The sequence below is a fragment of the Betta splendens genome, chromosome 5, assembly GCF_900634795.4.
Source record: "Betta splendens chromosome 5, fBetSpl5.4, whole genome shotgun sequence".
Taxonomy (NCBI): Eukaryota; Metazoa; Chordata; class Actinopteri; order Anabantiformes; family Osphronemidae; genus Betta; species Betta splendens.
Window position 1 is genome coordinate 1,826,913 of NC_040885.2, and position 262,548 is coordinate 2,089,460.

Consider the following 262,548-nt stretch of genomic DNA (forward strand, 5'->3'; position numbering starts at 1 on the left):
CTGGGTCGGAACATTCCCTTCCAGGGCTTTGATCTTAGGTGTCAGCGGTGGAGCTGGGGGACATGTGTCACTCATTAGCGGTGGGGCGAGAGCTGGGCCGGCGAAGCGGCGCGGAGTGGGTGCTGTGAAAACGGCTGCCGGTGGGGTGTCCCTGCTAATAAAGCCCCGGAGGGCGGCGCGGGGGAATAAAACCCGGGCCGAAGCGGCCGCCTGTGTGCCGGGCAGCGCTCACACTTATGCTAAAACTGATAACACAGGAAGTCGAATAGACGATTTCATTGAAAAGCCACGCTGCCAGCACTCACTGTCTTGGGGGAGGAGGGAAATGAAAACCAGATGTCTGGGATCCACTGTGAATATGTCAAAGCTCTCAGACTATGTCAGTTCCTGCACGTCCCACTGGTGGACTGAAACTTTTCTGCACTGTCATCACTAACGTCTATAATACTCCGTCCCCACGGGCGCCTCGCACACCCTGGGCTTATTCCTGGAGACTCCGGGAAAGACGCTCAGAAGATGATTTTTTCCTCTGTTCTCTTGGTTTCCGAGCTCACCGCATTCCTCGGATTTGGGGGTAACTTCCCATATCCCAGGGCTCACTCGGGTGGCAAATCTCTCAACGCTCCTTTGTGGATAAATTGCTTTCTCTTGCTTGAGAAAATAACAAGCTGTAGAGTAATGACTTAACAAGCAACAGGATAATGGCTTCAACATGTGCAGGACTGTGTGTGTGTGGGGGTGGGGGTCTGTGTGCGTGCATAGATTTGGGATTGCGAGCGCTTGCTTACTGGCCTGTGTGTTGCCATTGTTCGGGAACCGACTGTGCAGAATCAACCTGGCTCCGTTTGCTCCGAGCCGTTGGAAAGCTGGACCGCGGACGAACGGGCCGCTCTCCTCCAGGTCGTGTTCACCTGCTCTGCTGCGCTTGCATGTCGTGGCGGCAGCTGTCCGTGCGTGCGCACGAAGCCGTTTGTTGGGCGTTTCCATGCCACACATCTGTTCCAGAGGTGCCCTGCCTCCGGTCCTGACCCGCTTTCATCTGCACTGTGCTCCGGCAGCTCAGTGCGGCTCCAAACACGGCCTCCGACGCACCAGCGTGCTCTGACACTAGGGGGGAAAAGCAGGAAATGATACGCTCCTGACTGTGTCATGACTCAATTAGCAGCGTTCTTCCTGTCAGTGATATTCAGATGTGTCGTGGCACGATCCGGCTTGTCCCTCCTCATGCGCAGCCCTCTGACTTTCAACAAATCAAAATCATGTAAACTAAGTAATAAGTGGGTAACGCGCAGGTTCCCAGCCCGCCGCCTCGTGCTGTTTACACACTCACACAGGGACATGTCCCAGCAGGTGGTCACCAATCCACCTTACCTCTTTCATAATAACCTTTCAAAGCCTGCGGCGACAGCTCAACGTCCCTTTGCACCTTGTCTGGGAAAGTGTGCTCAGGTGCATTCCAGTTTAACAAGCAGATGATATTTCCTCCACCATCAGGTGCGACGCTTTGCTCCAGCGCATTCAGTGGATTTTGTCAAATAATGTTGTTTCCTTATTAACCCGACGCCCGTTGAAATGCGCCCGTCCCTGCTTTTTAAACTTTCTTGAGGTCGGACAAAATCTGCTCGAGCTAAAATGCCACACAAGAATTTGGGAGTAATGATGTTGAGGGAAAGCTGGGTCAGGATACTCTGAGAAGCTCTGGTTTCGTGTCCCAGGGTAGAAGTCAGGATTATTTTCTCCTCCTTCTCCCCTCCAGTCCCATCAGCCCTGAATATGAGGCAATGCCCAGAAGGACACAGAGGAAAAACAGTTTAGGCGCCATGCATCCTTCTACTTCTCCCCCTGCACTCTCTCTCTCTCTCTCTCTCTCTCTCTCCATGCTCTGCTTCTCACTGGCATCGAGTCCGCAGCAACACATGTCTCTGATCAAGTCCAGCCTGCGTCATCAGTTAGTAAACTCCAGGCTCCAGGAAAACCAACAGAGAACACATTCATAGCCGGCGACCCTGTGACTGAGTGTGTAATTCATTACTCTTTTAATATGCACCCCCCCCCCCCCCCCCCCCCCCCCCCCCCTCACCCCCACCCCCCAACCCACCCAACCGCTTCTCCGCTCCAGCCTCAGGGCAAGTCCACAGCCTGATCAAATCCATCATTAGGCATACTTGTGGCGTTATCGCTGTTGGCCATTTTATTTCCCAGATGCAGCAGATGCAGATCAGTGAGAGGATCCAGGTTTTCATTCTGACATTCACCTCAGTAATGAGACCTTAACCATGCGGGAGGGAGACGACAAGGCCGCAGAATACCTAAGAAGTCTAGTTAGTATCAGGAGCGAAGCGCTGGTCCTAATGCAATGGCGTGTTCTAGAGCAAGGTGGACCTCACCGAGAGGAGAAAAACATGAGGCGAGAGATGAAGACGTGGAGTGTTATCACACTGCCCTCTTCCTTCTCCAGCATAAAACATGTTGGCTCCAGCCTCTTCGCTCCGATTGCACAATTGAGGTTCTAATTTGCACAATCACATTGCAATCGTTTGGACTGTCTGCCGCTGATAATCGGCTTAGGCCCAAGTGAAGTAAAAGGACTTTAAGGTGATAGTCCCACGTGTGAAAGGCGCTCTGCGCATATTCAGTGTCCTTGTTATGGTGAGGGGGGGTGACAGGCGGCAGACGCAGCCGCTGCCAGAGCATTTGTCTGAAGGTTTTATTTCCTTGGGAGAGTTTGGTCCAGATCTTGTGTGTCATGAGCGCAGGATGAGTCCTGTTTATGGGATGTTGACAGCTCCTTCCTGTCTCCCAGGCCGTGAGAGCGAACTGCAGGCCGCTCTTTGGATCCCGGCCCCTAAACTCCAGCCCGAGTTTAGCTAAGAGAGCGTTGGGTGGGACGTCTGGGGGGGGGGGGGGGGGGTTGACACCGCGGTGGCAGAGACAGAACCCGAGTTCTGCAGCGCTCCGGTGCCGCGCTGCTCCTCGGGTAAAGTAGGTCAATGTAAACTCCCACTTCCTCTGAGTTTTGTCTCCGAGGGGGAGAGATGATCCTTGTGTGGAGAGGGAGAGGTCTGATCTGCAGGGACACACACGCACGCTGAAATAGAAACGCAGCCGTGGAGGCCGGCCCAGAGTGAGTGGGAGAGAACGAACGGGTGAGAGAGCGAGGAATACACAAACACAGTGGGGTTCAGGAATGTTAAACACATGCTTTATGGCATAAATAGCAGCCACTTTTGGTAAATTACAGTGAGTGCTCTGGCACTGTAAAGCGCACAGCAGGAAAACACTCTCAGGTTTCACATGCAGGCCCTCCGCGCTCCCCGAGGAACACAGAGGGGAGCCTGCTGTGTTTTCATTTCTCTATATAAAGACAGAAATAAGCACGGCGACGTGTGATGCAGCAAGGAGGTGAAATATATCGGTTTACGTTGGCAAACGGAGGCTGTGCAGCTTCTGCGGCAAATGTTGACCCGCGAGAGAGAATGTGCTGAAACACTTCATTCGACATAATGTGTTTAAAAAGCCAATGGGACGAGGGAGACATCACACAAGCAGCAAGCGTTGGGAGTAAAGTTTAAACAACGGACTTGGTTCGATTGTCTTTTCTGAGCAGAGCTGACACCCTCACCCCGGGACATATCAGCTGAGATCATCAAATCGTCCTGAATATGGCCTTTATTCCACAGCATCCTGGGTAGAAGCCGCTGGAACAGACTGGCTGAAACCAGTGGATCTTCAAACGTTGAAGCATCTGTACGAGGGGGATTTGTACGTTTACGAGGTGAATCACTGCGACGTGTTGCCGTGCTCACGGACCTGCTCGCTGTGAGCACATTTCCCTGACTCAGAGGGAAATAAAGGAACTGTGCCGTGGAAGGGCTTAGCTCACTCCACGCCGGCCCGGCTGGGCCTCAGCCCACGCACGCCGACGCACCGATGGACTGACTGGAGCCTTGACTTACAGCAGAGGAGCCATGGGAACCCAGAGCTCCAGTCTGGGCAGAATCTGAGTCACCGTCTACGGAGGAAGAGCGGAGCGCTGCAGCCACACGTCGTAATTATGGGCGTGTCTCACTTCACATCTACCTTTGGATCTTGTCGAGAGCTGTAATAAGCAGATAGTAACGCAAGTCGCGGGCGCAACGTTGACTTTCACTTACGTCGCCTCGCGAGTTGGACGGCAGGTGGAAGCGAGAGGCGAGTGCGTTCAGTTGCTCCCCTCCATCCCACAGTGTGTTCACCTGCCCCTGCACCTGCCGCCGCGAGATGCTGAACTGAAATCTCATGGTTAATGATCAAGCGGAGCTTTTATAACAGGCGCGTTAACCGCTCTCAGCTCCAAGCCGTTTATGGAACTAACGCAACGGACAGAGCGGCTTTTAATAAACATAAATTACTTTATTGAACCAAAAAAACTCATCAGGTACAACGTACAGGAAGTAGAATTGGACACACAAGCATGGTACAAAATCCAAATAACGAGTCATCTGCACATTGCACTCGAAAAACACTGCCACAAAAGTTCATAAAGAGTAAAAAAATGTGTCTTTGTGCTGTCCATTCATAGTTCTGATCACATGTTAGGCAGCCACGTCTTCATGATGTAAACGTTAAAAATCTTTGGTCCCAGCCTTCCTGCATTTTTCTTTCTTTGGTGCTAATTTCTTTCTTCTTAATACTGAAATCAATGGTTTTTATTGAAGCCACAAATACTGAGGTAAAAAAGGCACATTTTGGTTTCAAGAGTAAAAAAAATGACATGGAAATATTCGCATAAGTTACAAAGTATGGCTTTGGCTGGTATCGTTAACACTGCGGTAACCTTGAGCGCACCGTCATCAAAGTCGCAGCAGAACTACAAAGCGGAGCCTCGTCGGCAAACGGCATATGGCTTTTCCTATCTCCGAAAGGCATCGGATTAAAGAGGAGGTTCGGCTGTAGCCAAAATAGAAGCTTAAAACAATCCTCGCGGCCCGAACGAGACTAACCGATGCCATTCTTCAGGGATGACATGCTTCCTCTTTTTTTTTTTCGTCTTGAAGCGAATCAAGGGCAGTGGAAGTCACCTGCTATCAACCAGCGAAGGTCATGGCTGGAGCACCTGTTAGCACCTCGTCTATCTACAACACAGTACCAGGGACAGCTGTGTGTGCACTTGCTTTTATGTGTGTGTGTGTGTGTGTGTGTTCTGAGGCACGCTGAGAGATTTATCCCACCCACGCACCCCTACCTCTCAGCAGCTGTGACTAGGCCGTGATCCTGAGCTGGCCGGCACCAGGACAGAGACAGGAAAGAGCACCTCTTACCCCGATGAGTTCACTACATATTTGGTCTTTGGAACACGGCGACAGAGGGGCTGAGATCAAGTGGGTGTCGGCATTGTTCTGTTCAGAGTTGGTCCAGCCTTTGAGAAATCAGTCTACAAGATAGAAAAAAAAAAATTCTCCTCCGCTCTTCTTCTCATAAAACACAGACGCTAGAAAAACTCGTGAGGACAGATCCGTCATGAAGCTCCTGCCGGGTCTCCCCGTGCTCTCGGTGGCCTCGCAGGTCCCAAGCGGCCCAGCTGGGCCTGCGTGGAGGCGCTGTGAGCGTCCGCTACCCTGAGCTCTCCGTGGGTCCCTCCGTCTCCGCGTCGGGACGTCTCACGCCGTGGGCGAGCAGCAGCCCGACGAGCTGTGCTTCTGCAGCAGCGACATGCGGCTGAAGGTGCGGGAGCACACGCCGCACTGGTACTTCTTGACCTCGGCGTGGGTCTGCAGGTGGGCGCGCAGGTTGGAGCGGTCGGCGAAGGCCCGGTTGCAGTGGGGGCAGGAGAACGGCCGCTCGCCTGCACGGGAGAGGGCAGAAACACAAGACTCGTGACTTCCTTTGGACGCGGCTTCGGCACATGTCCTCGTACCCTCGCAAACACAAGATGCACAAGATAATGAAGGAGCACGTGATGGGCCGGTGGGGTCACGGCTCACTGCATTAGCATGATTCAATCACAGCCAAATGGGATTAGCACACTAACAGGCCGCTGCAGGTACAGGAGCGGCGTGATAGCACAGAACCTTCGGGCATTCTTTAAACTCTTTTGTCCCCATCGCGTCCCTATTCTGTTGGCTTTCCCAGCAGCCCTGATAAGATAATCAGCTGACGACTCATTGTTGCTGGGACATTAAACACAATGAGTGATCAATGAGCGCGGGGTCTACGCCGGGCTTCCCTCTGTGATCGCGTCTCCTCATCAAAAAGTGAGCTCATCGCACTGATTGTTACGGAGATGCGGCGTCACCGGGGGGAAATGACGAGGGCGTGACCCGGTGACGCCGCATCTCCTCTCATCGTCATCACGCGAACATTCGCGACGGGCGCCGGACGGCCTCCTACCTGTGTGCGTGCGGATGTGGCCGCGCAGCAGCCACGGCCTGGAGAAGGCCTTGCCGCAGGTGGTGCACACGCAGGGCAGCGTGTGCGAGCGGATGTGCATCTTCAGGGCCCCCAGGCTGGTGTACTCCTTGGGGCAGTGCTTGCAGAGGAAGGCCGGGCGGGCCGCCGTGACGGGGGCCTCCCGCTCCTCCTCCCCCGGGGGGCCGCCGTGGGCCGCGGCGCCGGTGCACTTCATGCGCTGGCGGGGGGCGTACGTGTGCACGGGCTCGGGGCTGGGGGGGTCCGAGCTGCGGCCCTCGTCCTCCTCGCCGCTGCTGCTGGCGCTGCTGCTCAGGCTGGACGGGGAGCTGAGGTCCAGCGGGCCCGGGGCGGCGGACGGCTCGGTTTGGGACGCGGGCAGGTAGAGGGCGGGCAGCACGCTGAGGTCCCACACCAGGCCGGCGGCGAAGCAGGCGGCAGACGCGCTGTCTCCCGACGGGAGCTCGGCCAGCGGATACCTCTCCGGCGAAGCGTCTGAGAAGGAAGCGAGGGCCCGGTTAGAACAGCGCACAAATACTCGCGCACATCTGTTTCAGGAACAGCAGGGTTGCCATTCGAAGGCCCTTCGCCAGCCACACATGTGCCCTGCACAATTAATTGGGTTGTAAACTCTTGTTTTTCTCTCAATCCACTGAGCATACAGTCATGGGAAGCCTTCATGGGCCGTTTCCTCCCACGTATTCACAAGCGCCTGTAACATGAATGGAGCTCTGTCTGGTTGCAGAAAGGGGGAAAACGCGTCTAACGGGCCCCGACTTGAACAGGGAGTAGCCGTTTTTTTTTTCTTTTTTTGCTAAACCGGCCACAAACAAAGTATTTTCACGAAAGATTGAGTGAAGTAAGTTAGGTTTGCGGTTTTACCCAAGTTTGCGCAGGCATGTGATGCTTTCAAAGTCCCTTCAAGTATGAAAAGAATCTCGACTCACCATTCTGACACTCCAGTTCACTGTAGTTTGGTTTTTGCCTAGCGAAGTACTTTTTGACCAAGAAGGATCGCGGCATTGTCCTCTTCTCTGCGTACAGTCGCTGTGCGTAAAAGGATCCAGTAGATCACCCTCGCAAAGCTTTGCCAAAGAGTACAAGAAAGTCAAGCGCGCACGGGTCCTCGGAACATTTGGAAATAGAAAATCCTCCTGGTCCGGTTACAGCGGACTTCGGCGGACGAGCGTGTGTGTGCGCGCGCGTATGTACGTGTGTGCGCGTGTGCAGCGTTCACGCAGAATGACTAAATGCTGGCCTCTGTTCTGAAATAGTCCGACACAAGCGGCGGAGGGTGTGCTCGTCCCGAGGGCCCCTCCCCGCCCCCCCACCTCCCACACCAGCGCGCAGGAAGGAGCTCGCAGACTTCACGCTCACGCGCGCAGACTTGACAACAAACAAAAACACGGCTCTCGCGCCGCTTGCACGCAGGGCCTGGACTGGAGACGAGAAAAGGTGAAGGAACTGCGGTTGTGTGTTTCAACGCTGCGGAGGCGCACAATTTTAGCGCACAGAGGCACCAGTAATAATAAAGCAACGGAGTCTAGTATTAATTAAGAAATATTTTCTTTATTGATCCCGTTTGGGAAATTGTAACAGAACACTAATAGGCTAAATGCATTAACTCAGAGGTGGTCATCCTCTGTCCAGTGATCCTCCAGAGTCTCATCTTGTTTCAATCTTTCTACACTGTCTAACAAAGCATCCACCACTCCAGAGTCCAGTCCCCAATACCTGCTTAAGTAGCGTCTGGACGGGGCCGAAACAAACCAAATAAATATAAAACACAATCTACACATCAGGGGGATTTGATGGGATCCTGTTTTTTGTGCAGTGTGTAGTTTTTAAACGAACAGATGTTTTGTTGTTAGACTAGATATTCGGATATTCAGTGTGCTTGTGTAGTGTCACCGTATCACCAGACCTGTCACCTGCCTCACTGCACTAAATAAAACCCAACTGTGACACGCCCGCGTTTCGTCCTCGGAGACTCGTGTGGAGTAAAAGCGCCATCTTGCGGAAGAAATGGGCAATGGCGCTTCATATTTGTTTAATCCCTCTATTCGGAGTACTGGTCTGTAAATTACTATATTGCAAAATACCCCTGGAAAAAAACGTTATAGAAGAATCAGAAATATTCAGAAACGTTTTAAATTTATATTAATTACACAAACAACATGTCTGTTTATTAACTTTACTTACACATTTTTATGAAAGCTGACAGTTACTCTGCTGTTTGGTCCTTTACACTAAACATGGACCAAAGTTGTCTGAGAATATCACAAAAAAGAGACCATTGTAGTTTGAGAAAAAAAAACTTGAATTGAATTGCTTTAAAGAACAATATTATATAAGTATCTTATCTTGGTAAATTATTTTTGTTAAATTTGCAAACTGTAGCTGAACCCTTCATGAGGTCCAGTTATATTGCACATGTTCAGTTCGACTTCTCGGTTCTGGATGTATCTAACTTTGGAGGGAGCTTTCACCGGTGTTTTACTTTGTATTTAATTAAGGCAGCATTAGCTACTAAAATTAGTCACGTTAGTTAAATGAGTTTCCAGCTCATGACTGCAGGTTAGCTCAGTAGTGAGATATGTCAGGAATATAGTGGAACCAATTAAACACACTGTGAATGTGTAAGTTTTACTAAACAAAGTTTAGACTCCTTTAAAACGTCTATACATGGGTTTGTTCAAATTTATGAGCTAAAGCAGTAAAAAGCTCTGTCTACCCAGCATGCATTGCGTGAGTCCTGTACCAGGTAGTTTTAGGGAAACATTTTTCATGGAAACTTTATATATGAGTTTAATAATAATTAAAACATTTTTCAATGCATATGAAAGTAACGTGGGCAGAGATCAGTGAATCTGGTTTCTAAAGTGAGCTAAAAGAGAAGTATGAAACCTTATGCTTAGAGAAGATGTTGATTGAATGTCCCAACTGCTTTTCACCTCATCCAGCCATTTGTAGCCACATTTTTAAATCTGTAGGTGTAGCATCACCATGCTGAGGTATCAGGTTATTTATTACTATGCCAAAGCTATAAACCAAGACACCTCCACCTCATATGCATGTACCGTACGTCTCATTAGGAACGTACTCGTTCAGTCGGTGTTTCTCACGTTACAGCTGGCTCGCTTCGGGGCCTTTGATTGGTGGATGAGTCTCGATGGGCGGGGCCAGAGGCGGGTCTGGTTGTGCCTGGGATCGGTTGAATATTTGAAATACAAAAACAGCAGCGTTGTTATTGTCCAGCAGTTACGAGCCTTTTTAAGCTTAGAGAATGTACGATACCTCCGAAAATCTACAAATTGATACTTCACGATAGTCTGTAAATCAAACTGGGGAATACTAAGCGCAGGTAAGGACGATGAAGCTACAGCTACAAAAATAATAACACCATTAGGATGTATATTAGACAAAACACAAACCTCGCTATTATATAGATATTGAAAATAGCGTTTTCGCCTAGTAGCCAGACATTCCGTTCTTCATTTAGGCCACAGCTGATAGAATTGTTGACATGAATTTTTGATTTTGTTTGTGGACGTTTCAACGTTTATTGTCAACACTGTGAATGTGATCTAACATGTATGGATGAAATAAAATGCTTTAAACTCGAGCTCAATTAGTCAGTCAATTTAGATTCAACATAGATTTAATGTTTAACTCGTCAATTCTTAATTTCTTTGTATCTGTGCGAAAAACCAACTCTGCAACAGAGTAACAGCTCTGCACAAAATAAGGGAGGAGTGACGTGCAGCGGGTGCACAGAAAGCACTAAAGGCTCACACTAACAATATGTTTGATCAAAAAGAGCCCCTCCCCCATTTATCTACCAACAGATGGACCCTAACAATGAAATACTGGGGAAGCGGCAAGATTATTCAAAGAGCAGCAGCAGGACATTTCATTGGACGTCCCAGTCAGCTGACTGACTGCTTGAATTTTTAAGCATAATCAGAAAGGTAAACATGGCCATGACCCTCTGTGTATTTGCCTTATTTTGTCTTCAGCAGTTGAAGAATCTTGCAACACCTGAGTTTCCTATTGAATAATAAGGGGAAGGAAAGCATCAGTGAGACAAAGACAATCCAGCCATGTTCAGAACACTCAGCCGCCTGCTGTTTGGGGGAGAGGAGGAGACGCCGGAAGCTGTTGATGTGGTGGAAGAAGGCTGGCTTGTTGTCAGCCATCAAGGTTGGTCATGGAGCTAAGTTAAGCCAGGCCTGTAAGGGCCACAGCCCTACTGGTGTTCCATCACCCTGCCCTACCTACGTCTGCTGGTCTGGATCAGACCTGTTCAGTAGGAAACACTTCTGGGACAGCTGGAGACCAAACAGGGCCGGGGCTCTGAGGGAACAGGGTTGGCCGCCTTTGAAATGGCTGGATTTTCTATGAAGTCTTACAACACTGAGACAGCTTTTGTTGTGAAATATACACTAAGCATCACAGTGACGTCAGATGGTGTTACTAGACTAAAATGCTTGATTTAGTAGTATTACAACTGTTTTGTCTTTATAGAGGCAGGTACCACTGAGAATCAGGACTTACCGCCCGACAGCCAGCAAGCAGACTCTGCCCCTCATGGAGACACAGTTGCAAACATAGAAACAAGGTGAGGCAGCAAGAAACCGTTTGGATTAAAATAAGGAGACAATTTCAAATTCCATCTCCAGATCCAGTATCTACATCTTACCCTTAATTTTAGGAAGCTTGATTTCAAACTTGTGTTTCTCTCCAGTGTGTCAGATCCAGAGGCCACGGTTCAAACCAGCCCCGCCTCCGCTTCCTTCTCCCAGCCTAAAGCGCTGACCGAAGCGATGCAGTCAGCCTGCATCCAGAAAGCCAAAGCATTGGCCGACCGGCACCACGTGTCCCGCAACGCCATTCAGCGACTGAACCGCGTCCGTCAGGGAGTCCAGCATCCCTCCTTCCACCTCCAGCAGCCAGGACATCGCAACCTCAGCCACTGAGGCACTCGAACACAACACGCGTCAGAGCAAAGCATTGTTAGAACTGTCTTCACACGTGTCCAGTCAGCAAGATTGAAGCTATGCATCTAATTTTGATGGAACCCTGTACAAAACTTGAACAGCTAAAAGGCAGCAACATTACAACGTGTACTGTATAATCTTCTATACTGTATTTACCTCATGAAATGCGAAACGTGAATATTTTTTTTTAAAGTGCAAGCATTTGATCAGTGCAAACCTGTCCTCTCCATTTTAGAATGAAGTCATTTGTGTGTCAAAATGTTTTAACCTGTATGGACTTGCTCAAGAAACATTTTTATAAAACAATAAAAAATAATGACGTTGCAGCTGCTTTCATACTAAAACGTCAAACTGACATTGAACTGCTCGTGGTGTGTTTGAGCGTTGAGCTCTCATTGGTTAGGCTTTAATTGACCGGCTGTGTCTAATTTCATATTAACATGAGTGAAGCCTGAGGTTTGTGGACTACAGCGACTACTGCTGTTTGGGAATTATGGTGTCCCTGTAGTTGAACATGTCTCCAGAAACTAAACTGAGCAGTCAGTCAACCCGTAGTTATGAATCTTTTTCTGCCTCGTCTCTGCTGACTGGCGGCTCGTCGTCAGGTCCAATTATCTCTGACTTCAATGAAAACTATGGTAAGAAAACGTCATGTAGGTTCCATGAAGGGATGGCTATTCACGTTGCTCCCATTGACCAGATCCCACTGTGTTGTTTCCTGTTCAGCTGTTGCAGATCTCAACGGTTACTCCAAAGACGTCCCATCCGAACAACTGGGCTCCACTGGACCCAGTGTGACCGACAAGGACGGCGCCAGTCAGAACAGGCTCATCTCTGTGTATTCTGCCGCCATCATTTTTGCCTTTGCAGTGACCATTGCTTTGATCCTCCACATTTACCTGGGGGCAAGCATGGTACGTCGTGCCGTTTACCATAAGCCAAGCGGTGCTGCATTAATCCCTCATCACGGCTGTTGTTCAGGTTCCTGATGATGGCGTGCTGGTGTCGGACCACGAGCGCTGCACCGGACTCGGCCGCGGAGTCCTTCGCGACGGTGGGTCGAGTGTGGACGCGGCCGTCGCTGCTGTCCTGTGCCTGGGTGTTGTCCACCCTCACGCCTCAGGGGTCGGTGGGTATGTAGCTGAGCTGCCGGTTCAGATATTTCCTGGAATACAAGTGCCAAATGTGTGGTTCTTGTCTCTTTAGCGGTGGGGTGATGATGGTTCACGACATCCGTAGGAATCAAACCAAGGTGCTGAACTTCCTGGGAACCGCACCTAAAGCGCTTACTGAGGAGATGCTGCACGGCGTTTCAGAGCTGAAGGTGCCAAGACTGAAAGAGGGGCAGAATGAAATGTTTTAATTCCTTTATTGTTCAGTGTGTAATCAACAGCCGTCTGTGTTCAGGAAGGCTTGCAGGTAGGAGTGCCCGCTATGCTCAGAGGCCTGCACCGCGCTCACCGCCTCTACGGAAGGTGAACGACCCGATGCACGAGCTTCTCTCTGGTGTTTAGCGCCTCGTTTCATCTTTTTATTTAATTGTGTCTCGCCACCAAATCGCCGCAGGCTGAAGTGGGAGGATGTGGTCGCCAGAGCGGCTGCTGTGGCCCGAGAAGGCTTCAGTGTCTCCTCCAGTCTAGGCAAGCCAACGCGTCAGACCGCCCCTGCTTCACATTTTACAGCCGTTGACTCACTCGCTGGGATGTGAGTCATTTGTTTTGTCCCACAGCTGAGGCCATATCAAAGGTGAAAGGTCAGAGGCTGTCGCCACATTTCAGGGACCTGTTCCTCCCGGGCGGCCGAGCGCTGCGCTCTGGTTCGCTTCACCGAATGCCAGCGCTGGCCGGAGTCCTGGAGGCTGGAGTGTCAGGCTTCTACAATGGCAACGTGTCACAAGAGATAGTGGACGAGGTAAATCATGTCCAGATAGTGACCCTCCTGGGTTTGAACAAGCCTGACAGATGCTCTCGTACAAAGGTGCAATCAAACGGAGGGGTCCTGACGAGAGAGGACCTCAGTGACTACACTGTAGAAGTAGATCAACCGCTTGAAGGCCTTTTTAACGGTGAGGCCTAAATAGGTTCAGCCACAGATCTAGTGACTATCATTTATATGTTCACTCCTGTCTTTAGATTTTATAATTCAGGTTCCTCCTTCATCCACTGGTGCGGCGCTGATATCGGCCATTAGCCTTTTACATCTCATCGGGAACAATACCACAACCAATATAACGCACCAGTGGATTCTTGAGGTGCTGGAATGTAAAGCTTGTTTAAAATAGCGCTTGCAAAAATAGCACATTGAGTTGTTTCTCTCTGCATAGGCCACCGGAGCAGCTTTGGCTGAGAGCAATGGTTTGGAGGAGCCTAAGTATAACTCTTCAGTGACTAAGCAGCTCTCTGACATTCTGAGGTAAACAAAACGCAGAAATCGCACTGGTGAGTCCAGAGCAATGATTTCTGACACGTTTACTTCAGTTGCAGCTTTTAAATTCTGCTGCTGTTCCTTCAATTCGCTACATCTGGCATTTTTATTAACCCAATCGTGATGTAATTTTGGGATTTGCTCATGTCAAAGTAAGAGTCCCGCTGCCGCTCCACCCACGCGCCACTCCTCCCCTGTCAACCGTTCCCAGTCAGTCTTACTGGGTGGACAAGTCATCGTCATGGGACCAGATGACCTAATGGTGTCTGTGGCGAGGTGATTGTGTTAATAATCCCATAAGGAGGAGGTGTGTGTGACACGCCACGCGGAGGAAGCAGACACTTGTTATCTTATCTCCTGTCTTTACGATCTTGCAGTTCATTGAGCGGGCCGTTTGGGAGCAGACTCGTAACTCGCTCCGGCGTTCTTCTCAACAGCCTCATCCTCGACTTCTCCTGGCCAAACAGAGCCTCGGGGCTACGAATCAATCAGGTGCATTACACAACATGTCGCCAAATTAAATGGTTGCGTTGCAGTGTTGACTTGTCTCTTGTGCCTTCAGAGTCACAGAATAGAGTCAGGAAAGGGGCCGCTGAGCCCTCTTATGCCCACCATTGTGCTGCCAGCCTGGAATAAATGCGGGCTCTACATGGCACTGAGCAGTTCAGGCAGAGCAGGGAGTTTCACTGTGATCACTCAGGTTTGATCGTTTCTCATTCAGGAGCTTGGACTCTAATGTTTTGGAAGATGTTTTAAATCTACCTAAGTCTCATTTCCTTCTTTTTAGCTGTTGATCGATGCACAAAACGAGACCAATTGTGTGTTTTCTGGGACACGACTCCACCCTCAGGCAGACGCGTGTCTTGTTGTCCGTGAGTATGCATCACATGCTGTTGCTGCCCTGATTGCAAAAGATTACTACGTTGCTTCATATTGGTGAGAGCCTGTTTCTTTTCTCGCCCTCCTCCTTGAAGAGAGCGCGCAGGATTTGCATGAAAAAACACAAACAAGTGAAAAATCTGACGTCCGCGGGATCCTGAGGAACAAGGATTTCATAAAGCCACTGGACATACCTGTTATCCGATGATCCTTTCTAGCTCTACTCAAGTTCAATATCGGACACGTGTTGTTGCGGTGACCCACCAACAGGGGGCAGGCCTTCTACATGTATTTCCTAACCCAGAAGGCAAAATGGTCTGTTTGTGTATAGGAATATACTCAACTTGTGTGCACATGAGGTTAATGTATTGGATGGTAAGGTTTGCTGGCTTCAAAAATAAACCTGGCCACTCAGCATATTCACGCGGAGGAATGAGCTCTGTTACATAATGCTGATGTGCAGACATGCATGTCTACTGTGGCTCTGGCTTCCTTTTGATTCCTGTCTGTGCCGTCTAGTCCTGACTTGAGCAGGTGTTCTGTACATATGACGCGTTCAGTCCGTCACTGAAGGCACCGCTTGTTTACTGTTAAACATTTTGCCCAATATCTGCCGACAGCGCTTCTTTGTATTTATCACGGGATTATTACTCATCGCGAGCTGCAATGAAGACGGAAAGTAAAGCTTCGTCGGGCAGAAAGTTCTGATTTTTATGCTCCGAGAAATCAATCGGAACCGGAGTTTTCAGACGTGTATTAATGTCAAATTAAGGTTGGAAAATATAACAAGGAAGAAAACTAGACAAAGTCACAGGGTGGCTTTTAAAACGTACTTTGCACATTGGGTGGAAAATGCTGAAAACCCATATAAATCAGTGTTACAGGCTTTAAAACGAAGGCTTTTGTAGTCAGTATTTCCGTGAATGCACCCACGTCGAGACCGGTCACGACCCAAACACGCTTTGGGCTCGTTGAGGCATTTTGCTCCAGCTGACGCTGAAGCGGCGACGCGTCGTTTTCTCGCCTCCCCTTCGTCCTTATCAAACGTACAGTCACGGATTATTACGGAAATGTCGTCGAGAGGGCGGAGAGTGTGTGCGCTGGAAAGTGGGAGTCGTCGGCCACATGCAGGTTCCTATTTAAACGCGTTTATGTCACTTTTACAGGCGAGTTGACGAGAGCAGAGATTTGTTTAGGAGTTTATGAAGTATAACGAGCAAATATGTCGCGATAGCGGAGTGACTGCATTTAACAGAGGCCGTGAGTAATGAAGTGTTTTTCACGTTTTTAAATCACAAAACTTTCTTTTTAATAATTCAATAACAGTTGTTGCTGGAGCTACAGCGCGTCTCAGTGTGTTTACGGTGTGTCGATGTATGTGTTCTGCATTCGCTTCCACTGATTCGTGGGACATGGAAGGATTCAATGGAGGCCAAAGCTGTGGAGGGAGACGCGTTCTTCATCGTCACTCGCGGGAGGTCGAGGAAAGGCTTCTGCCGAGGATGCGTCGGCCGCGTGGAGGGCGAGACGCCGAGCGGGGAGCTGCTGGGGCTGGTGTACAACGGCGGCCGGCCGAAGAGCAGGGGCATCGTGCGCACGGAGAACACGTGCCCTCTGACCCGGCACCAGGCGCAGCTGCTGCTCTTCGTGACAACCCCCAGCAAACGCCTGGAGCTGCTGTGCAACGCCCCGCTGTTCAAGGCCATCTGCGACCTGTCCCAGGACGACGTGGTGGTGGTGAAGCACAAGAAGGGGCCGCAGCCCGGGAGGGTCAAGAACCTGATGCAGATCGGGAGGAAGGAGAGCGACGACGAGCTGCACATGCTGGGCTTTGAGGTGGAGTTTGTGGTAGGTGAAGCTGTGGGTTGGGCTTTTCTACTTTGACCCTCAAGGTGCGTTAAAGTCAAATTTGAAACATGCAAACTGGTATAAAGTCTAACAAAGAGGTCTTTTGTGATTTGTCATGTGCATCCGTTTCCTTGTTTTGAACTACTTTTTCTTCCTCGTAGGACAGCGATCACACACTGTCATCCAAGAAACCTGTTCCTCTGCCCATGTTCAATGCCGCAGACATCATCCGCGTGGTCCCGTCCGCCTCGGTTCCCTTGGGCCTGCACTGGAAAAACGGACAGTACGGGGGTAAGTGAAGTGGTCATATTCCAGCGTACACGTTTCTTCCGGAGTCCATATCTGGTATTTTTAAAGTTTTCTTTGAATACGGATATAAAAAATCAGCACATCCTCAAGAGGATGAAACCTAGTTAGAGTCTTGACCTGTGACTGCAGAGGAATTGCAACTCGACAGACGGGTTCTGTCTCTTTGGAAGGCAGAACAAAAGACTCATCTCGCGTCTGACATTTTGGGACTTCTTAACATACTTTCTGTTTAGGCCTGTTAATTAGCAGTTCGAGTGAAATCTGTCGATTTTATGAAACAACGTCATGTGACCTCTTTAATCTCCACCCTCCGTGCAGCTCTGAACAAAAAAGCGGTGACGCGCATCAGCTCCATGCCCAGCGCTGGACCTACGGGGAACCCGCGACATGTGAAGGACGGCAAAGAGCCCAGGAGAGCGCGCGGCCCCGCCGCGGCGGCGCTGGAGGTGGGCTCCATGGTGGAGGTGGTGTCCAGCTCGGGGGTGACCGTGTACGGTGTGGTCCGTTGGTTGGGGGTCCCTCTACGAAAGACTGAAGAATGGGCTGGGATCGAGTTGGTGAGCGTGGAGTATTCAGCGTTTGGAACTCGGGTGTCTTAAAACCCTTTAATCACTTCTTTCATCTCATCAGGACTACGAAGTGACTGGCTGTTCTGACGGGAAGTACGGAAACCAGAGATACTTCACGTGCAAAGCGAACACGGCTTTGTTCGTTCCCGTCACCAAATGCAGCCCTGATAGTAGGTTTGCCTGCTCCTCCATGGGACCGGAGACTCGCAGGTCCACCGACACGCCTCCCGGTTAGTCCGAGGCCTCTTCTTATACCAATAATATCATACATCCTATTACTGGTATTTCTTTTTAATATAACATGCTCCGATTAGACCCACCACTCACTGATTGATAGGTGATATACAGTATTACCTATCTGACAGCTAAAAAAAATTTGAAATTAGAGCCTTGAAAAAAGTAGAGTTCACTGCAGAGTCATCTCGCATACCTTTAGTTTAATCAGTGAAAACTATGTGACAGTCATGTGAACTTCCTGCTCTCGAGCAAGCAGATTAGATCTGTCGACCGGTGTGAAATGTCCAGTTGGATAACGTGTGTGTGTGTGTGTGTGTGTGTGTGTATGCGTGTGTGTCACTATCTGTGAAACCGCATGTTTGTTCCCTGTCTTCAGTCCCTTCGTTTGATGACTCGGCAGAATATGCTCCACCCATCCCTGAGTCAGAGGCCTTGTCTCTGCTAGTGGGAAGAATGAAGGGGATTCAGGGTCACGTAAACTCCTGCTACCTCGATGCCACGCTGTTTAGGTAAAACCAGGTCACCCTCATTCCTGACTGCGAAGCTACTGACGCCCTGGCTGGATTCAGGCGAGAGTTGATTAAACAGCGTGGAATTCTCATTTCAGTTTATTCAGCTCGTCGGTGACCCTGGATAACATCTGGCAGAGACCTGCTGAAGCGGAGCAGCCCATAACCTGCAGTCTGAGGAGCATAGTCAGCTGTTTACGCAGGTATCGACGCTGTCTGCACCACGGCCTGCTCTGCTCATGTCTTGCGTTATCATCCGCTTTTCAAAACAAGAGCACTCCGACATTTTACATAATCTCAACTGTTTAACACCGTAATAATACTACCACGCCGTGTTAACACTGGCATGTGGAAGTAGATGTAGTTTTAGAGCTTGATTACATAAAAGGGTGTGTCATTGTCATTACTCTGCCTCTGTGCGAGTGCTTGTGTTTGGTCACTGATAAGCACCATGTTTTTATTGCAGGCAAGGGTTTGTGCCTGCTGAAAGCGTGACGAGTTTCCGTAAAGAGCTCGGCTGCAACACTTTTCAAACGGACGAAAAAGGTTTGCAGACCCATCTTGGATCATATGTTAAAACCTCATTTTAATAATTAATTATCATCATTATTAATAGTTTTTTTAACTGCATCTAGATCCAGAAGAGTTCATCACTGTCCTCTTTCAGAAGGTGCTTTGCATAGAGCCCCTGCTCAAGCTCAGGTACAGTCCTGAGTTGTCTACTAATAGATATCTTGTCCTCTTCGTGTGTTAAGTGGAGTTAGGAACTTCTGTTCCCTTTCAGATCACGAGGGGAAACCTCCCAGGGTTCCTACACCTTCCAAATTATTGTAGAGAAGGAGCAGATGGGACAGGTGCCCACCGTCCAACAGCTGCTGGACACATCCTGCTTGTCCAGTGACCTCAAGTTTGAAGAGGTACAGTAGGTGCTGTTTTTACAAAGAGGAGAAAGACACGGTGGAACTTTGCAATTGGATTATGTCATGCTTTTATTGCCTCAGGTGCCGTCCTGTCTGATGGTTCAGATGCCGAGGTTTGGAAACAAGTATAAGATGTTTAATCACATCATACCTTCCACTGAGTTGGACATCACAGACCTCTTGCACAACTGTAAGGAACAGATGCTTATTCTAATCCTAAACCACATGGATGAAAAGAACCCTTTTTTTTTTTTTTTTTTTTTTTTTTTTTTAATGAAGTGCTTGAACATGCTGAAGTGTGATTATGTTTTGCCAACAGCCCCAAGAGAATGCTTTGTCTGTGGGTGTCTGGCACAGTATGAGTGTTTTCACTGTCTACCGGATCGCAAACTACAGCCAGGACGGATCAAACAGTACTGCTCTGTCTGCAACACACAGGTAGGACGTTCTACCTGCCTTCTCTTCCCATCGCTCCATAGGTCATCGTGTAAATTCTTCTACTGTTTTTATTTATTTTTCAGGTGCATAGTCATCCATCGCGGCAGGGTCACTCCCCCAAAGCACTCGAGGTTCCTGCTGATGTGCCCTGCGACACTCCTGTGCCCAGGCACGTGATGCAGCTCTTTGCTGTGCTCTGCATTCAAACCAGTCATTATGTCGCCTATGTCAAATATGGCCCAGACCCGAACTCCTGGCTCTTCTTTGACAGCATGGCAGACAGATGTGGTAAGATGGATTTAGGGTTTATGGTTTTACCTACTTATTTACTGGACAATGGGTTATTTCTGACTTGGAATTTACTGACGTTTGCTCCTTTTTTTTATGAACTGATTTCCTATGACCACATTATTTTAGGCTAATACAGTCTCCACAGCACGAGATAAGAAAGCGCTCTGACGCTCGTGACTTTATCTCTTCTTGAGCTGACGTCAAATCTTAAGGCCTCTCTTTCTTTCAGGTGATGATCAGAGCGGATACAACATTCCCGAGGTCCAGGCTTGTTCGGAGATCGGCATCTTCCTGGCTCAGCCAGAGGAGGAGCTTGCTAGGGCCAGCCCTTCTCAGGCGCCTGAACTGGTGCGGCGGCTGCTGTGTGACTCCTACATGTTTTTATACCAAAACCCAGCCACACCAAGTTCAAAGCCAAGCCATGAGGAGTAAATGCATTAAAGGACAAGGACACAGCGTTCTCACAACAGTGCCTCCATAACCTTGCATCAGTGCTTAATCAGCAAGAGTCTGTGATGGTTCTTGCAAATACACAGTGGAAACACATGCTTTTAACATCCCCGAACAAAGCACTGTTATGAAAAACAACATTATAGTGCAAAATTTGTACATTTACATTGATGTGAACCTGTAGAGGGATTAAGCAATGAAAATATAAATATACTCCAGATTAGTCTTTTTGATCTACTTAATGTCTTTGTTTTTACAGTGATTATTTATACAGTTTGTGAATACCAACTTTGTAACTTTATTTGTTTAACAGGTTATTTTGTTACTGTATACAAGTAGATTTACTCATTTAGTTGCATTTGTTGTAAATTTGTCAGCTACATTAAAGTTTGTAATGTTTTTAAATGACCAGCTTTCAATATCTGAACTACGACTTCCTTAATCTTGACAGTGAATGCAACTTTGAGGTTTTGAGCTTCCTTTAAAGTAATGTTATTCCCTCTTGTGTTTGTCTTGAATGCTGAGTTCATGTTTAAAATTCCTTTGAGGAATCCGTTTCCAACTCAGGCAAAAATCTTTCCTCCAGTGAATATTACACAATTAAGGTGTGGAAGGAACATTGCAAGTTATGTGCAAATCAACTAACAGTTATGACAGAATGAATATTTACTTAATAATGAAGATTATCTTTATTACTATGCGAATTAAATTATTGTTTGGGGACATATTTGACTTTCACCTTACTTATTACTTCACTTTCATGCCTCGCTGCTTTAGTTTGTGACATTTCTGAAATCACTACATGTGCAACACTATTCGAGGAGAACAACAGCAACATGAATCATAATCACATAATATAAAGTTAAAGTCAAAGGCAGCTGCCTGGATGATGTTGTAGGCTGCTGTAGAGGTCATCCTCATATTCAAGTTAGTTTTGTCTGACTGAATATGTAATGTATACAAAAAGTAATAACATTCCTATATTTGTTATATATATTTATGTTTTAATGTGTACATAGTACCTAATAAATCCAGTACGTAACAACAAGATAAACACTGAGGACCGAGAAGTAACTTGTGCTCCTGAGGCACTTTACTTTGTGTGACCACGGGGGCCTGGAGAGCGTGGAACCACAGAGTCCACGTTTTGGAAGGGGAGGCGCTACCGTGCTCTCTAGCATTTAAATATAGGCGCATGCGCACTTGTGCTAATTTCACACTTCTCCCACAGAGTCGTGTTTTTTCTCCATTCTGCCTGCAGCTCCTCGCCGGTGTGTGGTAACCTTACACGTTTCTCTTTTTTGATTTTTCAATCAAACAACGCTTAGGAAATGAGTGGGGACCATTCCCACAACGAGAATCAGGTAATGTTGAAATAGTTTCTAATGTCATCGCGGGCGGATAACGGGCACGGGTTCTTGTCGCCCTTTTATTCACTTGGTTTGACAGGGTAGCTAAGCTAGCAGGGAAAAGAGCCTGCTAGCGCACGTTAGTCGAGTGTATTCGTAAGACAACTAAATTTGTAATTAACGCCGTCTTGACACGTCTTATCACATATTCATCAGTAATGGTGTTGGGACGTTCTGTGACCAGTGACTTTTAAGATGGAATGACCATGGTTTAACTCGAACTGAGCTAAAAAGTCGAACAATTTAGTTTAGTGTTAGCAATCTGTGTTAGCCGTAGCGGTTTCGGCATTAGCCACTAAGCCTTATCACTAGCCTGAATAGCAAGCTAGTCAAGCTAGCCGGGTAGCTAACAAACTGTCGCTTAGCCATCCAGCAAGTTAAAAGTTAGTTAGCCGGCTAATTAGCGACAACGGATTTTAATATTTGTTTTTCGACTTTTCAGATCGACTGTGGCTCTCGGGTCAATGGTAAGTTCCTTACATTAAGCTAACGCCATAAAGTGGTTGTTTTACTCCAGATTCTGACGTGCCTTCACTGATTAAATGTAACGTTGCGTTAGTTCTCAGTAGAGGACAGAAATGGCGTCCAGAGACTAAGTCCTCTGTCTCACTCACAAGCGTCTATTGTTCAAAAGGGAGGTCTTGTTCAAGCGTTTCTACACGCAATTTTCTCAATTCGAGTCAACATTGTTATACACCAGAAGGTGTTTTATCAGTTTATTGCTTTGGATTTTGTTGTTGGGTGGAATTCAATACCGATATTCCCACCTGAAAGTGAGGGTTTGGGGGTTGAGGACTTAGTCTCTGCGCCATTTTCTTTTTCGGTGTAGCGGCCTGACTGCTGCAAGCTGACTGTGAAGTGCAGATGGCTGTGGAGGAGAAATACGAGGGCATAGTCTTTTTTATTAAGATCTCAGACGATGATTAAGGATAATATTTTAAAATATATTTTTATACACTTCTTTGACGCTATTTTGTACTTTTTCGACTATAAGAATTTAACGAAGATGGGTTTTCAGTTTGGATCCCTGTAAAGTCATCAGATTTCATAAATCTTTCACATCTCAAGTTTAACAGCCCATTCTGTAACAATAGATTTGACGTAGCTTTTGTAAAGTCTTTAAAAGTATTAATCCTTTTTTAAAAAAAAATAGTTTTCTAAACAATATGCTGTAAACATACAGGCCAGGTTTCTGTAGGTTTGACTTTGAATTGTTTACCAAACATTTTTTTTTGTGTCTTTAATTGCTAAAGATCATCTGTAAAACGGCAATAGGCTACATATTAGGTTCTCTTTTATATGGAGCAGGGCAGTGTTTGTCTTGGGGATAGATGTCAAGCATCTTTGCTCTCAGTGATTCTGGACAGAACAGTGTCACCTCATGTTATACTTTATAAACAGTAACTTTTGAAAAAACTACTTTCAGAATTTAAAGCTTGTGCTGGTTTACTATATATTTGGCAGCACTACTTGTGTGAAAGGCATTTTTGTCAGATTTAATTTCTTAATTGTAAATTCAGTCTTATGGTTTGTCGGAAGTAGGTCAGTTGTCTTCTGTAATATATTGGCTGATCTCTTCAGTGCAAAGTGGCGTGTGCATTAGGATTTGAAATGCATAGGATAGCAAACCAACCCCAAACAAATAAAGGGCAAAAATTTTACACTGCTTTTAAAATATCAAGCTTTGTTGATTGTGACAAAGTTATTATAGGCTTCATCTAGAATGTGGTGGCTGTGACACTGTTCCGTAAGTGGATAACGCCTTTTCAGATCTGGTCATTTCTAATTGTTCATTGCTATATTTGGTTTTCCCTTTTCATACACTAGGATATGTTTCTCATAGGCTGTTTTTTTTACTTGCTTATTTAGGCAGGTACTGCATTCACTTGCGCGTTTCAATATATTGTGGGGTATTGTGTTCATAAGCTGCGTTACATAAAAATTAAATGCGTGTTCATATTGTCTCAGTTAAATATTTGGATTTTTTTTTGGTTTTGTTTTTACTTTATTTACCTGTTAAGCTTCTACTAAATGCGTTTGTCCCTGCTGCCCAACTATGTCACCTGTTAACAAGGGTATTTTTTTGTTTCCTACTCAGACTCTCACAAGCATAAAGACAAATATAAAGAGAAAGAACACAAACATAAGGACCACAAGAAGGATAAGGAGCGTGAAAAATTAAAGCATGGCAACAGGTATGGTGTGTGTTTCCAAAATCTTTGCCCATGGATGTTTCTATTGTTTTGCTGAAGTTAAAATAAAGTCATTGTTTATCTAAACTAGTGACTACAAGGACTTGTCTGACAAAAAACACAAAGAGAAGGAAAAGATAAAGCACAAAGATGGCAGCACAGACAAATACAAGGACAAGCACAAGGAGAAAAGAAAAGAGGAAAAGGTGAATTATGAAGGAAGAATGTGGTTGTGCTGGAGATGTTTTGTTTAGTAGCGTCTATAAATTTGAGTTGCTATTCCTGTCAAATCCTTCACTTATCAGGTATTGTAGTTATAAAGATATGTGTACCATTGTTTGTAATGCCCAATATTGTATCTTTTTTTTTTTTTTTTTTTCAGACAAAGTCACTTGATGGTAAAGTCAAAAAGGACAAAGAGAATGGCTTTGCCAGGTATGTTTGGACTTTCTGTTGGTTGGGAAATTGAATTTGCCATTCATATAAGGCACATATTTCTATTTTAGTTGCATTTTCTTTTGCAGTCCTCCACATTTCAAGCCTGAGCCTGAGGATAATTTTTACCACTCACCTAAATACGAGAAATCTCTAAAAAGGGAACGTGATGATGATCACGAGTAAGTGGTCCCATTCCATTAAATTACTGTTTTGTTTTGTTTTTTTTTTTTCCCCCCTCATGTCTGCCACATTAAACAGTTGAATGTAAACTCCTTTTTTTCAGCTCCGAAATTAAGCCTAAAAAAATAAAAACTGAAAATGACAAGAAGGCAAAGAAAAGGAAACAAGATGAGGTAAGCACAGATTGAGCTGTATGTAAGAATTTGTAAAGATCTATATCATGATTTGAAGTCAATGTTTGGCTTTTTTTTTTTTAATCTTTTGAGTGCATAACTCATGGTGTCTTCCTTGTTTTAGGACACAAAGTCTAAAAAAACAAAAATTAAAAAAGAACCTAATGATGGAAAAAAGAAAGCAAAGAAGGAGCCAGAAGAGAAGTGGAAATGGTGAGTAATTCAGTCATGCTGTCATTGCGTGGTCGTTGTATTGCGTAAACTGATTTATTTCGTGTTTTTTTTTAATTTGATCTGATTAATGTAAAAAAGTAACCCCGATTGTCATTTGGACGGAGAGGGCCAGAGAAACCTAATTACTCCTGGAGAAGGCAGATTTCATGGCATGACCTACCCTAGTTTTGTGTTTGTCCATATCCTGCAGTTGCCTTTCTCATTTAGACATTTAGTGTCGTTTGGTGTGTTTGTCCACATTTCCGACGATTGGCTCAATTGGCACCATTTTTGACGTGTTGTATATGTAGACAAGCATGTAAAAATGTATTACAGTAGAACCACCTGTTTTCCTGATTTTAAAGCAGCTCGTTTTTGTTTGTTTGATTACAGGTGGGAAGAGGAGCGATACACTGATGGTTCCAAATGGAGGTTTCTGGAACACAAAGGTCCTGTATTTGCGCCACCATATGAGCCTCTTCCCAGCCACGTCAAATTTTACTATGATGGTAAGATCTGTTTTTCGATTAAGTTGACCATGCAGTCTATGGCTGGGTATTTATTTATTTATTTTATTTATTTAATTAGGTAAACCAATGAAACTCAGCCCTGGAGCTGAAGAGGTGGCAACATTCTTTGCTAAAATGTTGGACCATGAATACACCTCAAAAGACATATTCCGCAAGAACTTCTTCAAAGATTGGAGGAAGGTAGGAAGACACCTGTTTAGATTTGTTATAGAATCTGAGTAATCTAAGTTGTACAAGAAACTAAGAGATTTTGAGAGGATTCAATGCTTTGGGTTACAGGAAATGACTTCAGAAGAGAAGTCGATACTTACTGACCTAAAGAAGTGTAACTTCTCTGAGATGAGTGAATACTTCAAGGCACAGTCTGAGGCAAGAAAAGCCATGACAAAAGAGGGGAAACAAGTGAGTAACTGTGTATTGGCATGAAAGTGTGAATATTCTGTATGAAAATTACAAAAACAATACACTTAAACTCTTGACATGCTTAATGTATGTTTTATCCGTTGTAGAAAATAAAAGAGGAGAATGAGCGCATCTTGCAGGAGTATGGCTTCTGCATTATGGATAACCACCGGGAACGTATTGCTAACTTCCGCATTGAGCCCCCAGGCCTGTTCCGTGGTCGTGGAGACCACCCCAAGATGGGCATGCTCAAACGTCGCATCAGGCCTGAAGACATCATTATTAACTGCAGCAAGTGAGTGAAGGGATATGTGATGGTGGTGTGTGTGTGTGTACAGTCCAAACAGTGTGCGTGTACTTTTCTTAGGGATTCCAAGCACCCTGAACCACCTCCAGGCACCAAGTGGAAGGAGGTGCGTCATGACAATAAAGTGACTTGGCTGGTCTCGTGGACGGAGAATATTCAAGGCTCCATCAAGTACATCATGCTGAACCCCAGCTCCAGAATCAAGGTAGGCTGGGTCCTGGACTAAAAGAACTCTTCAAAGCAGTTCCTCAACTAATCCTCTGACACAAAGAAATTTATAAAGCTTCAATTCCATTTGTACCTGGGTTTGTGTCATTGTGTTTAATATTAAGAAGTCATTGAAATCTTAGGTGTTTAGGTGCTTTTACAACAAACTGCTAATTTCATTCTCATGGTTTTCTGCAGGGAGAGAAGGATTGGCAGAAGTATGAAACTGCTCGTAGGCTGAAGAAATGTGTGGATCATATTAGGAACCAGTACCGTGAAGACTGGAAGTCCAAAGAGATGAGAATTAGACAGCGGGCTGTGGCGCTCTACTTCATCGACAAGGTGAGTTGCATGGCTGCAGATTTGTTGTTTTTGGTGTCTAGCTTGAGGGAGTTTAATGCAGTGTAATTACTCTGTAATGACTGCTACTTGCAAAAGTGGCAAGACACTATTGCAGCGAACATAATGTCTATGTACAGCAAGTTTAATTCTGTCCTGGTGTGTTCTAGCTGGCGCTGAGAGCGGGTAATGAGAAGGAAGAAGGTGAGACCGCAGACACAGTGGGTTGCTGCTCGTTGAGAGTCGAACATATCAAACTGTATCCAGAGAGTGAAGGTCAGGAGTTTGTCGTAGAGTTTGACTTTCTGGGTAAAGACTCCATTCGCTACTACAACAAGGTCCCTGTGGAAAAAAGGGTGAGGATGCTGGCTTTAAAGAATTTTAATTTTTTTGCTATTTTGTAAATACCTAATTTAATGTATGTTTTGTCTTCTAGGTATTTAAGAATCTCCAGTTATTTATGGAGAACAAGGAACCAGATGATGACCTGTTTGATCGCCTGAATGTAAGGAAAGCACAGTCATGTTTGGGGGAAAAAAAATAATAAAAAATTTAGAGTTGTTTCTTAAGGGGTGACAAATTTTAGTCTAATTGCTTTTTGGCACTGGTGCTATTATTTTCTTTAAAAACTGCTATTGTTTTCGTCCAGACTTCTATTCTTAACAAGCACCTTCAGGAGCTGATGGACGGTCTGACAGCCAAAGTTTTCCGTACTTACAACGCCTCGATCACCCTGCAGCAGCAGTTAAAGGAGCTCACGAATAGTAAGCCTCTCACTGCACACAAATTTTGACTAGACCTAGTAAGCTATACTTTAATGGTAGAGATAGTGTTAGTAAATTTGTTCTGACTAACTTTGTGTACTGGAAGTTAATTACATTCTATCTCTCTAGCGGAGGAAAACATTCCAGCCAAGATCTTGTCATACAACAGGGCTAACAGGGCTGTGGCTATCCTGTGTAACCATCAGAGAGCTCCACCGAAGACATTTGAGAAGTCAATGCAGAACTTGCAGGCTAAGGTGAGGGTGTGCTTGGAAACCAGTCTCACTACTTCCAAATGCCTGAACCTTTTATTTATGACTAATGCACCATGTACTCAAACAGATAAATATGTTCGTTAGGAAGACAGGAAATTATATTGTAAATATAAATAAATAATTGTGTTAAATAGAATGACTAAAATGTGCTTTTTTTTGTTTTATCACTTTATAATTCATTAGATTGATGCTAAAAGGGACCAGCTATCTGAGGCTAAGAGAGAATTGAAGAGCGCCAAGGCTGATGCCAAAATACGGAAAGACGAAAAATCCAAAAAGTGAGTATTTAAGGATTTGTTGAGGAAAAAAAATTTTCCCGCAGGTCTGGCTTGTTTGCTACACGTTTACCCAACTGCTTTTTCTCACCTCTTGTGCAGGGCTGTGGAGACCAAGAAGAAAGCAGTTCAAAGGGTAGAAGAGCAACTGATGAAGCTGGAAGTGCAGGCGACTGATCGTGAAGAGAACAAGCAGATTGCCCTTGGCACTTCCAAGCTCAACTATCTGGATCCTCGCATCAGTGTCGCTTGGTAATGCATTAATCCCCCAAATTTATCATTCTCCTTTTTTTTTTTTTTTTTTTTTTTTTTTAAATTTATTTTGAAAGAAAAGTACATTTTAGTACATTGTCAATCAGTTCATAGATGTGAACCCTCTTGGATACAGAAAAACACACACACACACACACAATAGTCTTTATAGTATCTGATTAACTGTCCCGTAATAAATGTTTGTTTTTATTTTCTATCTTAGGTGTAAGAAATGGGGCATTCCCGTTGAGAAGATCTACAATAAAACCCAGCGTGAGAAATTTGCCTGGGCCATTGACATGGCAGATGAAGACTTTGAATTTTAGATCCAAGTTTGTGGTTTTAACTATGATACACATTTTTAAATTGGATACTTGTTTTTTTTTTTTTTTTTTTTTTTTAGCTTAACTGAATTTTGCTCGATGGCCAGACCTGACAAGGAATTTCAGAAAGTTTTAACAGGGAAAAACAGACGAGGTCCGGCTTTTATGAAATGGCAGGAGGGTGTGTAGTGGGTATTCCAAACATCTGGTCTGAGATCAGGTATGAAGGCTGAACTTGCATCAAGACAGTCTATTATTGGAAGACCCCCTTCACCATTGCCTCACTCCCAATGCCTAAACTTTGAACTCTGTGGTCCTATAGCTACTGTATTCAGCAAAAACCTAAATGCTTTGTATCATTTTATTCTTTGTTCACTTGCTCTGTATTTTAGCCCTCCCATGTATTATTAACGAATTCTATATTTTGATAGATAAATTTAAATCAAATGAATTCCTTAACTTACACCCACACGCCTTTTGCAGAAATGAATACACAAGCTTGACTGCTGAGGTGAAATTGTGTGCATGCATGTGTGAGTGAGGGGCTTGGCCATGGAAGATGTCTGTTTGGATGAATATTTTAAACTGGACTATGTTGAACTGGGTATGAAAGGGGATGTCTGGGCAGGCAAAGGGTGATGAATACTGCAACCATGTCAATATTTACTTAAGCAAGCAGAATGTGAATATATTATTTTACAGCCTCTATCAGGGACTTTTTTTTCCTCAGTGTAAATGTGAACCAATCATTTATACCCTTTGAGTTGCAAACATCTTCGCTGTATAGCCCTGTCTACACCTAATTTTAACTTAATTGTTCCAAGAAAGAAAAATCCACATCTGTTACTTGAAGACAATACAATCATGTCTAAAATCAGTAAGGAAAATGTTTTTCTTCCATTAAAGGTATGTGAGGGAATTTGCCAAAAAAAAAATCAATCTGTTACAATTTAGGCAGTTTTATAAATTTATGTTAAGATTGAGGATAAGGTAATGTAACATTTAATGTGAATTATCAGTTCATCTTATTCCACTCTGTTCCCCACTCTTTGTATTGGAGCGTTGATGTAAGCAGCTGTAACGTCAGCGTCCCTTCTCCTTTTTTGTCATAATCTTTTATCATGTTTTGAGTTTTATGCTCATTGTAGGTTGAAAAATGAATAAAACCCTACAAGTAAATATGCAGTCTACCTTTTTATTTCCTTCAATTTGTTATATTCAGGGTGGACAAGATTGTTGTAATTATATTCACATGTAGTTAAGAATTTTAGTCCAGCGTTGCCTCATCTGAGCTGTCCTTCTCCCGTTTACACACAACCTTTAATTTTTATTTCTTTTAGAACCTCTAGTCACCATCTGCTTAGAAACCTGAAGGGAAAATGTTATTTTGCTGTGATTTCCTGCCATGGAAACAGTTTTTTTTTTTTCTTTCTTTCTCCCCTCTTATTTGTATTGTCAGCTGCTCACCAGCAGGTGAGGCTGTAGCTTTTCTCCAATCACTGTGCACCACGTGTTGCTTCCACATTCATCACACTGAATAATTAGACGGGTATCCATGGAACAGTTTCACTCCTGGTGCTAGGTGCTCAGCAATGAGAGACGTTTTGTGCTTGGTGAGTATTCAGTTTATTCTGTAAAGATTCAGAAGTGTAGAAAGGATGATACAACAGTGCTTTATGATCAGACTATTTCATAAAAGTTTTTTTAAGTGATCATAACACCGTAAGTCCAGATTCCATTTATCTCAAACCAAAATAAATTTGTAACATTCGACACAAGTGCATACACTGCTGGTAGGAGATCAACCTCCAATTTCACTTTGGATGGTATAGCACCGTTCTTAGCTATTAGCAGCTTGACAAAGATGCAGCTTAATAGGATCCATGTAGTGACTGTATTTTTTTTTTCTCATAGAAACACAAGAAAATTCAGAGGAGAGCAAACATCTCCCCATTTGGCTCTCTAGCTAGACAATATCTCACTCTGTCAGTGTCTAGGGTCAAATTGTGAATTTTGCTTTAAACAACATTTTGCCAGTAACAATATTTGATACAATTACAGCTTAAAGTTAAACATCTCCAAGTGTACAGAAAGCAGCACAAAAATGTTTTTTTTCACAGATATAGACCAACAGTGACCATCGATGTACTGGCATGTTTTTTTTCTTTTTTCTATATATATATTTTTTTTTCTCAGGACAGCACAGTAGCTGGAAAGCAAGGTGATGGGCAGACAGGTCATATAAACACATGGACAGAGCTGAGTAAGGCAACGTTAGCGTGACAGGCTTCTCTCTGTTCAGTTTGCAGGGCAGTGTAGTGTATTGATCTCCACAGAGCTGTCAATACCTTTATCGTGGGGCAGTGTGATCTTTAGCATTGCTGTCTTCATTAGTGCATTGTATATAGTCTCTTGCGTGTAGCTGAATTGCAAAGTGATCACCAACATTTATACAGATCTAAATAAAACATGGTTGATTGCATCTGGACTTACAGTGACTATAGAAGAGTAAATAGAATTGAAAAAACAAATAACGGAAAAAGTAAAGTTCAAGGCAGTGCTGAAGTACTGGTTGCTAAAAAAGTAAAAAATATCACAAAGCCAACAATAACATTTCCTTGACACATCTTTTGTTTGTCCAGTCAGTATAAACCCTATTTCATAGTGCAGTTTAATCATATGTATGTATATATATGACATATATATATATATACATATATATCCCTCTGACCCAAAGACAATATCTTCCGGCCCCTATCCTATCTTCGCTCATTCAAGTCAGTTTTCCAGTCAGTGTGCGTCTTTTCTCTTTCTTTTCTTTGATCCCTCATACTGACCTCATTGTGCACCCTCCCCACACAACCACAAAGAAGCATGAAAGGCTTAAACATCACAGGACTCAAAGGTGAGAAGTTCTTTCGTTTGACGATGGCAGGAAGTGATGGCAGATGGAAGAGGAGGGGAGGAGGAGAAGGCGGCGGCGGCGGCGGCGGAGGAGGAGGGCGGAGGAGGAGTGGGGGGTATTCACAGTTACAGTCAGAGTCCAACGGTCCAGCTACAATCACATCTGCTGTCATTATGAACACTCTTTTTTTTTTTTTTCTTTTCTTTTTTTAAATTTCGACCACGGCCAGGGGCCCGAGCCAGCCTTTAAACGTCGTGTTCCTCTGGCCAGATTGAAGCCGGCCTCATCACACCTCCAGCAGCTCCATCCTCAGGCGATCCCTGCCGGCGACACACAAACAGGCACAGATCGTCAGGACGCGCTCGGAACGGACCTTTTTTGCGTCACGCTGCGGGGTTGGAGCTAACGCTAACCGGCTTCTCCCGAAACCCATCTCGCCAGAGACAATCGTCATGATTTATTCACATATATTATAACGCCCACTGTATAATTCAATGGCACAGACTTGTATGCGTCTAAAAATAGCTTCTTAAAACAGACCTTTGATTGCCTGAATAAGCTGCTCAGCGTGATTATCTGTACACTCCTTTCCTGCCTCCTTTTTTACTGTACGTCACGCAGCCACCGCTAAAAACAACAAGCTGTCACGCTTTTATCATTCCACCTGTCCCACATCGTTTGTGTCCTCCTGATTGATAAACAGCGATAGGCAGAGTTTGAAGAAGTGGGTGTTCCTTGAGTAGCACTTATCACACTTTGAAGTTCACACGTTACAGATGTACCTGGCCTGACTGGCATCAGCCTGCTGTTCCATGAGTGGCTGACTGGCCACCGGCTGCTGGTGATCCTCGGCCCTCCCCGACCACGGACCCTGCAGGACCCCCTGCTGTGCCGCCTCCTCGGCCCGGCCTCGCTCGTCGCCCCCCTCGGACGCCATCAAACCCAGCAGTGGCGAGTATGAATCCTGCCACACGACCCTCTGCCCTGAGTTCAGCCCCGGTTCTCCTTCGAGGCGCTTGCTCGCCCCCTGCTCCGCCACTTTCTTTTTGGCCACCGCCGAGTCCTTGGTGGAGTCGGCCTCGGCGTCTCCTTGGCACCGCTCCTCCGGCTCCGCAGGCAGCCGCTGGTAGGTCTCTAACCACTTGAGCTGCCCGTTCTTGTGACTGTACCGACTGTCGCTGAACCAGCGCACCACCTCTGGCTTGGGAAGGCCCGTCTGGATGCTCAGCTCCTCGTACTGCTGGCTGCTGGGCCAGCGGGTGTTGGAGAACACGTGCCGGAGGACGTGCAGCTGCTGGGGCGTCTTGCCCCAGGGGGCCGAGAAAGACGGCTGAGGGGCCGACACCTCGGTTACCTCGGACTTCTGCTCTTGATGTAGAAAATCAGACGTAATCTCTGGTTCATTCATCTTCAGCCTCTTAAAGCTGATCTTGATGGGGTCAACCTTCAGCTCTGAGCAGCCTCGCTCCCTGGTGAACGGGTCGTCATCTTTAATGAGTTGCTTTAAGATTGACATGCCTTTGATGGGAAAGTCCTTGTTGCATTTCCCCTCGTCTAGAATGGACGAGCTGCTTTTTGTGATGACAGTGGTGCTGGTGCTTTCAGTGGGGGATTTACTGGCGTGGTTCGCGTTGGGGGCGCCGTCATTACAGGCCGCGTTGGGCTGTTCACTGCTAATACTGCTGTTGTTGGTCTTGTGGACGAAGCTGTTGCGCTCCTCGTCGGGCTTTGCGGGTTGGGCCTGCTCTTGTGGACGGTTCTGATTCTTACAGGCGACGCTGGATTTGCTGGTGTTGTCGATGATCACTTGACTCTTGGTACCGTTGGATCCCTCGCCTCCGACGGGCGAACCGCCGCTCTTCACATTGGGTTTGCCGCCGGCGTCAGCAACACAGTGCTCATCGTTATTGCTCATGTTGGCAGAGCAGGGGGCAGTGCTGGTGGTGCCGGTGGCCAGGCTGCTGTTGCTCACCGGTTTCCTGGTGACGGCCTCGACACCGTTACTGCTGCTGGAATAGCTGCTGATGCTGCTGCTGCTACTGCAACTACTGCTGCTACTGCTGCTTCGACTGCTGCTGGTGCTACTGACGCAACCACTGCTTCCAGCCATGTCCAGGCTGAGGCCATTGCTCTTGGGAGGCTCCACAGTGGACTGGGTGTTCTTGGTCAGCACCTGTGTTGTTTTGACGGACGGGAACTTTGGGGGGGCGACTGGAGTAGAGTATGAGACCCTGGTGACGTGGGGATTGATTGACATGTTGGCCTGCGTGCTTATGACCCCGACGGGCCTGGTTTTGTTGCCGCCATAGGGGACTTTGGCCATCTGAAAGTTTGGTCCTTTTGAGCTTGGATGGGCAGTGACAGTGTGGTGGGTTACAATGTGATTGACAGGTCGCTGCACAGCAGGCTGCTTCTGAGGCGCCCCACCCTGAAACACGGTGTTGAACATCTTCCTCCTGGCCTCTTCGATCTCCTCGGGAGACCAGCTTATGCCCTGCTTGAGCCTTTGGGCAGTAAACCACAGTTTGATCTGCTCCTCTGGGAACTCTGAGACCACCGTTAGGTAGCAGAGTTCGGCTTTGGTCGGGTAGGGGAACTTGCCAAAGGATGTCTTGAGAAAGCTGCTGGTGTCCATGGCAGCATCGTAGGTGGGGATGCTGCTGAGTGGGATCATCACCTTTGGAAGGTCTTTATTGGAATCGGAGGAAGGGGGAGAGTAAAGAGAGGGAGTGTGCTGGTGAAAGAATTGGTTGGACACTGTCTTCGTAATCAAATGAGTGACAGTGGTCCTCGGCATAGCTGGGGCAGCAGAAACACTGAGAGCCCCGTTTTGGAGTTCAGGCACATTTGTCAGCATGCTGGAGTCGACATCCTTTCCAGTGTCTATCTTCCGTACCTCCACAGTGTGAGAGACCACAATCTTTTTGTGCTCCCCCTTGGCCTTCATCATCTTTGCGATGGGCGTTTTGGTGAGGGAGATGCCAGATTCTTTGTGGTCCTCTCCACCGTCGGTGAACAGGCTTTGCTCCACGGTCGTTACCCCATCGCGCTTGTTGACCGTTAGAGAGGCGGTGGCCAAGCCCTCCATTATCTTTGGGTGGGCGTTGGCGTTATGCAGCGCCAGAGCCTCGAAGCGGACGACCGACACCCCGCAGTTCAGGCAGTAGAAGGTGGGCTGGGCCCTGAAGTCTAAGTGGCAGTTGTGCATGTGATCCAAAAAGTAGTTTAGATCTCTGGATTCGAAACGGCATGTTGGACAGCTATACGTGCCTCCCTTCTGCATCTCGCTGCCGCTTTCGGATTTGGAGGAGCTATGAGAGAAATGGCAAGACTCGTCTCCAGAGATGCTGAGTATGCTGTCTTCTGGGATTGTTGGTAGGAGTTCTGGTAGCGAGCCCAGGATGATTTCCTCACGCACATGTTTGGATTTGGATGGTATCATGCAGGGTACAGTGGATTTCCTCTTGCTGGCCATTGTGCAGCTTTGTGTAGATGGGAGAGTGAGTGATTGGCTGTCCAGTATGATGAGAACAGAGGGCGGGTGGATAGTGGAGAGGGTTGAGTGGAGTTCAATGGAGTCATGGACCAGCCACTATGAGATCACAGTGTTGCTTCATGCCTTCTGTCCCTTCAGGATTCTTGTCACATGGACAAGTTTAACAGCTACCAGGCAACCTGTGAGGACAGAGAACAAGAAATGAGACATTTCAGCCCAGACTTCAGATAATAGTTACAGAAAAATGAACACTATGATACAGTTTAAAAACAAACAAACAAACAAAGAAAATTAATTAAAATTTGATGGATGACAATTTTGAAAAATGCAAAAAACAAAAACTAAATATACAGAAGAAATGTTTTAGTGAGAAAGATGCAGATAAAGACGAGAGCCTCAAACAGTAGTAAGATGAAATATAGTGTGAAAGATGTAGGTGGTATTTGTCAGCAATTACAGCACAGAAGCTAAAAAAGCCTCACGATTTATGCTCATAACCAAAACTGATGGTTGCGTGAAATTACTGTATAGAAAGGAACAAAGATCTGACTAACTCACATTAGATTTACCAGATTTAACATTTCATAAATATATATTTAAAAAAATACAAGTAAACAGATTAAGGAGATCTAGAAGAAAATGTCCTTTCTTCTTTTCAACTGTAAAATAATACGCACACACACACACACACACACACACACACACACACACACACACACACACACACACACACACACACACACACACACACACACACACACACACACACACACACACACACACACTCCCCCCAATCAATGCTGCCTGTCACTGTTCTGGTTATTTACTGGGATTTACAGAGTCCTGTCTAGCTGTCACTTTTTATGAATTCCGAAAAAAGAGAGTAATAATCAACAAAGTCAGAAATGACAGTCTAATCTCTGTGATATTTGTTGTTTTCCTCCACTGCTGCCACAGTTTTGGCTCCCGTAATTATTGATGGCATGTGTCCACAGAATTATTTTTAGTAGAGCTTCATGATATTAACAAAACACGTCAGAAGCACGAGTGTAAAGCTAAAGTAAATAATGGGATGGGTTTGAATCAGTGTTAGGATCTTTGTTGCCAGCTGCCACCTGACACCCTCCAGTAAAAAGGTAATATCGGTGAATAAATACCGTCCACATTGCACCTTGGGGGATTTAGCACCTACTGAGTGGGATGCACATTAATTCTGTTCAGTCCAGGTACTTTATTTATATGGCGCCAAATCACAACAAAAATGATTTCAAGAGACTTCAGCGGAAGAACCTGCAGCAGAAACAGGTTCATAGCGGGCGACCGTCTGCCTCGGCCGCTTACGCTGAGAGGAGGAGAAAGGAGAAGGCACGAGACAAAAGCCAGGTTGGTGGGACCAGTAAGTTTAGAAAGCTACAAGAAGAAAGACGGAAACAGTAATGGGGGAGGGTCTGGATCCACAGCTGCTTAAGTAAGAGGTGCTTCAGTGTGACCTGAGCCCGCTAACTATGAGCTTTATGAAAAAGACAAGTTTAAGCCTGGTATTAAACTGGGAACTGGGAGCTGGTTCCACTGGGCTCTGCCCTCCCATTCTACATTTAGAAACTCCACAAACCACAAGTCCACCAGAATTCTGATGGGAAGATATGGAACGATGAGGCCTGATTATTAAGTGTGAGAGGACAAGAACAAGGTTTTTTAAATACGTCAGAGAAGCTAATGAGGGATTGGAGGATGTACGCTTTGTAGAAGATATCCTGGTCCAAGACAACCAGCACTACGTGATGGGGAGTATTTATCTGCTTAATCAATGTAACTGAGAGTTTTTAACCAGATAATCTCCCTCTGTTTTAAATAAAAAAGAAGATAGTTAATGGACATCCATGCTTGTATATCGACAATTACAGCAGGGCATTACTTGCATGTATCACTGATTGCTAAAATCCAAACCAACCTGGTCTGCTCTAACTCCTGAATGCACAGATTCCTTGTATTCCCGAGTACGTGGTCACATTAATGCTGTGCAGCAGCTTTTTCAAACCTTTTATAGATAAGGGTCAGAGTTGAGTACTTAAAGCCCTCAAATTGGGACTAGGTTTTTTTGAGCAGTTAAATAAAGGAACCTGTGGTACGGAGCCGGTCCAAAGCCTGTAAAGTTAGATTGTGATGTGCTATGTGCGAGCTAACTGAGGGTAGAACGTCTGTGAGGAGTCTAAGGGACATGTTGATGTAGTAACATGACTGAGGTCCTGAATCTAGAGCTATTAGACGCGAAGAGCCATTCATGGCACTAACATCTAGTAGTTATCATTTAATTTGTAAGGAAATAAAACGTCTTTGTTTGCTGAGGAAACCCGGGGCTGTTCTTACTGATCTCTATTAATGTTAAAAGGAATTTTCCAAAACATATTTAATTTTTCTTCCATAATAAACCAGGTAGTGAAGCACAATACATGTACACAAAGTACTTTTATGGTGAATTGCTTCCTCTGTGTAGGTACATGGTACTGAAGTAAAAAGAATTGAAATCCATACCAGACATTTGTTAACAGTGTTCACAGATAAACATCTGCTGTAGTAGATGTAAGGAGCATTACAGGATCCTTGGATAATAGCGTGTGTCAGAACTAGATCTGATTAAAACAGCCAGTGGGTTTGTTTACATTTTAAGCAAAACCCTTAATATTCAATAGTGAATTAAATGCAGTGTTGAGTCATTTTGAACATCTACATAAATGTCACCCACTATAATTACTTGATCTGTACAAAGGACTAAATCTTCACTTCTCTTAATGAACACTGTTGGCTGCATCTAACAGTAGCAGCTGCTTTGCATCGTCTGCACACTACAAATATTCAAAAATATGCACAGACTTGCATCTGTCTCCAAAAATATGTGTATTTATTTAGGAAAATTGGGCTGGTGAATGCCAGCTCCATTTTAAATATATTAATTTAGAATAATGTGTATTTATGTAGCGAAAATGAGGAATGTTTCAAATATTAAACTGTGTGTTTATAATTGTTCCTCCTTAGTTAAATAAGCAGACATATAAAGGTTACATTTTTTTATTGCCTGTCAGGGTGAAAATTTTATTGCAACATGTTTCAAATTGGATATTATAGTTTACTGTGTGGGTATAATTTGTCAGGAGGGGAAACCACCTGACTGTGTGTGTGTGTGTGTGTGTGTGTGTGTGTGTGTGTGTGTGTGTGTGGCAGTAGTCAGCTGACACCTGTACCTTTAGGTGCTGAGGAAGTTACTACAAACACATGTGATTCCATTTACAAACTGCCTCAGTCTGCATATGTTCAACCAGCAGCATGTCAAGCACCTACAAAGACACAATACACAGATCGGCGGTTTTCCAAACCCATTAGCAAACCACATCCACAGGCTTTGCCTCCCTACAACGCGCCGGCCATCAGGATGGATGTGGATTGTCCCCACAGCTCCCCCCTCACAAAATGAACAAAAAAAGACACAATGCCGTCTATCACAATGCCACAAATATTTAACAAAGGTTTCCGAGACAAGACAATGGATACGATCCTATCAGTGACTTACTGGAGATATGTCTGCGTTTAATATTGTCATTTTAACGCTGAACAGTACGAAATGTAAAAGAAAAACATGTAACTGGATCAATGCACCCTCTGCCCCTTGCATGAACCTGTAATCACACACACACACACACACACACACACACACACACACACACACACACACACACACACACACACACACACACACACACACACTGTAAATCACTCACCTTCCCCTCCTCATTCCGGAGAAGCATCGATGTGTGATGTGCTGCTAAAAAACTACTCCCATCCTATTATAATTATTTATTTTCTAAATCAATTTCTATCTCCTCATGCATTCGCAGGAATCACATCAGCTGCACAAACTCAACTACCACAAACCCAAAATCTGCCTTCTGTTGAAATCCAGCCTGCCCCGACATCTTGTCCGACAGTTTGTTCTTTACAAAGAAAACAATATAAAATTCCTCCCGACACATTTTTTCCCTGCTCGCCCTCTACTTATACCAAGTGAAAAGCAGTTTCACAGACTTTCATTTCACTGCATCTACATACGCGGCCAGCTGCGCGGTAAATAAAAGATGAACCTGTTCCAGAATTAAAACCCTCAAATGACCGCACTAACAGCACACACCGACTCCACAGAGTCCCACGTCCTTCTTGTAGCCGCCACCTTCTCTACTGCTGCTTTCTGACGGGAGAAAACACCCAAAACAAACAAACAAACAAACAACAACAAAAAAACTAGGTCACCAGCATCTTATGCAGTAATCCCGGTTCACTGCATCCAGACGTGGGCATGTGTTGCCGCCAGAGAGGTCATGATATCCTCTGATGGCACCCTCGATTAACCCCTGGTGAGGACACGGCGTTCATTGAGTTTGTTCCACTTAACGAGGGATTTAGAAGTCAGCTTTCACGCAACAGAGGGATGTAGTCATGCACTTCTGAAACATCTGTGTGTCACCATGTTATAGAAAAGTCTGTGTTGGATCAGTTTAGCCACGCTAATGTGATTAATTCGGTTTGTCCCATGCGCAGAACACTGTATGACGGAGTGATGGAGAAGGTGATCTGGTCACATGAGGGGGGGTGATACTGGTGCAGCGACTGCCCAGAGGCCCCGCCAGTCTGACACCGACCTACTGCAGCGCTCCTCCTCAAGGAACAAAACATTCCATATCCTGGATGAGAAGGGCCGACGGAAGCCAAAAGTTGGGGAAGGTTACGTAAAGAATCAGGTCACCCATCAAAAGAATGGGCTGCTTTATCTGGCAAGCGAGGAGCACGATCGGACGCGAGACAAGGGAGCCAGTGAATGGGTCCCTCTGAAAAGCCGGAGCCTTGTGTTTCACAGGCGAGGTAGACGCCGCTCAGACGATCGCTGTCCCCGGTGTGTCGTATGTCCTCGCGCTGGCACCGGCTCCAAGGAGGGGGGGGTGCTTTTCATCTCATCAGACTCGGGACGTCGTATCTGTGGCGAGAGTGGAAGAGCGCTTTCCGAGCGTAAAGCAGGGTGGGGGGTGTCGGCTCGCCCAACTCCAACCACGTTTAAAACCATTCAACTTTTCAAAAACAAGCGTTTCAAAACAAATGGGATTAGGCTAGGTTTAAATTCTGATGGGGGGTTTATGCGTTCCGCCTGATTAAATAGCAGCTTTAAGATTTACAGGAGGGCCTCGCTTATGTTCTGCTACACTGTCATTTCCATAATAATGTAATATTTACATATCATTCATACTTAATTCTATTCTATACTTTTTATGGGGTGGGGAAAAAAGTGTGGCGCTCTTGTTTTGAAAGAACGCACCGCGCATTTGCTTCTCTCACTTCGTAAACTGCTGCAGTAATTACAATATTACTAGATGTTAAAAAAGCAAAACATGCAGAATCGACAGCGAGCTGCTGCCGGGGAGGCGAGGCTGCAAAGTGGTTGCTAGACATTAAAATTTAATTCAAAACAGTCCGCGGACTTAGACACTCCCAGATCGCCGGGTCACCTACAGTTGACATTAACAAACGCAGATCGGTGTTTTTGTTGTCCTACCTGTCACATGAATGGGAACGTGGAGGCTGGCGGAGGGAGAAGGACAAAGGAAGACGGAAGTCGGGCGCTCGGGAGTGAAGTGAGAGGATGACTGATGATGATGACAGGCTGTGCTGTTTCAATATTCCTCCCCGCTGACACCTCTTAGGCACGCGTCTCGGCGCTCCTCACACACTCCCTCCTCACCTCCGCAACATTTAGCACCTGCACCGTGCTGAAAATCCTTCTCTTTGAACTGAATAACTGGCAAGAAGTCTCTTGATGCGACAGTTGCGGGAGACGCACCGAAAAAAAAGAAAGGAAGAAAGAAAGAAAAAGCGGAAAGAAGAAAAGAGGCACGAATTCTTGACAGTATTTGTTTTGTGTGTAATTTACTTTGACAGTGATCCGTGCTTGTCTTGAGAAAGTCTGCTTCAACCCCCCCCCACACACACACACACCAAGCACCCCCTCCCAAAAAATAATGACCCCGTCCTCGCTGGGGGTTGGAGCGGAGAGGGGGAATTCCTGACAGATACATATGAATGATCAAAAAAATCTGTTTAGCGGGAACATTTTCTGCCAAATGTCCATTAAATAGATTAATGTCATGTGAGTGGATCAGCTGGACACCCAAATATAAGCCAGAGACAGAGAGCAATTACTGCCTTGCACAGAGAAGAGACTGGGAACAATGGCACCTCATTTATAAGGGAAACGTGATCCAGCGCTGGGAGCCTTCAGATGGCCGACCGTCGAATCGCAATTGTTCTGTTTCCTGCGTGTCTGGGTGTCTCCTGTGTCCATCACGCTCGCCAGAGTGGACTAATGTAGGGTTCTTTTGACGGCAAGGGTGGACAGGCTTCAGTTCGGGGACATCTTTGTGTGTGAATGGCACTGTACGCCTGCCAGCATGAATAACTGTCAGGCCCCCGTGTTACGTGTGCTGAAAAACAATTGGGAGTCACCAGGGTCATTAGCGCGGCGCTAATACAGCACACGAGTCGGCGTCTTGGCCCGCCGTCCGGCTGAAGACGGGCAGAGGCTCCGGCGTGCAGCCTCCCTCTCCAGTGGGGGCTCCTCTTTCTTCTCCCCCTCGCATGGGCGTGTTTGTGTGCACATTAGTGAAATGTCTGAGACGCAGGTGTTGTCGGCCGTCCCTTCATCCTCCTCCTCCTCCTTCTCCTGCTCCTCACACATACACAAACACCCCCCCCCCCCTCCCTTACCTCTATGACTGCAGCCCCGTCCACTGGGAGACCGGTCGGCAGTGCCACTCATGTGTTAACATCGCCATGGCAACCCATCTCTTCCCCTTGCCCACCATGCCACACACGCCGCGGAGACACTCACCCACACCCACCACACCAGCCTCAAGGAACACACGGATTCCTGGGACTGCATCACGTGCGGGACCGGCTTAATCCACAGGTGCCGCCCGCCCCATTTGCAAAGTCCAGCTATGGTTCAAGCCTCTTTCACAGAACTTTGGCTGAGGGATCTTGCACAAGGATGTTGCCATTTTCTTGTTAATCAGGTTGGAATTACACACACACACACACACACACACACACACGCGCGCACGCAGTTCTTGCTCGATTGCGCAGCCGATGACAGAAGCATCGCAGCCGCGCGGCGGCGCCGGACGTGACGCCGATAGGCGTCCCCCGCTACGGCGGCGGCCTGGAGGTCGCCGCACCTCGCTAACGCTAACGCTGACCCCCGTTCTGTGTCAGGTTGCGTGCTCGCTGCAGAAGTCTCACATTGTTCTCCCAAGCCTTCTGTCTGCGGCCCAGATGAATGACAGACAAATAAACTATGGCGCGCGGAGAAAAAAAACAAAAAAAAAAACACCTCTGAGTCATGCATCCTTTTGCATCACTTTTGATGAATAACTTCTTCAGTTCTGCGGCCAAGAATACAGGCGGCATTCATTGGACAACTTAAGACAAAAAGGGAAGAAAGATGGCGGCGCACGCCACATTGTAGCGTCCATCCTAAAATGGCTGACATCACAGCCTCCTTTAACTGCCAGCGCCTGGCAAACGCCAGCTCCTGCTGACCGAACCTTTCTTGCCTGGGACAGAGAAAGTGGCAGGGGCTCTTTCCACACTAGCCCCGAGGTTTTTGCCCCCCTCTCGGAGCGCGGGCATTTCTTTTGGTTGGAACTGTGCAAACATGCTGTTTTAGTGGGGCTTTTGAGCGGGCCGGCGCTTCGATACAGCATTGACGCGGCGACAAAGGCAATACCCGAAAAAAGGATGAAAGCCCGAAATAAAAGTGAACTTGTATAGGCGGCTGTTCATTCCGGAGGGAGCGGTGCGTTTCCCGGAATTTTACCTCCGGAATCACGAGGTGCGCCGCCGCCGCGAACGCCTGTTTGTGTAGAAGTGGCTCGGACATAGACGTGGCCGAGGTCAGGCGCCGGTTCGAATCCCTCCTCTGGGTTTGAGGATCGCTCTACACCTCGCATTCAGTTAAAATTTGCAAATCGCCAACATACGACCTTCGTTGGAATTCTTTGGCAGGGGATTCACTCCGAGCCGTGGGAGGCACACACAAACATAACATCCCCAGTGCAGCTGCTGAACGCCGAGTCCTACCAAGTACAGTAGTCCAGGTATAGGAGGGCCGGCCTGCGCCGAGACGCTGCCCTGCAGAGGGGAGTGGGCACACTTGGCCCACTACATTGTGTCTGTGTATACAAACACTCCGCTGTGGCCATAACGAAAACTGTGAGCTGTGCCTAATTGCAGGGAGTGAGGGATGAAAGGCAATATGCCTGGCCTCATTAGAGCAGTTCCGAGAAGGGAGATGGAAGACTGTTCCCAGGGATCCACAAAGGGAATTGACATTCCCCCAGTGTAAGCGTCCCGCTGAACCGAAAACGTCCGCACACACTGAGCCCACCGGGCCAAGCGGTCCGGAACCCGGTCCGCTGGAGCTGCCCAGCGAGAGCTCATTTACCTTTGTTTTTCTGCTCAGCGCACATGGCTGCAAATTAACTACCAGAGTGTGGATCCGTCCACCGGAAGCCGGGCCGTAGTACACACTCGGAGACGCTCTCTCCGCAGACCCAACACCTACTCTCTCAGGAAAACCTCAAGTGTTCTGCAGCCGTTTCCATGACCTACATTATACGTAACAAGCTTAGCTGCTTAAATAATTAAAATACATTGCAAATATCGCCAGTGATTCATGCGCGTCTGGCTGGCAGCTGGAATAATACGGGGGTTGTCTCCTGTGTTTTGGGCACTGGACCCACACATGATCCAGAGAGGCAACATTAGTCAGCACAGAGGTCCCTCCCAGAAAGGCAGAGGGAGACACATGGCACTCAGAGCTGCGTCAATATTTATGTACAGACACACAATGTGAGCGTACGGGAACTTATATTCCAGCACGACGCCTCGCTGATTCGCCACAGTTCTGCCGAAATGAGCAGCTTTGTACTGTACTGTATATATATCCGCCTCTGTGTGTGTGTGTGTGTGTGTGTGTGTGTATGCGCGTGCCCGCGTGCGTGTGAGTTGGAGAGAGCAGCACATGTTGGTTGGAGGACGAGGAGGAAATGAAAGAAAAGCGCCCAGTGCACGCAGAGATACAGGCCTACCTTTCTGTCTGACAAGAGGAAGAAATGTGTAGAGAGTCGGCGATCAGCGAGGCGAGCGCGAGGACTGGACATGTATGGAGAGCCGGGGCTCGTCTATCGCCCGATGAGCCCGCCGCGGCACCGCGTTCACAAGTCTTTCACAACTCAAAAGCGCTCGCGCTCGCAGTACAGTGGGGAAACACGGCGCGTTGTGCAATAAAATAAGCAGATACGCCACATTGTATAGCGCGCGCGAGAGAGAGAGAGAAAGAGAGAGAGAGAGGCAGCAACCAATTCAGCCAGACGGAGGATCCGCTGTTGTAACTGTAACAAACTGACGAGTTAACCCGTTTCGCTCCATTCACGAGGCTGTGGGGCAACACACTGCCTCGCAGCTTAGTTGCCAAAGGCGATCTGGCACTCTATATAATCTTATGAATATTCCCAAAAATCCTCCACCCCCCTCCTCCACCTACTGTCGCCATTTTATACATTGGCGACTTCATATAAACTGCCTTGACTACAGCACCAGATGAAAATTCAATATTCAATAGCGAGACATAATTCCAGTAAACAACTTTGGAGATCGCGCCTCGCCAATAAGGAGCGTATTCGTGCTTTTGGGAGAGTAGATGTGTCCTTACCTCAAGAGTCGGTGGCAAAAAATGGAATCCGACATTAATATATAAATGAATAATATTGGATTAGCTCCGATCGTTGCGCTTGGAGAAGAAGAGGGGGCGAGCAGGGGGTGGGAGCTCTCCTCAAGTGAACCCGGTGAACTGGCGTGAACCCCTCAGTGACCACGGCAAGGTACATTACATTACATTACCTTTCCACCCCTCAGCTACACTGTACGGAGACGGCAAAACAACTATGGTCGGCGGCGCAGGACGAGGCAGCTCCAAAAAAATTATAGCGAGTGTATTTCCTATGAACACGTGATAAGGAGCGTCATCCAAAATCCAAAAGCCCTTTCATCTAAAATTTTGGAGAGGGGCGGGGATGAGTTGGGGATATGTGTGTGTGTGCGTGCGTATGTGTAGAAGAGGGGGGGGGTACGTATACTGAGCCCGGCGCACATTTGGGTATGTCGTTACAGAGGTAAGGCTGTGGTCTAACAGATTAAGCCATACGTAGCTATAATGGCGCCGCGGAACAGGTTGAACAGATTAATTGCAATGTGCGAATTTGGTCTGACACTGGCTTAGTCATCTGCCGTTTCACCGAGCTTCATCACCCAAAAGGTTCTCCTAATTAGGTCACACGTTTTTTCGAGACGAAAAAAAAATCACTTGATGGGCTACTATGAATATTAATCGGTGTGGGAATTGTCATTTTAAAGACAGGCCTATTAGCTGAATGGCTTAAAATAGACTTTTACGCGCGCGCGGCATGCAGGCCATTTTACGTGGGTGCGCGTTAAACGTGGTACCCCGTAATTGTTCGTGCGTGTTATTCTCACTCCCACACGAGGCTGCGTTCTAGTCGAAGCAAATCACGACTTCAAGTTTGGCGTTGCCGTGCACAGGGCTGTGACCCTCAGTGACCTTGTTGCCTTTCCGCGCGCAAAAGCGCACTGAGAGAAGCGCGCGGACCCACAAACCAACCAACCCACCAGAGAAACGGGGTTCACGCGCCTAGTAATAAAACCTCATCACGCATAATATCTGCTAGCGTTAGATGATAGGTTTTATTAGGCTAACACCATTAGGTATTAAAAGGTCAGTCTAAAGCCTTGAACCATGAACAATGCGTCTTATGTGACAGTTACACAGAAAATGTCTACCCCTAGACATTATGTTTGAATATATTTAATAGCATGGAGTGTGTGAGTATATATATCACATAAATGATAAACATCAGCATCATCTGTTGTAAGAGTATAAACACATGGTTTTGGGGAAACCTGGATTTGCACTTGCCTCCCGGTTTGTCCTGGCAGGATTCAGACGTTGCCTGTAGCTGGGGCTGTGTACCGTCAGAAGAACAAAGATGATCTATCAGCAGGAGGAATCACTCGGAGGTCGCACCTGTAGATTACGTTATTGTTGGTCATATTACAGTATGATAATTTGAAATTATATTTTATTACCTTTTTTTATTTTTGTAGGATGAGGATAAAAAACAGGATAAAACTGAAAATGAGTCCAGAGTGTGGAACATCAAATTAACTAATTAAGAACATACACACATTATTATATATGTATAAATATTATTAGAACAGTGTTTTTTATATTTATCAAATCAGAAAATACTGGTCAAATCATTACATATTCGAGTTTGAAGTCATTTGAGGTCTTGGTTTGGTCCATTTTGTTCTTGTTATTTCAAAGCTGCTAATGGTTACCTGCACTTTGCAGTTTATACATTAATTTACTTCAAGTAGTGAACAATTGACGAACTTTTAACGGGCACCTCTCCCGTGACCTTTAACCTAAATTCACAATACATCAGAAAAATTACCAGTCCAACGTAGAAACCCAGGTTCTGTCTGGGAACATTGTAGAATTTAAACCTCAAACATAACCATTAAGGATCTTTGTTTCTTAGCACTGTAAACAAACACAATAAGCGACGAGCTGCCGCCTCCGCGCATTCAAACACTGCGAAGCCCTGGTTCAGGATTTAGTGGGAAATGCGCATATTGCTTCACACCGTGAAAGAGAAAGTGCAGCTCCTCGGGACGGGAAATAGCTCCGCAGACGGAGTGGGGAGAGCGGTCACGTCCGTGGGATCAGAAATAAAGGCAGGAGTGAGAGCTCGCCGCTGTTGCCCGCTCTCTGCGGTGTAACCGGATCAGGGCAGAGCAGAGGGCTGTGCGGGAGACTTGTTTTCATCCGAACCAGCCAATAAGACCCGCTTTACATTAGATTGACAGCCTGGCTCGACGAGCCCGGGGACTCCCGTGCGCCATAATGACTGCGCGACAGCCAATACGGTGCCACGGCGGACAGGAACAGAGGGAAGCGACAAAATACGAATTCGTCTCCCCGTGGGTCAAAACGTTACCTGGCACCTGTAGCCCGGTTCAGTCTGCGGGAGCAGTCCCACCGCACCCATGGCCCTGTCGCAGTGTCTGGACGACTCCCCCCTGAGATCAGGTCCCAAACACACCAGGGCCGACGACGACCTGAACTTGCAGGACGTCTACAACGAGAGACACCGTCTGGCCCTGGAGGAGCTGCTGTCAGGCGGCCACGACCACTTCGTGGACTTCCTGAAGAAGGAGCGGATCCCCAACTTCCTCTCCGACGACGAGATCCAGCGGATCCGGAGCAGCGCCGTGGCCCCCCGCTGCGCGTCCCTCCACGGCGAGGACCAGGCTCCGGAGCAGTCGCTCAGCTGCTCCCAGGACTGCTCCTCCGTCACCTACTTCCCCGAGGTGTCCGACGTGGAGCCGCCGGTGCTGGAGATGGGCTGGCCCGCCTTCACGGCGGGGTCGTACCGGGGGGTGACCCGGGCCGTGGCGCACTTCCAGCCCAGCTACGGGGAGTGCATCTACAGCTGCAAGGAGGCTGCGAGGCGCATGATTAAGAGCGCGAGAGAGGTATGCACGCGGAAAAAGTCTGATTGCATAGTTTCCTTGTAGAATTGCTGATCATTTTCCCAATTATTCTATTGCAAACTACAATTGGATAAACATTGATATATTTGAAATTCATTCTATGTAACACGTGGCTCTAACGTTTATATCCCTCTACTTTCAGCTTGTAATTTTTAATAGCTATAGTATTTCCAAAACCACCCTTACTGTATTAGCTGTGTATAAAAATAAATGGATTTTACATTAAAAGTGCTTCACGCCACAAAATAAACAACTCTACATGTAGTTAGTCTGTTGTTCAACTTTTTAAAGGAACAAATCAACTTCCGGAGCGTTTGATTCGTCCTCGCCACATCATCCCCACAGATTTCCTTTGATCAAGTCTGATTTTTTAGACGCTCAGGAAACTTGATTAGAAGGAATTCACTGACCAAAGGACGGAGCAAATAAACAGATGATGAATATTCATGACCGGCGTGATATTCCTGACAGGAGCTGTCAGTCCAGCCTCAGGTTATGAAAAGAGAGATCCAGCAGAAGGAATGAAGCATGATGGGAGTGTGTGGCTTCGGCAGCACCTCGGGCTGGTGTAGGGCCTGCGCACCAGATGTGCCTTGACTCGCTCCCCTTCTTCGTGATACTTGCATTCCCTCCATCTGAAGCTTTTAAACTGCAAATTTCCTCTCTGGCTTCCAGCTGGGTGACGGTGGTACGTGCAGCCGGTTTCTAGCCAGTTTATAAAATATTCCCATCAAGCCTAAACCATAAAGTAGCTCTCCCTTTTGTCATGCTAAACCAGACACTGAACGCAGCCTTTGTTGTACAAAGAAGCCAGTGACAGTGTGTGTGTGCGTGCGTGCGCGCTGTACGTCAGCGCCCGTCGCTTCGCGGGAGCAGAACAGACCCGTGTTTGTGTGAAACGTGGCCGTTTTTACACATTTAGTCCTAAAAATATCGCCGCACATTCTATGATCCGAACGAGGCGGGGAACTCCTGACAAAGCTGCACGTGGATGGCGCCGGGCTGGAATAAATCTGGGAGATCTGAACGCGAGCGTCTGTGCCTCTACCTACAGCCTGCTCCTGCTCCAAAATGAGAGAGGTGGAAAATGGAGGCCGGCCCCACGCGGCACCTACTTGTCTCCTGTATAAAAGTCATTTGTTTGCTGACCAAGCGTTACTACCGATTGCCATGGTAACAGACCGCAGTCAATAGAAAGCTCATCAGCACGCACATTACGGGGAGTGTGTCTGACCGAGATTTGCAGCTCTGTTTGAATAGGCCCCACATTTGATAATAATGAAAACACAATCATGTGCTACATCCGGGGAAGCACAGCTGCAGCCCTTAAAGGAATTCTATTATATTACCTCTGTAATTTTCCACTGCAGGTGATTGCCATAGTTACGGACTCCCTGACGGACTTGGATGTCTTTAAGGATCTTCAGGAGGCTGGCTCCCAACGCCGGGTCCCTGTCTACGTTCTGCTGGACCAATCGTGCGCTCCCGCTTTCCTCAAGATGTGCAAAAACGTTGGCGTCCGCCTGGACGACCTGCGGGTACGTGACGGGCTCAGTTCGGCCGGGTGTGGCTCTGCACACAACGCCACATAGCCTCAAATAATAGTCTCACTTTTGTGCCTGTCTGATTTTTTTTTTTTTTTATGACTCTAACAGCAAATGAGAGTGCGAACCATCACTGGCACAAACTACTACATGAGATCGGGAGCGAGGATCACAGGGAAGGTTCACGAGCGGTTCATGCTGATCGATGGAAACAGAGTGGCCACGGGTTCCTACAGGTAATGATCCGAGCATTTAAGTCAAACGTGACATACAGATGTTTATTAGTGGCTGCCGGGAGAATGGACATGATCCGTTTTTCTTCCTGAGACACCAGCTGTTTGTTCCCGGCCGCGTCCGCGCTCACACGCCGCTCCTCTGCGCAGGTTCAACTGGACGGACGGCAAGCTGAACAGCAGCAACCTGATCGAGCTCTCCGGTCAGGTAACGGAGAGGTTTGACGAGGAGTTCCGCATCCTGTACGCCCAATCCCAGCCTCTGAACACCCGCGGACCCCCGGCGCCCCATCCCAGCGGTGCCTACGACCACCTCGCTGTTAGCAGTTTAATCACCTCCTCCCCTCACAGAGCCGGGCCCGTGGAGCCGCTGTGTCGGACCAGCACGCCGGCCCGCACGCCTTCCAGCCCGGCGCTGCAGCCTCCCTGGGAGCCTCTGACTCCAGATCGCCAGAACGCCGGCCCCGCCTCCGACTGCTCCACCCTGGGGGACGACTGCGTAGAGCAGGAGGGGGTGGCGCTCGGCAGCGGCACGGCGCCGGTGCCCCCCGGCGCCGCCCGCTGCCACGCCTCGACCCAGACGAGCCGCTCGGTGGCGGACAGCGACGCCCAGACCGACCCGCAGACGGGCCCGGCGCTGGACCCTCCCCCGCCTCCCTCCCCCGCCCCGGCCAGGCGCACCCCGCTCGCCCAGGCGGCCTCGGACGGCCCCTTGAAGGAATGCTTCCACAAGCTCTCCGAAGAGCGCCAGCACCACTACTCCAACATCCGAGCCAAGCTGGAGCACATCGTGAGCGCTCTGTCCCACAGGCGAGAGCTGGTGGACGTCACCAACGTGACTCACGGGCTCGGCGCCCACAGCAGGCAGAGGGCGCACGGGGAGCGCGAGCGGGACCCCAACCCCAGACTGCTGCTCGAAGGCGCCGGCATGGGCACGTGGCCAAGAGCCAGATGCGTACACTAGTTTGTCTTGAGGGATTTCAGCAGAGGAAGGACTGCTCAAGGTTTTCTAATGGGTCCTCCGTTACAGACGGGGCTCATTCAGTAGAATCTCAGCTCCTCTCTTTGTCTGTGCCGCTCGTCCTTACCACGCTGCATCGTGTCCGCGTCGAAGCAATTTCTGGTGCAATGCTAATGACTGATTGTAATTGTTATTAGCATCTTGCAGATATTATTATTTTATCCAAAGACACAGTGCAATAATCTTTTTTTTTAGTAGGGGATAGGGGGGACTGTGCCAGTTTAATGAATGCCATTTACCGAGGCGGTTAAGACTGGATATTATCTACTGTAGCACGAGCGAGGAGTCATCGCGGTGCTGTTTTGGTGATTTAAATCACATTTGGCTGCTGTAATTCCATGTGAACATCATTCCCGAGAGCAGCTGGCTCTCGCTGTGCCTCGCTAATAAATAAATAGTATTTTGCCTAATGAATGCTTTTTTTTTTTTTTCCTTTTCGTCTTCACACCTCCCACTTACACACCCTTTGTCTTCACTTAAACGGGAACAAAACGATGGCGAATAGCTTAAAACAGACAGTTGTTGGTTGTGAAGTTGCAGGGACGAGCACGGCTCCGCGATGAGAGCGAGCACCTGCGCTCTGTGCGCGGAGGTGTCCGCGTGCAATTAGTTTAGAGACAGCATCTGTGATACTGGCACCTCTGCTGATTACCTAGCCAATCACAGGAGCTGTCCAGGCTGGATTTGGAGAAGAAGTGCTGTCATAGATTAGGATGAATACTAAATGAAGGCTTCTTTACACACACAGATGGGATCGGAAGTGTTGATTTGTCGCTGTTAGGTGCTTTATATTCATTCTAACACAAAGCCTTTTGCACAAGCAGCCAAAAAGAGATCTCCGTTCTTTATCTAGCGCTAAAACAGGTTTTGGCATTCGTGTAAAAACAACAAAAGCCACTTGAAGCCATTGTGCGTCTGCACCTGAAGTGATTCGCGGCTCTACGTGGCACGCACTTAAGCGCAAAGGTCCCACTGTCAAAATCAAAACACGCCAAAGTCTCGGCCGTGGTGCGAAGTGTGCCCTGAATTCATTCACTCATAAATGTATTACTCAGTGTGAGCTTTACACCACTAATGTTTAACTTTGCTGCGGAGATGAGGTGTGACTCTGATTCACCCACATGAAGATGTAGATATACTGTAGCTGGGTTCACAGGAAGGAGACGTGGTGAACGTGGTCAAATAACCAGAGGCTAAATGCTCTACTTAGCTAATGAGCTCAGATGCAGTTGATTTAACGTTGAGTATTTTGAAATGTAAAATACCTGGATGACATTTTAGAGCCAATGACCTATGATTCATATTTTTATTATGCAGTAGATACAGTACAGAGTACAACATAAAGACAGAGTGTTTGTTTTAAACATCTGCTTTGACTACAGGACAAACAAAGGGGAGAGAATGTAGCTATTATTTTATTATTTACGTTCATTACTGTTGTTCAGTAGCTTCCACATTTGAGTCATTATGTTTTTTATAATCAAAAGTGCAACATACATATACCCTAATAATAAAAATAGTAATTGTTTCATAGCTTGGCAGAGGAGAATCTATAATACAATTTACATAAACATGACACATTGACTTTTTTGCCAATGAACTGAACATTTGACTCGTATCATAAACAAAGCTCCACTTTCAGTAGCTACAACAGCAAAGCGGTAGACAACCCTACGTACGTTTTACTGTGCAAAAAGAAACATTTGCATCAATAAATAAAATAATGTCCTTCCCCTACACTGTATCTGCTCATTTGCTCATTCATTGATTGGGTCATGGCAGATTGAACCATGAGGATTGTTTAATGTCGTGTGAGACAAGCTGATATTAAATTTGAGCATTTCCAGACAGAAAATACTCAAAGGATAATTACATGCAAATGTAGTATAATGAATTTAAAAACAAGTCCCGGCGTTATAAATGTTTTCCCATTTACGACCTGCCACCATTCAGAATCAACACAGGCTACACTTCAAACTATTACACAGCAATAAGGTAAGAACAGCAGGCTCTTCAGAGGCTCCTCCTGCGGCGCGTGCGGCTCCTACCAGGCAAACACATCAAAAGCCTTGCATTCATTATGTAAAATGCTACAGCTGACGGGAGCTGATCTACAAGTAAATACAATGGTGGTAATATGTGAGAGAATGGTATTTGATTTTAATTGGCTGCTGCAACGCAACCACTGGCTGTAATCAAAGAAGCAGTGGGGGATCCACAACACACGCGTCTGAGCCTATTAGAGTCAGCTCGGCGGTAAACAGGGACGCGTGCGTATTCCGCTGACAATTAAAACAATATCGTTTGCTTTTTAATTATTTTTTTCCTTGATGGAAAGTACATATTTCCACACAGTTTGCTGGCGTGGCGCCGGATCATTATCAGATGCGCCAGTGACAGGAGTCCGCCACTAGAGGGAGCCCTGCGCTCACGCCAGCCTGTTTTGCCTGTGCAGCGTTTCCTCAGCTTGTCCTGATGTTGCCCCCTCGCTGGGACGTGCTACTGTATCAAAGGCTTGTTTCTAAGAATGAAACGGGACAAATGCTTTGAGGAACTACTCTGAATTTTAGATGGGTTACCTCAGTGGGTCCCGCGCCGTCATGAGATGCAGGTGTTTTATTAAATAAGGGTGCACAAAGCGTGGGCTGCCGCCGGATGATGTCCTCCTTTGGTCAGTTACAGTCCCCAGAGCGTTGTAGTAACAGAACCTCTCCTGCTGCATGCTGGGTAAAATCCTTGTGGATGTCAGCGTGTCAGCACAAGGTGTAACAGTATATCCAGACAAATACTGCGCTTTGTCCGCCTCAAACACACTTATTGCACATAAGGACAAATAACGTCTAGATGTTTAAAATGCGGCTTTATCAGGTTGATTAAAGTTTTTTTTAAATAAACTATATTAACTAAATGCTAGTGTTATTAATATTTTTTAAATACATTTCAGCGTGTGTAACATGACAACGCTTCTTCACACTAACAGCCACTCTGTCCTCACTTCTGAGTCCCACGGGGCCTGAATAGATCAGGAGGCTGCAGACAGACAACACTCGTCATTCCATTGATTATGGGGTTGATTTGCATGGCTGTGTACGTTTACGTAGGCGTCCTAAAGGCCTGGGTGCCGGAGCGCTGGCTGGACTTTTACCTCTGGCATGCTGTGACAGTTTTTTATAGTATAAACCAAAGGGACAAGCTCAGCATTCACATATACATTTGTGTCGGATGTCCAGTAAAAAAAAAAAAAAAAAAATCCAGTTTGGCTTCTGACCCCGAGCGACCGCTGTCCAACTGCTCTCCTGATGCCGAGCATAAACCTTTTAATTACTCCAAACGCGGCTGATGAGTTTGAAGCCTGATTGCTTGGCCTTCATTAGTCGGTTGCAGGCTGTAGTGGCTCCCAGAGGCACAGTTTGGCTTCTCTAAACAATGCCGGCCTCGCTGCTTAGCAATTACCCCCACACTGCGCCCCAAACAGGTGCGTGCACCCAGATACATGGCGGACGCAGCAACATCCAGTCTGGCCTTTAATTTGGAGGAAGTACACGATAAATGTGCTTAGTGTGCTGAGTCCTACTCCGTTCAACTGCTCCTGTCGTAATGATTTCATGTTTGCTGTGGCATCTTGGCTGTGTTTTCCATCCGGGCGGCTGGTGGATGTCACTACAGCGAGGAGGGAGCGTTCTGCCTCAGGCCACGACACACTGATAATGAATGTGCAGCTCGCTGGAAAATAAATAGCGTGTCTGAATTATGTAGCCGTTGTTTGGGTGTGTGAGTCACCCCGTTCGGTTTATGTGCCGTTTGCACAATAGTCAGTCACTTCCTGCATTGTGATGCTGATGCGGCCGGGCTGCAGTCACACTAATGCAGGTGGAAGGTATTGTTGATGGGCTCTTTGTGCCAAACTGCGCGTCGAGCTTTAAAAAACACGCAGTCCGCCGGCGGCCGTGCTGCTATTTTTAGACGGTACAGCTGCTCCTCAGCACCAAAGATTTATGCCACCGGCCCACGAGAAACAGCTGTAGCCCCTCGACCGCTCGCCGTGGCTGAAGCGCGAGCCGGGCTTCGTCCACGTCCAGGCGTGTTTGGCGTCCGCGCGTGGCCCGCTCCGTCGCTAGCTGACGCCAGTATTAGGCGCAGTTATCAGCGTGGGGGGACGCCTCGCTCGGTCGGACGTTGAAACCACAAGCCCAGAGCGTCCGGTGCTGCAGCGATGAGTCAGGAGCCGGTCACGCCACCACCTGTGTCCAGACGCGTTTCACCATTTGTGCTGAGGCACTCCTACGAGGAGTCATGTGTCCCCGCACACTGGTCCAGGAACAGTTCACTTATCAGGGGAGAATACTTCCTGTCCCCGATGCGGCCCGGCTCCCGAGGATTCCTGGCGCTTGGTGTTTTCCACGCGCACACTCGCGTCCACGGGCCTCAGCCCGACGCTGCCTGTCACGTGGCGGTCGTTGCGTAATTGGGCAGGAAGCGGCCGCGGAGCCCCGGCGCACGGAGGCGCTGGCCTGGCGGTGGCACCAGAAACGCAGCAGCGGAAACGCAACGTTATTCGAGAGGACACCTCATCCGCGGCGAGTGCTATTAGCTGCTATGCGCTGCACTACAACCTTCACATTAACCCCGCGTCTATTCCTGCAGCGCTCTATCCATTTATTGATGCATGTCTTGCATCGATCCCCGCATTGATTTGCCATGCAATCCATTACCCATCTGTCTGTTTCAGTGAGCTTTTAAATGATCTATCAGATTGAGCTATTAAGGGGAGCAGTGGTAAAGTCCAAGGGTCGGTGAAATGGTGGCTTCACAAAGTGTCTGGACCCCTTCACTTTATTCAATTTGAAGCTCAATTTATTGTGTGAGCGCGTGTTTTTCAGATGATCTAAACTGCTACATCGTCCACGTAGCTTCTCTCAATAACCATCAAAGACCCGAGCAAACATAAATGTATTAACGATCCACCCTGCAATCTGTTTTTCCAGAAATATTCGGAGCCTGTGATGTGGCTGTAAGTTGGCCGGAGTCCAGGATGTTGAGCTGACAACATAGAATCACACCTGTGTATTTTAAAAACCCACAATTTACACCACAGGGCAGAGCCAAACTCCCTGTGGAGCTCAGATTCAATGTCTGACTATGTGTTTCTGGTAACTGCTTGTCATTTAGAGGTATCCTGTTTATTTAGTATTTTAACAGCTGTGTGGTGAACGTGATGAGACTGTCTGTCATCTGAACTCAGATATGTGGGCAGACATTAAACCTCAACACTTTTATGTCACAATTAAAGCTCAAAAACTGTTGAGTACTAATTTGTCTATCCAGCAAGTCATTGTAGCGACAGCTGTCGGGGTGGATCCTGAACCGGTCACAGTCCATCACAGGATCAACAATTCACACCTACGACCAATTTAGAGTCTCCTATTAAGCAATCTATTTAGTTATCTATCTATCTATCTATCTATCTATCTATCTATCTATCTATCTATCTATCTATCTATCTATCTATCTATCTATCTATCTATCTATCTATCTATCTATCTATCTATCTATCTATCTATCTATATATATATATATATATATATATGTAATTTTTTCTACTTCCTTTCTAAAAGTGTGAACATAATGCTGCACACATTAAATCACAAGACTAATGAATAATTATTAACCATCAAGCCCAAACTTTAATAAATTACTGGATTTCAAAACATTAACGTAACAGAGACCTTCCTTGATTTAAGTCTGTGTTTTTTGGGGGGGTCATACTTTTATCTCCGTGTAAACGCACATTGTGAGCAAACAAAGAAAATGCCACCAGCCAAACACAGATGTGGAGGCCTGGGCGAGGGGGAAGGGGCTTCAGATTGAGATGCAAGATGGATTCATATATATTCATGAATTCAGTCAGAAAAGTCAAACGGAAGCAGTATGATAATCTGGCAGTAATTGCATTTTTCCCTCCAACTGTTTTTTGGCAGAAGTGAGCGCCACAGCCTGGGATGTGCAGCGGGAGCGTCTCAGCGGCGCACGGCGGGTGTGTACGCGGCGACGCGCCGCCTCACGCCACCGGGGTCAAGTGGTGGTTATTCCAAACGCCACGGATTTAAGGGGTTACAGGGAAGCTATCATTAGCGCTCGGACCATCATTTATGTTTAATTAAGCAAGACAGACACCAGATCATTGAAATATTGAGTGAACATTCCAAATCCTATTCATCTGATCCAGGGAGGGCACGGCGGAAGTCATATTAGATTTGTTTGGCGGCAGGAGAACTTGATGAGCCTGGCTAAAAAGTGAAGTCCTTTCATTTACTTGACAGATGTCCTGGAATCTGACTGAAGAACTTTTTTGTATAATTCTCTGACGCTGCACTCTTTCTCCTCCACGCCTCAGGAAAACCTATTATAATCCCCCCCCAAAAAAGGAGCATCCGCCGGACCAGATTTCAAACTGCAAAGCCTTTTTTTCATACATGTCAGTCTCCTCCATACATGTCAGCAACCGCCTGAAAAGTGCTGACACCGGTGCCCTCCTGTGTGAACTTGGATTTAGCTCAAGGGTATAGCCACCCTGCTAATGTGATGTAGCTCCAAGAAGGAAACAAATTGGCCTGACGTCTCATCCTCTGCCCTGTCTTGATTGCGTGATGGCTTCTACTGCTAATGTGTTAAGATGGGTAGGCCTGAGCGGGGAGGGAGATGAGTGTGTGCACGCGGAGGGGAGACAGAGAGAGAAAGGGAGAGACGGAGGGAGGGTGGGGGAAGGGCCTCAGTCTGCAAGATCAGCACAAGTGGAATTGCATTGATTCAGTTAACTGCAGAGTTGGAGCGTGATGTGGAATTCTGTTTATCGAGGGTGGAGTTTACACGATAGGCTCCATTTTGATCTTATTTCCTACATCGTATTCAAAATAAGTCCCTGGCTCCTTCACTTTCAGCAATAAAATATTAGATTAGCATCACACGTACGGCTCAGCCCGAGCCGGAGGTACGCATTACATCCAACACAATGAGCAGATACATGTTCCTTATTTATGGAATACGCAGGAATATCCCCCGTATTATTTATCCCGGTGTCTTCAGTGGCTGATAGAGAACCAGAAACGCTCGCGCTGCTCAGAGGAAATCTGCCGCGATGGCAAATGAACACTGTAAACACCGTCATAATCTGTATTAATCTACAAGATCAGATGCAAACAAGTGACACGGTGTTCTGTAAATCTCCAGGAAGCGTGCCTCATATTCCGAGTAAACACTGACTCATGTTTTCTATTCAAACTGAAGTTGCTGGCCCAGAATTGACATCTGCTGATTCTTAACAAACTACACAACAAATCTCAAAGATTGTGTTAATTAGAGCGAGCGAAGCGCTAAATTGTGGCTCTGAGACTGAAGAATATTTGTTGTTGTAAATATGTAGCAAAGCAGATAGATGACAATGAAATTACAAATCATACGTTTTATATTTTTGCCACTTATTAACGCGGGCATTTGCAGATGCCTATTTTCCTTTGTCTTTTATTTCTTTCCTCGTGGCTCCGCGTAGCTGTAGGGGGGTTTGTCTCTGAGGGTTTATCCTGACTGCCTCATATTTCCCCCCTCCTAGTTTGTCATTTTGCTGATCCGGACGCTTTTCCATATTTGAGCATTCTTATCATCCGCTGGCAGTAAGGTAAGATGATCCATTTCACTTATTTCTAAGAAGTGTGACTGGAGCCTACATCAGTGTCTGAGGGCCAGCCTCAGCCTAGTTAGTCACAATGGTGGTGCTACTGGTGGAGCAGGACACAAAATCCCGAGTCAGCAAGGGTAAAATGTCACGCATTTCTTAGGGAGGTGGCTCTGTAGGATTCCATTCAAAGGTTTAATCTTAATTGAGAGCATTGCGCATTGATATTCCGTAGGCCTCTTTGCCCTTCGCCTCGCAGCTACTTTCATTTAGAGGACAACCGTGCTGCACTAGAGCATGGGGATTGCTTTGTCAGACAGCCAAGAGGCCAAAGGCAAGGTCAACCCCTCTTTGTAGTGTTTGCTCACCACGGAGTGAAGGCATCACCTCTATGATGCATTGGTGAAGCACAGGAGTGGTCCCACAGTGAAAGTGGATTTACTGCTTCACACTCTGACCCCGTGTTGGCGTTAAATTTAATGCTAGCAAGGAATTCAGACATTTGGGAGTTTCCCGAGTTCTACACAAGTCCCTTCTTCCCCCCAGTGTTTGGCCCCAAACATGATGACGGTTTAATACAGCACAGCGTAAGAGTGTCATCGTTGCTGTTTAGCAGTGACGTCTCCTCATTTACAGCCACCGTTTCAGCATCGGGGCTTTGTCCGCGTCAGAAAGCCTCCGGTTCGGGTTCCGTGGCTCGCAGCGGCTGGACGAGCGTCTCCTCGCCCTCAAACAAAGGGGCAGGACTACCTGCTCCAGCAGATGCGGTGATAAGGCTCCCGTTAGCGCGTCAGGTGGACGAGGGTGCGGGACAGCAACACCGCGGGGTGTGGGAAGAGTTGTCACGCCACCTTTCCACAGATCACACAAACAGATTGAAATTCAGACCGCTGTGACACACACACACACACACACACACACACACACACACACACACACACACACACACACACACACTGTTTACAGCTGAGTGCACAGCCCCTATCTGTGGGACTGGGGATGGAGCTCGCCTCCATTTCTCAAGCTCCCGCCTCAGCCCGCTGCTGACACAGATATACTGTAAAGAGATAGCAGCGCAAATAGGTGCGCATGCTAAGGCGGCCTCGGGGGGTGAGGCGGCGTGACAACACAAGGCCTAAAAGCGTCTGTCACACTTTCCTCATTAATCTCTTTTGTGGTATTTTAAACTGATCTGGGAAGCTGAAGATAATCTGTTAAAGTCTTTACCCCAAACACAAAAAGTGTTTCTTGCCATTTAATTGCGATTAAAGGATTAGTCTCTGGGAGATTTGGTTCACTAGCACGTACTGTGAACAACAGGTTCTGAGGGTTGTAACCTCTGACAGATTATCAGTTGATCGGGGCTCAGTAAAGACTTTCAGTTCAGTCCAGCGCTGCTGCTTGCACTCCGACCCCTCAGCTGTCACCATTTACTGGGGCAGTAACGTACCTGAACAAGAAAAATGCTTCACATCAATACAGTCAAGTCTAACCAGGGGGGAGCATCTCACTCTACTGGTATTTTCACTCCATGTCACATTTAATCCTCCCTTTATTTCAAAATTGACCGTTCTTACTTTAGCAACAGGTTTCACAATCAGGATCTGAAAATAATTCCTCTCATCAAGTGCTTTGGATGATTTTCTTAGAGGCTACGTATCAAGAAGAACAGTTTCAGTAGTTTGTATGAAAAGAGGATGTGCGAGAGTCACACATGAGTGAAGGCTGTTCCTCTCCCTGGGATTTAAATATAACCCCACGCTCCATTACTGCTGTCACTCTCAGACTCGCTGTGACCTATTGGCCTCGCCTGTGCAAAGGAGACTTGAAGCTGACACAGTCCCTTCAAATGTTTTCCACCAGTGCAGCCAAACAGAAGCCGAGGCGCATTTTAAACATCTCCCCTCTTCGGTCCGTTCTCCGCTTTGGCTCTGTGTCGTCTTCACTAATTTGAGGTTTCACCTGTGCTCCAGGAAATCCAGCGGAAAGCGGACAGTTGAACGTTTCCCGGCGCCTGAGACCAGCGTCTGTTGGGTGAGAGGTCAAAGGTCGCCAACATGTGCTGTTGTACAGCTTGAGTGTGTTAGTGCTGCAGGCCGCTGCTCAGCTGCACGTGGGTGGTGTTTCTTTGAACACTCGTCTGGTCATAAAATTGTGGATGCGTCCTAGTGATCTTGTGATTTTTATGCCATAATTATGAGGCTAAACGAGTGAGTGCTACTAAATATTGGTTGTGTTTTGAAATATATTATAGAACCAAAATCTACTATTTGCCCACAGTTAAGTGAAATGATGATGGCACATTTCTATAATGCCTCCATTCATAGAGCATGTTTAATGGGTATGAATTCATATGTATGAATATACATATCCAAGGACAAAAGAGATCCACTCACTTCAGTAAAAGTGCAAATATTTGTGTAAATATTTAATCTACTGCTATAAAAACTTTAAAATTATGTGATGCTGTTGTTATTATGCTCAGAAGTTAATGAAGTCAGGTATAAGCATCAAACTATACCTGAAGTCCTTAAAACATCAGGTGCTGTCACTTTAAAAGCGTGAATGAATGATAATATTGTTTTGCTGTTTCACCACAAAGCGCCACCGCATTGAATATGAAATGAAACATAGACACTTTCATGTGAGGGAAGTTAACACAAGAAATCTGATAAACACGCTGGTTTAGCCATTTATGATTCGTAGCTTTCTGGTACCAACACCTTTTTATTCTCTCACTTGTCTAGGCACCTCTTTGGACCTCATCTTAAGGGTTCCAGTTAATATATACATACAATTTATCAATGTATCATTGAAATAGTCAAACTTATACTTTCCCAGGCCTTTTATCGGCCTCGGGACTGTGTCTGCGTGCGTGCGTGCGTGCGTGCGTGCGTGAGAGAGAGAAAACCCTGAATGGTTAGAGACACCTTTATCAGGTCTTCTTTTTGAATGTTTTAGTTTTTGAATTAAAGGAAGCCTTGACTTCAGACCAAACCATGTGTGTGTGTTGTCTCTGCATGGATTTTGTATGCAAACATGATCACGTTGCAGGTACGAACAATAAGCATCAGCACCTGCAAAAGATAACTAGTAACTAAAGCTGTAAAATTAGTGTAGGGCAGAAAAAAATCTCACTTCATTTGCTAATGTTCATCACTTTCATTAACCATGAGCTTGTTTTCTATTTGCAGTGACAACGGCTCAAGAAGCAGATTTATTTGATTGCGTGTAGCTTTGTCACATAAACCAGTGAGAACTATTATCACACCCTTAATTAAACATTCCTCTTTACTTGTAACCTTTTAATTTTTTTGAGAAGTTGGGTTTCTTTTTCTCTGCACTTAACTCCCAGAACAAAGTACTTCCTGTATCTCAACCACAAAAACAGCATGGGTTCACTGTAGTATAAAGGATTACATCCCCTTAAATAGATCCCTTAAGCTCAGTGTTGGTTAATCACAAGTTTCTTTCCCTGACAGTCTGACCACAGTTCACAGTTGGTTGTTCCTCAGTTGTGTTAGCAGAGCTCAATGTCGAACATGATGACAAAGAAGGGCCGAGAAGCGAAGCCTGGGCGTGTGAACGCTGCGCCGCCAAAACCTCTCCAGTCGCCGAGAGCGCAGAGTCGATACGGCCGCGCTCGGATCAGCTGCAAGGGACAAATAGCGCACGCGGCTTCCAGTTCAGTGCTTCTGAGAAACATGGAGGAAGCGCTATGACACAGGGGAGACGTTGACGTGACACATTAGTGGGAGAGCGACACACCCAATTCCGTGGAGGCCTGTTAGATTTTACCAGAACGCATGACACTGCCGCCATATTCTCATGTTGGCGTCACCCAGAGAGCGAGGGAGACGGAGCTGAACGTGCGTGAAGGTGCAGGAACGTGGTTTCACTTCGAAACAGAACGTGCCCAGGGTTTCTGTTTTCTCAGCAAACCTCACGGTTGCGTTATTTAAATAACAGCTGGACACGTTTTGTTACTAAATGAAATGATTTATTGTTTTACTGCAGATGCGTTTTTTTTTTCCTGCTCTCACGTTTGGGGCCACGTTTATTTGCCGCACATTACGATTTATCACGCGCTTTCGTTTTCCAGCGGCTGCTGAAAAGCCTTTCGTTTCTCACCAGCAACACTCTCACCGTTGCTCTTCCCGGATACGACTCTGTTATACGGGGGCGACATAATATCGTCCCACGAGGGCCGGACCTGCTTTCCAGGTTGTGTTCAGCCCGTCAGGGTGCACATGCTGTTGTTGTTGGAGCAGGAGCTGACCCTTAATCAGCGACGCTTTGCCCACGGCAACTGAGAGCCACAATTATCTGCCCTATAGATAGGTAGGTTGTATAATGGGGGCCAAGGGCTGCGTGGAGGAAAGAGGCTGTCAGCGGGGGGAAGAGCCTGACTTAACCTCTGTGGCTCATGTTTCTACTGTGCACTAATGGATGTCTGTCATCATTACGGACAGAAACAGGAGGGCGCCTGCCAGCTGCATGACCCCCATAAAACAGGACAGGAAATCCTAGCACGGAACCAAAAGGAAGGAGATTGTCGTCCCTTCTTCGATCCTTCCTCGGCTTTTCGGCCTGTTTTTCAGGCCCGTGAAACTGCACCGTCGCTCTCGTGAACTGAGCTCACGAGAGCCCGTCCCGCTCAGGCGGTTATAACAGTAATGATCATGATAATGGCTCTTCATGCTGGAATGAACCTGTGTAATTATTACATGCAGTACACCAACCTTTGCTCTGCAGCCAAAGTCCAAGGTCTGTAATGTGTCAGGCCTCTGTCACACTTCGCTCCGCGGTGTCCACTGAAACGTGACAGGAGCATTATCAGACAGTCTTCCTATCAGATCCCCAGGACTCCGTGCACAAACACACTCCACACAATGCCGGATTCCTCGCCGCGGCCAATCAGAAGGCAGGACCGGCTTTATAGTAGCACAGAGGCTACACATTAATCCGCTCGATGGCAACCTGCAGGCCTCATCATGTGATAACTTCAGTCATTACCAGTAGTACAATCATAATTACCATGAAATCATTCAGGATGTGGCAACAGTGCAAAAAAAGGTTGTCAGAGTCCACACGCAGGCGAAGGCGAAGAGCGGAGAAGAGAAATAAGGTTTATAGCCATAAATCATTCATCGCGGTCACATGATGTTATTTGAAAAACATGCGAAAGCACAAAAAAAGAGCAAACGCATGTCTGTAGTTGCATATGCATGCGTGTGTGTGCGTGTGTGTGCGTCCCACGTCCATGGAGATGCCTGTGTGCGTGTGTGAGCGCTGCATGATTCACAGTGTCACAACTGTGCTCAGAAACGACTGGACATCCTGAACGGAAACCACAGCCGCCAAAGTTGCGTTTTCCTGCGACACACAAGCTAACACTCTCACAAAGAGTCACTTGACTGGACCCTCATATAGGAAGTGAAAGAGGAAGTCCACCGTCCATCCTGTCCTCCATCCCAATCTCTGCTGCGCTTCACGTGAATCCGCTGTTACAGAACCAGCGCTCAGTGTGAGGGTTTTCTTTTTTTTTGCATGAGAGTTGCAAAACAGCGGAGAAAGAACTGGCTGGAGCTGGAAAGTACTCGCTCTGCGGGGTCAGATGTCTGGTCAGTTAACCTTTAGCTGGCTTAACATTAATGGGTCACAATATGAACGCAGATATGCTGAATAATCAAAACAAAGAGACCTGCTCCTCTGATCCACCGGCCGTTGCGCATGCGGCTGCTCGGAGGCTCCGTCCGGCCCCTGAAGACGCCTCTGAGGCGGCCGACGGAGGCCGGGGCGGCGTGTGCCCGCGGGGGCCCGCGGCCCCGGCCGCCCCGCGCGGCCCCGGGCCTCTGGCTGTGTTCTTTGGCGTCGGCGTACGTGGCCGGGGCGGCCCGCATTCCTCCGCCTCTTCCACACACAATGGTGAGTGTCTGCAGCATTCCTCCGTCTGCGTCCGCTGTCTGAGATGCGGCCAAGCGCCGGCCGGGCCGTGCCAAGGCCTGGCACGAGCGGCGGATCCGCACGGAGGCCGCCGAGTGTTTTCACTGAACACCCGGCGCTCGGAAGATGTTATTTATTCTGCGAACATGCAGTGGAGTTAAACATATAAACACGATTATTATTTGCGTGTGAGAAATAAAAAGGATTATCCAGCTCGATTATGTCATTAATTATCTTTTATCTCTCTGCTATATTGCCTTTTCCTATCTGCATTGTTAAAAAATAAAAAGTATTTCTGCTCACCCCCCCCCTTCATCCCGCTCCAGCTATTGTGCTGCCTCTCTTGTTCTTATGCCACAGCCATGCAGACACCTTTCCCTCCTGCTGACTCAGTAGGTAGCCTCAGGCACTGTGGGCTCAGGGTGCTGGTGGCGGGGAGGAGGAGGAGGACTGTGTTGGCGATGGGGGTGGGGGAGGCAGGGAGGGGGGGGGGGGGGGGGGGGGGGGGGGGGGGGGCTCCCACATCAGCCCCACCGGCCTATCACATGCTAGGGAAAAGAGCTGGCTAATCGTTTCTACAATGGCACCGTGCACGCTGTCACACAGCACCACAAACCGCTCTCCCCACCGACACGTCTGCTGCGTCGCTGCGCACTTCCCTGGGAATTCAAGTGATGTACGCAAATGCGCAAACACATGACACGGAAGAAAGACGCACGCTAGTGAGAAAACGGGACATAATTGAGCACAGCAGTAAAAAACTTTACGCATGAACGCGTTCCACTAAGTGTTCCCCGATTCCCCTTAATTCAACCAAAAATGCCAAATAATCGTGGAGATTTTATTTTGTATTTTAACCTCCTGCTTTTTCATGTGACTCCATCAAATTTGTAAATTACATAACAAAACCTCTTGTTTATGACACTTACAGCAAACCTGTCACCTAACAATCAATTTAACCGTATTTTGTTGTTTTTGTATGTTTAATGTTTCTGCATTCGTCATCTGAGGAGGATCTCTTACAACAAGGACATTCACAAGTACACGAAGTGGACTCGTGCTCAAATTAAATCTCAAGGCCTCTGACACATAAAGGAGACGCTGATTAACAAGGTCTCCGCTTTACCACTAAAACATCAAACAACATTATTTGTCTCCATGACCACCTGCCTGTGTTTTGGTACTTCCTTAATTCTTTCACGTCCTTCGTGAACTCCCGCGATTCAACGTACGGGGATCAGATCTGGCAGCAGAAGGAAAGTGCCTTTGCACCTGTGGGGGTGACGTCAGGTCGGCTTTCCCCTCGCAGAAACAGAGGGTGGGGTCAAGACTGCCGGGGGTCGAGGTTGAAAAGAGAAGCTGCTCTCCAGGCTCACGGCGGCACCTGCCCAGAGGAGCGCTCACGAGGAAGCGTCCCATCCGTGGAAAACAGAGGCCGTAAACTCCATTCACAATGTGACCACTTATCACACATTATCACACTGGCCTTGGGACTCTTACAGCCACCTAAATATTATTGCAGCCCTGCACCGAGCATGATCTGTGTTCAGGAAATTTGCTGGAGGACTGAAAAAAAAAAAAAAACGAGTTGCGAGCAGTCTTCCTCTGCATGAAAGCAGAGGTGATGTGTTTGTCTGAGGACGAGCGCCAGAGGGAAGCCCGATTTCCAGGCCATTTTATCTGTACCCGGCAGCCCCTGCCAGCCGGGCCCCTGCGCCTCCACACGCCGGGGTCCCGCAGGAAGCGGCGCTCGGCGGAGGCCAAAGGTCAGAGGAGGAGAGACAGCCGCTCCACCCGCTCGCTCGCCTCCGAACCCACACGTACACAACGCCGGGCGTCTGGCACTTCCCATTGCTGTGGCCGCCTGACAGCGCACTTATAGCACGCTCGAGAAGAAAAGTCACTTCTTGGAAGAGAAGCTGCGAATTTACACGGTATCTCTAATTTTGTCAGGGTATATTAGAATGAGGGACATTAAAAGCGGAGGCCGGGTTTTTCTATTCGCAGCCACGCGACGTGCAGCAAATGAGTGGCTGTGTGCACAAGGCGCTTTTACAGGTTTGGACAGTTTCGGTGCATTGCTTTTTCCCACGGTTCGGTTCTGCACCAGCGTCGTACGGACGACTAAAACGTGGGCACGCGAGGTCAGCGCCTCGCTCTGCGCCACGGGAGCTGATGGTTTAACAGATGAGGCACGGCTTTAAAAAGTCACAATAGGTTTATTGATCCATAAATGAAAAAAAAAACATAGTCAGTGAAAAACACAATTTGCATAATTGTACATTATTTAAAAAAAGCAAATAAGAAACGCGTCTGTCCAGCAGAATCAGTTTCATTAAAAATAATATAAATGTCATTTTTTGGGATAATTCTTTTTCTAATTCAAGAAGGAAGCAATATGAATTTAGATAAACAACTAGAGAAGAAAGCAGAATCAAGAATAAAAGACTGAGCAGTAACTAAAGCTTAATGATTAAAGCTGTATATCAATAAAAGGTGATAATCTCTCATTTCAAGTATAGCTTAGACAAAATATGTCTGTATATGCCCGTATAAAATAAAAATATCTGATAGCTGACATGTCCTGCATGCACGCGTCATCGCTCGCTGTAATCCAGCCATAAACTAATCTACGTAGGCCCCGTTATAATTATCCCAGTAATGTCCTTATATCCAACATTAATTAAAGCTTGATGAATCCATGAGATAGTTTGTTAAGGAGCATGATGAGCTGAGATGAACGCCAACCTATGGAAAAGCATCAGTCCCGCAGGGAACCAACGAACTCACATTAAATACTCGGGGGACGAGGGGTTGTCGCTGGTGGAGCCCGTTTCGTGGAAGCAGTTCGCCCCGGACAGTTTCTCACACTTGAGTTTGTACGCGTCCCGCTCGCGCACGAGTCTGTTGAGTTCGTGCTTGAGCTGCTCGACCTGTGACACCAGGCTCGTCTTCTCGTGCTCCAGGATGTGCTTCTGCTGCACGCGCTTGAAGCGGCACGACTGCGCGTAGCCCCGGTTCTTCAGGGTCCGGCGCTTCTGCTTCAGGCGCATCACCTCGTCCTTGCTGAGGCCCCGCAGGAGCCGGTTGAGCTCCCTGACCGACATGGACACCAGCTGGTCGTCGGAGAAGTGCACGTCGGCGTTGGACCGCCGGTCGTGGCGGCTGTGCTGCTGCTGCTGCGGCTGCTGCTGCTGGAGGTGATGGTGCGCGCCGAGGATCTGCTGGTCGTCCGGGGACTGGGGGGACACGCTCCTGATGTCGTCTTTGACGTACGGGTCCTGGCAGTGGCTGCCGGGCATGCCCTGCATGTCGGGGTGGCCCGGGAGGCCCGGGTAGTGCTGGACCGGCTCGCTCAGGTGGCCGTAGCCCTCGTATTCGCTCTGGAAGGGTGGCGGGTGGTGCCCGTGGGGCGCCGCCGGGTGTCCCTGCTGCGCCGTGGCGCCGATCAGGGCCTCGACCGCGTCCTCGGGTGTCAGGCCGAAGGCTTGCGGGTACATCTGCTGGGGGTAACCCCCGTTGTTCGCTATCCAGAACGGGTCGCCCGCGGGGTTGTTTCTCTGCTCGCTGAGATTGAGGTTTGGCGACGAGGGCACCGAGTTGCAGGGCGTGCTGCCGGGCGTGGAGGAGACCGAGTCCGGCCTCTGGATCTGGTTGCAGGTCGCGGCGAAGGAGCGGTCCACAGCCTGCATCGTCTCCTTCTTGACGCCGAACTTCATTAAATCGAAGTCGCTGACGAAATCCATGGGGATTTTCTGCAGTCCCAAATGCGAATGCGCTTCAAAATGTCCACAGCTATTTCATGCGCTCACTTGGGGGGGGGGGGGGGGTAAAGAAAAGAAACAGGAGTAATTCCAAAGTTTGACCTCAGCAAAATTCGCACGAACAGTTCCCAGCCTGTCAAACTGTGCGGAGGGATGAATCTGCAGCGCTCAGCCTGCTCCGGGAGACGCGAACCACAACTCCACGAACGCCGGAGGACTGGACGCACCTCTGCCCGAGCAGGAGAAGCGCACTTTGTTCATAAAGCTGCATTGGCATGATGTCACGCCTTCGCGACTACACCTCCACGCTGCTCTCCAATGAAAACACGCCGATGAGGGCGATTTGCATAGAAGCTGCTGAGAATCTGTCCCCGCTGTTCGTGATAGTCATTTAACCAACACCTATAAATACATAGCAGCACACATTTACGGTTCTTCTCCTTCGACTTGTCCACCGTTTTATATAACGTGCGTACGTATCGACTTTTTTTATCCCATAGGCGGGTTTAAAATTTAAATACGCCTCAGTCAAACAGGCTTATCCATGTATCCACACGGGTCTAGTCAGCATTTTTCTGTTTTTCAGCAACATTGTTCTTTTTTAATGACAGACCTATTGGTGTTAATATCCTTCAATTCAGATCACCGTGTATTTCTGGATGTGTGGTTACTAATACGCCAAGGCTGTATAACTGGAGCCTGAATAAAAGCCGAGGTTAATTTGCGGTGCCGTGACTCTCGAGGAGGATACAGCTAAATACCGCCATCTAGTGGCCACTGCTCTAAACTCTACAAAGGCTCATGTAATGACCACTGGATTCTGATGTATTGCCGCTAAACTCAGGATCACACTTTATATGTAAATTAACAAACCACGTGTTTACCCACCTCCTTGTTGTACACTAAAATCATTTTAGAACATATGATATTACAGCTTCTTCCAGCTCCGTCGCTCATCTGTTTCCTTAACCAACACAGCTGACACAGTTTTTCTTCTGGAGCCAGATATTAAATGGTTAACCGGAGTTCCTCCTGAGATGACCCTGTTAGGAAATACTTACTGTCTCCAAAGATATTGAAAGCTTCGCTGACAAGATAGTCGACTCGAGCCAAAACAAACAGTAGCAGTCGCGTTGGTCGCTGAGGAGAGACAGACACGGGAGATGGTGGAGATGGAAACTGTGTCACGAATACGCTCATGTTAACAGTGTTTTAGCCGTCTCCCAACACAGCTAGGCAGATTTGATTCATGTTAATTAGACAGGAATAAATAGCACGTGTCGGAGACTATTTACAGCAGCTGATTAAAAGACAAATGATTACAGCTGCAGAACAGTGTCTGTGGGACTCACTGATAAAAAGTGTGTTTACACAGGACGAAACATTTCACAAAGTGTAAATATGTGCGTCTCACTGACTCGTTTTATAAGAGTTTTGGAGCCTAATACCTTCTTGGCACAAAGCATGTTGACCTATTGCAAAATTATGGAGAGTAATAAAACACGGAATATGTAGATTCTGCGCCTTTGTGAGGTTCAGACTATAGCCAGGCTATTGATCTTCCACTCGTATTTACATAGCCAAGATTTACAAGCAGCGTGAGAGGTTGAACTTAGGGCAGAAGTCCCACTTTGTATTCACGAGGCACATGACCTGCGCTGTCATTGTTTACGCTGATCATGAGCGAACACACAGCACACAACCGGATTTCTGCTTTGCCTTTGCCGATAATCATATGATTAATATTGTGAACCCAGGGGTCATCCAGTGCCAATGGACACATGCAACCCGGATAATCCTACATTTGAAACAATAAACAATAAGTTTTTGAAACAATCAGACACCTCGGCCTGTATCACTTAGCAAAGACTCATCAGATGGATTCATTTCACTTATAATAATAAGATATAGAGGCGTGTGAGTGCTGTGTCACAGGATACCTCGCCTCTGAGTTGACTTAACAGAGCTGCACCATTTTTTTCCGGTTCTTTCTATAAACACAACATCTCGCCCACATCGCAGTCGAGTTCCGCATGTTTTCAGGTAGTATTTTGTAAACAGAAAGGGCCGCAACTAAAAGTGAGCTCCACTTACTTTCTTGTCCAGAGATAAGGAACATGGAGCGAACGAGCAGCATTAGCAGAAAGGCCGTGGCTGGACAACAAAAGGCCGAGGTGATGATCGCAGGGGAACAGCTCAGGTACGACGCGAGCGGCGGGGGGGGGGGGGGGGGGGGGGGGGGGGGCGTCACGTCAGACGCTTGAGTTGCTGCTGATTTGAGCTTGATTTCAAGGTTGAAGCTTCATGACGGCAAACTGATCAAAGAGCGACGCTACCACCTGCGCACCTACCCCAACTGCTTCGTGGCACAGGAGCTGATAGACTGGCTGCTCAGCCACAAGGAGGCTCCGGACCGAGCGGCGGCTGTCGGCCTCATGCAGCACCTCATGGATCACGACATCATCCACCACGGTGCGAGAGGAGCGCCACTCAGGCGACGCGTTCGTTTGCACCTGGTGGCGGCCAAAACAAGAGAAGTCGACTAACTGTTGCCTTTTCACAGTGTGTGATAAGAGGCCGGTGTTCAAGGACGCCAAGCTGCTGTACCGCTTCCGCAAGGACGACGGCACCTTTCCCTTCAACACCGAGGTGAAGATCTTCATGCACGGACAACGTCTTCATGAACAGTAAGCGCTGCTCTGTTTGTGCTTTCAGTTTTAAGCTTAAGTGGGATCAGTCAACCTCCAAGTGACCTGTCAGTCGCTCCCATACAAACCAACACGGATTAAAAGGCCGCAACCCCAGCAATCTCTCCTCGGGTAGTTTTGCTACTTGCACAATCATGTTTCAAGCAATGTTATGTTCCCTTAGTCTCACGGGGGACAAGAACTCCATCTTGCAGCTGCGAGAGGAGCACGGCGTCGCCCACCAGCGCTCCTTCCCCGGATGCCAGTTAATCGACTGGCTCCTTCAGAACGGTGAGGCCGAGAGCAGGCGTCAGGGGCTGGAGCTGTGCCGCGCGTTGCAGGAGCATGGCATCATTCAGCACGGTATGATGACAGCCGGTAGCTGTCAATCAGTGGTGGCCACTGTTGGGGTTTCTGGGAAAACAATGACAGTAAAGTCAAAAATAAAAGAAATGTGCTGTTTATTCCTCTTCTGCGGTCTCTCTCTCTCCTCCCAGTGGCAAGGAAGCATCATTTCTTTGACAGCGGGCTACTCTATCAGTTCTGTATCAATTTTCGCCGCCGTCGTCGCCTTTTTGAGCTCCTGAACAGCAACGAGCATGAAAACGATGAGGAGGCGATAATGACAGCGCAAGAGGAAAAGCAACCTGACAGTCCACTTGCGCTGCACAAAAGCCCAGCCCTTGAGAAAAACTGTGCTTTTCAATCCGGTATAAAAAAAGAAAAAACCTGATTATTATTTTGCACTGTGATTAATTAGTTGTGGGTGATAAATAACGTGTGATCCTAATTGCATTATAGTGGCGTTGGGTAAAGAGCTCAAAGCAGTTACTGGTGGGCGTCGGGCCAGTTTAAACTCGACTGGATTTCCACCTCCTGTCCAGTTGTTCTCAACCACTGCGACGATATGCAATCCTAAATCAGGCAAGTATGTAATTGCTAGTGTGGCAGATGTGACCACCATCTTAACAGGCGCAGGGGTCAGACATATAAGCAAGACATTTTAATGATGCCACAGTACTGAGAAGACATTACACATGTGAAGAGTTACTACGACCTGGTGCACCCTTCGCAAAGAAAGTGTTGACGGTGAGTCACTGCTCTTGATTCAGTATAACAACGGTATAACAAGTCTTCATATGCCAAAGGAAACAATCAGCCAAGGTTGCATTAAGGGGTTGTTGATCTCACCACCGCAGGTGATCGGAGACGACCTGGGCTGGGGTTTTGTCATCAGGGGCAGGGCTCCATGTTACGTGCAGGCTGTGGACCCTGGAAGCCCAGCTGCAGCTGCCGGGGTGAAGGTCTGCCTCACGCTGCAATGAAACACGAAATGTACCACAGCTTTGACTCCAACGGTACCGATGCGTTCTGATATCATGTTCTGTAGGTGCGACAGTTTGTGTGCCAGGTGAACGGACGCTGTGTCCTCTACCTGGACTACAGAACAGTCTCCAGACTCGTGATGACAGGACAACGTACTGTTGAACTGGAAGTAATGGAACCACTGATATGACAAAAGCCTGACTTTGACTGGATTTCAAACTATTAAATTAGCAGGAGCTGTCATATGCGATTTCTCTACAGCTCCTGAATGTAGAACAACGTTTTGTGAGCGACATTAAAACACTGCAATAAAACAACCATGATTAATACAAACTTTTGAACATACAGCCTCCTGACAGCTCTCTCCTCTACGACTTCCGCCTTGTCGTCGCCGCCATTTTGAATCCATAGTCGCCTCAGTGGGAGCAGATAATGTTAGCTAACAGCTGTTCCGAGCACCGGTGCGAGCTACAAAACCAGCTTTAACGCTATCCCACGAAACCCGAGCGGCGCGGGCATGCGCCGCTTTTAGGTCGTACTGTTTTCCTGACATTTGCATCGTTCTGTCCGGCCTCTCGTCCCTCGAGCTACGTAGCAGCTGTAAGAAAATGTGAAGCAGATAGCGTATTTAGCTCGCTGTGGAGCTGAGCATCGGCACCGGCTCAGAGGAGGGCTAACGTCACCATTATTACCAAGTTCATTGTTCGCTAACCATAACCAGGGCACGTAAAGCCAGTCTCCACAAGCATCCTACGGTGAGTACAACGCGTTGATTGAAATAGTTAAGTCAATACAATGGCGCATAACTGCCCTGGACCGTTACATTTGATGCTAAGTAGGTGAGAGGGGCGACCTATGCAGGGGTACTAGCGTTGTTTCAGGCTAAAATAGCGCTAGCCGCTAAAGCTAATAACATCCTTTAAAACTGCATTATGGTGCACGGGGTGCAGCCTGCGGATGTGCGCGTCTCCCCCCAAGCTGTTAGCCAGCAAGTAAGGTTAAACTGAGCTGGATGTGCACTAGAACAGTATCAGGATCCTCGGTCTGCAGCTTTTAAACACAGGTGACTCTGCGGGCCGCTAATCGTGAATATAATGGTAGTGATTTCTCACCTACTTAGCATCAAATGGAGATAACTGTCAAAGGGCGTGTCGTGTGTGGAGCAAGCCACAGAGTCAACTTTTGTTAACACTGTTTACATTTGTGCGTGATCAGAGTCATTGATCTGGACCAGTCAGTGAATGAACCTGCAGTGTTTTTCTGTTTGTCAGGAGAGATGTACCAACTCCCGGTAAATAATCTTGCAAGGATCCGGAGAGCAAGAAAACAAGTGAAAAAAGCCCTTGGCGATATTGGACTGGAATACTGCAAAGATGCAGCAGAGGTGATTGTGTTTTCTTTACTCAGTCAAATACAAAAACCTGATCCTCAGTTCATTTAGTTCAGTTTCATTTAAATATAAAAAAATTCATATTGATATTTTAATATTGTGTCTTAGGTGATTACTAGTGTTAAAGGTATATTTAAAATAAATAATAATTTAATAAATAAGCTTATATAGAAAGTACAAAGGATATAGCAAATGGCAAATAATTTTCAAACTGCGAATACAATGTTGGATTTTCCCCCTTCCCCAATATTGTTGCAGGATTTCAAAGAGTTTTGCCCTAATGAGCAGTTTGTAAAGGGCAGTCTTTGTCTTGATATCTGCTCTTGGGATCCATCATACTCTAAAACACAGGTAAGTCTTTTTTCTATGCTGCTTTTAAATGCCTATGCACAGTTATATTTGTTCTAATACCAATGTTTTTCCCCCCAATGTCATGCAGGAATACAGGTCAAAGCCCTTTTGCTGCACAGAGTGCCCCTTTTCTTCCAAGCACTACTCGGGCTACAAGAATCACTTTCGGAATGTACACAGACAAATATTTGAGAGCAAAATTTTGCTCAACTGTCCGTACTGCGCGTTCACCGCAAACAAGAGGACTTTGGAGACGCACATTAAAATATTCCACAAACCCAATTCGGTACGACCAAATTATCAGAGTTTACAGGGAACCGCACTTGGGACGAATGACAAAAGCTGTCTCGATAGAGCCAGGCAGGCAGATGGTGTGGAGAAAGCGATGTACTTCTGCAAAAGATGCACGTTTCGGGACGCGCTCTATAACATCGTGAGAAGGCACATTTACAGGGAACATTTTCAGCATATTGTCACACCATATTTTGGAGTAGTTTCAGAGTCCTCTGTCAAAAATGGCGCTAATCCTGTCAATGGCAACAACATCCTCTGCAAACGCTGCCAATTTTCCACCCGTAGCTATGAGGCCCTGGTGCAGCACGTTATAGAATATCATGAGCGCATTGGTGGTCAAGTAACCACCATGATTGGACATGCTAATATTGTCGTGTCCAGGTCTCAGACTGTAACACCAACTCAGAAGGCCCCATTGACTGTTAGCAGGGGCCAAGTAATTAGAACTGCACCATTAACACAGTCAGTAATTGGCCACTTAAAGCCAGCAGCTCCTGTTGGTAAAAGGTGGCACCCAATTGTAGCCAACCCCACCCGTGCTACAGTTCCTGCCAGCGCTGTACCTGAAGGCAATGCTACTACTGTAAACACATCTCAGACACAGAAGTGGAAAATATGTACAGTTTGCAATGAGCTTTTTCCAGAAAACCTCTATAATGCTCATTTTGAGAGTGCACATAAGGCAAAGAAAGTGTGGGCATTGGCCAAGTACATCATGAAAATCCACAACTTCACCAGCAAATGTTTGCTTTGCAATCGCTATCTTCCCAGTGATACACTGCTTAATCACATGTTAATTCATGGGTTAACCTGTCCACAGTGCCACTCTGCTTTCCATAATGTTGAGAAGATCCTGGAGCATGTGGCACAAACTCACCCCAATGATTTTGTTGGACCCCCTGGTGCATCACCACTAACCTTTGATCTCACTGTTAAACAGGACAACTCCAGCAATGTTCAGCTGGTTGTTCTCACCTTCAACATGAAGGAATCCATTAATGGTCAAGATCAGTCTGAGTCTGCTCAGAAAAGTGTTTCAGCTCTGGTCAAACTAAGCCCTCCGAAAATGATAGAAAAGAAAAGTGAGACGCCTGTTAAAAGTTTCCCTTCGTCGTCTCAGAAGAGTGAAGTGGGGAAAACTCTGTGTCCGCTCTGTTTCAGCATCCTCAAAGGTCCCATCTCCGATGCGTTGGCTATGCATCTCAGAGAACGACACCAGGTGATCCAAACAATGCATCCTGTTGAGAAGAAAATGACATACAAGTGTATCCATTGCTTGGGAGTGTACACAAGTAACATGGTTGCCTCCACAATTACTTTGCATCTTGTGCAATGCAGAGCTGTTGGTAGGAACCAAGCAAGCCAAAGCTTCAGGTCTGCCTTAACCCTTAACTCGTCTGGGGCTGGCTTCCTCAAGAGACAGCCATCACTGCAGACCACATCCAACCCCAAGAGGATTAAGCTGAGCAAGGACACTAAGATTTCCTCCACCGCGGTTGTAAGTCAGTCTGAATATGATGGACTTGCTCTCGATCCGAGAAGCTTTGAGCACAAGACATACGAGGCCAGAAAAAACTTCCTGACTGCCTATTTTAACCGGCGACCGTACCTTTCTCATCCAGAAGAGGATAAGCTGTCCGCAAGTCTGTGGCTGTGGAAGTCTGACATTTCTAGTCACTTTGCGACCAGGCAAAGGATTTGTGAGAAACATTGTGAGACCAGTCAAGCATCTGTTCTACTTGGCTTCGACATGCACGAACTTAAAAAGGTAAAACATGACATGATCTTCGAAGAGAGCACCTCCGTGAGGAGGTTGGGGAGCCTCAAGTCTGGTACGCCTAACACGAAGCAAAACAAGCCGCGTGGGACACTAAACTGTACCTTCAAACTCAGTACATGCACAGAGACTATTTCTATTGACTCAGATAGTGAATCGGAAACCGAGACTAGACCTACTGAGAATGGAACTTTGGACACCAACCAACACAAGAGAGTCATAACCCAGGAAGCAGTAAGCCTTGCAGAAGAGACACAACCCGGAGCAGAGGGACCTTCTAGAGAGAAGCATAGTTCGCAAGAAGGGAACACAAATACTTGGATGACTTTCAGTTAGTCTCACTGTTTGATCTTATGCCTAAATTACTGCTTCGATTTTTAAAGGAGTGTATTTATTGTATTTATTTATTGAGCTGAGTATGTATTTGGTCACAAGTCATTGATTAATTTAACATTCAATTTCCAGGAATTGCAGAGAAGGAAAAGAAGGAAAAATTGTAGTGCATAATTGTGAGTGTCATGTCATTGTATATATTTTAGCCATTGTTCTTTGTTAGTCTCTTCATTCAGTCTGTGACAAGGATTGCGATTATGCCAAGTTTCTCATTTAATAGGGGTTTTTCTCAACTGTGACATTAACTGTATGATATTGTTATTTCACAGTTAGGACATCTAGAATATGATAATTGCTTAACACAATTTAATAAAAATGTTTGTTTAATAAAAAAGTTTGTTATTTTAGATTTAGGTACTAAAAGTAAAATTATGAGTGCGTGTAGGAATTAATAATAACCCTGTTTATCACTAAACATCACATGCATGCATGAAGTAAACCGTTAGCACAAATGGCATAATACCAAAGTCATAGCAGGCGACAATTCTCTTCCCCGGCATCTTCAACTTAAGTTTCCAAGCGACTGCACTGTTTTTCATATACTTCATTTATGTCTGCATATTAAATTTCACCAGAACAAGCGAAGCCGTAAACGCCTCGTTCAGGTTTGTTGTCCTTTTTTGGGCCCCTGAATTTCCGGTCTGCCTCCCTTGTTGATTGGTGTAGACCTGGAAAGAGGCGGGGCTACAGGCATGTACAGTAGCTGGATTGGCCAATCGCTAGGGTGCATCACTGTACAGGCCACAGGGTCTGCAGCTGCCAAAATGTTGTATTTGCCTTCACATCTATAGCGTTTACAAACTCTATAGCTGTACTTCCGCTACGCAAATAGCATTTAGCAGTTGTAAGTATAACTGTCAAATATAATGCCAGTCACGTGATTGCAGTTTGGTTGTTTATATTCCGTTCCTATGTGCTGTTTTTAAACAGCTATTTAGCTAAAACTGGTAACGTTAGTGTGTAGCGTTACGTGATGGTAACGTTAGCTAAAGCTGTCAGCTGAGCCAGCTAACATCTAAAGGCACATATTTGAACTATACGACGTAGGGACATTTGTGTGGAAACGCTAATCTTGCGACGCCGCCAATTAGCTAACCCTTATGAGTTAATGACTCAGGTTTCTTTGCAAATGTTTGATACAGTTGTCCGATACCTTTTTAATGGCAGATCAGTCAACTATTACTTTTCATTCATTTTTTTAGTGTACACCAGGAATAGTGTTAGCCTAGCAACATGCTGGAATAAGTGCACATATTTCATTTTACGTCTGTACTTGTGATGAACTAAAATTTCAACTTTTGTAGCGTTTCCACCAAAGTGATTACCCGCAGGAATTAATGCAATTTTTTCTCATTTCTATATGTTTCCAGGCTGATAGTTTGTGGAAGAGGCACCATTAAAGGAATAGCAGGGGAAACCATGATCTGACTAGGTAGGCTGTGTTCTGGAGGGTCACAGTATGGGAACAATGTCATACAGTAACAGAGAGCTGGTGGAGTATTTTATCATTTACAAACTCTCTCAGAGAAACTACCCAGCGTCGCTGCTAAGGCCAGATGATGCAGCTAAAACGGGAGAGAAAACCAGTGCATCAGCTGCTAATGGCCTACTGGCCAGCAGCCGGAGGGGCAATGGCGACCCGGAGATGTCGACACACTCGCCATGTGAGGGTATAGAGGCGGTAAAAGTAGCTCTTAGGGACTCCGCTGAAGAGTTTGAACTGCGCTTCACGCTAGCGTTTAGTGACCTTTCCTCACAGCTTGATGTCACTCTTGACACAGCCTATCACAGCTTTAAGAGTGTGATGGATGAGTTGTTCAAGGACGGAGTCAACTGGGGACGCATAGTGGGTCTGTTCGCCTTTGGTGGGGTACTGTGTGTGGAATGCGTTGAGAAGAATATGAGTGAGCTGGTTTCAAGAGTCGCAGACTGGATGACCTTGTACCTGGATGAGCACATTAGTCCTTGGATTCAGAGCCAGGGAGGATGGGTGAGTTGCTGCTGGAGGAACTCAACATACAATCATACAACATACATAAAGCCTGTAAAGATGTGATGAAGAACTGATATCTTCAGTATTCACGTTCTTAGGCCAACAAACACATTTCCCCTCTTTTGACTACAGGACCGCTTCGCTGAGATATTTGGGCGAGATGCTGCTGCTGAAGCAAGGGGCTCCCAGGAGACTCTGAAACGATGGCTGCTATTTGGAGTAGTGCTGCTGACGGGAGTGCTGCTGGGTGTGGTGATTGCTAAGAGGCGGTGAAGGGGCTTCATTTCATTTACCATAGCACGCACTCTGTGTAATGCCACGCCAACCGAAATCTAACTAGTTAATGTTTACAAAAAGCCCGCTCTGCTTGTGCACTGACACACTGGCCTGAGCAGTTTGGGGGAGTATCCATAATATGTAGCTTAGTGAGCCATTATACTTCTCACTCCGCTTTGTCCAGTGTGTTTTATTATTTTTGTTACCAAACAAAAGAGATTTTCAGTGTTTAAAGACTGGAAGTGCTCGGACTGAACATGATAAGCTAAAAGACAGTGAAGAAGATTCAACTGGTTTGATGACGTTGCTCCTTTTTTCCTTTGTGTGTTTTAATAAACTGACAGCTGACAGAAAATAGTTATAAGTTATATAAATCTACAGTGTAATGCTCCTCTCCTCATGTTGGCTGTACTGGAGATTATGGCATGCTTACAAAATAAATATATTTATGTTTTTATTGTGTCTTTGTTTCTTTTTCATTACACATTTAAATATAATGATAATATCTCACATACTCTCACACAGCATAGTGTTGTTTTTTTTTAAATTTGGAATAACATAGTGTGACCTCAGAGCAACAACACAACCAGGTTTCACCAACAAATCTAAGTCGGAGCAGCATTAATCAATAATTAAGTTGATTTGTAAAGTTTGGATCATCAGATTCTTTGCTTCATCACAATTTGACTTGATCACTTTAATTGAGGTTGATGTCAGTCTCTGATGTTCGTATGCCCTAGATGTCTTTGTTTAATAGTTGATATTGATACATTCACCACTGCTGTCTAGGACACAGTAAAAGCACGTTATTGTCTAGACTACACCCCTACCACCAAGAGGCTTGGATATAAAGAAGCTATAATGGAATATGTCTATATTTCCAAATTCAAGTGTATTAATATTGCATCCTTAACACCTCAATTTCTTATAGATGAATGAATGTGTGATATCTCGTTTAAGATTATGTTCCTGTGACCGTAAAGATAAAACAGCGGCTGTGGTGCTGTGTTCTTGCCTCTAGGGGGAGCCACACGTCTCAAAATCTCGTGATGCTGCACTGAGTGAATATAGTTTATTTCTAACTGTGGTGAAAACAATGTAGTATCTCTAGGCTGCTCTGTCTCGAGGTGCCACTTCATTCATACTCTGAGCATGCATTTCATTCAAGCATGTGTTTTAATCTACGTGAACCCTCCTGCCTCATATCCTGATAAGATAATACAACTTGCAATGAAATCGCTTGCTTTCATGCCATCAGGGTTTTTACAAGCACATTCTACACCGCTGCAAAATTGAGAAAAAAGGCTGAATGGATAATAGAAGCAAGCACAAGAGTATGAAAGAAAGTACCACCAACAGATGACCTTGTGAGTGAGCTGGAGGAGGCCTGTGGTTACTAATCTATCCCCGTCATTTGTTGCCATTTCCCCAGAGCAGAGCTGGCGGCTGCAGCAGATAAACAACAGATAGGGACAGTTAAGGAAAAGAGTATAAATTATGGAAACAATTGCCAAACATTTGTCAGAAATTGACAATCGTGTCACTTTTTTTTTGTATGCGTGTCTCATGATGACGTCCACTGATTCTGTGTGAATGTTTCACGGAGAATATGAATTGTCATAGCAATGACTCACTTCACAGGGCATGAGCTGCGAGTGGGTGTCATGACCCGATGTTCACTGGGCTGTGCTCACAAAGCTGAAACCAAATCAACAGATGAGAGTCTTATTTCTCCCCGACGTCTGCAGTGAAGCATTGCAAAGCACAAGAACACAGATTATGAAACCCGGCTGGATCTGTTTGACCGAAACATGTTTGCCAGAGCCCCGGGTGACTGTTGAGTCCTCGCACCTAAAGTTTGCAGCGTGCACCTCCCTGACTAACTGACAGGGAGTGGGAGAGTGGCGGTGCCAGCAGCAGGTGGATGCTCTGGGGTCTGTGGCCTCAGTGATAGCTTATCTGTCATCCCCCAGTCCCGAGTGAGCAACCCCAGCCCTGCTGCTCAGCATAAAAACTACGCTCGCCCACATCCACGCACCGTGTTTACATGCAGGGCATTTTAAATGAAAAGGTCTTTACTGTCAGTACATCGAGATGAAGCGATAAGGAGCTTTTATTTCCGCATTTAAACATTTGCATTTTTCCTTGGCTGCACTTTTAGTCAAAGATGCTTCCTTTAATTAGTCTAATCTAATCAGGTACTGAGCCAAATGTCTGGTGCACCTGGAAATAAACAATCACAGTAGTAGCAGTGAAAAAAACAACAACAGTGCCATTACAATGTACATGAATAAAGCCTAAACAAAACGAACCTGATGCCCTGCCTCCACTGCATTCTCACTGCATACGTTGATATTGACTGATATTTCTCATTACTGCACTTCATGTTTTTTTTAGTTTACATATGACACCTTGGCTCAGAGGAAACTATCTAACAGTTCATATCACTGTTAAGATTAGCTCACAAACTAATGGGTCATTTTGATGCACTGATAAAAACCCTTAGATGTCATATAATTTCCGCAATATACTTAGCAGGTTATGTAATATTTGTGATGTACAACGGACATAAACTTATCATTGAGCCATTTATCATTATGGTTCTGCTACTTTTACCTAAGTAGCTGATTTGATTATGTGTCATAATAGGCCACAAAGTTTACCTCAGGACATTTAGCCCCTCAGACCCAAGTCCATCTACTCTCAGCTTTCAGATAAAAAAAAAAGAAAGAAACGAAAAACGTTGCCCTCTCGTCTTGAAGCGGGACCAGAGAGTTTTATACACGAAAATAAAGCCCTTCTCCAAGAATGTGGTGAGAATAAAAAGTGTCTAACCTTCAACTAACCTCACTTGGCTGAATGGGGGTCTTCACCGATTAAAGTGATGATATACAAATGTGTGTGTTCAGACACGCAGGCTGGCCGTGTCGGTAACACATGAGTGGAGCGTTTTAGTTAAATGTTTGTCACTTCTGTGGAATGGAGGATTTGCATACCCGCTTATTACTATTACACTGTCAAAGTGGAGCTCTGCCTGTACAAAAAAGCCATTATATCCACGGGGGAAGGGGGGGTTAAAGCCTTAGCTGTGGTCAACTGGGACAAACTCTTATGAGCCACACTTTATTTAACGTGGTAACATTTGACAAATAATAATGCAAACTCAAAAACAGACACACAACTAATGTCACATTTCACAGAAGGAATAAAAAGAGCTACATTCTAGTTATCCATGTATTTACAGTTCAAACAATCCCCTCTTCAAACTAGAGCCTGAGCTTGCGGTTATTATACAAGCAACACATCTGTACACATTCACACAAATGAGTGACGATGGCGCGTTTGTGCGCTGACTTCTGATTCCCCTTCACACCAGCGTGGGCACCATGCCGGTGTTGAGGTGGTGCGTGTAGGGCAGGGACGCAGACGGGTGCAGGGGGGACGGTGTGGAGAGGAGGTGCGGCGCGTGGCTGTAGGTCAGCAGCGTCCCGGGGCCGAGGGAGAAGGGCCCGGCGTCCTCCAGGGCGGGCGCCTGGGCCCCCTCCGAGTACTGCTCCAGCATGGCTGCCTTCTTGCTCTTCTTGTTCTTGTTGGACACCTTCCGGTTGCGCGTCTGAATGCCGTCCTTCTTCATGGTGAGCGGCCTGTTCACCTGGGAAACGAGAGGCATTGGGGTTTGAAGGTTGAAAAGCAGGCACCGCACGTGGGGTACGTAGCCGGTCGGGACTCACGTTGTGCAGCTTGAAGTAGAGCCCGCAGGCGTTACACACCGGCTCCCCGCTGGCGTTGCGTCTCCACAGCGTTGTGGTGCTGGTGTGGCAGTTGGCGCACACCGTCCCCGCTCGCTTGCTGACAATCTGAAACCCAGAGAAGGGAACCGTCTGGAAACCGTGCTGACAGGGAAAGGGTGCGTTTGAAAAGTTCCCGTACCAGCCTCTTCTTGGGCCGGATCAGAGGCCGGTTCTGGCCGTTCATCTTGTGGTACAGTCCGCAGGCGTTGCACAGGTAGTGGCCGGTGCCGTCCCGGCGCCACAGCGGGGTGGCTGTGGCTCCGCAGTTCACACATTCTCTGGCCTCTGAGCAGAAACAGAGACAATTCAAAATGATGTGGAAACGCCTGGCTTGGAAAAACGTAAGGACGATTGAATGAAATGGAGGACGTTTGGCGCTCTCACCTGGAGTGGATATTCTCATCTTGTTGCGGAGTTTGGGGGAGTACGAGGGGCTGATCCAGGCCCCGGGGCTGGAGTAGAGCGCTGCGGAGCCGTACTCCTGCGGGCCGCCCATGTAGGAGCTGTAGGGGCTCAGCATGTGCGGGTGGGAGTGGGACGAGGGCGTGTACATGCTCCCAGAAGCCGGGGTCAGATTGAGGAAGCTGCCGCTGGTGCCCAGACCCCCCAGCGGGCTCAGGCGCTCGGCCTTCAGGGCCTCCTGGAGCTGGGGGCTGCCCGCGGCCTCTCTGCCCGGGGACGAGTACCCGTCCCTGGAGGCGGTGAAGGAGGGGGCGGTGTAGAGGGACGTCGGGGTGTGCGGGTGAAAATGGCTCTTGGTCAGGGGGCTGCCGCTCCAGCCGGAGGCCGGCGGGGTGTAGCTGGAGCCCATGGAGTGGCCCGCGGCGCCGTCCAGCAGCTGGAGGTTGCTGAGGAGGTGCGGCGAGGTGAAGACCGGGCGAACTGCAGAAAGAGGAAGAGAGCAAAGAGTCAGCGCGGGGCTCAGAGGGCGGCCGTGGGAGGGGAGGGGAGGGGAGCGCAGCGAGAGCGCTGACCCGAGCTGTGCCTGTAGGCGGCCGGCGTTCGGCCGTGGCCGGGGCTGGAGAAGAAGGAGGGCAGGCCGGCGTAGTCGGCGTCCTGGCCGGAGAAGAAGGCCTCGCCGTCGTCCCCCGGGGGCAGCAGGCCGGGCTCCGACGAGAAGCTGCTCAGAGGGTCGGAGCCGAGCAGAGCCGGGGACGCCCAGTGGGACTGCTCTGATGAGTCCTCCATGCTGACAGGGAAGTGCGCAACCTGCAGCGAGAAAAGGATGTGGATGGAAGAAAATCGGCATCGTTTTCAGCCAACCGCATTCTTTGCCTAAACAGTGAATTTTCCAGTGAAAGTGAAATCGTCTCTTCAAAAAGAAAACTCTGTGTGATTTACTGTGACTTTGATTGAGGCGGATGCTTTATCACCACACTGCTCACAACAAGCAGCCTAACTTGAAGCTATCAGGGATGAGATCTCTCGACAGCAGGCTTCTTCAAACTTCCTTTTTTAGGATCCTCATTTGACTGTGGCTGAAAGCAAAGACTAAAAATACACGGGTCTATAAATGTAGAGATGCACAGTGACCAAACAGCTATTGTGGCCTTTCTATTATAGGTGTGCCAGTTAGAAGAAGGCTCCTGAGGAGACAAACAGCATCGAACTCCAGCTAAATTAAAGGCTGCAGGTGCACGCATCAACAGCGAAATCTGCTGTAACACAGAAAATTGCGGATGATATTTCATTTTTCATTTAACTTTTTTAATACAATGAAATTCTCTGCAGCTTTTAGACCTGGGATGAGGAAATAAGGCCTCAAAAGCACGTTTGCTATTATTTAATTAAATTAAAAATTCTATTATATTGACTTATTTACCAAACGTGTGACAGCAAAGAATGTTGCAGCTGTATGAGAATTTCATTAACACACAAGGCTGCTTTCGTTAAATTGGCTGAGAGGAAGAAGAGGCCGATAGCGCCTGATAAAGTCTGAGAAAATCTGATAGACGACATTGTTATAATGCTAAATATATCCAGCCCCACTGATACAAAAGGACACTAATCTCATCTAATTCATAGAAATCTGTCAGACGAGAGACTCCACACGTGTAAAGCGAGACTCAAATGACGGAGATGTATTCAATCAGGCTGCATCAATTATATTTAGTTAGATTTGTTTAAAAGTTTCTTTTTAAATCTAAGGTTCCCTTGTTATCATGGTTATCAGACTAGAGATTATTTTTTCCTTATGTCATTTAATTAATTTAATTATGTCAATTAATTAAACATTACAATGCATTAAATAGTGAAATTCTGTATTTAAAAAAAGATAAAATAAAACTTAATTAAAAAACAATTGAATTTTAAGAGGCCTGTTGAGTCCACCAACAGGGAGCCTGTCTCCGTCACCTTCACCCATCTCTACTCAGCCAATCAAGCCGTCCGGCCCTTGGTGACCGCCACTGGTGCGAGTTGGCAGAATCACACATTAACAGGCCAGAAGATTCTTTTCGCTTCCGAGACCGACGGGCGCCAAAGAGCCCGAGGGGTCACCTACCTGAGTGGACGTGACAGAGGAGCGAGGAGAGCGGCAGGACGCGGCGACGCTGTCTAACCCGGCGGGAGCTGACAGCTACAAGAACAGCTCCTCCAGCCACCAGCAAAGTTCAGGTCTCACACAGTTCGTGGGAGGGGTTGGGGACACGTTTTTTTTTTCTGTAAAAGACACACCTCTTTGGTCCAAACAGAAAGAACTTGAGTCAGAGCATTTAGGACATGTTTATATTTCTGAATGCAAAATTACACTTTAATTGATTTACAAATGCTCAGTTACTGTTTTTTCATGGCTGGTTTTCAGCTCCTCAATCAAGTGCAACAGGCGACTTTAGGTGTCAACTTTAAATCCTGGTTCCTCTGCTCTTCTTTATGGCACTAGTATTGATAAGGTGTTTGTATCTTGGATGATTTCCACACAGGATGCTCTACATATAAAAAGCATATCAGTGTCAAACCAAGGCCTTTATCAAATTGTTAGACTTCCCTGCTGGGTAAAAAAAAGTAGAGTCTCTGTGTTATGGGCTTTTTTTTCAGGATTTAAAGTTTGCACAGAAAGGCGTCATGCGAAATGTCTTATAGGTGTTCCTGGCACAATGGTCATTACACAGATGGTTGCTTTTTTGTCTGTTAATGAAATGTGCATACAACCCCTGATAAGGCCGGGCCCACATGGAAAAGAGTTCGACAGACATTTGAACAAAGCAAATATAAAATGCAAAAGGCTCAATTTCTTTGTGGTCCATCATAGTTTAGAATGGAACACAGTGATGCAAATAGGGAGACGAGCTGCAACCATGGGGGAGAGATATGGTCCGGACGGTGTCTGCTTGTGCACAAGCCCGTCGCTGTGCCCGTCATTTGATAGTCAAAGTAGCTGCCCAACTTTCCTCTCTCTTTGTTCATTTACAGTTTTCAGGGAAATCAGGTGAGCAAAACAGTTGGCGAGGATCGAAGCCTTTTAAAATTTGCAACACTGGGTCTTTTTCTGCCATTTAAAAACCCGCAACAGTTGAATGTAACAGATACCCTGACAAGGTCATGTCAGCCTGATAAACTGGATCAGTTATGACAGATGCAAATCGTCCTATAGGTCATGCTAACTGTAGCACACATGCTAATTGACTCCCCTTATTTCCTTTAACCCGTCGCTCCTACAGTCGTGTTGAGCAGTTTGGAGGAAAACTCAAGGATGTGAAATCACTTTCACAGATCAGTCTCATATACAGTTGGTTCATATTCAAGTTTCATTTACATTCTTTACGTTCGTGATTAAAGTGTGTGGGTCAAAGTCGGATGTGGAGTCTTTAAAATGCCTGTAGAGGTGACTGAGTTTGCTAACTGGTAAAGTGGCAGCCATGCGACGTGCAACCTGCCTCTCACCAGTTGCATGCTGGGTAGGCCTCTGGCTCACTGTTCCCCTGCAGAGGGTAAGTGCAAATACTTGATGCTGCTAATTTAACGTTTTCTTATCTTTCTAATTCATTTGTTGTCTCCTTTTCAGAGTTCCCTTTGCAATAATGATAAATGGAAGTTTTAACAGCAGCCAGTGTTCAGGGAAAGAGGTCTCACTCTCTGTGGCAGCGTGGACAGCTGGGCAGGGACATGGCTGCTGCCACTGAGTGAGTGGGCTGCTCTGCTCTGATAAGAAGTTATCAAGATGAGAGGAGGAGGCCAGGAATTACAAGCCAAGCCGCCCGCTGTCGACACACACTCAGACCTATAGGACGTTGCAGCACGTCCGTGGTTGTGCCACGTTCCCCACGGGCCTGTGTAAACACAGCGACAGACAGAATGGCACACACCACGCCCGCTCTGGTGGCAGTATCATGACAGAAACAGTTTGATCTGACTGTGGAATGTGTCATTGGACAGTTGGAAGGTTGTGTGGGCCCGTTGTAGCCGGGTGACGGATGGTGTCGTGTGTCGCCAGCAGACTTTGGGGGAAAGCTTTGTAATTCCCAAGAAACAGGCCTCTGGGTAGGCGGCGGTCTTATCTCTGCTGAGCAGGGCTGCAGTGACATGCCCAGGAGAGCTCGCTGGCTGTGTGTGCCTCTCTTTCTCCTTCTCTCTCTTTTTCTTTTACCCCCCCCCCCCCACCCCTCACACACACACACATACACATAAACATACATACATACATACATACATACATACATAGACATCAAGAGTCTCAACAAGACTCTGATATGTAAAACTGTTGTTGTTATTATTATTATTATTATTATTATTATTATTATTATTATTATTATTATTATTATTATTATTATTATTATTATTATTATTATTATTATTATTATTATTATTATTATTGTTATTATTATTATTATTATTATTATTATTTCTATACATTAGACATTTTAAAAATTAGATCAATTTTTTATTTTAAGAAAAATAAAAATCTGAGAAAAATGTGAGAAATTAAATTTGATTGCCTGGTTTTGTTTTTTATGTTTTGTGATTGCTGGACACTAATATCATTGACATTGTTAGTAAGTATTAATACTCTTAATAACACTGAAGTGCAGGTCGTGACACACAATTCGTGGATAAAGGTGAATCACCTGAAGCCTGTATCGCCCTCTAGTGCTAACTTCTAAAACTACTCGTAATTAATTTAATTTATTATTAATTTATTAATTTATTATTTTATTTATCAATAACCTTTCACACACGTACTCCCAAGTGCTATATTTCTTTTTAGTCCATTTCAAGTTTAACATGTTATTTCAATTCGTCTGTTCATTATCTTCTGAGGGCAGAGAAAAAAGGACAGAGGTCTTCTATACGCCAACCAGACAGAGCTGTTAGATAACAATTATATTATTAAAACAAACGACTAAATATATTTTAAAACCTTTCTTCAAGTAAAGAGGGTATTTTCAAGAATGACCCCAGTACGTTTTATCTGTTTTAGTAGAGCAGAGTAGTATATAACAGTACACTGCCATGCGTGGGGACGCGCACAGAAAGGCGGATTTACGAGGAGCACGTGAAGGCAACTTCAGCTGACGCTCCGGTGAGAACTACCAGTAAAATGAGCGAAGGAAAAGGTCCTGTTACCTTAAAAATAATCCTCATAGGAAACTCAGGGTAAGTCAGCCAGCTTCTGCTGACGTTGTTGTTTAATTTAGTAGAAATTCTAAATTTTTCATGTTGCGTTGACAGTTGTTTCACTTTCATTTACAGTGATTCATTCCTGAGTTTAAATCATAGTGGACACTCTAATGGACGTTCTAATGTACTCCGTTATTCTGTGACAGAACGATTGCTGAGGTTTTGTTTAATGAATAAAAGCAGTTCAGAGAGTATTGTACACACAAATGCGCTGTGTGTGTGTGTGTGTGTGTGTGTGTGTGTGTGTGTGTGTGTGTGTGTGTGTGTGTGTGTGTGTGTGTGTGTGTGTGTGTTTACTCAGGGTGGGAAAATCCTCCTTCATGAACAGATATGTGAATCACCGCTTCACCAACATGTACCGTGCAACAATAGGGACTGATTTCTTTTCCAAATTGCTCACTGTGGATGGGATCTCAGTCACCATGCAGGTAACTTGGCTGTCATTGTCTCCAGCCACAGACTGACACAAATCACAGAGAGGGAACAGGATCCTTTCCCTACACAGTGTGTCTGAGCTGATGGAGTTTGACTGCTCTGCCGTGTTCTTCTCTGTGTGTCTGTGTCAGATCTGGGACACAGCAGGTACAGAGAGGTTCCAGTCCCTGGGAACCCCTCTGTACAGAGGTGCCCACTGCTGCCTGCTGGTGTTTGATGTCACATCCAAGGCCAGTTTCTTGGCACTGGAGGCCTGGAAGAAGGAGTTTCTGGTTCAGGGTGAGCCCATGGACCCATCACACTTCCCTTTCATTGTCCTTGGCAACAAGACTGACCTGAGTGACCGAGAGGTCAGTGAAAATGCTAGAAAACGAAATATATTTATTACATCTGGCCACTCAAACACCCTTTAATCAGTTGTTTCTAATAATATATAGATTGATTCAACTATTATAACATTCATCATTTTTAACTGAACCAATTTGACTGAATTAAACACCTGGTCGGTCACCACTCCTGCGCATCATTGTATCCACGTGCATAATGATGGGCTGTATTCAAATATATACAATCATGCAATAAAATGTAATAGTTTGAAATGTTTATGATTCAGTCACACAGGTGGTAGCGTACTTCCTACTAGGAGAGACTGATAAGGCCTTTAAATGTTTTGCAACTCATCCAAGACTATCAGCACTTAGATATGATAGTGTGAAATGTTTGGCGTGAAGGTAATAATTAACTCAAGGAGCTCAGAGTGATTAGTTTTAGGATTCTGCAGCTGTACATGTATATAGAAGTAGAAGAGGGACTGGTCAGATTTCTCCAGAGTAGTTGTGTGATCTGACTAGTCAAGAGGCCTTGCCCTTGGTTTCAGGTGTCTGGTAGAATGGCCCGGCAGTGGTGCGAGGACACGGGAGCAGAATACTTTGAAGGAAGCGCCAAGGACGACGTGGACGTGGAAAAACCCTTTCTGAGAGCAGCCCAGGCTGCTCTACAGCAGGTGACTGCGTTCCCTCCACTCGGGGAAGAATCACGCGAAGCCACTTTATGTTTAACATGTTTATTTTTTGATGATAAAAGATACATTACTCCCTACAGTACAAAAAACACACATTGGAAAATACAGGACATTTCCAGATAACCTGCAAACAGCCGAGAGAAACTCACAACACCTGTGAGTGCTGAGCAGCACTCGTCCCAGCGTGGGAGGGAAAAGTTCAGAGACCTCGGCACTGCGGATGATGACCTATCTAACGAGGGTGCAAAAATAGTGACCCAGCAAAGGTACTGTGGAAGGAAAGGACACAACTGTATAACACATGGAGAGAGGAACAAACTTATTAATGTTTTTTTTTTTCTTTTCTGAGAACCTTCAGCTTATGGTCTAACTTAAGGCATCACTACTAAAATACACTGCTTTTGCATGCATGTCTAGTATTGTTCAACAGACACACTGACACGCACAAAATTATGAATGCATATGAAGAGAAAGCTCGTTTCTAGAAAGAAATCAGGAGGAACCACAGACGGAGACCAAGGCGCGAGCCACAAAGAGGCCGGAAATGCGGAAACCTTGGCTCCGGTTTTCCTTCTTGGCCATTACCATCACAACTGAATCTGCCCTTAGAAAGTAGATATACACTCATGTCCAGCCAGAAACCTCCTCCCTTTTAATTGGATTGTAATGAACCTAGCAGTGATTCAGACTCCTACAGTGAATCAGCTTGACAAAAGGGATCAGGGAGACTATATATATATATATATTTGTATATATATTTGTTTCTTTTATAAGTAAAGACACAAAAGGCAATCAAGAGATGACCAACATGTAAAAACAGTTTGTTACAGGTAATTATATAAAAGGCCAAGATGTTTTTTTTTTTTTGTTTGTTTTATTCTTGCTCTATGAACGAACTAATTTACAAGTGAGTACACTCCGGCTATGTAAGCTCTCTTCCCAAGACATCCTCATTCAAAGACATACGGGTTTTACATGTCACAGTTAGCTTGCACACCATCTGTAGTCGGAAATACAGAGCCGTGAAAGAAAAAAAATTAAAATTTATTAAATGGATTCACATACATCAATAGGATAGGGAAAAATAGCTCTACTAATATAATTTGCCATTCTAAAAATTAAAGAAGAGGTGAGACACCACATTCATGAGCATAAAAAGCATAGGAAAACTGATGGGGATATTAAAGGGGACAGGTATGAAGAGACTGGATGTTATTTTTCCTCATTCCATGTTTGGCAAACAAAACGACAAGCATTGAATAGTAAACAAAGTAAAAACTCTCCTCCCTGGGTCCACTTCAAATTTTCCTCCGGCCTATAACCTCCGTGGTTCTACTTGGAACAAATACAAAAGTCATTCTCTCTTCCAATACCATCTGTTAACAACAAGAACATACGACCAACTGAATGAAGATTGTTTAAAAATATAGTGGCAAGCTCAACATGGCCACCCAACTCCAACTTCCCATGAACACAAACTATGGGGATGAACAACAGTTAAAAAAACTGATTATTTCTTTTAAAAATGCACACAACATACACATACACACAGGAGAAAAAAAAGCTTAAAAAATACAAAAATAAACTACACAAAAGATCTTTTGCGACATTGCTTGCTAATTTTTTGGGAAGATTTTGAAAGATTTTTTTTTCTGTGTGTGCTGCAAGTCTCAGTTCTAGCAAAGTCTGTCATTCAATCTCTACAAATCTCTTCCTTTGTCATTCGTTTTCTGTCCACTTCGAAGTGTCGGCCACCAGTCCTCATCTTGGGGTAAAAAGCGCACAGTGATGACATTTACCAGGAGACTGGAGTCCAGTATGATGACTGTACAGACTTGGTTCTCAATGAATTAATTTGTTTAGAGAAAAAAGGAAAAAAATTATGTCCTCTTTCATTGAGGACAAGTGCTTTATTTGTTTCCATACCAATTTTTCCTCTCATCTTAACTAATGCCTCCACAACCTTTTCAACACTGTACATCATTTTTTGTAGTCTCTCTCTACATCCCCCCCAAGATTCACAAAACATAGGAAGAAAAAAAAAGGTAACATTGCGCTTAGGCTGGCTCCCAGTTGGTGAAATGCTTCTCTATAGAGCTGAACTACTGAAACAAGCCAAAAGTAGATGTTAAAGGATGAAGGGGATGTGACTGAAAAAGATAATGTGCTTCTAAGTTTGTGTTGTTCTAAAAATAGTACGACCAACATAACGAGGAGAAAAAAGAGGGTTTATCTACAGAAACATCTCTCAGATTGACTCTCATCTTGGCTTCATATGGTTGTTCTGCTTCCATTGTGGTCTTGATCTGAGACTGGAGGGTAGGATGAGAATTAGGATGAGGAGGAGGGTGACGGTCACTCTTCCTCAGAAAAGAACAGCGAGTGGGGAGAAAAAGGGAAAAAAAAAAAAAAAAAAGGGGGGACAAAGGACTGGGAGGAGACTCTGGGCAACCTCACTGGTCTGTCCTTGCTTTCTTTGGACCAGTAGCCTTACTGCAGGAGAACATAAAACCAAAATAAGTTGTGCATGATTTATTCACTTGTTCCATGTTAATGCTGAGCTTGTGTGGACACTGTACTTACGTATCAGGAGAGGTGCCTGGTCTTTTGGCGGCCGGTTTTGCCGAGGCTGCATCTTTGCCAGATTCTACAAAACAGAAAAAGGTTAATAGTGAAGCTGTGACCCATTAGTTACTATGCATTGTAGGTATAGATTTCTCCTCTCACCTTGTAGCCATCGAACTTGAGTGGCTGGACCATAACCCTTCTCGTTGCGGGCGGCAATGCGGAAGATGATGGCTGGCTTAGTTGTGTAGTCGATGTGGGCATTTGAGAGGCTGGACGACTGCACCAAGCAAGAAGGGTTGGGTCCACAGTACACTCGCATGAAGGCTAACTGCGCCGGGGTGGAGGCCTTAGCTTCAGCTGTCTGGTTACTCTGGATGGCCAGGTACACGGAATACTCAATGATCTTCCCTGATGTCACATTTGGTGGTTCCCATGTCAGATGGGCACCATCTGGGCTCTAAGGAGGAAAAGGAAATACAATTTAGTGATTGAAAGAACGGCTCTGGAGAACAGGTGCGTCACTCAGCAGACATGTCGTGTGTGTGTTTACCTTGCTGATTTTGATGGCACATGGTGCTCCTGGGAAGCCTGGTAGACAAGTCTTGAAAGCAGAGATCTCTGAGAAAGAACCACGACCACAAGCATTGATTCCAGCAACACGGAACTTGTAAGCCGTTCCAGGCTGCAGCTCCATTTTCTTCATCTGGCTATAGTCGGGTATGACACCAGAGTCATCCTGTTAAACAGAAACCAATTAGAAACAACTTCAACAAATCTTTTGTACGATCTTCAGAGCATGAAATCAGTTTCCTGGCACACTTACGTCGCCTAGGGAGTCGTCTGCTGGCACATAGAAATGTGTGACAACCATATTGGTCACTTTTACAATTCCAACATCAAACCATTGGTTCTCCTTCTTCACAACCGGCTTCACTGGGGCTGGCAGAGGAGCTGGCTTCTGTATGGGAGCAAAAAACAAAACAGTAAATGATTCACTGTCCAAACCAGACAGACATCTTAAAGCATCGTATTTACACCTCACCTCTCCCTCAATGCCATTGGCGACTTCTGCAAGTGCGGCTGCTGCTTGAAGCTTGGCTGGACTTGCCACTGATACAGATGGTGCAAATGTACTTGATGGAGCAAGTGCTGTGAAGTGCAGAGGTAACACAAGTAAAATGGTTCTTAGTATAGCATACAACATAAGAAAACAAAGCTTTTGCTTTTAAACAAAATCTTACTCTCAGCAGTGGTACGTGGCAACAAGGAGGCCACAGCACTAGTGACTGCAGCAGCCATCTCGTTGTGGCCATTGCTCTCAACAGACGGATCATTGAGGCTATCGGCTGGAGCGAGGCCCTCAGTGGGTAAGCTTGTGTCCACAGTGGCCTGCTGGGCCGCAGCTTGCGCTTCCTGCAGCTGCTGCTGCTGTTGTACCAGCGCTGCAAGCTCCTGCTGGGTCAACATGATGGGGATATTCGTGGGTTGCTGACTCTCACCAGTAGAATCACCTTCATCTGTGAACACAAAGTGTTTTTGGATTAACCACAACCATGTCAGCTTTCTTGGTGCCACTGCTCAATACATAAACAAACCAACTCACTCATAACTGCTTGCTGAGCTGCCTGGAGGACTGCCTGGATAGCGAGGGCCTGGGCTTCTTCAGTGGCTGCAGCCTGAGCAGCAGCCTCTGCCGCTGCCGTCACAGCCAGCTCTTCGTCCGACAGTCCAGTCACCATGAGTGTGGCTCCCTGACCCTCAGACATCAGCTCCGAGGGCAGGTTCAAAGCTGTTGCTGCTTCTCCCTAAAAGAACACATCAAACATTTAACCAAATTAGTGGGGGAAATAAATAATAATTCACAATTCCATGCTTTTTGTAAACTATATACTGGACTTACTTCCGCTTGTGTCTCCATAGCTGTAGCTCCCTCCTCTGTTGGTGCAGCTTCTGCTGAGGCTGCTTCATCGGTGTGCATTGGTTCATCAGTAGAGCTTGCAGCAGTACTCACACCCTCTGTGATTGAGGAAATCGACTGGAGACAGAAAAATTATTTCTATGTCAGAAAAACTGCAAATGTTACTACTATGCACACGTGTCAGTCTGTCAGTGAGTTTGTGCTATTCTTACAGGTACTGAAGGTCCAGGTGCTGGTGTAGACTGAGTGACAGTAGTGATGGCCCTGCCCTGGGTGGTGGTGACCATGCCAGCTGCTGCAGTAGTAGAGGCTGCTTCTGTGCTGCTGGTACCTTCTCCTCCCTCCTCTGTCTGCTGGGCTGCTGGGGAAAAAATATTTAAGTGTGCTTGATAGCAGTTATTTATTTAATTACATGTACTGGGTATCACTGCCAAGTATAAACGTACCTGTGCCTTCACCTGTGTCCATACTGCAGGTTGCAGTGGTGGCTGTGTTGGTGGTTCCAGTCTCATGTGTTTCACAGGGTGGGTTGGAGCACACTCTTTGGACAAGGCCTGAAGCAGAACTGGTCTGGTCACCTCCCATGCTGGAGGTAGCTGTGGACGGGGTGTTTGTGGTTCCTGTCTCATGGGTTTCACAGGGCGGGTTGGAGCACACTCTCTGTACTGTGCTTGTCTGGTCTGCACTCATGTTTGATGACGACTGGGTGGGTGTGTTGGTGGTACCGGTCACGTGGGTCTCACATGGTGGGTTGGAGCACACCTGCTGGACGCCCCCCATGTTAGAGGACGCTGTAGTCGCTGTGTTAGTTGTCCCAGTTTCATGGGTCTCGCGTGGTGGGTTGGAGCACATCCGCAGTGCAGACATGTTTGAAGATGCAGTTGTGGCTGTGTTGGTGGTGCCCGTTTCATGGGTCTCACATGGTGGATTAGAGCAGACCTGACCTGCTCCAATTGTAGCAGAGGATGTGGTGGCCGTGTTGGTGGTTCCTGTCTCGTGGGTCTCACAAGGCGGGTTGGAGCAGACCTGTCCTGCTCCAATTGTAGCAGAGGAGGTGGTGGCCGTGTTGGTGGTTCCTGTCTCGTGGGTCTCACAAGGCGGGTTGGAGCAGACCTGTCCTGCTCCAATGGTGGCAGAGGAGGTGGTGGCCGTGTTGGTGGTTCCTGTCTCGTGGGTCTCACAGGGTGGATTGGAGCATACCAGAGTGACAGTCCCAGAACCTTCTCCAGCTGCAGCTTCAGTGGAGCTAGGCTGCTCCGAGGTTGGTGAAGCCAAGATGGACACTGGCAAATCCTGCACTGGCTGAGCTTCTACTCCACTTGGAGTTGTTATCAGAGTTACCTGTGTGGGCTGGTTCTGGAGACAGGACAGCAATGTTTATTTTTTCATGGCATACATGTTACATGTAATTCTTTATGGCTTTGAGAATCAAGGTTGCTTTTTCAAGAGGCAAAGGTTCAGAAATTAAAAGCTTAGTTGATACTGCTTTTCTCATCTTTCTGATCAATGAGCTATATTTAAAAAAGAAAAAAAAAGCTGACTTACCTGTACTGTCATTGTTGAGGAGGGCAGTGTGGAGGCAGAGGTCAGACTGGTCTGAGCGGCTGACACAGTTATGGCAGTTGGGTTAATGACCTGGCTGGACAGGGTAGCAATGGTTCCCAGTGTGGTGATAGGAGTCACTAGAGAAGCATTGGAGCTGTCCACGGTAGCTCCTGCCAGGCTAGTAGAGACTGTACCAGTGACTGTCCCAAGAGTGGTGACACCTTGGAAACAGACAAGTGGCATAAACATTAGAAAAAGCCATGGCTACAGTATAAAATAATTACATAACTCAACTGTAAGTTATTTTACAACAAAGACATGATTACTCTTACCAGTAGTCCCCTTGACAACCAGAGTCGTGACAGTGGGCTTAACAGCAGACACGGTCACTGGTGTAACAAGTCGAACACCACCCACTGTGCTCATGGGCACAGTGCGCAAAATAGTCCCTGGTTGCCCGGGAGCACCCTTCAAAACCACCTACAGATAGACAGGCATTAGTTTTTAACTGAACTATACAAGATAGAAGGACTAGTGGACACGTTGAGCAAACGTACCTGTGTCAATCCCTGCTGGCCAGCTGCAGTAGCAAGTTTGGGCACTGCGGTGATGATTTTACCAGCAGTTCCGGTCGTCATTACCTTCGTGGTAAGGATTGTGATTGGTGTTTTCATTCCTGCACTGCTCGTCACACCTGTAATGACAAACATTTATGTTAGAAATATAATTCCTGAGAATTCAAATTTATTTCAATGATTTAATACACAATAGTCCACAAATCATTACTACTTAGGGCAGGCCATCACTAAAGCTGTTCTAATAATAGACAAAATTCCTGAACTTGTTTCCAAACTCATAATATAATACTAAATACTAAAAATAGTTTTGAAAGGTTTGGCTTATTTGCAGCTGTGACACAAAAAAAAGTTCTGACCTGTAGCTCCTGGTTGGGTCATAATGGCTGACATGGGGATGGTCTTAATGATGGTGGTGCCCTGCTTAGTGGTGGTAGGCGAGACGCCGCTGATGTTGAGAATAGTGGGCTTGTTTCCTGTGCCTCCTGCCTGGGAAGTGGTAATAATGGTTGTAGGTTTACCATCTGCAGAGGTAACCAACTTCAGGATAGTTCCTGCTGGGAGGGGACCCTTTGTCTGAAAAGAAAGACACAAATTATGGAAACTGCCTGGAAAAGAAATCTGGTGTCTGACTCAGGGTTTTAAGCTGCTTCCTGTTTTTCCTGCGCTTATGCAGATAGCTGACCTGTATGATCTGTGTGAGAGGGTTAGTGGAGGCCTGGCCTGTGACAGCTGATGTCTGCACTGGCTTTGTTTGTACCACAGACATCATCTTGCCAAGGTTGGAGATCTGCCGACATAGGAAAGAGACTCAAGTTCATGAGGTGCCAAAAAACATCGGACAGCACAGGGAGTTCGGTAGGAATGTGAACAACCAAACTAGTGGCTCTAGGCTTCATTCCAACACTAACTGACCAACAGTCATGCAGCACACTAACATCATGCTCCCTGTTGTTGTCTATAGTCTAGAACAGTCAGTGTAGGGCAGACTTCACTCCCCCCACCACCTGATTAAAAGCACCACGTTGTTGCTGTCAACGCTTGACCAAGAAATTTACATAACACAGTTTATAGGGTGCTCTTCAAATAGGTCACTGAATATTGTACGTGCTACAGAATTTTTCACAGAATACTGTTCTCTTACCAGAGTGCCACTGCTGCCCATGGTGAGGGGACTCTTGACCAGAGTGATAGTCTTTGTTACTCCTCCTACCACAGTGGTGACCACCTGGGCCTGCTGAGCCACCGTTACTGCACCAGACTTGTGCACAGTGATGATGGGTCTGGTGGTGGTGGCGGGAGAGGATGCAGTTGCTGTACCAACTTGGGCAGCAGCTGTTTTCAACATTCGAGTGGCTGGGTTGCTGACCTACAAGCAATACATTTTAGGAACTGATGTGTGACTGAGCTCACAATGAGAAATAGGGAATTTACAAATTAATTTTACTATTTACCATGACTGGAGAGGCCACTTTTACTGTGGTTGTGCCAGGGGACACAGCTACCGTTTTGAGAATGGTGGCACCTGCAGGAACATTGAGCACAGTGCCTGCAGAGGAGGGTGGGATCTTTTGTGTCGCGGCAGCAGCTGCAGCTAAAGCTGCCATGCCACTCATCTGAGGGCTACTGCCGATTGGCTGAGAAGATACAAAGGAAGACATTGTTGATCTATTTGTCCATGTAAAATATATATATATATATATCAACAACATGCTAGGTAAAATTGTTATTACCGATCCTTGTGTGGTCTGAGCAGGCACAACCATGCGAACACCTGGAGGAAGGGATGTCACAGTGACTGGGGATTTCCCAGGCTGGCTGGGGCGGACTGTGACAACAGATGTTCCTGTGGTAGACTGTTGGGCTGCAACCTTCAAGACAGCTGTTAAATAAAACAATTAAACATTATGAACAAGGTTTTGGCAGTTGTTAAGTTTCCTGGTTTACAGGCAACAACAGCCTTGAAAGTCGTAATACCTGTCTGTGGTAGACTCTGTGCTGAAGGAGCTGCAGCAGCTGGTGCAGGGCTCTTCGGAGAGTTTACAGGCTGTGACGGGGTTGCACTCATTGCTGGTGAGGCTGCAGCTGGAGTTGCAGGGATGTCATACTTCTGCAGCTGCAGTAAGTAGGTGTCAGCAGTGGAGACTGCACCCCAGCTCACCTCCAAAGAGTTTGTGTTGGCACGGACTAACTGAACCCTGGCAGGGGCATGTGGCCGCTCTGTGGAAATACATTAAATTTAACATTGACACTATATGACAACCAGAGAAACTAAAGTCACTCTTACACTTATTACACAAAGTCCACCTACCTGTTTCCAGGTACCAGAGGTCTTTACAACAGACCTGGTTGTTCCAAGCTTTACGGTAACCATCACGGCCACTCCAAACGTAGAGTCTGGAATTGATGGCCACAGCACAATGGCCAGCGCGGGCCCTTGGGATGTTGTCTTCAAGAGTATCCATTAACACTGATTCCCAACACATGGAGTCTAAAAAATATGGGACAATAATTAAAATCAGTTATCAATTTGGCATAAAATTTGAAATTCTATGCTATAATAAAGATCTAGTTACGCAAATAAAAGGTTAGACGAACCGAGATTTAGGCAAGCAAGAGTGTTCGTGCACTTCCACTCCTTCTCGTGTGTGGCCACTTTGACATCATCCATTACCAAAGGAACCCATCCTCCAAAAACATACATCCTGCAAAGTTAAAAATTGAAAAGAGTGAGTTAAATATTGCTAGAACTAGTAGCACAAGTAAAACAAGCACAACTTGTTCTACTAAGAATTTGAATTAAAAAAAAAACAAAACAAAAGAAACATCAAGAAGTTGCAGAATTAAAGAACTTGTCTCACTTGTTTGTGATGGTGGTAGCAGAGTGAAGGCTTCTGGGAAGTGGTGCTGTGCCACTTACTGATGGTTTGTTCCATGTCAGAGTATCTGGAAGTAACAACAAGCAGACAAACGTTACAAAGACACATCAGTCACTTCTAGCACTCAGTGAACTCATATCATATATAAGTGAAACATGACTTATATTTTTAATCTTATTATTCTCGTTATTGTTATTGAAGCATCTAAACTTTAGTGCCATTATTTTGTAATTTACACTCTAGAACCTTACCAATATCAAGGGTCCACAAATCTCCAAGCCGACAGCCACTCATCCCTCCATAGATTATGAGCCGAGATTTCCTGCTTGTCTTTTCTGTGTAAACCACAGCAGTGTGGCTCTCTCGAGGAGGTGGCAAAACTCCATAAGTGATTGGAATATCCCATCCAACCACATTGGAACCTGCACGAAGCTCAAGCGTGTACAGGTCGTTTAGGTATCTAGGAATTAAAAATAGAGATGTTGTAATTTTAATTTAAGGCAACAACGCAATGAAGTAGCACATGCTGAGAAAATGTACCTGGGAATGTTGTTTTTTGGGTCCTCACTGTCATTGGCTAACCCACCAAACAAGTAGCATTTATTGCCCACCAAGGAAAAACTATGGCCCAGACGTGGACATGGGGGTGGCCCATTCTTTGGGTTTTTGGCCTTCAACTTTTTCCATTCCCATCTGCTGGCCTGTATAAGAAACAGCAATTTGAGTCCATATCAGCAGTCCATATCAATTCCGATTCAGTTAAGAATTATGAGAGTATAGGCATTAGATAGAATTATCCAATGTACTGCTACAATAAACATCACAACAAATGCACAATACTCTGTTAACATGTTCGCTATCACTGCCTGTAGCTTCATCACACCAAGCGGTTTTACATAAACAAGCTTAAAACTGGGATGGTACGACGATAAAATTAACCACTTGTTGACTGCTTCTGTGAAAATGTAGACTGAACATGAATGTACTTTTCCTATTATAACAACCACTGATGCAAGAGACAGGCCTAGATGCAGCCACGCAAATAGTCAGATAACATCAAGTTGGCTTTATTATTGTTGTGTCCTTGCTTATAAAACAGCCAGGCTTGTACCAACCGAGTTTGAATTAAAATAACAAACATTGTGAGTATATTGTCAATATATAAAAGTTATTAGAGCAATTGCTGTTACTATAGAACATTTACCTGTAGTTCATATAGATCGTTGCTGTATTTTCCATACTCTACCATTCCACCAAACACCAGCAATCTTGTGCCATCACACACAAAACCATATGCAGCACACCCTGGTGGTATATCGCCACGGACCGCTGGAATAAACCACTGGTTTGTTGCTAGAAAATAAAACAAAAATGACAGTAACATAATGAGCAGATTGTTACTGACACTGAGCAAACCCAAATTATGACACGTGTATAACTTTATAACATAATATGGTCATTTTGAACAAATAAAATGCCATCATACACTAATCAAAGCCTGCATATATACACATGGGAAGATATAGTAAATAAATATTATGTAGTAATAGTTAAGGTACAGGGAACTGTGAGGACAATGTGCAAAAGTCAATCAGCATCATCCATTTTATTTTAGCCCGCCTTTTTTGCGTGCACTAAACAATTTCTCCAGCAGAGGGGGCAAAGTTTCATCCGACCCACACCAGCTCGGCCTACTGAGGCCTACACGCTACTTAGTTTTGCACATCACGAATCAGTCAATTCTAATAAAACAAACTAAAATTATGCTGGGTGTCTTACTCAGTTATCCAAATGCAATGTGGGGTGTTTCATGTGTTCACCTACTGCTTTAAGATATGTAGTACCACTAAAGAACATTCAGTGAAGTCATACATGCAGAGTTGATCTTACCGGTGTTGTATACGTGTAATTCATCCACAATGCCTTCATTTCCACCGCCAAACACAACCATGAGCTCCTTTATAGCAACGGCTCTATGTCCATGTCTAGGCCGGGGAACAGGACCGGACCATCCGAGGACCCGTTTCCACCGCGGCTGCAGAACCGACGCCGTGGTCCCAGACACCGCGGAGCCAGGGGCAGACATGATTTCTGTTAGGAGGAATGATAAAGGCTTATTTACCCGAACTTCTTAATATATTGTAATGGTTTAAATCAACGTCTTGATTAAAATAATCACCGAGCGAACACTAGTTAACTTCTGAAACAGTTTGTGCAGCCAAGCAGGAAGAAATCCTAACAGTTGATTAGCTAGCAGTTAGCTTTGGTTAGTCAACGCGTTCATAACAAAAAGCAGGATCAGAGTTTAGACGTTTATACAGCTACTCGTTTACAATAAGATACATATGTTTGCCGTTAGAGTTGTGCTAATATATCCACGGAATCCTCAAAACTTCAAGTTTTATCTCGGTTCTGTCTAACCATTGAATTCAATCCATGGAAGCCGCCATCTTGCAAACAACAAACACCCGCTAACGCTACTGCCAGTCTGAAAAATGGCGGAAGCGAATGAAAAAGAAAAAATACATGATAGCTAGTCACCCAGCTCGTCAAAATAATACACCACCGCGACCCAACCGCAACATATCAATATCAGCCCAACAAAGTAAACCAACACATAACTGTAAACCAGACTGAATCCACAGTTAAAGACGTTAGCAAGAGTCGGCTATTTTCATGCTTCTCTGGGAGTCGCCATATTGTAGCTAGTAGGTTTAGCTTTCTCTGCATTCAACTTAAGGACGTTTTTAACAATACGGAAATGTTTCTAATGTAATTTAACCACCCCATCAACCACAAACCTGGGCATCAATCGAGCATATGGCTCAAATAAACGAAATATTGAAGTGCAACAGTACCATTCAAGCCGAAACCAGCATTAGCTTTACCCCGTTAGAACTAGCGGCTAGTTGTTCAACCTAATTTGCCCAAGCTAATAGCGTTAGCTGAGCGGCTGGCATCTGTCAAAGCGTCGCCAAATTTTACAATTAAATGCAATGCGATTTTGCGCTGTTTCTACATGCACACATTACCTGACACGAGTGCAGTTGCAAAAACGGGTTTAAAACGTAGCTACGCTGAATAAAACTGCATAAAGATAGTGTTATTATGTTTCATGCCGTTTCTGGAAGCAGCCATCTTTTCGACAATCGGCCTACTTCTACAGCTCCCACAAGAAAAATGGCCGGGCGGTTTGTCACAACAAAGCATAACAAACCGAAAAAAACGCAAACAAATTTTAAATTTGCTTACCTAATTCGATGTAGTAGTTGCAAAAACACGTGTATGTGGTCTTATCTTGCGATAATAATCCAAATTCATTCGATTTGTGAAGAAGTATTTCCTCTCATGCCTGCCTGGAAGCTGCCATCTTCTTGACAACCAGAGGCGGAGGAAAATGGAAGAGAGTTGGCGTCACCCAAAGTAAACATGGCGACACCGACAAAGACCCGCTCAATTTCACCCAGAAACGCATACGCCGCGTTTGTTATACTGCAGGATTAATCTGCATTTGAAGCCTTCTACAACTAAGTGCTATAATGGGGACTTGAAATATATTTAAAGTAAACCTACGACAAGTTTTTTTTAAATTTGCTTAAAGTTGTCTTATTGCGCTAGGCTTATTGTCCCATACTAAAGATGGCGACATCCGTGCGAGAACCAGTTTCATTTTATTACTGTAGGTAATGATCATTTTATTCCCTCTTAAACTTACTTAGATGTACTTACACATTAGCAGTATTAGTGCCCTGGCACATATTTTTAACATTTTTACGCCAGGACATACGAAAGTCTACCACGCCCACACCCCCTAGAGTGCGCCCTCCACCGATACAAGCACTGCAATATTACAGCGCCATCAATAACAGTCGGAATGTTTTCAAAACACTGTGCATATGTTCAGTCACATTTCAAATGCCATAACATGAAACATGAGATATGCAATTTGATTTGAGGGAAATACACTGACTGCAATGGTTTATTTGTATTTTTTGAAGAACGCACGTTTTTATTAGATGTGTATTTAACAAAATGTAGCTGCAGGAATTTAAAATGATTAGAAGCTAAAAAGAAACAAGTGGCCTAAGCGTTTTTCCCGTTACAGGTTAAACTTCAATAAATGTTTTCCAGTGGCCCCAAACCACTGAAACAATTCTTGAAAGAATGAAGAATGCATCAATGCCACTGAAAAAAACATTTGATTCTAATCAAGCTCTAAATGTTAATCTATGAAACTTCCACAGAAACCACGTTTTTTATATTGCAAAACAATAAATTATCTATTTTAAGTTCGACAACATAAAGAGTTGGATCCAATCAAACGGACGTGTGCACAGAGAGCTACGCATGTCCATACTTCAGGATTAATTACTCCCCCTTGTTGCAGTACACCGAAGGAGCGTTAGGTGACAGACTTGGGTTGCATTTATATAGTATGCGGCTGCAACTCAAACAAGCAGTTCGATTTGCATAGCAGTAAATCTGCCTGCCTTACCTGGAATTCAATATAATGTCTGCAGACATGCCATTGAACAAATGACCTTAAATAGTCCAGCACTTAAAGTCTCAATAACGCTATTACACAAACAAAACTCAATGTCAAAGTCTGTCACAACAAATTTAATGTACTTTGACACAGTTGTGAAAAGATTTTCATTAAACATTTTACTAAGAAATGTTACAGAAAAAAATCTTCAGACAGATGTCTAGACCAATCTCGAGCAGTATTACACAAGCCTTTTAAAAGACAATTTAAATCTCATTAGAAAGAATATTAAGGAAAGGAATCAGACATTTAAAATGGAATTGTAGCTGCTGTACCTAGAACTAATTTTAAACTAGTAGCTCTTCCTCTGATGATGAAATAGAACCACAGACACACAAAACACAATGCAGTGTCACAGGACCAGACACCAGGACAAAATGTAAATAATCAAAGAGCAGGGAAGCAAATCAAATTGCCCCATATCCAGAGTGGAATAAGAGTGTCACCCAGAGGCCTAAACCAGAAACGCCTGGGACCAGTAACATCCAGAGAATAAAGAAAACCATGACACAGCCGATAACACCTAGTATTTAGGGATAAATAGTAGCAGAAGAGAAGAACAATAAACTACATTTTAGAAGAACACGTATACTGAAATAAATATTTTTTGATCCTGTAAATGTTATACTGTTAACCTGTGTAAATTTTACAAAACTTGTTATGTTGCAATATTTACTTCATTTTAATTTAATATGATACATGCAAATTTAGTATCATAATCTTTCTAAGTAAAGTTTACATACAAATAACAAGAAATGGTAAATAAGCTAATTTATTGTTTTAAAAACCTCCAAAATCAAGTAAATTTGACTTGGGTGATGAAAGTAAATCTGTCAACCCTCAGTTAATGACATAGGAAGAAAGTTTGCACCCAAAAAAGATTTGAACTTTAGATTTTCATGTACAATGTACAGATGTTGTGTTGAACTTGTTATTCTTAAGCAGATAAATGCATTTGTACACTTTAGTTAAGATATTTTAGCGGCCCATGGGCCTAGACCCGCCCTTAGCCGCAGAGGCTCATGGGAAAAATAACGTTTCCTACGTTTTTAACGTTATAGCAAAGTTAGAAGTTGATTAGTGTTATAAGTTTGTTGGAATTTAATTAGTAAATTGTTCTTATGTGTTTATAATAAGATCTGTGTTGATTTGTGATTTGTACTCTGAGGGGGAAGAGTGCCTGTGTAATTGGCTATTAGTGGGCAGCGAGAACAAATGTTGTGGTAGAAATAAACGTAACTTCGTTCTTGGATCGCAGCGCTATCACAGAGAGACTGTTGCGCTCGTTGTTTACGGTGATATTTGAGGTCGTTTGGTGTAAAATACGTACATATTCATAGTATGCGTGGCTATAGCATAGGTATTAAGTGCAGCAGTTAGCCCGGTCCAGCCTTTGCGCCTTACCTTGTGCTTTAAGCCCAGCTGGAGCACACGGTACCAGCTTCCTTCACTGTGTATGTGAACTGAACTAACGTTTGAAGTGTATAATAAAAGTGCTGCTGTTTAAGTATTTCTTGTCTGATTTGTTTGTGTTTTAATGTAAGTGTTGTGCTTTGAAATGAAAAGCTGTAATTGGATTAAATATTGCATTTATTAACATTTATATATAATTTATATATAAGTGAACATAAGATAGTATTGCTGCAAATGCATACTAAATAAAATAATGGTAGAATCACTAATTTAGTAAATATTTTGTGACAGTAAAAAAATAAATTAAACATTACTGAAATATAACCTAAATATACATCATCCCATGCAGGGTGGCAGGCGTGCTGGAGCCTATCCCAGCTGTCTTTGTACATGCTGGACAGGTCACCAGTCCATCGCAGGGCAACACACAGACAGACAACCATTCACATACACACTCACAAATGGACAAATCTAAATTAGCCCTTTGATTTTTACTCAGGATTTCTGCGTGGAAATTTTTACCAAGGTTTTAACCAATTTCACTCTGCATTTTTTAGGGGGAAATTTAATAAATCATCAACTGTATAAGTTAAACAATTAGTCTTTTATAATTGTGGTCTATATTGTATTGTAAGAAAATTATATTTTACAATGTGACTGTATCCAGTTTTGTATTTGTTTAGCGCTCTGCTGGATGCCTCCATCCATCCATCCATCCATCCATCCATCCATAGAGTCTGGATGACTCTAGTATCCACTATTGCTCCTAAAGCTGTTAACCATTGACCAGGGCGAGTTAGTGTTGTGGTGCACACAGTCATGCTCACCTCCATGAACAAGCGCCTAAAAGACATTGACATGACTTCTAATGTAATTAAGGCATGTTTGAAGTTTGATTCATTGCTTTGTTTTATTAAGCTTCAGAAATATATGTAGCTGACTGTAGCATGGTTCAGTGTATTTTTAATCATTCTAATGTTTCAGTCAACCTAAATTTTATAGTCAAAATTGAATCAAATGCAGTTTTATAGTGAAATTCAAAGAACAACTAAACAGACCAGTTTATGGAGATTAATTAGGATCTAAGCTGTGGTCTTTTCTGTCCAGTGTCCATGTACATGTAGTCTAAAAAAATATCAGAAAGAATGCAGCTTATCTGTGTGCTTTCAACAAAAGAATGGATTAAAGAACATGTATTTCTTGCCACAGAGTTTCTCACATTGTACACAAAACAACAGAATCTGGTTGTACAATACTTTAAATGAAATCAGTCTAAGTTTATTTATATAGCACTTTCAAACAACTAACAGGTTCACCAATGTGCTCCACAGTTACATAAAAGGTTTAAAATATATAAAATAAAAAATGCAAGAACGCAATTAAACAGAATATCTATGTTAGCAACCAGTTTAAAACTAACATCATACAGCTCATACCATTAAACTAAGGTACGATAGAATAAGCCAACCAAAAAAGGGGAATACATATATAGATGAATAGAATGTAAATAATACGTGTGATATTCTAGTAGATAATTGCTTAAAAGCAGTAAGCGATTCAGGATTTAAGTCCGAAGTCTCTGTGCAAAGGTCCTGATGTTCCGTCTATATGTAAAGACTTGTATGAAGAAACCACTTGAACATTATTTTTTTCATTAGCCGTCTGACGCAGAAAGCAACACTGCTTTGTCAACAAAAGAATTAGGAATCATCCTGGTATTATGACCCTGCAAGAACTCTATAACTTGAGCTAAATGACTCTGTGTTCATGTCTGACCCCAGTGCTCTGGTCCTAACCCACCTGTGCGTTATGTGTATCTTCTATTCTAAATGCCGAAGACCTTAATTGCTTATGTCCTTGAGCTGTTTCCGATGGTGTCATATGTAAAAGTTCATTCACTCACCTGGCTTTTCAACATTCATTCCCATACTGTAAGTGTAAAGTATCTACATGTTCAGCCCTGACTGACAGCACTTTGATACACAAATGACAAACAAGTGACATGACTCGCTGTAGAGGCAAACTATAACAACAACAGCCTATGACATGGGATTGCGATAATGGAAGTGTGCTACTCTGTGCTCACATCCAGACTTCACTCAAGGTAATCCTTTCTTAAGCCTGACACGAACACCAAAGTAGGGCTCATCCATCCTAATACCGAGGGAAAGCAGGTCACCTAACTGGACTGCATGTGATCAGCACTGATGACTGGATTAGCTGATTCCAAAACAATGTCCTTCCACCCTGGATCCAATTAAAAGAGCTTGAGCACAGAGGCTAAGTCAGCTAAACAAGTTACGTATTGTACATCAGCACATCAACAGGTTGTGTGTGTGTGTGTGTGTTTCAGTGTGTTTTATTCCTTCTGAGCTGAAATTGTAGCTCAGTCATGAGGTGATAATACAAAACATGGGTTGAGGTCCTTTGCCTTCTTTTTGATTCTTCTCGGTGCCATGTTTGGAGATGTTGCTTACTCTAATCTACTTGACAAGAGCAGGAGGTTACAGTTGCGTGAAGTTAATTATTTAATCATTCAATTAATTAAATGATCATTTAAATAGGCCCATAAATGGGCCCTCTGCAAAGAACCTCCATACTTAAATGCAACTGCAGGACACGTTCAAATGAACATAGATTTATATAGATTTTTCTTATTTGCATACAGGACATTATTGAAACACAACTAATTTTCCAGGGGACTGGGTCCATTTTACTTTCATCCAGTTGAAGAAGTTCTGATTCAGTCTCATCTACATTTTAGTAAACTTGTCAGAGCTGGGCCTTCTTGTTTTCCTTGTGGACTCCTTCAACAACACCCGCTCTTTTGATTTAGGATCTTTCCTTTTTGGAACGTTAATATGAAGATGAGGGAAGAGATAAATATTGATACACAATACTATTAATAATAATTTCATATTTCTACAGGCACAGTAAGCCTATGTCCTCTTAAGATTATGTATCAATACATGTAAGTATGTGCTCATTCTGTTTGCTTAATTATATGGACATTTGGTATTTCATTAGTGAATAGACCATTTTCTTGCTTCCCCATAAGGAATATATCAGTTCTCTTCATGTTTAGGTGGGTTCTTTTCAAGTGAATGCATATTAATGTGTAAGACTGCCTGCCTCTCTGTGTTGGCCCTTTGATGGACAGGTGAACTGTTCAAGACGCATCCCTGAGTCTTGCAGAATGACCACTGGGGTTGGCTTCAGCAGCCCCCACAAATCTCAACAGACAGGGTTTTGAATTTCAATGTAACAGCCCTGTATTCCATTTTCCGTCTTTGTGAAGCTGGGACACATGGCATGTGTAGTCCCACCCAATGAGAACATTTCTAGGCCTGCTGCTGTGGAACACCTAGGAATGCCAAACAATAAGATGATTAATAAAAAATGTAGATTTTGAGGCTATTTTTTTAAACTTTATTCAGCTGACTCCATCACTTCATCAATACTCAGAATGCAGAGGAGGCGACCAAGATGCTGATTGTCATGGGCTTTCTGACATCACGTAACTCATGTTCTTTTAGTATTGTTCAGTAAAACTCAAGTTAAGTATGAAATGACATTACATGCCTAGTTGCGAATTTTATTAAAAGGATTAATTGTAATTTTGTGTGACTTAGTAACAAGCCAATAACAACATAACAATAATGTTTTGACCCTGAATGGCCAGTACCAAATAAAAACAATAAAACCTCCCTTGATCAAGCATTGATCAGCTGTTTCATGCTACCTTACACCCAATCACCCACACTCTGGTTGGCTCCTGGACAATGCTGCTGGAACACGTGCAATTCAGGCCCTTACTCACGGGCACCACAGCGGTGACTTACTAAAGGACCTTCCGGTCAGAAGCTTGTCTCTCAAACTAGTAGGTCACAGTTTACACACTCAAAGGTATGTTCAGGCTGGGGGGAAGCAGGCAGCATGCCAAAAAGGTGAGACAAAGCTTGACTTAAACCAGAAGGATTACAAAGGGTTGCGGCACAAAAGATTATAAGACTTGTTTTTGTTATAGCAAACAAGATTAGCGGTCAAAGACCTGCTGCTTGGTTTCTTAAGAAAGTGGGATTAACTCTTTTAACAAGGTTTTGATGTCAAGAAAATGTTCATATTGGGTTTGTGTATGTACATGTATCAAGCATTACACCAAAGCGGGGACCAAAAACCTTGTTTTTCTACAAAAGTGGGGACATTTATGACAGGGTGGGAATATTTGGTTAGTCCTCACTTCTTTTTTGTGAGACAGTTTGAGGGTTAGGATGTGATTTTAGGGCTGGGGTTAGAATTGAGCTTTGGTTCGGATTAGAGCAAGGGTTAGACGTCAGCCTTTAGTTGTGATGGTTAGGGGCTAGGGAAGGGTTTATGTCAATGGTGAGTCCCCACGTAGATGTAAATGCAGACGTGTGTGTCCTAAAACATGTCCCAGTTTTGTCCCAGAAGGCCTCAAGTGCTCCTGCTCCTGCTTCTACTGCTTTGCCTTCAAATACATGATTCTTGGTTCACTTGGGTGCAAAATGCAAACAGTTTCATATTTTGTTTAGATCTAAAAAACTTTGAAGGGGTGTTTGATAGTTAAGGACTTAGTGGGTACATTTAATATACCAGCCACACACCATATTGTATGTGTTGTACTTTGGTACCACAAGTTATAGACACATGCAGCAACACAAGATGTCCTGAGACATTTACGCAAACTGTATAATGGCATCAGGATGTTGGCAGCGGAGTCAGACAGGGCAACCACTAAATGACTTAGAGTAACTGAAGCACACTACTAGTAATCAGTCAATTAGCCAATTAATTAACAACTTAAAAGGGATCCCAGAACTCTTTATAAAACTCAGTCCTTCGCCAGACATTGACTTTCGACGCAGACATCGCAGGATTCATGTTTGCTTCTTAAATATACAGACAGGACATTCACTTAAACAAGTAAAACTTGAACTCTTTCAGTACTAGACATTTTTAGGTAAAACAAAATGAGGGGATTTCATAATGATTTGCCAGATGACCTTCCAGAGGACTTCTGGATACCCGTCACTCTGCCCAGCAAAAACTTCACATCCTACAGTCCATTTTTGGTTCCTCAGGACCACTTGGGCGGTTCGGGCATGTTCTACGCCATGGCAGGATTCATGTTGTTTGTGTTTGTGGTGGGTACTGGCATCAACATGCTCACCATTGCGTGCACCGCCAAGTACAAGAAGCTGCGGTCTCACCTCAACTACATCCTGCTGAACTTGGCCGTCGCCAACCTCCTGGTGTCCTGCGTGGGCTCCTTCACTGCCTTCTGCTCCTTTGCATCAAGATATTTTATCTTTGGGGCTCTAGCATGCAAGATTGAAGGTTTTATGGCAACACTGGGCGGTAGGATTTGCAAAGAATATACTGATTCAATTTGAAGATAACAGTTCTTTTAATATGACTATGACTTTAATATGTCATTCCAGGTATGGTGAGCCTCTGGTCTCTAGCTGTTATAGCTTTTGAAAGATGGCTGGTTATCTGCAAGCCACTCGGTAACTTTATCTTCAAGCCCGACCATGCGATGGCTTGCTGCGTATTCACGTGGGTGTTTGCACTACTTGCCTCAGTTCCTCCACTGGTAGGATGGAGCAGGTATGCAACAAGCAAAAACTACATGCTAAAACGAAACAGGGGCTTCACACTCATTGTGCCTGTGACTACTCCTCCAGGTATATCCCAGAAGGCCTCCAGTGCTCCTGTGGACCAGACTGGTACACCACAAACAACAAATACAACAATGAATCCTATGTGATGTTTCTTTTCTGCTTCTGCTTCGCTGTTCCGCTTACCACCATCATCTTCTGCTATAGTCAGCTACTTTTTACACTAAAAATGGTGAGGCAAACAACTCAACAACTACTTCCAACAGAGCTGCAATTTAGCCCTTTGAGCTGATAATACACCATTCTATGTGTCATCTTTTCTCAGCTCAAACATGACACTGACCCACTTCCTTTGTTTGTGAACAGGCAGCAAAGGCTCAGGCTGAGTCTGCCTCCACTCAGAAAGCAGAGAGGGAGGTGACCAGGATGGTGGTGGTCATGGTGATGGGCTTCCTTGTGTGTTGGATGCCCTATGCCTCCTTTGCTCTCTGGGTTGTGAACAACCGGGGGCAGCCTTTTGACCTTCGACTGGCCACCATACCTTCCTGCTTCTCAAAGGCTTCTGCTGTCTACAACCCGATTATCTACATACTGCTTAATAAACAGGTCTGTTGAATGTTATTTGAATGAACGCTCAAATTAAAAATGGAAACACTCGCTTTACAATATAATTACAGGGTGTTGTGGCATCATTAGATAGTGTCCAATGAGTATTTATTCTAACTGTCCGCTTGTGTGGACTTTGTCTCTATTGTGCACATGCGATGACAGATGCGTGGAGAAAAATCTAGCTTTGTCAGTTGGTGTAAGCTTAAAGCTATTTTTATCACCTTTCAGTTTCGCTCGTGCATTCTGATGATGCTTGGTATGGGTGGAGGTGAAGAGGAGTCCACCACATCACAGTCGGTGACTGAAGTTACCAAAGTTGGACCTGCTTAGACAGAGCATCAACAGAAAAAGGGCAAAGCACAGTTGATTTGTGAATTGATCTGTGAACTGTAAATAACAGTAAAGGAATGTGTGCGTGTGTGCGTGCCAATATGCAAGTCAAGTGAGACAGAAATAGTTGGTGAAGTCCAAAATAATAATAAAAAAAGGCAACATGTTTGATGTATCGTGTTAATTGTCTACACAAAAAGTGTGATTATGTGGCAAATCTATATATTTAAAAACTTCCGGTACTATGGGGTGCCGAATGTAAAAGGAGCACCTATAACTAGTTTTCTCACATTTAACTCATTATGACAACATGTTTTCTCACATTTAGTCAAATGTGCAAAAGTCTAAATGTAAATGTTAAATCTAAATGTAAAATGTAAATGTTAAATGTTAAATGTTAATGTAAATGTTAACGTGAAATGTTAAATGTAAATGTTATATGATCGCCGGGGGTAAAACTGAATGTTTAAGTAGACAAACACATCAAACAGTACGCAAAGCTCTGCATCTGACTCTGGATCGGTGGACGACAATAATGGAGAGAAACCTAAAGTCGAAGCCATCATGGCCGTCAGCTCCGACTCCCTCCCGTTAGCGGAGATTGAACGAGCTGTAACGGCAGGTGTGCGGGCTGAGGCTCCGCTTCAAACTGCTGTTCTGTCGTAAACATCATTAATGAGGAGTTAAATAGGTTTAAATAGAATATTTCTGTGGCGCCGGTGGAGAACAAGTTAGCTAACTTTACTAGCTAGCCGAAGTTATGTCCAGGCTAAAAACAAAAGTTTCCAGGTCAGATGTGGGCGGGGTTTGAGGTATTTGAGTTCGATCTCTGATCTGAGACCAGCGCTATTTGAGGGTAGGGGTGGAGTCTACTTGCACATTCATGAATATTCAGTCTTAGGCTTGGCGATCATTTAACGTTTACGTTTAACATTTACCATTTACATTTAACATTTAACATTTTACATTCAAATTTAACATTTAGATTTAACATTTACCATTTAGATTTAACATTTAACGTTTAACATTTAACATTTACATTTAACATTTAACATTTACATTTAGACTTTTGCACATTTAACTAAATGTGAGAAAACATGTTGTGTCATTTAGTTAAATGTGAGACAACTAGTTATAGGTGCTCCTTTTACATTCGGCACCCTATACGGTTCCAAGCTCAGAAAATAGCAACTAATATAATAGTAAATATTTGCTTAAGGCATAAAACACTAACGTTTATTACATTATTAGGATGCTGTTGATTGACAGCTTATTTTTCAAAATCAGACTTTTGTTATGCATGTCTGAAGCTCATCAATATCGTGTCAAACAACCTGAACGCTCTGAGTGAACAAATACAACCTGGATTACTGAAGGCCAAGTCTCTAAACTCCTGTACATCACTGATCGTCAGATTATTAGGCCTCTAACACTAGCATGTAATGAGATAAGCCTTGCCAGCTCTGGTATTGAGATGCTTATCTCTATATTCGCTCAAAGATGGGGCGTGTTATGTGGTTTGTGAACCAAAGCTTTAAATCCCCTCCTTAAGCCAGTTAGCTTCACGCTGAGTAATATTCAAAGATCCTATAAATGCAGCTCGGACTCTCAAAAACCTTCATTTGAAGACCCTGATCCATTAGGACCTCCGTTGGCATTCATAATTTACCTTAAACTCTATCAGTAGTTGAGGCACCACCTGAGCGCAATGAGGGGAATTCGTCCCGTGGAGTTCCCAGATGACTTCTGGATTCCCATTCCTCTGGAAACCAGCAATATCACAGCCTTGAGCCCATACCTGGTTCCCCAGGATCACCTTGGGAGCCTAGGGATTTTCTATTCTATGTCAGCTTTCATGTTCTTTTTGTTTGTGGCTGGAACGATCATCAATTCGCTTACTATTGCATGTACTATTCAATATAAGAAGCTCCGATCCCATCTGAACTACATCCTGGTGAACTTGGCTGTGGCAAACCTGATCGTCTCCTCTGTGGGCTCCTTCACCTGCTTTTACTGCTTTGCCTTCAGATACATGATTCTTGGCCCACTTGGGTGCAAAATTGAAGGATTTACAGCAAATGTTGGTGGTAAGAAGACTCAGACCAGATCTAACCAAAATAGATTATAATAGGCCCATAATGGCAAAAATCTGAAACCTATTTTAACATTCAACAAAACATTGCATGACATCCAATATGGAGAACAGTTATTCTGAAACTAGAGACAAATATGTAATATGTATTTTTTAAATAATAAATTTACTTGCATGTTTGTTGTCTAATAAATGGTTTGAATAGTTTTAGAGATTTAGGATGCAGAGATTTCAAGGAAACAAATATTTATAAAGAAAGCTATAATACAGCAACAAAGAAATAGTAAATTATTAATTATCCACCATCCTGAATAATACAATTTAAGTAGTTCTTAAATTGGAAGTAAATATTCTCATGAATAAATGATCATTCAATGAAAATGTGTAGCTATTATTGTGCAAATAGAATAAATTCTACAGGTTTCCAGAGTTAATCTTTACATCTATTCTTCAAATTTAATACAGTTAACAGATGTAAAAGCCTTTCAGCTCTTCATGATGCTGCAGCCAAAGATTAGTTACAGTTTGTCCATCGATGTAAAACTCTGATGGACATTCCACATTAAGTCCCCCATTACAACCCTCAAACATGCTCACACATTATATATTTGCTGAAGCTGTGTGTTAAGTGGCATCTGCATCGGGCTTTGGTCTCGTTTTCAGGTATGGTGAGCCTCTGGTCTCTTGCTGTGATAGCTTTTGAAAGATGGCTGGTCGTGTGCAAGCCGCTGGGGAACTTCAACTTCAAGCCCAACCATGCTATAGCGTGCTGCGCCCTGACCTGGGTCTGCGCTTTATGTTCTGCAATTCCTCCTCTGGTTGGATGGAGTAGGTCAGTGTGTAAATGTTGAAAACACAGCAGTTTATTATGTAATATTGCAGTGCTGATTTACTGCGTGTTTCTTTAGGTATATCCCAGAGGGCATGCAGTGCTCCTGTGGGCCAGACTGGTACACAACTGACAACAAGTTTAACAATGAGTCCTATGTGATGTTCCTCTTCTGCTTCTGCTTCGCGGTCCCTTTTCTTACCATTTGTTTCTGCTACTCACAGCTGCTTTTAATGCTGAAATCGGTAAGTGCTGTCTCTCAGGTCAATTGATTTTTTTCTTTTTTATTGCCCACAGACCAGTCACTAGATTTTTTTACTTTTATACAAACAGGCAGCAAAGGCTCAGGCTGAGTCTGCCTCCACCCAGAAAGCAGAGAAAGAGGTGACAAGGATGGTGATAGTCATGGTTCTGGGTTTTCTGGTGTGCTGGATGCCCTATGCCTCCTTTGCTCTGTGGGTTGTGAATCACCGGGGAGAACCCTTCGACCTGCGACTGGCTACGATCCCTTCCTGCTTTTCTAAAGCCTCCACAGTCTACAACCCTGTTATCTACATCTTCCTCAATAAACAGGTGGGCGTACTGTCAGGTGCTGCAAGTACGGTTTGAATTACTGTGAAGGCCAGTAGTGCCCCCTAGTGATGAATTTGAAAAAAACGTGTTGCATCCTCTGAGAAGTTCAAATAAAAATCTTATGTTGTTGTTTTTATTTATTTAACTTATGTGGATAAAACAAAAATCATTAATTATTAATTAATTAATCATCACACTGTAACTGGTCATATTGATATTATAATACACCTTTCTTTGCAACAATGACTTTATTTCCTTTATCCTTTTTAGTTCCGGTCTTGTCTAAGAAAGATGCTGGGAATGAGCAGTGAGGATGAAGATGAGTCGACAACAACCCAGTCAGTCACCGAAGTCTCCAAAGTCAGACCTGCTTAAGCTGTTCACACTCAGTTTGTATGAACATATTGTAAAGTAAACAAACAAATCTAAGTAAATTATTGTTACAGTTGAGTTGCATTCAATAAAAATGTGTAAAAAAATAAAAATGTGTTTTTTTACTGGAACACGACAGTGCTTGACAGACAGGCTTGAAATTGTATTCTGGCCTTTAACACAAATGCTGTTGCTTGTAAATAAATGAGTTTCAGTTTAAGAACACGTTGTGTATATGTTATGTCAATGGTCACCTGAATTTTAAAACCTCAGAGACTTAATGAATTACTAACCTACAACTTCTGTCTGTGACAGAGATTTTATTGAACACGTGAGCAAAACACAGAGGATTAGCTGCACCATATGTTCAGGCTTGTGGGATTAATGGGAAAAAGTGGAGTCTGTTAATGCAGTGCTGTTTCTATTATTATTCTACACTGATGCACTCAATAACTGATGTCCCTAATCCACAACAACATGGAGATGTTCACTGGTCAGAGACAAATACAAAATATACCTTCAAGCCAGATGAGATTGTGAACCCTGTGATTCTCAATAATGTATTTGTAGCCCCAACACCATCATCTCTGAGTTATAAAGAACATATTTAGTGAAATTCATATTCTGAAGGTTATAAAGCTGCTTTTAAGCACATGATTAAATAATGTGACAATCATCAACAAACTTCATTAGTGCTTGGGTAAAACACTACTTGCACTGACCAGTACCAGTGTCTATTTATATATTTCAGATCAAAATAAAACACTTGTTTCCCTTTAGATTACTGAGTAATTAGTATAGATGTGTGTAAAATATCACTTGCCAGTGTTGTGAAAATATGTCTCATAGTCTTGTATATACAGTACTCTGCCTGTAGATGGCGCCATGCACATAACCGACAACAACAGTGTCTCACTGAATCTCATGACCTGTTCATAAGACAACTTATATTCTGCATTTCAGTGTGTACAACAGTAAATACACCATAAAATGTTTCAAAATGTCTTGCTGCTGTTTGTTGGTTTTGCATGTGTTCTATTTTGACTTGGTGTAATTCATCCAATGAGCCAGCCAGAGATTAAAGTCTGTGGTCACTGTAGGTACACAGTTCACTTCCTCAGTCACAGAGAGGGGATTTAAAGCGTTTACTTGGCAGAGTTTTGGGCTCTTGGCACATAAAGGCGCACTCACATTTGGCATCTAGCGCAAGCACGCACTATTCCTAATTAACTCAATTGCATTAGGTGCTGCAGAGGCAGTTACATGTAGATGCACTTCCAAAGGTAAATGTAAAACAAACCTAAATCAAAGAGGGTTAGCGGAACAAGATTAACCACTAGATTAATGTAATGTACTTACAAAAAGCTTTGGGGTTGACACAGATCAAATAACTATGTGAAAGGGAATCCAAATGAAGGCTGTTTCAAATACGTGTGTTTATACAGTGTCTGTGTGCAGAGAAATGATAGACAGAAGATGATGGTCAACATGCACAATACACAGACCTAATCAACATTTTATTTGTACACAAACCTGATAACAGGATTATTACCTCAGGTGAAGTCAACAAGAAACCAAAAGTACAGGAGGACCAAGTTCACTTCACACTAGTGTAACAAAACACTGTTATCACTAATGTTTTACGCATACTATGAAGTAGACTTTCACCTGATGGTGGTCACAGAGATTCTCGTCGACAGTCAAGAGCAGATCCGAGTTCTGCTAGTAGTGAACTTTAAGCAAACATAAATAGTTCAGAACTAGCGGAATTCTAGACCTACCCTCAAAACATCACCAGGTGGAAATAACAGTCAAAAGCAATATCTAGGCTCAAGACTACCTTATAGCTGGCATTTGTAATTTACATGTACACACATGTGCCAAATGACTATTATTCCAAGTTATAAAGAACATTAAATAAAATGAGTTTGTATTTAGAGGAAAATAGAAAAAAGATTTACAGATTGCTTCTCTTTGTGGGTCCATCCTCTTCTTGATGCGCGGTCCCTGTCCTGCATGAGGTTCTAATCAAATCTGCCAGGCTGCCGAGAGAGCAAGACATAAACAAGAGATTCATTGGATTAAAATAACCAACTCTATTAGCTTTGATTAACCAATGGTTTTTCCTGAGGTCAACTGTCATTCCGGAAAGATTAAAGTCTTGCAGAGTTAAGCACGACATGGGTAAACGACTTAGGTTGTCCGCATAATCGTCTAATCGTCTTTAGTCACCTGGACACAAAAAATCTTCACTTGGACTTTACATGACTAACAAATCCGGTGAATCATTCAACACCTTAAAGGAAACCTTTCCAACATTAACTACCTTACAAGGACTTAATCAAGACACAGCAACACTTGCCAATGAATGTTAGGACTGTGGCTGCCTGATACACTGCCTGTCGCTCCTGACAATGAAGAAACATTTAAAATGTAAAGGTAACTTATGCTCCAGCGTTTTGTTCTTCAGAGTTTATGTGAATAAAGTGCAGACACACTGACGGGTAAAACAGAAGTTGACAAACACTGATCATTCAGTTTTAAAAAGGAACTGAACAGTTGCCAGGCAACTGGCTAAACCATTTGGTGTCAGATTGGAATCTAAAATAAATCTTCATGTCTAAAAATGTGTTGTCCTATTACTAGTGTGTGAATGGATGAATGAGCAATTAAAGGTCAAAGGTTTTAGATAAAGGTGCCATGGTATAGTTTTGTTATATTGTTATATAATTCTTCAGCAGGTTGGTGTTTATCATCTATTTACAAAGCTGTGCTTTAGGAAGGCGTTGTTCGCACATAAGCCTGATATAGGACGTCCATTGCATCAGACACATAGATAAACGCTCACAAAGGGAGACTTTACTTCAGAAACATAGTTGCTTAACTAACATTAAATAGTAGACTGTAAAAGAAAAGCTTAGCACTGTGCCCTAATTTTGAGCAGAGCATCAGGTCAGTTACCGGTACATACTATACAAGCAAACAAGCAGTGGTGCTGTCAACAAGGCAGATTTCACAGGATTATCAAGTTTAGAAAACATATACGTAATAGAATGATTGGTTTGCATTAAGCAGTAAACAATGGCTCATTCGTTTTATACTAAATGGTAATGTTGGTTCAAATGAAAATAAAGTACAATGATATTACACTAAATTGCACGTTACTCAAACCGTGTGTGGTTATAGCCACAGTTAGTGGTGTTATTACTGTAATACTGACTCAATTTCCTAACAGGCTGATATTATCTCCTGAAGCTAATGTGAAAGTACCTCCATGTGCTAATTAGTCTTGAAAAGACACAGTGGGCAAATAAATGAGGTGAACAATATGAAAATTTAGTTGTTATCAAAGACCAATTGCTCAATCAAGCTCTTAATTTTGTAATACATACATTATTCTATTTCTCATTTATTTAATATTTAGTTACAACACATGCCCGAATTTTAATTATTGCTATGAAAAAAATATTGTCTATTGTATCCCAAATAAATCTTTGACTAAAATTGGTGATGAGGCAGGTTTGTTCGACACTTTTGCCAGAATCTCTGAACCCGTCACATTTTCATGGGGTGGTAAGCACCTGTAGAGTTCTGACCCTACAATTACACATGGGCTTAGCCAAGATTCAGGTTAGCTTTCTTGTTTTTATTTAATTACTACAATAAATAATGTTTAAATAACAGTGTCCCTAAAAATACAAAATAAGCACTTCCTGTAATGGTGTTGCTACAACACATTGTATCACACCAATGAAATGCAGATATATAGCAATAACATAATACAGAAATTCACATCTGTCTTCCGATCTGTGATAAAAATGCATTCTTTGTATAATTTAAATAATTCTTAACATTTTCTCGAGTAAAAATCTCAAGAAGTTCCTGTTTGTTTCCCAGCTCTTCACCAATATAATATTTGCAGAGTGCAGGCAGATTTGTTACAATTCATGACTTTCTCCAACCAGGCTAACATGTTTAGTCGATGTGTGTGTGACAATTAGCTTTTGTTAGTTTTTGCAAAAATGCAGAGAAAACTGGACTAGTAGTCAGCGTCGTCCTGCAGGGGGCGACTGTGAGCAGACAGGCGCTTGATACTGTCAGCTGATGCCTTATACGGCAATCGCTTCTTCGCGCCAATGAGCGAGTTAGCAAAATAAATTAGTTAGCTTCTTGTCAAACTCTAAAGGTGGAGAAGAATGGCATATGTCATTTTAAAACTGGACTTTCAGTCAAAGCAAAAGCTGAAAATTGATAGAAGACTGTCTTCGTGGTTGTCCTGCAACAAACCGTTTTTTTCCCTTGTATAATGTTTCAACCTGTGACAACTTCTGGGCTAACGTTATATTTAGACATGAAAACATTTTATCATGAAGTCCCGGCAAAGATAAAAACATTTATATTTAAAGCCACATTGCTTTAAATACAGACATTTGGAACCTTAATGATTCATTTGGCATGGAATGAGCAAAGGAAACTGGACTTGAGTGGACACAACGCAAAGGTAAGGAAAACCGGGAGATTTAAAATAGACCTCATTAGCTCAGCCTGCTCCCTCAGGAGCCGGCGTTCGTTGGTGGGCAAGGATTAGGGGACAACTATGCACAGCTATTTCATGCTTCTGCCGAGCAATTTGGCAGCTAACTAGGTATTTAATAACATCCACTGTGTTTTCTGGCCTGTCAGACAGACTACAGTATCATCTTATTGAAACAGTTGGTGACTGGATCAGAAATTACGCTAGACGAAAGTTTGTTGCGATGTGAATGAGGTAATCGATGTGACAGACAAAGCACATACATCTCTCATTTTGATGCCTGTAAAGCCAAGATGTTTTTTGTGGCTTCGGTAATGTAAGAAACGTCAGAAAAGCAGCATATGTCTCGGGAGACTGCGATAAAGTGAGCCGGTCCGTCATTCGTTCATCCGTCGTTAAGCCAGGCCTAATGAGAAATGCATTGCGCCCGTATTCTACAGTTTACAGCAGAGCACAAAAGGCGATCGTCGCTACTTTCTGTTTTCATAATACGATGTCTAATCTTTTCTAATCATTGAAAACTACAAATAATATATATAATAATACATATTACATATATACAAGAAAGTGCTCATCTAATAAGGATTTGTGTACTTTTACTCTAGGATTTATTGCCATTTAATAATGGAATATTATAAGGAATGTCGCCTTTGTTATCAGTTTTGATACTGAATGAAATGACTTGTTGGAAAAGGGTAGATAGTAGTTTTTCAGTAACTCCACAAAGCGCACCCACTTTTTGGAAGAGGCTGTGAAACGTTGTTTAACATGAATTATTTGAATTATTATTCTTTTGTTATCCTTATCCTCACGAGGAGCAAAACTGTATCACAACTGATTAAAGCACAATTTAAAAGAAACTTAAAACTTCACCAAGGTATTAAAATTTAAAATTTAAACTTCCCTTTACTTTTGTTTAGAATGAGTATGAATTGTAAAAAACACAAATATGCATATACAGTAAAAGAAAACATTCTTCCTTGACCAAATAGGTTCCTGTGGGTGAGAGAGGAATGCTGATAAGCGATGAAACGTGGCCAGTAGTCAGTTTGCATTCTGCCAATTGAATAGTGAATAAAGATAATTGTAAATCTGACTCCAGAGGAGTCAGTGTCTCACCAGGCATGAACCTCACCACATATCACTGAGAAGTTCCTGTTTCTTCTGTTCTCTGTTAACACAATAAAAAAAAGTGTTTGCAACATCCCCATGAAGAGAAAGTTTGCATGAGATTATGTGCTTTACCATGAGACACGTGGGACACACCCCACCCTCTGTGTTGCTGAAGTCGAGGAATAGTCTAAAAGCCGTTACTTTAGTCAAAATAGCGGCATCAGCAGTAACAAATCAATGCAAAGTACACAACTAGTAGAGAATTTAAACTTTATCTAACATATTTTAATTTTAGTTTTATATTTCAATTTATTTATGTTACATGCATGTATTCCTGGTGCAAGTATACAAATAATAGACTAAATAATAATATATCTTGACTCTTAGCAGGTGCAAGAATAATCTTTTGGTTATCTTCAGGAGCACTTTAATGCTTTTTTAATTTGATTGTTAATTCACTTTAATGTTGTTCAGCATTAGGTCTTGTGCTTTGTACAAGCAAGGCTGGCTGTTAATTACATTGGAACAGCTCTTCTGCCAACTCTAAAAGCCAAAAGGCTTGCTGAGCAAATTAGGAAATTAGCAGCCATTAAGGACTGATTAAGTAGGGCAGAGGACTTGAAATTCTCTAATCACTAGCTGCACTGATCCCTCAAGGACACACTATCCTGGTGAGAATATCCCCTAACCATAGACACAAATAAAGCTGCCATCGATTATAAAGCTGTAACGCACAGCAGTTAATAAAAGTGTGTTAGTGCATTTTTGTGCATGCATGTGTGTGTGAAAGTAAACACGAAATAGGATGATTTACCTTTTACACTTTGTCCGGCCATGGGGATTATAATGTGACATATAGGGTCAAACGACTATTGACACATTTTGCGTCAACTCTCTCTCTCTGGAAGGATTAAGGGTGTCTTCCTTCCTTCAAGCGTCAGCTGTGACTGTCACTATATTAGTTCTGTGGATCTCTACAAGTTAAGCTGCTTTGTGACTGTTCTGCTTTCTGCCTGTTCTCTCACCACATGTAAACCTCCATAGAGAGGTTTACATGTGGAAAGAGGAAAAAGAAAAAGGACTTCTTATAAAAATTTCTTATAGAAATTATAAAATGTCATTAAGTGTAAAATTATTATATTATTATAATATATAATATATTATTATATATATTATTTGCATATAAACAATAAGAAAATAATGCTGAAATTATTATAGGAGGCACAAATTATTGCTTTCATCTTGTTATTATTTATTCATGACTACATCACAGTGTCCTTAATGATACGTAAACATTAATTTTAAACACATTTTAAACATTAATTAAAGGTAACTAATGCTAACTAATCCCCATTTGAAGTGTGGGGGGGCAGAAATCCGTTTTCAAACAAGATTACTTGTATTTTGTGTCTTAACCCAATTAGTTGATAGCTTTAATTACTGTTCAAAATAAGTTTATTACTTTACTGCTAAGTATCAGTGCTAGTCTTCAAACCATGGATGGGTAATTTGATTGTGGCCTAATCCTTTAAGAAGCATAGAAGAAGCAAGTATAAAAGCTACAGTTGCGTAGCTGGCATCAGTCACCCAAGGAGGTTGGAAGTGACAAGTACGACTGACAGCTGAGGACCTCCATCTAGGACCATAATGGCAGAAGAGTGGGGAAAAGCTGTGTTTGCTGCCAGGCGACACTATGAAGATTCAACAAGAGACTCTGCCTTTGTTTACACAAACAGCAATAATACCAGAGGTACAGTATTACTCTTGTTTTTTGGAATAATTTTACCTAATATGTTAATGGTCTATAAGAGCTTCATAAGAACCAGCATTAGCAAAACACTAACAATAAAATTATCCTGTAGGCTTATATAGAATCAGATAAAAGTTAAATGGATGAAATGAAATAACTGATGACTGTTTGGCTGGCGACTTTTTGTGGGATACTGTCCTTAATTAAAAACATATTTTGCTATTTTTGCTCCTTGTACTTTATACTCTATGAAAAACAATGCATGATTGACATGTTTCAAAAATTCCATTGAACATCAAAATCTGAAAAGCATTGCCACACATACTTTTATTAGTGTTTTTTAGACTGGAACCTCCATTAGAAAGAAATTCTGACCTCTGGAAGAAAATGCAAGTTGTTGATTTACTGTAAATTCAACAAAAGATTTAAGCAAGTGTCAGAGAAAACTACAGTATATTTAAAAATATTTGTATGTGTTTTTTACTGCAAAATTTTTGTAGTTTACATAGTTATATTGCATATAATACATCTGATATCAAATATATACATTGCAAATATGCACTGCATTAAAAGGTAAATGCAATGATTTTGTCTTTTAGATCCCTTTGAGGGTCCTAATTACCACATTGCTCCTCGATGGTGTTACAACCTTGCAACACTCTGGATGTGTTTTGTGGTTGTCGCATCAACCTTCACCAATGGTCTCGTCTTGGTGGCCACAGCAAAATTCAAGAAACTCCGCCACCCTCTGAATTGGATCTTGGTCAATCTTGCAGTTGCTGATCTTGGAGAGACACTTTTTGCCAGCACCATCAGTGTATGCAACCAGTTTTTTGGTTACTTTATTCTGGGACACCCCATGTGCATATTTGAAGGTTATGTTGTCTCAGTTTGTGGTAAGTTTTCTTCTTTGGAACAGTGTTTGCTGAGAGGGTATCTTTTCAAGCTGTTATAAAGCCTTGCTAACTTGTTTTAAACCCAGGTATTACTGGCCTGTGGTCTCTGGCTATCATTTCATGGGAAAGATGGATCGTTGTGTGCAAACCTTTTGGAAATATGAAGTTTGATGGCAAATGGGCCACAGTTGGAATTGTCTTCTCTTGGATCTGGGCAGCAGTCTGGTGCGCTCCTCCCATATTTGGCTGGAGCAGGTAATTTGGGGTTTGTTAAATTTACTAATATAGTGCATGCATATATGTTTAAGTACAAAATGTTTACACAATTCCATGTATTTTTATAGACTGACTGAACACTGGCTATTTAAACCTGAACTGAATAAATATTTTTTTTTATTACAGATACTGGCCTCATGGCCTGAAGACTTCCTGTGGCCCTGATGTATTTAGTGGCAATGAAGACCCTGGATGCCAGTCCTATATGATTGTCCTAATGCTTACATGTTGCATCCTTCCCCTGGCAATCATCATCCTGTGCTATCTTGCCGTCTTGATGGCTGTCCGTGCTGTAAGTTATCTCACCTGCACGTTTATACAATTTGTAAAATGCACAGGTAGGACCAACTTGGCAGACTCTTACACAGTGTTCACCTATTGATCACAGGTTGCCATGCAACAGAAGGAATCAGAATCAACCCAGAAAGCTGAGAGAGAAGTATCCAGGATGGTCGTCGTCATGATTCTGGCATTCTGTTTATGCTGGGGACCTTACACCTTTTTTGCTTGCTTTGCGGCGGCTAATCCCGGATATTCATTCCATCCTTTGGCTGCTGCTATGCCTGCATACTTTGCCAAGAGCGCCACCATCTACAACCCAATCATCTATGTCTTCATGAACAGACAGGTATGTCTCACAATGCATGAGTGAGCAGCTTTCTTATCCAAAACTATATTAGGTCTAATATACTAATACTAAACTATAATAGGTCTATGTTTTTAATATACTCCTTTATTCTATCAGTTTCGCTCGTGCATCATGCAGCTCTTTGGCAAACAAGGGGATGATGGCTCTGAAGTATCTTCTACATCAAAGACAGAGGTCTCCTCTGTGGCTCCTGCATAAACCTTTGTGTTCTCTGTTTTGGAAACAAACTACTATGACTTGTACAGAAAATATTTATTGGTTTATTTATCTCTCTTTTTTTAGTAAATAGCTTTCTGGCAAATGGAAAATCCCAAAAATATATACATAAAGCAAATGAATCATTATTTCACTGGTCTTTTTTCAGGTGAACATACTCGTAAAACTATCAGAAATATTGACAGTTTTTTACAAGTTGTTTCCTACTGGTCACTTAATATTTTGGCATTGTATCCTAAACCACGTTACCTTAGTATTTGAAAAAGGCTAATATTTTCAAAAGGTTAAACTCTGAACCTCAAACTAAACAAAAGTGTGCATCAAAGAAACTCAGCTACATTCTGGCTACTTAGGATTTGGATGGAAACTAACAGTGCAGAACAATGTTTCAAATTTAAGTCCTCGTGTTCCTCTTAACACATCTGTTATTGAGCTCAACATGTCAGGGGTTTTGGAGCCTGCCCCCTAGTGACCAAGAAGTATTGATGGAGTTTGCAAAGTATGCTACTTCTTTGACTTTAGTGCCAACTGGCATTCAGGTTATAAAATATCCAGTGTTTATTATATGAAACCCTATTTCTAACCTTCTGAGGTAGAAAGAGAAAAATTGTGAGCTCAACATATTATGAAGATAATTTCCTAATTCATGACATTTAAGATTCAAGATTCAAAAAAACTTTATTAATCCCAGAGGGAAATTATTTTGCACACTTTGGTCGCTGTGACAGTTGGAGGTACACACAAGAAGGTAGGGAGATTAAAAATAAGATCGCTAACACATCTACACAGACTCATATGAAGTCTAATTACTATTGTCTAATTACATCTAATTACTAGCTGACGTTTTATTATACATGTTTTTGCACAGATGAAGATCAACCTTTACAGAGAGAGGAGGAATTGTACAGAGTGATAGCCACCAGTAGGAAGGATCTTACTTAGCATAGATTTAACACTTAGCATAGCAGTTTACGAAATTAATAATTACAATGGGTAGCTAACATGGGTAGCTATGTTTGGAGGACGGATGAAAACATCTGCCTTAATCTAAGAACACTTCAAATTGTATTGAATCCGGGAAATACTTCTCATCGATCTTTTCTTTTGTGTGTTGCTGCCAGGAGAATATATCTCATTACAATTTGGCAGCTGATGCTTTATGTGTCATTACATTTTTTAGTGGTATGAAAACGTACCTCATTATCCAAATGTCAAAAAAGGACACACAATTGCATATAAGCTTTTAATACCAAGAACCAAAACCACAAATTACAATGAGAACAGTACCAGAATTAATCCAGGTTTTAGCGTTACCTACCTGTTGCCCAGAGTAGATTGCATCTGGCTCTTTTGGTCATCAGGGTTTTTCTATATGCAGCATAGGAGTAATAGAAAGCAAGACAGTTCTGGTGATTAAACCAACTTTCACCAAAATATGCATACAAATCTAGTAAGCCGAATTACTCCCTGATGTGAAGTGAACACAAGATCACATGATCAGAAAAGGCAGTTCGCTTCACACAAGTGTAATAAACATATTCCACTCACACAAATGCAGATTTTCACACCTGGACTTGGCAGTCCTGGAGATCCTTGTTGTTAGTCAGGAACAAATCTGAGTTCTGCTAGTAGTGAACTTTTACCAAACATGAATAGTTCAGAACTAGCGGAATTCCAGACCTACCCCTGTAACATCTCAGCACCAGTCAAGTAAAAAACAGTAACTAGTAAAACCCTAATTAGAAATCTAAAGTCCAACAAAACATCTACACTATGGAACTAAATCCATACAGACAGAATTACATATAAAGAAAATATGAAAAAAACTTTACAAATATCTTGATCTTGGGGCTCTGTTGCATTGCTCAGATGAGGTCTTTATCCCACAGGGAGCTGTTAACAAATGTGTGAGACAGCTTCTTGTGAGAGAACTGTACTTAAGCAAATCACAGAGTCCGGATTAAACAATTAAACAAGCTTTGGCCGACCTCTAATTTCTCCTAAGGTGAATTGTCATTCCTGACAGATTAAAAGGTTGTGGAGAGAACTTACCACAGGTAATGGAATTATTCTATTTCCTGGTACGACTTGAGACTGACTTGTAATCTGATTAGCTCTGCAAGCATGTGAGAAATCTTCACCTCTTCTTCCTGGGTGTCAAAACAAGGTGGAACTGTTGTGACAGGTGCAACTCAAAGTAACCTCTAATACCTTAAATAAGATTAGATAAAATGTGGAGGTTGGAAATAAAACAAATGCACTCAATAAAATATAATTCTACAATTAAGTGGTATTACTCTGAAAGCATATGTTAGCTAAATATAGAAGAAAGATTAAAAGCAATGTGTGCTTACACAAATTAAGTTCGATGGAAATGTCTGCATCTATTTGGTCAATAATGAAAAAACTGAACAAAAACATTTTGGCTTTATAATAGCTTTATATTCAAACTGAGATGATTATGTAGTTGTTGAGAAAATTCGCCAAGAGGAATTCACACAGTGGCAACATTTTAGGTAAAGTAAATGTATCTTGAATTATTTATTATAATTGGTGTGTCAGAATCATTTGAAAGCAGAGATACACAGTCACATCTCCTGCAGGAAAGTGTCAGCTGTGTGTGGAACCCAGGATTCTGTCCGGGACACAAGTCATGTCTCTCAGCCAGGTCTCAGGAATTCACCCCAGCTCAAGGCTTGGGAGAGGGTTTTAACCCTCCATCCTACGTCAGCCAAATGGCTGCTTGTTTCTATAACCTTGAATCAGACACAGTGTAGGCTAATACCAACAATCCTCATCACTTTTTTATTTTCAGTGGCGCAAGATGCCTTTACTTGTTTAACTAAAGGGACATGATATTACATATATTTCTGGTGGCTCCTGCACAGTGGACATTATTCACAGATCTGTTTTTGACAGAAATACAAAGTTTAAGGGCAGTAGCTGTCCCTGCACCCAGAATATACTAACACTACACTATAATATGCCCTACAACAAACATATATTGTCTGACTATCCACTACAGTTACTAATCTAATACCACTTTATCTCAGGACGTTACATTGTCTGTAGTAAATGTCTGGGCAAACGATTTAATATTTGACTGCACATGATTTACATAAAACAGAAAATCTCAGCCCTGCGGTGATGCTTTAGAAAAACTCTGATGATGACCAGTAATCTCAATATCACATCGTTTGAACTTTATGATGATCCATTAGAGATACTTATTTTGAAAAATATTTTGCCAGATATGTGAAATAAAACTTTAGCTTGAGAATTCAAATAGTCAGTCTTAACAACCAGTTACTCAATATGGGTGGTGAGCGGTATCCACTACAGTCCAATGGTGTAAAGATATAGGGAAACATTATAATAGGTTTAGAAAGTCACTAATCTATGTGAAAAGATATGATAATTATTTTCTTTTCACTGACATTGTGACGCTCATTCTTCTTCTCTTCTCAAAAGTCTCTGGGAGCTAGTCTGAGGTGGCCTCAGGTCCAGCTGATTTTCTCACCATGTCACTGCTACGTTCAGTCAGCCATGATCACATACCTGTGCTTGAGTCATTTGGCTTGTATTCAGTTCCCAACCTGACAAAATTCTGTAATCGTTACATACTATTATAAGGTGAGAAATATACTGATGAAGCATTTAGAACTGATGTTTTATTTCTTACCTTATCAACACTTTGCCTCTTCTTTTAGTAATTATGTTTGCCCCAATATAATCAACCATTTATCCATATACTGTATATAACCAATTGATGTTTCTTTTTGGCTTAATTAAGTTAAAATCTACTTATCTTTAACAGTAATTCACAGTGTTGTCTGTCAAACATTTGAGTTGAATATTGAAGAAGTTAAACTCTGATGAGAAAGAACAAATAAGCATTATTGGAACGATAAAGCATTTATTTTTTTGTAGAATCAGTACATTTATGAGAATAGATAAACCACCATCTTGCACATGTAGCCCAAGTTGCTACACCATTAGTTCAAAGTTTTTGAAGCGGATGGAAATTCACGTCTAAACAAGATTAATCCTATCCTATTTTGTATCTTAACCTAATTGGCTGTTAACTAAGTATTGCTTAATTACATTACTACAACGTTTGTTGCTTTCTGGTGCCAAGTGACATGGGATCTAATCTTATCAGGGGTCAAAACACAGGTATAAAAGGTAAAATCAGATGTGTAGCACCAGTCCCCCGAGGAGGCTGCAAGTGAGAAGAACGCTTCACATTTAAGAACCTCCTTCTAAGATCAGGATGGCAGAAAAGTGGGGAGAACCAGTGTTTGCTGCGAGGCGACACTATGACCAGACAACACGAGAGTCTATGTTTGTTTACACAGACAGCAATAATACCAGAGGTAAAGTATAAACCTTTTGCTTTTTGCATAACTTGCAAACTGTTTTTTTCATTACAAGTGGACTTGAGTGTTTTGTTCAACTATTAAACTGAATTGCTAATTGATCAGCACCAAATTTTGAGTAACTTTCAGGCGTCTTAAGCTCAGTGTTGTAGTTGAACTAAAACAGTGCTGCTTCACAAGAAATCAATAGAACCTGCATGTGGCAAGCGTTGACTATACTGTCTACAGACATAAGCCACTGCTTAAATTTTATAAATTTGACACATGTTCAGTATTGTTATCAAATCAGCAAACATATTTTATCTAACTAAAATATTAGTGTAATCCATTATTTTAAAGCTGTTACTCAACTAAATTAATTGTAATCACTTTTTTTCCAGGTCCTTTTGAGGGTCCTAATTACCACATTGCTCCTCGATGGGTTTACAACCTTGCAACACTCTGGATGTTATTTGTGGTTGTCGCGTCAACCTTCACCAACGGTCTCGTCTTGGTCGCCACAGCAAAATTCAAGAAACTCCGCCACCCTCTGAATTGGATCTTGGTCAATCTTGCAGTTGCTGATCTTATAGAGACACTTTTTGCCAGCACCATCAGCGTATGCAACCAGTTTTTTGGTTACTTTATTCTGGGACACCCCATGTGCATGTTTGAAGGTTTTATTGTCGCAACTAGTGGTAAGAGTTGCTTTTTCTTTGCTAGAACAATCTGTGTTAAACATGTTTTATTTAAAGAACACTATCAGGCTGGTGTTGATCTTGATCTCCTTTCAACGCAGGTATTACGGCTCTCTGGTCTCTGGTTGTCATCTCATGGGAGAGGTGGATCGTTGTGTGCAAACCATTTGGAAACACAAAGTTTGATGCTAAATTGGCTATAGCTGGGATTGTCTTCTCTTGGACCTGGGCAGCAGGGTGGATGGCTTGTCCCCTCTTTGGTTGGAGCAGGTAGATTCATGTTATTATTTACTTATGTTTCATTTATACCTGCATATATAAATAAAGTTAGTATGTGTGAACTAATGAACAGTTTTTTTAATTAGATATTGGCCTCATGGACTGAAGACTTCCTGTGGGCCTGATGTATTCAGTGGAAATGACGATCCTGGATGCCGGTCCTTCATGGTTTGCCTTATGATCTCATGCTGTATTATTCCCCTTGGAATCATCATTGTGTGCTATCTTGCCGTCTGGTGGGCTATTCATTCAGTAAGTCATCTCACCTGCACTTTTATACAATATGTACAGGTGGTGCAAACACAACAGACTCTTACACAGTGTTAATCTATTGATCACAGGTTGCCATGCAACAGAAGGAATCAGAATCAACCCAGAAAGCCGAGAGAGAAGTATCCAGGATGGTTGTTGTCATGATTTTTGCATACTGTTTCTGCTGGGGACCTTACACCTTTTTTGTCTGCTGGGGTACGGCTTACCCTGGATATTCATTCCATCCTCTTATGGCTGCCTTGCCTGCGTACTTTGCCAAGAGCGCCACCATCTACAACCCAATCATCTATGTATTCATGAACAGACAGGTAGGCCTCACAATATGAGTGAGCTACTTTCTTCCCAAGCAACTGTAATTGATCTATGTTTTTAATATGCTCTTTTATGCTTTCTGTCAGTTCCGCTCATGCATCATGCAGCTCTTTGGCAAACAAGCGGATGATGGCTCTGAAGTATCTTCTACATCAAAGACAGAGGTCTCCTCTGTGGCTCCTGCATAAACCTTTGTGTTCTCTGTTTTGGAAACAAACTACTATGACTTGTACAGAAAAGATTTATTGGTTTATTTATCTCCCTCTTTTTAGTAAATAGCTTTCTGGCAAATTGAAAATCCAAAAAATATATACATAAAGCAAATAAATCATTATTTCCCTGGTCTTTTTTTAAGTGAATGTAATGCCTTTTTAAAAAAGTGTTTTTCTACTGGTCAGCTGCAGCTGGTCGGCATTACATCATAAGCCATGTTTGTTCAGTATTTAGAGAAGGCTTAAATACTTAAAAAGTTCAAATTTGAACCTCAAACAAATCAATTTATGCATCATACAAACACAGCTAATTTCTAACTACCTAGGATTTGGCTGGAGACTAAAGTAGAGCAAAAGAATCTCAAGTGGCTATAAATGTTCTTAACTTAAGTCATTATGTTCCTCTAAATACGTCTGACATTGGGGTCAGCATGTCGGGTTCCGGAGTCCGCCCCCTATTGACCAAGAAGTATTGATTGAGGCTTCAAAGTACGCTACTTCTTTGACCTTAGTGCGCTTATTGTGTGTTTATTAACCTTATTATTAACCTTAGTGTGGTTATTGTATGAAACGCTACGGAACCTCCTCCAGAATAAGGGAGAAAAAAACAATAGGAAAAATGATGTGAGCTAAACATGTTAAAAGCATAACTGTCTAACTCATATGCCATGAGTTAGACAGTTATGCTTTTAAACATTAACATAGCATTTTACGAAAATAATAGTTATGAATGAAAAAACAAGGATAGCCGTGTTTGGAGGATTTATGAGAACATATACCTCAATACAAGAACAAATGAAATTCTGGTAGTACTTGTTATTTAGATGTCATCTCCTTTTTTATTTCAATGTATCGCTGCTAGATGAATATATCTCAATATTATTTGGCAGCTAATGAAAAACCTGTTTATATGTATTATTGTGTCATTATAATTTTTAGTAGTATGAAACGATTCCTCATTATCCAAATGTAAAGAAAATGGACACAAGATTACATGTAAGCTTTTAATACAAGAACCAAAAACTAGAATGAACAGTCCCAGATTTAATCCAGGTTGTTAGCGTTACCTACCTGTTGCTCACAGTAGATGGCATCTGGCTCTTTTGGTCATCAGGGTTTTTCTATATGCAGCATAGGAGTAATAGAAAGCAAGACAGTACTGGTTATTACACCAACTTTCACCAAAATATGCACACAAATCTAGTAAGCCGAATTACTCCCTGATGTGAAGTGAACACCAGATCACATGATCAGGAAAGGCAGTTCGCTTCACACAAGTGTAATAAACATATTCCACTCACACAAAAGCAGATTTTCACACCTGGACTTGGCAGTCCTGGAGATCCTCGTTGTTAGTCAGGAACAAATCTGAGTTCTGCTAGTAGTGAACTTTTACCAAACATGAATAGTTCAGAACTAGCGGAATTCCAGACCTACCCCTGTAACATCTCAGCACCAGTCAAGTAAAAAACAGTAACTAATAAAACCCTAATTAGAAATCTAAAGTCCAACAAAACATCTACACTGAGGAACTAAATCCATACAGACAGAAATGCAAATAAAGAAATATTAAAAAAAACTTTACAGATATCTTGATCTTGGGGGTCTGTTGCGTTGCTCAGGTGAAGTCTTTGTCCCACACGGAGCTGCTAACAAATGTGTGATGCAGCTTGTGACAGAACTGTACTTAAGAAAATCACATAGTCCGGATTAAACAATTAAACAAGCTTTGGCCGACCTCTAACTTCTCCTTAGGTGAATTGTCATTCCTGACAGATTAACAGGTTGCGGACTGAGGTTATCAGAGGTGATGGAATTATTCTATTTCCTGGTAACACTAGAGATTTCCCTGTAATCTGATTTGCTCTGCAAGCATGTGAGAAATCTTCACCTCCTCTTTCTGGGTGTCAAAACAAAGTGGAACTGTTGTGACAGGTGCAACTCTAAGCAGCCTCTTATATCTTAAATAAGATTAGATAAAATGTGGAGGTTGGAACTAAAACAAATACATTCAGTAAAATCTGATACTACAATTAACGATTAGTCTTACTCTGAAAGCATTTGTTAGCTAAATTTAGGTGAAGGATTAAAAGCAATGTGTGCTTACACAAATTAAGGTTGATGGAAATGTCTGCATCTATTTAGTCAATAATGAAAAACTGAATAAATGTATGTTTTGACTTGATGATAGTTTTACATCTGAGCTGAAACTATTAGTAATCTGATAGCAGTTCATTTAAAGAAATTACATTGTTGTAAACATCTGGGCAAACTATTTAATAATTGACTGCACATGATTCACATAAAACAGAAAATCTCATTAGAGATATGTATTCTGAAAGATATATTACCAGATATGTTAAATTAATCTTGAGCTCACCTAACAACCCGATTTCATCATCTGGAGATTAATATATTCAAATAGTCTGTTTTAGCAACTAGTTACTCCATATTGGTGGCCAGCAGAATTTAATACAGTCCAATGGTCTAAACGTATAGAAGAACATATTGTTTTAATTGGTCATCTTAAAAGGTTTGACAACTCACTAATTTATCTGAAATTAAATTATAATTATTCTGTTTTTGCTGTTATTTTGATGCTCATCAGTGTTGATGCTGTGTCTTCTCAAAGGTCTCCGGATCTGGTCTGGGGTGGATTCAGATCCAACTCATCTTGCCTCACTATTTCTCTATGCTGTGTTCAATCAGCCATGCTCACATACTGACAGAACAATGTTTTTTTTTAAATTATTTAAAAAGACATTTACATGTTAACCCAACATTTTAGAACAAAGCTTTTTCTTCAGTAACTCTTTAGTTTAGAACTTTTGTAATATACATACATGGTACTAACTAAAACACACTACATCCCACACTAGGTTTTTGCAGGGAGAAAAGGAGATAAATCTCTGCATGATTTGTCATTTCATCCAATTTAAAAAGTCTGTTAGGATAAAAAAGGGTTTAAAGTTTTTGCTGAGACATGACTCACAGTGACACTCATTGCAGTAAAGTCTGTATTTTTAGGTACTAAAATTGTCTAACTTCCTTCAAATTATCCCTTGAGACTTCCACAATCTCACCTGTTAAACTTACTTAAGCTGTAAGACATGCCAAAGACTGGCCCTGTGCTTGTGAGTCATTTGGCTTGTAGTCACTTCCCAACCTGACACAAAATTGTGTAATCGTTACGTACTATTATAAGGTTAGACACATACCGATGAAGCATTCAGGGGTATAATGTTTTACTTCTTGTGTACATGTCTTGGTCAGTTCTGCTGCACCTTACCAGCAGTTGGCCTCCTCTTCTACTAATTATGGTTCCCTTGATATAAACATCAATTTATCCACATGTATACCCCACTGATGTTGCTTTGTGGGTTAATTAAGTTAAAATCTACAAATTTAAAATAAAATACAGTTACTCACAGTGTGGTCTATGAAACACTTGAGTTGAATGTTGAAGGGGTTAAATGCTGATGAGAAAGACCAGATATGTATTGACCGAAACATAACGTTTTACTTTTTCTTTTTTGATAAAGTAGTACATTTATGAGAACAGGTAAATCACTAAAAAACTTTTTAAATCTAGCCCATGTAGCCATACTACTAGTTTCAATTTTATAGAGCGGATGGAAATTCACTTCCAAACAAGATTATTCTCATCCTATTTTGTGTCTTAACCTAATTAGCTGTTAACTAAGTATCACTTGATCACAGTGCAAGGAAGTTTATTGCTTTCTGGTGCCAAGTGACATAGGATCTAATCCTATCAGGGGTCAAAACACAGGTATAAAAGGTAAAATCAGATGTGTAGCACCAATCCCCCGAAGAGGCTGCAAGTGAGAAGAACAGTTGACAGCGAAGAACCTCCTTCTAAAGATAAGGATGGCAGAAAAGTGGGGAGAACCAGTGTTTGCTGCGAGGCGACACTATGACCAGACAACACGAGACTCTATGTTTACTTACACAGACAGCAATAATACCAGAGGTAAAGTATTATTACTTTGCTTTTTGCATAACTTACAAACTATTTTTTTTTGCAATTGGACTTTTGATGCTTTGTTTAACTATTAAATTGATTTGTCAACTTTCCACTGAGAATCAAAACCTAACTTTAAGCTACTTTCAGGTGTCTTCAACTCACTGTTGTGGTTGACCTAAAACAATGCCTCACAAAAAAGCATCAGTAACTGCATGTGGCAAGTGTTGACTATACTGTCTATAGAATTAAGCTCCAAATAGCCACTGCCCAAATTTGATAAACTTGATATGTACAGTATTGGTATGAAATCAGCAAACATGTTTTGTCTAACTACAATGTTAGTGCAATGCACTATTTTAAAGATCCATCTCAACTAATCTACTTGTAATTACTTTTTTTCCAGGTCCTTTTGAGGGTCCTAATTACCACATTGCTCCTCGATGGGTTTACAACCTTGCAACACTCTGGATGTGTTTTGTGGTTGTTGCATCAACCTTCACCAACGGTCTGGTCTTGGTCGCCACAGCAAAATTCAAGAAACTCCGCCACCCTCTGAATTGGATCTTGGTCAATCTTGCAGTTGCTGATCTTATAGAGACACTTTTTGCCAGCACCATCAGCGTATGCAACCAGTTTTTTGGTTACTTTATTCTGGGACACCCCATGTGCATGTTTGAAGGTTTTATTGTCGCAACTAGTGGTAAGAGTTCCTTTCTCTTTGCTAGAACAATCTTTGCTGAACATGTTTTATTTTTATGTAATTTTTTATGTTTTTTTTTTTAAGAACATTATCAGGCTGGTGTTGATCTCGATCTCTTTCAAACTCAGGTATTGCGGCTCTCTGGTCTCTGGTTGTCATCTCATGGGAGAGGTGGATCGTTGTGTGCAAACCCTTTGGAAACACAAAGTTTGATGCTAAATTGGCTATAGCTGGTATTGTCTTCTCTTGGGTCTGGTCAGCAGCGTGGATGGCTTGTCCCCTCTTTGGTTGGAGCAGGTGGAGTGACGTTTTTACCTACTTACGTTACATATATACCTGCATATATATAAATAAAGTTAGTATCTGTAAACTAATTAATATTTTTTAATTAGATATTGGCCTCATGGACTGAAAACTTCCTGTGGGCCTGATGTATTCAGTGGAAATGACGATCCTGGATGCCGGTCCTTCATGGTTTGCCTTATGATCTCATGCTGTATTATTCCCCTTGGAATCATCATTGTGTGCTATCTTGCCGTCTGGTGGGCTATTCATTCAGTAAGTCATATTATCTGCAGTTAAATACAATACGTACAGGAGACACCAAGTTCTCAAACTCTTACACAGTGTCGATCTATTGATCACAGGTTGCCATGCAACAGAAGGAATCAGAATCAACCCAGAAAGCTGAGAGAGAAGTATCCAGGATGGTCCTTGTCATGATTTTCGCATACTGTTTCTGCTGGGGACCTTACACCTTTTTTGTCTGCTGGGGTACGGCTTACCCTGGGTATTCATTCCATCCTCTGATGGCTGCCTTGCCTGCGTACTTTGCCAAGAGCGCCACCATCTACAACCCAATCATCTATGTATTCATGAACAGACAGGTAGGCCTTACAATATGAGTGAGCTACTTTCTTCCCAAGCAACTGTAATTGATCTATGATTTTAATATCCTCTTTTATGTTTTCTATCAGTTTCGCTCATGCATCATGCAGCTCTTTGGCAAACAAGTGGATGATGGCTCTGAAGTATCTTCAACATCAAAGACAGAAGTTTCCTCTGTGGCTCCTGCATAAACCTTTGTGTTCTTTGTTTTCGAAACAAACTACTATGACTTGTACAGAAAAGATTTATTGGTTCATTTATCTCTCTCTTTTTAGTAAATAGCTTTCTGGCAAATTGAAAATCCAAAAAATATAAACATGAAGCAAATGAATCATTATTTCACTGGTCTTTCTTTGAGTGAACTTAATACTTTTTTTCAAGTGATCTCTTACTGGTCAGTTGTGTTTATATTAGGGCATTACATCCTAAACCATGTTAGTTCAGTATTTAAAAAAGGTTTAAATGCAACTTTGAACCTCAAACTAATCCACTGTGTGCATCAAAGAAACACAGCTAATTCCTAACTACATAGGATTTGGCTTGAGACTAAAGTAGAGCAGAAGATTCCCAGGTGACTATAAATGTTCTCAACTTAAGTCCTTATGTTCCTCTAAACACATCTGTGACTAAGCTCAACATGTCAGTGGTTCTGGAATATGCCCCCTAGTGACCAAGAAGTATTGATGGCACTTTTAAGTCTGCTACTTCTTTGACCTTAGTGCCTAATAGTGTTACCATTATAAAATGCCCTTTGTTTATTATATTAAACACTATGAATAACCTCACCAGAAACGTTGAAAAATTGGAAAAAATGTGAAGTCATCATATTAGAAAGACAATTTCAAATTTATGACACTGAACAGTTAATAGTTTCCCAAATTAATAGTTATGATGTAAAACAAGAGTAGCTATGTTTGGAGGACTGAAGAGAAAATCCACCTCAATGTAATAATCATTCAACATGAGCAGAGTTCTGATACTAAAGCTAAACTTAATGATCTGGTGATTAGACGTGTCATTTACTATCCTTTTTTTACCGTATTGCTGTTATATATCTCAGTACCATTTGGCAGCTAAACAAAAACCTGTTCATATGCATTATTGTCATTAACTTTTTTAACTTTACGTGATATGAAATCTAACATCGTCCAAATGTTAAGAAAATGGACACAAGATTGCACGTAAGCTTTTAATACGAGAACCAAAAACTAGAATGAACAGTCCCAGAATTAATCCAGGTTTTTGCGTTACCTACCTGTTGCCCACAATGGATTGCATCTGGCTCTTTTGGTCATCAGGGTTTTTCTATATGTAGCATGAGCTTAAAAGAAAACAAGACAGTTCTGGTCATTACAACAAATTTCAGCAAAATATGCACACAAATCTAGGAAGATGAATTACTCCCTGATGTAAAGTGAACACAAGATCACATGATCAGGAAAGGCAGTTCGCTTCACACAAGTGTAATAAACGTATTCCACCCACACAAAAGCAGATTTTCACACCTGGACTTGGCAGTCCTGGAGATCCTCGTTGTTAGTCAGGAACAAATCTGAGTTCTGCTAGTAGTGAACTTTTAACAAACATGAATAGTTCAGAACTAGCGGAATTCCAGACCTACCCCCGTAACATCTCAGCACCAGTCGAGTAAAAAACAGTAACTAGTATAATCCTAATTAAAAGTCCAACAACTCATCTGCACTAAGGAACTAAAATCCATACAGGCATAAATGTAAATAAAGAAAAAATGAAAAAAGACTTTACAGATATCTTCGTCTTCGGTGTATGTTGCGTTGCTCAGATGAAGTCTTTGTCCCAAACGGAGCTGTTGACAAATGTGTTATGCAGCTTCTTGTAAAGGTACTGTACTTAAGAAAATCACAGAGGCCGGATTAAACAATTAAACAAGCTTTGGCCGACCTCTGATTTCTTCTGAGGTGACCTGTCATTCCGGACAGATTAAAGAGTTGCGGACTGAGGTTATCAGAGGTCTTGGAATTATTCTATTTCCTGGTACGACTGGAGATTTCCTTGTAATCTGATTTGCTCCACAAGCATGTGAGAAATCTTCACCTCCATTAACTTGGTGTCAAAACAAAGTACAACTGTTGTCACAGGTGCAACCCCAAACAACCTCTAATACATTATATACAATTATATAAAATGTGGAAGCTGGAAATTAAAGAACTACTTTCATTGAAATTTGACCTGCAATCATTAAACTATTTGAATATTTAAATTAACAACTGGGCATACTCTAAAAGCACTTACTAGCTAAATTTAGACCTGTGCGTTAACAAATTAAGGTTGATGGAAATTTCTGCATCTCCTTGCTCAAAAATGCAAAATAGATGCAAATACAAGTTTTACCTTAAGTTTTAGCTCTACATCCCAACTCAAATGATCACCAATCCAATTGCAGTTGATGTCATCTGTTACATTGTTTTTAGTAAATGTCTGGGCAAACTATCCATCCATCCATCCATTTTCTTAACCGCTTACTCCCTAGTGCGGGGTCACGGGGGTGCTGGAGCCTATCCCAGCTGGCTACGGGCGAGAGGCAGGGTACACCCTGGACAGGTCGCCAGTCCAGGCAAACTATTTAATATTTGACTGCAACTGATTCACACAAAACAGAAAATGCCAGCTTCGTGCTGACACATTAGAAAAAATTCTGATGATGGCCAGTTTTAAAATATCACATCCTTCGATCTTTATGATAATTCATTCAGTCTAGACAAATATATATTTCACCCGGTATCTGAAATGAATCTTGAGCTCTCTTAAAAGCTCAACTTGCCCAATATATTGAAATTGTCATTCATTTTAACCAGTTACTCTATATTGGTGGTCGGCAGAATCCAATACAGTCCAGTTATGTACAAATATAAAAAAAAAAAAACATTTTGTTCTAAATGTTTATCATAATTGGTCTGAAAACACACTAATTTATTTAAAAAGATACATGATAATTCTTCTCTCTTCACTGTCATTTTTGAAGCTCACAAGTCTTGATGTCTTCTCAAAATACTACGAAGGTGCTCATAAAAAGCCTTTAATTCAGTAACTCTTTAGTTTACATCTTCTGTAAAATACATAGAATGTAATTACTGAAAACACATTAGATCCCACACTAAATTTGTACAGGGAGAAAATGAGATAACAAATCTTTGTATGTGTGATTATTTCATCTAATTGAAAGAGTCTGATGGGGTAAAAAAGGGATAAAAGTTTTTGCAGAGACATTCCTCACTGTGTCACTCACTGCAGTAAAGCCTGTATTTTTAGGTATTAAGGATGTCTGACCTCCTTCACATCATCCCTTGAGACTTTCACAATCCCATCTTTGGAACTTACTTCACCATTTAAGCTGTAAGACATGTCAAACACTGGCTCTGTGCTTGTGCGACACTTGGCTTGTATTCAATTCCCAACCTAACACAAAATTCTGCAATTGTTTTGTACTTTTATAGGTTTGGACACATACGAAAAAAGAATTTAGAAATAATGTTTTACTTCTTGTGTACATCTTGGTCAGTTCTGTTGGACCTTAGTCTCACTGGAACTCTTCTTTTAGTAATTATGTTTACCCTTATATAAACATACATTTATCCACACGTTTAACCAATTGCTGTTTCTTTGTGGCTTAATAAAGTCTACATATTTTTAAAAAGACAGTAATTTACACGGTGATCTGTCAAACACTTGAGACGTGCTGATAAGAAAGAACAAATATGGATTAATGGAAAGATAACGCCTTTATTTTTTTAAGGAGCAGTACACTCATAAGAATAGGTAATCTACTAAAAATAATAACTATTTCATATCTTGCACATGTAGTCCAAGTTGCTACACTATTAGTTAAAATTTTATAGAGCGGGTGGAAATTTACTTCCAAGTGAGATTAATCTCATCCTATTTTGTGCCTTACCCTAATTAGCTGTTAACTAAGTATCACTTGATTACAGTACAAGGAAGTTTATTGCTTTCTGGTGCCAAGTGACATAGGATCTAATCCTATCAGGGGTCAAAACACAGGTATAAAAGGTAAAATCAGATGTGTAGCACCAGTCCCCCGAAGAGGCTGCAAGTGAGAACAGTTTACAGCTACGAACCTCCTTCTAAGATCAGGATGGCAGAAAAGTGGGAAGAACCAGTGTTTGCTGCGAGGCGTCACTATGACGATACAACAAGAGAGTCTATGTTTACTTACACAAACAGCAATAATACCAGAGGTAAAGTATTATTATCTTTTTTTACGTAAACTTTGTATATGTAGACTTGAATATTTGTTTAATTATTAAATTGATTTGTTATCTTTCCACTGAGAATCAAAACATAACTCTAAGCTACTTTCAGTTCAGTTCTTCATCTCAGTGTTGTAGTTTGTGTGACAAGAAAGCATTAGAAACTGTATGTGGCAAGCATTGACTGTACTGTTTACAGACATACAAATGGCCAACTCAAAAATAAAAAAGTTAAGATTGTACAGTATTGTTAAATTCACAATAAATGGTTTGTCTAACTATATAATATTAGTGTAATGCACATTTTAATTTTACTAATTATGTTATTAAACTAAACTACTTGTAATCACTTTTTTCCAGGTCCTTTTGAGGGTCCTAATTACCACATTGCTCCTCGATGGGTTTACAATCTGGCAACGGTTTGGATGTGTTTTGTGGTTGTCGCATCAACCTTCACCAATGGTCTCGTCTTGGTCGCCACAGCAAAATTCAAGAAACTCCGCCACCCTCTGAATTGGATCTTGGTCAATCTTGCAGTTGCTGATCTTGTAGAGACACTTTTTGCCAGCACCATCAGCGTATGCAACCAGTTTTTCGGGTACTTTATTCTGGGACACCCCATGTGCATGTTTGAAGGTTTTATTGTCTCAACTAGTGGTAAGAATAATTTTGTTTTTACTAGAACACTCTGTGTTGAAGGTGTTTTATTTAAAGAACATTATCAGGTTGGTGTTGATCTTGATCTCCTTTAAACCCAGGTATTGCGGCTCTCTGGTCTCTGGTTGTCATCTCATGGGAAAGGTGGGTCGTCGTGTGCAAACCATTTGGAAACACAAAGTTTGATGCTAAATTGGCTATAGCTGGTATTGTCTTCTCTTGGGCCTGGTCAGCAGCGTGGTGTGCTTGTCCCCTCTTTGGCTGGAGCAGGTAGATTGACGTTTTTACTTACGTTTCATGCATACCTGCATGTATAAATATAGTTAATCAGGTAGAATTTCTAAATATATAAATGTAATAAACATTGTTTTAAATTAGATTCTGGCCTCATGGACTGAAAACCTCTTGTGGGCCTGATGTATTCAGTGGAAATGATGATCCTGGATGCCGGTCCTACATGGTCTGGCTTATGATTACATGTTGTATTATACCCCTGGGAATCATCATCGTGTGCTATATTGCCGTCTGGTGGGCTATTCATTCAGTAAGTCATATCACCTGTTCTTTTATATAATATGTCCGGGTGACACCAACTTTTCAAACTCTTACACAGTTTGGACTTTATGATCACAGGTTGCCATGCAACAGAAGGAATCAGAATCAACCCAGAAAGCTGAGAGAGAAGTATCCAGGATGGTCCTTGTCATGATTTTTGCATACTGTTTCTGCTGGGGACCTTACACCTTTTTTGTCTGCTGGGGTACGGCTTACCCTGGATATGCCTTCCATCCTCTGATGGCTGCCTTGCCTGCGTACTTTGCCAAGAGCGCCACCATATACAACCCAATCATCTATGTATTCATGAACAGACAGGTAGAGTCTCCAATCAGTGCAGCAATAAGTGTCTCTTTGTGCCAATTAGATATGTTTGGTTTATGTTTCTAACACCCTTTGTATTTTCTCTCCAACCAGTTTCGCTCATGCATCATGCAGCTCTTTGGCAAACAAGTGGACGATGGCTCTGAAGTATCTTCTACATCAAAGACAGAGGTTTCCTCTGTGGCTCCTGCATAAACCCTTTGTGTTCTCTGTTTTGGAAACAAACTATTGATTTATTTGTTTCTTTATCTCTCTTTTTTTTAGTAAATAGCTGTCTTGCAAAAGGAAAAATCTCAAAAATATATACATGAAGCAAATTAATCAATATTTCACTGGTCTTTCTTCGGGTAAATGTAAAGCCATTTTCCTGAAGTGGTTTCCTACTGTTTATTTGTGTTGATATTATGGCATTCAATTCTAAACCATATTAAAATTAAAAAATACTACGCCTAAAATGATAAAAATATGAACCTCAAACTAACCAACTGTGTGCATCAAAGAAACACAGCTAGTTACTAGCCACCTGGGATTTGGGGGGAAACTAACAGCAGAATAATATTAGCTGACTTTAAATGTTCCCAACTTAAGTTCTCATGCTGTCTTTAACACATCTGTCATTGAGCTTAACATGTCAAGGGTTCTGAAGTCTGCCTCCTAGCGACCAAGAAGTTTGGTTGAAACTTTAAAACACTACTTACTATAGTGCCCGATAGCATTACCATGTTATAAAAATGCCCACTATATTAAATGAAACCCTATTAAATATTAACCCTATAATTCAACATACTAAAAGGTAACTTTGTAGTTTATGACATTTAACATTTATCATAGCAGAATTAATAATTATGTTCTAAAACAAGAGTAGCTACTTTTGGAGGACTACTGAAGAAGTAGCAGGAGAAGTACTGCAACTAAACTCACTTGTGGTTGGTTATGTCAGCATTTAATGTATCACTGCCATTATAATATATCTCTACCATAAGGCAGAAAAAAAATGTTTATCATTGTGTCATTGTAAATTTTAACGGTATGAAACTTACCTCATCATCCAGTTGGCAAGATAATGGACACAATATTGCAAGTGAGCTTTTAATACAAGAATCCGAAACTAGAATGAACAGTCCCAGATTTAATCCAAGTTGTAAGCGTGACTTACCTGTTGCCCATAGTGGATTGCACCTCGTTCTTTTGGGCATCAGCGCTTTTCTATTTGCAGCATTGTAGTGAGAGAAAACAAGACAGTACTTCTCACTAACCTTTACCAAAATATGCACACAAATCTAATATGACAAATTTCTCCCTGATGTGAAGTAAACACAAGATCAGATAATCAGGAAAAACAGATCCAATTTCGCTTCACACAAGTGTAATAAACAAATCCCACCTGATGTTCAAACAGCAGGTATGAATAGCAGATTTTTACACCTGGACTTGGCATTCCTGGAGATCCTCGTTGTTAGTCAGGAGCAAATCTGAGTTCTGCTAGTAGTGAACTTTTACCAAACATGAATAGTTCAGAACTAGCGGAATTCCAGACCTACCCCCGTAACATCTCAGCACCAGTCAAATAAAATACAGTTAGTAGCACAAACTCAAGTAAAAACCTAAATGCTAACATAAATGTGTATGCTGAAGACCTAAAATCCATACAGGCAAAATTGGAAATGAGGAAAAACAGAAAAAACATGAATAGTTCAGAACTAGAGGAATTTCAGACATACCCCTGTAAGATCAGTCAAGTAAAAACAGTATCTATCAGTATCTAATTAAAAATCTAAAGTCCAACAAAACATCTAAACTGAGGAGCTCAAATACATACAGACAGAATTATAAAATGAAAAAACCTTACAGATATCTTGATCTTGGGGGTCTGTTGCGTTGTTGAGGTGAAGTCTTCATCCAACACAGAGCTGTTAACAAATGTGTGATAGAGGTTTCTTTTGAGGGAACTGTACTTAAGAAAATCAGTGTCCGGATTAAATGATTAAACAAGCTTTGGCCGACCTTTGATTTCTTCTGAGGTGAGCTGTCATTCCGGACAGATTAAAGAGTTTGTGGAGTGAGGTTATCAAAGGTCATGGAATTATTCTATTTCCTGGTACGACTGGAGATTTCCTTGTAATCTGATTTGCTCCACAAGCATGTAAGAAATCTTCACCTCCAATGAATCTTACCTGGGTGTCAAAACAAGGTGGAACTGTTCTGACAAGCGCGACCCCAACCAACCTCTAATACCTTAAATAAGATTAGATTAAATGTTAAAGTAAGGGATAAGGTTTAAGAACCACAACTGCATTATATCAAAACTGAGATTTGACCTGCAGTGTTTGCTCTGTGAAATACTTGTGAGTTAGACCCCAAAGACGAAAGCAACTTACAGAACATTAACATTACGAAGAATTATTGATTGTCTCGATATGACTGGAAGTTCTTTTCAGAGCAGGATCTGATGTAGCAGGAGTTTCCTTGTTCGGTAAAAAACAGAGTGTAACTCAACTAAGTGGTCTGTAGCTAAGGAATTGTGACTGAGGGTTAATCCACAGAGAATTCAAGTGTCAAGATGGTTGGTGGCCTTCATGTGTTAAACTGATCACACCAATTTGCAATATATGTCTGTGTCGAGTACAGTCTCAGTTTCCACTGCTACAAAATAACACAAATCTAAGAAATACCACTGAACAGATGCATGAAGAGAAAACACAGGTCCATATAACGTCCGTTGTTGATCAGTGATCAGGACAAATCTTCTTGTGGCTTGAAATTGTTGTCACAATGAGAGAAAGTAACACTTTGTAGTTTGGTAAGAATAGTAGCATGGCACCCAGTGAGCCAAGACAACACAATAGTCAATATGGAATGGAAACTAGTCATGGCAAAGACATTTGAGTTTAATAATACAGAGTACCTGATTGGCAGCTTGACTTTGATAACAAAAAGAAAGGATGAGATGAGACGATAATCTGACAGTGTGCAGGTACAACCCGAAGGCGGAGGGCACTAATGGGCATGAATGGACTGGTTGGAAGCAGGACACTTGGAAAGTAGTCTCATAGACCTGAGCAAACAAAGTCTCACTATGATAGAGCTTGCTGACCTCTCTTCCAGGCCAAGTGGCAGCATCTCACCACCACAGCTAAAGAGGGCACTATAACTTTAGCCATCTGTGGCTTGAATAGGGGTGGTTGGTGCCCATAAACTACTTGAAATAGATATAACCCAGTGTAGGTGTATGCCATGGAATTGTGTGCATATTAAATGTTTCAGGGTTGTACAGTATTGTTATGATCCGGGAGTGCCACAAAAGGCATGAGGCTCTGTCTTGGGTGGCCTGGTAGCTGCATAGGCTCAGGAGTGGAAGATTGTAAAGTGGGGCTTGAAGGAGCAGGGTTGGTGACCAGTAGGTGACAGCTCTGGCCATCCTTCTAACCTTATATAATTTTTGAGTACTGAGCATCTTTAGCATCCTGGCTCACCACTGTAACAAGCAGGAAGCAGTAATCTAAGTTCAGGTGATAGCGGGTGAAAGCGCTGTGTAAATCAAATAATTCTCAAAGCAAGTTTATGTTTTTTTATGTTTTTTTTTTCATTTGCAAGTGAATGAAACCTGTAAGTCAAGCCGTGGAAATTAATTTAAAGCCAAATTTCCATGAAGGATTAAAAGCAATGTAATTGTTTACACAAATTAGGGTGGATGGAAATGTCTGCATCTATTTAGTCAATAATGAAATTAGTGAACAAATACAAGTTTTAACTTGATGACAGCTTCATATCTGAAGTGATCTGATAGCAGGTGATCTCATCTGTTCCAGGACAATGTCTGCAGTAAATTTTCTGGCAAACTATGTAATATTTGAGTGTGCATGAGTTACACAAAACAGAAGATGTCATCATTGTGGTGATGATAGAAAGAAATCTGATGATGACCAGTTATTTGAATATCACACATCCTTCGAACTTTATGATGATTCATTCAGTAACTGGAGCTCACTAAACAACGTAACTTCATCATCTGGGGATGAATATACTGTACCTACTGTATGCAGTCTTTGTTCTAAGTGTTTATCACAATAGATTTGAAAATCACTCATTCATATTTATTAATGAAACGTATCAGTGCTTTTTTGACACTCATTAGTGTCCTTGATGCCTTGTCTTCTCACAAGGCTCTGGAGCTGGCTTTAGGTCCAGCTGATCTTGTGTTACTACGTCACCATGCTGCATTCAGTCAACCATGCTCAGATACTGACAGAAGAACATTCACATGTTAACCCACGGATTACAAAAACACTAGGTTTGTGCAGAAAGCAAGGAATATTCCAAATTTTTGCATGCATTTTTGTTTTCATTTTAATAATTGTTTATCAAGTCTGATACGATAAAGACATTGCTCACCATGACATTCAGCCTGTATTTTTAGGTATTCAACATGTCTGACCTCCTTCACATCATCCCTTGCGGCTTTCACAATCCCATCTTTGGAAGTTACTTCACCATTTAAGCTTTAAGCACTGGCCCTGTTCTTGTGAGACACTTGGCTTATATTCAATTCCCATGATATGTCCTAATATAAGCTTAGAAACATACAAAGGGGGTATTTGGAAAAGATGTATTATCTCTTGTGTATGTCTTGATCGATGCTGTTGGACAGGGTCCATGCCAGACCAAATGTTTATCTATTTATCCACATGTATAACCAAATGATGTTTCCTTGTGGCTGGTGAGTTGCCCCAGCAGTAGTTCAAATTTTATTGAGCGGGTGGCAATTCACTTCCAAACAAGATTAATCTCATCCTATTTTGTGTCTTAACCTAAGCTGTTACAAAGTATCTCTTGATTACAGTTCAAAATAAGTTTATTGCTTTGTGGTGCCAAGTGACACGGGATGTAATCCTATCAGGGGTCAAAACACAGGTATAAAAGGTAAAATCAGATGTGTAGCACCAGTTCACTGACAAGGTTGCAGCAGACAAGAACGATTGACAGCTAAGAATCTCCTTCCAAGATCAAATGGCAAAAAATTGGGGAGAACCAGTGTTTGCTGCGAGGCGACAATATGACGATACAACAACAGAGTCTATGTTTACTTACACAAACAGCAATAATACCAGAGGTAAAGTATTATTACTTTGCTTTTTACAAATCTTAGTATTGTGTTTTGAGGACTTAGATGTTTTGTTTGACTATTACATAGATTTTCCCTGGAATCAAAACCTAACTCTAAGCTACTTTTCGGTGTCTTCAGCTTAGTGTTGTAGTTGAACTAGAATAATGCTACTCCACAAGAAATAACTTGTAATTGGAAAAAACTAATTGTAATGACTTTTTCCAGGTCCTTTTGAGGGTCCTAATTACCACATTGCTCCTCGATGGGTTTACAACCTTGCAACCCTCTGGATGTGTTTTGTGGTCATTGCATCGTCCTTCACCAACGGTCTCGTTTTGGCTGCCACAGCAAAATTCAAGAAACTCCGCCACCCTCTGAATTGGATCTTGGTCAATCTTGCACTTGCTGATCTTATAGAGACACTTTTTGCCAGCACCATCAGCGTATGCAACCAGTTTTTTGGTTACTTTATTCTGGGACACCCCATGTGCATGTTTGAAGGTTTTATTGTCTCAACTAGTGGTAAGAATAATTTTGTCTTTACTAGAACACTCTGTTTTGAAAATGTTTTATTTAAAACATGTTATCAGGCTGATCTCCTGATCTCCTTTAAACCCAGGTTGCAGTGCTCTCTGGTCTCTGGTTGTCATCTCATGGGAGAGGTGGGTTGTTGTGTGCAAACCATTTGGAAACACAAAGTTTGATGCTAAATTGGCTATAGCTGGGATTGTCTTCTCTTGGGCCTGGTCAGCAGCGTGGTGTGCTTGTCCCCTCTTTGGCTGGAGCAGGTAGATCGATCTTTTTACTTACTTGCTTACTACTAGTAAGTTCTACTTACTTAGTTCTATAGTTACCTGCATGTATGAAATAAAGTTTGTGAATAAAGTTAATCAGTGATAATTCTTAAACATAAACTATGTAATAAACATTGTTTTGCATTAGATTCTGGCCTCATGGACTGAAGACTTCCTGTGGGCCTGATGTATTCAGTGGAAATTCAGATCCTGGATGCCGGTCCTACATGGTCTGGCTTATGATTACAAACTGTATTATTCCCCTGGGAATCATCATCGTGTGCTATATTGCCGTCTGGTGGGCTATTCATTCAGTAAGTCATCTCACTTGCACTTTTATATGATACGTACAGGTGGTGCAAACTAGACAGACTCTTACACAGTGTCGATCTATTGATCACAGGTTGCCATGCAACAGAAGGAATCAGAATCAACCCAGAAAGCTGAGAGAGAAGTATCCAGGATGGTCCTTGTCATGATTTTTGCATACTGTTTCTGCTGGGGACCTTACACCTTTTTTGTCTGCTGGGGTACGGCTTACCCTGGATATGCCTTCCATCCTCTGATGGCTGCCTTGCCTGCGTACTTTGCCAAGAGCGCCACCATCTACAACCCAATCATCTATGTATTCATGAACAGACAGGTAGAGTCTCCAATCATTGCAGCAAGAAGTGTCTCTTTGTGCCAATTAGATGTGTTTGGTTTATGTTTCTTACACCCTTTGTATTTTCTCCCAAACCAGTTTCGCTCATGCATCATGCAGCTCTTCGGCAAACAAGTGGACGATGGCTCTGAAGTATCTACATCAAAGACAGAGGTTTCCTCTGTGGCTCCTGCATAAACCCTTGTGTTCTCTGTTTTGGCAACAATCTACAGTAAGAACTACAATGACTTGTACAGAAACTGTATTTTTTTCGTTATTTGAATTTTTAGCAAAACTATAGCAATGCAAATACAAAAGAAATAAAAAACACATAAGGCAAATAAAAGCAAAGTGAACAAAAAAATTCATCGTGTCGGTAATTTTTTCAAAGAACAAGACAAAATACTCAACATGATCCAAAGCACTGTTGCTTCTGCAGGGGATAGCAGCTCATGTCCTAGCTTGTGACGCTTGAGACACCTTTTTTTATAACTTTGAAACTATTTGTAACAAGTTGTAACAATCCAGGAAGAAACTCAATAAATCCTCAGAATTTCACATTGAGTGTAACATTATGACCTCTTGCCAAAACAGCCTTGACCCACTGAGGCATTGGATCTATGGCACTGTGCTGTGCTATCTTGCTTACAGGTGTTAGCATGTAAGCCAGATATCAAGACAAGTCTTGTTTCTTGCAAATCGCTAATGACAATCTTGACATTCATAAGGGTTTTCACCAGTGGGCTTCCGTAAGTGCTCCATAGCAAGACATGCCCCAAGTGCTTGTTTGAGCATTTGAGTCGGTCAGAGCTGAACCCCGCACTTACCTGTGGCCAAGGGGGTGCACACATAGGGGTTTGTGACAAAGAAGTGTCCGATCAGAGCCCCACCATCACCACCGCCACCACGACCCAAGGGGCCTTAGGGGAAGGCTGGGAGCTTGTGAAGAAGTTTCAACATTTTATCATGGAGTCATTTTGATTGCAACAGATTTCATGTCTCACAAAAACTGGTTTTGGCTTTTGCTTTTGTAAGTAACTGTACAGTGTGACCGGATCCAAATGCTGAAAAAGCCATGCTCCACCATCTCCCAGGTGATGGAGGAGCAAAACACCACCGTACTTTCTGTGTGTGATGTTTTGATTAAAGAATGTGTCACTTTCTTAAGAAATCATCATCGATCAGCATACATATTTCCGATCTTAGCTTTGACGTTTTGCTGCTCTTATTCCCTGCTTCATGCCTTCTGCTACTCCTCTTGGTCTAGTGTAGTTTAAAAAAAACCCAGACCTATGTATGTTTGGGTATGATGTTTGCAAAATTTTAGAAATAAGTAGCTACTAATAGGATAAGGAAATAAATTCAATTTTTCTCATTTTTTTTTATCACTCATAAATTCAAAAAGAATGTTTAGGTTAATTGTTTATCTTGATTGTTGTGTATCATTGTGTATCTTATAGCCACTCTGAAATGCTGCTATTGAATGGACTGTTTCAGGGGGCCAGCGTTAAAGAGTTATGGTTAGTTTAACAATTATTATTATTCTATTAAATATTAGTTTAAAACACATAGTAGAAAAGTCAATGTACTTTATATTTTTTCTCTATATTTTCTCAAATACAATACATTTAATATATTTTGTAATATATCCTCCCACACATAAGGCTTTTATTTTTATGTTTTTATGTCTGTATTTTATATTATTGTTTAAACATCAGGCCTGGTTGGTGAGATCTCTTCGAAGAAAACAGTCATAGTACACGACACACAATAAAACAACTTTGCACCATAGTTACACTTGCTCATCAATAGAAATCTCATGATTCAGTCGAAAAGCCTAAAGTTGTTTTATTCTGACATGTAGCCGGATGTTATGAATTACGTCAGCGGAAGAGTTTCCTTTTGCCATACACGTGAAGCCGAAGAAGTCGGAGAAGGTTTAAGTAATGTCTAAAGCTAGTATGTATCTTGTCAGTTGACAAAGTCACTGTGTTCTTCTGTACTTTGTTGGTTTTAAAATTGATTCCGTTGTTTCTCGATCTGTTTTAGAACAAAAACGGGCTAAACGCCTAGGCTTCCTCGGCAAGTGTAAGGTAAATGCTACCATGCTAACTGTGTTCGTGGCTATGTATATTGTTGACACATCTAATTTCAGTAATATATACCCAAACATTTTTTTCAACGCATTAACAGATATATACTAAACATTTGTTAGATGTATTACAGAACTGTTTTTAAATTGACATGTTTTTTTATTTGTGCATGAGCGTCAGCTAGTTAAGAACAAATATTATGGAAAGTAATGTATAAACTACTTACGTGAATTTCCTTTCTGACATTTGCTTTGTGGTAACCACGACATTACAAATAGCAATGACTATTATGTGTTTAATGTAATTTAAAGTATGTAATGTAGTAAGTAATGTTTTGCCTGATACAACATTGACCTGTTGTTTTACATTGAACAACAACAACAATTTGTCCTTTTAATATTACAATTGTAGGAATTTAACTACCTTACTTGAATGACCAACTAAATACCATAATAGTCTGTTTGAAGAAAAATTGCAAACACACAGACTAACCACTGACCCTGTTCCCTGTGGACACTTTAAAGTACATCACCTTTAAGAAAGACTCACTCTCCCCAATCCTTATTACTGTTCTTTTTATGGGAGTTATGGCCCTTCTTATAACCATATGCTTTGTGGAAGTCAACTTACTTATACCCAGCCCCCTAAGTGGATAAGGACATTGCTTCCCAAAAATGTGGAAAAACCCTTGCTGTTATATACAGTGCAAAAATAGATAGTTTATCATAGTAACTCATCTGAAGATTTGTTACAGTATTTAAAAACAGATTTAGATCTTTAAGCATTTACGTAGATGTGGCCAATAAATGTTTTTAGTATAATATTACTTCTTTTTTTTTTTTTTTTTTGTAATGGCTCATTTGTTTTCACATTGACAGTTGAATGGCAGATGGTTGAAACCTTTTAACTGATGTGTTTTTCTCTCCAGGCTCAAAAGTGTGATTCGTCCGGACGGAAAAAGATTACAGAGCAGTCGTTTGTGAAACATGTCAAAGACCAGAGGAGACCGGAGGAAATCAGGAAACAAAGGGTGAATCTTTCATCTACAGGCCTGTACTCTGATTTAATGCTATGTTATTAAGGTTTTAATGGTGAATATCTTCTCTTATTAGCTTCAAGACCTCCAGGAAAAGCAAAAAATGTCCAGAGAACGAGAGATGATGAAAAGGAGAAACTTGCAGAGCTTTCAGAGTGACATTCTTCAGCGACAGAGAGCGTTTGAGCAGAGGGTAAATGTCTAGCATTAATGGAACTGAATGAGCATCACGTATTGTGCAAATTTCTATTGTGATTTTTGGTCTCTGCTTTTGTGTTCACAGGAGACTGAAATGCAGAGTTTGGAAGGAAACCTAAATTTTGAAAATGAGAATTCAAGAAAGGCATATTACAGAGAATTCAGAAAGGTAGACAGCTGTTCTGTTTATGTTGAAACCTGACAAATATGGATTTTAATATTTTGAGTTGCATTGAGAGAATTACTTAATTCATGTGCATTTTTACGTTTAGCTTTTATTTAAACTAAATAAACTAACTAATTAATGCAATCATGCATGATTTAAACATTAACATTTCCTTCTATATTAAAATAATCGTGTTGGGTTTTTTTTTTCTCTAAGGTTGTAGAAGCCGCAGATGTGATTTTAGAAGTTTTGGACGCAAGGGACCCTCTTGGCTGCAGATGTCCTCAGGTGGAGCAGGCTGTCATTCAAAGTGGACTCAACAAAAAGATAGTTTTAGTTCTTAATAAAATTGGTAAGTTGTCTAAGTTATTTGTTGTTCAGTGTGTTTGTGCTTGATTGAAAGGTTAGCAAAACAAAAGACCAAAACGTGCATTTCTTACTGTGTTTTGTTTGTGAAACAAACACTTGATTTACTTTGTCAACTGCTACGCCTGTTGTCCGGAAACTAATCCTTATTAACAAACAACATCTTTACACTGGGTGACATTTTTACTCGGTTTCATTATTACAAAATATGGGTAATGTAGTTTAGCTGTAAACCATTTTTTTGACAAATAACAAATTATTACTTTCACAGTCTCTGAAGAGCAGTTGCTTAAAGATAGATGTCACTGCACATACTGAGAAAAATATAATTTTCTTTCAATGATTCTGATGTGTGGCTATATATCACAGTCCTATTTACGTTAGACTAAAATGCTGGGGTGTAGACACTTGCATCATTTTTACCTTTTCTTTCCCGGATGTACTGTTGTAAAGGTAAAGATTGATTGCCTTCAGGTAGAGCTTGTGTTCACAAACCAGTGGGTGTCAGTGATGTTGAGACACTTTTAAACATTTTGCTCTGTACAAACAACCAAGCCCATTTTTCTTTTAATATAGGAATTTGTGCCCCAGTGTATTTTGTGGCTCACCTATTTTGTCTTTGTATGGATGCCTTGTTGATTTTGGTCTTTTTGTGGTGTCTCTTACAAATAACAAAATATATAAATATCACCAGCCTTATGCTTTATGCTTTTTATTTATTATAGATCTTGTCTCCAAAGACATTGTGGAGAAATGGATTAAGTATCTTCGTAATGAGTTTCCCACGGTAGCTTTTAAAGCATCTACTCAACAACAAAACAAGAACTTGGTATGGTTTATTTCTTTGACTGTATTTGAACACTTGTCTGAGCTCAAATACTAAAGCATAAAGTATTCAGTAACACTGTTTGCCCTGTTTTTCTTTTGTTCCCCGACATGGTTAGAAACGCAGCAGTGTTCCAGTGACACAGGCCACCACGGAGCTCCTCAGCAGCAGTGCCTGCATTGGTGCAGACTGTTTAATGAAGTTACTGGGCAACTACTGCCGCAACCTAGACATAAAGACAGCCATCACTGTAGGCGTAGTAGGTGAGTAGCAAATCCAGTCAGACACCTGGGATTTGATTTCAAGTGAAACTATTTTTGGTAATTTTCTGTGCTGTTTTTATAGGTTTTCCTAATGTGGGAAAGAGTAGTTTGATCAACAGTCTAAAACGAGCACGAGCTTGTAACGTTGGAGCGACACCTGGTGTGACCAAGTAAGTTTACAATATGTTCTTTCTCTGCTGGTTCCTGTTTTTCTTCTTGTTTTGCTAAACGTGTGTGGGATCTTAGGTGCCTTCAGGAGGTGCATTTGGACAAACACATCAAGCTTCTGGACTGCCCTGGCATCGTAATGGCAACTTCAACATCTGACGCTGCAATGATCCTTCGGAACTGTGTGAAGATCGAACAGCTGGTCGATCCCCTTCCGCCTGTTGAAGCCATCCTCCGACGCTGCAACAAGGCACAGGTTTGTCATCAAATTTTTCTTGATAGTTGGTGTGTTACTATGTTGTGTACTTTCTCACTGCCATTATAATAATTGTGTTGGATGTGCAGATCATGGAGCACTACAGCGTTCCAGACTTTCACACGGCTTTGGAGTTCTTGGCATTGCTTGCTCGGCGCCAGGGCAAACTGAGAAAGGGAGGACTGCCCGATACTGACAAGGCAGCAAAGAGTGTGTTAATGGATTGGACAGGGTGTGTAATATGTAGAATTTATTGGAAGTTGTATAAATGATGATTCAAGTATGAATTTAGCATTGTGATAATTTCTGCTCATTATAATCAGGGGAAGAATCAGCTACTTCACACACCCTCCAGAGACACACACTCTCCCAACACACATTAGTGCTGAGATCGTTACAGAGATGGGTAAAGCTTTTGACTGGGATGAGCTGGAAAAAGGAAACGAGGAGGTTCTTGCAGGTAAGTTAAAGTTCAAATAACACGAGGACACAAGCGGAAACCCCTGTAGACATGTTTATAATCTACATACAATGTTTTAATATTAGCTCATGATAACATGATAAAATATTAATTGAAACAGAAACTACACTCCAAATTATGTGGATGTAATTAGTTCTCTATGTTTTAGAGTCATCTTGTCCTGATGTCCAAATGGGATTCTGCATGGAAACCACTGGAATGACACAGGGAGGGCAAAGTCAAGGTGTGTGTTACCTGGAAATGGACAGAGGGTGTCTGGAAGACACAGCGTTGAAAGGTGAAACCGAATCTATGGAGGACGACCAGGACCCAGAGGTGAGCACCTTCACATCTTCAGGGTTTACTAAATAACATAATCTTATGTCCCGAACATTTCTGAAACACAGTTTATTCAACTGACTTAGTTCTGATATTTTTCCTGCTCAAAAATAGTTTGGGCCAATGACGGTGGAGATAAAATCACAGAAGTCAAAGACATGTCAACCTGCAAATGAGACTGCAGCCAGGGCTCCGGATTTGAAGGACATCTTTAGTGTGGACCCTCTGCAGCAGGGCCAGGCACTGCTGGCTGCCTGCAAGAAGAGGAAGAAAAAACAGAAAAGAGCTGGTGTGTATCAATATCAGTCCTTAGTGGAATGATGCGCATAAATATTGTTTCCTTTTGAATTAAATAAAATATTTCTCTCTCTCCTTTGCAGAGAAAATTGCCACCAAACTCTCAGACATTTTGACATCTTCAATGGACTTTTCATTTGCAGACCACTAATTAAAAAAAGAAATTAAACCTACTATCTGATTTGTCCTCATTGAACAAAAATCGATCTGCTATTTAAAGTAATGGTAGATAAAGCTTCATATTATAACACTTAAATTGGGTGTTGACGTTTTTTAAGACAAAAGTTGAGAATAAACTACCTGAGGTAAAGCTGTGTCATCGGGCAGAGAAATGAACCTTTCCCCTGTCTAGTTCCGGGTAATGTGCGTGTGATGACCTCAGCCCGTCTACCCGAGGTAAACAACGCTGAGGCTAGTTCTCAGCGACTCTGAGCGATGGGAAAGACAACAGGCGTCTTCGAGGATTTATGGATGTGATCATATCTAGGAAATCTTCTACCACAGTACGTTATTGACGTTTCTATCAGCAACGTTCACGTGTATGTGTCAGTTTGTTGGGGAACTTCTTTCGGCTAGCCAGTTAACCGCTAACTAGGATGCGACTTCCTATTTTTAACTTTCTTGCTACGTGATGCGGCAGCTGTAACGCCGCTGTCTTTCTCAAATCCAGCTCAACTCATTCCTTTTGGCTGCCTATGGAGTGACAAGAAAGCGATTAGCGTGTAAATGTGCGTTTTAGCAGCGTGTCTGCCGCCCGTGCGTTGATATGGGCCCGTTAGCAGCACCGAGCTGTCAAATGATCTCTGCTAGCGTAACTCACGGCGGTAGATTACAGACATAAATAGAAGATTGCGAAAACGGCTCTAGCACAGTGGGTTGTATCTATCCAGTTTTAGAAACGAACACGATATAAAATACGCTAGCCTTTAACGTATGTTGTCAGTGTTGCTCGGCTACTGCCACATTAGCTTTACACGGCTCACCGCAGGAAGCAGCCGCGTTGACAGCTAGCTAACGCTACGTGCTCCTGTGGGATGGAAGGCGACTCAACGTGTTTCAAAGTCTCCTGTCCACACGGATTTATTTGAAGATTTCATTGTGATTAAATATGACTTCTGGGCCTCGGCGTTAAGTATTACAGCAGCGAGAACTACAATACGATGCTGCCAGTATTATACGAACCCAGAGCTCACGTAGACGTGCAAGAAATTGCCCACTAATAAACCAATACTTTATGTAGTATTTAAATATATCACCAGACTTCTGAAGTTAAAGGTTAGGAGAAAGTTAAGAGAATTTCCCCGCATGTCAAGTCACGTTTTCTCTTATTTATTTACTTATTTACACCTTGACCTGCTCTAATGTGGTCAGGATGGACTCGGAATCCAATCAGTCTTTACAACAGTACATTCTGTTAAATAAGGGTACAAGTAATGCACGTGTCTACATCCCAGCATTTTAGTCCAAAGTAAATGGGGCTGTGATATATAGTAACACAAATGTGCAAGGTTACGGTACTGACCTCCTACAGGCAATAGGTGACCTGTTAAATGTAAACCAGGATGAGAGTCATTCTAGTGTGTGTGTGTGTGTGTGTGTGTGTTATGAGCAGATGAGCTACATCTTAATTGCACCGGTCAAGGCAGCAGGATCCCCCAAAGACTGTCATTCACAATGTTGAAGTAGTTGTAGGACCAGTAGTGGAGCCGTGATGCGAAACTGTTTTCACAGTGCAAGGTGTTCTGCAACATATTTTAGGACTGTAGAGCGTTTGAAAGTGTGAGTCAGCAGTTTAGAAAAGCTCTTCCCTTTTGGGAATTTCCAATGCACTTTAACATAGTTTCTCAGTTTACCTTTCATTATGTGTAGTAAAATGGAACCAGTGAACATTGATTATGTTTTTTTTTTATTTTGGATGAAGCTGTTTAATGTGAGTGTGAGACCTCCAAACACACAGATTGTTGGGTTTAAAGCTAGAGCGATACACACTGCACAATTTGATGCATTTCGATTCTGTTTGACAGCTCCATCTCTAGATCTGGATCTTCCTTCTTCTCGCCATGTCGTCCCGTGTGTTGCTGCGGCAGCAGCTGATGCGAGAACAAGCCCAGGAGCAGGAGCGACGTGAGGCCCAGCAGCAGGCCTCCGCCTCTCAGCTTCGGGTGTCTGAGTCCACTCCAGCCATCTCTGTCACGATGCCCCCAAATGCTCCCCGTCCCCCTCCAGCACAGGTGCCTGTGGAAGTGTTGAAAGTAAGAGCTTCCAATTTTGTGCATGAACCTTTTCTTTTTAATGTATTCTATCAGCCATTCAGTGCCACAGCACAGTCCATTAACATGTGTCTGAATCATCAGGTGCAGACTCACTTGGAGAACCCTACAAAGTACCACATCCAGCAGGCCCAGAGGCAGCAGGTGAAGCAGTATCTCTCCACCACTCTGGGCAACAAGGCAGTCACTCAGACAATGGGTGTAGTGCCACAGTCCAGTTCTGCACCTGAAGTTGCCCCTACTGCCAGCAGTGCCCCCAACAGTCCCATGGCTCTGCTAAACATCGGCTCCAACAAGGAGGAAGTATGGGAAATTCCTGCTTTAATACCAGTCTGCTGGGTTTACTGATGCAGCAAATTGCACAACCTTTCTGCATGCATGCAGTGGTTTTTGTTTTTTGGAGAAGTTAAATGTCTAGCCTTCTGCTCACCTCCAACTTAATTGCTTTTTCGTTTGTTTTGTAATAATGTTCCTAAAGGTCCCACGGTGCTGATGCATACCTTTTTGTCATTAGCCTTTTTTGGCCTGTTGTCACAATATAATGTTACATACTACACCTCCTGTTTAACCATAGCAGCACTTCTCTTGTACACGTCCCTCTCTTTGAAATCAAGCCTCTTGCATTTGTTTAGGCCATGTAACAATAAATGTTTGAAGCTTTACACATGGTTTAGATTACAAAGTGCACTATATGCATACATGTTAACTCATTTCCCATACATATTGCTGCTTTCTCTCATCTGCTTTGTCTAGATTGACGATGTGATTGACGACATCATTAGTCTTGAATCCAGTTTCAATGACGATATCATTACATTGATTGACTCGGGTCTTCAGCTTCCAAGCACGGTATGAAAAACATGACTTTATTTGACTATGAACACTTCCCCTTTAAAGCTATGCTTCCTCTAGGTTTTGTAAGCTCTTCTTCAATTCCACAATCACAAAATAACAGAGTGGATTCCATGCAGCTCTGGGGGCACAGATTTTGTTATATTACTAAATGGTCTCTGATTTGCATGAAATCCTCAAGTTGTTGAAGTAAATATACAGTTCTGGCACGCAGCTGCTATTCGTCACAGACGTGTTGCATGGGCGGGGTAAAGCAGTCAGCATGTACAAGACAGAGAGAAGCAGGACGCAGTGAGTTGGGCTCATAGAAGCTTTTTGTCAGATGAAAGAACATTAGCCCCAAAGGGTTTCTTTCGTCCACAAAATGGGAATTATGGTCATGCTGCTGGAGGAGAAGAAAAAAAGTGAGGTAAGAATAGGATAAATGGATTTTTGTGCTTTGTTCATAAAAATAAGTTCAGCTTTTACTTAAGGATTTTCTTAAGCACCAGTTCTGTGTGTCGAATGTTCACACCTAAATTAGCAGAGCAGCCCCTTCAACTAAATTAAGAACCATAGTAAACTGAGAAATAACAGAGTGATCTATTTAAATATACCTGCATGTTGTGCAGCACGTTGTAGCATTTTTCATGACGGCAGCTTAATTCTATTTTGAACTGGAGGAACAGGTTGGTCTAAACTAAACAGGAACGGGGAAGGCATCTTTTTTTTCTTTCACAGATTTGCTTCTAGTTTTGGGCTGATCGCTGCCTTATCATGATTTTACAAGTAAACACTGTATTTTTCTGCAGCTCCCAGGAAACCTGCTGGATGTATACCATAGCCCAGGAATGGCAGCACCTACTCTCACTGTCAGCAATTCCTGCCCTGCCGATCTTCCACAAATTAAAAGGGAAATTACAGGTATGATAACTTTTGTCAGTTTTTTAATTCAGGCGTTGACAATGACAATGATTTTTTGCATGATAAAATGTGAATTTGCCGTACAGATTCAGATGCCAAAGCAATGTTGAAGGAAAGGCAGAAGAAGGACAACCACAACCTCAGTAAGTCTGGGTTTATTTCAACCATTCTAACTTGTACAGCATCCTCGCTACACGGTAAAGCTCCAGGACATCCTGTTTGATCTTGATGTCCATGTATAGCCAACAGTGCTTGTTTAGTGGTAACAGTGGCTGTTGAAGTAAACATGTATGTCATGGTCTTCTTTCTTGGTCTACCTGTTTACACTTGTTTACAGTTGAGAGGCGGCGTCGATTCAACATCAACGACCGTATAAAGGAGCTGGGTACTCTGATACCCAAGTCAAGTGATCCGTAAGTGACGTCTAATTTAACAGGATGTTATTGTGGTTCTTCTAAATGATTTACTGTGTAAAATACAAAGTGTTTCATTTTTGAACACTGTGTCTATGCAGCTGGTCAAAATTAATCTTTGTGTTGGTTCTTTGCTGCTGCTGCTGCTACAATAACTCACCAATGTCACAACCATGACAGAGAGATGCGCTGGAACAAAGGCACCATTCTGAAAGCGTCTGTAGATTACATCAGGAAGTTACAGAAGGAGCAGCAGAGAGTGAAGGACATTGAGGTTCGACAGAAGAAGCTGGAGCATACCAACCACAGTTTACTGCTGCGAATCCAGGTCTGTTTGATGGTCTGTGGTGTTAGATGCTGGCATGTATACAGCCTTTCATGTCAACACATGCACGTATGCAATTTGAGTAAACATGGTAGTTACATGCGTAAAACATGCTCTTTTTGTCTAACCGCTAAATGCAAGGATGCACATGCACACACTGCTGCATTTCTTAGTGTTTTTATGTTTGTAAATGCAACATGTATTTACATCAAAGTTTCATCACGAGCTGTGTTATATTAATTCAACATAATGCAGAGTTTTTAATAAGATGAGGAGCTAATAAAAAAAAAACCTTTTGCTAACACCAGTGTATTGTAAAAGGGAAGTAGGTGGGAATTATGACACGACCTGAAGACACTAACACTCTGCTAATACTAGGAAGTGATGTTTTTGGCAAGTGGCTGTGTAATAGTCAAATGTTTGGTTCACAAAAGCTTAAACTTGCTTTAACAAGCCAATCAAACCTACATTTTTGAATTTTAAAGGTCATTTACTTTAGAGCAACACTAAAAGGAATAACAGCTCCTAGATGCTATGACATATTCATATCTTCAGTGATAGATGCAAATGTGCTGCCCTTTTTTTTCAGGAGCTGGAAATGCAGGCACGGCTTCATGGCGTCCAACCTGACCCCTCTCTGCTGCAGCAGCACGCGGTCCCACAGAGCGGCCCATCTCTGCCCTCCAATACGGGGGGAGCTTCCAACCACAACCTGCTCGCTCTGGGAGCCATGGGACAGCCTCTGCCAGCCTCCTTCCTTTCTCCACCTTCCTCTGACTCTCCTGCGGGAGTCACCCTGAGCAGCCCCCTGGACTTGGGCAGTCTGAGCTTTGCGGAGCTCGATGACACCTCGGCGTCGGCGCTCTACCCCGACGTCGGCTTGGGAGACATTCTCATGGACGAAGGGTGCGCCTTGTCTCCAGAGGGAGTGGCTGAGCCGCTCTTTTCTCCTTTGTCACCAGGTGCCTCCAAAACCAGCAGCCGCAGGAGCAGCCTTGAAATGGACGAGGACTTGTGATGAGCCCTGTGTGGGGGTCAGTGACTGTTTAAAGGGGCAAGGAAGTGTCTGTCTTTAGAAGAAGATTCTATTTGTTTGACTATAGAAATGGAGTTAAATAAAAAATAGTAGTTAACAAAAGTAGATCAACATGAACATTAAGGTTGCATCTTTTTTATTTTGCCATACGAAGCTAAATATTACAGTTTTTTTGGGGGGTTGCTCAGATAATTCTGTCTGGGTTTATAAATGTAATTTTATTAACATGGCGTATTGTGTAATTGGGTATGGACTTAGCTGCAAGAATGCACACATTCTTGAATAGTTTTTTAAGATTTAAGAGGGATCTAAAGTGTGCTTGAATTTATGATGCGCTTGTTTATAGGGAAGAAAGCTGTGAGGTTTCTTTTCCACTACAGTGGCATAACAAAGTTATTAAGATTTTTATACATCTATATAGTTTTTTGTTTGTTCAACTGACTGGAATCAGGGTTTGTTCAAAGTATGCATGCTAATTCATGTTGGGTTATTTTCACCAGCAGCTACAGAAGGGATCTTTGTAAAGTAAATTGGCAACATGTGAAATATTTCCTGCATATTGTAAATAAGATTATTTTATTTTGATCAATTTTATTGCACCTTATGTATTGCAGTCTATGCATTTTACGAGAGCTTTGGTCTGACGGCTAATACCCAGGTTGCATGTATTTGTTATAGACATTAAGAGCAGTGGGGGAAATCACTTGCTGCTGTAGCTAGTTAGCCAAAGCAGGACTTTTTCCAGAGTAGCTACGATTTACAAATCAACATTTTATTTTTGATTATATTCACTTGCAAGACATTTATCTTTTTGTAGTAGTACTGCAGTTCATCAACATGTTTTGATACCTGAACAGTTAGTAAGGTTTTTTCTCCTGGCTAATATCTGTGTTTTCAGTGATCGTCTCCATTAACCCCTTCGCTCACAGATTTTTCTGGTTAACATAACGTCTGCCAACGTTGTGGCATTTTGATGATCAGATGCGAGCGTCTATAATAACGCTCTTGGCAATGGTAGGATGGATTCTGTAGGTTTGATCTTTTTAAAACAACCTCTAGCGTAAAGTGTTAATGTTTGTCGTGTGAAATCTACAAAATAGCCACAAACTTTAGGAAGGCATTTTACATTGCCCGCTGCCTCACACCACTTTATGTACAATGTTAATGAATGAGTGTTGCGTGAAAAGGTTTTTTGCATATGTTTGTTGTTGTTTTTTTTTTTACTGTATTGTCTTTACTTTTCGAAAACCCTAAAACGTATTGATACACCCATACTTTTAACTAGTCTTTGAGCTGGTGTAATTAAAACTAATTCGCCAAGAACATCAGAACTTTAGGAACTAAGCAAGACCTTAATGTGTGCTCTTTTTTGCATTTTCAACTCTTTTGTTTTAGTGTGAAAATCAGCTCCACTTTATAATTCAATGTTGTTATTTGTGTTAATTTGCAAGTATCTATGATCAGCTGTCACTGCTCAAACTTGATCCCATCCACAATAACACACCATGACAGACTGTTATATCCTGACATATGTAGTTGAGTGCTAACACTGACTGTTAACCTTACACCTAATATTTGTGTCTTGTCCCTACAACTTGGCTTTTAGGAAGGATTAACAAATAAATAATTCCCATTGGTTCGTGTGTGTGCTGTTGTCATTGGCCAGCCTTCGTCATTAGTGATAAAGCATTTGAGAGACCTCCATGGCGAGGTCCAGGCACTCTGTAGCCTGGAGGCAGATGTCACAAATGGGACAGTCGCACATGAAGCAGGGAGCACCCAGGCAGCTGCAGAGGTCGCAGTGGTGGGTCATTTCCATGAGGGGCTGAATGGTGGCGGACTCGCAGCCGCAAACAAAGGAGCACAGTGACCACACGCACTCGTTACACCCTCTCATTGTGGCCACTAGGCAGTCCAGCGGCTGGCAGAAGAGGCAGGCCATCAGGACGGCAGCACAAAGGTCTCACATGGAAATAGAAGCAGATAGACAATGAAATGGGGAAGCATTTAAGTTGAATTGATCAGTGGAAAGGACCGATTTGTGTACCTACCTTCTCTGTCTGCCTCGGTGTGGGCAGGTGTGACTTTAAGGCTGTCTTGGCTCCTGCTGACTGATGTAAATGACTGGCTCACGTCATAGACTGTGCAGGTTTCTGTGGAGGAAGTCAGCAGGGCACACAGCGACTTTGGCTGGTCTGTACCTGCACAACTCGGACTAAGAATGGACACCGTCCTGGTCACTGCGTGCTTTGGGTTGGATTCACCAAAAAATTCTGATGCAAATAAAGAAATTAACATGTCAATACTGCCATCCGGTCACTTGAGTGTGACTGTTTTGTGCTACTTTTAGATTTAGAATACAAAAGATTGAAATACTCGTACCTGCAGGTATGGAGGTACCTGTTGTTTTGTTTGCATTTATAGAGATGTCAGTTGAGGATAATTCTGTGTCCTCAGTGGAAACCTGTTCTGAAAAACTACTGGCTTCTGTTAAAAGCCCTGTACAAAATAAAAAAGGCAAATTGTTATTTATGCTGTTTTTTAATACACGTTAATAAAAATCTGCAGTATATCTCTTAGTAAAACTCTGAAGAACACCTGTATCAACACTGTGAGCTCTCACAAGTGTCTTTAAATCCACAGACTCGAAGTCTTGAAGCTGTAATTTGTCATTTTTCCTGTCGCCCATTTTTGAATAACATCTGCAGACTCCTTGGCACCGATCAAGGCATCCAAATAAATGCGTTGACTGTTTTAGAACAACAAAAACGTAAATAAGGACATTAATAATTTTATTACCAGTAATAAACAAATAACTTTTTTATACATAAAACTATGTATTTGCAGGCCCAGAGTCAGATGTGTTGCTGAGGTTTCATAGCTGTACATAAGTGATGAGTGGACAACTTCAATGAGGCAGAGAAGTTAATCTATTATTAATGACCATTTTAGAAGCATTTATAATGTAGATGAAAGGCACACAAATCCTTGCAGGTACATGACAATGTGAGATCTTAATTATTTTATTTCAAGTAATACTTGTCTTAGCTGAAATAAAAAGGTATTTTAGCAAATGAAGCAGAGAGAACAGAAAAAAGAGTATTTTGCTGTGCTATATTGTTCAGTTGTGTGATGCTTCCAAATATGAAGTAATCGGTAAAATAATAGAAAACATGTAAAGTGTGCAGTGTAAAATTGTGTTTTCTGCAATAAATTAATCAATTTATATATCATACCTTTTAATGTAGTAATCTGGTAAATTAAAATCCACACCTATGAAATTTTGGATATTTTCTAAATGTGATTCCTTTCTACATTATTTCTATTGTTTTAGTCAGTCATGCATTATCTTTGTGAAAAGAAATCTGTACTTACAGTTCAGGGCATATTTTAGAAGCAAACAATCTCGTACAGTTATATTGACAGAGGTGTTCGTCAGTGACCAGTCAGCTGTAAGAAGTAGAGATTCAACTGCACCAGCAGCAGAGATTTTCACAACCTCTTTCTCCTCTCTATCCCTAAGTGTGTGTGTGTGTGTGTGTGTGTGTGTGTGTGTGTGTGTGTGTGTGTGTGTGTGTGTGTGTGTGTGTGTGTGTGTGTGCAAATACATCATGAAATTCACCAAAACAACATTTAGAGATTTCAGCACATTTCAGTACCGTTATTTTTTGAAGACATTATATACATATTATCAACTTGTGTTTTGATAAGTCACAACTAGTGCAAGCACTGTGAAAGACGGTGACGTAAAGGCGTGTAATAGGTCACAATCCCGACTGGGGGCGATAGCGTGGCTTTGCTCGGAATAACGACCATCGAAGAAGAACATTGACCAATCATCAACGACAAGTTATGTCCGTGTAAATCTTGGCTCAACGCTAGCCAACAAGCTAATAGATTTACGGTTTTGCGTTATCATTTTCGACGCCCTACTGTTTATTGGTCGACGAAACCTTTTAAGCGCCTGACACAATGGTATGTATACGGTGGCTTTGTGTATGGCAAACATACGATTCAAGCGATTTAATTTGGCTATAACATTTCCGTAACTTCACATCCGACCGTAGCATGTTGTGATCAACCGAGTTGTTAAATGCTGCTAAACATTGATTTTGTTAATCCTGTACATCAAACATGGAAGTTAACGTTCACGTGTTTCAGTTTGTCGTAGTTGCAGCATAATTGGGCCTCAGGCAAACGTTCGCTGTAAACGTCTGTTTAACGGCTGCTATTGCTCACTGCTATTCGAGCTAGCTTAGACCTAAGCTAAGGTTTCTGTTTAAACAAAACGTTTATGATTATATGGATTATTACAGCGACTAGTGACTTCCGATTTATTTGTTATAACTAAATCATATATATCTTTTTTACATAACACGTACTCTACTTTCTAGGACAGTGAAATGTCTGACGCGGACCCTGCACCAGGGCCTGATACCAGTAGCTTGGAGGGGGAGAATGCACCGCTTTACTGTATTTGTCGGAAACCAGACATCAACTGCTTCATGATGTAAGTTCCATACATTAGCGCTGTTATTTTACTGACCTCATTGCTTTGCGTCCATACAGCAATGCTCAAACATTGTTCTGTATTTCTGATTGCTACCGACAGTGGCTGTGATAACTGCAATGAGTGGTTCCATGGCCACTGTATTAACATCACTGAGAAGATGGCAAAGGCGATCCGGGAATGGTACTGCATGAGATGCAGAGGTGATGGAAAAATTCTCCTTTTCACAACAATAATCATACTATATAAACGATATATGTTGATAAAACATCATTGTTGTGTTCTTCCTGTAACCAGATAAAAACCCCTTGTTGGAAATTAAGTACAGATCAAAGAAAAATCGTGACAAGGACTCTGAAGCTGAAAGATCTGACAGACAGTACAGCACCCCCAGCACTCCTGACTATAGGAGTGAAAGAAGGCGTGGCTCAAAAGTAAGTTTTTGGTATTGCCAGTAACTGGATTTTAAAAAAGAGTTAGATAAGGACACAAAGAACAATTTAAAAGCAGTCACAGTGTCCCTTAACCTCCTGGACATCTGAAGTTTGGTTTCTCACTTGGAGCGTCTACTAGTTCCTAGTCACTAGTTGTTAGGAACCCCATAGTCATTGCACATCAACCTAAGCTGATTATCACTTTAATGAACACTTTTATACATATTTGTTGATATGCCGCATTTGCTTTGGGTGGGTGTACTTACACCATAAACAAATTATGAATGTTGTTCTTTGACATTTGATGAATAATACCAACCTTTTTGTTATTCTCCTTAGGTGAAGCGTTCAGTGCGAATGTGTGGGGAATGTGAGCCCTGCAGAAGGACAGAGGACTGTGCCCAGTGTGATTTCTGCAAGGACATGAAGAAGTTTGGAGGCCCAAACAAAATAAGACAGAAGTGCAGGTTCAGGCAATGTGAGGTCCGAGCTAGGGTAAGTCCGCGTCCAGATTTTTCCTACACATTTCCAACAGTATCTGTACAGTCTCAAGTGGTTACATTGCTAAAGGTACAATCTGTTGCTTATTGATGTACAGAAAATGCTGCGTGTGAAAGAAGAAGAACTCTTGCGAGAAAGAAGACAAAATTCCCGCTACAGACGGCGGCGGTACTCTGACGACTATGACAGCGAGGCAGATCTCTACCAGAAGTACAAGGCGGCAGGGCTTGTTGACAGCATGGTACCAGAACACGCTGTTACATTGTGCTACTACTGCAACTACAACGTTTATCAATCTGTGCTGAGTCTCAGGCCTTCCTGTCCTTTGAATTAGGCATGGGGTAGTGATGATGATGACGATGAGCAGCCTTTCAGTCCTGTCTTGCGTAAGAAAGCTGTGAAAGTGAAGCATGTCAAGAGAAGGGAAAAGAAATTTGACAAGAAAGTAAGAGTTGTTCATTTGTCCAACTGTCACCTGTATTTGCAATTTGGCTGTTTTGGTGATCAATTTTGCTACCGTTTATTCTGCTTTACCTTTATAGAAGGAGTCTCGTCGCCATAAACAAAAGCAGAAGCACAAAGACAGAAGTAGACACAGTGAGAGAGGTGATTTGCGGGATAGCTCAGGGCACCGGCAGTGCCTGGGTCCCGGCTGTGTGGCGGCAGCAAGAGCCAACTCCAAATACTGTTCTGAGGAATGTGGCATGAAACTAGCTGCTAAGTAAGAACCTTTGTGTGTATTTATTAACATAGAAATAGTTTTCCAGACATTGGGAAACATTGTATAATATTCAATATTTCTGTCGAGTATGAAGAACATTTAATAACAGCTTGTTTTTTATAAGGTATAGTCTTTCTTTGTATTTAGCTATTATCAGACTACCATCAAGTGCTAGAAAAAAAATCTACATTTTTCTTTTGTGCATTTCGAACCACAGCCGAATCTATGAGATCCTCCCCCAACGTATCCAGCAATGGCAGCAGAGTCCCTGCATCGCAGAGGAGCATGGAAAGAAGCAGCTGGAGCGCATTCGCAGGGACCAGCAGAACGCTCGGCTTCGCCTCACAGAGATGGAGCGACGTTTCCACGAGCTGGAGGGCATCATTGCCAAGGCCAAGCAGCAAGCAGTTCAGCAGGATGAGGAGGTGAGCTAGCAGGAACATGCAGCAATATTTATTTGGTCCCACTGGTTTTTGTAGTTCTGCTCAGGGCAAGGGACACTGTTAACTGAGTGGACCTTTTATTCTTTGTAGCTTCAGAACAACAACTAAGAAACACTTGGACTTTGTTTCTCTTTATAGGTGAATGAAGGCGACAGCGAGGATACAGACTTGCAGATTTTCTGTGTTTCTTGCAGTCATCCTGTTAATCCGAAAGTAGCACTGAGACATATGGAGAGGTGCTATGCAAAGGTGATTATCTCAAATTTCCTTATGTCCTCATTCAGCATGAGAGGTATAGAATACTTAAAGCATCTTGTTTACTTACTTTGTCAACAGTATGAGAGTCAGACATCATTTGGTTCCATGTATCCTACAAGAATCGAAGGGTAAGAAAAAAACAAAAGTTCTTTTTTTTTTTTTTTATCTTGAAAAATTTTTTTTTAAATACATGTTCATTTCCACAGAGCAACCAGGCTCTTCTGTGACGTGTACAATCCTCAAAGCAAAACGTATTGTAAGAGGCTCCAGGTTCTATGTCCAGAACATTCTAGAGATCCCAAGGTCAGTGGCAGAGCCAGTATCATTTCCACAGTTGACTCAAAAAAAAAACCTGCAGTGTTTATGTTAAGTCTTTCATCTTCTGTGTTTTTTAATCCCCACTGTTGTGAAATCCAGATTCCAGTGGATGAGGTGTGCGGATGTCCTCTGGTGAAGAATGTGTTCGAGCTGACGGGAGAATATTGCAGAGTCTCAAAAAGGAAATGTAACAAGCATTACAACTGGGAAAAGCTCAGGAGAGCAGAAGTGGACTTGGAACGGGTCAGGGTGGTACGTGTCGAAAGTCAAACTTTAAAGTCTAATTCGAAGCGGTAAGGTTTGTGTTGCTGTGAGATGTAGGGAAGACCACAATAATGAAGGATTCAGAGCTCACTTTCCAATCTCCCTTAAATCTTCCCTTTTAAATAAATGAATTGAACCCTTACTCTAACGTACCTTTCTCCCTGCAGTGGTACAAGCTGGATGAGCTCTTCGAGCAGGAACGTAACGTCAGGACTGCGATGACCAACAGAGCTGGTCTGCTCGCTCTAATGTTGCACCAAACTATTCAGCACGACCCTGTAACGACTGATCTCCGTAGCAACAAGGATAGGTAGCCAGCATTGTCTGCATCTGTGGATCGCTGTACATAACAAGACTGAGGGTTTAGACTATTCAGATGAAAACTGATTGATTTTCTAACTAGATGACTATTTTGAAATGTTGCATTATGACTAACTGGTCAGTTGTTACTGTGTGTATGTGTATATATATTGTGTCAGAAAAACTATTACCCATAGAAAACAGTGTTTTGTCATGGTTAGCTTAAATAAAAGAATTTAAATTGCTGTGGATAATGTGTGTTTATGTGAAAGCGATGTCTGTAATTTTGTGTTGAGAACATATAAGTTGCATGCGATTCTTAACCTATCAAACCTTCTCAAGCACATTTCACCCCATCAGCTGGTGCTACTAAGAGTGAGTAGATGCAGCATGGACAGCTGATTAGTTCAGCAGGTAGTGTGAAGCCCTGGGACCCCTCATGGTGACAGTGGAACTATCTGAGCACATGAGAAGTCACATCTTTACTTCAAACAATAGGAACAACAATAGAGTTGTTTACTGGAAGCTCAAATCAGAATAATGAGACATCCACAGGAGCTTCTTCTCATCAGCAGGGATTTTAACTCCGCATCCCTGTCTTCTATCCCGACGGTCAACCAGTACCTGAAGTGCCACACTGAGGAAAACAAGACACTGGACTTCATTTTAAAGGAGGATAATTTACACCTATTGGATTTACAAGATTGGAATATTAAATTAAACGGCTTTTTTGTTGGACATGATATTTTAGGGAGCTCAGCCAGGAGGATTGGCCTGCGGCCTGAGGCAGAGGAGCTAGGGAGAGCGATGAAGCTCAGGATGCCCTAAACCACGGTTAAGATGAGTTCAATTTTCTTTTTACTATCTAAATTATGGGCTGTCTACTTCTTTCAGCCCAAAGCTAGCAGATGATGAGGGCCTTTCCAAAACAAGCTAGGTGTAAACCCAGGTGTTTAGTCTGTGTTCATGTCTGCGTGTGTAACTAAATGTCTTGTCTGTCCTAAGTGTTTGTAACTAACGACTCGTAGCGTCTGTATCTGCGTGTATAAGAGAATGTGTGAGACACTGATTTAATTAATTTAACAGAGTTAAATTGTAAATTAAGAAGGTTATGGAGAAAAGTGCTTGTTTAATGTTGTAATTGGCTTGTTTAGGAGGAATAATATGGCAGTTTGTAAAGTATGTAGAATTAAGAATGGGACTTAAGTATTTGAAACGTGTTCAGATGGTAGAAAATGGAACGGAGACGAATAATGAAGTGAAGTGTGAATGCAAACCCAGTGAAGTTTAGATTAAGAGTTTAGAAGAAGAGCTCATAGGACCCGTGACAGGGGGTCAAGAGGCGAGTCTGAATAGAAATCACCTTGCTCTCAGGACTGACACCAACTTCGAAGCCTAAAGGCTCAGGTGTGATTACGCGCCACTATGCCCTCTCAGGGGCACACTGGTTTTAACCTAGAAGCACAGCGCCTAGTTCAGGGCTGGAAATAGTAGCTACAGATAATGAGAAAAAAAAGCAAAAAGCAACACAATTAGTTTAAAGTAACCCTCCAAAAAGTCTGCCGTGATAAGCGAATTGAGAGAAGTCTAAAACCATTTCTTTACAGTCACGGTTCTGAGGTGTCAACGGTGCTAAGGATGTGACTTCTTATGTGCTCACACGTCCCAGTGTCACCATTCACACTACCTACAGAGCTAATCAGCTGTCCATGCTGCATCTACTCCCCTTCACAAAAGTGGCAAAGTGTTAGAAGAAAGACATATAAGTGGTAAACAAACGGATGTTTTACAGTATTTTAAAATAGAAGGAGCTCATAAGGAGATGACAGTCTCGCAATGAAAATAAAACCAACAGCACTCACGGTGGAGTCACAGCCGCCACTTTGAACCCACTATTATGAAAAGGCACAAGAACCAACTCTCTCTCTCCATTGCACTATGCTCTATGAACAACCAGAGCTTAGAGGACTATGGGAAATGATGGGAGGAGCTAATAAATGATACTAGTATAGTAATCCAATATGATGACATCATCACAGGCCCTCAAGGAGCAGCAGCTACAGTCAAGCTTCATGAAAGACTGCAAGGATGGTCTCAAGTTTCTTGTTCAGCACCACATATCACACGGCTCATAAAGAAAGGCATGAATCACCAGTTAGGTTAAGAATAGAATTAGAATAGTTTCCTTTATCATTTCCCCCCGTCCATAGGTGTTCTGTCAGTCACAGCACTTCTGTGATCCATCTTTTACAGGTAAAAAGACCTGGGAAAATGGAGGCTCAGAGGCAAACTGCCCTGCAGTATTACCTATACAAGAAAAAATAAATCAAGTAAATTAAGTAAAATTTTCACATTGCACAGTGATAATATAACCAGTGAATATTCACTGGGTATAAACCCACAATAGAACAAGAGCAACAACAAAGGAAATACACTGTGTGGGTACATAATGTGTGTCACTGCTGGATATGTTGTCCAGTCTTATGTCTGTGGGGAGAAATGACCTGCGCTCACGCTCCTTCCTGCACTGTGACTGTGGGTGTAACAGTGTGGTGCTGAAGGAGCTGCTTAGAGCCTCTACAGTGGTGCAGGGGGGGTTCTCCATGATGGATGTTAGTTTACCAACATCCTTCTGTCCATCACCTCCTCCATGGTCTCCAGTGTGCAGCCCAGGACAGAACCGGCTTTCTGAACCAGCTGGTTGACACCCTAAAAGGTCAAGATGTTTTAATATTTGTGGAATATTAGAACATATACAATATCTAATATCTGTGGAATACCTGTTGTTCACCCTGTGAACAACAGGTATATAAAGTGCTGCTGCAAACAAATATTCTCAGTCCGTCCTGTGTTTTGTCACCTTTCTGTGGCTTTGTTAACGCTGTGTTAACCCTGGATCCTGCTGCTTTGGACTTTGTTGTTCTTTTGGATCTTGCTGTTGGGATACATCATTTATTTCTAGAATTTACATAATTTAGGTTTTTATCATTTTAACAAAGGATCATTTACACCTATTGGATGTATAAAAAGATCAATCAGATTGGAATACTAAATTGAACGGCTTTATTGTCTGAAATGACACCGGTGACCAGTACTTAAAACACTAATTGAACTTGTTGGCTAATAGATTTGTTTAAGTCCTTCCCCCTACACGCCAAACACATCTCCAGTCCAGCAGTTTCACCCACGCCCACGCATTAACACCTCTCCACACAACCGCCTCTCCCTAACTTTAGATAAGGTGAGAAGTCCACCGAGGCAGCTCAAGCAAGGGAAGGCTGCAAGCCCAGACTATTCAGAACACTCTGAGTTTGAGTCTGGAGATCTGACAGTGGAGGCTCTCAGCAGTTCCTTCAGTATCTCAGTATCTTTTATCCTTTCTTAATTTCGGAACTCAACTTTTTTTTCCTGCAAGAATAAAGACAATACAAAAACAAATTTGATTGATCTTACACGATTCATTTTATTTTATGCTGTTGTATAGTTGATTTTCCCGGATGTGAGACTTTGCACCATCTATCAATGTCTGTCGCATTTTAATTAGCGAATGTAATATTTAAATATCACAGATAAGTCAAAGAAAAGGAAAGTAAGACAAGATAAATACCTCCTGTCTCCAGTATATTTCGAGGAACAATTGCATTTTAGCAGAAAAACATTATAAATACAAAAATATCTTTAATACGTTTACTTAGAAAGTCAGATATATTCGTTGGTGCTGTTCAAAAATACGGCGCGGTGTATCAGTGTTGTTAGTCTTAGTAGCTGGCGCCAGAGTCGACGTTTACGGTCAAGAGGGATTAACATCTTGCTATTTAGCCCTCTTTGGTTTTACGGCGGCTCAGCAGCTGGAGTCGTGGTAGCTAGCTACGTTAGCCATCCTCGTGTAGGAAAGTGATGACTGTAACTAAAGGACATTCCCCACTGGTGTGTATTTTCCCCCACCCAGATAATCGTATACATTTGTGAATTGTGATTACACAACTCGCGATTTAAATGAATCGTCTCGGTATATGAGATACAGTAGGAAGAACGCTGTAGATATGTGGCTAACTTGCTGGGCTACGACTTCATCAATCCCACAATGGGGGAATTATTTTGGTTACAGCAGCAGCATGACAATTTACTGCAAGTTCTACAAAGTTAGCTAGCATCATGTGTAGCATCATAGCTAGAGTGTGACTGAGAGAACCAGAATAATTTCAACAGTTAAGGCCAGCTGATTTAACGCTGTTTTTGCTAACATTGTGTACGCTGGCTAACATTTGTTACATCCCAGTGCAAGCTAAACAACAATAGACAGCACTTATCTGCAAAATCTAGTTAAATGTTTGAATATTTCATCCACATACCTACGACACAGTTCGGTAAAGTTTGCATTGCTATTGTAATTACATTCGGAGATAATGATACTTGGATATGTGCTGGGTTGTTAGCTGTTGTCGAGTTCAGTAGCACCGCTAGAGCTAAGGTTACTAGAGCAATCGAGGCACATGAGCCTTGTTTGATCTGTTTATTAACAAGAGTCTCATTTTCCAGGTTATATCATTAAACACTGAGCACCTGTCGTTCACCTGGAGATTGTACTGCCTGCCGAAGCCGGTTGGCTAAACACAGGTAGAATGAAAGCGCTTTAAATAGAACACAAGTTCGTCTGCGGAGCTCCAGGAAAAGACTTTACACCGTTGGTAATTTGAATCCAGTACCACCAATGAACAAGGAACGGCGTGAGGCTCAGGTATTTAGCAGGAAGCACGTGGAAGGAAATGTGGAACAGGACACAGACACTGAAGCACGAATCGCCTCTCAGCCATCACTCTCAGAGAGTCGGCATACGAAGAAAGCACCGGTAGAAGATTCCTCGGAGGAGGAAAATGACCAGAGTAAGGAAGCTGCTGGTGATCCTGGTGGTGATCCTCCTGTAGACTGGTTCGAACCACTTGAGGAGGATGATGACGATGACGATGGCAACAGTGCTTGTAACGACCCAGAAGAAGAAAGCTTGGCAGGAGAAAGTGAAATGAGTGAGAGCATTGCTGGCAGCGAGAAGGCCTTTAAAAAGACGAATCAGTAGGTGCAACAATGTTCTCTGTGGTTATGTTATACTTTTGAATGAGATTGAATTTTCTTGGAAACTAGTAGACAAATTATTATTTCACTATGGCCCCACAAGGACTGTATTAGTAAATAGTAGTAATACATATTTAGCACTTGTACTTGTTCTACAATATGATGTTAACATTTTCATGGATGGTGTCATGGGAACTCCTTACAAAGGGTTATAAAAACATGTGGAGCATAATTCCCTTCTCCTTTTTTCAGATTTCCTGCTGTCCGCTCCAGGCGATCGCGCCGTGATGAGGGATGGGTCGAATGCCCAGAGCTCGGAGAGGGCTGGAAACGCAGAGAAGTAATTAGGCGCTCAGGCTGCAGCGTTGGACAGACGGATACATATTATCTAGGGTAAGTACTATTCAGTTAAAAAAACTGGTTCCTTTTTGGTGGATAAAGCTGTTAGAGCTGTTGTATCTACAATTGAAATTGTAAAACACAATTGCATCTCTAACTGTAGCTATGTTGCAATGGAGTCTGCATTTATAATGCATATTATTCCCTTATTGTTGTTAGAGTTGTTGATTTAATAACAAGAGCAATTGGAATTTTTTTAACAGATTGATTCTCTATGTTGTTCTTTTTCCTGGATTGGACTGTGACTGACCCTGAGACTGTCTGAGCAGATTAAGAATATTAAGAATAAGAATGCCTTTATTTGTCCCACAGCGGGGAAACTGCACCGTACAACAGCTAGAATGAACACAAGAGGACACGAACAGAGTTGGAGAGAGATGCCGATTCTGAGATAGATAGTGGATAATGCACATTATGAGTATGATGCAGGAACAGAATACAGTGACCGAGCTAACATAAGTAGGCACAATACTGCATATACAGGTGAACAGCGTGAGTAGTGTATGGAATCACGGAGGGATTTTGCATGATATTGGACAAATATTGCACATGGAAGCATCTTTTAAACATAACCACTGATGTAGTGTGAGAGGTTTTGGACTGGGAGGTAGTTAACAGTCCTGATTGTACAGTCTCATAGCAGTAGATGGGAAAGCTGCGATATCTCTCCATTACACAGCGAGGGTGGCTCAGTCTGCTACTGAAGCTGCTCTCTAGAGCAGACAGTGAGTCCTCCAGTGGGTGAGAGTTATGGTCCAGGATGAATGTGAGTTTATCCAGGACCCTTCTCTCACCCACCTCCTGCACCGTGTCCAGAGTGCAGCCCAGGACAGAGCTGGACTTGTTGATGACCCTGTCCAGTCTCTTCCTGTCCCTCGCTGTGATGCTGCTGCTCCAGCAGACCACACCGTACAGGATGGCCGATGCCACCACAGGGTCATAGAAGGTCTTCAGGAGTGGCCCCTTCACTCCAAAAGACCAGTCTCCTCAGCAGGTAGTGTCTGCTCTGACCCTTCCTGTACAGTGCATCCATGTTATGAGTCCAGTCCAAGTTTATTGTTCAGATGCACACCCAGGTATTTATAAGAGTCCACTCTCTCAATGTCCATTCCCTGGATGTGCATTAGGAGTCACATCTTCACTAGCTACAACAGAGTTATTTATAAGAGGCTCAAAATAGAGGAATCTAAGAACTACACTCTTTTAGGACAAATATACATGCGATACTCCAAAAATTAGAATATTGTGCAGACCTTCATTCATTTCAGTAAACGTAGAGGTGAAACGAATATATGAAATAGACTCATTCAAATGCAAAGCAACATAGTTCAAGGTGTGATTCGTCATAATTGGGATCATTATGGTTTACAGGTCATGAAACCCCAAATCCACAATCTCAGAAAATTAGAATATTATGAAAAGGTTCAATATTCTAATCCAATCTTAATTATGAGAAATCACGGCTTGAACTGTGTTGCTTTGCATGTAATGAGTCTATCTCATATATTAGTTTGACCTTTTAGGTTGCACTACTGAAATAAATCAAGTCTTTCTCGAAAAATTATAATATCGTGCATCACCTGTATGTATGTGCTGACAGAGAACATGAGGTTGGCTGGTGGCAGAGTAGAAGATGCCCAGGATAGTTAGGTGGAAGCAGATGATTTGCTGTGGCGACCCCTGATGGGAACAGACAGGAAAACAAGAAGACAACACTCTTGCAGGGCAACAACCGGTGTCCCTGTGTACTTCTCGTTTTAAAGATTGAAGACAACATTAAACAACTTTGCCAATCATGACTTTTTTCCCTTTGCAAACATATGTGTGATCTCTTTTACAGACCAAAGGGTGATCGAGTGAGGAGCAAGGTAGAACTGCTTTCAGTGCTGCAAGGAGTCCTCGACTTGTCAAACTTTGACTTTAAGTCTGGAAAGTTCTACGATCGTGACACTCCCCCCATTAGAGTTCGGAACAGACTAAAGGTATTGGCCTCTTAATACTGCTTAAAATACTGTACACTGTCACTTTCTCACCTTCTATATTATGTGAAAGCAATCACTAGTGTGCGAAGCAATTACCCTCTGGGATTAATAAAGTTCTTTTGAATTTTGAATATCTGGTAGAAAAAGGTCAGAGAGCGGTCGTCGTCGGAATCCAGCTTCATGGAGAGAGGAGATGGAGCTGACACTCCGGACTCTAACCATAGACTCACCCCCAGCGGGTTGTCCCTCAACAAGCAGACAAGCTACTCTTCCTCCACTAGAGTTGGAACTCCAAACCAAGTGAGTCGCGAAAAGGATCCGACTGAGGAGGAGACAATTCGACTTCCTGTTCCTTCATCGTTCAGATTGCGTCCACTCCCCTCCATAAATGGAGATATTGGGACAGAGGACAGCACGCTGTGAGTGTGTTAAAAGGACTTAATGGTGGTGTGTTGCTCAGACACACTGTAATGTGTTACTGTGTTTCTTGCAGGGTCTGCGCGCGATGTAGCGCTTCCTTCACGGGCACATGGTACGACAAACAGAGAAAGAGGCCCTGCTGTCCCTCCTGTTGGGGTCCGTCACTTTTAGCGCTTAATGATTTGATGCGAACATAGTTTCAAAAATAAACAGTCACATTGTTAACATTTCACTTATTCTATGCTCATCTTTCCTTTTCCTTTTACCTTCGACAGCTTCGAAGACAAAGGAGCATCCAATGAGTCGCTTTAGAAAGGTAAGCATTGTTCAGCAACAACATTTTATCCATGTTAACTAAAATCCAGGTTTACTTCAGTCTATAATGCTTGGATTTTGAGTTTTTTTGTTTTTCGTTGAATTTGTTTGGCTGCTTTTATTGATCTACCAGTTTGAAACACATCTCACAAACATCTGGTAGAATAGATATAGATCTTCCTCTCCATAGCTGCTTCTGACAAACCATTAATGGAGACTACCAGGATGTTATATTGAATACGCAGACATCAAGTGTTTGTTACTGGTACAGTATGTGTAGGAGGCTATTTCAGCCTGTTGCACTTCTGTAATAAAGTAAGCCCCTGGGCCAGGTGGCACAGGTCGCCTTTCCAAAGCTACCATAAATATAGGCGTTGCGTCAGGAAGGGCATCTGGTGTAAAAACCTGCCAATAACAAGCATGCGACTCATTCGCTGTGGCAACCCCTGATGCGAAGACGACACTTCTATAATAACGTAATAAATCCCGGAGTTGGATTACCTAGTGTAGAGCATGCAGTCAGCTGTGGCATCCTGAAAGGGAGAGAAATGGTTTCCTTAAACATTTACACGTTTCCTGTACATCATCAACCTTCCCTTTTCTTTCTCGGCCGCCCTTAGTGGATCCCATGTGGGCAGTGTGTGGGATGTGCCAACACAGTGGACTGTGGACAGTGTGCCAACTGCAAGCACGGACTGCAGAGCCCTGAGTCCCGAAGACGCGTGTGCCGGAAACGCAAATGCATATGTCCCATCCGCAAGGTACTCTAACCACAGCACAGCACTTATGTATTTGGGTTTGTTTGTTCTGTTATGTTACCTTTACACACCTTAATGCCTTTTTGTCTTTTTGATTAGAGTCCTGGAAGTATAAGCTTTCTGCAGAGTACTTACAATGACACGCCTGAAACATTTGATGACACATGCATGAGCTTTCAGGTAATAATGCTTTTAAAACTTATTAGGTTTCAAATAGAATAGTAGAAGGTGATGTCCTCAAATTGGTCGTAGAGCCAGTTGTATTGTATTGTTGTGTTGCGTTAGCAGAGGACACAGAATCTGAAGGTTTACAGGAAAGCTCCTGTAACAAAATGGGATCCTGTAATGTGTTTTTGTAACTTAATGGTTTAGTAAAGTAAATCCCTTTTCAAAACATCCCGAAGTATTCAGAATCATGTGGGACAGGTGTGATCTGGGAAATACAAATCATGTGATTTTAACATTAAATCATTTAATTGAAATCATTAAATCATCACTAAGTCATATCGCAGTCGTTCTAACAAAATCTATTTCTATTTCATATTACAGAGTGAAGTTACAGATTCACAGGTAACCTTTAATGTAACACATAAACAAATGTATTACAATATTTATTTTATTACCACTTGGTAAATTGTCAGAATTTTCACTGATCATGGTTTATTGGTGCAGTTGCCGAGTGTGAAAAGCAGCGACAATGACAATGTCAATATGGATGTTGATGATGATGATGACTTTTCAACGGACGACGATGATGACGTGAGCTTTTTGGATTATATTGTCATTATTATTTTTAGACGCTGTCCTGAACAAAGTTGTTATTGGAATTATTAAAAGGATGAAAAGAGGACGTGTTCCGTTAACCTGGTGGATTAATAGACTCCGAACTGGCCTCTCCCTATTTGATTCTGAGCAGTTCTTCAGTGTCTGACTTCACTTTATCTTTATTCTGCGCTTTTTGTTTACAGTGGCATAAGAAGCGGAAGCGGCGCTCGTGTGGCGAATGCCAAGCCTGCCTCTGCAGGAAGGACTGTGGCACTTGTGACTTCTGTGTAGACAAACCCAAGTTTGGAGGCAGCAACAAGAAGAGGCAGAAGTGTCGCCTACGGCAGTGTCAGAGGCAGGCGATGGTAGGACCCAGACCCACCCCAGGGCTGTTCTCAACCATCCGCTGTGATTATGCTTTTTATTTGTGTGCTTTAATCCCACAGAGACACTTGCTGCCCTTCCAGATGGGACAAGGTGACTGCAGTCTAGACGGCTCCCTACTACCAGGCCGGCCCAGACCCCACTACACATACAGCCGCAAGCCGAATCAAATAAAGAAAAACCAAGGCCCACATTTTAACTTGGACTTCACAGACAACGAAGACGATGACGGTTACTTTCAAGAGGTGAGTGAAAAAGACCAGCCACTTCAGAAGTGAGTTGTGGCTATTGATTCATTTTGCTTCACTGTTTTTTTTTGTTTGTTTTTTAGATGAATTGGATCTCAGAACCAGCAACAGGTAGCAAACACTCCCATGAACCGAGCATGAGGGATCAGCAGGCACATTTCATTCAGCAGAATGGACTGTCTGACAGAGCCCCATATACCGGCAACCATAACAACTCCCAACCAGTAAGCTCTTTTCTTCCTCCACCTATTCCTGCGACTCTCCTGCTTTTGTCTGCACCAGTCAAAAGTGTATTAACTGTTGTGCTTGGTCGTGGAGCTTTTGTGTTTTTAGGTGTTGACTTTCCTACATCTGTCAAAGACAGTCTCACTTTTTTGGTAACTGTGTATCTGTATTTGCTGTCCAATGCTTGTCCTGTCTGTTTCTTTATTTATCTGTTGTCATGCTGTTCTTTGGCTGGTGGCTCTGGCTGAGTTCAGTGAATCCAGGCCTGGATCCAACTGTATTTTTCCAGGCTTTTTAGTCAGTGTTAACTTAACATAATCTCCAGTTCTAGGGGTTTTAATGATCAATTTGCTAATTTAATTTCTACATGCTCCTATTTGAGTATTTGAGTGTTTCAAATGTATTATTTTCGGGGCATTTTCCTGATTTTAGAATAGCTGTTAGCAGTTTAGATGCTGACATGATACAAGAGGGCAGATGGAGATGGTGGAATGACATGCAACAAAGGCTTTTAGACAAACTGGGCATGTTGCAATTATATGGTACGTGTCTTAACCACTTGGCACCAGGCCTTCCACAAAATTGAATTGGATGCCCTTATGAAGGAACACGTCGCTGCCAAGCTGTTTGCTCCCTGCTTGTCACCCCTCGCTTCTTGCTGTGTATTTTTTCTCGTAGTTTTGCCTTTGCCTTTGACTTGACCAAATGGAAATACTTGCTGCTCCAGGACACATTACTGCCAAAAGCCAAAGCCTTTTGTGTAAAAACTGGGAGCTAGGATATTGGTGCATTCTATTTTTTTAATAAGATCATTAACTCTAATTCTGATCTGCTCTCGGCGTTTTGTGTTGACTTTCTCTGGCATTTTCACCTAGGAAGATAGTCTATGTTGTATCTTTGCAATCCTGTGGTGTGAACTAGAATTTTAAATACAGCTGTTGTTGGATTTGCAGTATCTGCTTCGTGGGTGTGTCACGGGGTGTGCCAGTGTGGTTTATGGGGCTAAGTGCAGTGGTGCTTGCCTCACATCCCACTGTTCTCAGATGGCTGCAGTGTTTGGGCTGGGATCAAGCTATACATTTTATATTTAGAGCCCAATACTGCTCATTGATCATTATTGTAAAAAAGGCAGCAGGAAAATGTATAATCTTGATCTTTCGTGAGGCTTCTTAAGCCTTTAGTTTGGTATTTATAGAGTGGAGCACAGTCCATTATCAGGTGAATGATTTTTGCCTTGAGAGGTTTTTCGGTTGCTCTTTTCCCTCTCATAGTTCCTCACTTATCTGTTCCAGGACCAGCAAAGCAAATGGAATGCAGAGAGTTTACATCCAAACAGAAATGTTGAAAACCACGTTGAACAAGAGGCAGAGGAGGAAGAAAACGATGACGAGGAGCTGCCTATGGTCCGTGTCCTACTCTGACTCCAAACATTCCTTTTCTCAGGAATCCTAGTTAATAAAACCTCTTTTTCTTTCTCTCGTTGTCTGCAGATCACACAGATATTCAGTTTGGCTGATCAATCAGCAGGGAGCGGTGTGGATGTAGAAAGCCAGCTCATGAAACTGCTGCAGTCTCTGCGCACCTCTGTACTGCCAATCTTGTGGTATGCCATAATGGTGGAAGGGCCGCAGCTGCAGCTCCTCCAGTGCTGTAAGAAGTCCAGCATGATCGACACGATGGTTCTGATCGACCCGGGCTTCTGCTACCAGGTCACTGTTCAGAAGCAGCCGCTGCTGCCCACCCACCCATTGTACGACAGCTTCCCAGCACGCCTTACCTCTGCCAATGAGGTGGTCAATCTGCTCCTGGGGCTGGAGAAGTACGTGGTGTGCCAGGGACTGTCCCCCAGGGATCCGCATTCTAAAAGCCCAGTCATCTTAGAGCGGGCGTCAACGTGTGACTTCTTGGTCGATAGGACTGTGAGCGTTTGTAGTAATTGTCGAGCACTACAAGTAATTTGAATTTAGCACATTGACAACGGTAGAAGCCACAGGTTCCCTGGTCTCCTGTTGTCATAGTTATTTCTTTTAGTAATGAATCATCATGATATTCTACAGATTTGATTATTTGACAAATCACCAAAGGCATCCCATGGGAACCAGATGTGCTTCCTTCTGGACAATATGTTTTTGTCGGACTTTGGATCCACAGGAATCTTTAACTGTCACCATTACTAAATGTTTGAGTGGCCATGTTACTCAAAATTCTGTTTACATCATCTCAAAAATAAAGGTGGAACTGGCGTTTAACTGGATCTTCTTATTGGATGGGGCTCTCATGGTGCCCATGTTACTCACTGTGATATTTGAGACCTAATAAGCTACGAACTCTAGGACTGTTTATTGGTTTGTGGATTTGTGTATTACTGGCCCCAAAGTGACACCGTCACTCACGTATCCAGTGTGTGTAGTCCTTGTCAGGGCTGCGAGCACGCTGGAGCCGTCTCCGCTGGCAGCCGGGTACAACCTGGACAGATGGTCGGCATGGCTCCAGAAGACCGCTGCATCTTCAACAGTTGCAGTTTTATGTCCCGAAGGCAAAGAGTAATATGTAAACAAGTCAAAGATTGTTTCTTTGGTCTCCTTAGATTAGATCTTCTCAAATATTTTCTGATCAATTTGAAAAGACCCCCCCCCCCCCAAAAAAAACAGCCAAGAAAGCATAAGCAGTTTTAAACATTACCTCTCAACTTTTTGCAGCTACTTTCCTTCCTTTTTGTGTTTGTCACCGTTTAATTTACTACAACACTGTTTGATTTTATGTTTGTTTCAACAGAGTCATTTTTGACACTTGTCTTTTTACAAATCTTTAAATTAAACTGTTTTAATCCAAAACCACACTCGTATAGTTGTTCTATATCAACTGCATAGAGATATGTTAGACCTCCTGAATCTTGTAGTTGTTGCAAGTTGCAAAATTATGTAATTTATAATTGTATTGAGGTCATATTAGTAATATAATTTAGTCTTTAAATTGTACTTTGTGAGGAATTAAAACATGTTTTTTCAGTAATCGTCTTTGTGTCTTTGGAGGCATTGTTCAAATAAACCTCCTTTTTTTTTAAACCTTCTTTTTTGTGACATAAAAATTTGACCAACTACTTCTTTATGCCGACTGTATCAAACCGAAAAACAAATGTGGTGGTTTGAGGTGACGTGAGTGATAATTTTTATTATTAATTATAGAACAATTTACCATTGCTTCAGTGTTTTGGCTAATACAGTTAAATTAGTCTTAAAAATGATATGGCCTAATAATCCTGCACCAACATGAATGGATATTACAGTGAAACGTCACCATAGCACTATTGTTTTTTTTATGAACCAGATGTGTAAAACACCAACCTGATACTTCCTTAATAACGCTAATCCTAATTTGTCTTAATTAGTTAACAGACAGCGGGCTACGTCATACTGGATTATATGAACAATTCAGGGTTTACTTACAGCAGATGAAGTAACAGAACGAGCTGTAAATTTCATATTTGTCGTTAATTGTTCAGCTGCTGGGTGACAGCTTATTAATACTTGTAATGTAATTGCTAGTTAAACTCCCTCATTCCCCCTCATTTGTATAAATGTTAATTAGAATTTATTTTTGAGAAATTGTTTTCTAGTTATGTTATTTAAGTACTAAAGCTCGTTGCTTGTGTATTTTGTTCACTTTCAAACGCTCAGGAAAATACAGACAACCTATTATGGTTTTCTTTTCAATATACTTTTATTAGGTCTTGCTATTTGAACATATTTGAAAAAATCAGCATTTCTGTCAGCAGAACAATTACACTATTACATCTACACTTCGACCATATTGTTGTCCAGTGATTTCTGCACCTCGTACTGACGCTGTACGCGCGTGAGCTTCCAGCTGTACGTTCGCTCCCGCTGCCCAGCGTCATCGTGCGCGTGTCTGGACGACAACTGGATAACAACATCTGTGGGAGTCGATTAAGCGGCGCACATTGAAGGCATGTCACATCTGGGAGGGCCGTCGACGCTGCGCTGGCTCTGCGCGTGAGAAACGGAGGCATTTCATCCGGAGCGGAAGGGAAACCTTTCTCCCCCCCTTTTCAGAGCGGCTCCGCTCAGATGCGCAGGGGATCCGACGCAGCGGAGGTCGCGAGGCTGCTGGTGAATTACAATTGGGGGGACGGAGCCACGATGAACGACGGGCTTTTCTGCGCGTATTCCTCGGGTCAGCCTCGATAAATAAAACGGTGCTTATTGGAGGACGCTGTTCGGTTCTGCTGAGTCGCGCCGGAATGGTTTTGCTCGGCTTGGTTTTATTACAGAGGACCACGGAGACCTCCGAAGGCATCGGTCATGCTCTCCGGTAAGACGGGATTCGGCTCCAAGATGTCCTTCTCCTCCTGTCTGGGCGTATTATTTAAAAGCTGTCAGCACGCGCTCTGTGACGTGTTCTTAAAACAAACGCCATTTGCTGTTTTATTGATTAACATGACGCACATTTTCCCAGAAACCCCACATGTGTCAGTCGGCGAGACACCTGCGATATATATGATATTGTTTCCTCTAATTAGTCCAGTGTGTGTGTGTGTGTGTGTGTGTGTGTGCGTGTGTGTGTGTGTGTGTGTCGCCACGAACCGGTACGTTCGTCTGCAGCGACTATGCAGATGCAGGATGCCTCCGAAGCCGGGTTTAAGTGTGGGAACACATGCTCTGTGCCCCCCCCCCCCCCCCCCCTCCATTTGCTGAATAACGCGCCCGCAAATTGACACGGCGGGGACCAGGAATGCGTGAAAACAGACTCGCTTCAATATGTCGTATTGTTTCCCAGCGACTGTAAACAAGAGCGCGCCGTTCGTGTGACGTGTTAATTAAACGGCGGGCAGCGGCACAATCCGACCGCATCTGCGCGGATTCGCGTGGGATCCGTTCCCAGCAAAGTAGGTTCGATGTCACGCTGCTCGGTAATAACAACTTCTCCCTGTTGCTGCATTGTTGAGGAGCGGAACGGGCAGAACGCGCGGCGCTGCCGCGGCTGTCTGCTGGACCTTGATTGATTCCACTGTTGTCAGTGAGAACTGCTCGTTCTCATGCAGCCGCGTTAAGCCCTATTATTAACAGATTCCTGAACCAGGCTGTCTGTCTGGATGCGGGAAAAAAACAACAACAACGGAGGATTTGCCCCTTTTTTTCCTGCCAAGCGTTTTGAAAGTGCAGATGGTTATTTTAGGCTTCTTGTTCCATATGTGAATGGGTTGTTTCAATGCAGAGGAAGCAGCTGTGGATGAGACACTGTTGCCTTTCTATAAAGCCCTGTTGAGATGTTGTAACTGGGTGTTACAGTTCAGTCAGACACTTTGAAATTGGACCTTGGCCCAGATTGGTGCTAATACAGTTGTCTTCTGCAGTTTGCGTTAGGATGACACTACCTCGTTTGTGATGCCCTGAAGACATGGACTGACACAATTTGAGCATGTCGACTCTCAAACATGTAAGTTGAGTGAAAAGTCACAGACTCGCTTTCTGATCCAGATTCAGTAGCTGTATTGATTTAAGTTAAAACACAGCCTATATTTAGCCTTTGGGCTTTATCTAAAGTGTCTTGGTGCTCAGTAAATTCGCTCAGGGAATAATATCTTCCAGCTTATCACGTGTTGAACACACACACTACAGAGGCGGCGCCATAGATAGTAGAGGGAATTCACCCACATTTCTTCAGTCTGGAAGCACAAAGGACTCAGAGTTTGGTGTGTGTAGAGTGGAGCGATGGATGAACATGGGAGGCTGTGGCTGCACATCACCAGCAGCTCTGACCTCCTTCCATAATCTACAAATCGGTTTAAAGCCTCACTGGAAACAATTCCTGACTATACAGGAATCCCACCAGGTGTAACAGGGTGAAAATGTATAGGAATAATCCCCTTGGACGTCAGAGCCGCATTCCTTTCTTTATTACTCCCCCTCCCTCCGTTTGGTAAAATCCGGGTGCATAACAATCGCCAAAATTGCTTTGTTTTAAAGGCGGCAGACGCGTTAAAGGTGCGACGGCGCAAAGGTGAGCGCTGAGGGCGGAAAGAAGAAGCGCAGCGATTGGTCGGTCGGAGCTGAGCCCCCCTGCTGCGCCGATAAGCGCCTTATTAGTCACTATTTAATGGATATAGAGAGCACAAAAAGATATATGGGGGGGGGGGGTCGGCTGATCTCCCTTAAGCTCGTCTCAGTTCTTCGGCAGGGGTCGGTCAGGTGGTGCGCGGCCGCTCGTAAATCCCCTTCCGGCGGCGCTCTCTTTCAAACAGGCTCGTCCGGTTGTCAGCGCTCCGCGTGCGCGCTCACCGCCGCGGCAGCTGTGTCAACACGAGGCCCCGCCGGCCTCACCTGTCCGCGGCGGCTCAGCTGCTCCGGAACACGCGCAGCCACCGTGACGCGTGAACGCGCGGCTGTACGTCACGAGAGCGGCGCCGCGGAGATAAAAGCGTTGCCCCGCGGGGCTTTTGCTGTGGATGTTGTGATCTAATATGTATGACCGAGGGGAGCTGTGTTGCTGCTCGTGAGGTCCCTCCAGGACCGAGTCGCCGCCGTTCAGCCCGTCGGACCCGCGCGTGAAACTTGGCGCTGATTTGCATTCGTGTGATGCGCACTGCGCTCCCATTGCCCAGCTCACGATTTAGTCAACGCGGCTCCCCCAGCGCTGTGTACCACCATCCAGAGCCCGTCCCTCATCCCCCGTCCCGCCCCACGCGCTTAGCCGACATGTGTCTGACGATCACGTTGCGTTCTCCTCCGGGTCTCCCTTTGATGCTGCTTCTTCGCGCGTCTTCCTTTATCTGATTCCTCCTCGTCCCGTCAGCTTCTCTTCGGAATGCGGGCGTCCTGTTTTGTTGTACCTTTGCTTCTGCTCACATCTGTGCTCCAGATGTTAAGGCAGTTGGCCCGTGACACGCACCGTCGTCTCAGGTGTGTTATTTGTGCTTGGAGGGCAACCTGTTGCTGTCCAGTGTTTATGGCGTTTGTTTAAATTCAGGAAGAGACTGATTTGGGGAATTTAATTAGTTTCTCAGCTTTCATTAGGAAAAAGTGGTTTTGTTCCATACCAACTTTCTCCTTTACATTTGCTCATGTGGACGGTGTGTAACTACAGCATTTGATTCTTTTGTGGTTCTCATACTCTGACACTGCTTCGCATTCACCCATTTGTTGGCACATTCACACACCAGTGCCAGCTCAGTATTGACCTGGTCGCCGGGGGCAACGTGGGATTCAATGTTTTTCTACTGAGCCTTTTGCACTTTTGGACGAGCACCTTAATGCTTTTTGCCTGAATGTTCTACTGAAGTGTTTATATCAAGTGCAAAAGAAAGTGAATGCATTTGTTTTAACCCAGAGCACTGATGTTTAAGGTCTGTTGGCCCTGTAAAGACACAAAAGGCCCATTTCAGTGAGTTCCAAGCCAGTGTTGTGGTTTGTGGACAAAGCCTTTGTGCGGAGGCCTCGCAGCCTTTTGGCTCCAGTGCTCAGCTGCCCAGCGACGTTCCAGACGAATGTCCATCCCTCAGTCCCACTGCTCTGTTGTTCCGCGGCATACAGCAGTGACACTGCATGCGCTTCCTCACGGCTCGCTACATTAGATTAGCTTCCAATCCGATTACTTCGCGTGTAGCGGGATTCATGTGATGAACTTTTGTGTGCCGGTTCAGATCCAGGACAGGGGGCACGATGGAGCTGAGCTTCCTTCACGCCGTTTCAGCTGCGTGATCGCCGAACTCCCCACCTCCCTGGAGCGAACGGGGCGCGAGCAGCGCCGGCGTCGAGCCGCTCCCACTAATTGGTGGATAAACGCTTCCTTTGGAACGCGGTGACGCCGGCAGACGGGCGATTCTGACTCGGCCCTCGAGGCCTCGCGTCCAGATTTGAGGGCTGAATGGAGTCGTTTTCAGATTCACTCAACTGGCAAAAAGGAGCGCGAGATGCTTGTTTATGGCAGCGATTTGTGAGCGGCGTTGAGTGAGCGCTTTTTGGCAGCAAATGATATAGCTATTTTTGGATGTCAAGTCTCTATTGGGCATTAGAGAAGAGGCTTTATTTGTAATAAATCTCCATTTTATGTGGGGGGAAGTACACACACACTGTACAGCTGCTACTTTTTGAATGAAGGCAGTACTTCTTGTTTTAGATGGTAAAACATCGTTACTAATAAGACATGTAGAAGTAATATTGCACAAAGTGGATTTTATGTAAGTCTTCTCATTTATGACAGCCAGGAAAAAAAACTCTTGCATTTATTCATGGCCTCTGTTCTTTATTCCACCGTTTTTGCTTCTGGCTCAGTTCCTGTAGCAGAAGCACACAAGCACACAGGGTTTAGGTTTCTCCCTCTCTGTGTCTCCCCATACATTATTAATTGTACTTATCCTGTCTCACTTTCCCGGCTCTCTGCAAATTAATTGGCCGCTAATTGCGTCTGAGAGCTAATTTTAGTGAGTGTGAATTACTCTCCTTCAGAACGCCCGGAGCCGCGCATTAGTTCGACTTTTGTTGAACTTTTCAAATCCTCTAAATGTTACGTAAAACTGGCTGAATGCTTATTGATATGTATCTGGGGTAGTTGGGTTTCTATGGCTTTCCTCTTGTATTTTCTAAATACAATACAGCAGATTGATTCCCTGCTCATCTTACAGTGTCAGAGTCAAATATTGTTTCTAACAGGCTCTATCTCTCTTAAGGGTTTGGCTCTAGATACCTGAACAAAGGCGCAGTTGCTCCCCTTCGTGGTTCCACCTCGTTGTATCTTGAAGACATCCGCGCTTAACTACCGCTGACTCGACAGAAATGCAAACATCGCCTCCACGCGTCAGGACAACACATGGCTGAGGCCGCGAGGTTAGGATCACACAGGAACATTTGTTGACCGACCTCGTCCACAGTAAAACTCCAGCCTCTCTCTCATTAGGTGAAAGCGTAGCTGGGAACGTGAGATTTAAGGCCCCTGGGATCACGTCGCATGGAGGTCAAGGGTCATCTGATCACATCCATGGGTTTGGGGTCTCCTGGTGAGTAGTAACGACGGCTCTCGGCGTGAGCTCCTACACTTTCTTGTCTGGACAAGCCTGAAAATGCCCAGCGGAGCTGCCAGCTCGTGTTTTTTTCTCCTCGTCAGCTCAACAGAAGGAAAACAAAAGCGTTCTTCTCATGGGAACAACTGAAATAACAGTTGTTGTTGTCAAGGCCTTTTGTTCACACGTTGTCACAACAGCTGTCAGACAGTCTTATCAGGACAGGGAGTGATTGCTGGTAGACATCATACTCACACTTTCACAGGTCCAAAAGATAGGCCAGAAAAGACTGACACGAAAAGACTGTTGTACAGAGTGAACAATAATTGAATTCACATGTAGGTCCTTCACATGGCTGTTCCAGTGGCTCAGCCTCCGGTTTTCCTGTTTTGTTGGAAGTGCATAACTTGCTGTGTGTTGTGTAGATGTTCAAGGCAGCCAGGACAGCAAGCTGCAGGCTGAACGGATCGCAGCTCTGCAGGAGAGGAAGCAGGCCCTGGAGGCGCTGCTCCACAGCAGAGTGGGGGAGCTCAAACAAGTGTGTCTGCAGGAAGCGGTGAGCAACTCTCACTCCACTTCTCAAACAAATGGCTCCCAGATAATTGCGGATGCGCCTCCAAGTTTAGTTTTAGACTTTGAACTGGGCTTCATGTTCATGTTACTTCATGTAAACTTTGTTGGGCCTTTTCCTCTAGAGCTGCAGCAGCTGTTAAGAAACCTTCTGTTTTCAGCTACATCCGATGAGTCATAGTGACTCCCTGCTACATGCAGGTGTCTCTTCTGATTTGTCCGCTTCTAGTCTAGTCATTTAAGTCCTTCTGCCACTGCTGCGTGTGATATACTTTATGACAGCAACATTCTGGCACTCACAGAAAGCGCCGTGGCCCATTTAAAGACTCGGAGACTTAGTGTAATCTGTTAAGTGGTGTCAATTCACTTCACACTTTGCCAGCGAGCAAGGATTTCAGTAAGCGGAGGCTAATGTGTCCTCTGCAGGAGCTGACGGGGAAGCTGCCGCGCGCCTTCCCCCTGGAGACGGGGGAGAAACCCCCAGTGGTGCAGCGCCGGGCCGGCCTGGCGCCCGGCACCAAGGCTGAGGTAAGCCCATGCACACACACACACACACACACACACACACACACACACACACGCGCTCTAACTGCCCCCGCGGCTGCAGGATGAGGCCGCCCAGCGGAAGCAGATGAAGGCCATCTTCGCCGGCACCCTGTACAGGCACTCGGAGGCCGACCGGGGCGTCCCGAACAGCAAGAGGACGGTCCACCGGGGCTGCCACACAGGTAGGACGCGACCACGGCGGCGGCGTCCGTGGAAACGCGCCGCCTACTAATCTGCACGGCTGCTTGGTGTCTTGCAGAGGACACGGTGATGTCGGAGAGCACCAGCTCCATGTCAGACTCCACGTCCCACGACAACGGTGAGACGTTGGTCCACATTCATATTGAATCAGGCTGATAGAACGAGCCCCTGTTTGAACATCGTGCTCTTCGCGGAGGTGGTGATGTTGCAATGACCGCTCTCCTCCCTCGGGCAGAGTCCTCCCCCAGCGTGGCGGCCGACCAGCGCTCCCTGTCCCAGCCTCGCCTCACCGTGGGCAGCCCCGACCACCGGATCAGCAGGAAGCTGTCGCCCGTGGAAATCTACTACGAGATGAGGACGCGCCGCAACTCCGTCACCAGCTCCGTCAGGTACCAGTGCCGCTGCTCCGGCTCTGCACGGTGGCTGCGGCTGATTCCTGTCAAACGCGTCCCTTTTTTCACAGCCCCACTCACTCTTTGCCGCGAAGCGCGTCCAACGTGGAAGGAAGAAGTGTCCCGGCGACTCCTCTGTTGGCCCGAACGGCTCCCATCAGTGTTCACGTCAGGTAACGTGTGGCGGTTGAAGCTTCCTCAATGACTGATCTGACTTAGTCCCGTAGAAACACCTGAGTGGAATATTTAGCTGCCAGCAAAGACACAAGCTCCTCATTTAAAGCTGTGTCCATTTACTGTGTCTTGCTCCGCAGCCTTCTGACTCCTCTCCTTGTGCCGTTTTGCTCCATAGGTCAGACGGGTCAGGTGGCACTGTGCTGAAGCAGTGGTCCGGCAGCCTGGATGTGCCCTACATGATTCCTCTGGCCCAGGAGGGCTCCTCCTCGGACCGCCGGGGCTGCCCGTACAGCGCGCGGGCCAGGCGCAGCAACAGCTCCGAGGCCCTGCTGGACCGCTCCAGCCTCCCGGAGGACTCGGCCCCCAGGAACAGGATGCCCCCTAGAGGCGGGCCCTACAAGAGCTCCGAGACGCTGACCGACGGCAAGCTGCGGCAGATCCACCTGGGCAGCCCGGAGAAGGACGCGGAGAGCCCGGTGGAGCAGGCCAAAATGCGCCTGTCCATGGGCGGCAGAGGGGCCGGCGGCGGCGGCTACAACGAGCTGCTGATGGACTACATCTGGGGGAAGCAGCAGAGGATGCAGATGCAGCACCAGCTGTTCCAGTCCACGGGCCGCATCTGGCAGGACGTGCCCTCGCCGCGCTCCTCCACGGCGGCGGCGGCGCCGCCTCCGCACGCCAACGGCTTCTCTCACTCGCAGGTGCACCTTCCCAGCACCGCGCCCCCGTACAGCCCCATGGTCCTGAGGGGGTCCCAGGCGGAGCTGCCCCGGGTCAAGGTCACCAGAACCAAATCTTGCGGCCCCTTTATTCCCCTGCAGCAACACCCCCAGGACGCGGTCCTCCTGTCAGCGTACGAGTCCCCGCTTCCTGCCGCCGGCACCACCACGTCCTCCATCCCCAACCTGCTCCCCTACCAGACGGAGCTGTCCGGCTCCTTCAACCGCAGACCCCCGCAGTTCTCCCTTCCAACCCCGGAGGACTCCACCCGAAGCCTGCACAAAGCTCTAGCTCTGGAAGGCCTGCGGGACTGGTACCTGAGGAACGCCCTCGGCTACACGCCCGCCGCCGCCAAGGGCCACGAAGCGGGCGTGTCTCGGCTCTCGCACCCCCACCCGCTGGTGCACCAGGCCCACTCGTTTCAGGGTGACGCCGCCAACCTCCACAGACCTCAGATGCCCCAGTCAGCCAGCTTCCACGGTCACCCACTGCACGGAAGGTCAGTCCTTCGATACCTTGGGGCTTTGTCCCAGTCACGCGCACTCTTATTTGTTACAGGCATTTGTTTCTTCACTGTCTTTCTCAGTGGATACTGGCAGCTAGTCTTCCAGGAGAGGACAGCTTTGTTATTCTGTTTCAGCCCGTCTGTCTGTCTGTCTGTCTGTCTGTCTGTCTGTCTGTCTGTCTGTCTGTCTGTCTGTCTGTCTGTCTGTCTGTCTGTCTGTCTGTCTGTCTGTCTGTCTGTCTGTCTGTCTGTATTGATTGGTCTCGCCTCCTCAACAGGTCGATGGAGTTCTCTCTCTATCAGGACGCTCAGACGCAGGAGGTCGCCCCGAAGGAGCCCAGTGCGGACCCGGGCACCCTCGTGTGACGCCGCACAACGCACACACGCGCCGCACACGCTCAGACCCACACAGTCACACACTTACGCAAACAATGTGACCTCAGCAGCAAAGCAAAACACAGCGACCTCAGCAGAAAAGCGACTGGAGACAAACTGTAGCCGGACAGTGTGAAAAAGCCTTGGCATCTCCCTGTGTTATAGCCCAACCCGACGATACGAACTTCACACTCTATATTCACCTATAGAGTCATTCTATACTTACTCACCGATATATATCTGGTCCGACACAAGCAGTAAAATCCTTCCAAATAACCTGAAAAGTCTCCCAAAATATACTTTTTTACAGAATATATACAACTTTAAATCAATATTTTGTATCTTCTGAGATATAAAGAACAGTTATATTAAAGAAGTAATTTATTGCTCATTAATCAAGTGATATAAAAAAATGTTACATGAGCTGACGTCCTTTTAAACCTGCTGGTGAATGTGTGTTTGTAAATGATATAAAAATGCAAAGCCACGCTTCTGTCCCCATGTCACAGCCATTTGTACCTTTCACGTTTGATAACAGAAACTGGCCATGAGCTGTAGCAACTGTAGCGGACGGCAGTGCCTAAATGTTTTACGCTTTGAACTGCCCAAAGCTCGACGCTGGTTGGACGAAGGCGCCTGCGTGAGGGCAGTTCGTGATGTCACTAGGCTGGAGTGGCTGGACTTGTGTCCTGTAGCCTCAGCTCAGCGCTGGCTGAGAGACGTAGCTTCCTCTGTGCTGACCTCGCTACTGATAACTCCACCGGTCTTAAAGGGCTGACGGCTTGTTTGTGACCTACTGTATGGCAGTAGCACATGACTGTATGACAGAGTATTTACCCATCAGATCTGTTTTTTAGACGTCATACAGAGCACTTTACGGACATCTTAAGCCTTAATTCCCTATGAAATAGTCGCCGTGATGACAGGAAGTAGGACAGGCTAGACAGGGTTCACGTCATCGAGGACTGTGACTTTTGTCGTCATCTGCTGAAGTTCCGTCTTAGTATTGGCATGTACAGTATATAGTGTGGTTGCAAAGCTGATATTTTATTCCTGTACTAACAATGTCGTTTTTAAACTAACCACATAATAAAGCCGTTAATTGCTGTAACCTTTCTGCTCCTTCCGCCCCCGAGCGAGCACGATGTAGAACAGAACAGAACAGAACAGAACAGAACAGAACAGAACAGAACAGAACAGAACAGAACAGAACAGAACAGAACAGGGCTGCTTCAGTACTGAATGACGGTGTGAGCAGGTCTCACACCAGTAAATGCGTTTATGAGAATTCATGCCAGCTTTTTGTACTTTTAATAATTTTGACTCATTTCATCTGTCTGGATCATGTTTTTTTTTAAATAATCCTTCTAAAAATACAGTCCTTTGTCATAATATATATGTTTTTATACATGAGTTCTGAAAGTAAAAACATTCAGAAATGAAAAAAACAACAACAAGACATTTGTCTTTGTGAAAACAGACCCTCAGATTCATTTTGAAGGTATTTTTCCATTTAGTCCAGTGTCGACTTACTTGAATGTATTTCTTTTTGTGAGTCATAAGTGATGTCAGAAGTGTTGTCTGAAGTGTTCGCATCCTCCCATCCAGCGTCATTGAGTTTCTACTTGGATCAAACCTAAAATCAAAGACCAAACTGCTGTGCACTGGGGGTCGTAAATGTATTTTTCATATTATGTACGCTGTTGAAAATAAATGATATAAATTTAGCTCTAGAGCAAATTTATTCAAACTACAGTATATTATATTTATGAACCTATAACATTTTGTAGCTATCTGAAGTAGCTCTTTCTCATTGGTGAGGGAATCGGTGAAGTGTGTTAAAACCATTTCATTCAGCAGTGTGTTGTATTAACGTCTGATTATTCAGATGTCTTTTTTCATTTAGGTATTTAAATGCAGCTATTTTTGTCTTTTTTCTCTCTTTATATCGAGGCCTGTGAATTAAGGCTTGCCCTATACTGTATGTATGAGATTGTGCATTCATTCTACTAAATAAAGTGTCATGTTAAAACCAGCTCAGAATCTGTCTGACATATTTGTTATAGGTCAAAGCAGAACAGAGCTTTTCTGTTCTGGATAGAAAGGTTTAATTAATAAAGCCTTGCTTTATATAATTATATTAATCAGTCATGCCAGCAAGATAACATTAAATCAGTAAGTGTAGCTCATTTGTTATTAATTGCACAGGCAATTTCCTCTTATGATAATTAGACATGCTGACCACAACATTGCTGGTTTAAATCAATTTTGCTGCTGCCTCTTCAATGTCTGTAATGTAACAAAAGGTGCTGGTACGTCTCATTAACATCTGCAGCAGGTGCTGTAGCTCTTGGTCTTGTTATCCTGGGACAGTAGTCCTCTCCCACACACTTGAGGTTCTTAGGTTTTTTTCAAACTGACTGCCCTAGATTCCCTAAAAATAATGATGGACGGTGTTGACTCTACACTGAACCTAAGCCTGCAATTTGACAAAACATTCCAGGAGGAACCTCATGAGTCTGAGCTGTGTGAAGCTACTTGGAGCAATCTAAAATATGAAACTGGGATGCTAAAAAAATGCTTTGTTTAATAAATAATGCCATCCGTCTTCTGTCATAGTTTCAGTGCCCAATTTTGAAAAGAAGAAAGAAGAAAAACTTATTTGTGTCCAACCCTCTTGTTGGTAGTCAAATTATTTGAAACCTGAGCACTGCTCTTAATTAAACCGTTTGTAATTGCTAAATGATTTATAATAATGGCTTGTTAGATGACTGTGAATAATTGTATAGAGGAATGGCCATCTGCCGACCTCTGGAAATAGACCTGGGAGCCTCACGGTGATGGATGTTGTCAGAAACACACTGTCCTGCTATTTCTGGACCCGAGCGGTTCTCACACACTAGAGCAGACGCGCAGAGCACGCGGGCCGAGGGGACTCTACTGCGCTCGTGCCGGCCTCAGTTCATTTCCCGCGTTACAAATATTATTACTTATATTCTACTATTAGTCACTGAGGTAAGTACAGGCTCCTCCTCTACTGCTGATGCGATTTCATCGCAAACGGATGAGGCTCGCTGGGATTTTGTTATCGTTAAGACCAGCAAGACGTAGAACGTTAGACGTTTTCGAGTACGTACATTATTTCCTGTAAAATCCTTCACATTAAAGCTCAAATACCGAAATTATCCGATCGTTCTTTTTGTCAAATTACCATATTTTTACGCATTTTACCTGAGCACGATGTTGTTATTTAATCCTGATTTAGTTGAAACTATACTACTACTACTACAATAACTATAAGCAAACCACATACAGAACATTTCTTTATAGATTATTGTGATATTTTTTATTAACCTAGTTAAATGTCTAATAATGCAATGTGCAATGCAAGTGAACGGTTTTAGCAGTTAAGCTCACGTAGTTTAAACACGATTGTGTCACAGCATCGGACAGCTCAAGTTAAACAACACTGATATACAGTACAGTACTGCTGGCGTTAATGTTGTGCTTTTATTTTGAAGTTCTGGTAAAAGGTTTATTAACGATGATTTGATTGATGGTAGATATTTTCCAGTTCTAGCCAAAATATAATAATAACAAAGTGAATATGTATTCAGAATAAATTTTAACAAACTTTAAAAAAATATTTTATTGTCTGAAACAAATTGATCTTGGTTGAATGTGATTTCATTTGAACTACATGTCATGCAGCCTATATTTACAACTGTTGTGCCCAAAGTGCAGCAGTTCATGCAATATCCGGGAGAGTTTAGTTGCAGCTGGGTCAGTGTCAGGAGCTATTTATGAGGAGATGACGTTCATGCTGCTAAAAATAAACATACACATTCACTGGTCCCTTTGAAATGTCACTGCTAACACCTACTCCAGACAGGGAAAACAAACACTAGCTGTCATATTAAAACAAGTAGAAGTCATCCAGGACCTTGTTCTATTTTTATACAGTTTTTGTTGTAGCTCTTTCTCTCAGTACTCCTGTCATCTACATTCATCCTCAGCTGTGCTTGAACCCATCAGGCTCCAGTCGGACATGTCCTCATCATATGCTGCAGCTATATCAGCACTTATCACAGCTAACTCCTCTAATCCACCCGTCAAATCCAGCCCACGTCCTTCTTGGGCGAGGAGCCCTCAGTCCTGCAGCCGCCCCACAAAACCTGCTGTCTGCCCCCCCGCTGTGCAGAAACCCCCTCGCTGCTCGGAGCCTCTGGGCGCTTATGAAGAGCAGCAGGAGAATCCTGCAGACTATGGCGTTGGTAGGTACAGCAGTGCCCTGACCTCCGATATCAGTGCACTGGTCCTGTCTTCTAATGCTGGTGGCATGCTGGGTCGCGTGCAGGTGGTTATTATCCTGTAGAGATTGGAGAGGTTTTTGTGGACCGTTACCAAGTTGTTAAAAAGCTGGGATGGGGTCACTTCTCTACAGTCTGGCTCTGCTGGGATATGGTGTGAGTACACCCTTGAACTTCTAACTTTTCCTGAATAATATATATATATATATATATATATGAACAACATGACTATGGATATTGTAACCGTTTCCATGCAGAAATAAGCACTTTGTGGCTCTGAAGGTGGTGAAGAGTGCTCAGACGTTCACAGAGACGGCTCTGGATGAGATTGACCTTCTGAAATGTGTCAGTGAGACCACATTTCTCTGTTTTCAGATGTGTATAGTACATTTAAAAAAACGTTTGGTGCCATATAATTCATTCAAAAAGTGATTGCTGAATATGTAATATATGAACCTCAGGTACGAGACAGCGACCCCAAGGATCCAAAACGGGAAACAGTTGTGCAACTCATCGATGATTTCAGGATCACTGGAGTGAATGGAGAGCGTATCCTTCAAAAACCATAGATTCTGCTCAGATGTTTAATCTTAAAGGGGTAAATTGTGACCTTAATTCCGAGTAGATGTGTGCATGGTTCTGGAGGTGCTGGGCCACCAGCTGCTGAGGTGGATCATCAAATCCAACTACACTGGCCTCCCTCTGCCCTGCGTCAGGACCATCCTCCGTCAGGTGCCCCCTCAAAACGCTGAGTCGCCGCTTTCCATTCTTCGTTCTGAGTCATCAGTGAGAGCAGTGACACCGAACCCATTTCAATTCCTTATCACAGGTCCTGCAGGGGTTAGATTATTTGCACACTAAGTGCAAGATCATCCACACGGACATCAAGCCGGAAAACATCCTCCTGAGAGTGGACGAGATTTACATTCAGAACCTGTCCGCCAGCACCAAACTTTGGCAGCTGCCGGCGTCTGCTGCAGGTTAGTGATGCTGTTAGACACAGTCACATGGGACTTTGATATTGATTTGTATTTGTTTTCCCTATACCCAACATCCGGTTCATTTTTCTCATGCTAATCTTTTACTCGTTGCCAGAAAAAAGAGGTTCCAGAGAAAAACAGGTGTGTAACGCCGTCATTGAAAAGACTGCATTGCCTTACAATGATGTGATGAGCAGCCTTTCTGTCTTCTCAAGGGTTTGTCCAGCTTGTTGGGGAAGCTCACTGGGGTTTTCCACACTCTTGGGGAGTGGGTAAGATTGACATCACGCTTTGTTCCTGTCCTTGCATTTGGCAACACCCCAAGCATCGAACGCACCGTTATATTATGAAGGACAAACCTTTAAAATTAGAGCATATCTCTGTCCTGATCAACATCAACAACATCAAGTGTCCTTCCAGCAAATACAAAGTAGCTCCTTTGTGAATCTTAGACCACTCAGTCACCATCTGAACCAGTTTATTGTCTGTGGTCCAGGTAGCTTTTCTATCACACACGACGTGCATGTTCTAATTAGTGTAATTGCTACAGTAAAAGCAAAACGTCTATTTTCTTTAAATATTTTAAATGGATTTAGATTCAGACCGATAAAGATTGAATAAGATAAAGATGGTAACAGCACAAATCTAACATGAAGGACAGTGTGTATAAAAAAAACTTCTGCGTTACTGTAGATATCTGTAGATCATAGGCACCAAATTCTATGCGAGTGCTACAATCTGCATGCCCCCTCCAAAAAAGTCAATAACTTGTTGATCTGTAATTGTTTCCTGCAACCAACTGTACCTGCGCAGTCCAGCAAGGTCCCTGGGAGCCCAATAAAGAGGCTGACCAGGAAAGACAAGCACCGGCGTGGACACGGGAACGCACCGGACCGCGCGCAGCGAGACAAAGCTCGCGTCTCGTTCTCTGACGACGCCCCTCCCCCCGTCAATCATAATTCCACGCTGCACTCTAAGCTCTCAGGACCCGACCTCGCCTTGAGGAGACAGACCCTGCTGTTTGACGACAAGCTGGACTCAGAACCGTACAGCCACAGACGCTCCATCTGCTCGTGGCACGACCTTAACGCGGCCGGACCTGTCTCGGGTTCTGCATCAGCGCTATTACAACACGCTGCGGAGAGAAATAAGCGACCGCTCTCAACATCCTGCCCCAGCGGTTGGTCTCATGTTTCTTTCTTGTCTTTCTAAATGTTATGCTTGTATAATAAACTGTCTTAATGTGTTTTAGGTGACAGTGACTTGGATGTACTTCTTGATTTACTGAAGCCCCAGAACGCTGATAAAATCTTCATTAAAATTGCTGACCTCGGCAATGCCTGCTGGGTGGTGAGTGCTTCATTCAACATGTTACAATAAAACACTTTCTAAACTAAAACCTATAGCACAATTATCTCATCTAACTCAGCCGGGTTCTATAGAGTATCGTGATATACGTTAATGGCATTCAAAGTATAAATCACTGACATAATTTTACATTTTGGCTAAATCACATGCACGTGCTGCATTTCAGTTTAAAATCAAGCTCCTATATTTGCACAGAGCTCAGAATCGTCCTGTGTTACAGTGAAGGTCGTAGATGTGGGAGAGTTTGTAGTGAAACTCTAAAGCCTCTCTTCTCTCGCTGTCAGCACAAACACTTCACTGAAGACATCCAGACGTGTCAGTACCGCTCCGCGGAGGTCCTGGTCGGCGCTGACTACGGCACCCCAGCCGACATCTGGAGCACGGCCTGCATGGTGAGACGGCCTCCAGCGTTTGTCCTGATTAAGTATGTTTAAATGCAATGTTTAAGTCTACAGTATGAATTCCGTCTGTCTGTGTGTTCTGTAGGCGTTTGAACTGGCCACAGGGGACTATCTGTTCGACCCTCACTCAGGAACCACATATACGCGAGAGGAGGGTTGGTTGTTCATCCCTTTTGGTGTCTGATTACAGTTTTTAATCGGTTGCTTTGACGCAGCCGTCCACTAAAACAACACATTGTCTGAAAAGTTAACATACAGGTCTAAACAGCGGCTCCAATGTCATAATGACACGTTTAATGTGACTCTAACTGTGTCACAACACTGGAAATATGCAACAAAAGCTAATTTTGCCTCCTTGCAACCAAATTTATGAACAGTCAGTCATAACACGGTGGACAGCAAAATACAAACCACTGATGTCATTTTAATCAGTGCTTCATTGATCGTCATTGGAGCCTATTTTATATTATATATTTTATATATTTGCTATCAAACTGTGGCTGAAAACTGAAATATTGTAAATATTACAGAAAATACACAAAAACTAAAATACAGTCAAATATATTGGAGGATGAGACACAGCCACTGTTGATCCTCAGTCTCTGCTTTAGACTTCCTCCATCCATGCTGTAAAGAACAACTGGTCTTACTGGTTTCTAATAGTTAGGAACAGATGGTTTCTCTTTGGTCGCCAAAGCTAAAACAATCGAATTTGGACTGATTGAATGATGTGTGTTAACTGTTTTGCAAAAGTGAGGAGAAAATGTGTCAATAAGTGGAACCTAGTTATGCGAAACCGGTCAAAGCGACCGATAAAAACTGTAAACTAAATGTGAATATCATAGACTGAAGTCTAATACAGCTGCGTCTCTGTCCGGGCAGATCACATCGCCCACATCATTGAGCTGCTGGGACCCTTCCCAACTCAGTTCGCTCTTTCTGGGAGGAACTCCAAACGATATTTCAACCGGAAAGGTAAAATGTATAAATGCATTCAAAAAACATATATTTAACCCACGTGCAGAAAACAAAAATACATCTATCTATACACTTTATCATAATAACAAGCTCAACTACTTTCTAACTTTAGGTCAACTGCGTCACATTTCCAAGCTCAAACCATGGAGTTTATTAGAAGTCCTGCTGGACAAGTACGAGTGGCCACAGAAGGAGGCGGCCCAGTTCAGCTCCTTCCTCCTGACCATGCTGGAACTGCTGCCGGAGAAAAGAGCCACGGCCACCGAGTGTCTGCAGCACCCCTGGATCTCCTCCTAGTGTCGCTCGGGGCTCGGTGGACGAGCGCTTTGTGGAGAGTGAGACCCGGGACGCGGCCGGGTTTGGGTTGTTTGGTGCTGGCATCACGAGCACGGCTTTCACGAAGATTTAGTAGCGGGACTCTTTGCCTTACTTGGTCACATTTTAATGGTAGCCACATAGAACTCAGGCACAACAATCACCAAAGGGAAGCTTCATATTGAACTTGACATTCAATAAAAACATATAGAAATGCTTTTATTTTGCAGTAGTTATTTCCAGAACAGAGCCTTTTTTAATTTATCAAGCCTCCTGTAAACTAATGGTATGTTTCTCTACGTCCCTTCTTTAAACACAGAGCTGTTTACATTGTGCATATAGATGGAATGAGACAGGATAAAAATAGACCATTTAAGGTGGACGTGTGTCTGAACAGAGGAGGGTCACTTGCCTTCTCTGTGATCATTACAGAGCTCGCTGTGGCAGTTTAATCAGTCTGACTGCGTGTCTACGACACACCACGCATGGAACAATTTCACAAACAATAACCATCAAATCAAACATCATTGAAATGATCAGATGACTTTCTATTTGTTAAACTTAATATACCTACAAGCTTCCCTCACATTAATCAGCAGTTGGTTTATGCTGAAACCTTTAAATGATGCTCAGTTGTGGTACAGACTCTTTTAGCCACAACACCTTGAAGAGGAAACAAAAGGTGAGTGTCTTCAACCACTTTGCCCTGAACATTTGTAGTTTGTCAGCATTTATTATTCCACCGCATGTTTTTATCTACAGGATCACCCGCTCTCTGTTGCTTTTTATGGTTTGGATATCATTACCTGCCTCCCTTCAAACTGAACATCATCGTATCTCATCCAGTCAATTGTAATTCGTTCATGTTTAGTGTTGCCCTGACATTCTTTGATGCACACTTACCTGCAGCCTTCTCTTACAGATTGACAGATAGATTCTGTTTGCATTTGTTTTTTTTAATAAAATATTAAATATGCTTTTATTTATATATACAATCTGTTTATTGGGTCCTGCCACAATCCATAACAGGCATATTAGACTGTACAGTTGTACACTGAAAGTACTGAAACTAATGGTTATGTATTTCTAAAAGTTAGGATAAATTTCAAATAATAAAAAAATAAATATAAATATTACATAATTTATTTAATTACTGAATCAAATGCAAATTTTGTGACAGCTTTTGAGGGGGGGTGGGGCTCTGCCACAATCTAAACCATGTCACAAAATGGCCCCTTAAAGGTTGTGACCCAGTGAAGTTAGTTCAGCCCGCGCTGACTGCCTTGTGGCAGAAGAACTTGTTTATGTGCTAATGTTTCTGTTTTAAGCACCTGCACCGAATGGATAGCAGCAGTTGCTACAGCGACGAGGGTCACGACTAATAAAACAATGAATGCTAAGCAGGGATTATTGTCTTCTTTTTGCTGTGCGTGCGTGTGTGTGTGTGCATGTGCGAGAGCAAGATTTTGCTTGTTATGCATTCCCTGCATGCTTGCGTTCAGCAGAGCCCTGAGAGGGGGATGGAAGGAGGAGGGGAGGAGTTAGTCTCCTGTAAACGCGGGCATATGTTCTCCAAACTCAACCAACCCTCCACTGGCTGCAGGAAGGGGTGAGAGGAGCACAGGGAGCGCTGCCTGCCCACGCGTAAGTCTCGTTTTCTGTTGGGATTCAGACCTTTTTAGTGATGCTTGAGCTCTTACTATTGTGCCCAACAATTATCTGTTAATGTCTTGCTCAAGCGAGAGAACCGCTTCTTCTAATTCCTCTTTTGAGTATGTAGCGGTGGGGACACTGGGTGGAAATGTCATGTCACGGCCAGCAATAGTCTTTAAAACAGAAATTTTGAATCTTCAGACATTATGGTTCGATTTGCATGGAGATTGAATGTGGTACGACAGCGCTTCGCTCTGCGTCTCACAGTCACCTCTCTGCACAACGATCACACACAACAACAAGGAGACACAGCAGACCCTGCTGCATATCGGTTTCTGATTGTGTTTGTGGATGATAGGATGGAGCCAAAGTAAAGGTCAAAGTCCCAGTGATCTGCCTTTTGTGACACCGCTCTTAACCCCACACAGTTGCCACGCAACTCAAACTCCAAATCAAAAGGCATTACCTCAACCACCATTGGTCTTTCACAGCTGCATTATTAGGAAATCGTTTCCAGCCAAGCCTTTCACTTCTTTCCCACAGAAGGAGCCTTTGTTCAGGATGCTTTCATCCTCTTTCCGGGCTCCTTCTTCCCATTTCGCATCTTCTTAGAGAAATTAATTGCGTCTGAGAGTGGGAAAGCTGCAGCGAAGGTGCGGTGTTGCATATTGTGAGGGTTGCAGATGATTTTAAAGGAGATCGCAGAGGCATCACATCACGTGGAGGTGTGTGTGTGAAAATGAAAACAGGAGCAGCGCGGCTATTGTCCGCTGAATAGTAAACACCCATCTGATTAGCACAACACAAAGACGGAGGTAGAGTGAGAGAAGTGAGGGCTTTCATTTTCCATTCATGTCATGCAGATGTGGTCTTATTTCAGTGAGGCTGATCTGATCTGCTCTGCTCTGCTCTGCGTTGGTTGCAGGATGTGGCTGACTCTTGTTTACGCTTGCACCGGTGGAGCAGCTCTCCTGTACGCCCTCTATAGATGGGTGATCCCCGCTGCTGTGCAGTATCATGGAGGACTGGCGCTGGTTTGGCATGATGTTATTGTGGAGCGGGTGATGGACACACTGACCCAGTCGACTCGTCCGCAGGTATGTGTCTTCAAAGAGTCACCTCCTAACGCAGCCATGACTGAAGAACTGATGGTAACAGTGAGACACAGACTGACAGGAGGAGGTGTAAAGGAGAGAGCAGCTAAAGAAATGTGCTTGTTTACCTGTGTGTATATATGACATTAAGGTTATAATTTAATTTACCACACACACACACACACACACACACACACACACACACACACACACACACACACACACACACACACACACACACACACGCATACATATATAGTAATAATAATTTAATCAAATTAATCAGAACACATAACATCACAGTCACAATGTAATCTGTAATTTAACTGAATCACCAGTTATCCTGACATTCTTGAACTCACTGATGAACGTACAGCAGTCTCCCTTTTAAATATGACTTCTGCTGTAACTGGCCAGAAACCAAGGTTAAACTATAACATAAATAAATAGCAATAACACGCTAATAGTAAAATTTAAAAAAAGTGTCTTGGATTCTTAAATGCGTTACATTTGTTTTATGCTAATGTAGACAGGGTCCGACCTCACTGATAAGATATTACGTACAGTATATGTTGATGCAATATGATCATTTCTTTTGAATATTTGTGAACAATATGAACTGGTCTACACCCTCCTGGTACTTTACTTTTTTATCTTGCCTACGCATTCATAGTGTTTATCTTTATTTCATAATAATATCAGTAGTTTACTGTAAAATACTTTTATGGGTTGTTTGCTGAATGCAAAGAACAGAGTCAAAGACTGAGAATTTTGATAAATATTAAGGTTTTCAGTATTTTTGTATTTTTTTCAGAATTAAAGGCACATGGAATCTGAAAACTAAATAAATTCAGCTTTAATAAATATATTTAGTGACTCAGCTACCTGTAGCTCTGGTAACATGTGCAGGTCATGTTGACTGTGTACACGTCAGGGTAGTGATCAGCTGCAAAAAGTACATGACTGTGGTAAAACGCATACCGCTTTAGTATAAGTAAGTAAAGATACATTCCTAGACAAACTTTACAGTATCATTTTCACTCTTCAGCGGCTCCTGGGTGCAGTACAACAGAATGCCACCAGAGGAGACCCTCGCAGCGTGGTGAAGACCATCGACCAGTTCTGCAAACACAAGGAGTGGGCCATGAATGTTGGGGACGAGAAAGGTGTTTATTCCTTTGTGTTTCTGGGTTTTTATTTGGAAAAAATATTACCTTAATTGACCCAGCTGCATGTTCTTGTTTTTCTCTTTTTCTTGTTCTCTTGTGCTCATTCAAGCGGTTGTAAGGTGCAGTTTCCCCACGGTGGGACTAATGAAGGCATTCTTATTCCTTGTATTTCTGCTTGGCACCAGGCTGCATCCTTGACTCTGTGGTGTCGGAGCTCAACCCAGCGACAGTGTTGGAACTGGGGACCTACTGTGGCTACTCCACAGTGCGCATCGCCAGCCTGCTCCCCCCCCACGCCAGGCTTATCACGCTGGAGTTCAACCCGCACTTCGCCGCGGTTGCTCGTCAGATCATTGCTTGGGCAGGACTGCAGGACAAAGTGAAGCCCGGTGTAGTCACACGAATTAAAACTTCAATGGAGTAAAACTGTGCAGACAGGCCCACGTGTGTTTACTTTCTAGGTCCTGTTAGTGGAAGGCGCGTCTGGGGACTGGATCCCCAAAATGAAGGAGCAGTTTGGGGTCAAAACCTTTGACTTGGTTTTCTTGGATCACTGGAAGGACCGCTACCTTCCTGACACAAAGCTAATGGAGGCAAGCAGGTTTTTATTCAGTTCCTACAGCACCCTCTTGACTTTTTCCCCATCACACTCTGTCTATATCTGTCTATTCTATCAGGAGTGTGGCCTCCTCAGGAAAGGCAGCGTCCTGCTGGCTGACAACGTCGTTTGCCCTGGAACCCCCGACTACCTGCAGTATGTGCGCAACAGCCCGCGATACAACAGCCAGTATTTCAGATCTCACCTGGAGTACACCAAAGCAGAGGACGGCCTGGAGAAATCTGTCTTCTTAGGGTAGCTTCGTTTCAAACTAAATGTGTGAAGTTTTGATACTAATCAACTGAATCTGCTAAAATTGGGCATTAAATTGTTTTTTCTAACGTGTAATTAAATGTAACTTGAAATCCAAATAAAAAAGGAAAAACGAGTGGTTGTGTGGTTTTTCCATAAATGCCGCCTGATGCTGACATGCAGTCTCTTCCTACGCTGGTGCAGCAGGCGGCAGCAGTGATACCATGTGGAACTGTCATCTAATTGAGTTGATATGCTGCAAACTGATCCGGGGGCTGTTCTTCCAGGAGCATCCACTCAGATCAATAATAAATCTAATCCACCCCCATTCTGTGGTGCACAGACCTATTTTCTGCTCTGATATTCTCCACTGGTATGTTGACAGGTGTGTGAAAGTGTGTGTGTGTGTGTGTGTGTGTGTGTGTGTGTGTGTGTGTGTGTGTGTGTGTGTGTGTGTGTGTGTGTGTGTGTGTGAGTGTGTGTAAGTGTGTGTTTGCATACATGTGTGTGTGTGGGTGAGAGACAGAGAGAGAGAGAGAGAGAGTACGAATCAAATTGCCGCTCATCTAATCTCTCAGATTGACAGAGCTCCATCATCCGTCGTGGTGGGAGGGGGTTCTACCATTTGGTTGTATGAAAAAAAGGGCTAGTGCACCTAGTGCTTTCTTCACAGACGCCTGCATGATAATCCCAATCTGTGTCCATTAGTGCAGAGAGAAAACGAATGTGGAGAGAGTTGAACAGACAGAAAGAGAAAGAGAAGACGAGGGAGTGAGAGAGTGAGAGAGTGAGTGAGTGAGTGAGTGAGTGAGTGAGTGAGTGAGTGAGTGAGTGAGTGAGTGAGTGAGTGAGTGGGTGAGTGAGTGAGTGGGTGGGGGTGGGGATGGATGGAGGGGCTGCCTGGACAGAGATGCACACAGAGGAAAAGAAAGAGAGAGAGAGAGAGAGAGAGAGAGAGAGAGAGAGAGAGAGAGAGAGAGAGAGAGAGAGAGAGAGAGAGAGAGAGAGAGCTTTTAAGGGATTTGCCAGTGATTTGTGGAATCTCACTGCTGTAATGTTGCACTTTTTCCCCACTTTTCCAGGATTCTGCCATGATACTATACCCGGCAGCTGCCAGCGTCAGCCTCCTCGTCGCGTCTCCGTAGATCGCAGCCAACTGCTCTGAACCGCTGTTCCTAGTGCGCCGTGCGTGTTTTAGCAGAGCGCACGGCGGCTGTGTGAGATGACAGAGGATTTAGTTTGGGTGGAAAACAAAGAGCCGTGCCTCTAGGTACATGAGCACATTTTGCACGGTGGACGGAGGCCTGCGTGGAAAAGCTTGTGTGATGGATAAAATCAAGGCTGGTCGATGAAGCATGGACAGGTAAGCAGTGCATGGAAGGAATTTTTCTTCTTGGATCTTAAAGGAGACCAACAGGAATTTGCAACAGTTGTTGGATTTCATCTTGGATTTCAAATCCCATTGAAGGAATTTTGGCTTATTTGAAATTATTTTTATGAAAATGTAAAACATGCGCAGAGCAGGTAAATTAGAAATTGTAGTAAGTAAATAATGTCAATAAATCAAAGTAAATCTGCTTCCATACAAAATATAAGTTATGTACATAATGAAATGATATTAACGTAATTATGACATATTACTGTCTGCTTATAATTTTTTTAATGGCCTCTTTTATTATCAGCTTCCATGGCTGTTTGCTACTGTGGGTTACAGATATAATTAACGTGCTCCAGCTTTTGGAGCATGAAATGCCGCAAAGGTTCACTTGACGTTTCTTGTTCTGCAAAATTTATAATGTTTTCCATCATCGGCTTTCAGCTCTTCATGATAAAAGCTCCCAATCTTCGTTGTGTGTCACGTTGCTTTAAATCCTCTCTTCAGCTACAGTTTTTGTTTGACATATGTATGTGTATATATATATATATATATATATATCTATATAGATAGATAGATAGATAGATAGATAGATAGATAGATAGATAGATAGATAGATAGATAGATAGATAGATAGATAGATAGATAGATAGATAGATAGATAGATAGATAGATAGATAGATAGATAGATAGATAGATAGATAGATAGATTATTATTAGATTAGATTATTTTAATGGTTATTATTATCTCCTTTGTTGTATATAGTTTTACTGTGGAGTTCAATCCATACAATGACGTCAGACTGAAGGACTAAAGGCGCATTTTTACAGAAGTCCTTGCAGTATTGCACAGCTCCACCAGTAGACCTTGGGAGCTAAGAATGGAATCGTTTTCTCCTCCGACCTCATCAAATCCACACCCCCATCCTCAATCCCTATCTCCCACCATCACACAAAGAAATGTGAAAGTTCTTTCTTATCTCTGAAGGTTTTCTTACACTCTACGCTAAGAAAAATAAAAATATCAACCTTGAAACCTCCTCTCTGACCGTTTTCAGGTGTCAGAGGTAGAGGGCGTGCCCTGCTGCTGTCAGTACCTCTGCTGGTCACCATGACAAAAGAGGCCTGCTCGTCCCATCGCTGCTGCTGGTTTGGCTCACCACCTGGGTACAGGATATGGTCCTGGCTACTAGGGGTTCTGCTGGTGGGAACCATCCCAAGCTCGTTGGCACAGCAGGGCAACCAGCCTCAGTCCATCAAGATCGAGGGTGACATCACCCTGGGCGGGCTGTTCCCCGTGCACTCCCGAGGGCCTGCTGGGGTGCCCTGCGGGGAGATCAAGCGAGAGAAGGGGATCCATCGCCTGGAGGCCATGCTTTACGCCTTGGACCAGATCAACAGTGACCCCGACCTGCTGCCCAACATTACACTGGGGGCCCGGATCCTGGATACTTGCTCCAGAGATACCTACGCCCTGGAGCAGTCGCTCACGTTTGTCCAAGCCCTGATTCAAAAGGACAACTCAGATGTGCGCTGCTCCAACGGGGAGCCTCCCATCATACCCAAACCGGAGAGGGTTGTCGGGGTGATTGGAGCATCTGGCAGCTCGGTCTCCATCATGGTGGCCAACGTGCTTAGACTGTTTGCGGTGAGACCCCTTTTACACTTCATCTTATCAAACTCTGAAGGGTTAAAATGATACAAATGAATGAATTCTCTACTTTAATGTATTCCCAAATGAATAAATAGAAACTAACAAGCAGGAGCCCCCCAAAATTGAAATCAGGTATCCAAAACTGGACCTTTTAGGACAATCAGGCTTTTGAGACGTTCAAAACATTACACACAACCATCTCACTGCTACTTTACAAACGCACATTCAACCTGATGTGACTTTGAAACAAGTCCTTCAAAGCAGCAATTAATGTCCACTAAGGTACGTATCGATAACAGCTACACGGCACCTGATTGTGATTACGCTGCCTCTGCACACTAATCTGAAGCTTTGATAATTGATTACACCGCTGGCAGAGATGAAGGGACACAGAGTCTGTGTAAATCCCACATTACGCCCTATTATGTTCCTGACACAACCATTGAGTAGAATCCAAGCACTAACGTGGGTTCAAATGGAACTCAGACATTTCTAATTGCCTGGATGCAGCATTCTTAACATGGAGGATGCTCCAGTAGCAGCTGGCATACAGGGCAGATGTTAACTACAGCGTTATAGATCCCAACCTCCACTAAGCCCCTCTCAGCAGCTCAGGACCCTGGGCTGAAAATAGTATGAGTGCAGAGAGCTGACATTGGTTCTAGGATAACAGCAACTTGTGGCCCGCGTGGAGCAGATTTAGCTAAATGCTGTGTTTCTTTTTACGGCCCATCTGCGCCGTATCCGGTCCCTACAAAGCCCTAATGAAAAGGGCAGTGACGTGAAACACAAGTTAGTCAATTAATCAATTAACAGGAAATCAATCATGCTTCTTACAGGGTTTGTTGCTTTTTGAAAGGTTATGTATTGAATAGGTCCACATGGTCAGAGAAACAGCTCTTCTGGCCTTTTTGGTGACATGGTATAAAATTAAATCAGGCCGAGGAGGTTATTGCAGTAATCAATTAATTTCAACTTCCACACTTTGAATGAAGCAGTTTTGCGTTTCGATGGGGATGTTATTTAAGAGCTAAACTACAGTTCATGTCTTCTTGGCTCGGATCGCTGTAATATCCAGAGCAGCACGACTGCGCTGTAACAGGATCCTTGTGTTACTGATACAGCTTATTGATCTTAGAAAGGAAACTGGTCCAGATGCTGGGCTGAGATGAATTGAATGGGGATTATCTGTTCTGTTCACTGCCAAACATCTCAACACTGAAGGAGACAGACTCCCCTGGACACCTGTGCGACCTGCTCAACTCGGCGGCTGGGAGTTTAGAAAGTTCGCTCCTGGTTAAGGATGCGCTCGGTGACATGGAGGAGGTGCAGGAAATGTGAACTCCTGAGGTTAATGCAGAGCAGCAAATTTAAGCTGCATGTGGCCATCAGAATTAAATATATTGTATGGCTTACAGCTGAGGAGCGCTAACCTTTTCCTAGTCTCTTGATCTCTTTCTCTCCCTCTGTGCTTAACATAATTTGACTAAAACCCCTTTAATCCTTCTAGATAATCTGTGAAATGGTTCTCTCCGTCCTCTCTCCTTCTCCCTTGTGTCTACCTTTCTCTCCTCATCCCCTTCAGAGGGCCCGGTGCTAAGCCACGCTCGGGGGGCCGACATTAGCAGGGTTAACAGGGTCGTTGGGACGGTCCACATAAACTGTGTCATTAAAGTTGTAGTGCACTAGTAAATTAATCTTTTCATCCATTTTTTTTTCAAACAAATGCTTTTACAGCTGCGCTTCCTGCCATCTGTATTTCGCCGTGACGTTGGCCGCATCCTCGGAAGAAACCAGCTATGAAATTGCGTGACAGTCGTATTTTGATGCAGAAGGCCTTGATTTAGACACTCTTAAGGTTTAGTCTGTGAGTAAGCGGTGCATCATCCTCTGGCTCAGTTCACTGCCTCCTCCTGTCATTCTTTTTACCTTCACATTCACTATTGGCCTAATAATCAGCATTGCTCATGTTTTCCACTTGACCTGACTCTTTGGTCACCACTGACCCATCCGTGTGCCTCAGATTCCCCAGATCAGCTACGCCTCCACTGCCCCAGAGCTGAGTGACAACAGCCGCTATGAGTTCTTCTCCCGTGTGGTGCCCCCCGACTCCTACCAGGCCCAGGCCATGGTGGACATCGTCAAAGCGATGGGCTGGAACTATGTCTCCACGCTGGCCTCCGAAGGCAACTACGGGGAGAGCGGCGTCGACGCCTTCCTCCAGATATCCAGAGAAGCAGGTTTGTGTGTGTGCGGTTGTATGAAAATAAATAAATGAGTCATTCACGTTGTGTTTTTATCCTATGAGAGAAAAATAATGCTTGAGGACTAAAAGGGCGAACAGAGGTCATCACCTAAATGGGTTTAAAGGCTTAAATGCTCTTATTGTAAGGTTTAGCCTCAAATGATAAAACAGTCATACACATGTCACACAGTGCTATAAATCAGCAGTCGACTGTTACAGTTCAGCTCACCTTTGCTTCAGGATGTTGTTTGATCGCACTCTTCACCTGGTGGATCTGCTACTTTGGTCCAGACTGAAGAACGTTAACAGAGAGTCAGTCGGGTTTGATACATGCAATGTACTTAAAACAACGGAGACAAGCAAACCCGGCTCATGTGTTGATGGTTTTTAAAAAATAAACATTAATAATTTAGAGCACATATCATTTATAGTTCATACTATGAGATATTCATAGACTGACCATTGATCTTCAAGCCCAATGTGACAAAACACAAGGAGCAGCTTTGCTACTATTTTGTTGCTTACGTGCAAAATGACGAGATGAATCCAATATAAAAATATATACTGACAGTGGCTGCAACCGAAAAGGTGGAGGATGTGATGAAAAGCTGTATGTAGGAGTTCTCTGGCCCCAAGCAAGAAAAGGTGATGAATGCAGTCATAAAGTGCCTCTGATCCTCATACGTGTTTAAATTTGCTGATCTTTTGAAAAGGAATATTTTATTTGCACTTATATATAAGTAAAAGCTCAACTAAATTATGCTTTTATTGCATTGCCACTATTTTATTCAACAGTAATATTTTAATGTTATCGTGAGCTGTAATATCCTTGTGTTGTTTTTACAGTGTGCTTTTAAGGTATGACGTTAATAATTATTACTTACACAGTGACAGGAAAAAAAACACGACTCATGTCAAAGTATTTCCACTGTGTCTGACACAGGGGGGTTGTGTATTGCACAGTCCATAAAAATTCCCAGAGAACCCAGACCGGGAGAGTTTGATAAAATAATCAAGAGGCTGATGGAGACTTCCAACGCTCGGGGAGTCATCATCTTCGCCAACGAGGACGACATCAAGTGAGTTACTTTAACTTAATTCCTCTTCCAGCCCCTGTTTGGTGGTGACACTGCATTAGAAGGCGTGTAATCTGTCATCTGTGTTATTATCAGGCGGGTGTTGCTGGCGGCCAAAATAGCCAACCTGACGGGCCACTTTCTGTTTGTGGGCTCCGACAGCTGGGGGGCAAAAAACTCCGCCATCGAAGACCAGGAGGAGGTGGCGGAGGGAGCCGTCACCATCCTCCCCAAGAGAGCCTCTATCGATGGTAGGGCCCGTTCGTTACACGCGCGTCCAGCCAACTGGAGGCAATATGAATATGCAGATGGCACTGATGGATGCGTCTAATAGCAACACAACTAATAAGAGAAATGCGTGGTTCGGAATGAACAACCTATCGATGCGGTAAATGTTGGGTAAACGGAGCTGTGGTCATATTTCACGGTGCAAAATGTGTTGTGGGTGTAGCACAGTATAAATATTTATCAGACTGGCTGTGACCTTTTCATTAAACATGAATGGACTCTGCTGTCGCTAAAATGATGCAGGGTTCGACCAGTATTTCACCTCGAGGTCTCTGGAGAACAACAGGAGAAACATCTGGTTCGCAGAGTTCTGGGAGGACGACTTTAAGTGCAAACTGACCCGGCCCGGCGTCAAATACGAAGCGGGAAGGCGAAAGTGTACAGGTACGAGGCAGCGGTGCGCACGTGCGTGACGGTGAGACGTTCTGAGGTCGCCTGACACGTTTGTCGTCTCCCAGGCGAAGAGAGGATCAGCCGGGACTCGCAGTACGAGCAGGAGGGCAAGGTGCAGTTCGTGATCGACGCCGTGTACGCCATGGCGCACGCGCTGCACAGCATGCACGTGGACCTGTGTCCCGGCTCCATGGGCGTCTGCGAGAAGATGGACCCCGTGGAGGGACGCATGCTCCTGCAGTACATCCGCGCCGTCAACTTCAACGGTGAGCTTGAAAAGAGAGAAAAAAAGTTTGCTCTCGTGCGTCAAGGGCCGTTCAGTGAACGGTGGCTTATTGAAGCTAACGTCAGGCACAGGAGAAGCGGGGTCAGCGACATGTTTCTGCTAATGTACAGTAGAAAGACCACAAAACGCACCTCCTCCCCCGGGGCAGGGGGGGAGGGGGGGCTGCCTCCTCGCTCCTCCCCCGCACACGACGCAGCCGCTTTTCAAGTCACAGTTTGAGAAATGAAAAAAAAAAAAGTGTTCCGTGAAAGCATCCTATTTACCGCTGGGCTCCTGGCGGACGACCTTGGCTCGCGTGGAAAGTGTTCTGATTGAGCGCCTGCAGGGACCTGAGGGGAACATTCCATCGAGTTAAGGCACGAGCGCAGAGTGCGCCGGCTGACAGACTGCGCGCGCGGAGCGCAGGCCTCGCTAAAGAGCATCCTGCACTCAGCTTTCACATGATTTCACAAACAAAGACGTGGGCGTTTCTCGTGTCTTCTTCTGGAGGACTCGCATCCCTCGTGTCCCTTGACTCCAGACCCCTTTTTTGAGCGTTTTCTTCCAACAGCGCGCAGGTTGTGAACGCCCTGTCTCCATCCAACAGGCAGCGCAGGAACTGGGGTGATGTTCAACGAGAATGGAGACGCTCCTGGCCGCTACGACATCTTCCAGTATCAGCTCTCTAATGTCAGCAGCCCTGGGTACAAGGTTATCGGCCAATGGACGAACCACCTCCGACTCAATGTAAATATAGATGCTCTCAGCCAGTTATCTACACTTTGAACGTGTAGTAATAGAAGCACATTTATACTTTGGACAGTATCCTTTGAATTTCATTTAAAGTAGATGGACACAAACACATCATTACCATAATAGTTTAGCTTTGCAAACAATCCTAATAAACATGACTATAGCAATCAATCAAGCATATTCCTTTGTGTCTTATATTACACCACTTAAAGAATAACAATCATATGTTTGTGCATTCACCACAGCCAGAAGAGATGCAGTGGTCGGGTGGTGAGCACAGGGTCCCCGAGTCAGTGTGCAGCTTCCCCTGCGAACCCGGCGAGAGGAAGAAAATGGTGAAGGGCGTCCCCTGCTGCTGGCACTGCGAGCTCTGCGACGGCTACCAGTACCTGCTGGACGAGTTCACCTGCGACACGTGCCCCTTCGACATGAGGCCCCTGAAGAACCGCACCAGCTGCCGGCCCACGCCCATCATCAAGCTGGAGTGGAGCTCCCCATGGGCCATCATCCCCGTCTTCCTGGCCATCCTGGGCATCCTGGCCACCACCGGCGTCATCGTCACCTTCGTCCGCTTCAACGACACGCCCATCGTGCGCGCGTCCGGCAGGGAGCTCAGCTACGTGCTGCTGACGGGCATCTTCCTCATCTACCTCATCACCTTCCTCATGATCGCGGAGCCCAGCGTGGGGGTGTGCGCCTTCCGCAGGCTCCTGCTGGGCCTCGGCATGTGCATCAGCTACTCCGCCATGCTCACCAAGACCAACCGGATCTACCGGATCTTTGAGCAGGGCAAGAAGTCGGTGACGCCTCCGAAGTTCATCAGCCCCGCCTCTCAGCTGATCATCACCTTTATTCTCATCTCAGTGCAGGTACGAGTCCGAATGCTCCTTTTACGCACATCAGCCCTCAGGTTCTTAAGGTTCCTTCCGTTTCTCTGCAGCTGCTCGGTGTCTTCATCTGGTTCGGTGTGATGCCCCCCCACACCATCATTGACTACGAGGAGCAGAAGCCTCCGAACCCAGAGTTCGCCCGTGGAGTCCTCAAGTGTGACATGTCGGACCTGTCCCTCATGCTGTGTCTGAGCTACAGTATCGTGCTGATGATCACGTGCACCGTGTACGCGATCAAGAGCAGAGGGGTCCCCGAGACCTTCAACGAGGCCAAGCCCATCGGCTTCACCATGTACACCACCTGCATCATCTGGCTGGCCTTCGTGCCCATCTTCTTCGGCACTGCCCAATCGACCGAAAAGGTGAGGGGCTCGACAGGCAGAATGTGCAGAGAGACAGTTTGAACCTGCACTCACACAACAACTGAGCACAGTGATATGATGGAGTTGAGGCTTTGCAAAATTATAGTACTCAAAAAACAATAATAAATAAGACAACCTTACTAATAAAAAGACAGTAAACGAATCCCAAACTGTTCAAAGTGAGATCTGGCTTTCTCACCCATCACATCCTATTTGCGTCCTGCTGTACTCACAGGACGTCCTGCCTCCACTGTACTCGCAGTTTAATTTAGCTCGTGGTCTCGTACTTTCCGCCATCGCAAAGTACAAGACTGATGGGGGAATCTGTGAAGACTAGAGATGTGCTTTGACTGACAGAGAGCCATATTATGAAGCAGTCAGGCTGAACCAATTACAGCCCGAGGTGCTTTTAACGTCTTTTCACCTCGTCCGAATAGAAATGAGGGCTGAATGAATTAAGGAAAGGAAAAGGGAGAAAAAGAATGAGGTCAGACAAACTGGGGAAGGACGGGTTCCCCCTCATAGACCCATATGACCATCCAGTTCAGTTACTCATCACTTAGATACTTCTCAGTCTATATTATTAGGTTTTAAAAGCAAAACTGACTGTTATCCTCCCATCAATGTCTATAGTTACATATGCATCATGCAGTTATTCTGAGATGGTCTTGACTCAAGGCAAGCACATACTGTAAATAATTCACTTTTTTGGACAAGTAACTGAAAAGGCTGTAAAAAAGGCAGAGATGCTAAGAGAGGTTTTGCTCTACGTACAGTATATGAGCCTGCGAGACACCAAGATGTGCTGCCGGGGCTGAAGATAGTGTGTGATTTATGACTTATTTATGCCACAAATATATCTTATTTATGGCACATGTGACTTGATTTATTTAAGGTCTGCACAGTTTGCTTGAATAATGAGTTTATAATTTATTAGAGGAAGATCTGAGCAGAGGTTGAATGCCGTTAGATTGGCAATAGGAGGAAGAGCTGAGATGAGTAGACATGTCCAGATCCCACCAATAGAGCATCCTTTGCAGACTACAAAGTGAAAGACTGCAAATCATTCACTGCTGTAAAACACTGGTTCCGATGCTGTGAGGTGAAAATTGAAAGATCACACTGTGATACCTGCTGCGACACTCAGACAATTATATGCAAGAAGCAGATATGTGTTTGTTGTTTTCTAAGACGTGCATGATTTCTTTGCTTTTTCTTTCTGTCACAGATGTTTATCCAGACGACCACCCTAACAGTTTCCATGAGCCTGAGTGCCACCGTGTCCCTGGGCATGCTCTACATCCCCAAGGTTTATGTCATAATCTTCCACCCGGAGCAGAACGTCCAGAAAAGGAAGCGCAGTTTCAAAGCAATCGTGCAGGCGGCCACCGTGTCCACACACCTCTCGCAGAGGTCCAGCGAGAAACACAACGGGGAGTCCAAGGTGGAGGTGAACAGGTCGCAGTGAGAGGACACAAAGGGAATGCTGCGTGTGCATGTCACGAGCCCGCACCGAGATGGCTGATCCCAAACACAGAAGAAAGAATGAAGAAACCAAAAGACATTTCGTGGAGATAGTTTATTTTCATACTTTACACCCCTCGGAACTGACACACACACACAAAGAAACTCGGGGGACCTTATAGATTTTCACAAGGACAAGAAAGTTTGACCATTCTAAATTCAGATGAATTGTAAATGCTCTTTTTGTAACAACACACACACTCAAATACTCACATTGACAAGTTGTTCTTCCCTACAGGACGATGTACATGTGTGTGTGGATTTGTTCCAAACCCACTGCATGAATAGTAATTTACATGTAAATGCATTTTTTTAAAAAAACTGTTTGCATGGGGTGTTTGTGACTTTTTCCCAACAGTACATAAAGGAGGAAGTTTTCAACAAGGCACGACCATGTTGTGTTACTGATTCTAATTAACTCCTGAAGATGTGATGGATCACTGAACTATATCCACCGACAGTACGATCATTCAACATGGCATTACTATAGAAGCTGGTTCAGTTGTCAGAGCGGTTGTTACATCAACACAGGATGTGCAAAGGGTGTTCATTTCTTTTTGACTTGTGACTTTCTGCACATTAGAAATAAGAATTAGCATTTCTCTAATGTTTGTCAAAAATAGCTGGAATGGGTTTTGTATAGCACCACGTCAAAATTACAGGTAGGTTCACCATGTCAGAAAGCGCCATGCGTCATTTAGTAGGAGGCAACACTTCCCCATTTGCAGTGTACTTCTTATTACATGATCAGTGTGCAACTCAGGTTCTACTATTCTGACTAATGTTGTTCTTGGGAATTCCTTTCTGTACTGGCTCAGCTTTTTCATTATAAATTAATTCAGCTGTTACTGTGCCGTCTACTTTATGTTTTTCTGGCATTGCGGGGTAGCTGTCTGTAGGTTGTATACTGCCCTCTGCAGGACAGCACATCTCAGTGAACTCAAGTCTAAGCATGATCAAGAGGACATTGTTTGTAGACCCCACGCGTTTCCAAATAAAAAAAAAATTGTTTATTATTTGAGAGTTGGTTGTAAGCCCAGCAGGACCATTACATCTTTAAAAAAAAACCTACAGCATATGTACATGTTCAAAATAAGCTACTATTTTTCAGTCATCAACACAGATGTATCACACATCAGTGACAATGATATAGGAAAATTCGCACATACAAACTGCTGTAGTACGAAGGCAAAGTCTGTGGCAGACAGACGCCATATACACAGATAACAGCTACACAACACACAAAAAATGACAAAAATGTACATCAGGTCGACAGACTTCAAAATCAGAGCGTTTGCTTCAATCGTTCAGTTCAGAGTTCAGTTTGACTGAGTGGCAGAACCAATAAACGATGGTTCTATGATGCCTAGACCAGCCCCAACAGGCCAATACACATACAGCATCCTGATCTTGAAATTCATATTGTGGGAAGGAGTTGATGAAATTTACTCGAGGAAGCTGTCCAGAGTCAGGCATGTTGCAATCTTGGATGGAGGCCTGCTCACCTTTTTCCTTTTGACTTTCACCAATGGGCGAAGTTCAGACAAAGGAGACTGGAGTAGAGCTGAGTTAAGGACAGAGTTAATCCAAAGTCAAAGTGAATGCTTTCCGATGGGTGTTTATCCATTTGTTACTATAGTATTGTAAATATTACAGTCTAATATAGTGCAGTGTATCACAATAAGATGTTTTCAAGCTCAATAGTTTAATCTTGACCTGGAAGCTGACCTGTACATAAAGTAGATGATGGCTAGGATTTATAACAAGAACTGTAGAAGGAAGCTGAAAAGATAAACAAATATTAAATCCTTAAGCATTAAATTCATCATATAAATAAATCAGGAAACAATTGTTTGACATATACAGAATGTTCTCAAAGGATACAGGCTGGATGAATTTTGTTCGTCCTCCTAATCCATCATAACCAGTTCTAACCTGAAATACGAAGAATTTCATGCATTAAAACAAACAATAAAAAAGGACTTTGAACAGATATTGGTGTTGTACATACAGCTCCAGGCTTTCTCTGGGGGTCCAACATACTACCAAAAGTCTTCTTTCTAAAAAGGAGGGAGTTTCTCAAAAATGGATCCATAGTGCCACCTTCATCTCGGGCCTGCGAGTAAAAAAAAAAAGAAAAAAAGAAAAAAAAAAAAGATTTTATTTATTCAGTTATTTATTTATTATATCTTCTTTTTTCAAGGTAAATAAAAATGATGAATGAATGGTGATTTTTAAAAACTTACCTTGGTTAAAAATGAACTTTTATCATTATGCTTGAATGGGGATGTTCTGAAAGTGAAGCATTTTACAAGTCATTTACTATAGCAACATCATATAAACTAATCTATGTTCAACTATTGTAAATCCCTTATTATAGTTAATATTGACCTGTATATTATGTCCATTGCATACCCATCTGTAAATATCACATATTTTCTCCTGCACATACAGCTTATTGCACTTCTGGTTAGACCTAAACTGCATTTTGTTGCGCTGTACTCGTACATGTGTAATGACAATAAAGTTGAATCTAATCTAACAAAGTATACAAAGACTACTTGTCCACTTAACTTCCACATTTAAATTAACGATAATCAAATTTTTTCCATGCAGAGAAAAACAAAACAACAACTTACCCTGGATGGTCAAGACGCATCTTCTTAGATGGAACTTGTGTTGTTCTTTTGACCATGTCATCTGGCGTAGTGACGTCATAAGTAATGTTGAGGTCAATGTCCTCAGTTTCCGCAGGGTGATGCAGGCGAGGCTGCTTCAACTCCATAGGGGCTGGGCTGAAAGGCAGGTGTAGAAGCAATGAATACATGTGGCTCACTGCACATTTTCATAATAATACAAGTGTGACATGTGATGCTCAAGCACTGACCTTTCAAAGATGATCCGACTGAGCGCTTCATTCGTCCGTGTTGGTGTGCTCAGAGTCTTCTGAAGTAACTCCACTTTCTTTTTCAGACTCTGTGCGTGCAACAAATACAACATGTTGATCTCTTTGTCTAATAACAAAAGTCTGTGTTATTTTTTATCTGCCTTACAGTTATTTCTTTGTCAGCATTGATCAGTTCATTCTGAAGAGACTTCATCTCCTCTTTGGTCCGATTTACATCTGTGGTGGCTTTTTGTAACTGAAATAACAAGTTTTTTCAGAAGTTTAAAGTTTTCAATTATAAATTGTTAGTAAGATATGGACTGATTAGACACTTGCTACCATAAGTTAACCTTGTTGTTTGAGAACAGCACTTCTCTCTTCAACTTCTCACACATGTCATTTGAAGATTTGATGCTTCCTTTAAGATTATCATACTCTCTGTAGAACATAAAAGAGAGAGACTTTATATTTTCACAAATCTACATTTAGCCTGCTCAGTGAGACCTGGGGTCCTTACTTTTTGAGTGAAATGCAATAGATGGAGAGCTGCTCCACAGCAGCCTGGCTGACACCCATATCTGTGATCATGGACTCCACTTCTGCTCTTTGACCCTGTAACAACACGTCCAGGCTGGAAAAAAAACACCACAGAGCATGACTTTACTTATGCAACAAGACACAGACAAATAAGACATAATAACATAAACATGTTTGACAAACATCAATATTATAAATGTCAATACCTCTCAAAAGTTTTCATTTTGGTTTTAAGCCTACGGACCTCATCCTTGGCAGCCTGAACATCATTCTGTTGGGTCTCAAGGTAAGTCATCTGTTTCTGTCGGTGGTCAAAATATTAAAACGTTACACAGCACAGCTTTGTTCAGCCTTACCTTTAGAAGGCATTTTCACAAGTTATGATAATCAAAATTGGTAAGTAATGAAATTTTAAGGAAATGTTATCATGCTAAGAAATTCACAGTCACAGCATGCGAGTTATTATTATAACAGATTTCAAAACGTATGACCCAGTTTTGGTGACAACATATACTTTTCTATACAAACCACTGACTGGAAAATATGAGTACAAATAAGAAAGTCTAATCAATACAAAACAGCCATCTTACTCTGAGAGCCGAGCACAGCATCTCCTTCTCTTTGACCTCTTTCCGTATACCATCTAGGTCCCTCTTTTGCTTGTCCACAGTGTCCTTTAAACTGTCAATCATCTTCTGTTTGTCCCGCCAGTCTCGCTCTAGAAATGTGTGAAAACAAATAAGAAACCAATGTGAATAAAAAAATTAATCAACAGTCATCATTATCAAAAACTAATTGCCTTTCTCACCTTTAGAGCTTAGGTGGACCTTCATTCGGTCAAGCTCATTCTAAAAAAGAAAAGATATGGCTCCAAGTAAAGTGAAACATTGGCAAAATAGCTAATTAATACATTCTACCTGAGAATAATGTACACGCAACATTTTAAAGACTTAAAAACAGCAAATTTACTGGTGACAGATGGTGCACATTTTATACCTGTAAGCTTTCTGGGTCTGCCTTGTTTTCCTCCTCTCCACCAATGTCGAAAAACAGCTTACTGATAATGTGTCTGGTGCTGACCTACGCAAAAATACAAAAGTATTCAGGCTCTTTCTCTGTTTGTCTGTCAATGTTTAATGGGGGCTTTCGGCTGTTTATCAACATTTCGGTACCTGTTTTCTGCATTGTGGACATGTTTTTGTGGGAGCTGTCTGAAACCACTGAAGAAGACTGGCAACAAAGGGGAAAGAAAAAAAGTGGTCGTATAAACATCTCATGCAGCTAAAGGTGACATTTGACTTCCTATATCTGGATGTTACCATTCATAATGGAAAGTGTGTCCGCAGTGAATAGCTGCAACGTCTCTGGAGTGATCGAAGAAATCGGAGCAAATAGTGCAGTAAGCTCGAATAGGCATCTTTATATAACAGGGATCCTCCTATTATGGAAGAAAACAGCTCGGTAAAACGTCTCAGTTACAACTGCAACCTTAACAATACTGTGTGATCTAATGCAAGTTCTATTAGCTAGTATTAGCCAAATTTGAGCTAAGGTTTTTAGCTCGGGCTAACGCTAGCTGGTTATCTAGTCTCCGTCACACTTACCAAATAAATATGTTACGTGACTGCGAAGCCTTTCGCAATAACGCCAAACATTGCTAATCTTCCCGATGTACTGTCATTTTAAACCACTGGTGTCGACTAACAAATACTCGCATACTAACACAAACTACGCTTTAGCCATCGACGTTCTCGTTCTCCCCGCAATATGTTCAAACGTTAAATCCCGCCCCCTACGTTGCGTTTACGTAGTTCCTTATAAATCCCGGGCACAGTTTCTTTCACGTCACCGAATGAGCGGTTCACTGTATTTTGGTACGATTAGGTTTTCCAGAAGTGGGAATAGGGCTTCGATTGTGTTTAACAACAATTTATGCTACCTTCTTTACATCGATATATGAAAAAATTACAGATATTTATATATTTAAAATTATCCTCATTTGTAATTTGCACACTTGTCCGTAGCACTTGAAATACGCCATAAAGATTATATTTTGATATGTGATGTTATAGGACAACAATAATATAATACCACATATAACAAGTAAATTTCATCTAGGTCTTCCATCTGTTGACAGTTTTCCTACCCTGAGCTGTCCTTTGACAGAACTTCAAATCCCACAATTCTTACTTCCGCTATTGGTCAGTTGACTATTAAGACGAAGTAGCTACTTCTGTTATATACCTTCCAGTTAGCTAGCGGCAATAAGTTGGCAATAGAACTGTGGACTTCAGACATCTACGGAAATGAAAGGTAGTTTGGAATTTTGTAACGAGTTCTTATTGAGTAATTGTAAAAATCACTGTTGCAAAACTAGACCCAGCCTTCTGTAGATAATCTGCTACAGTTAACATTCAAAGTAGCCTTTATAGTTTCTCGTACATCAGTATATAATTTCTAAAAACAAAAAAGTACTATATGATGATTTGACCTACATAATGAAGGTTTTATATAAAAAGAACAACGAGTAACAGATTTGTGTTTTCAGACTTAGTTTAACACCAGCCATTAAACGTGGTTAAACCGAAATTTAGATTTATACCTCCATTGCAAACGAAAGCCGGTGAAGTTGCAATATCTGTAGCGATGCAAAAGTAATAGTGCATCAGAACCAGATGGATCTTTAGACCTAGATTTACTTAGAAAGCTCTTGACCTTCAGTCCCATAGCTTTATGTCTGTGTGTTTGTGCTCTCAGGTGTGTGTCCCAGGGATCAGCAGCAGTGATGGACGGAGAAGCCCAGAGGGCGACGGCGTCCTGGGAGAATGCTACTTTGGCTCCTGTGGACCGCCTTCGCTCAGAGAGGGCAGACAGTCCCACACCAGGTCTGGTGGAGGGAACTGAACCAGGTGAGGCTGCAGACCTGCAGTATAGTGTAACTTAGGTTTTACCTAAATTTTGACAAAACTCTCCACTGTGGGACTAATAGAAGCGTTCTATTCTATTCTATTTAAATGATTGCACAATGGTCTTTAGCTTCACCACCTTTTAAATCCTAGCAGCCCTGGTATTATTAACAGTACAATTTACCCCATTTAGTTTTTTTATATTTCCGAAACTGTAATGTAGGCCTGTGTTGACACATAAATTCTTGTATAACAGACTAAATAACTGTGTGTTTATTCAAAAAGCAGTTTGGGGTTAACAACCACAGTTAAGTAGTATATGATAGCTGGGATTATATTCAGGGGCTCTTAACATGATGACATCGCACAGTCTAATTGCAATAAAAGCCTGAGTAATGCAGATATAGAGTGTTTAACAGTTGTATAAACCCAGGCTAAATCTCTGGTAGCGGAACAATTTTAGAAACAGTGAGTCAGATAAAATAAAGGCAACCTGTAACCATTAACATTGGCTGCCATGAATTGTAAAATGCACATGTTTATAGTACACAGTGATAATCCTAACTGTAAGGTACATAAACGCTCCTATTACCAAGATACAGCCTTTATATAGGCACCTTCTCTACTTATGCATATAAACAAAATATAATTTCAGAAATTATATCAGAAGTATTTTCTTACTTGGCAGCTATCCATAGTAACTGAAAATTTCCATGTGCTTTAAAGGTAATAATTTGTATTAATTAAATGACTGTGTTACTGATGAGAAATAATGAGATGCTTCATTCATATATGGATTCTGCTGACCAGTAGATTGCACAACAAAACCAGAATTACTTTTTGAAGAAGTTGTGGTTCCTTGTGTGTGATTGCAAAATTATACACATCCTGTTAGTGAAAAGATGTACCAATTGTACAAGTATAAGAATTTTGTATTTGTAATTTGCCGAGTACTTTGTGTGCTGCTTAAGGCCAATGCCAAAAATTTGGGATTTAACCGATTGCTAAGGAGCACCTGAATGCACCACTAGTTTGGTCTTTGTATGACAAAGCAATGGCTACTGTGTGTACTAGCTAACAAATCAATTTTGAAATATCCAACAGTATAAAAACAGTATAGGAAGGAAACACACTAAACAACACAACAGGATATAGTGGATAATTCTAGACCTCAAATATTTATATTATATTTTTTCAGCGTTCTCTAAGTCAATATCAAAAAAAAAAATTAAGGTTTTTTGGCAACAGGGAAGTTACTGAGCTGGAACACAAGGGCCTTAGTAAAGGTTCTGCTTTTGTTCTCACTGCTCTATGCCTTGTGTGTATAAGACGAGCTCTGCAGACTTACTAACTAGAGTTTAGTTACATTTTCCAGGTGAAAGGTAGGAGCTGTTTTTGCATAACAAGCATGGTGACAACACACACACACACACACACACACACACACACACACACACACACACACACACACACACACACACACACACACACACGCATGCGTGTGTTCTACTTGAAGAAGAGGAAGGAGATTAGGTTTATATAGGTGTAAACAGCTACTGTACCAACAGTTCATTACAATTTAGTGTATTTATTTTATTAGGGGTTATTAGAGCTTACATAATAAATACATATATATTTATCTTATAAGAAAACGGACTGTTAGAATGTGGTTCCCTAAGTTTAGGTCGTGTTAACTGACACACCTGACACAAGTCTAATTTTCCTGAGCTCACTGTCTCCCACTGAGTGGACATGATGTTCCTGAATACGCCCAGACGAAAAGATGCACAACCTGCTTAAAAAAACATGCCAGCAAATCTTACTGTTACTTATTAATGCAGGTGCTAGTCAGAAGAGTGCCATGTTCGTCCATGCACAGTCCTTTGAGGACCTCACCACAGAAGCTGAGGAAGAGGCTCAGAGGGAGGCTTTACTAGGCAAAGCTGAAGGAGGGTGTTCAGAGCAGCTGCAGGTGCTGCTAGAGGAGAAAACCATAGAGGAGCAATGCAACAACCTTTCACTGGAAAACAAGTCCAAGGAGGAAGACGTGTCCAGTGAGGCATGGAGGAGCCACAGGAAACACGTTTTTGTGCTGAGCGAGGCTGGGAAGCCCATCTACACCCGCTATGGCACAGAGGAGGCTCTGTCCAGCACCATGGGGGTGATGATGGCTCTCGTCTCGTTTGTCGAAGCAGAGAAGAACATCATCCGTTCCATTCATGCAGGTCAGGATATTCCTGGCTCTGATGCAGTAGGATTACACATAAATTAGTGTTAAAATGTGCATTTTCTGTAATATCTGGTATTTTGCTTTGTGTTAGATGGATGTAAGGTGGTTTTCCTCACCAAGAGCCCTCTGGTTCTGGTGGGCGTGTCTCGGACCTGTCAGTCCGACAAGGAGCTGCTGCGGGAGCTGCACTACATCTACTACCAGATCGTGAGCCTTCTCACCCTCACACAACTCAACCACATCTTTCAACACAAACAGAACTATGATCTCCGCCGCCTGCTTGCCGGCTCTGAGTATCTCACTGACAATCTGCTGCATCGGCTGGACCGAGATCCTGGCCTGCTGCTCAGCGCCGTCACCTGCCTGCCTCTGGCGTCCTCCTCCAGGGACGTGGTGTCAGGGAGCCTGCAGGCTGCCAAAGCCAAGAACCTGGTGTTCTCCATTCTGCTGGCGCAGGACCGCCTCGTTACTCTGGTGAGGAAAAAAGACCAGTTCCTGCACCACATTGACTTGCACCTGATCCTCAACCTTGTCGGGTCGTCCTCGTCCTTTCGGGAGGGGGAGGGCTGGACACCAATATGTCTGCCCAAGTTCAACACTGCAGGATTTTTTCACGCCCACATTTCTTACTTGAAACCAGAGTCTTCACTCTGCCTCATTTTGGTCTCAACTGACAAAGAAGACTTTTTTAACATGTCCAACTGCAAGAAGCAGTTCCTGGAAAGGCTGAGTAAGCGTAGTGCCTACCTGGCCCTGAAGGAAGCACTTAAGTGTCCTACTTATTCTGTGGCACAGGTCGGCATTCCAGAGCTCAGACACTTTCTATATAAATCAAAGAGCTCAGGGCTGTACACCAGGTGAGTGTACAAGATTTGAGCAATTAATAGTACCTCTTTACCTGTGTCATTAGCAGTTACATTTTCAGTGCATTGTGTGCCCTTCAGTCCAGAGTTTCCTGTGGTGTATCAGTCTGACAAAGAGCAGGAAAGGCTGATGGGCTTGTACCAGGACCTTCACAGCCACCTGCACCACCCAACCAGACCGCTCCGTTCCTTCTACCGCTGCAGGGAAACTGAAAACCTGCTGGCATGGGTATGTCTAGAATCTGTCTATTTGCAAAGAATAGTTTTTCAACTAAAATAAATTTGCCACAATTCATTTTCCTGCCAAACTACTTCTAATTCAAATGTCTGCAATGGTCAGGTCTCAAGATTCTACCAATTCCAGTAAGAAACTAGAATTACATTTTGCACTTAAACTACCAGGTTCCAGTCTTGAACTACTGTATTACTGGAAACCTTGACCAAAAGCCATGCAAAAAGGTGTATTTAAACATAGTCTTAAATATGAATACACAGAGCCAAGTGTACATTGTGTCAGATGCCAAGTTGAATTCTCTAAAGGACTGATGAGAGTAGGATAAGTTTACAGTAAGTACAGTAACAGTAACATTACAGTAAATCATATCAGTTCATCATAGCATCACAACAGCCCATTTTAGGATCTGGCTTATTTCACAATGTGTTGTGCTCTGAAACAAACCACAGTATAGCCTTTTGTAACAGTGTTTACACAGTCACACACCAGCGTCTTGCTCCAACCTCTTTCCTGCAGGTGACAAGCGGCTTCGAGCTTTACCTCTGCTTCAGTCCACTGGGGACCAAGGCTTTGGCAGTGGCGGCTGCCAACAAACTGATGAAGTGGATCAGGAAGGAGGAGGATCGTCTCTTCATCCTCAGTCCTCTCACATACTGAGAGCTTGCCGCTGGCTGACCTTCTGGGAGGAAGTGCATCACCGCAGACACAACAGATCTGGTACTACTGGCTGACACAGTTGAGATGGAAGTCGTAAACACCTACTGTATTGTTGGTAAAGCTATGCATTACTTGCTTGTGTTTTCCTGTGATCTGATTCACTGATTATTACTGTATGTGCCTTATGTGCAATGGAAGCAAATTAAAGCTGCATTTGGCTGGTAGGGTGTTTTAGAAACTTTAATTTAATTACCAACAGCAGCAGGAGCAGCATAGTTTATGATATGACACAAATCACAAAGTGTCTGTTTGCTTCTAAGGCCGTTTCACTAGTGATTGTTTTTTCTGTAAAAAACTTTATTATTCCTTTCAGAATAAGACAAGCGTTGTTTGTTTTGAATGCCGTTAATTCAGCTCTTAACAAATGAAATGTGAAATTGAAAATCTGTCAAATCTAGAAACACAATGTAGTATTTAATATATGGATTAATCCAATTTCACTTGATTTCATTTTACATGATGACGACTAACTAACTAGCATCTTTATGCAGTATTACTCCATGTGCTCATGTGTCATTAAGAAATTTTAATGCAAGATCTTTGTTTTTCAATCAGCAAATACCTTTTCATTTACTACAATATGCTTAGTAATATAATAACATAATATATTTTTCTGCTTGTCTTTAATAATTCATTTGCTTAAATAATTCACAGTTGCCACGACCTGTCTCTTGTAATTATGGCTTAATTAATAATAGTCCACAAATTTATATATGAATAAATTAATGACTTGTAAAATCCTGTCATGATGTTTGATTCCAAACAAAATCATCTACACATGAGAAGAGGTCAGAGGGCCAAAGTCTTACTGAAAGTAAAAGTCCCACAGCTCAGGTAAAAGAAGCATAATTGCCTCTAAAATATACACATGGTGGGTAAGAATGTACAAGCTGAGCACAGACCCTTGAAAAAGGTGCTAAATTACAGAGCAACAACCTCATTTGTTGCTGTTCTGCTGTAGATCCTGTGGACGAACTTTGACTCTTTGTGCCCTGGGGCCTGTTTTCAGTCCGTTCATGAGACCAGCACAAGACCCAACAGTTGACTTGCAGTGAACAGTGAAGTTACCTATAGACTTGGAGCACAATGGAAAGCGCTCTGACGCGTCCGCAGCGAGGAGCAGCGCAGTGAAACAGGCGCAAAGTGCGCAATAAACCCACCGCGTGGGTTAAGTGGGTTTGTCGCAGGTGTCGATTTAACCGCAGGGGAGGAGCGAGACGGAGCGGCAGCCTCGAGGCGGAGACCGAGTCCCGCTGGGACCACAACGCAGATTCCAGCACGGCGTCCGGACGCGCAGCCTCAGGTTGAATTCTGCGCTGTTCTGCAGACAGTAAAGGACTCGTCTGCCTGAAAAAGGACACTGTCTAAGCCGTGGGCCTCCAAGTAAGACTTCCGTATCATCTTGTACCGCATGTGCAACAGATTAATTGGATACGCCTTAATGTTTAATGTACTTATGTCACAGTAAGAAACGACGGGTCGTTAGTAAAAGAAAACGGTAGTGACGGTGAATATTAGAGCTTGTTCAATTCAAACAGGTTCAAATAAGGAAATCGTTGCAATCTACATTTTTTGGGCAATAGGTGCAATAAACCGACTAATAATAAAAGCTTAGTGAACAAAATTCTGAAGGAACCCTGAAGAAAATGTAGGACTTAATTACCATTTGAACTGATGCCAATGGTCACATGGCTCCACTGAGGCTGTCAGCATATTAAATACTTGAAAACTAAAATTGTACAAGCGGGGTCAGAGACAGGCCACTGTTTGTAGCCTTTTGCAGCTTTTAACCCTTAGATTCATCCCAAAAGCATAACATGACATCCAGTGCCATCACTCTGCTTGGCCTGTGAATAGAGCAAGAATGGAGGGTCAATTTACATTTTTATTTTTATCAACATGAAAAAAAGCCAGTCAGTGTCATTACTTATGTACAACCATGTTCTGTATCTTTAACTTCAGTGTCTCAAATGTTAAAATGTAACACATCATCTATGAATTATTGATGTAAAGACAAACTCAACTGCCTGTTTTTCGTTGGCAGTGTTTTCCTGAATTTTAGCCTAGTTCAGCCTAAATGTGGTTGATGGGATTCTCTGGCACGAACAAGAGTTTTCTTCTACACCTGAGACACAAAAAGGTGCACGCCTCTACAGTATATGTCATGTTGTTGCTAATCTTTCCCCCTAAGAGGCACGTATTCGTTGTGACAGGAATGCAAAGTAGAAAGGCCAGCGGCTCCTGAACGAAGCCTTGCTCCGGTCTGTGTGGTTAATGATCCACATCCGCACAGAATGAAGACAAGACCGAGCTTGGAACACGGTTTGCGTGGTTGCTGTTCAGAGATTGATAAAGCCAACACATGGAAAACATGTCACTTTTGTTTGATTATTTACTGCACAAAGAGCACAAAGAAATGAGGTCAATAACTTTGTTATGGCCAGTTGCCCCATAGAACAGAATGAGTCATATTCACAGAAAATAGGGGCTTAACCAGCGTAAACATCACTAGATGGACATGAACCACTTGGTTTAGGAAGTCGTAATAAAAGTGATTCTATTCACTGAGCTCTACAAAAGTAACAGTATGATTATGTTTTTGTTTCCACTCAGTCTCTGCTCAGTCAACTGAGTACATGTGCCCAAGGTAGTGATGTTTTACCTCAAATATATAATTAAGCAGACTGGCACCAGCTTCAACCTTCTTTACTTGCAATGTAATCACAGCATCTCTCTGGAGGTCAAAGGTCATGAGCCATATTTCCCTCCATACACAACAAATAATGGCATTGTTGTTGATGTGTTTGTTCTGTGATGGCTATTCAAACAAGCTCTTTTCTTTATTTAGGCATCATTGGCTAATGTAAAGGATGCTTCGGCCTCAACATCAGACCTGGAGGTAACCCCACGTCATCTGTGTTGTGGCCCTTTGTGCACTCCTGAGTGGAGATGGTCTACAGGAGCACATGCTGGGGGACATGTATGTGGTTCCAGAGTCTGCTGGCCATCACCATGGGCAACTGTCTCTCACATGCCCAAAGTCCTGTCAACTACTCTGTGGTATATACCATGCCTTTCTTCCAAGCCCAGGGTCCCATCCAGAACATCGTCAACAACTCGTTCTACCAGGAGGTGTACGTGGCGTCTCAAAATGTGATTGAGGCGGTGAACAGAAGCTTGGAGAAGGTGTGGGAGCTCCACACTGGGCCTGTCGGAAGCCCAAAGTGTCAAATCTGCGATTTGTGCAAAATTGATAAAGATCCCAACTTCCTGGAGGACACAAACAATCAGGTCTTGTTGTTGGATACTCTCTTTATGTATTTATATTCGTGCGGAAGTTCTCAGTACGGCGTCTGCTACTTCCACCAGCTGAAATCAGACGGAGAGTCGCCCTCTCTCTCCAAGTGTTTGTTCAGGAAGGGCTCGAACTCGGCAGCCTACTGTCCTGACTGCGTGGCCAGCCCTCTGGGCACCAAAGTCACCATGGTTGAGGAGGGTCAGACTGTCTACTTCTTTGTGGCCACCACCGTTAATGACAGTGTGGCCCAGCGTTATGCCAGGAAGTCTATATCCGTTCGCCGACCCCTGGCCACTGAGGACGGATTCTACAGCGACGTCCGCAGCCTGACTGTTCTCCCAGCGCTGCGGAGGACGTACCATATTGAATACGTCTACAGCTTTTTCACCCAGGAGTTCGTCTACTTCGTCTCAGTGCAGCGCGAGAGCCCCGATCAAGATTCGTCTCCCTTTCAGACTCGCCTGGGACGTCTGCCGCGGAACGAATGGGAGATGAAGAGGTACCGTGAGCTGATCCTGGAGTGTCGCTTCGAACCGAAACGCCGGAGGAGGAATGTGGCCAGCGAGCCGTACAAGGACGTGGTGTACAACGTGGTCCAGGCGGCCCACTTCGGGAAGGCGGGCAGGGAGCTGGCGGAGGAGCTGGGGGCAGAGGAGGACGACGACATCCTCTACGGAGTTTTTGCTGTCACGGATGATAACGGGGTCACCGAGCACGACTCGGCCCTGTGCGCCTTCCCCATGGACAACATCAACAAAGCCATCGCTGATGGGGTGGATGACTGCTGCGAGTCTGGGCCGGAGCAGCTCTCCAGAGGCCTCTGCCATTTCCAGCCATGTGAGAGCTGCCCACACGAGGTGAGTTCAGCACGACAGGCTATGATGACATCAGGTCCACTTGTGCTTGACAGAAAGAGTCCCACTTCCATTTTCCTTTGATTACTGGTAAAAACTTTTACTCACATACAATTGATACCATTCAATTTACTTTAGGTACCAAATAACTTCTAAAAATAATAAAATACTTAATAGCTTTTTAGCTAGTTTTAGCGTTATCCATCAATGTGAATTGCTAATGACTTTTTAGAGCTTTTTCTATGATTGTTAGAGAGAACTATGAGCATAGTTTAATGACTTACGTCACAAAGCACAAAATACTGGCAGAATAGATAACCTTTATTGTGCCACAATGGGGAAATGACCAATTCTCTGCATTTGACCCGTCCCCTACGGGAGCAGCGGGCTGCCCAAGGAGCTAGTGTGAAGTATTTAGCTCAAAAACACACCGTGCAGCCAGAGGCAGCGATCAAACCGGGGACCTTTCATTTACCCAAACTGATGCCCTACCCACTGAGCTACCAGGCCACACTAGGCGCAAATGTAGAGTGACTCAATGTGAGTAATGAAATGGAGCACACACACATGCTCAAGAAAGCTTTATCATCCCCCAAAGTTAGCTCCCGGGCGTGTGAACGTGGGACTCAGTAATTTTCCATAGTCTTTAGATCACTGTGTGGGATGAAAGCAAAGAAATAGTTAAAGTTTTGCCTTACACCGCATTCACACTATACATCTACACAGTATACTACATCACACTGTCCTTGCAGAGTTTGTCTTGTTAATAGCTGAACTTTATTTGTATTTTGTTTATTTGTATTTTGTGTCTTTGTACTGAGTCCAGTCAGCTGTTTCTACGTGCTTTCCCAAAGTTTTAGTTTGAAGGAATAAGATGGTATCAGCGTTCTCATCAATCTCTTCTAAAGGAAAACATAAATATGAAAAATTTGCTGTATTTGTTCTGTTCTTTAACCAATTTTAGGTCAAATGGAAGTAGATCTTACAAGAGGTTTAGGTGACACAACCGGGTTTTATTCTAGCTTTTAAGGGGCAGCTAATAATAAGCAGACGTTTGATCCAGTCTGGTTGTTCTTTTCTAAGTAAGAAATCTACATGAACAGTTCAAGGTGCTCTTTTTGTCAGAATAACCTGGATCATTAATACTTACTGAAGTGAATGTACAATAGGATATATGTAGGCTATGCCAGACAGATCAGGTAGAGAATTTGAGATATTCTGGCTTTTGGTTTTAGCTTTAAAACTGATTCACCCCAACCCCTGAGCGGTTTGTAAAAAGAGAAGTGAAAAGCAAAGGAACAATGTATATGTTGTGTAGTATAAAACTATTAAAGATCAAGTAGTTTTAACAAACACCTTTCTCTGCCTTGCTCTCTGCTACCCGGCCTTGGTGCTAGAGCATGGAGAACAATGCCACATGCAGAGACCATCCCACCATGGTGTCAAAGCCCTACTACAGAGTGGACCTGTTCAACAGGCAGATGACCGACGTCCTGCTCACCTCTCTGCTGGTTACAACTATAGAGAACAAGACTGTGGCTCATATCGGCACCTCCACTGGACGCTTACTCCAGGTACGTGACGCACGGACAGACTTGTGGTGAATATTGATCACTGTGTATGGTCCATCAGTGATCTGTTTGTGCTGTTGCAGCTTGTATTGACAAGGTCCAGCCCTATTATCTTTGCCAACTACTCCCTGGTAGAGAACCAGAGGGTCTCATCCATCGCTGCCGTGTACTCGTCGGAGTATCTTCTCTTCGTGGTTGGAGACAAGGTAGAAGGATCCTTCAGTGACGTGCTGTAGTGGTGTGTGCAATGCGTATAGCTTTTAACCTGTGTGATGGAGTTCACTGTCTCCCTGTCTGTCCCTGTGGGTAATCTGCCTTCAGCCCAGTGCATGCTGGGATATGGTCGCCCCCTGCTGAAGAATGAATAGCCATTAATATATTTTGTCCCATAAATCCCTCTCAAAAAACGAGTATGCAAATATAATGAATGAAACCATAATTTTGAAGGCATCATTGACAGCAAGTAATGGCAGTATCTTGCATATATAGATAATTCTATTTCAGCACTAGGAGGCATGAACTGAGCCACGCTCTCTTTGCTCCAGATGATTCAGGTCCCTCAGAGAGGGCCGGGCTGTCAACACTTCCTGACTTGCGCCATGTGTCTCACAGCCCCTAAGTTCATGGGCTGTGGCTGGTGCGCCGGAGTGTGCACGTGGGAAAGTGAGTGCCACAGCTCCTGGAGGAATGAGTCTTGCCCACCTGGGATCACTGGGGTGAGGTTTGTTATTCAATACACAATACACACATCTCTCTCATCTTCTATAATGTGGTCTTCATTTGAAGGCTTTGTTTTTAACGTGTTGCTTTGCTGACACAGTTCTTCCCGCCGACCGCTCCCCCCGATGGTCAAACGGAGCTAACGGTCTGCGGCTGGGAGTTCCAGTCACCCCAGAAACCTGCCATCACCTCCAGAACCCACCAGGTCCGACTGGGACAGACCGCCTGCACGGTGATTCCAGGCAAAAGCAACAACACACAGTGAGCAACAATAGTTTCAACTACAGTCTCTCCATACTCAATATCCTGGTGCTTCCAGGTCCTTGACCTTTTATCATTGAGAATACCTACCTATTTAATACTCACCATAGTACTGACACAGCTTTTCCAGTCTGTAACGACTCGTTTAGTCTAGAAACGGTTCTTCTTTAATTTAGCTGTAATTGCAGCTTCCAGCGTTCGTGTTTCGCCTCCTACCAACCAGCCCACTGTTGCCCTGCTGTTATGTCCCTCATTCACTTTTTAATTATCACCTCACTTCAGCCTGTCAAAGCAGACAGCTTCCTGCAATGAGCCTGATTCTGACTGAATTAGTTCGCTGAAGTGTTTTTGTCTTACACTACACACTACACTGCACTTTTTACCTTATTTTACCCTATTTATGATTTTCTTTTCATTCTTTCTATTAATTTTTTCAGTTTTCTTAAACCACTTTTTAAAATGCGCTTTATTGAAAGAATTCACTCCAAAATAGAACAAGTGTTTTATTCCCAGAACACTCCCACAACAGGCACACCAATGGATGTACAGTACAAAACATTTGATGACTGAGGAATCAGATTGTTCTCGTCGTATTTGCCACAGAGGCTGATGCAGTTGTTTCCCTTGTGCTCCTCTTTAGCCTGGTGTGTAAGATTCGCTCTGGAGCCAGTGAGCTGTTCAAGCCAGTCAACATCACAGTGGAGGTACAGGAGACCAAGGCAGAAGGACGCTACGCTATCGAAGGCAAAGCAGAGATGCCGGGCTTCACATTTGTGGTAATAGTTCTTGTCATGCATCTTGGCAACCTGCTAAAAACACTGACTCGATCGTTTTTTTTTTATTAATTAAGGATTAAAACCATTTAATGAGAAAAATTTACTCCTGCAGATCCCCAACATCACAGACATCCAGCCCAACTATGGACCTCGTGTTGGGGGAACACTCATCACAGTGACTGGACCCTACTTGGATGCTGGGAAGACTAGGAGAGTCACTCTCAATGATGTGCTTTGCCCCATAAAGAGGTTGCACTTTTTCAAAAGTGTTATAATTTTAACGTCTTGACATCCTGGATCAGAACCAAGCTGTCTGCTAGTGTCGTTTTCTTTCTCATCCAACACACACATTACAATATGCTTTCAACACTGATTCCATTATCTATGATATGTCTTACTGCAGAGTCACAAAACGCAAAGGTAACGTGTCCTCCATCATCTGTACGTCTCAGGCCATCTCAGAGGTGAGAGACGTACCTCTGAGTGTTTTCATTGACAAGTCTCCTGTCATCACCACAAAGGTGTTTTACTACAGAGAAAACCCAAAGATTACAGCTGTCCAGCCTGACTGTAGCTTTGACAGGTAGGTCAGTGACACGTTCGATGTTAAGTTAAGGTAATGGATGGATGACTGGACCTACTTTTACATCTTCTACTTCTGTTATTGCTGAGTTGAGATAAGCATTGAGGAAACATGTAACCAATGCTGCTATTCGAACTTCAGGGGATCAAAGATAGTGATTGAAGGGGAGAACCTGGATTCTGTTTATTGCACCATTGTCCGCTTCAAACCCAACGAAAGCCACTTGAAGCCTGTGACAACGGTACAGAGTCCAGCACAGTGCACACTTAATACAGTTTCTAAAATTGTTTAAAATCTAGGATTTACCTAAATGTTTGTGTTTCAGGAGTGCAGAGGCAAGTCTTTGCCCACGAGGATGGAGTGCATGACTCCTGTGTTCCCCAGGGACGAGACAGAGGAAGGAGAACTCTCCTTTGACATGGACGGAGCGGTGGGACTCTGGAGCAAAGAGTTCTCCTACCACCCCTACGGCAAACCCATTCCTTTTGAAACGGAAGGCCATGTGCTGAGGTTGTACCCTGGGTTTGATGAAGTCTCACTTCATGTAAGGGGTATTTTAAGTGTGGAATCTGATATAATGTGTAATGATAATTTGTAACATTTATCATAGAGCTTTCAAATCAGGACTTGTCTTGTATCTTGATAGCATCAGAAGCTGAACCTGGTGAGCTCCTGCATGACCATCATCATGACTGTGGCAGGTGTTGATTGTGATGCCAAAGTCCTGGATAATGAGATCACCTGCAGGATTCCCAAAAACATGACCATCCCCAGTGAGGGGCTTCCAGTGAAAGTTAGTCAGGATAAGTGATCATTAAGCCATTTACATAAATTCACCATGATGCCACAAAGCAAATATTTTCTTTGTCCAGCCAATGTTCAATAACCTTTCCTTATACAACTATATAAGTTATGACCATGAATATGAAAACTATCCAAATATGTACTACAGCCACATAATAATGTAAATATCATTGTATATGATGGACTGTTTTTACTAGATCTCTATAAATGGGCAGATCCACAACGTCGGCACCGTGGTGCGGGTCAACAACCACTACATAGTAGGAATTATTCTGGGGATCCTGGCGGCTCTGGTAGCCGGGGCTGTGCTTGCCTTCACCATCATGAAACACCTGAGGAAGAAGAAAAAAGGTGGGGCTCCTCTCTGTGTCGTTACAAGTGTTTCCTGCTGACTTTAGTGTGAGTTACAAAAGTGGTGGCCTGTTTTTCAGCCTCCATGATAGATTCCTGTTTGGGTCACGGTGCCAGTCGCATTAGGGCTAATAACGTGGAGCTCTCGCCTTCTGGAGACTACAGACGAGGTAGCGGTGCAGCTGAACTCGTCGTACGGGACACGTTAACCTGCCGTTGCCGTTATTATAAACTCCTGTCTCTGAACTTGTGCCAGTAGTATCGCTGAGCCCCCCCACGCCCCTGGTGGGGCCTGTGGTGTTCCCCAGCCTGACCTACGCTGCGGGGAGCAGGGTTCCCACCCTCACCCCGCTCATGCCTCCAGAGAAAATTTCCATCTCCAGTTTTAGACCAGAGTTGCTGGAAGAGGTGAAGGATGTTCTCATTCCTGTTGAGATGCTAATAGTGCAGCACCATCAGATCATAGGGAAGGGTAAAAAAACTCATACTCAACTGAAACAAAAAAGTTCTATGTATATGCGATGCAATTTCAGGAGTGAACAGCGCCTGTACATGTTTTGGTTTTGCTGCAGGTCATTTTGGGACCGTCTATCATGGATCCTTCACAGACCACAACAACAGAGAAATTCACTGTGCTGTCAAGTCCTTAAATAGTGAGTTAAAAGCACCAGAAAGTCCTTTTGTCTCTCTAAAGTGCACCTTTTGTATTCCGAGGCCATTTTACATACTGTTCATATTTATGTTTGTATTCAGGAATAACAGATGTTGAGGAGGTTGAACAGTTTCTCAAGGAAGGCATCATCATGAAGGGGTTCCATCACAGCAATGTGCTGTCTTTGCTGGGCATCCTCCTGCCCCAGGAAGGGCTCCCTCTAGTGGTGCTGCCTTACATGAAACACGGGGACCTGCGCCACTTCATACGCTGCGAGAAGAGGGTGCGACAGCTGCATGAAAGAACCGTGGGAGTTAAACATCTGATCTGCTGCACTGTATAACCTAACAAGCTGTGTTTTTGTGTTTGTGGAACGGGTCTAGAACCCCACCGTCAAGGATCTGATTGGCTTCGGCCTCCAGGTCGCCATGGGGATGGAGTATTTAGCTCAAAAGAAGTTCGTGCACAGAGATCTGGCAGCACGCAACTGCATGTGAGTCAACATTCAACCGTTCCTTCGCTGTCGTGGGTGCTGAAGTCATCATAACATCATAATACTCCGATGTTTGCTCTGTCTTCAGGCTGGACGAGTCGTACACAGTGAAAGTGGCAGACTTTGGCATGGCCAGAGACGTCTTTGACAAGGAGTACTACAGTGTCCAGGACCACAGGAAGGCTAAGCTGCCTGTGAAGTGGATGGCTATTGAAAGTCTGCAGACGCAGAAATTCACCTCCAAGTCTGATGTGGTGAGAATATAAATTATAGACTTGTGTACTACACACAGTAAAGGTGAGCAACGTGGAATATAACAGACAGCATTTTTGTTATACCAATGTTATGTTCTTATTATTTATTTTACACAGCAATATAACTCATCACAATTTAATAGACCAACTCTGTACTCACTTATTCATTACACTAACTATTTTCCACAACACAGGAAACATTATTGGATACCAAATTCATTTTCAGTTTAAAGTGTTAAAGGTTTAACCATCTCATATTAAACCTGGAATGCTTTGTCTATTTGATACAGTGGTCTTTTGGTGTTCTGATGTGGGAGATGTTGACCAGAGGAGCAAGCCCATACCCAGAGGTGGACCCTTATGACATCACCCATTACTTACTGAGAGGCAGGAGGCTTCCGCAGCCACAGTACTGCCCCGACCCTTTGTAAGTAGCCAGTTACTGTGTACTGTGTAGAATCGAGGACTTCTATAATGAGACTTCCGATATAATGGTACTAACACAGATTCTAGCTGTAAGACAGAGGAATAACAAGAGCAACATGTCCCAGTGTTCACTCATTTGTGTCAACAGTGTAAATCATTCACTACGAGGTGTTCCAGCACGGTTAGGCAGTTTTCTTTGGCAGTTAATGTGTCTTCAACACACTGGGACAACTGCTTCCTTCACACACACCAACAGACTGACCCCGCTGGCAAACGCTTGTGCTGCTTTAATGACAAATCTGTTTTTGCTCACCAACCTGAAGAGCGGTGAAGAATACATCAATGATTCCTACTGCTTTTCCACAGAAGCCACAGTCAGTGGGGGCAGAAGGCTCAAAAGTCACTTCGTCACTTAGTACCAATAGTTTGACAAGTCAGGGGGGACATTTCATATCAGGGTCACATTTGGCCACGATGTTAGATTAGTAAAAAGGCTCTATTGGGGGAAGCAGCTGGTCTGTGTTCATATCTAAAGCCTAAACAAGACACAGTTTAAGTTATTTCTCTAAATACAGAAACGGGTCTAACAAATTACACAGTATCTACTGCTTTGGTGGCAGTGACTGGTAATTTGGCAGTAATTTATTCTGGTTTTACGTCCACAGTTTGGTTCAGACCCTTTTGAGGAATGAAATATCGATAATTTATTAATTTATTTTATATTATTACATGTGTTGTAGTTTTAGTGTTAACACCCCTAGTACCTTCTTTCTATATTTGTGTTGCCTGGCAACAGATCAAAAGTCCTCCCATCTTGTGAATCCAAATACAAAATATTATTTTGTTGCACATAGAAGAGATTATAGATCATAATGTTGTAGCTATGTTGTTGTAGCTATAATCACTGTGGAAACCATTTGCTGTGACGTTTGCTCCTTCAGGTATAGAATCATGCTTCAGTGCTGGGACCCTGATCCAGACTTGAGACCCAGCTTTGCTACGCTGGTGTCAGCCGTCTCAGCGATCTTGTCAAGTCTGGAGGGAGAACACTACATCAGTCTGAACGTCGCCTACGTCAACCTGGACCAGCCGCGGCCTTACCCCGCTCTCACCGAGTCTGCTGATGAATATGACTCCACCGATGAAGACTCGTTTACCACCTGATACTGTACAGCCCTTCTTCTCCCTCGTCCGAAAGCCTGTGTTGATGCTACGGGCCAACAGCACAAACACAGAACCAGGCCTTTTTACTACAAAGCGTGGGGAACAGAGACACCTTCTGTTATTTGTTGGATGAAAGTGGTTGTAAGATGCTTATATCTGACTTAACGACACACTCCTGAAGTTACAATGGAGGAATAATACTTTAAGAAACTAGGTCTTAGAGAGTTGAGCTGGGTGCAGAAGATGACAGAATGCCCAGACGTTGTTGGAGTCTTTTTACAGAAAGTGATATTTTTTCCTATCAAGAGTAAAACCAGTAAAAAAGTTAGTTTTGTATTATTTTTAAAGGGATATGATAATATATCAACACATCAGGCTGTAGTACTATATTATAAGCTACTGTAGCCAAACCACTTTACACTGATTGTAAACAGAATTTGTTCACAATCAACGCACATGTTTTCAGACAGTCTGGTACTGTGCAAGTGAAGGCACTTAAGTAAGGCACCTAGTGAATGAGCAGCTATGCTCATACACACCTCTGAAGTACGTATCTAGGATGTAAGTCATTTTAAATGCCAGACGGTTCTGTGTACACATACTGTATAGCTTCTGATGCAAGTTTGTAGCAACCAGCAGTCCCTTATAGATCCTTTGGTCATGTAGTTCTTATTCTGTATTGTTATCTGTATTTTAGATGTTGACTTCAGTGTTTGTTTATAGATGTTTATAATATTTGTTTATAGAATTGATCTTGTGGTTTGAATGTTATTGACTTTATTTGATTTATGTCACACATGGGAGTTCTCTTTCATTGTTGCCGTGTCAATGGCTCTCAGTGTTTTGTTGGTCTTTTCCTCTAGAGGTCAGCATTCTGTCAAAAGTTCTTTGCCTGGCCACTGATCTGCCTCTGAAAATGCTCCCTGAACCGTAGCTGCGTGTTCTTTGTGTGTGTTTCATCTTTTCTGCAGTAACATAGCAACATGAATGACCCAGGATGTTTCCCCATCTCTGTGACGCAACCAATAGGAGCTCTAAATGCCACGTTAGATATTTGGAAAAGAACACAACAAAGCGGGCATGTTTCTCTTTTTTCAGTACTATTGTCTTCGTACATTTGCCAGAATCAAATGACTGCATTTATATTCAAATCAGCTAAAGAGACAGTCGAACTTGTCTTACAAATACACCATGTACCAAAGTCTCACAAGCATATGTAACGAGTCCCTATGCTGTAAATTGACGTCATGCGTAACTAGTGCACTTCCCCCACAATGAGTCTGGAGTTGAATAAAACCAGAGGGAAAAACGACATCATGACGTTTTCTCTTTTTTAATGCTGCCAAGAACAAAAATCAATCACCACATAATGAAGGCTTTGATATAAACAGTGAGTGAGAGCAGTTTATGTTGTCAAAGTATGTGCGTGTGCGTGTGCGTGTGTGTGTGTGTGTGTGTGTGTGTGAGGTCACATCTTTCAAAGCAGCTTTCAGATGCAAGAGAATCAATGCATTCATTGAGACCTTTTCCTCTAGGTTTTTTATGCCTCTTACAATATATAACATACAATAACAATAATCATACATATTATATTTGTTGTACTAATCACCATTGTTGATTGTGATATGTTTGATATGTACGTATCTATGTAAATGAAACCTGAATAACTACTGTTTAAATGGTGTCTCAAGTTTGGGTAGAGGAAAAGCAAACTGTTGAGCTGGAAGCTCTTTAAATCAGATCCAGTAGAAGCAACACTCTCATCATGCACAGCTACAGAAAAGACAAGATGTGGTTTGAACATCAGGCCTGGAGCTGTGGGGCCTTGGGCTTACAGGTAAAAAGGTGGCAGGTGGAGATCCAGGAGGAGTGCTAGATTTGTGGATGATAGGGTGCATTTAACTGAGTCATTGCATATACCATTGTTCAGGTACTGACATTATATGTATGCATTGTCAAATTCATTGAAACTTCTCACACTTGACCTGAGTAAAAGGTGCTGCTGAGCTGTTCATTTGAAGTTATGTTTTGTTGTTCACTAAGAAAGTTCTTGTGACTGTGACCACTAGTTGAATCTCCAGTGTATAGAGTCTGAATTGTTAGTTAGTGTTACATTAGGGCCTATTTTTGTGTTACTTGTGAGTGTATGAAATGCTGGGGTCCAGGCAGTGACTATGAGTAGCTGTATAGAGAATGATGGTTGACTGTGCTGTGTAAAAGTGTTAAACAATGTGCTGTTTTTGTCTTGTTAAACGTAATAAATTAAGCAAATGCAGTGAAAAAGACATACATCATTTGTTTATATGACTTTCTGAGTAGAAGCAGTGGCTCGTGTATAGAGCCCTGTGGAACTCCAAATGAATAAAATGACAGTGACCTTGATATTAAAAAGCTTTTTTGACTTCACCTGCAACATTTAAACATTCAGAAACTGACCTTTAGCCTCAATTGCTCTGGTTCTGGTCCTGTGCCACAACTGCACTGTGTAAGATAATTAGTAATGTAGAGATTTATCATCCCAAGGCGGTAAGTAATTCCGATCTCTGCTCGCGAACAACAAACTAAAGAGTGCAAACTGTTGTTAGGCCCATCTCAGTTTTGTAACGGAAAGAAAACTTGAGATCCTCTCTGGAGATCTGGTCTGCATCTTTAATACAACCCATCAATAATTTAGACATATTTTTCACATTTCTTTTACAGAGTTCATGTTGACAGCACAGAAGAGACATGTTCTGTCAAAGCTCATTCTGGCCTAGTACCTGAACCAGAAATACACTGATGTTAGGAGTTATTGATTTTACAGCTTGAGGTTTGATTTTCTCACCCAGAACTTAGAGAATGAGGTCAAGGCATATATTGATGTTTTTTTTAATCTGATATGATTGTGCATAGATATTAAAGAAGGCTAAAGTCTAGAAGTCTAATCATGAACTAGTATGAAAACCCTTTACCTTTCAAAAAGAAGAATTAACACAGTGTACAGTTAAGGAAAGTAAAGGCTCTGCAAATTCCCTCAGATTCCATATTAAAGTTAATTATATTTGCCTTGTGGTCATAGGTTAATTTTACAAGTGCCTGATAATATACTAGGGAAAGTAACTGTTCAAATGTTATATCATATTTCTATCAAAATAAAAAATGTGTTTGGCTCACCTCCTGCTTCTTGTTGTTACTGTAAATATTGGAGTAAATAAATAAAAAAATAGAAATAAGTAGTTTTAGTATTGACAATTATACAATTTGTCAGTGCATCAGCTTCTATACAGATATTTATGGCCCCAGTGAACATAAAAAATATAGAGCAGGAAATATTGGATGGATAGAAAACATTAATTTGTCTTTTTATCACTCCTTGTCCACATCTGCATGAATTTATGAAAGCAAACCATGACAAAGACCACATGAGGATGAATGCAATACAGTAGCACGTTATTTGAATATTTCATTTCTGTAAACAAAACATGTAATATTCAAAGAGGCAGGAGACAAAATTACCACGTGGATTATTGCAAAACCAGAAGAACCAGTCGCCTTGTACATCTCCATACAGACGGAGGAACTCGTCTCCTGCAGATCTTGACCTGCAGGGCCCTTTTGGGAGGAAGTGGAGCAGGATGTTTGGCAATCAACATGCACTGAAAAAACATCTGCAGCTGCAGCAAAGCATCGTGTCGGAATGAACCCCAAATCCCTGCGGTATGTTTCTAGCACCTCACTGAATCCAGGCTTTCAATAATTCAGGCGCTCTTGAAGACAAGCCTGGCTTCTACTTAGTGCAACTCAAGGTAAGGTAATAAAGTGGAGTCCAGCGCTGTGCGAGATTCAGGAATAAATCTAAGTTGACGTGAGCTGAGGTAGCGCTGATGCACCCAAGCACCTGAGCAGTGTCTTCATGTGTACAAAGGCTGAGAAATGAAAAAACATAAGGGGATTGGCAGCAAAGCAGAACATCCAGAGTAAATCATCCCTGAACAAATAAATATTGAGGACGGTTTTCGCATAATACATAACAGCCTTCATAACTTACTGAATTAATGATACCTTGCCTGCAGCAGACAACATTTAGAGACTTCTCATTATCAAGAACACTTGGACCACCTCAGTTTTGGTTTCAGGAAAGAATTGTCCTTTCATCTGGTTTGGTTGTCGGATCAATGGAAAGGATTCTGTTAAATATTATTAAGAAACCTGCCGATCACTACAGGATGTATCTGATTACATGCATCTCTAGGGCCAGAGACATTTTAAATTTCCCCCACATGCTGAAACCTTCTTTTCATTAGTGGTCAGGTCATTGAAACCTCATGCCCTTTGGTTCTAACCACACATATAATTAATCAAATTACATTTATATCAGTATTCCACCCATGAACTCTCTGCCGGTAGCATTTATGATAAAGCTGAGCAGCGTCCAGAAGTGGTCTCTGTTAATCAGCTCTCCATTCGCCATCCCGCTGGTTTTCGTCCTAACCTGAAGAGCAAAGATGGTCTTTGTTTGGTTATCAGCACGAGAACGAGTCACCAAGAATGGCCCAAGCTGGAACAATAGTTTGATACGAGCGGCTGGAGGCAGAGCTCAATTATAGCAGGCTTTGTGTGACTTCTCTGTATTGTATTTCTTCTGTGCGTAGCACATTTCATGATAAAACCACCTTTTTAGGAAATCACTGGCACCCGTTTGGGCCCGGGGTGTATGGAGCGATAGCACTGGAACTACAATAAGAGAGAGAGAGAAAGAGAGGATGAGAGAGAGAGAGAGAGAGAGAGAGAGAGAGAGAGAGAGAGAGAGAGAGAGAGAGAGAGAGAGAGAGAGAGAGAGAGAGAGAGAGAGAGAGAGAGAGAGAGAGAGAGAGAGAGAGAGAGCATGTGTGCGGCTCATCTGTGTACAGTGACTGTCACACTCGCTAATGAAAGTTCACAACTATTGTGGCTTTTTTTTGCTTTACTTTGACAGAATCGTCTTTTTACTCGGTGTCTGTTATCGTACAGGAAACCAATAACGTGACGGACAGCTCAATTCTCTCCAGCAGTCATATTATCATAGCTGTTAATCAGTGACAGCGGGGTGCACGCATGAAGCTATTAGCCAGTTTAAGATTATTGGATAGAATTCAGTCTGGCGGTAATGACTTATTAAAGCTGGTAGGGTGTTGAATATGTATGCACATCACAATGCACTAAAGCAGGCAATAAACAGTACATTACATTGTTTGGGTGAAAAGTAATTAAAGGCATTTAATGAGTAAATGAAGCAGAGATTATTACAAGGAGATAAATCAGATGCATGTTTACCAACTGCTACATTAGCAACAGTGTATATGATCAGGTTTTACATGAAAACCAATTAAACTGATACTGTAGCAGCGTCTGAATACTGTTGGTCACATGCAATGCAAATGAATCCTGTTGCATTGTGGGTAAGAATCTACCATGATGAGTCTGATACGCTATGAAATTATTATTCTGGAGGAAATCTGGCGATGGTGATAAAATAGTGCAGCGAGAGACAGTAGGATGTGAATCTGCAATGCAAACTCTCTGAGTGAAGAGGACAGAACTTGTGGAGTGTTTTCATGTTTTGTATTCGAACCTCGGCAGCTCCAGAAGGAAACATTTTTTCCCAGCTATTAAAAGTTCAGCTATGCTGCCAGCCAGATACCGACTTTGTCTGCTGTTTAGCGCAGTGCTGCTAATGCCTTTTATTTCTGGACCCTCAGAGCTCTTTGCTGTAAACAGCTGCCCACTGTGACTGAAAATGCTCAGAGTGTTTGTAGTGAAACCAAATGGCGACGCTGTGAACAATGTGGGTAAAAGAAAAAAATAAAACTCTCCAGCTGGCGTTCTCCGAGTGTTATGACCCCTTTCACATTACGCAGACGTTTGATTCATTGGGATTATTAAAAGAAACATGACAGTCACTTGTAGAATATTTAGTTCATGACATACGGAGAGCTTTTAATGGTTTTGCACAGTTCTGTTATTTAAGCGAGGACATTAATATTGTACATTTTTCCTCTCAGTCTGATGCTTTTATGCAGCACTAATAGACATTATGATTTGTTTCTGCTTGATTTCATATTGCTTGTGTAATACTCATTTCGTTGGCGCGTGAGACCGGGATCTGTAACCGTGACCACAACCGGCTGGGTATTCATGCATGGAAGGTAAAGCTGTTCTCTCCTCATACCTTCAACAAGGAAAAATGCGATAATAAGGAACAATTGCTTATTCATGCTGCCTTAGGCTGCATGTCGGACTACAGGTTTTCAATATTTTACAGATTACATTTCAGCATGTCGCCCCATTCATCATCAGGTACAGTCAGTGTCTCTTTTTTTTCTGCTGAGCTGACTAGTTGACAAGCGCAGGATACGGGCTTCGTAACGAAAGCATCAATCACACGATGGCCGCCCTGCGAGCAGACACTCACTCACCATAATCAATAACCCACCAATGAGCTTTTTTTTTCTTTTTATGACTGTGTTATGGCAGCATCATGCTGACATCCTCCCTTGCATCAGCATCCATTTTTAATCACGGTATCTGGTCTTGCTGCTGCTCATCAAGTGCCTCAGCCTCCTGTCAGAGTGTGGGCTCGCAGAGAGGCATAAGAGCTCTTACCGCTGCTATGTGGAAATAGATGTGCCGGTGCGACTGCCTACCTCTCCTGGACCATCTGTGGAGGGGCAGCACTAGGTTACTCTTACGTAAGGCGTTTACAGGCCCCTGCCTTCCAACACTGTGCTCCCAAGTCCCTTAAATCACTAGAGTTTGGCTACTAAATGTCTTTACGTGCATTTTGTTACAGTGCCTAACTTCAGTTGTTTAATTAAAATAATGTAGTACAGGTACATGGGAAACAGAGTAAAATGAACAGGCAGTAACTGACTTCTTGATCACTTGGGGGCAAAGGAAGCAAGTTAGCAGTTGTATGGTTTTAGAATTAGGAAAAAAACTATATTAAACATAAAACACTGACAGTTTAACCTTAAATAATCAAGCTGTTTATTACAGATGATAAATTCTGACACACTGATTAATTCAACACGTTTTTGTACTTATTTCCTCTAAGTTGTAAAATCTGATATCATGCATTAACCCTTCTATCATATTTATATAGTGCAGCTATTAAGCTTAAAGGTTTACACTCTCCAGCCCACAATATCTTTCCCCAGCTGGTGGATCTGTAATCATTAGGCTCCGTAATTACTGTGCATAGCCGCGCAGCGAGCAGGAAGTATGAGGACATTTTATATAACCAGTAGCACCCTACAGTGCAAACACTGTTCTCTGGCGATGGGCTCATCTTTTCACATCATAATGCTCCCGTACAAGCTGCAGAAGTGGCTTCCGAGAACACCGCAGCGAAGGCTCTGGAGGGTTCTTTGCTGCGTGAAACCTCTAGTATCCACTGCTCAGAGCGGAAGATGATGCGAGACACCTGCTCCAAGCAGATCGAGGCACTTTGCAGCCCAACACGTTATTAGCTGAAACGGTCACACATTAAAATAGCAACTCTAGGTTTTTATTAATGTGGTTAAGATCCCACTCGTTAAATAGCCTGTATTGAATTTCCATGGCAGCGAAATTAAGCTGTGTGGTGGTATGTTAATGCTTTTTCACACGAGAGACAAACCTGCAGGGAACTTTAAGCAAAGCTAAGAAAATGAATGTTATTAGCAATCAATAAAGCCAAATACCCAAACAGATACTACACAATTTAGCTTTTGATGCTTTACCCTGGCGCTGGTTAACTTTGACAGTTTTCCAACTAGTCAATAGGGAGCGAAGACAGTCACAAAGCGGCCAGTGTAATTAAAAAGAATGTCTTTGACGCATAGGTGCCAGCCAGCGCTGGAGGAACAAGAGGCGGCAGTGGGAGTCACGAAGACGGCTGACAAATGGTGACAGACAGCGTGAATGGGAGGATAAAGATGATCATCTGTCAGAGTCCTCGTGTGCTTCTCCTTCTATAGATCCTCACAGAACCAGGCAGACAACAACAAAACATCGACGCTATCGCTTATCAATTCTTTCACTATGAAGGGGCTTCGACCTTTGACCTCAGAATGACTGCCAGACACCAAGGGACCGTGTACATGTGGATGCTCGTCTGCCCACGACCACTATATTTGCGATCCAGCTAATACGTTTCCACCCCTTTTAAATAATTAGCACTCATCCCCAAAACTAATGAAAACCTGAAGCTCCTCAATCCTTGCGACGGCAATTTGCATAATAATTACAACACAGCGAAGACATTGGGGGAGGACAGCAAAACAAATCACTGCTAGCTGGAGAAGTATAATTCAACGTACAAGTAAAAATAGCTGTTGTTTTTCCCAAAGAGTCAAACCTTCAGATTCTGTCTCAGCTCTTGATTACTATAGTTCTCTGGTGGTCTAAGTGTCTGGACGGACGTCAGTGTCACTGTGGAGTTTCATAATATACTATGAAGTTCGCAGAAACCCAGTGACAGTCAAGGGAATTTTCCAACTCATTTGATTAGAGGGTGAAACATCTGGATTTTGTGTGTTGTAGGTAACATTCAAGAAATGCTCTATATATTTCTTGCTATAGTTTCGGTCAGATTTATATGACATCATGTCAGGCCCATGAAGATGAGCTATAGGTGAGCTGTTGTCCATAATTGCCAATTATGGTCTAATCATGGCATATGAGCAATTGAGCCGAGGCAGGGAGGTCACAATTTATTTTTAGTGAAGAGAGACTCCACAGGAAGTGACAGACTACGAGTCCTCACTGTTGTTAAGGGGCACACAGAGTAAGAGACGAGTCCGTATGGCCCCATCACTGACCGCCTGAACCAGCGCTTCACAGGGTAGTCCAGCAGAATTACAGATGACACCAGATGGTTTCACATTCATTGGCGATGATGAGCGTCACCTATTTAACTGCACAGCAGGACAGGCAGCCACTCCAGCTGCATTTTCCCGTGGGTGTTGTGTTGGCAGTGTTGTCTCCGTCGTCTCCGTTGGACTTAATGTTCCAGCTCCACTGACACCTTCGCTTCACACAGTCTCGTCTCTTATCTCCCACTGAAAACCCTCCTGTCAATCAACAGGAAGATGAGTAACTAGGTGCTCAGCGAGAGCAGCTCCCTAAAATGTACCGCATCGTTTAAAACCCCAAATCACCCAGGTTTCAGGCGCCTTTCTTTTACTCAGCATTTAAATAAAGACGACAACTGCTGTTAGTTATCAGTGGGTTTACCCGAGGTTTCCGAACAGCAACACAGAGGGCTTGTTTAAACGGATGCGTTTGATCCATGACTCATCTAATTTCTTTCAAAGGGCATTGAATAAATAACCCTGGCTTTTTAAAAAGTAAAAGGGTAATTAGTAGAATTTTTACTTCCTCGACATAAGGGACTGTGGAGCGTTTCAGGGCCGGAAGGTATAATTTTGCATGTGAAGAAGCTAAGTCAGGGAGAAAATGTTTCCTTCTAGATGATAAGAAAAAAGAAAAACAGGAAGTTTGTCCTGCTGTGTGTGACGGTTGTTGGGAATTTAGGCCAAAATAGAATAAACTTGCTTCAAACACTGCTGTAAGTCTTTGTTCATTTGTGTTAAAGGTAGCACAGGTCTTGTCGGCTGTGCTGCTGACAAAGTGTCTCCTACACAGTGCTTCTAAAAAAATGTGTTGAATCAGATAATGTGATTCAGACGCTGAGCCTTTAATCAGATTAGCTGGGGTTCAGCACAGGTCACGATTCTTGAAACGCTACACAATGTGGAGCTGATGATATTCCCTGCTGAAGCAGCTGCATTTTCATTAAGTAGAAATTAACATTTTTCACACGCAAGCACAAATCTTACTCAGGAACATATAAAGCAGAGATGTACAGTAGTTTCAGTTGCTACTACTGTATATTAGAGAGACTTGGCCCAAACTTGTGGAGTCTAAAGCAACAGCCCTGCAGTAAATCCTGGTAATAGGGAGGTTATAACATTCGACCGACTTGCCACTCTGTCGCCCGTTACACAACTGATATCCACAGCTCCACACTGTCAGTAAACAGTGGCTTCTCTTAAGTCAAGACAACAACAGGCATTTACAGTTGGCAGTTCAGCCCGTTTCTCTTGTTAATTCGAAGATGCCTCGAGCAATTTGTAAATCTGGCAACTGATAAGTTCTTTAAAAGCAGCGCTGGGGGTTCAGCGTTTGTTGTGAGCCAACAAATTAAATAAGAAAATAAAGAACGGCAACGCGAATGCGATGTGGGACTCCGACTACGGCTCCAAACAGAATGAAACTACCAGTGGAAGGCAGGCTTCTGCTCCCCTCGTGTCTCAGTCTGTTAAAGTCCACTGCAACTGCTGGGGGGAAGCAGCAGCAGCGTGCACTGTAATGTGACTTCGCTTTCACTAAAGCTTATCAGCTCTGGAGTGCGGCAGCAGAAGTGCACAATCATTTACTGCTGTAGCACAAACATATACTGTCTGGTCTACTGTGGCTGTGGTTCCATGTGGAAGCAGAGACGCCACGTGTGGTTTGTAGAAGCTGATTGCAGTCGTACAAATCTGTGACTTGTGTCGTCTGCGTGTCAGAAATAAGTTTTGCTGAAGTACTGTACAGCTCACAGGTTATGATATACAGTATGAGCAGGCAGGCAGTAATAAATCCTTTACTGCCTCTCTATCCAACAGCCCCTAGTTAGCGGGAGAAGACATTAAAGCTGAAAAAGGCCGTATGACTCATTGCCTTGGATTTTGTTGTTATGTACTCTAAGAATGTGGAGAGGTTCCTGTTTCTGTGTGTGTTTGCATGCCTTGGTTTTGTCATGTTTGCCTTTTGTTTAACTCTGCCCATGTTAGCCACGCGTTGCTCAGCATTTAAGTTATGCATTGGTGCTACTCACTAGCTCAGCCATGTCTAGCCTGCCTTAGCTCAAGTTTAGCCTGCTTTAGCTCTGGCTCATGTCTAGCCTGCGTTAGCTCTTGCTCATGTCTAGCCTGCCTTACTGTAACTCTTGCTCATGTCTAGCCTAATGCTACAGCTCATTGAGTGATGGCAAACAGAGGACAAATATGTGTTACAAATATGTTAGTTCTGTTACTTAAGAACTGCAGATATAAGCTACCAAGAACCATATAACAGGGGGTGAAATGACTTCAAATCACCCTTTAAACTAAATTTAATATGTTCAGTGTCATTCTAGGACTGATGTCTTTGTATCATATTGTACTGTAGCAGTGGTTACAGCTCATTTATGATGCCATTGCACAGTGTGGCCTATATTCACTTAATGACTACTGTAAATGTGGATACTTAATGCCAACTAATGCCAGTAAATCCGGCTCATTAACCACAAGTGAAACTGAGACATCATTTCCTGACAGACAAAAAGCAAAAGATTCGTGCCATGAAATTACATTCTCTATAAGCACCAGGATCAATTCAATCAAAAAGCTCTTTGTGGAGAAAACCCACGAGGATCAGTCTGCGGGTTGTCATTTGAAAAACTGCAGGACTGGCAGATCAGATGATGGGAGGGGATGAAGCGCTTGTCTCCTGTCGTCACAGGACACATCTGTGGAAATAATTTTCGGAATAACTCTGGAAATACAGAGACACCCAGAGGGGCTTTTCTCCTGAAAAACCGCCTGCAAATATATAATTTCATTTCAGCGTTTCAACTCTTTTCAGAATCTCTTTTTATCTGTCTTTCTAAGATTGATAATAATATTCCGATTCCCCCAATGACATCAGAAATACTGTTATTTGATTAAAGAGAACAATGATGCCTGGCCTCAAACGTACTGTATCACCAGGCCGCATCGAGTTACTTTATTTATAGTAGATTTAGGTTCATGATTTTATTATTGACTAATTTTTTTTTAAATCTATTATTATTAGTGCTGATTTTCACCTGCAGTATATAAAATATGAGTTGTAGAAATGTACAATAAATATTTTGTAACAACCCACCATGTGGTATCACATACTGACTGCTAGGGTGAGCCACATGTGTCAAGTTCAATAAACCTCCACATCAAGCAAGCGTTCTGATATAAATGCTCCCAGTGTCCTGAGCAGGAAGATACTGACTCTGCTTTTTGCATCTCAGAAACAAGAGTCCAAATGGCCACTGTTCAATGGGACCAATGAATCAGTTAAAAAAAAGCCACGATGGAACAATATTGATAAATTAAATGATTAAACTAATAAAAATAGAAAATGTCTCACATAAACAACAAGTTAAATTAGTATTCATAAAACAAAATTTCTTGCATTTTCAAATGAGGACACAGTGATGTGACAGTTTTGTTCCAGTTCAGCACCACGGACAGCTCCACGTTCAGACTGCATGCAGAAAAACAAAACCACAAGGACAGAGGTCTGCTTCGTCTCATTTGTATATTCCAGCTCAACCTGCTCCCTGTGCTTTTCTGCAAAATGTTGTTTTTCTCCACACGAGCCAATTAAAATGCTGCCTTTATCCCAGACAATAAACTCAGTCCACCAGCTGCCATGTTTACTCAAGCAGCAAACTGCCCACGGACTCCCTTTAGCTCCTTCGCTCACATATTATATAAATATAAATATATATATATATATAATATATATATAATATAAATAATATATATTATATATATATTATATATATATATATATATATATATATATATATATATATATATATATATTCGCGTTTAAAATGTGACTTTAATGAAGCTAGCATTAGAGTTAGATTACACAGGTTGTAACACAACAGAGTCTAAACGCAATGCAGAATTGTTTTGTTGCAGATTCCTCTTTTTTTTCCGTTCTCTCCCAGAGTTTATCTGCAAACAATGACCTTTAAATTTTGTTATAATATTCCCTCACTCTTGGCTCCCTTACAAGCTATGTTTTATCACACAAATATGCTGTAATGATTCTGCCTTGGCAGGTACATGTATGGAAAGGCTAAAGGCTATTTCTCTTTGTCTTTCTGAAAGCAACTCTTCTAAATCTATTTTACTGCCGTCCCAAGAGGCTTTCACATGTATCACATCAGTGTGCAAACAAAATAGTTCTACATGCCTTCAGTCAGAAAAAAATACTTTTTAAAATAGGATATAGGGGCCTTTATACTGTACAGCATGCCAGTTAATTACCATGTCTTGTTGCTTTTGTTTAAATCTCAAAGCTCATAAACACTAAATATGTCAAACTGTTTACAATGGATACCTACTGTAAAAAGTAATAAGTATTTATACTCTCACAAAAACAACAAGCTGTTAGATAAATGGATCCATGTATACGTAACTGTACTGTGCATGCTAAGAGTGTAGTTATACTTTTTCGCTAGATACTACTGTATATAAAGGACATATTAAAATCATTTAATGAAGGAATGCAATATAATTAATGTAATTTCTCTCTGCAAGAACACATACACCTTGAACATTAAACTTTGTACACACCACTGCACCACTGAGAATAAGGGACTAATAAGAAATCCTGCCTTTCAGTTCCAAATGTGCTTAATTACACTACAGAAAGAAACAAAACCAAACTTAGGGTTTTGGTTTTTAAGAGTTATGGTCAGCTCTACCCAAGCACCTAAGATAGGAAGAATATTTGAAGTAATTAGTAATTAATATTAGTAATTAATAGTTAATTCAAATTCTCTATTGTGTTAAAAGATGAAGCCTCAAAAGACAGCGTATCTTCAAATACGACACCTTGGCACTTTCAGACACTATCTGGAACAAATGTCTTGTTAAACGTTATAAAAAGAAGTTTCATTCATCAGTTTCCTCAAGTTAAAAAAGGCCACAAGCTTAAAAAGTAGGGAGAAGTAAGTGAGAAGGGGTTGAGGATGAACTTCCCCAGTGATGGAGTGCCCACAGACCAAATCTGGTTTCCTGCACAGAGGAGCAAGGTTGGTGGTAATTAGATGTTGGACGGGTGCTGTTCTTCCAGGCACAGTGAATGTAGGTCAGCGTTTGTCCGAGGCCGTTCCAGTAGTGAGAGGACACTGTCATGGCATCTTGTTACTAGTATGTACACACACACACACACACACACATACACACACACACACACACACACACACACACACACACACACACACACACACACACACACACACACACACACACACACACACACACACACACTATCTATTGTGGGTGTCTAATGAAGCTCACTATCCAGAACATGTCTCATGAGCCCTGGACTTCTACTAAATGTAAAAAAATGTTCACAGCTGTTTGGGCTCTTACTGTTTAAGATTCAATACTACTGTATGACGACAATGCCATTGAAACATACCATATTCTCCACAGCTTATTGAATCTGATACTTACTCCAGCTGTGACTGCACATGAACATCTGCAAACAACCTCATACAATTACCACCAACAGAACAGCTCCAGGCATCAAGTGTGTGAATGGGGAAGTCGCTCGTGTGCAGCTCTGCTGTTGAGCCATAAGGAGGGGTTAAGATAGATGTTTAGTGACAGAGATGTGACCATATACAGTAACACATGTCCATTAACGCTGAGGTGGAGATGTTCGAGATCACAGAGAGAGGGAACGTACAGTAAATGTCCGGCTTATATAAATCTATCACACAGCCGCATCCTCCATGGTACAGCACCATTTGTTTGTCTCCCAGGATGCTCTTATTGTGGTGTGCTTGTTACCAAGGTAACTGCTGTTTTCACAATGAGGATGTGTAGGATGCCACAAGCAATGCCAGAATTTGGTTCAATATAGATAACCCAGGCTTTACGTGCACATTGCAACAGCTTTAGTTAAAAATGGAAATGTACTACAAATGGCTCTGGTTATAGTAAGAACATGCAGCCAAGACATGACTTGTGAAGGAATTTATTTTCAAAACAAATCAAAAAAAGCTGTTCTGATTGCTTCTGTGAGGGAATAAACGTTGTGAATAATGGATTAGGATCAGTATGAGACATACTGTACTGTACAGCGAGTGCTTGGACAATCTGAACCAGAGACGAAAATTGCACCATTTCTGAAATGCTGATCTCACATAAGCTCTAGTGGGTCATAAAATACAATTTTCAAAAGTAGTAGTAGAAATTAGCAAATCACAAATTGAGTTTGAATTTGACTTCTGACAGCTTTCAGTGCATTTGAATGCAGGTGCGCACTTTAGAAACTGGCTTCAGCTGGCAACAATAAAAATTCCATTCGAATTACACCAAACTATCAAAGCCAGTACATCTAATGGTCAAACGGTGGGAGAAAGTGGATTTTCAGTGAAAGCACACATCCTCTGGTGCTCGACTGTGGTCCTGTCACAACACTAACCTTTAGACAGACCTAGGCTGTTGGCACTTTTCCTGTTGGTGTTCCCGTAGGGCCGTCTGAGCAGCTCTACTGCAAGAGTGAAATGAACCCAATATTAGAAATGAACCCAAGGTAAATGCAACATTCTACCCTGACACTGGATCCAGAGGTTATGACAGAGAACCACTGTAATTAACAAGCATCTTTACAAAAACTGTAACTGTAACCTTCAAATCTTATCAAGCAACATGAAGAAACAAGAATATTGGAATCTTAGGATTTCCTGAGCAAAGGAATGAGGTGGTGTACATACAGTATACTCAGAGCTGTAGGGAGAGCACAGGTGAGCAAGGTAGAAAATACAGTAAAGCTGGTAAAATCAGGAAGTGGGCGTGGTATGTGGAAAGGGGCGTGGTCAGAGTACGTGAGGGAGACCAATATGGCAGAGCATAAAACCTTAACTCTTTAGAGACACATCTTTACAGTGTGTTAGACTTTGTGGAATGAAAGGCATCTGCTTTCAATAATTATAATAATAATCTGAGTAGTTTCTGAAGCTTGCGTTAATTCATATGCAGTTTCTCAAATTTGTAGTAACAATGTACGTGTGCAGCCCCTTGTGATTCACTAATATCAACTTACTAACAGTTGCTTCTATACAGTACACACACACACACACACACACACACACACACACACACACACACACACACACACACACACACACACACACACACACACACAAACCTGGGACCCAAACCAAAAAGAAAGTACAGTACTTACTGTAGCCACAGAGAATGAGCGGTTCACTGAATAATTCAGCTCAATCAGGCTGGTTTAAACATTAATGTGCGAGTGGGAGAACCTCTCGGCGCCTCCCTAGGGACATACAGTAGTTGAGGAGACACTCTAATTGCGAACTCTTGTCCAGCAGAAGTCTTTAATTAAAGTGAGGGGGGAGTGCTGGTGCATCCTTGGAGCTCTGCTTGTCGACCTTTAGAGAGCAGCACATGGTGACGAGCGACCGAGTCCCCCGATGGCTCCTTTTCCCACAGCCTCGTTAAACGGCATGGAACCACACAGACCTCGACTACATTAAACTGCATTAACGGAGTCAGCTGTGATTTGAATCAACTCTCACGGGGTTTAATATTTGACATGTGCTCCCAAGGTCTTTCCTGCCAGAACGTTTCTCTCCTTCTATGAAGGAGTGCAGTGATCCTCCTAAAAATATAGTGGATGTTTACAAGGCAAACACCATGAATGTAAACAAGGTTTTATGTTTATTTATTATTAAACAATTTTTTTTTAAATATATTTTAAATATATATATTAAATATATTTTCTAGATATGTATCAACCAAGTCCAACAGTAAAATATTGTATTAGTATCAATGCATCAGCAAGAAAAAATTTGAACTGTATCATCATAATAATAATAATGGCAATGATTACAAAAGACTCTTAATAGTTGTTGTAGCACATTTTAATTTCATTGAGTAAATGCAGTCATCAGTGATTAACACTTGTTTCCTTTACTGGGTCCATGTACAGTATCTAACAATATAACAGCAATATAATAAACATAATAAAACCCCTTAAACCTTGGTCTGGTTTCACTGACACTGTGGGAAACAGAATGTCTTTTAATGACAAGCCATTTAAATATTTTTCACGGCACTCTACTGTGAAATTCTCTGTATTTAAAACCAATGTGAGTGAACATAGACCTACACGCTCCAGTCAGTGTTATTATACCTCCAGCAGAGCTTTAAGTTGCTGCACCAGTGAACGCACTTGTTCTTTTGAAGCATTGCTGCGATAACACTGTTTAAGGAGCATCCCCCTCTGCCACTCCACAGCTACTGATGCAATTTGAACTGTGCACTTTAATAATTAATGAAATTTTGATTTGCCATAACCAGATGGATTCTTTTTTTCACATTTCGTTTGTCTCATGCTGTCTAATTTATGAGCTGTTATTTGTGTTGTTAATGTTTTTTTAGGAGATGCAACCTGGTTGAGCGTCGAGATATGAATGATTCCTCCGCCTCTCGCACACACAGGCAGAAACACTGAGCTGGTTCAACTTTACCTTTTTAAGCTTTTTTCCGAAAATATCTATAAAATCTATTTCCTAGAAAAAAGAAGTCGACTAATTCTATATCGCCATATGTTTAGATTTCGTAAGAGATTACATATTCATTCTAAAGTGATCTTCTCTGTTCATTTATTCATCATCTGACAACACTATTAATATAATGTTGCATGTCACACACTGGGCTTTGCAGAGAGATGTCCACCTCATTTAGCACACAAACCTGAGGTGGTGGTTTATATAACTGTGTGGACTAACCTGAGTAATCACGCTGCCGAGTCATTAAACTGACAGGAGTGCGATGAAGAGCCCACACACAAACCCTTCCCCCTCATGAAAATCCATTAGCACCACAGTCGCCACCTCCACTCCACAGGTTTGCCTACCATCACATCCACTAACCCACCCACCCACCTGCCCACCCACCCCACACCTTCCCTGCCCTTTTGACCCAGCTGATGTCAGCTGTGTCCCTACTATGCCACCTGAACCTATTTTTGGGGGAATCTATTGATCCCTATTATCTTCATCATAATGACCATCGTCATCCTCCTCTCTAATTCTGCATGTGGGCCTGGTGCTTTTGAGTGGACACTTCACATGGGGTGAATCTGAGGGCCTCTCAGGAGCTGAGAAAACCATCACAGGGAGATGATGCTTGGGAGAAGCTTTAGAGCCCTTGATTACGGATGCTTCTACTGGTACAGCAGAGGCCACGGAGAAGAGCCGCGAGGTCCCCAGTGCGTGTAAGAGGAGCTGGACTGGAATGACTGTGATAAAACTCAGATGGGAAAGTAATTTACGTGGATTTGGATCTAACTTTAGGAGGAAGAAACAGTAGAAGTTCTTTTAAGAGGACCGATACACCTTTTTTGGATATTCATTGAGCAGAAGCAGGTAGATAAGCACAAAGTATAGATACGAGCAGAGACAGCTCCATCCAGCTCTTTAGGGCCGAGAAGCTCCTCCTTTTTGTGAGCCGGCCTGTGTTGTTTGTTTACCAGGAAAAAGTTACTACCTGCTGTATTTAACTTGTCTTAAAAATGCAAATAGCTAGCTGTTGTTTTGAATGTGTTAATTAATGATGGGAAACGTGCACACTGGTGGCATTCGGATAAAGGTCCAAACCTGGAACAGAGCTGCACTGCCAATTTGTAGATGCAGTAAATGAAGGACACTGCAATGCTGAGATAAAAATACCCCACAACTCTCATTTCTCCCCATTAGAATCTGAATACATCATTAGAATGAAGCATTTTTGTACTTGTATGAGTTCATACAGCTGAGGTGAAGCGGAGGTAAACAGCTGACGATTATGTCTCCATGCATAATGCAGAGATGCTTTGAATCTAAAGCAGAAGCCATAAATAAAAATAAACTTTACTGACATGATTTTTTCATCAGCATGGATTCTATAGATACACAGAACTGTTTTTCTTCTTCTCTCAGTAATCCCAGCATTTTCCCGAAATTGACAGAGTTAGAACAAAATTGCAATTTGTTGCAACGAATGCAAAACTGCTGCAGCATTTATGATGGTTTCTCCAGCTCTGCAGATCTTTGTTGTTTAATCAGACAATGCTGTACGTGTCCAGATTCTGTTTCAGTTTAGACACATGCCCTCAAAGCGGCACGATTAGATTTAAACATAAACCTAGAATAAAAAAGGGAGACTGGATACTGTTGGATGATTCTTCTCATTGTACGTCTTGGATTAGGGACAATGGGAAATGCTGCCAAAATGTATTAGTAGAGGGAGGGTTGTCAGAGTTTCATGATGATGCCAAAAATACACTAATCTCCTAATGAAATTCTAAATGGACGACATCCAGAACAACATCTCAAATCATTGAGCATTGGGTGTTTATGAAATGTCTATTCCTAGGCAGCGTTTTATGGCCACAGTCTATTGTGCATGTGTGCAGAAAACACTCTGCAGAGAAGAGTTCATTTATTATTACTGTTACTATTCAGCTGTATTTTTCTGCAGCCCTCTATAACTATGGCAACCAGCCACAGGGTCTTTAGAAAAGACCTGGTAATTTAAAGTAAGAAAGCAATATAAATATTTTTTTTGATATTTTCTTATAGCAGATGTTTACTTGTGACTTTTGCCTGCATGAAAGCAGCCGTCCTCTCAGTCAATGGAGAGCCTCTCATCTCTTCTCCTTGAAAAAAAAAAAACAACTTACAGACAATCTGCCCACAAGCAGACGTCAACCACATCTCACCACCTACCAGCTGCTTGTACTGCAGACACTGTGTGGGGTGCAGTGAGCAGCAGGCTTGCTCAGGAGGCTTAATTCACATCTCGGCTCAGCTTTCACTGGCTATCGCAATATATCCCATTTCGCTACGTCGATTTTTCTTGCCTCTCTTCTTTTTGAGCATCCCACGTCACCCACTTTGTTACAGAACTTGATATGCCCTTTCCAGCAGTAGTGGATGCATTTTACTATAGTAACTCGGGCAGGAATATAAACTTTGGCACTGCTCCAGCACCTGCACGCGTGTGAGTCTTCTTTCCACTTTTCATCTTTATCGGCCTGCATCCCTGGAGCTGAACATTCAAAAGCTTCGCTGGACTGCAGAGGGTGCTTCCAGTACAACATTAATGTGAGACCACCACAAAGAGCACAAGCAAAAGGAAAGATAACAAAGAGACTGAATGACTACAAAGAAATGCAACAGTACAAAGGCCAAAAAAGCTGAAAGAATGGCAAAACAAATACAAAGACACAATACATCTCCAGAAGGTTACAGTATGTTACAAGACAGGAAATACTAGAAAAAGCACAAAAAGAAAACATAACTAAAATAAAGTCCAAAAAGAGTGGAGCCTGTTTCCACACCTGTTAACATTCATATGGTCAAGGCTGCTGCAAATGCAAAACAGCAATGTTTTGCTCCAGCATGCCTGCAATAACAAGGTGGAAGAAAGTGAGTGAGCGGGAACAGATCAAATAAAATGTCCCACCTGTGGAACCCCCACGTGTGGTCGGTGTCTGCGCTCAGCTTGCTAGGCTGCTGTCAGTGAAGGATTTAAAAAAGACTCAGGAACTCGCAAATTTGGGTCTTGGAGATGATTCATTTACCTGCATAAGCTGCACTTAACCCTGTGGGACCCAGCTTTGAACAGTTTTGTATTGGGTTGAGTTGAATTAACCCTCACTAGGGTTAAATTACACTTACAGGTCAAACTCAATGGTCAAAGCCAAGGGACGTACGCAGCGGGGCAGGCTAGTGCAGCTTCTACTGTGCATAATCATTGTTGTCTTGTTTTGCTTTGATTGAAGTCAGCCTCCACCGTATGATATCATTATTAACTTTCTGTTAAATATTTTATTATTTCTTCACTCAAAATATCATTATTTTTGTGTTCACCACTGCAGCGTTGCAGCAAATATTAAAATCCTTATCCTGTGCCCAAGAGTCTGGAACAAACCGATGGAAACAATTTGCCCATTAGTCCTAAGTGTTAGTGTGTTTGCCTCATTATCAGTGCCTGTGGTCAACTGCACTGCATGCTCCAAGAACATCAGGCTTATTATTTCTAAGGAGCTGAAATGCTTGTTATGGGCTGATGTGTCTATGTGTGTGATTTTTGCACCACTATGGAAGAACTTTAATCTTTTTCATCAGCTTCTGTGGTACACAAAGATTCTGGCATTAAAATTTCATGGTCAACATCTGCGGTAGGTTTGATTTGCTGGTTTTATTACGGTCTTGCACACGATGCACCACTGGCCGCGTTTGTGTTCATTTATTCTGATGTTTACACTAATATTTTTCCAGTGTCATGATCTGTATCTGCCAAAAAAAGAAGCACCACTGTAGAAAGATGGGATTCTGTTCAACACAGTACAGCACACACATGCTAAAACAGAAACATATCTGGAAAGCTTTGTGGCAGGAGTAGATGAAAAAGTAGAAATAGGATGAGATACACTGGATGATGGATGATGTTTCCCCCAAAGTATGTGCAATAACATTGCAGGCTCTAAGAAACATGTATTATGAATGGTTTTGGTTGAGTCTAGCTTGTTCATGTGAGCATCCTGAGGTGATCTCAAAGGAGTGAAAACAAGACAGACAGCTTCTTTCTGGGAGGGATGAATAAATGGTTCCGCAACCTCATCTCCTCCCTCTTCCTTGAGTAGAAGTGTGTGTTTGTGTGTGTGTGTGTGTGTGTGTGTGTGTGTGTGTGTGTGTGTGTGTGTGTGTGTGTGTGTGTGTGTGTGTGTGTGTGCGCACGCGCGTGTGTGTGTGCTTTCCTACCAAAATGAAGACACTTTGGCCGGTCCTCACTTCTTTGACGGCCTGTTTGAGGGTTAATATGTGATTTCAGGGCTGAGGTTAGAATTGAGTTTTGGTTCCGATTAGAGCAAAGGTTAGACGTCTGCCTTTAGTTGTGATGGTTAGGGTTAGGGGCTAGGGAGGCATTATGTCAATGGAGGTCCTCACTTCCATGGAAGTACAAGTATACGTGTGTGTGTGTGTGTGTGTGTGTGTGTGTGTGTGCCTCGCCACCAGGCCTGTTTCTCTAATGTTCCCAGTGGGGTGTGTTCTGAGGTCCAGTGGGCCTCGGCGGGGAGTTAGTGGCTCCTGCTCACCCCGGGGCTTTTTCTAACTAGAGCATTGTGTTTTTCACTCCCGTGGGCTACAGTCTGTGCTCTTGCTGATTTATCTCTGTACTGGCTGGAGACGCCTGAGCTCTCGCTCGGCGCACGGAGGACAAGCAAACGCGTCGCCTGCTTAAATGGGATCAAGACATCGCTGTAGCAATTATATTTAACATGCGGACAGGAAATGTGATGACCTTATGATTGCAGACTCACGCTGTGCCAAATGGAAACACTATTACAGGCAATTAAAGGCAATCACACATAATTATAGTATGTCAAAGCTTCACTGCTGGCAAAGGTCTGTGGTTGATGTTCTGAACCGGTCACAACTCAAACTACAGCCTTAAAAGCTTTATACTGTACACTAAACAGTATTGAGTTATTTTAGAAGATGAGTTTCATATGGGCTCCTTCTTTAGAAGGATATCATGGCATTAGGGACTGTGACATTGACCTGTGTAGATCTGGGAAGACCAGCTCAGCTTGAGGTCACACTCAGTAAATAATTAAAAAAAAAAGTAAATAATTGCACTGCAACGTTGGATTACATTGGAGGCAGTGAAGTAACTTTTCTGTACTGCAGATCAGATTCATCCGTTTTATTTCGTGGGTTCACAGTTTACTTGGAACTCCCTATATTCGCCGCCCGCTGCCAGATTTTTGCCCTGAAGGGTTCTTGTACTTTGAGCAAACTACAGCATCTAGCTGAGACCCCTTGGCTGGAGGGAATGTTCAAGTTTCTTTGTAAGGTTTGCTCACAGGTAAACACGCTGATCTCGGCAGGAGGGGAAAATCGATGGTGATGCTTAGTAGGTCGGACAGGCTTTCTCTTACATTGGTGGATTTCATGCAGATATGTTGTGAGAAAGGGATTAATTTGTTATTGGTGTAGGAATCAGATTAGACTAGATCATTCTAAATACCAGAAGTCGATGTCTAGTGCAAACTGACTTTAATTATATTACCTTCTTATGTTTTTAAGTACACATACCTTGAATTTACTGTATATGTAATACACAACCATATAGCAGTCCTAACTGGAAATGAATTCCAGTTCTGACCATATATGGTGTTTCCCTCTGCCTCTTCTTCTGTTTCCACATTACCTGTCCTGATTATTCACCGGTTTGACCAGTTCACCTTTATACGCAGATTCCGCTACACACATCAGGGGTAACAACACCTGCTTCTCCCAAGAGATTTTTGCTGGACTTCCACATCAAGGTTTGTTTCTACTCCGCCCAGTGACGTGTGGGTATGGTAGGCAGGGGGGTGGGGCCTCACCTGCCTGACAGTACCATAACATGACTAAAAAAACTAAACTAAAAATTTATTTCTGTCCATTTATCTGTGTTATATATGTTAAAAATATTTTCCCTATAATTTCAATTTACTGAGTAAAAATCGCTAAATCTGCGCATTTTCTAAACTAATATAGCGAGAAACCGGAAGTGAGGCTTCAGCTAGGGGGGCCTCAGCCCCGATGCTGAAACTGTCATTTTGTCTCCAGTTTAATGTTTGCAGCCTTCAGACGGATTTATTCTACACCATGACTTTGTACAACCTGCCTTATGTGTGTTTTGTGACATAATTACTTTTCTGATCACGCTAAAACCAACAGAAAAAACTCAAGGGGAGGCTGGACAGGTCTGCGCCTCATCCAGGAGGGGGCGCTGTTTCCATCCTTTAAAGTAGGGTGTCCCCACAAATGGCTTTAAATTTTCTAAAAAGAATCAATGAATGGCACAAAGTAAAACAATTCAAGTGTTTTAGAAGTAAATTTGAACCTTAAGTGAAGTATTCTATGTTATTTCACTGAAAAGCAAACCTGTAACTGATTAAAGCAGGATTTAAAGTTTTTAAAACAACATAAATGTTCACTGAGTGCCAAAATTGAACATCTACACCTCTCTATACTTTAGAATGAGTATGAATTGTGAAAAATACTCTTACTGCTATAAAAGATATTTTTCTTCAAGACCTAATATGTTCCTTTAGGTGAGATAGGTATGATGATAAAATGTGAAAATGTGACCAGTAGTAATATGCGTTGCACACTTTTAAGATATAATGATTGTAAAATCTGTCACAGAGGACTTTGTGCCTCACCAGCCATGAACCTCACTGCACGCCACTGACTCAGCCATGTTGTCCTTGAAAAATGCTGGCACTGGCCAGACACGTGCCACTGTCTGCATGACGACTGCTTGACAAGGCAGAATCTGCCATTAACTGTGATAACATGGTGCAAACCAGTCTTTCTCAATCTTTGTCAGCATCTTTTCTGATCCATGTGTTTCCCCTTAATGCTGCTACTGTACATGTATTTATAGATTCCCCAGACAATTTAAACGTAAGTTCAGATCATCATTCTATTACAGTACTT

The 262,548-nt window shown here is 43.2% G+C and overlaps 33 protein-coding genes and 3 long non-coding RNA genes across 57 annotated transcripts; 26 read left to right on the plus strand and 10 right to left on the minus strand.

Moving 5' to 3' along the window:
• Positions 1-4,371: 4,371 nt before the first annotated feature.
• On the minus strand, positions 4,372-7,672 carry snai1a (snail family zinc finger 1a). The gene is made up of 3 exons (XM_029152054.3): positions 7,335-7,672; positions 6,370-6,882; positions 4,372-5,824 (listed from the first exon to the last, which is right to left on the minus strand). Exons 1-3 carry the CDS (start codon positions 7,408-7,410, stop codon positions 5,640-5,642), a joined length of 774 nt encoding a protein of 257 aa, XP_029007887.1. The 5' UTR covers positions 7,411-7,672; the 3' UTR covers positions 4,372-5,639.
• A 1,899-nt stretch (positions 7,673-9,571) lies between these two features.
• On the plus strand, positions 9,572-11,749 carry tp53inp2 (tumor protein p53 inducible nuclear protein 2). 3 transcript variants are annotated; one of them, XM_055509124.1, is made up of 5 exons: positions 9,572-9,751; positions 10,236-10,358; positions 10,453-10,590; positions 10,915-11,008; positions 11,135-11,749. In XM_055509124.1, exons 3-5 carry the CDS (start codon positions 10,491-10,493, stop codon positions 11,364-11,366), a joined length of 426 nt encoding a protein of 141 aa, XP_055365099.1. In that variant the 5' UTR covers positions 9,572-9,751; positions 10,236-10,358; positions 10,453-10,490; the 3' UTR covers positions 11,367-11,749. The 3 variants fall into 3 exon arrangements, with proteins under 3 accessions (XP_055365099.1, XP_040926886.1, XP_040926885.1); XM_041070952.2 differs by lacking the exon at positions 10,236-10,358 and having other exon boundaries at positions 9,573-9,751; positions 10,410-10,590; XM_041070951.2 differs by lacking the exon at positions 10,236-10,358 and having other exon boundaries at positions 9,575-9,751; positions 10,407-10,590.
• A 55-nt stretch (positions 11,750-11,804) lies between these two features.
• On the plus strand, positions 11,805-15,162 carry LOC114856100 (glutathione hydrolase 7-like). The gene is made up of 15 exons (XM_029151778.3): positions 11,805-12,025; positions 12,114-12,301; positions 12,369-12,520; positions 12,594-12,711; positions 12,795-12,862; positions 12,954-13,027; positions 13,117-13,298; positions 13,365-13,452; positions 13,520-13,638; positions 13,711-13,799; positions 13,965-14,087; positions 14,189-14,303; positions 14,374-14,511; positions 14,599-14,683; positions 14,786-15,162. The coding sequence occupies exons 1-15, from the start codon at positions 11,902-11,904 to the stop codon at positions 14,896-14,898; spliced, it is 1,776 nt and encodes a 591-aa protein (XP_029007611.1). The 5' UTR covers positions 11,805-11,901; the 3' UTR covers positions 14,899-15,162.
• A 498-nt stretch (positions 15,163-15,660) lies between these two features.
• cyldb (cylindromatosis (turban tumor syndrome), b) lies at positions 15,661-20,986 on the plus strand. Of its 2 annotated transcripts, none has more exons than XM_029151776.3 (14): positions 15,661-15,821; positions 16,110-16,538; positions 16,700-16,829; positions 17,166-17,404; positions 17,478-17,646; positions 18,030-18,162; positions 18,261-18,365; positions 18,629-18,708; positions 18,798-18,864; positions 18,947-19,079; positions 19,164-19,272; positions 19,402-19,520; positions 19,604-19,808; positions 20,041-20,986. In XM_029151776.3, exons 1-14 carry the CDS (start codon positions 15,816-15,818, stop codon positions 20,241-20,243), a joined length of 2,127 nt encoding a protein of 708 aa, XP_029007609.1. In that variant the 5' UTR covers positions 15,661-15,815; the 3' UTR covers positions 20,244-20,986. The 2 variants fall into 2 exon arrangements, with proteins under 2 accessions (XP_029007609.1, XP_029007610.1); XM_029151777.2 differs by having other exon boundaries at positions 15,811-15,950.
• A 485-nt stretch (positions 20,987-21,471) lies between these two features.
• top1a (DNA topoisomerase Ia) lies at positions 21,472-29,719 on the plus strand. The gene is made up of 21 exons (XM_029151811.3): positions 21,472-21,625; positions 22,113-22,137; positions 23,769-23,865; positions 23,954-24,068; positions 24,245-24,297; positions 24,387-24,479; positions 24,584-24,653; positions 24,778-24,866; positions 25,260-25,375; positions 25,455-25,576; positions 25,676-25,798; positions 25,906-26,093; positions 26,166-26,310; positions 26,511-26,654; positions 26,822-27,007; positions 27,088-27,156; positions 27,301-27,415; positions 27,545-27,672; positions 27,874-27,968; positions 28,068-28,217; positions 28,441-29,719. Exons 1-21 carry the CDS (start codon positions 21,593-21,595, stop codon positions 28,541-28,543), a joined length of 2,259 nt encoding a protein of 752 aa, XP_029007644.1. The 5' UTR covers positions 21,472-21,592; the 3' UTR covers positions 28,544-29,719.
• zhx3a (zinc fingers and homeoboxes 3a) lies at positions 28,592-45,053 on the minus strand. Of its 4 annotated transcripts, none has more exons than XM_029151807.3 (3): positions 44,750-45,053; positions 32,228-35,120; positions 28,592-31,765 (listed from the first exon to the last, which is right to left on the minus strand). In XM_029151807.3, exons 2-3 carry the CDS (start codon positions 34,918-34,920, stop codon positions 31,732-31,734), a joined length of 2,727 nt encoding a protein of 908 aa, XP_029007640.1. In that variant the 5' UTR covers positions 34,921-35,120; positions 44,750-45,053; the 3' UTR covers positions 28,592-31,731. The 4 variants fall into 4 exon arrangements, with proteins under 4 accessions (XP_029007640.1, XP_029007642.1, XP_055364878.1 ...); XM_029151809.3 differs by lacking the exon at positions 44,750-45,053 and adding an exon at positions 44,127-44,702; XM_055508903.1 differs by lacking the exon at positions 44,750-45,053 and adding an exon at positions 40,535-41,696.
• Positions 45,054-47,166: 2,113 nt separating this feature from the next.
• Positions 47,167-50,551, plus strand: fam83d (family with sequence similarity 83 member D). Its single transcript, XM_029151812.3, has 4 exons — positions 47,167-47,655; positions 49,044-49,211; positions 49,329-49,453; positions 49,601-50,551. The coding sequence occupies exons 1-4, from the start codon at positions 47,167-47,169 to the stop codon at positions 50,412-50,414; spliced, it is 1,596 nt and encodes a 531-aa protein (XP_029007645.1). The 3' UTR covers positions 50,415-50,551.
• An 8,600-nt stretch (positions 50,552-59,151) lies between these two features.
• LOC129604182 (uncharacterized) lies at positions 59,152-64,546 on the minus strand. The gene is made up of 3 exons (XR_008694857.1): positions 63,178-64,546; positions 62,883-62,954; positions 59,152-61,856 (listed from the first exon to the last, which is right to left on the minus strand). It is a non-coding gene; the product is annotated as an uncharacterized LOC129604182 (long non-coding RNA).
• Positions 64,547-66,314: 1,768 nt separating this feature from the next.
• On the minus strand, positions 66,315-68,763 carry mafbb (v-maf avian musculoaponeurotic fibrosarcoma oncogene homolog Bb). Its single transcript, XM_029151813.2, has one exon. It carries the CDS (start codon positions 67,830-67,832, stop codon positions 66,873-66,875), a length of 960 nt encoding a protein of 319 aa, XP_029007646.1. The 5' UTR covers positions 67,833-68,763; the 3' UTR covers positions 66,315-66,872.
• Positions 68,129-72,076, plus strand: si:dkeyp-97e7.9 (DEP domain-containing mTOR-interacting protein). Its single transcript, XM_055509099.1, has 11 exons — positions 68,129-68,230; positions 68,351-68,408; positions 69,912-70,050; positions 70,144-70,322; positions 70,414-70,537; positions 70,722-70,900; positions 71,035-71,247; positions 71,339-71,461; positions 71,556-71,626; positions 71,737-71,841; positions 71,928-72,076. Exons 1-11 carry the CDS (start codon positions 68,129-68,131, stop codon positions 72,051-72,053), a joined length of 1,419 nt encoding a protein of 472 aa, XP_055365074.1. The 3' UTR covers positions 72,054-72,076.
• Positions 72,077-72,275: 199 nt separating this feature from the next.
• Positions 72,276-76,402, plus strand: adnpa (activity-dependent neuroprotector homeobox a). The gene is made up of 4 exons (XM_029151810.3): positions 72,276-72,618; positions 73,135-73,247; positions 73,512-73,604; positions 73,693-76,402. The coding sequence occupies exons 2-4, from the start codon at positions 73,140-73,142 to the stop codon at positions 76,009-76,011; spliced, it is 2,520 nt and encodes an 839-aa protein (XP_029007643.1). The 5' UTR covers positions 72,276-72,618; positions 73,135-73,139; the 3' UTR covers positions 76,012-76,402.
• A 358-nt stretch (positions 76,403-76,760) lies between these two features.
• LOC114855762 (bcl-2-like protein 1) lies at positions 76,761-78,794 on the plus strand. 2 transcript variants are annotated; one of them, XM_029151192.3, is made up of 3 exons: positions 76,761-76,912; positions 77,439-78,058; positions 78,194-78,794. In XM_029151192.3, exons 2-3 carry the CDS (start codon positions 77,528-77,530, stop codon positions 78,332-78,334), a joined length of 672 nt encoding a protein of 223 aa, XP_029007025.1. In that variant the 5' UTR covers positions 76,761-76,912; positions 77,439-77,527; the 3' UTR covers positions 78,335-78,794. The 2 variants fall into 2 exon arrangements, with proteins under 2 accessions (XP_029007025.1, XP_055365292.1); XM_055509317.1 differs by lacking the exon at positions 76,761-76,912 and adding an exon at positions 76,979-77,111.
• A 1,632-nt stretch (positions 78,795-80,426) lies between these two features.
• gata1a (GATA binding protein 1a) lies at positions 80,427-84,755 on the minus strand. Of its 2 annotated transcripts, none has more exons than XM_029151191.2 (6): positions 84,632-84,755; positions 83,103-83,337; positions 82,513-83,010; positions 82,268-82,413; positions 82,069-82,194; positions 80,427-81,989 (listed from the first exon to the last, which is right to left on the minus strand). In XM_029151191.2, exons 2-6 carry the CDS (start codon positions 83,314-83,316, stop codon positions 81,705-81,707), a joined length of 1,269 nt encoding a protein of 422 aa, XP_029007024.1. In that variant the 5' UTR covers positions 83,317-83,337; positions 84,632-84,755; the 3' UTR covers positions 80,427-81,704. The 2 variants fall into 2 exon arrangements, with proteins under 2 accessions (XP_029007024.1, XP_055365291.1); XM_055509316.1 differs by lacking the exon at positions 84,632-84,755 and adding an exon at positions 83,470-83,619.
• Positions 84,756-87,580: 2,825 nt separating this feature from the next.
• si:dkey-13a21.4 (uncharacterized protein LOC494576 homolog) lies at positions 87,581-90,345 on the plus strand. Its single transcript, XM_029150922.3, has 5 exons — positions 87,581-87,720; positions 88,046-88,172; positions 88,311-88,529; positions 89,057-89,182; positions 89,281-90,345. The coding sequence occupies exons 1-5, from the start codon at positions 87,665-87,667 to the stop codon at positions 89,365-89,367; spliced, it is 615 nt and encodes a 204-aa protein (XP_029006755.1). The 5' UTR covers positions 87,581-87,664; the 3' UTR covers positions 89,368-90,345.
• On the minus strand, positions 89,227-102,097 carry hcfc1a (host cell factor C1a). The gene is made up of 28 exons (XM_029150921.3): positions 101,938-102,097; positions 100,576-100,776; positions 99,890-100,038; positions 99,226-99,386; positions 98,937-99,145; positions 98,668-98,752; positions 98,405-98,511; positions 98,118-98,297; positions 97,784-98,026; positions 97,540-97,688; positions 97,261-97,443; positions 96,951-97,175; positions 96,492-96,596; positions 96,166-96,382; positions 95,789-95,925; positions 95,564-95,711; positions 95,232-95,452; positions 94,133-95,042; positions 93,899-94,047; positions 93,669-93,803; positions 93,372-93,573; positions 93,010-93,285; positions 92,811-92,917; positions 92,592-92,726; positions 92,319-92,504; positions 91,928-92,225; positions 91,784-91,847; positions 89,227-91,693 (listed from the first exon to the last, which is right to left on the minus strand). Exons 2-28 carry the CDS (start codon positions 100,769-100,771, stop codon positions 91,654-91,656), a joined length of 5,217 nt encoding a protein of 1,738 aa, XP_029006754.1. The 5' UTR covers positions 100,772-100,776; positions 101,938-102,097; the 3' UTR covers positions 89,227-91,653.
• A 7,417-nt stretch (positions 102,098-109,514) lies between these two features.
• On the plus strand, positions 109,515-111,468 carry LOC114855192 (blue-sensitive opsin-like). Its single transcript, XM_029150126.3, has 5 exons — positions 109,515-110,023; positions 110,107-110,275; positions 110,353-110,518; positions 110,653-110,892; positions 111,124-111,468. Exons 1-5 carry the CDS (start codon positions 109,636-109,638, stop codon positions 111,223-111,225), a joined length of 1,065 nt encoding a protein of 354 aa, XP_029005959.1. The 5' UTR covers positions 109,515-109,635; the 3' UTR covers positions 111,226-111,468.
• On the minus strand, positions 110,251-112,022 carry LOC114855193 (uncharacterized). The gene is made up of 3 exons (XR_003785894.3): positions 111,773-112,022; positions 111,117-111,217; positions 110,251-110,391 (listed from the first exon to the last, which is right to left on the minus strand). It is a non-coding gene; the product is annotated as an uncharacterized LOC114855193 (long non-coding RNA).
• Positions 112,023-112,542: 520 nt separating this feature from the next.
• LOC114855190 (blue-sensitive opsin-like) lies at positions 112,543-115,258 on the plus strand. The gene is made up of 5 exons (XM_029150125.3): positions 112,543-113,312; positions 113,981-114,149; positions 114,226-114,391; positions 114,480-114,719; positions 114,990-115,258. Exons 1-5 carry the CDS (start codon positions 112,934-112,936, stop codon positions 115,092-115,094), a joined length of 1,059 nt encoding a protein of 352 aa, XP_029005958.1. The 5' UTR covers positions 112,543-112,933; the 3' UTR covers positions 115,095-115,258.
• Positions 115,259-119,292: 4,034 nt separating this feature from the next.
• LOC114856009 (red-sensitive opsin) lies at positions 119,293-124,647 on the plus strand. Of its 3 annotated transcripts, none has more exons than XM_029151583.3 (7): positions 119,293-119,592; positions 122,272-122,488; positions 123,088-123,384; positions 123,471-123,639; positions 123,787-123,952; positions 124,049-124,288; positions 124,406-124,647. In XM_029151583.3, exons 2-7 carry the CDS (start codon positions 122,386-122,388, stop codon positions 124,505-124,507), a joined length of 1,077 nt encoding a protein of 358 aa, XP_029007416.1. In that variant the 5' UTR covers positions 119,293-119,592; positions 122,272-122,385; the 3' UTR covers positions 124,508-124,647. The 3 variants fall into 3 exon arrangements, with proteins under 3 accessions (XP_029007416.1, XP_055364911.1, XP_055364910.1); XM_055508936.1 differs by having other exon boundaries at positions 122,275-122,488; XM_055508935.1 differs by lacking the exon at positions 119,293-119,592 and having other exon boundaries at positions 121,981-122,488.
• Positions 124,648-128,333: 3,686 nt separating this feature from the next.
• Positions 128,334-130,779, plus strand: LOC114856008 (red-sensitive opsin-like). The gene is made up of 6 exons (XM_029151581.3): positions 128,334-128,901; positions 129,285-129,581; positions 129,683-129,851; positions 129,947-130,112; positions 130,202-130,441; positions 130,532-130,779. The coding sequence occupies exons 1-6, from the start codon at positions 128,799-128,801 to the stop codon at positions 130,631-130,633; spliced, it is 1,077 nt and encodes a 358-aa protein (XP_029007414.1). The 5' UTR covers positions 128,334-128,798; the 3' UTR covers positions 130,634-130,779.
• Positions 130,780-134,468: 3,689 nt separating this feature from the next.
• LOC114856010 (red-sensitive opsin-like) lies at positions 134,469-136,561 on the plus strand. Its single transcript, XM_029151585.3, has 6 exons — positions 134,469-134,648; positions 135,046-135,342; positions 135,471-135,639; positions 135,735-135,900; positions 135,990-136,229; positions 136,320-136,561. Exons 1-6 carry the CDS (start codon positions 134,546-134,548, stop codon positions 136,419-136,421), a joined length of 1,077 nt encoding a protein of 358 aa, XP_029007418.1. The 5' UTR covers positions 134,469-134,545; the 3' UTR covers positions 136,422-136,561.
• A 3,730-nt stretch (positions 136,562-140,291) lies between these two features.
• Positions 140,292-142,334, plus strand: LOC114856007 (red-sensitive opsin-like). Its single transcript, XM_029151580.3, has 6 exons — positions 140,292-140,465; positions 140,838-141,134; positions 141,236-141,404; positions 141,513-141,678; positions 141,768-142,007; positions 142,107-142,334. The coding sequence occupies exons 1-6, from the start codon at positions 140,363-140,365 to the stop codon at positions 142,206-142,208; spliced, it is 1,077 nt and encodes a 358-aa protein (XP_029007413.2). The 5' UTR covers positions 140,292-140,362; the 3' UTR covers positions 142,209-142,334.
• Positions 142,335-146,313: 3,979 nt separating this feature from the next.
• LOC114855766 (red-sensitive opsin-like) lies at positions 146,314-148,905 on the plus strand. Its single transcript, XM_029151200.3, has 6 exons — positions 146,314-147,123; positions 147,343-147,639; positions 147,737-147,905; positions 148,060-148,225; positions 148,315-148,554; positions 148,654-148,905. The coding sequence occupies exons 1-6, from the start codon at positions 147,021-147,023 to the stop codon at positions 148,750-148,752; spliced, it is 1,074 nt and encodes a 357-aa protein (XP_029007033.1). The 5' UTR covers positions 146,314-147,020; the 3' UTR covers positions 148,753-148,905.
• A 1,492-nt stretch (positions 148,906-150,397) lies between these two features.
• On the plus strand, positions 150,398-155,195 carry gnl3l (guanine nucleotide binding protein-like 3 (nucleolar)-like). The gene is made up of 15 exons (XM_029150876.3): positions 150,398-150,513; positions 150,604-150,647; positions 151,576-151,677; positions 151,760-151,876; positions 151,967-152,050; positions 152,264-152,399; positions 153,139-153,242; positions 153,358-153,502; positions 153,585-153,672; positions 153,749-153,926; positions 154,016-154,158; positions 154,250-154,386; positions 154,556-154,722; positions 154,840-155,014; positions 155,106-155,195. The coding sequence occupies exons 1-15, from the start codon at positions 150,501-150,503 to the stop codon at positions 155,171-155,173; spliced, it is 1,701 nt and encodes a 566-aa protein (XP_029006709.1). The 5' UTR covers positions 150,398-150,500; the 3' UTR covers positions 155,174-155,195.
• On the minus strand, positions 153,110-155,462 carry LOC114855594 (uncharacterized). Its single transcript, XR_003785948.3, has 4 exons — positions 155,323-155,462; positions 154,892-154,979; positions 154,642-154,782; positions 153,110-153,910 (listed from the first exon to the last, which is right to left on the minus strand). It is a non-coding gene; the product is annotated as an uncharacterized LOC114855594 (long non-coding RNA).
• tfe3b (transcription factor binding to IGHM enhancer 3b) lies at positions 155,386-162,460 on the plus strand. 2 transcript variants are annotated; one of them, XM_029150877.3, is made up of 9 exons: positions 155,386-155,525; positions 157,047-157,274; positions 157,377-157,595; positions 158,046-158,141; positions 158,936-159,047; positions 159,134-159,190; positions 159,385-159,460; positions 159,641-159,788; positions 160,375-162,460. In XM_029150877.3, exons 2-9 carry the CDS (start codon positions 157,083-157,085, stop codon positions 160,801-160,803), a joined length of 1,329 nt encoding a protein of 442 aa, XP_029006710.1. In that variant the 5' UTR covers positions 155,386-155,525; positions 157,047-157,082; the 3' UTR covers positions 160,804-162,460. The 2 variants fall into 2 exon arrangements, with proteins under 2 accessions (XP_029006710.1, XP_029006711.1); XM_029150878.3 differs by lacking the exon at positions 155,386-155,525 and adding an exon at positions 155,617-155,750.
• si:dkey-245f22.3 (uncharacterized protein LOC492819 homolog) lies at positions 162,033-164,327 on the minus strand. The gene is made up of 5 exons (XM_029150879.3): positions 164,197-164,327; positions 163,420-163,570; positions 163,204-163,320; positions 162,873-163,094; positions 162,033-162,783 (listed from the first exon to the last, which is right to left on the minus strand). The coding sequence occupies exons 2-5, from the start codon at positions 163,508-163,510 to the stop codon at positions 162,497-162,499; spliced, it is 717 nt and encodes a 238-aa protein (XP_029006712.1). The 5' UTR covers positions 163,511-163,570; positions 164,197-164,327; the 3' UTR covers positions 162,033-162,496.
• A 305-nt stretch (positions 164,328-164,632) lies between these two features.
• Positions 164,633-168,815, plus strand: cxxc1b (CXXC finger protein 1b). The gene is made up of 14 exons (XM_029150875.3): positions 164,633-164,796; positions 165,216-165,331; positions 165,434-165,534; positions 165,629-165,765; positions 166,105-166,260; positions 166,364-166,507; positions 166,601-166,711; positions 166,809-166,987; positions 167,205-167,412; positions 167,569-167,679; positions 167,767-167,816; positions 167,895-167,991; positions 168,106-168,258; positions 168,438-168,815. Exons 1-14 carry the CDS (start codon positions 164,794-164,796, stop codon positions 168,582-168,584), a joined length of 1,713 nt encoding a protein of 570 aa, XP_029006708.1. The 5' UTR covers positions 164,633-164,793; the 3' UTR covers positions 168,585-168,815.
• A 3,530-nt stretch (positions 168,816-172,345) lies between these two features.
• mbd1b (methyl-CpG binding domain protein 1b) lies at positions 172,346-182,148 on the plus strand. 2 transcript variants are annotated; one of them, XM_029151689.3, is made up of 16 exons: positions 172,346-172,497; positions 173,110-173,640; positions 173,893-174,033; positions 175,880-176,021; positions 176,163-176,440; positions 176,515-176,597; positions 176,717-176,757; positions 177,377-177,517; positions 177,614-177,694; positions 178,064-178,084; positions 178,187-178,273; positions 178,483-178,644; positions 178,726-178,908; positions 178,995-179,135; positions 180,429-180,539; positions 180,627-182,148. In XM_029151689.3, the coding sequence occupies exons 2-16, from the start codon at positions 173,282-173,284 to the stop codon at positions 181,095-181,097; spliced, it is 2,442 nt and encodes an 813-aa protein (XP_029007522.1). In that variant the 5' UTR covers positions 172,346-172,497; positions 173,110-173,281; the 3' UTR covers positions 181,098-182,148. The 2 variants fall into 2 exon arrangements, with proteins under 2 accessions (XP_029007522.1, XP_029007524.1); XM_029151691.3 differs by lacking the exon at positions 172,346-172,497 and adding an exon at positions 174,352-175,784 and having other exon boundaries at positions 173,510-173,644.
• A 5,790-nt stretch (positions 182,149-187,938) lies between these two features.
• ccdc120b (coiled-coil domain containing 120b) lies at positions 187,939-193,673 on the plus strand. 2 transcript variants are annotated; one of them, XM_029151012.3, is made up of 10 exons: positions 187,939-187,979; positions 188,050-188,149; positions 188,578-188,708; positions 189,149-189,250; positions 189,330-189,450; positions 189,528-189,587; positions 189,705-189,858; positions 189,933-190,034; positions 190,214-191,257; positions 191,542-193,673. In XM_029151012.3, the coding sequence occupies exons 2-10, from the start codon at positions 188,101-188,103 to the stop codon at positions 191,627-191,629; spliced, it is 1,851 nt and encodes a 616-aa protein (XP_029006845.1). In that variant the 5' UTR covers positions 187,939-187,979; positions 188,050-188,100; the 3' UTR covers positions 191,630-193,673. The 2 variants fall into 2 exon arrangements, with proteins under 2 accessions (XP_029006845.1, XP_029006847.1); XM_029151014.3 differs by having other exon boundaries at positions 189,957-190,034.
• An 846-nt stretch (positions 193,674-194,519) lies between these two features.
• LOC114855669 (SRSF protein kinase 3-like) lies at positions 194,520-200,206 on the plus strand. Of its 5 annotated transcripts, none has more exons than XM_029151018.3 (15): positions 194,520-194,653; positions 195,674-195,912; positions 195,996-196,104; positions 196,206-196,293; positions 196,410-196,497; positions 196,574-196,680; positions 196,778-196,928; positions 197,044-197,069; positions 197,144-197,200; positions 197,742-198,108; positions 198,181-198,278; positions 198,581-198,688; positions 198,783-198,852; positions 199,580-199,672; positions 199,788-200,206. In XM_029151018.3, exons 2-15 carry the CDS (start codon positions 195,687-195,689, stop codon positions 199,970-199,972), a joined length of 1,773 nt encoding a protein of 590 aa, XP_029006851.1. In that variant the 5' UTR covers positions 194,520-194,653; positions 195,674-195,686; the 3' UTR covers positions 199,973-200,206. The 5 variants fall into 5 exon arrangements, 4 of the variants coding, with proteins under 4 accessions (XP_029006851.1, XP_029006849.1, XP_029006848.1 ...); XM_029151016.3 differs by having other exon boundaries at positions 194,522-194,653; positions 195,655-195,912; XM_029151015.3 differs by having other exon boundaries at positions 194,534-195,912.
• Positions 200,207-201,482: 1,276 nt separating this feature from the next.
• Positions 201,483-204,892, plus strand: comtb (catechol-O-methyltransferase b). The gene is made up of 6 exons (XM_029151020.3): positions 201,483-201,634; positions 202,569-202,740; positions 203,786-203,903; positions 204,092-204,285; positions 204,368-204,499; positions 204,584-204,892. Exons 2-6 carry the CDS (start codon positions 202,570-202,572, stop codon positions 204,761-204,763), a joined length of 795 nt encoding a protein of 264 aa, XP_029006853.1. The 5' UTR covers positions 201,483-201,634; position 202,569; the 3' UTR covers positions 204,764-204,892.
• An 863-nt stretch (positions 204,893-205,755) lies between these two features.
• Positions 205,756-216,597, plus strand: grm6b (glutamate receptor, metabotropic 6b). Its single transcript, XM_029151475.3, has 11 exons — positions 205,756-206,119; positions 207,190-207,779; positions 209,809-210,025; positions 210,974-211,109; positions 211,203-211,357; positions 211,638-211,778; positions 211,853-212,053; positions 212,660-212,799; positions 213,051-213,674; positions 213,746-214,057; positions 215,286-216,597. The coding sequence occupies exons 2-11, from the start codon at positions 207,243-207,245 to the stop codon at positions 215,523-215,525; spliced, it is 2,703 nt and encodes a 900-aa protein (XP_029007308.1). The 5' UTR covers positions 205,756-206,119; positions 207,190-207,242; the 3' UTR covers positions 215,526-216,597.
• traip (TRAF-interacting protein) lies at positions 216,565-220,807 on the minus strand. The gene is made up of 16 exons (XM_029151477.3): positions 220,610-220,807; positions 220,325-220,443; positions 220,178-220,235; positions 220,002-220,085; positions 219,814-219,853; positions 219,596-219,723; positions 219,212-219,306; positions 218,986-219,099; positions 218,819-218,906; positions 218,635-218,724; positions 218,469-218,557; positions 218,221-218,376; positions 217,828-217,873; positions 217,593-217,697; positions 217,466-217,516; positions 216,565-217,134 (listed from the first exon to the last, which is right to left on the minus strand). Exons 2-16 carry the CDS (start codon positions 220,420-220,422, stop codon positions 217,027-217,029), a joined length of 1,350 nt encoding a protein of 449 aa, XP_029007310.1. The 5' UTR covers positions 220,423-220,443; positions 220,610-220,807; the 3' UTR covers positions 216,565-217,026.
• Positions 220,808-221,168: 361 nt separating this feature from the next.
• Positions 221,169-233,725, plus strand: LOC114855954 (MON1 secretory trafficking family member A). Of its 5 annotated transcripts, XM_055509056.1 has the most exons (8): positions 225,896-227,339; positions 228,805-230,111; positions 231,506-231,682; positions 231,763-231,885; positions 232,225-232,395; positions 232,500-232,660; positions 233,301-233,436; positions 233,549-233,725. In XM_055509056.1, the coding sequence occupies exons 2-8, from the start codon at positions 228,906-228,908 to the stop codon at positions 233,723-233,725; spliced, it is 2,151 nt and encodes a 716-aa protein (XP_055365031.1). In that variant the 5' UTR covers positions 225,896-227,339; positions 228,805-228,905. The 5 variants fall into 5 exon arrangements, 1 of the variants encoding a protein (XP_055365031.1); XR_008694777.1 differs by lacking the exons at positions 228,805-230,111; positions 231,506-231,682; positions 231,763-231,885; ... (2 more) ...; positions 233,301-233,436; positions 233,549-233,725 and adding exons at positions 221,169-221,318; positions 221,763-221,914; positions 223,753-224,136; ... (1 more) ...; positions 225,086-225,233; positions 228,001-228,096 and having other exon boundaries at positions 225,756-227,339; XR_008694774.1 differs by lacking the exon at positions 233,549-233,725 and having other exon boundaries at positions 232,225-232,400.
• A 100-nt stretch (positions 233,726-233,825) lies between these two features.
• On the plus strand, positions 233,826-239,475 carry mst1rb (macrophage stimulating 1 receptor b). The gene is made up of 13 exons (XM_041070870.2): positions 233,826-234,019; positions 234,161-234,260; positions 234,345-234,563; positions 234,666-234,812; positions 235,021-235,174; positions 235,255-235,344; positions 235,431-235,646; positions 235,747-235,827; positions 235,928-236,109; positions 236,210-236,319; positions 236,408-236,573; positions 236,864-237,000; positions 237,941-239,475. Exons 1-13 carry the CDS (start codon positions 233,826-233,828, stop codon positions 238,161-238,163), a joined length of 2,019 nt encoding a protein of 672 aa, XP_040926804.2. The 3' UTR covers positions 238,164-239,475.
• The last annotated feature ends 23,073 nt before the right edge of the window (positions 239,476-262,548 follow it).

Bases quoted from the DNA above. Each gene is read 5' to 3' on its own strand.
- snai1a (XM_029152054.3), bottom strand. From the start codon at position 7,410: ATGCCGCGATCCTTCTTGGTCAAAAAGTACTTCGCTAGGCAAAAACCA. The intron at 6,883-7,334 runs GTGAGTCGAGAT...CTTCCTTCTCAG, and splicing joins TGAACTGGAGTGTCAGAATG to ACGCTTCGCCGGAGAGGTAT. The intron at 5,825-6,369 runs GTAGGAGGCCGT...TCTCCCGTGCAG, and splicing joins CCACATCCGCACGCACACAG to GCGAGCGGCCGTTCTCCTGC.
- tp53inp2 (XM_055509124.1), top strand. From the start codon at position 10,491: ATGTTCAGAACACTCAGCCGCCTGCTGTTTGGGGGAGAGGAGGAGACG. The intron at 10,591-10,914 runs GTTGGTCATGGA...TTGTCTTTATAG, and splicing joins GCTTGTTGTCAGCCATCAAG to AGGCAGGTACCACTGAGAAT. The intron at 11,009-11,134 runs GTGAGGCAGCAA...GTTTCTCTCCAG, and splicing joins GTTGCAAACATAGAAACAAG to TGTGTCAGATCCAGAGGCCA.
- LOC114856100 (XM_029151778.3), top strand. From the start codon at position 11,902: ATGTCTCCAGAAACTAAACTGAGCAGTCAGTCAACCCGTAGTTATGAA. The intron at 12,521-12,593 runs GTATGTAGCTGA...TTGTCTCTTTAG, and splicing joins CACGCCTCAGGGGTCGGTGG to CGGTGGGGTGATGATGGTTC. The intron at 13,028-13,116 runs GCAAGCCAACGC...TTTGTCCCACAG, and splicing joins CAGTGTCTCCTCCAGTCTAG to CTGAGGCCATATCAAAGGTG.
- cyldb (XM_029151776.3), top strand. The intron at 18,709-18,797 runs GTTTGCAGACCC...AACTGCATCTAG, and splicing joins TTTTCAAACGGACGAAAAAG to ATCCAGAAGAGTTCATCACT. The intron at 19,809-20,040 runs GTAAGATGGATT...TCTTTCTTTCAG, and splicing joins CAGCATGGCAGACAGATGTG to GTGATGATCAGAGCGGATAC.
- top1a (XM_029151811.3), top strand. From the start codon at position 21,593: ATGAGTGGGGACCATTCCCACAACGAGAATCAG. The intron at 22,138-23,768 runs GTAAGTTCCTTA...TTTCCTACTCAG, and splicing joins CTGTGGCTCTCGGGTCAATG to ACTCTCACAAGCATAAAGAC. The intron at 25,799-25,905 runs GTGAGTAACTGT...TATCCGTTGTAG, and splicing joins TGACAAAAGAGGGGAAACAA to AAAATAAAAGAGGAGAATGA.
- zhx3a (XM_029151807.3), bottom strand. From the start codon at position 34,920: ATGGCCAGCAAGAGGAAATCCACTGTACCCTGCATGATACCATCCAAA. The intron at 31,766-32,227 runs GTACATCTGTAA...TGTCGCCGGCAG, and splicing joins GCTGATGCCAGTCAGGCCAG to GGATCGCCTGAGGATGGAGC.
- fam83d (XM_029151812.3), top strand. From the start codon at position 47,167: ATGGCCCTGTCGCAGTGTCTGGACGACTCCCCCCTGAGATCAGGTCCC. The intron at 47,656-49,043 runs GTATGCACGCGG...TTTCCACTGCAG, and splicing joins TGATTAAGAGCGCGAGAGAG to GTGATTGCCATAGTTACGGA. The intron at 49,212-49,328 runs GTACGTGACGGG...TGACTCTAACAG, and splicing joins TCCGCCTGGACGACCTGCGG to CAAATGAGAGTGCGAACCAT.
- mafbb (XM_029151813.2), bottom strand. From the start codon at position 67,832: ATGGATTTCGTCAGCGACTTCGATTTAATGAAGTTCGGCGTCAAGAAG.
- si:dkeyp-97e7.9 (XM_055509099.1), top strand. From the start codon at position 68,129: ATGTCACGCCTTCGCGACTACACCTCCACGCTGCTCTCCAATGAAAAC. The intron at 70,538-70,721 runs GTAAGCGCTGCT...ATGTTCCCTTAG, and splicing joins GGACAACGTCTTCATGAACA to TCTCACGGGGGACAAGAACT. The intron at 71,842-71,927 runs GTCTGCCTCACG...CATGTTCTGTAG, and splicing joins CTGCAGCTGCCGGGGTGAAG to GTGCGACAGTTTGTGTGCCA.
- adnpa (XM_029151810.3), top strand. From the start codon at position 73,140: ATGTACCAACTCCCGGTAAATAATCTTGCAAGGATCCGGAGAGCAAGA. The intron at 73,248-73,511 runs GTGATTGTGTTT...ATATTGTTGCAG, and splicing joins ACTGCAAAGATGCAGCAGAG to GATTTCAAAGAGTTTTGCCC. The intron at 73,605-73,692 runs GTAAGTCTTTTT...AATGTCATGCAG, and splicing joins CATCATACTCTAAAACACAG to GAATACAGGTCAAAGCCCTT.
- LOC114855762 (XM_029151192.3), top strand. From the start codon at position 77,528: ATGGGAACAATGTCATACAGTAACAGAGAGCTGGTGGAGTATTTTATC. The intron at 78,059-78,193 runs GTGAGTTGCTGC...TTTTGACTACAG, and splicing joins TTCAGAGCCAGGGAGGATGG to GACCGCTTCGCTGAGATATT.
- gata1a (XM_029151191.2), bottom strand. From the start codon at position 83,316: ATGGAGGACTCATCAGAGCAGTCCCACTGGGCGTCCCCGGCTCTGCTC. The intron at 83,011-83,102 runs GTCAGCGCTCTC...CTCTTTCTGCAG, and splicing joins CGCCTACAGGCACAGCTCGG to TTCGCCCGGTCTTCACCTCG. The intron at 82,414-82,512 runs GTGAGAGCGCCA...GTTTCTGCTCAG, and splicing joins GATGAGAATATCCACTCCAG to AGGCCAGAGAATGTGTGAAC.
- si:dkey-13a21.4 (XM_029150922.3), top strand. From the start codon at position 87,665: ATGAGCGAAGGAAAAGGTCCTGTTACCTTAAAAATAATCCTCATAGGA. The intron at 88,173-88,310 runs GTAACTTGGCTG...TGTCTGTGTCAG, and splicing joins GGATCTCAGTCACCATGCAG to ATCTGGGACACAGCAGGTAC. The intron at 88,530-89,056 runs GTCAGTGAAAAT...CCTTGGTTTCAG, and splicing joins CTGACCTGAGTGACCGAGAG to GTGTCTGGTAGAATGGCCCG.
- hcfc1a (XM_029150921.3), bottom strand. From the start codon at position 100,771: ATGTCTGCCCCTGGCTCCGCGGTGTCTGGGACCACGGCGTCGGTTCTG. The intron at 98,512-98,667 runs GTGAGACAAGTT...TTAACTTTGCAG, and splicing joins GCTACCACCATCACAAACAA to GATGTATGTTTTTGGAGGAT. The intron at 98,298-98,404 runs GTTCGTCTAACC...CATATTTTTTAG, and splicing joins TCTTGCTTGCCTAAATCTCG to ACTCCATGTGTTGGGAATCA.
- LOC114855192 (XM_029150126.3), top strand. From the start codon at position 109,636: ATGAGGGGATTTCATAATGATTTGCCAGATGACCTTCCAGAGGACTTC. The intron at 110,024-110,106 runs GTAGGATTTGCA...ATGTCATTCCAG, and splicing joins TTTTATGGCAACACTGGGCG to GTATGGTGAGCCTCTGGTCT. The intron at 110,276-110,352 runs GTATGCAACAAG...CTACTCCTCCAG, and splicing joins CCACTGGTAGGATGGAGCAG to GTATATCCCAGAAGGCCTCC.
- LOC114855190 (XM_029150125.3), top strand. From the start codon at position 112,934: ATGAGGGGAATTCGTCCCGTGGAGTTCCCAGATGACTTCTGGATTCCC. The intron at 113,313-113,980 runs GTAAGAAGACTC...TCTCGTTTTCAG, and splicing joins ATTTACAGCAAATGTTGGTG to GTATGGTGAGCCTCTGGTCT. The intron at 114,392-114,479 runs GTAAGTGCTGTC...TTATACAAACAG, and splicing joins TGCTTTTAATGCTGAAATCG to GCAGCAAAGGCTCAGGCTGA.
- LOC114856009 (XM_029151583.3), top strand. From the start codon at position 122,386: ATGGCAGAAGAGTGGGGAAAAGCTGTGTTTGCTGCCAGGCGACACTAT. The intron at 122,489-123,087 runs GTACAGTATTAC...TTTGTCTTTTAG, and splicing joins AAACAGCAATAATACCAGAG to ATCCCTTTGAGGGTCCTAAT. The intron at 124,289-124,405 runs GTATGTCTCACA...TTATTCTATCAG, and splicing joins ATGTCTTCATGAACAGACAG to TTTCGCTCGTGCATCATGCA.
- LOC114856008 (XM_029151581.3), top strand. From the start codon at position 128,799: ATGGCAGAAAAGTGGGGAGAACCAGTGTTTGCTGCGAGGCGACACTAT. The intron at 128,902-129,284 runs GTAAAGTATAAA...CTTTTTTTCCAG, and splicing joins AGACAGCAATAATACCAGAG to GTCCTTTTGAGGGTCCTAAT. The intron at 129,582-129,682 runs GTAAGAGTTGCT...CTTTCAACGCAG, and splicing joins TTTTATTGTCGCAACTAGTG to GTATTACGGCTCTCTGGTCT.
- LOC114856010 (XM_029151585.3), top strand. From the start codon at position 134,546: ATGGCAGAAAAGTGGGGAGAACCAGTGTTTGCTGCGAGGCGACACTAT. The intron at 135,640-135,734 runs GTGGAGTGACGT...TTTTTTAATTAG, and splicing joins CCCCTCTTTGGTTGGAGCAG to ATATTGGCCTCATGGACTGA. The intron at 136,230-136,319 runs GTAGGCCTTACA...GTTTTCTATCAG, and splicing joins ATGTATTCATGAACAGACAG to TTTCGCTCATGCATCATGCA.
- LOC114856007 (XM_029151580.3), top strand. From the start codon at position 140,363: ATGGCAGAAAAGTGGGAAGAACCAGTGTTTGCTGCGAGGCGTCACTAT. The intron at 141,135-141,235 runs GTAAGAATAATT...CTTTAAACCCAG, and splicing joins TTTTATTGTCTCAACTAGTG to GTATTGCGGCTCTCTGGTCT. The intron at 142,008-142,106 runs GTAGAGTCTCCA...CTCTCCAACCAG, and splicing joins ATGTATTCATGAACAGACAG to TTTCGCTCATGCATCATGCA.
- LOC114855766 (XM_029151200.3), top strand. From the start codon at position 147,021: ATGGCAAAAAATTGGGGAGAACCAGTGTTTGCTGCGAGGCGACAATAT. The intron at 147,906-148,059 runs GTAGATCGATCT...GTTTTGCATTAG, and splicing joins CCCCTCTTTGGCTGGAGCAG to ATTCTGGCCTCATGGACTGA. The intron at 148,226-148,314 runs GTAAGTCATCTC...TATTGATCACAG, and splicing joins TCTGGTGGGCTATTCATTCA to GTTGCCATGCAACAGAAGGA.
- gnl3l (XM_029150876.3), top strand. The intron at 153,243-153,357 runs GTATGGTTTATT...CGACATGGTTAG, and splicing joins AACAACAAAACAAGAACTTG to AAACGCAGCAGTGTTCCAGT. The intron at 154,159-154,249 runs GTGTGTAATATG...CATTATAATCAG, and splicing joins GTGTTAATGGATTGGACAGG to GGGAAGAATCAGCTACTTCA.
- tfe3b (XM_029150877.3), top strand. From the start codon at position 157,083: ATGTCGTCCCGTGTGTTGCTGCGGCAGCAGCTGATGCGAGAACAAGCC. The intron at 158,142-158,935 runs GTATGAAAAACA...ATTTTTCTGCAG, and splicing joins GTCTTCAGCTTCCAAGCACG to CTCCCAGGAAACCTGCTGGA. The intron at 159,191-159,384 runs GTAAGTCTGGGT...ACTTGTTTACAG, and splicing joins GAAGGACAACCACAACCTCA to TTGAGAGGCGGCGTCGATTC.
- si:dkey-245f22.3 (XM_029150879.3), bottom strand. From the start codon at position 163,510: ATGGGCGACAGGAAAAATGACAAATTACAGCTTCAAGACTTCGAGTCT. The intron at 163,095-163,203 runs GTACGAGTATTT...TATTTGCATCAG, and splicing joins AGGTACCTCCATACCTGCAG to AATTTTTTGGTGAATCCAAC. The intron at 162,784-162,872 runs GTAGGTACACAA...TTTCCATGTGAG, and splicing joins CACCGAGGCAGACAGAGAAG to ACCTTTGTGCTGCCGTCCTG.
- cxxc1b (XM_029150875.3), top strand. The intron at 166,988-167,204 runs GTAAGAACCTTT...TTCGAACCACAG, and splicing joins GGCATGAAACTAGCTGCTAA to CCGAATCTATGAGATCCTCC. The intron at 167,680-167,766 runs GTGATTATCTCA...CTTTGTCAACAG, and splicing joins TGGAGAGGTGCTATGCAAAG to TATGAGAGTCAGACATCATT.
- mbd1b (XM_029151689.3), top strand. From the start codon at position 173,282: ATGAACAAGGAACGGCGTGAGGCTCAGGTATTTAGCAGGAAGCACGTG. The intron at 177,695-178,063 runs GTAATAATGCTT...TTCATATTACAG, and splicing joins ACACATGCATGAGCTTTCAG to AGTGAAGTTACAGATTCACA. The intron at 178,085-178,186 runs GTAACCTTTAAT...TTATTGGTGCAG, and splicing joins GTGAAGTTACAGATTCACAG to TTGCCGAGTGTGAAAAGCAG.
- ccdc120b (XM_029151012.3), top strand. From the start codon at position 188,101: ATGGAGGTCAAGGGTCATCTGATCACATCCATGGGTTTGGGGTCTCCT. The intron at 189,251-189,329 runs GTAAGCCCATGC...CCGCGGCTGCAG, and splicing joins CGCCCGGCACCAAGGCTGAG to GATGAGGCCGCCCAGCGGAA. The intron at 189,588-189,704 runs GTGAGACGTTGG...TCCCTCGGGCAG, and splicing joins CTCCACGTCCCACGACAACG to AGTCCTCCCCCAGCGTGGCG.
- LOC114855669 (XM_029151018.3), top strand. From the start codon at position 195,687: ATGTCCTCATCATATGCTGCAGCTATATCAGCACTTATCACAGCTAAC. The intron at 198,279-198,580 runs GTGAGTGCTTCA...TCTCGCTGTCAG, and splicing joins TCGGCAATGCCTGCTGGGTG to CACAAACACTTCACTGAAGA. The intron at 199,673-199,787 runs GTAAAATGTATA...TTCTAACTTTAG, and splicing joins ACGATATTTCAACCGGAAAG to GTCAACTGCGTCACATTTCC.
- comtb (XM_029151020.3), top strand. From the start codon at position 202,570: ATGTGGCTGACTCTTGTTTACGCTTGCACCGGTGGAGCAGCTCTCCTG. The intron at 202,741-203,785 runs GTATGTGTCTTC...TTCACTCTTCAG, and splicing joins CCCAGTCGACTCGTCCGCAG to CGGCTCCTGGGTGCAGTACA. The intron at 204,286-204,367 runs GTGAAGCCCGGT...TTTACTTTCTAG, and splicing joins GGGCAGGACTGCAGGACAAA to GTCCTGTTAGTGGAAGGCGC.
- grm6b (XM_029151475.3), top strand. From the start codon at position 207,243: ATGACAAAAGAGGCCTGCTCGTCCCATCGCTGCTGCTGGTTTGGCTCA. The intron at 211,358-211,637 runs GTAGGGCCCGTT...AAAATGATGCAG, and splicing joins CAAGAGAGCCTCTATCGATG to GGTTCGACCAGTATTTCACC. The intron at 212,800-213,050 runs GTAAATATAGAT...CATTCACCACAG, and splicing joins CGAACCACCTCCGACTCAAT to CCAGAAGAGATGCAGTGGTC.
- traip (XM_029151477.3), bottom strand. From the start codon at position 220,422: ATGCCTATTCGAGCTTACTGCACTATTTGCTCCGATTTCTTCGATCAC. The intron at 220,086-220,177 runs GTACCGAAATGT...ATTTTTGCGTAG, and splicing joins GTCCACAATGCAGAAAACAG to GTCAGCACCAGACACATTAT. The intron at 217,135-217,465 runs GTATCCTTTGAG...GCTCTACTCCAG, and splicing joins GAACAAAATTCATCCAGCCT to TCTCCTTTGTCTGAACTTCG.
- LOC114855954 (XM_055509056.1), top strand. From the start codon at position 228,906: ATGGTCTACAGGAGCACATGCTGGGGGACATGTATGTGGTTCCAGAGT. The intron at 231,886-232,224 runs GTAGAAGGATCC...TCTTTGCTCCAG, and splicing joins TCTTCGTGGTTGGAGACAAG to ATGATTCAGGTCCCTCAGAG. The intron at 232,661-233,300 runs GTGAGCAACAAT...GCTCCTCTTTAG, and splicing joins GGCAAAAGCAACAACACACA to CCTGGTGTGTAAGATTCGCT.
- mst1rb (XM_041070870.2), top strand. From the start codon at position 233,826: ATGTCTTACTGCAGAGTCACAAAACGCAAAGGTAACGTGTCCTCCATC. The intron at 234,261-234,344 runs GTACAGAGTCCA...TTTGTGTTTCAG, and splicing joins ACTTGAAGCCTGTGACAACG to GAGTGCAGAGGCAAGTCTTT. The intron at 237,001-237,940 runs GTAAGTAGCCAG...TTGCTCCTTCAG, and splicing joins CAGTACTGCCCCGACCCTTT to GTATAGAATCATGCTTCAGT.